Raw genomic sequence first — 288,358 nt, 5'->3', positions numbered from 1 at the left:
ATAATGTAGAATCAACCGTGCGGTTACGGCTGATTTTGACGAACATTTCAAACACCGGTCTTGGAGATACCGGCAAAGTGGCGCTTGACAAACTTTTTTTTTTTAATTATTGTTTATTAAGTATTTACGCTCCATCGTCTAAACTATCATACTGACGGCAATAACCAGCGCCGTATTTTGAAATTGTCCATTTTCGTAGGCGGAAGTTCGCCTAAACCGATTAGCTCATGAAGCTAATAGCTATTACACTTAAGCCGAAATACACCAAATGGCGCATTCAGTTTTCCACAGACGTATTGGCGTATTGTTAACCTCGGTCGGGTACGCACTGACACCGGCACGGCTGTGACCTATAGTCACACTAAAACGAAAATACACCGATTGCTTATGTTTTATAACTGTTCGTTTTTTCCCCTGGGCGAAATCAAGTAATAGTAGTAACACGGCTTATTACTTAATAACAGTCTTCGCTTAAAGTATTGAATACGGTACATGTAGAATTCAAGTCACTTTGGGGGGGGGGGGGTGATTACCCGGGTCGAAGACCTGCTGTCATGGCAGATTATCTGTAGGCACTAGGGATCTCGGATGATATTTTCTCTCGAGTTCTCCCCCCCAGGTTAACAATAATAATAATGTGATTTAGGCACGATTTTGGGGTACTGTAGACAGCATCGATGTACGTGTTAGTTCCGGGATGCAACATAACATGCGGCGCCAGACGATTTGAAAATATTAATTTATCAATATTTATAATTTGTTCAAATAAGTATAATATTATTGTTTATTATTATTATACTGTAATATAAATTATAAGTAATATTTAATCTCGTATTTATTCGCCGAAAAAATAAGAACCACCATATTGTGCACAATACTAAAACATAATATATTGTGTAAAGAATCACATACACATATCTCGTATAGATAAATATTATATATGCACCTTCGAAGTTACAGATGTTTCAGTAATTTCTCATTTTAATTTTCTCATTTATACATTAAAATATTATTATTATTGTTGTTGTTGTTGTTGTTATTTGTTTCTCACCGTGACAGCGTGAATATAAGTCAAAACAATGTATATGGACAACCGCCGCCGTTATTTCAACCATATATAGCATTTTTTTTTTCATTTTTTATGGAAATAAAACATTAAACTTTTTTTTTTTAATTAGTTAACATGAAGCAAAAAAAAAAAATAATAAATAAATAAATAATAAATAAAATTACAAAATGTGTACCACCACCATACGTTATGGTACGGTATTTCGCTTTGTTTTTCACCTTTACATAATAATATAATTAATGAGCTATGTACATTTTTTTTGCGTACTTAAAACTTTCAACGCGCTGTATTTATATTATAATATTAGCATTGCCAGTTATTACAGAGTTAGTCCACAAACACAAAGGTACTCTTCACGCGAATATGGAATAGTGTTACAATTCCTGGTAAATGGGCATAAATATGTAGCATGTGCAGTGAGTATTATATAATTATATCATGACTATCGAATGAAGCGAAAATTAAAATATTTTTTATGGTTAGCAGTGATATAAAAACCAGAATGTGTGTATAACATACCCATCGTTATTTACATATTCATGGTCATGTGTATAGTTCAACAATAATTTTCGTTTATAAAATGAAATAGTAATTTAACAAAGCAAAATCTTTTATTATACACCTATACCTACAGCACGCAAGTATTTAGACTCGTTTTAGTTTTAATAAAATACAAAATTTAATTTGATATTTTTTCATGAATAAAATCAAAGTTATCTATTTATTTTGGTGATAACAATATATTTGTGTTATCATGAAACTAATGTACTTCAGTATTAACGTCAGAAAAGAATTAATTTCCTTTATGTTTGAAAGTCATTCGCATCGACACCAAACCTACCGGTTGGTCCATTCTGACTGTTGTTTAAATAAGCAAGTAAAGCAGCCGACGTAACCTCCGTGTTTTTTGTAAGCATATCTTTTTAACTCACTTACTAAAAAAATAATTATAAAATATCGACGTTTACCGGCACATAATATTCAGTGACATACTGATGTCGGTTGTATGGCTTTATGGTGTACACTGTTAAATAAATGCACCTACATAATAGAGTTTAACGCGGATAACATCGTTATTAATTATTTGAACTGATCGTTGTACACCGAAACTATTGCTGAGAGCCATTTTTTCGATCTGATCGCACGTCACGGTGGTCAGAGTGAGCCTTTAATATTCAACTCGATCGGCTTGTTTTACTGTTCGAAGGCCGTTTCATCGAATCGTATTACAATATTTGTACACCACAATAAATATTATGGCATAGATCGCGCATCTAATCAAACCACGCCGGTCTGCTGTTTTGTGAAAATCGACCGCGAATCGATAATGTCTCCGCGCGGAAGTCGTATATATTCACAAACATACGCACACGCACACGCGCACACACTGCAAAGTTGAAAATCGTATAATTCGGGTCCGCTATTACAGCGTTTCCTGCAGCGAACGTACGCCGCCCGACAAGACGACAGCGTGGTAATCGATTCTAGAACGTATGTATGGTAATAAAGTATACGAAATGGAATAAGTTCTGCGAGGATAGTTTGAATGCGCGCGTTATTCTCGAGCGGACGAACCCGTGTCGCGTAAACCGCACAAGAGCCCTTCACGAGTAAAATATCATTCTAAACGAGCCCCTCGAAAAACCCGTAAAAGCCAAGAAAGGACTTTTCGGGCGAGAATTACCGCGGTGCGAGACGTTTGCGCGTATACACACCGCAGGACGTTCAAGCACAACCGTTTCCGCCCTGTCGCGGCACGTCGGAATGTTTACACCGCGTTATGCGCACATATGTATATACATTATTATGTTTATGCATAATATTATTTATTATCTAATCCGATCGTTTCGCGAGTAGAAACGCTTTTGCCGTACATCATCCGTAATATAATATCACAATATGCTCAAATAATTTCATAACTGGCGTTCAGATGTTGTTGTTCAATAAAAAAAAAAAAAAAAAATAAACAAATATAGATATTATAATTTAATATAAAATAAATATTTTACTAATAATGGCAAGATAATCGTTGCAAAAAAAAAAATAAAAATAACCACAAATGATATGGTCTTTAATTTTTGAATTGTATTATAATATTATAATATTAATTTGAAGAAAAATGTGTGTACTTAGATACTCGAAATGGTAAATCTGCAAATTAATTTTGTAGAGAAGACATTTTGATATAGATTATAATGCTCTCATGTGTGATAAAAAGATCCAATTATGAGATGAAAAAAAACGGATTTCGATTAATGTTAACCAGTTTTACAGTTTTTTATATTTCTTTATTTTTTTGATTCATTTATTATAATGTTAGCAGCTATTGTTAATATTATACTATAACTATTGTCAATAGTATAGTTAAAAATTCTATATTATGCTAAACCTTAGATAATTATTTAGTGAACACTAAATTAGTAATTTTTTATGAACAAAATTATGTTTATATTCAAGCATACGAGCCTCAACTGTTAAAAACCCGTAAAATCAAACGACCGTTACCTTTCATTTTTTTGTTAATTGTTTTTTTTTTTTTATGATGACCTACAGATGAGTAATTAATTTTGTCATCATTATTACATATAAGTTTAATATACTACTTATATAGTTTACTATGAAAAAAAAACAAAATATACGATTACCGACAGCAAATAGTTGTACTTATAGTAATTATTAATCATATTATATATATATATATATAATATAATTATTTTTTCAGCTTTAAAATATGACTATACAGGGTGGTTCTTTTATCAAACAACACTTATTATTTCAAAAAGTATTAATGTTTATGAAAATATTTTTTTTACATAGTTTTAAGTTGTTAAAAAACAACGTTTTTATTAAAAATTTATATTTTATCCTTATAATTTTTTTAAGTTTTTTAGTTTTTTGAATGATAACATAGATTTTTAATTTCATATTCCAAAGCAAAATAATTTTTTGAGTATTTTGATACATAAAAATCGAATTTAAGGTGAGTAGTCTGAGTTATACGTATTTAAAGTTTAGTTGCGCGGAGTAGAGTGGTACGGGGTTACCCCGAAAAATGTTTGTCCACTACTCCGCTTGTCTAAACCTTAATAAGTATAACTCATAAACTACTCACCCTAAATTCGAATTTTATGTATCAAAATACTCAGAACATTTTTCTTTGGAATATGAAATTAAAAAATTATGTTGTCATTCAAAAAAGTAAAAAACTTAAACAATCATAAGGATAAAAAATATTTAAAAATATATATTTTTAATAAAATCGTTGTTGTTCAACAACTTGAAACTATGGAAAAAAATATTTTCAAAAACATTAATACTTTTTGAAATAATGAGTGTTGTTTGATAAAAGAATCATCCTGTATAATATTATTATTTATTTCTATTATTATACACTGTTCATGCATATTTCCGCCTTTAGTACAATGACGTGTTTGAGAGTGACTGTGGAACAATAGGTTCTAACAGTATTAATGATCAAAATGTAAATATATCAAACGATGATTATGTTTGTATATAAACTTTGGTCGCGTAATATTCACACATTTTTAAGATACGACAAACATAAATTAAGTACCAACCACAAAAAGTAAACATAATCCAACGAAACCCTTTTGCTCGTGAATTGAATTCAACGTAAAAATATGTAATCGAACTGTCCTGACGATTCTGACTCGGACTGGTACACGTAGAAATATTGTATTTTTTTTATCAAATTAGTATTGAGTTATTACATACAGTTCAGATAACGGTTCGGTACACAACAATAGGTATGCATTTAAACAAATCGACGTACAACATATCTTATATATGGCCACAGAGTGTATATGTATTGTGTGTGTGTGTGTGTGTGTGTGTGTGTGTGTGTGTGTTGCGAGTATTACATATTACAACGATATGTATTCGATACATATATCACTATCGGATCAAAGTAAAATGTATTTTGAAATTGTACCATCCTACTAGACATTGTTATTATTATTCCATCGTTATTTCTTCCACATCGAATCAATAATTATTTAATGATATTCAGCACATGTTAACTTAATTAAAACCGGCAAATAACTTCTTGTCCATCCTCCATAACTATCACTGTAGTCTAAAAAACTACGTTAACTATATAAAATATATTATTATTAAAGATATTATAGACGATAAACAATATTTGTATGTATTAAATTAAGTATTTTTATTATAAATACACAACATTATTATGACGTAGTTTTTGCGCGAAGACTTGCAGTGAGTTTTTTTGTTTGTGATTCTGAAACAATTTATATTCAAAACGCATATTCCAAGATATACGCATTTCATCGTGTAGACTCGTCGCCGAGCAATGTTTACATCGTCGGGCATCGGTGGTCCGTGAATAAACATACGTAGGGTATAAAAACAAATGCTGGCAAACATTTAAGTAGACGGTGAATCTTATTGCAAGAAAAAAAGTATCGAAAAACATCGCGTGACTATACGAGCGTTTAATCTCAGTTGCGTAACACGAATTTCAGTGTGCCCTGCAGGGCTCAAAGAAGAAATCTCATATCAGAGAAAATACGTTTACAACAAATCAAATATGTTTTTTTTTTTTATCCATCTAATATTAAAAATAAAAAAATATACAAAAATATATAATATTATGTATTATGTATGATATTAAGAAAAAAATAAAATGAATAACTCCAAGTAGATTATTTTATTGTTTTAGTGGAATTCAAGATATGAATAAATGTACTTATGAGTTTTAAATTCATTTTAGTGAAATTATTTTCTTTATATTATTTAAAATAAACATATGTGAATGATATTTTACTGTTTTTTTTTTTTTCACTGAAGTTTCTATTATTATTATTTTTAAATATAACTATACATTTTTAATTTAATATTTGAAAAAAGTAGTTTATAAGCATTTATTATTTTTAAAAACTGTAAATTTTATTGATACTACTAATACATTATAATATAGGTAACTACTATACAGTATTGTCTTGATTGAAATCAATTGAAACAATAACATCGTTAAAAATTAATTTTTTTATTCGAAATAGTCAATAATTATACTGCTTTTTTATTTACTTACATAATTTATCGAACCAAGTGTGTTTAATTGGAATTGTCAATAAGCAATTGTATTCCCTTAATATTATATATTTATGTATAAGTATATATATTTTTTTTTCGTCAATATTATTTTTAAAATAATCATTCTGATTGCCTACGGATGCAACTATAAAATAGTCACTTTATAAATATAAAACAAAAGCGGTGCAGCGCATAAACGTTTGGATAATTTTTGAAAATTAAATTTTAACTAAAGAAATAAAAATCCCTTTTTAAATGACATTTATAACGAATAAAAAACGCATGAACCCTGCTGTTACGGTTTTCGTATACAGCAGCAGTAAAATTGTTTTATATTATTAAATTATAGAGAACGCGGAAATAAGTCTAAATGTAAAAAACAGGTATGCTTTTTATTAATCAAACTTTAAATTAGCAACAGATAATCACTAGTGCTGCAGGTCGTCCGTATTTGTAACACATTTTATATATATAATCAGTGCTATCGCTAGGGGTCAGGGGAGGATAAATGAGACATATGTCCAGGGCCCCGCAATCATTACCGCGAATTATATTTATAAATTATTGGAGTTTGTGAATAATGAAAAATTAAATGTGAAAATATAAAATATAAAATAACATTAATTTAATAATAATATATTATATTAATTTTGGTTATAGTCAACTTAAATGATTAAGTAATAACTATATGATCAGTTATTTGGAAGACTATATCTTGGTTATTTTTATATTTAGACCCGATGCCAAAATCAATCTGATACGACGGTTTAAATAATAATTATTATAGAACATATTATAACCTCCGTTATAGTATTATATACGCACCACGTACGAGCTATATTATAGAAAGTAACAGAAGTTTTATAAAATAATTGTTTATCTGATATTATTATCAAGTTCAACTGTGTGTTTGTGTAAGAAGAAAAGTTTTTTAACGATTTATGTGCATTAAATAATTCAATTTTCGTTTTACAAAATAATTATAAGAGTTTAATTCCTAATATAGGTATATTATTGCATGTGTGTCGGGGTTGTTTTTATTTTTATTGTACACAGATGCTTTATAATATTATGATTGCATTCAGTTTTTGATCGGTAATGCGACCTAAAGCTATACAAACAAGTCTTTATTTTGGATTTTAAAACAATATATCTTGTCGTAAACGTATAATAAAATCTGATAACGACATAAATAAAACACAATGTGACGAATGCTAGTATTATGCATTTTGTTTAGAAAAAATAATTTTAGTTCGAGTGTGTCTTAACTAATGGGTTTTTTGATCAAATAGGGATGTGTTTTAAATAATCTTCAAACGTTTATTATACAGTTGTAATCCTCGTATGTATTATTTTATAAATTTTAATGTGTAGTTAATTATTTGCTAACATATTTTAAATAAAAGAGATAATTACCTAATATTATTGTTAGTATTTATTTTATCCTAAATATTTACAGTAAATTATTTTAATATCCAATCATTAGTTATAAACATTGTCTATGGTCCCGAAAATTCTACAACTGGCGCTGCATAAAATTAATAGTGATGAAAAAAAACTAATCGACGGGGTATTAATAAAGTTTAAATCAAATGAGAATTCGATTTACTGTCATTTATGCAAGATGATTTTATTTCAGCGCATTAATCTGTATATTTTGAAATTTAAATATTATACGTTTGTACAAAATTAACGTGTGATATTTATTTTAGATTAATGTATTATACTAATAGTATACTAGACTATAATTAGTTTTAATTATTGTGTATGGCAATTCTCTCTAAAATAATGCATTACAAAATTTACAATCGTTGTAAATAGGTGGTTGTTTTAGAAATAACTTACAAACGTAATTATATATATATATCGACCTATCTAATTATGACTTATGCTCTTATATTACTTTTTTGGTTTATCATTCATCATAATATATTTTAATTAAAAATAAAATAATAATAAAATATATTACTTTTAGTGGGAAAATTATATATTTTGTCAGTTTTCCTTGTTGTTACGGTCTATATTATGATGATTTAATATTATGACATTACAAACGTACATCATTTGATTACAACTGCAATTTATGTAGTGTGTACTCACATATTATTGTTTTTCGTTTAGTTTTTTCATTAAATATTCTTAAAATCGTATAAACCAAAAAAAAAAAAAAAAACATGAATTAAATTCAATTAATTTTAAATTGAAACTTTTATTATTAATTTAATTATTTGTTCAAATTATACAAACTTTACGGAACCAAGATTTTTCAAAAAAATAAAACAAACATAAAATAACGTACAAGCTGAAGCCGATACACAATATATTTAACACATAGTTGTTAAAAAGATAATTTACAGGATATTGTGATATATTACAAAGTGACATGGTATAGTTAATATTTTATTTTCACTGCTGAACAACCGAATGCTTATAAAATATCATTGCACGCTCTTCTATGGAGTTTCGCATTCATTCGATTATTCATCCACGAGAATTAACGACAATATATTATACAGAAGGAATATTGAGACATTAAATATTTATATTAAATATGCATACGACGTAATATGGGTAGTCCCGTTAAATATAATATTGATAGTGTAATCGAAAAACGGTAAATGGTCGCACGTTCGAAACTAAAACCATAAACACACCACCGTTGGGTAATAAGCCACGGGGCCATGTTATAATAATACCTCATAATATGCGCCCTGTCGCAGTACACTGTGTTTATATATATATATATATATAGTGACAAGCAATGAAATTTTATATTGACTGATGTTTGGCATTTATTATTATTTTTTTTTTTTTTTATTATTATTGCTTTTTTTTCTTTTGACTTCGCCGAGGAGGGTTGATGCTTAAAACAATATTCTTAAACGCGAGGAAATAAAAAAAAAAGCCAACGCGCGGCGGAAGCCAAAGTGACGTCCCTCCGGATACGTGATTCGAATACATCGAAACACAGCACAGCCGGAAAAGCGTAAACACCAGCAGCTTTATTATATACATAGAAGGTGTAGTATATGTGAAAGGTATTCGAAATAAAGCAAAAAAAAAAAAAAAAATGTAAGTCTTGTGTCAATATCTCGGAATTGCCTTTTTTGCTTTTTATGTTTGCGTGCGCGGGAAAAACAAGGGCGCGCGCACACGCACCAATGTATTTGTGTGTTATATGCGTATTCAAACTTCAAAATTCTCTTGCGTTTGACAAAATGCTATACAACGTGTATGTACATATATAAAGACTATTCTAGAATAATATTATTATATCGGTGCGCGCCTTTTGTCTAGAAAATAGAAAACAATAATAAAGAATCGGATCGAGAAGAGAAACAGAATAAACTTTTTACGTATTTGATATTATTACACTATACGTATGCGTGTATACGCGTATTCGCGCAAAATAAGCATAGTACAGTTGGACGGAAGTCGTCAACGAATTTCACACGGACGCGGATCGAATTTGAATAGAACGTATCGGCGGGTACTCGCCCACGCCGAAAGCGATGCGATTAGTCCGGAATCGGGGCCAGAGGCGTGCGATACCGTTTTTGCTCCGACCTGAAGCGACCTATAGCGTTGGACATACAAGTGTACGGAGCGCGTACTCTATACGTCTTATATTTTATTTTCCGTTCCACTCTTTGGCATAGGTTTTATGAAAGAGCGCAGAGAGTTTCGTCGCGTCTGCGTGCGATATTACGCGCACAGTATTACTGTTCGTAATAATATTATGTAAACGTTGTACGCGGATAAGTCTTTATAAGCGGACGGTCGTTTTTGCAATTCCCCCGTAGTGTGTCCGGAAAGTCGTGCAAAAATCCTATCGAAAAATACCGTCGACCATGCGGCAAATCAGTTATGTTATAGCGTCCGGGAGGATAACTTTTTAACCTTATTTTACAGCATTTTATTCAGTATTGAATCCTAGACGGTTCGTTTTTAGATTCTATCGACTGTTTATCCCTTCGTTCCATCAACTTGGTAATATCAGAGTTTGAAATATTATTAAAGTACGATTATTTTCAACGGTTTTTATTTTGATAAAATTTGCACTTTTAATTTCACAGGCCTGAGAACGATTAATACTCTGGTTTAATCATACAATATTAATTACACTATAGGATTCATTAAATATGTCTAAAATCTTAAGTCATAAATTTAATTTATGAACACTTAAGTTTATATTATACACTTAGCGCAAATACTATAGAAACCGAGCACCGTGCAGAATCGTTTTTAAAATGCGATTATATTACAATATTATATTTTATCGTCGTCACACTTTTAGTTTTACCTTTGTATAATTTATGTATTACGGCGTAATGTATAGGCAGAACAGTTACACCGTTGTGTTGGAGAACGACATTTGAAAATTTAAAATTCAAAGTATACGGAATAATAATTTAGTTGTTTGAACCAGACGTACCATATGTAGTATCATATTTATATCGAAGTATAAAAACAAAACGGCTCGGATACCGTGACCTTTGGTCGACCCTTATCGTGGTTGTGTCATGATATCTGCATAATGATTATTTGATATAAAATAAAATAAATGTATCAGTTGTTATTTGGCTTACTTTAATAATTTATCAAAACTTGTCTGCTATGTTTTTCGCCAATCGTTTGGTTTACATTTGGATTTTTGTACGCAAAAGATTAAGTATTCCAAAAAAAAAGTGAACTATTATTTAATAAATGTCGTGTGTGATATTCTACTGCATATATTAAGTAATCATTACTTGTATATATTATGTTATGTGGTGTTACGCGATAACCAATAGGCATAATTTTTTGCGTTCGGCGTTGTGACGCTTTCGAACGGTATTATAAATACTTTAGATTTTCAAAACATGATTGCTGTTTAGGATTATATGAATACGTTTAACTGAAAATTATGACCTATTTAAAATATCGAATTAATCAACAAAAACGATTTTTTTGTCGAAAGTATAAATATTTTTAAACCAAACAAAATCAATAAAAATATATTATGAAGGTACATTATTTAGGTTTGTATTATATTTTATATGAAATGGTGCTCCATAAAATGTATTTAACTACCGTTGAAAACTACAAGTAAAAAATTAATACTGACGACTTGCAAACATAGTATTTAAATAAAGCCGTTTTACAAAATCCGAAAACAGCGATAGCGTATGTTTAAACCCGAGTTAAATGCCTATTGTCGGACTGCGAAGTCTGGTTATATGATGGAATATTGCTATAGTGGGTAATAGAATATCTTTCTATTCCCGTACTCTGCTCTAGTTGTGATACGAGACCAAAACTCAAACGAAACTTGAGGAACGGTTTTTTTTCAGTTTGAAACGCTTAAAATATTTGTAACAACAATAGTATTTTATTATTATTATATTTTTTTTTCATTTTTAGATAAACTACATAACAACCAGGATATGTGCATGATGGAAATTTAATGAAAAGGTTCAGCTTCCGATAAAAATGACTGTAGATGGTTAGTGATGATGACGGGTACTTGCAGTAAATCATTTCCACATTATCATAAATCGAAAAAGTAATGGGGGAATAGAAGAATGTAGGGATCCCATAAAAATTCTGTATAAAAGCTATAATGTTCCTTTATTGTAAACTAGCTGTTTCACAGTGGTTTTATATTCCGCCCTCCACAACAGTATGTTCGTCTTTATAGTGTATTAGTGTTTAAATATATATATATAATTATATACAGTAACGGATACTGGCAGAAAATAGTTTGAACGTCGACTGTAGAAACTATGCGTTTGAGGAATTGATGAAAAAAATACATTAAATATAAAATATAAATTTTATAATTATTGATAAACATTTTAAAGTGTATTATTATAGTAAAATATAAGATTAACGCCGTAAGCGTATGATAAACAATTAATCCGTTTAAATAATCGTTAATTATTTGTCAAATAATATGAATGACCATAAAAATATGCACAAGACATATTTCAAATGCTATTTATTTTATAGTGATAATTATTTATGAACAGTGTATTAATAATTTACTAAAATAACTAGTTTAGTAGATTCATTTTATAGTTTTGTGTGAAGATAGTTTACTGTAAATGTTACTAAATTATAAGAAAAAGTGTGTTAAGTGATGACGTAGAGGGATTTATGATTGGAATTAAATATGAAATTGTCAATATTAAATATTTTCTACGATTAGTTAAAATAGTGTATTGGTATTTTTATTATTATTTATTATACATATAAATACTTTACTGCTATACTCCTGAATGAAAACATTTACTCAAACTTGAATACAAACTAAACAGAGCACGTAAACCAAATGGGATAACCAATTTATAAACACCGAACTACGTCTCCCCAAATACATTAAAATAATCTAATACATTAATAATAATATTGACACTCATTGAGATAAAAACGTATACATTCAACTGAACATAGATATAAATATATTTTATACCTATCTAATTATGAATTTATAAAATCACAGCTGAATCTTATAGACTAAATATTTTTTACAGCTATAATAAGTACGCTCTTAACTTACACGTGCTTAATATAAGTTATTTCATCATGAATAAAAATTTAAAAAAAATTCACATTTTAAAACAACATTTTGACAGAATAAAAAAAAACCAAAAGTTCTATGTAACATAAAAATAAATGCTTCTGATTTAATGTTCTTGTTCGATTTAGTAAATGGTAACATGGATTATCCGAACTAATTTCTATGGTTGGATTTAAGATTAAAAATAATAGTACGAGGTAACAAACTTGTCCATAGTCTCATCTTATCACAATGACCATGGTTCTGCATAATTTTTTTCACAGAGTTCTCGCTTTAACTCACAACATCATTGTTTAAACATCGCATTATTTTTTTTTTTTATGTCACACCATATTTTTCAACAAATTATTTATGTAGCTTTAAGTTCTGCTGTCAATTATTTGTAATATTGTATAATCTAAGTGTCACAATTTTTTATATTTTTATAATGCACGTTAGTTGTCATGTATTGTGTTACTGTTTAAATGATAACTGTCATATTATATTTGTTATCACTTAATGTACTATTGTTCTAAAAGGGTATTTTTATCCATTTATAAATAAATAAATAAAAATATTATATTATAACGGAGAGTTTGTAGTAAAGAATATTATTATTCAGATATACCATTATAGCTATTGAGTCCTAAGCATATTCAAGCCACGCAACTATATTGTACTATTACGTTTGAACTTGTGTTTTATTCAATAACCAACTACTTATTTTATTCCAACTGATGGAAGTTGTCTAAATGAATTAAATCACTCTACCATGCAATTTAATATGTTGGTCACTGACTGAGCAGCATGTTATATAAGTGACAGGATTTTTCATTCGTTTAACGGGCACTTTTCTGTTGGCCTGGGAAAATCACAGCTATGATAAATATCATACAATAATACTAATATCACACGAGGCAAAAATCATCTTTCTTGATCACTGGATTTTTCGAAATTTTTCACTGCAGTCTTATAGCAAAATCTCTTTTCTTGTTTTATTAAAAGCAGCACACAGCACAATGCAAGCGAAGAAGAATGCGGAATTCGTTATACTCAATTTATTAATAAAAACAAAAGAAGGAACACGGACAAACGTGTTTTGCGAGACGTGCCTTGTTCTATTATTAGATACCGTATAATAATGTATTTTTTTTTTCAACTTTTAACTTTTTGTTTTTCAAACACCATTTGGCGAAGGCGAACAATGTCGAAATTTTATAAGTGTAAAAGCACAACTATTTTTCCAGCAATTCCGAGTAAAAAGGTCCGAATTGATTATAAAACAAGTACGGTCTAAAACTGATATCACGCAGCTAAAAAGTTGGTAAGAAAAGAGTTAAGACAACTTAATGTAAACAATGGACCGGGCAGAGTTTAACTCGATAATATTATATTCATCATTTGATTAATTACGAATTCACGCAAACTAACTTACAATTAAGAACTTATAACCTTTAGAGAAAGATATTTATTAGATTAACGTGAAAATGAGAAATTGAATTTGGTCGTAACCGAGTGAACTGGCGTATGTACATACACATCAAAGGTATATAATGTATATACACACATAATATAATACGAGTATATAACATATTATTCTCGTACATTGTATTATTATATACTGCGAGTATAGGTATAGGGTGATTTCTTATATTAAAATTGGTGAAATATAAAAACAACCCTTTAGTGGAGTCAAGCTTTGATGTGTGCAAAGGAGAAAAAAGTAAAGTAAAGTATAAAAAAAAAAAAATCAAGAGATTCGCGAGAAAGCAATTTTCTATTTCTCCTTTTTTACTCTTATACTTTTATTTATTTATTTTTTTTTTTTTACACCTTTCCAGTAATTTATTTACATTATTTGCACGCCAAACTTTTTCCCTTTTCGAAAACTCATTTCATTACTCGGGTGTGTTTCATATTTTTTTTTTTTTTTTTTACACGCACATCTACATACATACCAACCACTACCCTCTCGCGCACACCCGTCAGACGCGCGCGCGAAATCTTCGCTGCTCCTCACCGCGTTATGAATGTTTTAAGGGCTCGCTCACGTTTATATATATATATGCGTGTACCTATACTGAAAGCGATAACGATGAATAACGGCGGTAAATGTTATTCGGAAAACGTGCGAAGGGCAAACTTTGCTGATGCAGTGTATACACTGCGTATATAATATGCGTATATATATACATAAGTTGAAGGTTTTACACGTCGAATTATTAACGTCGTGTCCCACAGTTCTTCTAAAATGGGGTTGGTTGGGTGGGTTCGGTAACGTGGTTGTTCACTCTCTCTCTCTCTCTCTCTCCCTCCCACTGTTATCGCCATTGCAACGTGTAACAGGTGCGTCCCGATAATGTTATAGCGGGCGTGGTTCACGCGTGACGAAGAGACGTGATGCGTGTGTGTCTTCTTCTTTCACTGTTCACTCACTCATACACTCTCTTCCTCCTCCTCCCCCCTCTCTGTCTATTTCACTCTCACACATCTCTCACACACACACGCACACATATACACATACACAATTGACATATATATTATACTTACACGTGTTCGTTTTATAATACACTATATATAATATGTAGTATACACGTTGCCTCTCTCCTGAGCCCCAAGTCATTTTAGGTCCTTTTCAGCTACCCCCCCCCCCATCTTACGAAAACTTCGAGCTTATACACGCACATTCAACAACTATACATACCATTTGGAATTCACCTATTATTATCCTGTGTATGTATGTGTGTGTGAGTGTGTGTGTGTGTGTTATTTCACTGAAACTTATTTAATAACGACTGTATTAATAACGATAATTGTTGTCTCCGGCGTAAGTTAATGTGACTCACACGCTCCTTCGTGCACCGAATAAACGTGTGCCGCCGGGCCGATTAAATTCCGCATGGGATTAACCTGGATACGTGTAAGGGTATGCGCGTGCAGAGTGCGGCCATTGCATGCGCACGTGTGATTGCGAACTCGAACAATCCGTGTTTCCAGTGCCGTGAATAAAGGTCGTCGAAGGCCAACATTGAATTTCTGGTTTTCACCAAAACACGCAAAAATGTTTTTTAAATAAACGTCGAATTTTCTTGCACGAAATTCACAACTATGATAATTATTATACTACAATATAATATATTCTATGATGTGTATTCATATCGAGTCCTGTCCTGTCGATTATATCGGTAACAAAGCATAGTAATAGTGACTCAAATAAATACGAAAGTACACATTAAATTCATTATTAACACCGGAAATTACTTATGCTCTACAACAATACGTTATGGCTAGAAATCAAACAAAATACACAATAAAAAGATTAGCAGCAACGACAAGCTTCAATAATAAGGTAGTAGACTTCTAGTCGAAGTGTATCGGATCTATGACGCTTTATATAATTATATAATATATTATTATATTAAGAAATCTAACTAATAATATATTACTAATTATTCTAAGTTAGTACCCACGTAAAAAAGTGTATAGGTTAAAAATATATTGTTGATATATTATGCTCATTACAGCATAAATATTTGGCTAAACTTGGATAACTTTTGATACAGTTGTATTCTCAGGTTTCCAAAATGATTTTAATCATAATATTGTAATATGATCACCGTATGTGGTATGAAAAAAAATCTATTATGGATTTGAATACAAATTAATATTAATAATTATAAATCGTTGATAGTATATTTAACTTTGGATTTATAAAGTTCAAAAATTGTACAGTATGAGAGACTAGTATAGAGTGTTCTATTGAAATAAACCTGAAATCGTTCTAAGTCATCATTTAAAATTAAACAATATTAGAATTAATTATTTTTAATTATAATTTTTTCCTATCTTAAAAATTCAGTCTATTCATCAACAATAGATTTATAATTCTAATTTAAATATTTTATTAGGTTGGTATGAAAAGAATAACAATAATAACCGCAGTAATCTGATTAAAAAAAAACAAAACTAAAATAAGCGTTTATACAACTAGTCTGAGAATTAACAGAAAAAAAATAAATAAAAAGGAAGTATAAGTAATAATAATAATAATAATAATGACTTATCCAAACACTTGAGTAGATGAGTGGTGCTTTTAATGCTCAGTGTCTGCAAAGAAATAAGCAAAAGGGATATACAAGAATGAGGGAAATAAAGAGAGAATTATTATGATCCAGAGTGACCCTTTAGAAACCTTTTTCAAGTTATCCATTTCGACTAGAAAAACGTTTTAGTTTCACGTATATGTAAATGTCAGGGCAACTGTATTAGCCAGTGCCTCTGGGGGGAGAAGAATAGGTCTAAAAAGGGCAATGTTCCATTTAGTTATGTAGACTGGTAGCACACACTTTGGACTTTAATATTTCCTAAAATTTTGTTCATGAGTACCTTCCATTTTTTTTTTTTTATACCATTGACTGTTCGCGGTACGTATATAATTTTGTATTTATTAACTACGATATTATTTAGTTTAATTGTATTGTTTTACTATTATTAATTTATATACCTTATACGAGTAATAATAACGTAAATTTTAAATTAAATAATAGTTTTGTAATTTACCGAGGTCTTAGGTAAAATTATTAAAAATATAACCATTGTTATATTATAAGAATGGATCTTGTGTTTTATATTATTGTTATTATTTTTTTTATCATGTTGAAATAAGTAGAAAATGAGATGTATTGAAACATTATTTTGTATCTCAAAAGGACGCGAAACTCGCATGCGTTGTATCCGTCTTACAAATGAATAACAAAGCAAATTGTACGTTCTAAAGAATCCATTTAACTTCTTTAAGCTTAATATTACAATGAATTTACCTATTATCAAATTTAAAAAGAAAATTGTATAGTAGACTTTATTGGTTTTATTTTCAACCACTTAAAATACAATTTAAATTTCTAAATTATTTATTTAAAAATGGTCATAACTCGCTTTAAAATTAAAATATAAAAATAAAACCTACGAGGGTCATAATATTTGTACTTTTAAATTTTATAACACGTAATTTCACTGTAATATCAATCATAAAAGGAATTGAATAAATTCTTCAAAATATAGGATTTGGTATATTATGCGTTTGTAAAACGAAAAAAACGCATGCAGTTGTAATGTCGTCTTATTTATTCATGCTCAATGGATACCATAATATTTATGTTATTGAAGACATCTGTTTTGACGTAATTATACCTGAAAAATGTATTGATAATTTTGTTATAATTATATAATTCTGTATTCATCTTACCATCGTAATCTTATGAAGATAAATAAAACAATACAAAATGTAATGATTTGTGTCCATTCAATTGCGTATTGTTTTTCTCCTTAGTGAATTTATTTTACCAGTAAAAGTTTTCACGGTCAATTTATAATTTCACACCACTCGTTTGTTTAACATGAACATATTCGATCTATGTAAAAATTATCTTTATTGAACATTGACGCACTAAAAGTTTTATTTTTCTGTTATAATATACATAATATATATTTATAATTATTAATTATTTATTTTTAATATTTTTAGATAAAATTGTTTTTATTTATTTATTTATTTTTTTTTTTTTTTGAATATTCTACGGGGTATTGGACAATTAACAATTTAGACTTTGCAATTTTAAAAATATGATTGAAAAATTCTTGCGTTACAAAATTTGTAGAATATAGACATATATGTGTAAAATATTGTAAATTGTGAGCATTATTATCTTTATAACGCAGATAGAATTTTAATTAATAAATAAAAACATTTTAATATTAAAATATAGCAACGAAATTTTAAAAATTAATTAATAATAAATATATTTATTTTATTCTTAGAAATTATGAAATATTTCAACTTATAACAGCTATGTTTAGTAATAAAAAAGAGAAACAAATGAATATTTGTTTCGTTATAAATCATACTATTCAATATTATGCATTTTTTTTCGTGGTAGAAACAATTAGTTTGTTAATCTAAATTTTAAAGTTATTAATTTACAAATAATTTGCATGGCATACACCTGTCGCGTAAATGGAATTATTCAGAACACTAATAACACGGTGGACTACTATCATCGCGGTATTAATATTTATTATTAAATAGAGTCTGCGGGCGTGTACCTTTTTGAAGGGTCACGGTACAATGATTTATTTACATTGAAATAGACCTAAAAGTCTGAAAATTATTTATGGAGTGGGATATTACGAAAAATGAATATGAGTACCTACACATTTAAAATCGTTCACCTATTTGTTATATATTTTTATATTGTGCAGGCGCCATTAGTGTTTTAAACTGTATTGTTTGTTTATTTATTTAAAAATTAATTAATCAAAACTCAAAACATTGAATTACATCAACTAACTGGGGAATACGTAATGACATAGGTATTAAGTTTCTATTATAGCCGAATTGACAATAGGTACGATCAATTATTGAACGATACGGTAGACTTTAGATGAAATGTAATATGTCTGTAGTGCAAACAATAGCTGAACTAAAGTATTACTGTACGGTTATTTTATTTTATAATTTGAAATCGCAAATTGGATGGAATCAAATCATCTACTCACGCAAGCTATTTGATTTCTATCGTTCGTGTAACTTAACCAATTGTTAGCTCTCGAGCATTATCGTAATTTATATTTATTTCACAAACAATTCATCACGGTTGACAGTTTCTAAAGTATTTTATTCTATTTCTGCAAATAAATTTACAGCTGTTATGTTCGAGTTCAAATTGATTATTTAATAGATCTTCAAACATACTAATATAGTAATATATTATAAACATCGACTCTAATATTGTATATACTTTCTGCAAACGTGGTCGGGAACTGATAGTTTTTTTTTTTTTTTTTATCAATATACATAGCATGTGGTAAAACATCTAAAAACCAATTTATAACCATCATTAAATACACTTTCCGTTTTGACTGTTTAAATGTTTCTTCTATTGTTGCTATACTATATGTATGTTCTTGAAATCCGTTAATAAGACAGAATTAAAAAAAAAAAAAAATCCATATAATTTAGAGTATTTCAATCTTAAGTCTAATGGAAAATTCAATTCTGTTTTCAGACTTTTTGATGTATTGTCAATAACTGTTAGACAATTTAATAGTTACACAAAAGCATTCAGATTTAAAAAGGCGTGTTCACCGATTACAATGCCTAATATCCATATTACCTACTTACCGATTCCACGGAAGTATTCAATTAATAAAATGTATAGAATTGTAGTAACCAATTATAAGTTTTAAACAGCGTATTAATGTTTAATGGACATTTTTTTTTTTAAATAATTAATTTACAACACATGTTACAATGATACATGTATGAATGTATAAATTATACAGTATAATTTATTCAAAATTCCATATTTATTATTTATTTGATGTACGTGGTTTTATACAAATAATTTAGAATATAATTATTAGTATAATTTATTGAAAATATATATTTATATTACTATACATAATTTAAAATAATGATTCACATGATAAATATTAATATGCTGTACAACAAACCAACTTCCAAATTTAATTATTACATTTCCGCTGAGTAAAATAGATATATGCCCGATCGATATACCACAGGTCTTCGATTGTTAGTTGGCAGTACGTATATACGAATGTATACAAGCAAATTAACATATTACATATGTTTGAATCAGTTAATATCAAACACTACCAAAAATAATTTACTAATAAGTACTTACATTTACATGAATGAAAAGCTATGATTGATATTAAATTAAATATATTAATTATTGAAAAAAGCTCACACAGCGAATACGTATATCCATTAATCAATCAGCATAGACAGCTAGGTACTTTTAACACTAACTGAAATTCGATGTGAAAAATGTATGATCCTATCTCATTATGTGACTTTTTATATTATTTGGTGTTAGAGTTTATGACTATTTCAAATATTACGTAAAAAAAAATTGAAAATATTCATGAAATATATTTTTATTTTTTTTAATTATTTATTAGAAGCATTGTGCAATATTTTAAGCTCTTAAAATAAAAATTTAGGATTTTAAAAAAAAAAAAATGTTCCAGAACATATTAATATTTTAAAAATTTTAACTTGTAATGCATAAAAAAGAATTGTGTGTAGGTATGTATTTTTAATACTTTTTAACTGCTATAAAAATAATTTATGTACGATATTTTATTCATGTTTCAAGATTTTTGACTCATTATAAACATTTTTATCAACACTTGCCTATAAATATCTTATATTATAAATAAAGTTTGTCAAAAATTAAACTTCAAACGTTTCTAAAAAATGTTCGTGGAAAAATATTCAATTTTTTTTTTTAATTATTGTAAGGAAAACTTATGAGGAAACCTTATATTAAATTTTCTATATTACGCTTTTTTTTATTTTTAAAACTTAAAAATAACAATTTTTAAGTGATTAAATTTCGATGTTTTGTTTTTATTAAAAAATAATGTGGTAATACTCATGTTTATATAAAAAAAAAAAACTCTCACCACTCAAAATCAACTGAAATTGTATGAATTTGAAATATATTGTAATATAAAATGTCACACTCACAGTATTGTTTACTTATATGTTTACACGTAAACTGTGTTTGTCTCATCTTGCAGTATTGAACTCACAGTTGAAATTGAATAATATTTTCTACAACAAAATGTTAAAGCAGAATTTTTTTTGTTATATATGATTAACATATTTTATATATAATGTAAATAAATATTTGTTATTTTAAATAATTCGTCTTTTTTACGAACATTACTAAAAGTTAAGGTACAGAATATTCAATTCAGAAATCCAGGCCTATGTAATATTATAATATAACTAAATAAATGTTAAACAAAATTAAAATAGAAATTATACATAAAACCATAAGAATTGTAGATAATATTTTTTAAATTGTACGAAAACAATCAAAATTTTATATATGTTAGTGATATTTTAAATTTAAATTAAATTGATTAAAAATTCTAGAACTATTACAAATAAATATAATATACAAATTATATTTATAGTGCAATTTAATATCGATTCTTTATTTTTTATAATAAATATATATAATATATGAGATTTAATTAGTATTTAAGGGGATCAAATAGAAATTTCTAAATTTTTGTTTAATATTCAAGGAAAACAAATAAAAAATAATTAAGAAAAAATGGGAATTTTTATACAAAATTGGTGTTTGATAAAATCGATTTCATCTTGTTGGCGTAACTCAAAAGCAAATACGATATACATTTATTTAGCTTATACATTACATTCCCAACAAAAATTTATATAAGTATTTTCTATAGGCACATATTACAATTTTCAAAATATTTTGACTGTTTTTGAACTATTTATAGACATTTAAAATTTAAAATTTTCTAAATTTTATTTCTATAAATGTCGATAAAAATATTTATCATTTAATCAAAATGTTTTAAAATGTAATACAAGATTACTTATAAATTGTTAGTAAGTTAATTTACTAGTTAAATAATAACTCACCTATTGAATTGAATATCGTTCATTACAGTGACAAACTTTCCCATTTTTTTTTTTAAAAAAATTATATTTTTCTATAACTAAAATTGTTCCAATTTTTTAGATTATTTTTGGTGTACAAACAACGGTCTTGTCTATTTTTCCTTCTTCTTTATTTTTGTTATTGTATTGAAATTTAATTTTGAATCCCAACCATAAATCAATTATATAAGAATATAATATTTTCATGGAAAAAAATATCTTAAAATAATCAAATACTATACATAGAAACGTGATAACATAATGTGGTTTTCGTCATATTTACTGAAATAAATATAAGAAACATATAATATTGAAAGAGAAGAAAAAAGAGTATTCAATTTTTCAAAAAGAATATTATACGAGTAAGATAAATAATAGTCATAGCTAGTAGCAAGGTTTTGCTTTATTAAAAGTAAATATGTACTATTTGAATTTTAAAAGCACCAAAAAAATATCGAGGTCAAATTTACTAACCAGTACAAAAATAAGTCTCGAAGTATTTTACTTTCTGGGAAAATATATTAACAAAATACAAAATAAAAGTACTAATAAAACAAATACGAAATGCAATATAATTAATTTGTGTTATTATTATACAATTTTGTATACGGTTTACCTTAAAAATAAAACATACGACTAAGCTTGATGCAAATGTATTGATATTTTTATGCTTTTCTCAATAATTTTGATTAAAAATATGGTTTCAGTGAATTGAGTCTATTATTTGCCAATATAGGTGGCTGTTTCTAAAAAGATATATGCTAGCAATATATTATACGGTATTTGCCGTTTGGTTTATTGTCATATATACTAATTATGATATATGACTATCAATCAGCAGTATTATACATTTTACAAAATTATAGACCATTTCAACGTTCATTAAAATTATACTGATGAGTTTTGTACCTCGGTGACGTTCTAAGAACAACGCATCGTACCTAATAATATCAAATAGTGTATTGTAACTAATGTAATTAATGTTTATATGTATATTTATGTACATTATACACTATATAGTTAGTAGTAACATAATAATTAAATGCAATTAATTTTTCATCGGTTTACTTTCATTGATTTCCTGGATTTTTTGTTTAGTCTAATATTTATATATGCTGCTATAAACGGACAACTAACAAGGTATAACCGTTCAAAATATCGAATAATTAAAAAAAATAAAATGTAAGTGAATTCAACAAACTATAAAATTATACTAAAACGTATTGTTTATTTCAAAGGAATTTAAATTTATAATTACAGAACGAGTATATAATATGTGTATGATCTAGTTATCGATGATAAAAAAAATTGTCTCCTTTTAAAAACGTTGTTTTTCTTCTAGTGCTCAGTTACAGTACGTACAGAGTTCATTATTGCCTAATACAACTTTTAGCTACCTACAATGAACACCATAAACGCTAAGAATACGAGTAAACACCCTTACTTTACAACAATAAAAACAACTACGAAAGTTAAACGAAACTTCAGTGTCCATAAAACTTAATATTGACAATATAACGATATATTTGCGTTTGACCCGTTAAAAAGAAACAAAATGGTCGTAGTAAAAGTAAAGCTGAAATATTTCTTAACATAAAAAGTGTATATATATATATATATATATATATATATATGTATAGTGGAACCTCGATAAGTCGAAAACCTTGATAAGTCGAAGTAAATGTCCATTTCCTTGTGAAAATCTAAATTATACAAAAGAAAAACTATAGATTACTTGAATATTCTGCATTCCGAATATAGATAGCTTAATGACGAATAATATTTATAATTATTTGTCTATCTCCTCGTGCATTCCAATGATTTAACCTAATCGCGTTTATTATTGTATTTTTTGTACGGGTTTTTCGCTACATTCTGTATTGTCAATTGTCGAAATTTTTTAATAAAACCTTAATAAGTTGAAAACATTGCATTTCCTTTGAACTTGAACTTATCAAGGTTCCACAGTATATGCATAACAAATTTAATCCACAATTTATTTCCAACCTGTTATAATATCATGATATAAAATTTATAAATTTCAGGAACACGAGTTACGTTTAATTGGATCGTATTTTTCAAAGAATAATGAAAAATAATGGAATTATCGGTCAACAACTTTTTATAATAAATTGGTGTAGGCTGATTCAGATTAATTTTTAATAGTTATAAATTACATGTTATGTGCTTTTAGTAGCGCGAATAAATGGCTACATTATTCTGTTCATAGTCTACCTGTTCATAGTTACATACTATTTCCAATCAGATGGTCTATTATGTATGTCATACTAACGACTTCCATATGAGAATAATTCGAATTCGCGTACGGCGTTAAGCGCTGATTTTGAATTAAAAAGAAAAACAGCCTAAATGTATATGATTATTTTAATTTCAAAACATATTAATTTGTTTGCATAATAATCAACCAAGTTCCAAATCTATAAGCTAATAGAATCATTATAAACACGGATTCAAAATATTGTAATTTATAAAATAATTTAATCAAACAATGTAGTCTATAAATGCATACACTGGTAGTTTCTATTTATACAATATATTTTATAGTATAGATACAAATTTTAAGGCCTTTAAAATATAATTATTTAAAATGATTGTTGATCAAGCTTCAAGGCGTGTAATTAAATACATATAGTAGTAGGTATTAAAGTAGAAAAAATATAGCACCGAATTAAACATTTTCGTAACTTTATTTTTCCGTCAATTAATAACTTATATTCAGTTAATTTTTCCGCGAATAAATTAATATCACACTTACATAAACCCGTAATGTAATTTAAAATATTTTATATTTGTTTAAAATTTGGTAACATCTGTATGATGGTGTACTACAGTAGAATCTGTTTATTTGGAGCACCACATTAATGGGACAACCGCTTAATAAGGACAGATTGCATAATCCCGACGAATGTATCGGTTTATTAGTTATTCGGTTAATCGGGACAGTCGGATAATGGGGACAAATAGGTCCCGCCCTATGTGTCCCAATTAAGCGAATTCTACCGTATTTGTTTTAAATTTTGGTTTTTATCAAATCGCTAAACGGTCTCAAATCGGATATTACTGCGAAATACTTAGAACGTTGAGAAATGAACAAACATTAAACCGGCGACGTCAAACGGCTAAAAGTATATACTTCGTAATCTCCATAATAATATACGCGTAATGCAGACTGATGCATAGAATGTCTACTCTGTTGATTATAAGATTTTTTATATTTATTTTTATTTCTTATAACTTTTGTGCAATCTGCAACTATAGTTATAATAAGCATAAGAGAGGAAAAAACGTGCTTAAGAGGCATGGAATTTTGAGAAGATTGGCGACCCAGCGGTAATACTCAGACGCAATAAAACATAGATTTTAGCTGTAGCACGAACGGGGAATCATCCGTTGATGATACTCCATGGCTTAAGAAGATGTCGTTGATTATTTGTTAATTTGTCAGTAAGTCTCTACAGCATTTATGTTTGAGATTTTTGGGAGGGTTTCCAGGGGAGGATGAGGAGTAGATATCGTGCATGAGTGGTTTTTAGTGATTTAGAAGGCGAGTATGAAATCTTTTATAATATTATATTTTAGCCACGTATACAACAAAGGGTATGGGGTGGTCATGACGAAAGGCGTAATTTGAAACGTAATATGGATCTTTTGTGATTTGTCTTAGGGTTTTGGATTGATAGGTTTGTATTATATTAATGTTGATAGATTTGGCTGACCTCGAGAGCTGTATACCACAGACTCATAATAATGATTTTATTATTATTTTATGTATAAAGAATTTGTTTTCTAAGCCTTATTTTGTGTACCACAAGTATAATATGTTAAGACGGGTTTCTATAAATAAGGAGGGTATGTCTGGATCGGAAAGGTAAAAATTTTTTGATGTGTAATTTTTTTTTTTTTTTTTTGATTTGCCATTAAATGCAATTTTTTTTTAAATAATAATATTTGTCATAATATCTATAATAATAATGTAAATATAAATGACTAAATCTTAAGAACCATATTTGCTGTACCTCAACTTTTCTTGTAGATTTGCATAATACCTATTGAGTATTAGTTATATATAGGTAGAAGACGATGTGCTTAAATTAACTTTGTCTTTAATATAATATTTGATGGTAATATTATGCAAACATTCGGTTTAGCGGGATTAGAAAAGTCACTTATTAAACAGCGATCCTTTTTAGCGTTTGTTCGACGTAAATTTAAATTTCAAACTATAGAGATCTATTTGATTATTTTTATTAAAAATAATTATGATTATACACAAATATTTATTTATCACACTTAAACTATAAAAGCAATTTTGATTTAAAACTGTATAAATATACTTTTATTTTTAAATATCATAATTATTAAGGCTTAGCTTATTTATATATATTTTTTCCAGTTTAAAAATACCATATAAAATAATAATAAATAAAAGAATAAAAAATAATAACTGTGCTTCTAAAAAATGAATAAGGTACGAAATTATTTCATAAATCATTTTAAAAACTCTACCAAAACATAGACTATCCATAACATTTAAATTATGTTGATTATAATAAGAATAATAATGCATTTATATGTGTAACTTCCTAAATAAAAATTATGTACTTACCATATTCTAGTCAGATACATACTGGTATATATTAGATACATAAAAACGACGAATAAAACAAATGAAGAATTTGATCCAGTTGTAAATAGTGTCCTCAACTTAGTATTAACATTTTTATGATACTGTCATAATAATTATGCATAAAAAGTGTATAATATGAAATTGTATTATATATTATTATCTATTATCGTGCACTCCGTTGCCTATTAAAACAATGCCTCTTATTTAATGCTCGTAATTTGTAGACGACACATAATTCGTTTTATACCTTTATAGATGTCCCATGAACTTCCTTGACTGAAAAAAAAAATATCTTATATAACATAGGGCATTTTAAAACATATTTCATTATTAACTAATATTGTGGACAATCGGTGCGTCGATCGCCCACCCACGATATTACTTCGTTTTCGTTTAGAGTTCATTCTAGTTTTTTTTTTTTTTTTGTTTAGTTCTTAAGGATCGTAATGTGATGTTAAATAACCTATGATCTTCCTCAATAATTGAGCTAACGAATCTTTAAAAATAATTTTTTAAATCTGACTGGTAGTTTTAGAGATTAGCACGTTCAAACAAACAAACACACAAATAAATTAATAAATAAACAGACTATCCAGCTTTATTATGTTACTACTAATAACTTATAAGTATTAGATTATAATTATAATATCATAATATACTAGATAATTCTTTTATGGAACACTCGTTATTTAAAAATCTATTGATATTTTTGGAAAAAAAATTGAATTGTATATAATTTCCGGTCAAATAAAATAACATTTTTTTAATATATATATATTTAATATTTATATCGTAATACATTTTTAAGTTGTTACTTTTTTTAAATATATACTACAGATATATAATACGCGAGTATTATATATTAATCATCTTATTTTCCAACCACACTCAACTAAAATTGTATAACTCCTCTCAGATATTTCTAGTTTTGCTGCCACATAACTTTTTAATCATATTTTTTTATGTAGTGCTTTATTGACGGGATTTGAGTCTACGTCGTTTGGCTGTTTAGCAGCATTTTTATTTATAAACCAGTTGACTGCTACCATTCCTGTTTTAAGGGAATGGCAATTACTTCCATTAAAGATTCAATTAAAATATCAATTATGATAACTAAAACTTATTAATATTATTATAACACTATGAGACACGCGTAACCAGGGTTCAAACCACCAAAGGTAAGCATATTATTGGAACGGTCACCTCAGTCTACTCGACTATTCTGCTCTCCACCTATGATAGTTAAAAATTGTATATTATGTAGTTGAAACTAAATTAGAGTAATTATATCTCCCGTTCAAAGGTACGTCAATATGCTAGAGATATTTACCTAATTGATTTATTAATACACGTGAGTGTAATATAGGTTTGGTAGAAATTGCCATTGGTATGTCTATGTACCCGGTCGTAGTGGCCAGTTACTATACATATATATAATCAATATAATCAACCACATTTTGCGAAAAAAATCTCTTGACTACAACCATGAAAAAATACTGAAACATTGATAAAATATGAATACATTCTATTATAAAAAAAAAAACACTTAAATAATTAATAGAGAATAACGGCATCAACTGAAGATATAGTTATTAGTATTTTTAATTTTTAAATCAATGATAAACGTTGTATCAATAATAATAATTTGAAAAATTCATTGCTATTCTTAAAGTTTTCTATTTTTTTTTTTTTTTAATTTATGCTATATTTGAAATAAATGGGAAATTTATGATAGGAAATTGCAAGTTTATATAGTTTTAAGAGACAGATAAGAGTAGTAATAATATTAGAATAATTATCATCATAAAACCACCATATAAAAAGCAATCAACTTTCAAAATATATACATTTCAATTTTGAGATTTTAAGCAACCATAAATTATCTTTAGTGATAATTAATGATTCAAGTAAATAACTAACGTATTTATACAGATAAATTAGATTTGGTATTTATTATAACACAATGATGCCAGTGAAATAAATTGTTAAGTTTAAAAATTAAAATGTAATATCAAGTTAGTACTTATTTTACTATAGATGCATATGTGCAATAAATTATATTAAGATTAGGTATATCTAACTATTTACGTACATAGGATTATTTATGGTACCTGCCTAATATGTGCGATTATGAATCATTGTCCTCGTTTTCTGAATTTTTAATATATTTTATTTTTTAGATATATAATTAATGAATTTTAAATTTAAATATAATACTACATAAAGTTTATAAATAATAAATAATAATTTATCTAATGCTAAGATTAGTAGTAATAAAAGTCACATTTTATTACCCTTTTATTTAGATAAAAAAAAAAGAATAAGTTTATTTTTTTCTTAATAATTATAACATATTACAATAATTTCAATGATTTATTTACTTATTCTATACATTTTCAATAATAGCTTAGATTTATTATCTTAAAAATAATATAGTAAGTTTGAAATAAAATAAAATATTTATAATTTATAAATTGTATTAAAATTTAAATTTCAAACTAGTTTCAGACATACGATTATGTGATACTTTATATCAAATTAAATATTTAATAAGTCATTACCAATTTTTTTTCCAGTGGTTAGTTTTTATAAATGATTTAATTTGACGGTATACTAAAACAAATTAATTGTTGTACACAATTTGTCTAAATTCATAAAAGTCAATATCTTATACTTTAATATACCTACTTGTACGAGTATATCAACATTATTTTTTCACAAAATGTAATTAAATATTTAAATTAATAGGTACATTATGATGTTTTGTTTATATATTTATACATACGCGGAAGTTTTGAGTTTACAATTTGTAGATAGCTGAAGTCCACGTCATTCTTCGTGTATAATAAATACTACAAATAATCATTATACAAACATATCTATCTATCTATATCCATCTTAAATATTTTTGAAATAAACAATTTAACATAAACATATATTTTGGAGAATAAGTAAAATTCAAATATAACTAAAATTTCGAGTGGTAAAATAATTATTTAAATCCATTTTAAATAAGCCATAAAAAAATAAAATTACATTCGTCATCATCTAATGATATTATTATTAATTCACATCACATTTAATTATTTGATTTTCTAGTGCTAGATACTAACAATGACATTATACTTGTCACTTGTGTTATATTAAATCAAATCCATTTGGTAATTATAACTTGAATAAATGCATTTTCGAACGGTAGCTATAAGAAATAAAAGTAGCTATTCTTTAATATTTTTAATAAAAAAAAAAAAAAAAAAAAAAACATAACATTAAGTTCTAAATTATTATTAAAGTATCCATAGAATAATAAAATAAACAACACAATGAACAATATTTGATGTTTTTTTGTTTAAGTGTTTTATCTGATTTTTTAAAGTATAATATTCGCTTGTTATAAAGCGTTTTATCTTATGGTATATATTTAAATTAATCATTCGGTTGATTTTAATTGAACAATTTAAATTCATTGTATTTATTTTTCATGAATAAGAACCGTTTACACCGTGTAAAGCTCGAATGTGTAGTGAGCCGGTCTCGGTGAAGATGGCTCAGCACGATTTAACGACAAAGTCCACTTTATCGTAGGTGTTCTTCAGTAAGCGTAGGAAGTTTGTAGTAAATAAACAACACGTTTATAAGTTTAAGTTGAAAGTCGTTTATTCACTGAGACAATGTATATAAAAAGCTAGCCCGACAGGTTGTTAAGTATAGAACAATGCCACCGGTCTATGCGTAATTGAGGCTCAACTGTGTCTAAATTATTAATACTACCACAACCTTTTTATATTAAACAAATATGGGCGTAGTCCCTCAAAATTTAGGCACGTGTCATGGTAAACATTAAATTCATCTCTAAGTTTCTATTTCGTGTTTACCAACACCAACTACCTAAATACGTAATTTAAATAATATTATTCTAAGAATACTATGGGTCATAAAACTAATAGATACGAAGACACGAAAACAATATTGTAATCAGCTCAAGGTAATAAACTAAAGTAATAAAAATAATAATGTAATACAGCCGAATTACTACAAATGTAATCCTAATGTAACGTAATCGATTGTCCAAAATTTAAAAACGCAAATCATCCGAAAACATAAATATTAAATAGCGTTATAATTAATAAATTTAAGTTTTTTCAATCGAAAACTTAAATATTCATAGAAAATAAACTGTTAAACATCGTATATACAAACGTGTACGACTTTAATGTGATAAACCAGAAATTATATTATATTACGCACGACCGACATTTATTATTTTGTTGTATTCAATTGATTTTTAGAAATAATAGCGAAGGCTTTATCGATAATAAGTGTGATCGCATTTTCCCGGATTTCCTCGCATATATACAAACGACCGTTGCACTCGTGCAATGCGAAAACGCGATCCGAGAAACAAGGAAAATATGACAACAACTACAACGACATCGGCGTATTAATAACGACGATGACGCTGGCAATAACACGGTGGCGAGCGTACGGCGATTCTCATAAATATATATTATTTTAACGACGGGTAGTAGTCGTCCGTTGTTTCCGCGCTCGTTTTCTCATAGCTACCTACGTAGTTGTACTCTCCCCGAAGACCCCCCCGCGAGGGCAGTTACGTCAGAAATATTCGGACGGGAAAACGCGGAACATACGGCAGAAAATATGTCGAAAGTGACCTGTAGATAATTCGAGACGCGACGGCGGGAATATCGGAAATAATACTACTCGCGCGTTACGGACCTGCACAGAGGAGAGATATCAATGGCGTGCCCTTGGGGGGGAGGTTAGGGGTTATATCTCCCCATTGACTTTTTTTTACTGACTTTTGTAAAACGAATTATTAGATATTAGAGTTGTTACTTGTTATAAAGTCATTGCTTATAAATTATATATTTATTATAAATTATAATATATACATTGTTTTATAATTATATACTTTATGTTCTCTTTTTCTCTGCCTAATTAATTTTATAATGCAATTTTTTGCAATTTTTCACGTTTTTGGATTTTTATTTTAAATATGGTATTTTAATGAACAAAATACTTAACTAAACTAAATTCATTATAACATAAATTGATTAATTAACAATGTTAATTATTTTAATACACAAAATCTAAATACATATGTATCTTATTTCGTTTAATTTTAGGAAAACAAAGCTTTCTTAAAAGTAATACCATCGAGAATAAATAAATACAGAAAAGAAATGCCGGGTATACCTTTACCTCCCGATTCCCGAACCTATTATTACAAGGTCGGAAACATGGTTATTGCTACAATTTTCTACGCAAATAATTTTAAAATTTTTTAATTGTGATTAAAAGTTTATAAAACGATGTTAATACCCATCAGTGTGTAAAAGTTGAAACAACTTGTACAATATATGATGCAGTGAAATGTGGTTTATAGTATTCATACAATTACACTTATCCGAGTTATCCGTTAATCTTAAAAGCTTGGAATAATCGAATAGTGAGCTACTTAAAATATAAATAGGTTTAGAAAAGCTGAGAATATTTTAACAGATATTCCTGGTGCAAACGGAAAAAAAAACTATAGATAAATGTATGTATACGTTTATAATAGAAAACAAATAAAGGATATAACATATAAAACTATTAAATCTTACTATGAAGTCATATCGGGTAAAGCAGATGTTTATTTAGATATAACGCCTAAATCATTGAGTTTTTTTAATTTTCTCTAATAAATAATTTGTGTAGTAGAAGTAGAACGTATTTTTTCTTTGTACAGACATATGTTAAGTAGGAAAAGATTTAATTTTAATGAACACATATATATTTAATTATTAACTTTAATTCAAAAAGGTAATACATTCATCAATTCTTTTTTTTTAAATTAATTTAATTATAATTAAGAATTTAAAGTTTTTTATATGACTTGTATTTTTACAGTGCAATTCATTATGCAATTCGCATATATTTTTTGGTGTAATTATACAGTTCTTAATGGAATCCGGTCTCTTCTTACAACACATATCCCCCCCCCCCCAATCGAAAATTCCTGGGCACGCCACTTAGAGATATTATGCGCGTAGCAACGGCCAAGGCTTGGTAAGTACCCGTTTCAGTCGCAGTGGATGTGTGTAAAAAATAATAACAGACGAAAATAAGAATCTAGTGGTGCGCCCGCCACGTGTGCGGCGGTGGCGGCGGTGGTGGCAGTGGGTGGCGGGCGAGGCGTATACACGCGAGAACCTCGCGGGCGGGCGGACGGACGGACGGCGCCGGTCATGTACCGCGCGCGCCCGATACGCACTACGCCGCACACCGCCGTGGTGGCGGTGGCACGCGAGCGGTCGTGTTCTCTCCGCACGAAAATTTAACCGGCGCAAAACGTCACGCTGATTTCCCACGAGATCTCTTATGCGCCGTTGCCCTATACCCGACGTAAACATGTACCGGGTGTGTGTGTGTATATATATATAGGTATAGGTATATACCCACGAGCTTGGACCGCGATACCTGGTGAGCGCACGTGCCGTATGCAAAATGCCTAGAGGTTTGGCGTGGCGCTGCACGGTAAGGTTCGCCGCCGTTATACGTACGCGCGTTCAATTACTATTGTGTGTGATTTCGGACGTATTACGATGACGCGGCGGTGGGTGCATCGCAGTAGGGTGACGGGTGTGCAGTCGTCCTCCGTGTGCATAATAACAATAATAATAAACTATATAGTATGCGACGCGGTGGTAGCGAGTGCGCGCGTCATTATTTGTGTACGACCATCATAATAGAACGTTCTGTTGTCATGATCGTCCAAAGGACCAAGTATATAATATATATATATTGTTCATTAATTCACCACCCGAAGTCACACCGAGAATGTCGAGAATTCAAGAATTTTTTATTTCGTTTTTATTTACTTCGAAACGCAATGTCAGACAGAACGGAAAAAAAAAAAAAAAGCACGTAATTGTAAAACCAACACATCACTCCGCTCGTCAAATTGTTGTAATTATTTTTCTGCCGAAAGTCAATTTAAAATAAGTTCACGTTAATCGTATACATATTGTATAGGTTATCAAGTCTGTAAGTCTTTCTTGCAACATAATTGAACGTTGCCGCGTGCGCTCGTGAATTGAAAATGAAAAGTCGCCTACAACATAATGAAATAATAAACTGTATATTTGATGCATGTTATTTTTGAGAAAGACTTTAAAAACTGAAAATATTATGAAAAACTAAATTTGGTTAAGTATAGATAAGATCTCATTTTCCGTAGTTAATCTAATGGTGATATAAGAACGTTGACTAACTAATCGCCAAGTTAACATAGAACATTTAAATTGTGGCAATAATTTCCAAATTCGAAGATAAGAATAGTTTTAAGATAATGTCATCTTTTTATAAAATATTTTCCAACGAAGAGTTAAAGATTTAACGCATCACACATTTTCTTCTGATATTATATTGTGTATACTGTTGTACTTCATGGCTAGATAATAATTTTTAAAATCAAATGATATTATAACACAAAAATATCCGTAACTCCAAATTTGATAGCTGGTTTTAAGATCAATAATATATTAACATTTTTTGACATGTCATAGTTCTATACACTAATAGATTTGTATAAAATAATATTCAATTATATATGGATATATTGATACTGATAGTATCAGATTTAACTACATACTAATGACAGTTATGTATATAATGATAATATCATTTTAACCATATAAACAGTTTGAAGACATTTATTATCCTTAAAAAAAAAACGTTTCACAAGACCTGAATACATTATAATACTATTATCATACCATATATATGTTTATTATTCACAATATAGTAAATAGATTTATGTACGCTATTCAAGTTATAAACTACTGATTGATGTTAAAAAATAAATAGAATTTTTTTTCAAAAGATCCTCTAGAAAATATAAAATAAGATTTGGTAAATATCATAGTTTAAGGTAAAAATCATAAGGTAATTTTTTCTTTAGTTCTAAAAGCGAATAATAATGGCTGGACATTTGCATAGACTAAATGTAGGAATAGGGACACTAACGATGGGGTTAGGAGACTAATAAAAGTTTTAAAAACTTTAATTATCATAAATCATAGTTAGGCTAAATTTATGATAGTCTGGTAGGAATCTCTTGTGGATACTAAAGAGTATAAATAAGTGGTTAGGTTGAAATTTTTATTCGAATGAAAAGTTTATAATCGCTAATTGGTTCCGTTTGGAAAGTTTTAAATAAGTTTGAATATTGCAGAACAATCGTACAATATTATAATAACCGATGTACAATATGGTTGTCTATCTGACTTTTATTTTCCGATACAAATATGCATGTGTAAATACTAACGCAAATGTGTTTTGTATGTGTGTGTTTTTATTTATCTGATTATTGAATTTTAAACAATTTATCTCGACCATCAGCTGCACTATTTTTTTTTTTTATAAAACATTATAGCGTTTACAGATTATTTCGTTTTGTGGTGATTTCTGATTATTTCAGAATATTTGATTGATAACATAGCAAATATCAAGATTGAATTAATTAACGTATTGTGTGAAATATGATTGTGAAACATTATCTAAAAACTTCGTTGACTATATTTAAGTTTAACCTAAAACAAACAAACAAGTTGATATTTGATTATACTAGACAATACACTATACTAACTTCAGTGTAAAATTAAATATAATATTTTGCACGGTGTCCGTCAGGAACACAATAATAATACGTTGTACATGAACAAATAATAAAACATTATAATAATAGGTTTTTCCTAACGAACATTTCTTTTTCTTTTGATTATATTTATTATTAGAAATATTTCTATCTAGTATAACATGATAAATACATTTTATAAAAATATAATAATTAAAATAGCATATGCAGTAACATGATCGAAAATATTCATTGATAATACGCAGTGGGGTAAATATGTACATATATTATATTATACAAGCAATTGATATTAAACTTAAATTTAAGTTTAAAATGTTTTTGTTTTTTATTAAATAATCATACACACCAAACAAAAATATTGTACAAAGATAACCAAAAAATTATCTAAATAATATTATATAGAACACTTAAAATGTACATATAGAAAACAAATAAAAGATAACCCACACTTTTAAATACTCGAGTTTTGAATATTATTACTCGTCGGTGTTAAAATAGTATGAACAATATAATACCAAATAAATAACAACAATAGTATACACGTTGTAAATATATAATACAATGTATTAATAAAAGAACGTAGAAATAAAATAAAATAAATAGGCATATTACATTAGCTTAGACAAATTAACATCTCTTTCGCAAAAAAAATAATCTTGTAACAAAATTAAATTAAAAATGTTATCGCAAAAATTATCTAGATAATAAATTGCGGATAACCTTTATTTAAATAGAAAGATAAAAATATACTTAAAATAATTGTTTTCAATATAAATTTCAATTTCAAGATAGTGAAGAATACTCATGATAATATTTATAATGAACACCCGCTAATATTTTATCGTATGTTTAATGACATTAATTTATTGCATTCAATCAAAATTGAATAATTTTATCACCGAAATTCTCGACGGTACTTTTTGAAGAAAATGAAAAATTACGTACCGAACGCACATTTATTATCTTATTTAAACACAATTAACAAATTGACGACATATCCATTGTTGCATTTTTAAGTACATTGAAAGAACTCTCGAGTACAAAGTCATCTATTCAAAATCGCCATTCTTGTTTACGATGTAGGTTTACAATACATAAAAAGCTTAAGTATAATGGAATAGAATAAATACAATCGTTTCATTGTAACATTTGGTCAATGGTTATTAGTTAATTAATCTATATAAGTTCGTTTCCATCAGTTTTTTGACTTGGAAGCTTAAACATAATTTAAGTTTAATTACTTAAATGGGTTATGTTGTTAATTATAATATCAAATTACTATGGTACACGAATCCGAAATTTCCCAATATCTATAAATAATACGTGAGACATATTATATCATTGATGAACTGCTGATGGTTAAGCATATTTTCTACATTTGTGTTTCGTTAAGATTTATGATTGACGGTATCATTCAAAATCCAAAAGATTGTTCGACGTGATTTATATTCCCATCGTCTTGTTTTAATCCTCATTTATTACAGATGTTAAAGGTAACAATAAGTCAGTTAGAAAATTGACTTACTTATTGTTTATATAAATTGTTAATATCGTCAATATCGATTCATATTATATCCGAAACTATAAATGGTTTAAAAATAATTATTATTTTTACAAAATCAGAGTCGTATTAATTATAATATCCAATACAGACGAAGGTAAAAATGCAGTGCTCAAATGTATAGGAACGGTATGTCAAACGAATAATAATTGTTTTTGGTAGAATATAAATAACTACAAACAGCGGCATTGTATAATACTAAAATTATAATAATTCATAAGAAAATGAATCCCCAGCGTATACAAGTGGGTGATTAAAAATTAAAATATTCATAAATATGTTTGCTATATTGTTTATTTATAATTACTGATTGTACCATAATATTTACACTTACTGTAAACCAACATTTTCTTTTCAACATCCGATTATCGACGTAATTGTATCTACAGACTTCTAGAACGAGGATTTAAATTTTAAACGTACCTAATTAATTTTGCAGACACGCAGAAAATACGTCACACCATTCGTGTTTGTAAACGGTTTACGTATATTTTGATAAATCGGACGAACGAAATATTATTTTGAATTTCCATTCGACTACTCAAACTTATTACCTATTTATTAACATTAGATTGATATATTTTATATTGTCGATGTCTATTTCATAATATATAAAGTCTCAGAAGCTCAACATTTAAATCAAATAATAACAAAAATGATAATATCGATAATTTTAAATTATAAAATTAAGAAAAAAAACGTGTGATATGAAATAAAAATCTCAATATCAGTGCCTATTTATTTTTATATTTTAACTCGAATACGTGGTGATTCACTGAGCATGCTCACTACATTTTTTCTTCAATATTTCAGTCATTCAAAATCTGATTTTTGGAATTATCCAAGACTTCAAGAACATTTTTTAAATTGTTGATATTTTTCGTACTACTTAAAGAGAATCTTGCGGACATTATATAAATTTATATTTTTTCAACGATAACAGTTCCCTTCTTTTTATACAGTAGAATATTATGTACATGATAATACATTTTGAAGAAAACCGTAGAAGAGTAAAGTATACAGAGGTAATCAAACATCCATAGAGTTCTAAGAAATGCATTAATAAACGAAAAAAATTGTGATGACTGTGAATCGCTCTATATATTATGATGCAGGCATTTTACGTTATAAGTGTTCAACGCGAAAATACATTTCGGTATCTCTCGATGGTTTAAGCTCGTATCGCGATAAGACAATTACTGACAAGTCATAACGACGGGTACGTACACATCGACTCGAATACTACGCGAATAACGACGAACGTCGTTTTGAGAACACGTCGTTACGTAAACGCGGACGAGCGCGTTAACGCACTTCGCAGTCGTTTGTGTATCAACCCAAACTTTGTCGGGCTCCGATTGATTTCGGTAAAACTATACAGTCATGTACCTGCTAGAAACTATTAGACTACGGCTGGTGCGTTCGGTATACGTATAAAATATACGTTGCCCGCGGCCACAACAATACGGTATGTCAACAACTTTTTGGCGCGTAAACGGGTTGTACAATAGTCGTATATATGTTTATAACGTCTAAGCACTACGTTTGGTGTATATAAATATGTGTAATGTGTTTATGTGTTCATGTGCTTGCGCGCGCGCGTGTGTGTGTGTGTGTGCGTGTATTTGCTGCACAGTGGTGGTTGTGCAAAGGAGGCGGCCGGGAAACAACTGAAAAGTATAAATCGTCTGACCCATGGCGGTGTGTGTCGCACACTTAGGAATTCCTACACTCCTACTAAACGATCATAAATTGGCGAAACTCGTTGGCGAAACAAAGTAACCGGGTGTGTGTAATAGACCGTTCGCCGGTTGTATTTCTTTCTATTGCGCGACGGCAATAACGGCATCTCTCCTAGAAAACAAAATTAATAAATTTCTATGATATCGTTCGCTCGATCCGTTATATATATATATATATATATATATACTCGTATTATTATTATTATTATTATTATTATTATTATTACTATCGTTATTACTATTATTATTTTTATTATTATATATACGTTTCCGGTAAATTATTGTCGTTTGCCACCGGCGGGCGTGTTTGTTTTACACGCGCGCGAACTCCACCGGTGGACCCCCCGCAATAATTCACGTCAGCCGCCGCGGCGTCGGTGTCAGCGGCCGCTGCACCGTACCGATCGGATTTATCGGCGGCTGCCTGCCCGGACGTATATTATTACCACAGGTAACGTGTGTGTGTGTATATATATATATATATATATACAAGTAGCGCGATATAATATATATACTTCTGCCGTTGACAATATAATAAAGTTATGGTTATTGTGTGCTGTTTATTCATTGGACGGAATCGCGGATTAACGTCGTCCGACCCGCCCGCGACCGATACCGAAATTGATTCGTTTTCCAGACATATTCTTACGTATAAATCGTGAGTTCGTGTACATGCCATCGCACCGGTGTACAATACACAATATGCTTTTTTTTTCCGCGACCGTTTTACGAGCACAACCCACTCTGTAGCTGCGTATGTATATACCTAAGCGTCGTGCACGAGTCCGCACACGAACTGCGGCTGCTGCGCGCACGAAGGGGGCGATTGAACGAAACATATTTTACAGTTCCCGTAAAATCGACGGGTACTGCGGACGTTTTAAAAACTACCCTTGTGGGTCCTGATTACGACCGTAGGTAAGGCGTGTCGTCGACGACGCCGATACTACATAATATAATATATAAAATAGAAATAATAATGTATAAATATCGCGCGCCGCATTGTAAATCGTAACGAATTCGTGTTTCACCGCGTGTTGAGGACAATGCGCACCGCAGTGCTTGGCGACATAGTATCTTGTCAAACGATAATAAGCACCTAAGGAATAAGTTCATTAACGTTAAATCGGGCTCGTTATTTTGAAACGAATTGAATATATTTTTTTATTTTTACTGTTCCTAACTGTAATTCCTAATTTTCAAGTTTTTACTTGTTGAGTATACGATAACATACATTTTGTATTTTATTATACTATTATGTATAATACTTTTATGATTCATAACTGTCAATTTTCGAACGAGTAGGTAGATAATAAATTATACTAGTTTAAAATTTGGAATGGTGCTATACCCCTCATCAAAAATTTAAAAAAAAAGTAGATGTTGTATTTAATTAACAATGACACTTGTTCGAAACAATATTGTATATACACAATTTCTTAAAAAAAGTATTATTTATCAGAATATGAACAGAAAAATATAAAAATATTCATTGTTTTGTAAAGACTTACTTAAATCAAGTAAAAAAAATATATTTTTAAACATTAATACATTTTAATGGTTGTATTTATTTTAATAGTAACCATGATACTATGATAACTATGATATCTACGATACAACACAAATATTCATTAAGAATAATACAAAATATAATAATAAAAAAGATTCTAAAAATAATCATTTATATCACACATAATATCTATATAAAGAATTCAATGCACTGCATAAAAAAAAATATATTCTTTGAAGCATTTATAATAGTTAATTTAACTAAAAATAACCTATCACATAATATTGAACATGATTATAACACTAGACAATTACTAAATATATAACTATACCATTAATGCACAACCCAATCTACTTACTTATATAAATATAGGACAAAAACAATAAAATATATTAAATTGAGACATCAAAAGAATCCAATCCTTTTATACTCGTAGATAAAAAAAATAAAAATAATAACTAATTGGTCGCAGAATGAACAAAATATAAAACTTTAAATATTGTAGTTACATTTAATATACTTGCTTACGGCTTACATAATGTATCGTATTAAATATCTATTATAAACATTGAAATATACTATTATAGTCTCTTTATATTAATTATTATTACCTGCATTGTATGTCTTAGCTAGTTTCATCGTATAAGTGTAAAATTGTAAAACAATAATTAAAATTTATTAACATGAATGCTTATATTAAGCTTAATACTGTAAATTGTGAACTCATGAGCCTTCGCAAGAATCTACTCAGTAAGGGGCCCATTATTTTGTTAATAATATAATAATAATAATAATAATAAAAATATCTTTTAATGCCATTGTTTCTTTAAAAAATATCACGGTAACTAGGACACGATTATTTTTAGCATCAAACCCTTAAGATTTCTGCATCGACTAAAAAATTAACTCATATCATATTATTTTGTCGTCATTATTGATTTTATGCACTTTTTATGAATTGTGCAAATGTATAGCTTTAATACGAGTTTAGTACAGTTATACAGTCGGACACCATGAATAAAACATATAATTTAATTTATAAAATCGATATTTATTGTCTTAAATGGTGATTATGACGTTATGCATTTAACACAGTGAGGTCATTCGTATACCACTTCAATATTAACTGTATTCCATAAGTCATAGTTTTATTAACTCAGTCGTGACAGAAATTGAGTTATAACCTTCTTTGCGAGGGGTATAAATATTATATTAAACAAAATAAAACAGTGATTTGACAGCAGCTACTGTGCAGAAAACAACGGTTTATGTTTCTCGTGATAGAACCACTAGATCACTTCATGCAAACTAATATCCGACCGATAATTTTTGATTTTCAACACGAGATATTGATAGTTAATACATAACATTCCTTATGACAATTTAAGTACTACACTTGAACAGCATTTTCTGACGATTTAGTTTTATATAGGTAAACGAGATATGCACTTAAATCTCTTGGAGCTGCGTGACTGGTTGTAAATTTCAAACAATATATTATAACCTCGTGCCATACACACAAAGTATATTGTGTTTATGGTCCTTTGAATGAGAAATAATTCTGTGACTTACAGTGCACGTCAAGCCTAAACATTGCTCATTTACAAGAATTCAACAATCCCGAATTTGATTAAACAACCGGCATCCACGAATACATATTATATAGCTATCATTAAAGTGTGCCATTTCATCAGAATATTTAACTAATACACTTCTCAAATTTCCTCTCCGAGGCCCTTTCATCAATCACATGTACAATGTTAGTTCAACCCTAAATAACGTTATGTACATGCATATGACTTTCGTCTTCCTTAAGCCTATTTTGTTACGTATATATATATATTATTTATAAGCTCTATAATATATGATCTCGACGACTTAATATATTGCCCATTACAAGTTTAATGATAATAAAATATTAAAGATTAATAGGCACGTAGATTTAGTTTTCTAGTAATATTATTCACAATAAAAGATATTTTTATAGTATAAGTTATATTTTATTTAGTAATAAGTTTTGACTTTTGGTGACTATTCGTTTTTATTAAAATGTATTATAAAATGATAGCTAAAAAAAATAAAAAATAAAAAATAAATTGTTCTAATACTAAAAATTATACTTATAGATACGTCTTATATTAAAAATATAATAAATCATCAAATATATTATACATTGTTTATCATAAATATTAAATAACTAAATTTTAACCGTACTCTATGAAATTGTATAACTCAATAATACGATTTTGGTTTATATTTGTGGTGGTGTTCATAGTTTAAATATACGTGACTAAGTAGTTGAAAATATAATTTTTTAATATTTAATACAATTTATTTTTATAAGTTGTTCAACGGAAAACTCCATAAACAACTGAAGAAGATCCGCAGTGAATGTTAAAGAACTGTATACCTCTACACTGTTTGGCTTTCAGTTTAATCTGAACATTTTAATTCATTAATTTTGAACGAAAATCTACTTAACAAAATAATAACAGTAAACATTCACAATTCACATTTATTCAAATTAATTAATTAATCTATTAAAACAAAAACAGAATTATGATTTACTCACTTTTGGACCAAATTCAAATTTAAAATCGCAGTGCTATGTATTACTAAAGAAATAATCAAACGTGGTATTAAGTATAAAGTAAAATGTATACGTATACAAATTACACTGTATCTATACAAACTATAATAATAAAATTATATATTATACAGTTAAATATACGAACTTTCTATAATAATTGTAGATAAGTACAATAATAGTATTATTGTATTAATTATAAGACAAGGCATGTTGTTGAAAACTCTCAGTTGTTACTATATTATCTGAGATTGTTGCAGATTAACGTAAAAGTATGATGTGTAAGTATATATTACATAAATGTACTTGTGCGTGTATTTTTGTATTAAAAAAGTTGACCAAGTAAGCTTTTTCTATACTTATTTATCTGACTATTATTTTAAAAACAGGTAATAATGTCGTGTAAATTGGTTATATTAATAAATTGCATAAATATTAATATTATAATATTTATTCACATAGGTAAATATAGTTTTTAAATGTAATTTTTATAAGTATTCTTATTCTAAAATCAGTAAATATTCTCTTTTCTACAAAACAGTTTGCACGGGTTGTAAAAATTATAGTTAAAATATTATTATTTAATTATAAAATAATATAATGCAGAAGTATCGCTGTATTATAATATTTTAGTAAAATATTATGAAATAATAAAAATATTGAGATTTCAAATTTCAAATATTTGTCATAATTCCAATACTATAATTGATTTTTATCATACATTTAAGTAAAAAAGTAGTTAAAATGATATAAAACACGCTCACTTGCTGTCTGATATATTCCCAATAGTGTGTTATAGTTTAATGACAAATTAAAATTACGTATTATTCAATTAATGATTTCAAATTTTTACCGAAAGTAGTTTGTATTTGTCCCTAGCGTATACTTAGAATATTTTGTCACGCATACTATTTTCATTTCGAATAATTAGTATTCTTTTATAATTCGAAGTACGAGACTTTTTAAAGCTATTATTTTATATTTCACAAAAACGGTATTATTATTACTCTGAAGTCTTCAATTAATTATTTAAAAATAATAATATATTACTTTTAGGAATCAAGCTTATAAATAAATGCGAGATTTTGGAAAGTATATCACAGTTTGTAATGAAGTCACGTCTTTAAATTGTTACATAATTAAAATTATTTAAATGTTGTTTTTTTTTTTTTTTAATGGTGTGATTATATTTTTACGTTAATTAATTCAGCATACTAATTTAATACCAAAGGTTCGTCGCGTCACACAAGCATTTAATAAAAGTATATATTGAATTTTAAAAATACCTCAAAAACAGTTTCAAGCTATTTTAAAAATTACCTAAAGGTGAAAAAAGTGTATAAAAAACAGCTTATGTTTGAGTGGATTATGAAAAGACCACGGTTAATACTAGGATCCAATATTCTTAAGTAAAATGTGTTTAAAAATAAAACTCACTGAACCACTTGGATGACATGAAATAACGTTTTAAATTATTAAAAATGTTTTGTATTTTTTTTTTTAATTTCTTGATGTAACATAGCATTTTCCAAAGAGATAAATTCCAACCAAAATGCAATATCATTATACCTTGCGTCGTGATGCGCTTTGGATAAAATAAATTTATAATAACTGTAAGAGTGAGTATGATGTATAATATTACAATAAAATATAAACTCTCATTATACAAATATTATTTATACTGTATAATATAGTTTAACATTGTATCATATTGTAATAAGTGCAACTGTTATCATACAAACAAGTTTGTCTTCATTTAAGTATTAAGGTGGTAGTTTAAGCGTTATTAAAAATACAAGTTATGATCATTGGGCTTTGAAAAACACGTTTTTCGAGTTTTAATTATATTGTCCAATACCATACATACTACATAGTTAGATTTATATGCATGTGGTGATAAAATATTATATTCTAATGCCCTCGGACGCAAAATGTATGTATTTGTTTTCATAGGGAAAGCGAAGATAGCTAATACTAAACACTAAATATTAATAACAAAAATGTACGTAATATTTCCATTATATAATATGTGAAATAAAACTAATCTTTTTAAAAAAAAAAAATAATATCATAAATACTCAATTGTCTATTAAATCTCTTCAAACCCAACACATTTTAGAAAAGTTTTTTTTTTTATACAACTACCTATATATTTTTTATTTAGTTATTAAAATTAAACTTGGATTATTTTTAGTATTTTTGTATTTAAAATCAACAAAAAAATAAAATGGTGAATTTAAATATTATAGTATTCACGAATACGTGATTTTTTTTTTTCACGACCAACACCGGAAATTGATAATATATATAGTTATACAATCAGAAATTCAAAGTCGAAAAAAAATCATATTATGTAAAATATAAACTAAAATACTCAAATTGTATTTTGTTATTTTTTTTTCGAGAAACATAACAAACTGTGCATGATCGACGATCAGCTTTATATTTCACGTACACATTACTACATCGTCTGAAACCGTAGTTTTTTCGTAACCGGCTTCTCTCGTGTTTTATAGGAAATATATCGTGAACGAGTATAGCCGCATTGTATTCGCAAATCGTACATCATCGATCCGCAGTCATCGGCGGCGGCGGCGGCGGCGGCGAACCGGCAATACCCAATCAAAATGTGAAATACAAAATGTACAAAATCACATTATATGCATACACGGCGCAAACAACACTACACGTTTCTGTTATAACGACGACCGTAATCAATGCCCAGCCATTTGATCGCCGTAAAAAATAAATGTATTTGCGTATTATTGGAGCAATTTATTTTATACATAATAATAGTAGAATGACGTCAGGTATATGAAATGAGTGCACATCATTGAGATTGAACAACACTTTCTGCCCGACAATAAAATAATAAACGAAACGTTGACGAACATAGACATAATATTGCTATGATAACGGATAGTGTTAATAATCGGGTAACATACTAATATTTGTCGGTAAATAGTGATTTTATCGTATTTTCATCCGTTTACACCCAATAGTTATACAATAATTATTTTAACTAGCTTCTACGGTGAGTGTATCAAAATGTTTACAAACTCTTAAATTTCTTATTTAATATTCGTTTATAATATACCTACTTTCGAAGTACTTTTTTAACATAATATTATTGAAAGTATATTTCTGAGTTTTGGTTTAATACTATGTAACCAAATATGAGACGATGGAATAAACAATGTGATATAAAATGGGACAATGCAATTTTATCTTTGATATTATTTTTTCGCAATCACAAAAATTCTAAGAAGTTAGGTCAAGACGTGTAACCGTCCTTTTTCTCACATAAACATAATTAATATAAAATATTAAATTATGTTTCACGAATATGACTAACTTATCTTTACAGATAAAAATATATACGTACAATCATTTATAAACAATGCGACTATTTTCAATACAATTGTTATAATTAAAAAAAAAATGTATATCTTTTGATGTGCTTAAATTAAAACTGAACTGATAAAATAAGATTTAAATCGCATGTGTATTCTATGTAAAAATTTGTTCATAATCTTATTATGACATTATAACTATCACTAACTAAAGCAAGAATATTGATTTTTGATATTATAATAATAATACAAACTTAAAACTATTCAGTATAGTCGTTGTGTAAATATACATTTTTAATATCATTTTTTTTTGTATCATTACAGATTATTCATGACGAGTAGTTATATTTCGAAATTATGGTGCGTTTTTAAAATAACTGATAGTACATTCATATTATTGGTAAACAATAATTTAAGTTTTTATATTGTATTGATTTTCTACATATAATGTGTATTGTATCAAAACAATTTTCTAGTTAACATAAAGTATAGAAATGTGAACAAACGAAATTTATTTAATAAAATAATATGGCCTTGATACCTAAACGAATTTATGCTTTAAGCGTTTAATAAATTATAATTTGTAAGAACGTTAAAAATTGTAAAATGGTCACAAAAAATGTGTGGAATACTCAAATAAATGAATAACGTAATACAATTATAAAAATACTAAATTCAATTGTAGAAACTTAAAAAGTAAACTTTTGGTAATAAAATATTGCCAAGGAACTACCTAGCGTAATCTCAAAACTAAAACAATTCAAGAGACCATCTTCATAGAACATATTTCTAATGTAGTTAATCATATATATTATATCTTTCTTATAATAAATTCTATGTTTATGAAACTTAAATAATATACGTATTGTTATAAGATCATTAAGTCTATATGTATAATTTACAATACGGAAATAAACAAATTATATAAACCTATCAACTTATATATTTAAAATACACGATAATATAGAATTTTATAAATATTTAATACATATTCATATAATATATTATATATAGAAAATCAATGAATATTGGTTCAAGATAGTATAAACAATGTTTACTTTTGAATTACATGTTAAGCGTTATTGTAATACTTAATGCACTAAAACTAAAAATAAATTATATTGCAGAACAGAATATGAAACATTCTAATAAATATCGCCTAATGATTTCAAACAAAATGTATTTCAATGACTTCGCCAGAAATTAGTTTCATTTAACAGTGAGATATTAAAATAATGATAGAATATCGCAATGTGCACACACAATTGTTTCCTTTTTATTTTTAATAAATAGTTAATAATTGATGTAGCTGTACGATTTTGACGAACATGGACAATGGACCTCATTATATTTTTAAGGAAATAATCAAATAATGAGCAATAAGCTTATAGGCAATTTGAATAAAAACTTATTTTATAGTATATTTTATAACCATGCTAGGTGTAAAATTAATCAGATTAATTCTATTTATACGAAAATAATAATCTATTAAAATAAATTCAACTGGATATTAATATTGTATAATACTTATGATACGTTAAGTGTTCAAGTATTGTATCAAAACGTGGTTGATAAAACCATAACGTGTAATTTTTATTTATTTAATTTTTATTCATAATACAGTACGATGCAAATTACTATCGCATTATATAGTATTTATAAATAAATAAAATGATAAATATTTATCTGATTATTTCTTTCTGATATCTTTATTAGGTTTTGTCAGACCAGAATAATATGTTATAATGTTTTTTTGATCAAAAACTTTGTAAATACACAAACCTAAAAATAAATATGTAAAAGTCACATATTATTATACTGTTAAGCTAATACATACATTTAACTCCACTCGGAATCTACAATTTTATAATAATATTAAAAATTATACGAATTTGATAGTTAAAAAAATCATCCATGTGTGTATTATCACTAAAATCTAAATATAACACTTTATAAATCGAGTGTAAATAAAAATAATAATTTATTCAGTAAATGCTTGATCTTTTTTTGTTTTTAAATATCCTTTCCCTGAGGTAATTTTACCGGTTTATGCCTTTGATATTGAACATAAACAAATATTTGTTGGCATTATTCCATTGTCCAAAGTTTCAATATTCCTATAAAGTTATTTAATTCTAATTTCTGAATTTTTGGACTAGTCCCCATTTTTACTCGTATTATATATTGAATTTACCCCCTCCTTTCCAGTGAAAATGTGATATCTGCTTTTGAAATGAGGACCTACATTTTCAAGTGCAGATTATTATGCAACTCGTTTTTATGCATAGTTTAGCACATCGCAATCCAAATTACAATGAGAATTTCAAAAACTAAAGATATTTTAACTTATAGTAGTAATAGAAACAAAGAATTAAAACATTTTTTTTTTCAAATCATTTTTTTTATGCATTTCGAATTTTCATTAGTTGTAGATAGTCTGGTAGTGCGAACGTGTTTCATGTCACTACCGCGGGTTATGTTCACCCTGCCAACTACAAAATATATACGATATACAAAAAAAACTAAGCCGTAAATACAACAAAATCTCAAACCAACAATGTCAACAACTTCCACCATCCAACTCCACCACCAACCATTCAAACCAAATCTTACTTCTATAAACAATAATTAAATCTAACTTTTTAAGTTCATTAATTAATTTAAATCCATTCTAAATCGACGTATATCCTTCCGCACCAACGTCGCAAAACCAAGAATGTAAAATAATAATTTTACATTAAAATTCTATCCTCGTCTTAAAATGGTGTCACAACTTATTGATTGTCTGACTTCCACTGCTCAACGTAATGGAGTTCTATCAATCGATGGTTTCTTCATCCATTTCCTGGACTATTTATTATCAGCTAATTCAATCATATTTTATTTTTATTTATTTCATTTTATATTAACCTAAACGTCGTGTGAACTTATTGTAAAAACTAAAATGGTATTTTTAGATTAATTTTGTATTTTTTTTATTTTCTATGCTATATTAATAAATCAGTCTCTCACCAACATCACAACTGTGTAAAAATAATGCAATAACCATCGATAGTGATATTATGAAGTCGTTTATTTTTATTACCACTAATTTCACGTCAAACAAGTATTTCTAATATCAAAAATCTAATGACCGAAGATCCATACCTTACTGTTAAGTGAATTAATAATTGAATTAATGGTAAGAGTGCAGTTAAGAAAAGTTTTGTCACCCCACTGGAAATCTATACATGTTTTTAAATTGTAATATTCTATTATGTTACTGAATAGTATATTATTAATAATATATATAAAAAAAAAAAGAACATTTTTATAATAGTATATTATCAGTCACACGCGCAAACACCGCTAATATTTACATTATTGAGTCAAAATATTATCACAACAAAATAATTTCAAATTAATTTTTCAATAAGCACATGTTACGGTTCGAAGGCCACCTACACATCAATGTACCGAAATCGCATATACACTGCGCCGTCATTGTTTTGATTATTATTTAAATAAGTACATAGAATAATTTTGAAGATATTTTATTTTTATCTTGATTCAAATTTATTATTAATCTACTCGACCCACTTATTATATAGAATTATTTATTTAGTTAGTTATTATCTAAAAGACTAATTGTTTGAGAGGAAATTAATTTATTATTATACTCGTTTCGTTGACACAATTCATTCTAATAAGAGACTCAAATTTATATTCGTTATTCAATTAAAAATATATTAAAATTCTTTGTTTTTTGTTTTTTTTTTATCTATCTATATTTATGTTTGTTATATTATGTTTTTTTAAAGTTTAACTACTTTTTCGTAATACATTTGTACAATTGTTTGAATGTAACATGATTATTTATAACTGAACAATATTTTATAATTTTTAAAAAAAATATAAATAATGCTTATTTTAGAGTTCACGATAAATACACTCATATTATGTTTATAAAAGTTATTAATATATTCTAGATTCTGTGAAATATAAACTTTTTTTTTCAACTGTTAGGATAGTTTAAAAATCAAACAGATATTTTAAAATGAGATTATGATAAAATATAAATGCAAGATAAAAAAAATGAATTTTGTCATAATATCAATTTAAAAGATACAAAAATATTAATATTTTTCTCATAGTATTTTACATTGATATTATTGTATCATGCTGTAGTGTTCATAAAATTGTCATTAGTATGACTTGACTAAGGCCGTGTTAACCACTTTTGCGCAGCATATTATAACGAATTCATCAATAATACATATAGTTTTGGGATGGAAACGTAATAACGATATAACAGTAATACATTTTTTTTTCGTGTTTATAAAGTCTGATTAAATAATATAATCTTGAATTCAATATGGTTATCGAAATATCAACAATAACATTTTCGGCCTACTATAAATTTTCATCATATTGATTATCGGAATGCTGTCCTGAGTTAATAATAAATGCTTGTGGAGGGTGAAGTTTGAATAACGGTATACGCGTAGGTACAATTTCACACACGCGCACAAAAAATAAATAAAAATATGACGGACAAAGTAAAATATGTATGTGAGTGTGTAAATACATATATAAATTAAACCAGCGTTTGTTGAATGTGACTGTTCTCTTTTTGGACAATCGACAACCGATATGTTCAGCAAATCGAAATGTGTCTAATTTTCGCTTAATTTTTTTTCTTTTATATAATTATATTATTATTTAATAGATCATCTCACATTCATCTAATGGAACAAAAGTAGCGTTTCAATATAAGTGTTTTTTTTTTTTTTTTTTTAAAAATCTTACGGATAGTCAAATCAATTACCTATGCGAACATAAAAATAAATCAGTAGAACGACGTTTGTAAACAAAATCGATTGCATCGATAAATTGCAATTATTTCAAGACCAACATGGATTGTTAGTCGTCGCATGGATCGCGAGCTTAAAAACAAACAGCCAGTCGCAGTACTACTACAGTTTTCGAAAATCGTTGCGCATAGAATATACCTGAAAAAGGGACGTGGCAAAAATAATACGGCTATGTTACGTAGGTATACGCTATCCGATTGCGCGCGTCACCGCGGCGCAACTTCATCATCAGTCGTCGCCCGTACGGGTGTAATTGTAATTATCAAACGATCGATCGGATTTTGCGCGCCCGGCCCCCGCACCAGGTCGGGTTTATGTTTGTGACGAGATGAGAAACTAATTGAACGGCGCTGGTTATTTATGTAATGGTATTAATCCCGCACCCGGGCGTATATTATATAATACACGCTGCGGCGTAGTAAATTAGCAATCGCCCATCGACTTCGGACGCCGATTGGGCCCAGCAAACCGTTTGAAAATTAACGTGAGAATAATGTAACTCGGTAACGCGTCTGACGTGCAATACGTCACTCACGTCATCTCGCCATATCATGTGTACGTATTACAATGTAATAATTCTATGTTAATATATACGCGCGTTCGGTTACGCGCCATACACCGATCGGGCATTTTGCCTGTATAGATATATGTATGCGCGCGCGCGCGCGCGTGTGTGTTTTGAGTATTATTATTATTATTGTGAAATATGCAAAATCGTTATTTGGTATAGTATAATATAATAGGTGTCTGACATAGCGGTGTGTATGTTCGCCTAACGAAACATAACGCTAGCAAGTATGTGTCATAGTATAATATTATATAAGGGATTTCGTCGTCGATGTCCGCGCGCACAGTTCATATATAACGGTATATATATATATATATATATATATTCGGTGTCGGTGTACGAATCACCTTAGTATAACAACTGAACAACAAGTGCAGGTAAATAATATTAATAGTACGCCGATCTTTTGAAAAGCACGTGTGACGTAAAGTTACCGACTGAAAATATAATAATATTATTTCATATTTATACATCAACATGTATATTTATATGCGTATATGAACGCGAATTCAAAATTGTCAGTGCGGCGGTTACACGCGCTTTATCAGATTTAGAATGATAATATAGAATGTCAAATCGTTTTCTCGTGTATGCCGTATCGTCACCACCACCGCCGCCGCCGCCGCCGCCGCCGATAACACCGCGTAGAACGATGTAAGAAACGGCGGGTAAATGTAAAACGAAATCCCGTAGTCATATTTGCACACCAGAAAATATCTGCGTCAGTTGACAAATATTCGATCTATCGTATGATTATTGTCAAACAACAATAATAGCGAAACATATACGGTGCGAGTATAAAATATATACAATAATATGTATAGCTCGCGAAATGTGGGTTTTTCTAAAAATAAACATTCGCGTGAAGAAAAAAATAAATACACAAATATAATTTAGTAATCCGTCATTTTTAAGAGGATCAACATGTAAGTGCTAACCGTACGCACCTAACGTACGTACGTACGTGTCTAACCATCGCAAAAATGTCACTTATTTTTTCTTTTCTTTTATTTTGTCTATAATGTGCCGTTCCATCTTCATTTTGCGTGACCTTATTTAATTTTAACCACATTTATTAAAGAATTCGTCTTGAAACCGACATAATATTAACATTATATATTCGTGGCAAATGAATTTTGGGCAGAAATAGAACCGTTATTTAGCTAAGCCATTGAAGTATTAACACCGAGGCAAAGAGGACTAAAATTTAAGGTGATATCATTATGCTCTCTTTTCAGTTTTTCAAATATTTTTGTTTCAAAATGAGTTATACGTAACTGCTAAATATATAATAAAATATTTAAAAACCCGATAAGAGGATACAGATAATATATACTTCCCTTAAATTGCAACATATAAGCCAATTTACTGTTATATGAAAACGCATAACACTATTTACGAGTTCTGTCGAATACCCTACTATTATTTAGTCAAATAACGTTTTCTAAAAATAAACTTATGTTATTAATGTTGTTACGTGCGATTCTAAACTTCGGTATTTCATTTTAAACGTTAACTAGATAGCCATATCTGTACTTGCGTGTTTTTCCTCTTTCTGCATAAACTATATTAATTAAAAATCACTGTTAATAATTAAAATATTTACAGTAAAAATATAAAATCTAAATAACGGTTTTTTTATAGGTAGCTTAGAAAGCTTAATATTTGTATTATAAGTTAAGTTACCTTTATTATGTTATATCATAGAAATATATTTTCAATTATTTTCCTTAGTGCGTTATTTGATAAAATAAAGTAAACCACCTAATTAATAATATTACTAATTGCAATAATATTTATATCATTCATAATAGTTGAAGTTAAAGTTATTTTTTTATCTAATATATCAAGTTATTAAATCTATTTTTGATAGTATTTTGATTATTATTATCTCGATGATTTTTTCGATTATTTGTTTCTACCATTGCCGGTAATGATGTTTTTTTTATATGGAAACACAATAATGTATTTCCACGAATTCCGTATATTTCATAACCATAAATATTCTACTAGGAAACCAGCAGTGACTGCAGACTTATATTTTTTTTGATCAGTTTTTCCAATTTTTACATCTTAAAATTCCAATTAATTCAACAACCCGTAGCTTAAAAACTCTACAGTATAAATTAAATGATGACTAAAATGTCCTGATATAATCTTTTATAAGTATAAAATAAAGCGCAATTCCATCCTCACGGCCGACTAAAACACGCTAGTACTGGAACCTTTTAATTGTAACCAGTCCTTAACTTTCAAGCATTCTTAATGTTTTCGTTCCACATTGTTATACACTGTTGTTATTGTAATGTATTGTTTTTATAAAATTCGCTCGTCTATATATAGTTATAGATTGTATAATATTATACTGTTTAAAAAAATTAAATAAAAGCTATTCAGCCACACACACGTACTCGGGGACTGCGAGTGTAATGCTCGAGTTTATCTCGCCGTGTTGCACTTATAGGTTTATAATAATGACAAATCACTGATATAGAATAATAAATAAATTAAACAATAAAGTATATTATGATATAGTATTTGAGTACATTTGTCATTGAAGAATTTCGGTAGATACGGTTTTCAATAGAAACCTGTGTGTTTGGTAGAATTATACTTATTTTCGTAACAACGGCACTGCTCAGCGATCACATGCACGATGCAAATGATTCGAACTGAAAGTATTAACATGTGTATATATTACAGTGCTAAGTTACACAAACCGCTTTTACACAAATTAAAGTCTAATAGAATTTTCTTGCATAAATTCCATTATATAGATAAATCTCCCGTAAGATCTATTCGGGCTTATGGTGGTGTACAACATGTGTATATATATATACATTTGAAATGGCGCTAAATCGCTTCAAACGCTCGCCATTCAGGCTTTCCAATTAATTTCCATCCGCGTTGTTACTTTTGTTTCGTGATACACGTACTATACACACCATGATATAATTAATTTTAGAACAAACTTAAAAACAGAAACCATTAACTGATTAACAACCATCGGAATGTCGAAAATACAAACAAAAAAAGAAATCATAGTTTTCCGACGACTGCATCACAACAATAACACTTATCTATAATATCGGCAGTAAACTTCGTCCTCGCATTTAGATGATAAATCATTTCGGGCAACCTAAACACAATTTTAATCCCTTGACTTACTTATACTTCAATCCAATAAACGTGTATACGTGCACATCTTACACGCGAATGGCGATGCCTTTGCACTCGTAATTTTATAGTATCATTACATTATAATATAATATAGTATTGTCGAAAACGAATCCCGCGTTTTGCTCGTCAATCGAGCGGAAGCGCGTCACGCGGTACTACACGTTATTAATAATCTAATTGTTCTGAATTCACTGACGTTTATACATTACTATAAGATATAGGGCCGGTTTCCAATAACTCAATCGTCAGCGATTATTACCTAACTGAAAGATTTGTTCGTTGACGTAAATCGATATGAATTATTGCGGCAAAATAATAGTAACCAATACGTCAAAGGAATTTTTTCAAATATTAAAATACGATAATTGTATAGTATTGTAATAGTATTTTACTCGAATGAAATTAAAACATAATTATTCAAGTAAAATATTTGACGCAATATTTCGAGCATCTCGTATAATATTATAAGCGTATAACATGTTTGTGTTTGACTTATTACTATGTTAATACTAAAAATAATACCACAAGTATTTAACGGTACATATATACGTAGTATATATGTAAGGAATATGATAACAATTATAAAATTGTGACGATAAACGGCCGTGAGCGACGAATACGAACGATTGTATAAATTAATGTTTACGTATTTGATAAATATATTTCTAGCCGTATTTTATCTTTTTGAACTTGTACAGAAAAAAAAATATAGAATATATTTACCTGTCTTTTTGACATGGAATAAATATGTTTCAAAATAAATTGCTGGCTGTCTTACGTCATCTATACCATTTCTTTAGATCAAACATACCTCATCCTTAACACTTTTAAAATCTCTTTTTTACGTTTTTATGGCGATCTTAAATTCATTTCCTCTCGCCTAAATAGTATTTCAGGTCTGCTTTACACGATTTAATTCCGTGTCCAGACTAAACCCACTAGTAGAACTGATTGTTTAACGCTATCGTTCATTCGATCACTCAGACTTTAATAAATAATCAATTACACAATATTACACATAGAGACATGACGACTAAAACGTCCTCTCGAGTACGATAAAATTATAAATACAATCCGTAAATTATAATATGGTAGACGTAGGTATGCAAGTACGTACAAGTAGTAAGTGGTGATAAACTAGTATACTAATATGATTATAATATTATACAGATGTCTGCTTGATTTTGCGTAAAACCTCGCATCAAGTATAATTATTGATGTATAATGAAAAATCTATTGTTCCTAGAGAAGTTTAGTTTTTCAAGGTCTTTTAAAGACGTATACGGTTCCGTGTAATAATAAGGACTAGAAATCTTAGTTAAATCTTGCAGTGTTTGAAAAACGCAATGCAGGTTTTTGATTACACCCACGAGATCATTCTCAAAGTGTGTACAGAACACCCGGAAACAACCCGAATATATGATATCAGTAATATTATATTTATCCAAAACGTCGAAAACGGATATTACACCGCCGATTAATTGTGCCAGACGTGTGGGTCGGACGGAAACGCGGGGGTGACTACGCGAGATGAACACAATATGTACAATAATGTTCTTCAGTGGAAAACGTTCATCGAATCGGCTACGAAAACAAATAATAAGCGCACGAAGGTACACAAGATCGTTAAACGATACGTTGACATGACGTCAAACCACGTAAACAGTAAAAACAATAAGAGCTGCATAAACGGCACCTATACAAATGCCACGCGTGCGTGAGTTTGACACAATTAAGTAGGCATATTGTTGTTGTATATTGGGGACTATTAATAGGATAGCAGCCGTGAACGTAGCACAATGAGATTTTAATTGAATTCGCTGTCGCATTATTGATAGTATTTAAAAAAAAAAACTTCCAAATAAATTTGATTATATTTTACAAGTTGTATTAGTTAATACGCGGTCCTTAACGACCGATGCATTCGTAAGTATTTGGACTCGAAGTTGAGTCGAAGTGATTCATAGAATTTCCAGATTGTATGGTTCGTTAAATTGGTTACAGGGTTGTCTTCGGCTTTCCGACTAAAGTCGACCGTGCCACTTACGTATTTATGTTAGATATTTGACGTTGCTGGTGTCTTAAACGGCAGGCGAGGAGCGTTGTTTGAAACTAAGAGAAATGCGCTATTTCGGTTTCTATACACCACCTTCATATCTCTATACACCTAGAAGGGATCTATACGAATAATATATAAGCATGTAATCAACACGTAAGTCGCTATACATTTACGTATATAAAAAAACGTTAAGATGATTCTTTTTTGTTTCTCCTTATATAAGTTATATAACGCAGTACCTACGGCAACCACTTTAAGAATTCACTATACCTAATAATTCGTGTGAGATGATATCGACACGTTTAAGTACGTATACCTACACATTTTATATATTAGTGGTAATGTCGTAAATTCAGATATTGTTGAAAGTAAATTACGTTAAATAATTTAACGGCTCGTTGACACGTGAATCCGTTATCAATTGAGAACGCATTAGATTTATAAATTTTATATGAATTTATGATAAATAAAACTTATAATTTATACGATGATGTATTTGCTAGTTATTTCAATATTTATGATTGTCAGACAATATTACCTGTTTTTATTTATAACAATACGTAACCGTAACGATATTATAGATTCTGACGATAAAAAGTAAAAACCGTAAATTAACCTAATTGTCAGGTAAATATCGTAACAGTCCTCGTTGTACTTACATGCGTATTTCTTGTGCACATTTTCGAAATTGTATCGCGTTTGTATAAACTATTTTTTAGAAAAAAAATTAATCCAAATTACTTAAACCAATAGTGTAATATTGACCAGTAAGCTGAATGTTAAACGATTTTTTTTTTTTTATTTAAACTTTGTTATTTACAATAAATTTCAACAGTTAAACGATAACAAGCAAGATTAAAAAATGAGTAATAATACAAGAATTATTTACATAAAGTAAAAAAAAAGAAAAAATATTAAACGATAAGTTATTAAATCAATTGAAACACTAAACTGACAAATACATTTTACAGAAAGAAGACGAATAAAAATCAAATGTATATATTTGAAAAATAAAAAACTGACGAAAAATGCAAAAGTTTCTTCTAGATGAGTTCTTAACTATAACTTTTGACGACGCATTTCGCCAGTCGAATTTTATATGACGCAATGGTTGAATGTCTGTATAATAGTACGAGATGGACAATTTTTAATTATTAAATCACTACATAGACCAACAATTAATTTAATGGTAAAATGTATATTTCCATAATGATAAATACATCTCAGAGGATGTCGGGAACATCTATAATGGGTTAACGTCAGCACACCTACTCCCCACAGTTACGACGGTGCCTATGTATTAATATATTTTGCAGACACGATGAAATGGCAAGTAAGAAAAACAATGTATTCTCTTTGCGCGTATACTCGGACGATAAAAATCGATAAGCCGTTTAACACGCACAACTCGCATGACGTGATGAATAACGCCGTTGTACACGTCTCATTATTATAATATGCGCGTGTTAGTGTGTTACTACGCACATTTTACTCGCGACAGAAGAGTATAATATATTATTATGCGATATAATAAGTACTCGGGGAAAGTTTGTGGCTTTTGAAGACGATTAACTGACGTACACGCGCGGCGTACACACATCAAACTCCCCAAATATTTAATATCACATTATATATATATATATATATACACACATATACGTGTAGTGTTCGTATTATAATATTACGTACATTCGCGTCACCCGTACGGCGTACAATACGGGCGATGTACACATTTCGTACAACAATGATGATATTATAATGCAGAGGTACACACTTGCGGCGGAAAGCGCACAATACAGGAATAGTACCTATATATATATATTATGTGTTATTATATTCGATTCAAAACGTTTCATTCGTAATCCTGTAATTATTTCTGTTTTTATCTCTTTTACCGGCGAGAGGGCCGATGATTCCGAAGTCAATACGTCACACCTTTGATAAAGGTCTCAAATCATAAAAAAAAAAAAAAAAACATGCGCGTACAGTGTTTTCCGTCGATTGGTAATTACTCTAATTTGGCGTCGCGATACTAATCAATGTACGACATTAAAAACATTATTTAGGTATTATAACATGTTTTTGTAAAAATATCAAACATAGACGGATTTGTCCATATTTCTCATTGACGATCGTCGTAGCACATTTTTAAAATTAAATATTACAAGATAACATTTATAGCATGTCATAACAAGACAGATGTTTAGTGCGCTATAACAAGAAATGTGTCAAAGTACTCTCGAGAAGTCATTATTTGGTATCGGAAGACAAGAAATCCAGATGGCACAAAACTTTGAGCGCCGCAAAACTGATGTCCAACCAACTTTTTGGGGTACTTACAGAAGATAGATTATTATCATTAGAAATACTTCCAGAAATAAACTGTCTAGTTAAGTTTGGAAGTTTTCATTCAAATATCCGTGTCCATTAGATTTAGCGAAATTTCGACCATGATGTGTCTTAAAACCAAACAAATTGCGGTCTACATCAAACTAACATGTAATTATATTTTATCTCGGTAAAAAGTTCGCATCAACTTCAGTTATTAATTAGAATAAATTATTGTTATAGAATAATAATTAAATTTAATATCTTAATCATTTTATCAATCTGTTACCGATTACCGTTTATAAATATTTTTTATCGACGTTACGTCTATGTTTTTCTTTTTAATGTCGTTAGAAAATCGAAGTATATTATACGAGGTGGGTTCTCCGTGTTTTCCCATCGCCACATAAGGTTAACACGAGAAAAGAGAAAAAAATCAATGACTCGAGTACTATATAAATAAATAATATATTATACTAAACGGAATAAATTGTTTTTTTTATCGAAGAAATAAAATAAATGTCGGACGGTGCAGGAGTCGGTGGGTATTATAGCTCAGATTAATTTGGCTGCAGACCGTCGATTTTTTTTTTTTTTTTTTGTTTATTATCCTCCAGATCGTTGCTAACGAATAGCGGGCGAACCGGAGTGCTCGAAAACAATATAATAATACTTGCGTTGTAGTGATAAAATAATTTGCGTTCAAACCGGGACCTCGGGAAATAATTGTACACTTATTTTTTTTTTTTATTTTTTTATTCTCGTTTTTTAATCATCGCCACCACCCCAACCCGCGGCATATAGAATGTTTTGCGTGCACGTGCGGCATTATATTTTGTCGATCCGCTAACGGAAGCCGCGGAATGCGTGCTGTACATGTATATTATATGCACATTGCACGCCTTATCGAAACACAATACCAATTGGCGGTAGTCACCGCAAGTTGTTGCCCTAGACAAAACGGAATTTGTAAAACAATATATTCCACGTACACACACACACACACACATACATAATATGTGTACGAAACGAGTATGTACTATGTATTATGTATGCGTGATTGTAATGTGTGTGTGTGCGTGTGGGTTGTGATAATAATAACAATACGCGTCCGAAACCGCACAGCCCATCATAAAATATAATCTGTTTTTATTGAAACGTAAAAATGTCGATAGCCGCGAGACCGTAGCGAGTGTGGAACTCGGCTCGAACCCGCCCAACTACCCGCCTAACCGCCTAGTTTGCGTACTATATGGGATTAAATGTTTTTGACAACACGACATTTAAGTCCCACACCTATACACCAGTAATCGACTGAGGGGCGCAACAGCAATTGTTGTATTGTTGTGATGAGTCGAACGGAGAAGGGGTATTTTTCCTGTATAGCGCTATTGTTTTGTTCTTGATATATTATATATATATATATATATATATATATATATATTTGTTTTATTCCTATATATATATTTTAACATTATACATATAGGTAGGATGATTATACAGGCTAGCATATAACACGCTATGTAAACGTATTTATTTAAGTATTATTTTTTTTTTTTTTTAATTATCAAATATTTATAATGAGTCATAATATATTTAATATGCTTACATTTTATTGTTTGCCATTCAAAAAATTCCAGTGTGGCAGGCAGTATCAATGAATTGTTCATTTAAATTATGAAAATGTATAAGCAAAAATTCAAATAAGTGTTAAACTAATTGTAATAACATGTATTATGCTATTACAATTAGTGAATAAGAATCCACGATAATAGTTTTGAAGATATGTGAGCTACATGGCTATGATTTGAAATGTACTGCCTATGGTCTACAAAGACTAATATTTACAATTATTAAATATTTGATTTAATACTGTTACTAACGATTATTATCCTCAGTACAATATGCACTTTGCACTTAAAAAATTTAGAAACTACTCGTTGGAATTCTTATTTATATGCACAAAAAAAATAGGAAAAAAGTTTGTGTAGTAACAGGACACTCCTTAAAATGATATATATATATATATATATGATATATTTAAATGATATATACGATTTAAGTTTAAAAAATTATGGTTTTTAAAGACTGAAAGAACAGTATGCACATTTGATGATCCGTCCAGTATCCTATAAATAACATAAAACGCGCGTATATACAATATTTTAACAACACCAAGACAAGACATTTAAATAATACGTATATATGATCAGTTATCCGACTGCAGTTGTATAGTATTGATTAGTACAATATTATATGCGTGGAAAATATGAATGATACTGAAATAAATCTAATAAGTAGCATATTTCCGGTTGATTATTACTAACAAATTATGAAAACGGATTGTGTGGGCATTAGATTAGTATAGGGTGACCAGTTTTACAAAAAAAAAAAACGGGACAAACAATTTTTGGTTTAAATACTCTAAAAAAACATACACATTTTTTAAAAATATTTTTTATATTTTATATTTTATATTAACAATTAAAATATTTTTTAACTACCTTGCTTAATATTTTAATAAAAAACTTGTTTACTTTTATTGAGTTGATGTTGATTGCTCATCATGTCCTTTATTATCTATTGTGCTGTTATTGTACTTTTGCGATGAACTGATTGCGTTTAATAGTTTTGGTTGTGTTAGCAAAAAATCATAAAAATCATTACACGAATAATTTTTGAAATGATTTTTCAGAATTATAATTGAGTTGATGGTAGGAACGATAAAGCGATTTTTTTCATCTGTCCATAACATATTAGTGATAGAAAATACTCTTTCAATTGCAGCATTTGTTCCAGGCATTGCTAGAGAATATTCTACAATAAACCAAAAATTATTTATCGATATATTTTTACTATTTAAAATTTTATAGATAGCACACCATCTTTCTTCAACACGAACATTGTTATTCTGCCATTCTTCTAAATTTTCATTTATAACATTATTTACATGATTATATTCATCAAAAAGAATATCTTCATCCACATTCCAACCGGTTTGTTTTTTATTATTTTGCAAAATAAATTTTAAACTTTTTTGAATATCATTCCATGTTGGACAATTTATCAGTTGAGTCCAACGAAATATTTTTAGTTCTTCAAATGTATTTCCCCACTTTTCAATGTACATAATAAATGTGTCATAAAACTGGTTAGTTTGCTCTATAAATCGTTTTTTTGTGTATTTATTTTTTGTCTCTAGTTCTAAAAGCATCGAGTTTACACTAGAAGTTAAAAAGTTTTGTGTTTTTCTATTTTTTATTTTTCCACATAGTATTTCTAATTCTTCTGATACTTCACATGCAGATATGTTGTCCCCTTCTATTCTTTTTATAGTGTCACAAACGACTTTTAATTGACTTTGTATAAAATGAAACCATATTATTGCAACGGGGTCACTAAAAAATGATTTTAAAATGGTTGGACATTTATCCTGAGTGTCAAAGTACAATTTTAAAGCTGCATACATTTCAATAATTCTGGAGACTGCTGGTTGTAAGGTAACCATCTTGTCTTTACACTTCCAAGTACGTTTTTGTATTGTGTATTTGTAAAATCACAAAATTCTTTTAATGTTTCCACTCTCACAGTATAAATATAAAAGTATTGAAATATTTTGTTAACGATACATTCGATATCAATAGGTAAGATATCTGTACTAGTTTGCATAGCGTTGTGCAGAATATGAGCTGCACAACCAATTCCACAAATGTTAGTTTTTAAATTATTGTTTAAAATCGTAAAAACATTTTTTGTTCCCCTCCTTGCGGCACCTCCAAAATTGGTATTACAGTTGTCACCGGTAAATGCAATGATTTTGTGAGCTAATTTATGTTTTGTTAAAATTTCCATAATATAAGACGACAGTATATCTGAAGTTTCTCCTTTCAAATTTGTGAATTCTAACACTTTAATTTGTACCCCGGTTTTAGGATTGAAATACCGAATAAGAATGGGGACAATTTTTAAATTTTTATGATTTGAAGTGTCAATCATAACTGTCGCAAAATTAACAGCTTTCAGTTCGTCTATTATTTGATCCATTGCAAAAGGAGCCAACACATTCAAAATAATTGATTCACACTTAGTACGTGCACAAGAAAACTTTTTTTCATGTAACTTTTTTATTAAAGTAGTAGTACAATCCATTGATCTAAAAGAATGGTTATGTACTATAGTGTGAAATGCAAACATTCCCTCTTCTGCTGCAATTTTTAAACCTTCACTAGTTAAGCCAGCTGGTCCTTGTTTTATAAAATATGATGTTACCTTGTCACTTTTTGAAGCACTAGATAAGGCCGTCGTATGTTTTTTCTTTTCCATATGCTGTTTGATATCTGAGCGTCCTCCATGTTCAATTGAAAATACTGCCTTGCACACCGTGCAAAACACTTTTCCAATTTCATCACATTTTTTTAGGAAAGTAAATTCAGACTGTAAAGATACAGTGAACGTGCATCTCCTCTTTGGCATTTAAAAAAAAAAAAATGATGCACCAACTCACAAAATTGAAATAAAAATACGATAGGTAGGTAGTGGCTATAATAAACACAATCGCTTTACTGTCCGTACGTTACTATTCGACATATTTTGTTGTTCGACTTTTAGATTAAACAAATTAATATAATAATATCTAAATATATCATCGATTATAAATAGTATTATATTTTATTTTAGTTCGTAATGCATATGCTATTATACGACGTGTATCATGCTTATTTTATTATTATTGTTTATTTGTATTGTTCCTCGGCATCGGCACTCGACGTTCGTTCCACGGAAATTTTAGTCTGTTATTTATAACTTTGATTTCAAGTTTTAAATATAAACTGTTTTATACTTGGTTCATCAATTTATTTTATTCTTTTACAAAAAAAACATAAATTATAATTTAATTATTTGGAAATAACGGGATTAAAACGGGACAATCTTCTAAAAACGGGATAAAAAGCGTCCCGTTCGAAGTTTTTTGGGACAACGGGACACGATGATCAAAAAGGGGACAATCCCGTTTTAAACGGGACGTATGGTCACCCTAGATTAGTATAATGATAATATCGACAAACACACACACACACACACACACACAGATGTTGAGTTTTAATATATATATATATATATATATATATATATACATATGTATATCGTATATACGTATTACAGTCCAAAATATGTTTTCTACTTACGATTATATATGTATGTGTGTGTGTGTATGTTACTAAATTCCATCATCGTCTTCTGGGCAATACGCGTACAAAATACGTTTCTCCTAATACGTACATTAGGTATTATAATATAGAATACTGCTATTCTAGAATTACACGATACACGGCGATCAGTAAAAGTGATGTTTATATTATAATGCTTAAGTCTTCCTCGTCAGCCGGACGATCGTAGACCATATTATAATCCCAGGACACAACAACTAACAAATGCGGTTAGTGTATAATACTATTGTTATAATAATAATTGTAATAGTTTCGATTACGCGGTTCGATCAATAGAATAATATAAGTTCATCAATTATTTGTCACAAGAATGAATATACAATTATTACAAAAATAATATAATAGTACTATTCATTTTTTTATTTGTAACAAAAATAATAAAAAAAAAAATTATCAAGTAACTTGCATTATTATACCAGTTATCAAATAATAATGACATATCCACTTTTCTAGAATTAAAAGTAAATACTAAATTATAAATCAATTTAGATAATCATTTAGCCGCGATATGTATAAGACCTGTGGTCTGTGGGCATTAAATTCAACGATTTATTATTGCACGACAACGTTATAAGTGATTGTATTAAACCTAGAGGAGAAAAATCGTATTCAAATTTACATTCGGATTTTTCAGTTCTATGTACTTACAAATAAATTATAAATTTCAATTTTTTTTTTCTCAGAATTATTTACGATTAACTTAAATTAATTGCAGATATTATATTATGTTATATTTTCATTTGTCAATCATCTCACATAACTATACAGTGTTCAACTGTTTTATAATTATTAAACCATAATCTGACTTAAACAATAATAAAAAATCAAAATCAAAACTGGAAGTCACTCTATAGTCTATTGTATCAATCAGTCCTTGGATTGAGAAACACTGGTATAGTGGTGTACGTGACGCGTTTTGAATATATATTTAAATTAACTGTATGTATGAATAATATACGAAATCGTCGTTCATTTTGATATTATGGTAGTTATAATACTAAAAATGAAACCGTTGAATTTCATGGCAGGACAAAATAGAAAACCATAAAATACAAAATACTTACGAGGTCACCGTATAATAGTCCCACTCGAGTAATATTACAGTCAACGTAAACTTGAACATTTAAAAAAAAAAAAACAAAAACAAAAATAAAGTGAGGCGCCTAACCACCAACATTAACCCCTCGCTAACCATTTTCCAGCGCTGATGCGACGGTGGAGCACAGGAGAAAACCTTTTTACGACGAAGGTGTGTCGTTCGATATTTATAACGTTTAAAAAATATAATTTAACCTATATCCGTCTCTCCATTTTTTTTTTTTTTACTGCATATATAATATTATATATGTTATTTTCGTTTCGACTACCATATATGTGACCCAAACACCGCCGGAACTCGAGTGTACCGCCAGAATGGTTTCGTTACGTATTTTTAAATGAAATTTTAAAAGTCATCCGTGCTGAATACAATATCTAAACGCGTATACACACAGTGCAGCTAGTAGTTTACATAAAAGTTTTTACGACCTTTCGCGACGGTAAATTTAAATATTTACGTAATAGCGACGATTTTAAAGTATATATACGTATTTATATGTATATATAATATTTAATATGATGGGTTACTACGATGACGCATGTTACCCGTTATCGGTTACATGCTGTCGACAGAAGTCTGGGAGAGATGAAATCGTATAAAAAATTATTTTTTCCGATCATATATTTTATTTATTCTTTGTATCGCTCCATCGTTCCGACGTAGAAAAAATAATATGAATACTCAAATGGTACCTATACTATTAAAACCGGTAATGTACTTGACATTTCTCTGCCGTTTTCAATAATTTATGAAAGTGTTTGTTTTATTTTTCTTCAATAATACGATTTTTGTGGTGAGACGATCGTCACTCAGGACAGTTTTTCTGAACACGATAGACGATATCTGTTATCGCTGTAGTGTTCGAGTTTAAAACAACTGAGCACCGCAATATCCTGTTCCATAAACCAACGAAAAACACAGCTTGTCATGTGTCTCGACTCTCGACAACTGTCACCCGATGGAATACAATTTTCAGAAACATTTTAATTTAAGCGTACTTTAGCGACAAACAATATTCAAATGTGTCCTCTACAAAAATATATTAAAATACATTTAATGTATGTTTATATAATTATTTTATATATATATATATATATTATATTTTTTGAATATTGAAGATTATAAAATATGTAAAAACGTATTCTAAACATTTAAACATACATTAACTAGGTAATTGTATAATTCGTTTTTCTCTGTGCTTGATGATTAAGTAGTTATCTAATAGATGTTTTGTGATTTCAATACTGGCTTTTTATATATAATTTAAAACGACTAAGGGTATTCATAATTATTTATGTAGATACGATATTATTATATTATTTTTGACCGGCCATTACTATATAATATGAGATTAGTAGATTACATATTATATATTATTATGTTTTGCATATTGTTCCAAACAATGTTTAGTAGTTTTCATATTGGACCGCTACCTTAAATTTAACAATATGTCAAACTCTATTTAAAGTAATAACGTATCCTACAAAATATCATGGTCGTTCCATATTATATTTTTTCAAATAAAACTATACTGTAATAAGGTACTAAAATATATATTTCACGATATAAACTTTTATATAAAACGTATACGTATCTAAATGTATTTTAAAAGCCGAGTGGAAAAAGGTATGCAAATTAATATTTTCTTTATATTGAAAAAATGTGTATAATAATAATTTTAAAATGAATTTTCTATAATATTTACCAAATTGTTTTATTTAAATATTTCATTTCTAAATTAAAATTATACGACGCTTGGTATGTTTGTCAACTAAAATATTTAACTCAATAACAGTAAATTCATATAAGTTTAAAAATGCAAAGATACTGTATGCAATTATGAATATATAAATAATAATTATGTATTTATTTAAGTTATATTAATAACATTTTTTTACAAAATTAATCAATACTCTCAAGTGGTAATTTGAACGTTATATGTATACGCGGTTCGTATAGTAAATTAAAATAAAAAAGTAATAATCAAGAATTGTCAATTCAAATAATCTGATATAGATACGTGACAATCAAACTGATTTTATTTTTGTTATTTTATTTACCTATTTTTAAATTCAGCCTAAAATTATTTAAAAAAAAATAACTTATGTATAAAGTGTACAGAAATATAAACAATACACGTTATCGAAGAGCTAATGGTTTTAATTTATGTTTATCCTAAACAATATATTTCATGGTAGTAATGTTTATAGTATACTACCGACGACTAACCAATAAAAATATGTAATAAATAATAATAAAAACGTATTAACGTGGTAGCTCTCAGTTTCTGTTCTTGTATTATCTATATATTTCCACTTAATTTAATTAAACAATGGATTTTCTTCGAACTAATTTTCCCTATACATCGATCATCGTGTCTCATGAACGTTTAATTTATAAAATAAACAATACTCGTAAAAAACTAGTTTTTTCACTATTCATTATTATCAATAAAAACATATAGCCATTTTACAATATGTTTATACTATATATATAAAATATATAGAATAAACGAATGAAATATATTGCGAAATCGCAATTCAATACATGAGAGGGAATGCTGGCCATCAGCGCCTAGCTGCACTCTTATACGAAGTGATTAGTAATCAACTACATCACATTTTCAGAGATTTAGGCGAAGCGGCTAGCGGATTACTTGATTTTTTTTCTAGCGAGATCATATTTTATCAGGGGATTTGAATGATTGCTAATCACACTGTAACTTTTTATTTATTAGTAAGAAATGCAAGTTAATTTAATTCTAGAACAAAAACGTTAAAAGTTGTCTATTGTAGCAATATAGGAAACAGCTGCTATATTTAGCGCTAGCATATTAAGATTCTAAGTATATAGACAATTCTAAAAATGCTCATAGTAAATTAACCCCCCCCCATTCCTACAAAACAAACAAACAAAATAATAATAATTATTATTACATACTATTTAGTATCATTAATATTTGTATCATTACTATATTCTTATTTTTGTTTTTTTTTTCTACCGATAGAGTAAAAAACAACCAAAAAATTAATTGTAGATATAACGATATTTGTATTTAATATCGGTTGATAGTTATTTAATAACGTGATATAATAGATATATATGTATATATATGGTATTATATTAATATTTAAAAAATATATATCGCACTCTATAAATATTAATCAATAAATTACTCCAAATTACTCTTTATACCTACAGTAAGTTGTCTATTCGTTGGAATCGTTTGAAATTTAAACGATAACACGAACTGCAAACAATTATTTTGAACATAAATTAATATCTAATTTAAATTTAAAAAAAAAGTGTTGTATATAAGTATTACGGTAATTGTATATGCGACGTGCATAATCAATTACAATAGATAAGACATTAGATTTGAATCATACTTAATTCGTCTGAGTTTTCTCAATACAATAAAATAACTTTTAATATATTTAATTATTTACTTATAATTATTTGACTTACTTTTTTTTTATAATTACCACAAACACACAAGTTTTAAATTATATATCGTTTGAACTGCTTTAAATATTCTAATATTTTCGAAAATAAAATAAGTTTCATCATATTTTAATGACATTTCATGTAGAAAAAATATTTTTTGAGATGTTTCTGCATATTTATAATACTAATCTAACAAGGAAACATTTATACTATTTATAAAGTATTTATAAAACTTAATTATATTATTATTTTTTTTTTTTAAATTAATTTTTAGTTGTATTTTTCTTTTAATTATGACTTTAATTTTTGTTTTCAAGAACATTTTAATTAAGTTTTATACATAAAATTTGACCATTGACCGTTATGAAAACTTTACTTTCATCAACAGCTGAAACAGTATTGTTTACTTACTTGTTTTAAAAAATAAGTATTAAACAACAAATAGGATTACAATCATGTTTAATGTTTGTAGTTTAGTTCAGTGGAAAAAAAATACTCTCAAGGATTGACAGTATATGGCATACAACAATAAATAAACACTTCTTTAAAAACAATTATGGCACATATAATATTATATTTACATACTTAATTTCTAGTGGTAATACAAGTTGTTCATAAGGTTCATAAATTGTTGATACTCAAAAAAAAAAAATTCTTTTTAATTTGTACAAAATACAAAATAATCGTGTAAAAACAAACAACATCAACGTTAAATATTATTATAAATTTCAACTTATATTATTATTACTTAACTTAAAACAACTCAAAAATCCAACGTAAAAACAAAACAATATATTTCAAAGTAAGTACTGAAAAAGTTAGTATAACATATTGAATAATATTTATATACACATTCTTGTTTCAAAATCATCTCAGTCGTAGTCCTATATATGTATTCATACAAACAATAAATGAAAACAATAAAACAATGAAATTAGTGTTTAAATGTTACTCAAATGAATAGTAACGATGAAATAATGACTGATATCTTGACATTTTCGAAGTAATATAACTATGTTTAATTTACTAGGTGGGAATTTTTTTTTTTTGTTAATTTTATATTTTCCTTTTACAACTGTACATCAATAACGAGTTTAGAATACAAAAAAAAAAAATAATCATAATAATAAATATATATATTTCACAATTTAAAATGTATATAAACAGATATACGAGAGAGATGATGAGAGAGAGAGAGATAGAGAGAGAGCAAAAGAGATAGAGTGAGTGAGATAAAAGAGAGAGAAATATAGAGCAAGAGAGAAAAAACAATTTCAAGTTATCGGAAAACAAATTCCAGAGTTTAAGAGTTGAAAGTGTTTTTCATCTGCATCTGGGAGATGGGCTTCTGTATATATAATAAATGTACAAGGCTTTTTCCTTTTAGGACTCGAACGTATTGTTTTTCATCTAAAGAATAAATACATCATTGTCACAAGCATGGTATTAAGCAAATTGGTAGGTTATATATAGTTCCAAGTGAAAAAATATTTGACACTAATGTCACAATATCTCGCAGTCATAATATATAATATATATGAATATATGCAACGAGAAAAACGTTGTTTAAAAAAAAATGAAAAATAATGTCTTAAAAATATATTGACTGATTATTGCGATTTGTCAAACGCTGAATTTAATATCCTTCTCTTAAAACTGTCAGGACCATAATTCAGTTAATTGACGTAATATGTCAAATTTGTAAACAAAACTAACAATTCGTTTCCCATAATAATTAGTTTGTTTTTTTTTTTTAATATCTTTTGCGCTTTATGATTAATAAGTTTATTATAATCATTCGTTACCTAATGTAAATGAGCGTTTTTTTTTTTTTTTTGATATTGTAAAAGTAAGCAAATAAAATAAAGTGGATTTTACTAATCAATAACCAAACTCAATTTTACTTAAAGTTAAGATAAATTAAATAAAGTCATTTACACTTACAGTGATTATTTCCAAGGAGTTTCAATAACCAGTGAGGACAGACATAATTTGTCCTACGTGCCGATCACTCTACACATGTCCACTGGCGTTTCCTACAAAAATAATAAAATAAAAAACATTTAATTTATCAAATGCAATACAAGGCAATGTGATAAAAAGAAAACAACGGGCATTTTTTTTAAATTACCTTTTTATTGCTTTTAAAATAGTGTTGAGAGAAAACGATTATTTTAACGCCTAATAAAGCCCGTATGATATAAAGTATACCGTCTACTACCAGCGAATAAACATTATAATATCGCGTGCCTTACAATATATTTAAATTCACGACGGATAGTGATAAACGAGATACCTGATGCGACTATCCGTCTACTTTATACCCGTAAACTACCGTTTTGTTGGAAATGTGCAATGGGTGCAATTTTTTAAATCGAAATCGAATTTCCTTCGCACACAAATAATTCTGAACGTGAAAAAAAATCGAATTTTTCAATAAAATCTGTTATGCCATATTATACTATATTACATCGTATAAACACGTGAATTTAAAAGTAAACTCAATTTGATTGCAATACAATCGACACACTATAATAAATAATAATAACAATAACTACAATATTACGGTAACAGTTTAATATAATATTATATTATTTATAAACTACATCGACTGGACGATACTCACCCTGCCGCCGTTCTCGGGGTCGTGCCTGTTATTCTTGTACTTTCCGACTGTTTTTACGGCGTCCGGCAACTGAAACTAAAACGGTACAAATTCTATTAGGTTTAGGTTGAAATCAAAACTCAGCCACGGAGATCGCGGGAACAAGATAACGGGAGTAATTATAGGTATACCCGCGATCGCAGAGTTCGTACGGCACGCAGTCTTCGTCGAATTAATTGGAAAACTTACTAAGTGGTTTTATTGGTCCGGCGCTAATAGTTTTACACGCGTCGGATCCCGGACTAACAACAATACGATTACCACTACTAGGGTTTGTTGATTAGACAGACAGATTACTATTATATTGCGTCATTATTATCGAATTATATTATTATGATAATATATTATCGTAATGTTCTTGTTGCTATTTACGTACTATGAACAATATTATAATAATAATCGCTGTTATCATTTAGACGCGTGAGATCGAATTTGAAAATGTACGATTTAATCAGCCACTGAGGTTAATTTGATTCATAAGGATGGACAAAAGTATAAAGAAAAAAATACCACTAAAAACATTCGGGAATATTGGGTGATAATTTCAGATTTTTTTGTGAAATGTAAAACAATTTACCAATAAACAATCGTAGCTAAAGTCACACACTACGTTCGCAATAAATATTCTCCATTTGAAAATATTAATCAATCGAACCAACAATGCGACATTTTTAATAATTTAAAAATTATTTTTATGTAAAATAATAAAAATAAATGCAATACAAGTAGATGTATATTGCAAGATGATTAAAATATTTAAAATATTTATGATCATTAATATAAATACATAATACCTATTTAAATAAGAAGAATTTAAATTTAAATTTAAAATCAAAACATTATTTGTATCGTTAAAAATAATGCCTAACCCTGTTAAAATGTTATTATTTGTGTTAAAAAAGCGCCTATTGATTTTAACAACAAAAAAGATTTAAGGTTCGCCCATCTGATACAAATGCACACCCTGCTTATACAAAGATTATCTGCGGTAAAACAATACAAAAACGTAATGTTTGCAAAGTACATATCTAATGATACAATATATTATGATATTTCAAATTTTAAAGTACGAAAGTGTTACAAAACAACTTTAAATAGTCTATGTATGTGCGCATTGATATTGTTTGAAATGAAAACAATTGATTTAAACAATATAAATAAATAATAATTAACTTAACTTAATTTGCTGATTTCTACAAATTTTAAGAAAAAACTAAATTATAATATTTGTATGTTTTATTTTTGCTTTCTGTTATTCTAAAAAAAATGTTGACTTAAAATGTATGCTGAAATTGCATTGAATTGAAATTAAAATAATTCTATGCTATAAAATGGTGAAAAAAATGGAACAACAATTTAAAAAAATAAAATGTTTTTCAACATTTAATTTTATATATACTTACATAGTATATACACATTATATATCACCAAATTCTTAAAAAATAAAATAGAAACAAAAAAAAAATATATTTAAATATTATAATTTCTTATAATATACCTTTTAATTGCACAAACTATCTAACTTACTACCCCTTTCCATGAGCATTGTTTCTTTACAACAAGAATATCAACGTTGACTTTGTCTTCAAGCCTTTATTCAAAATTTTTAATTCACATTTTACTCTAAACCAATAGAATTAATTTAAAGCTTTTATTACTAATTAATTGTATGTTTATATACTCTATATTTATATGTTACGATAGGTACCTATAACTATTATATAACTAATCTCTACCATTGGGTTTTGACCTGTTTTTATTCATGTATATCTATTTGAATAAAATATTATTATTATTAATATTTATAGTATACAATAAAATTACAATTCTTGATTACACAATTTAAAATTTTAAAGTTTACCAAAAATTAATACTTGGCATTTCAACAATTAATTTTATCGTTTTTCCTAAATTCAATTAAATCTATTTCAATTTGAAAAGAAAAATATGTCTGTCTGATTAAAATTAAAATCTAACCTACTGCGCAGCGTTTTTTTAATTTGGACCATGAACTTATATGAGTATAACGAATGTTAACAGACTGAAATATATTTTACTACAAAGTATGACAAGTAATAATTAATATTAATAGCCAGTGTCCAGTTGTAATGATAGATGAATAGCCGAAGACGTGGTACTGCAGCTGCTCCATTCGCGTGCAATATTATTCTCATCTCCCACGTAAACGTTTAAATACTGTAGAAATCGATTTCTCAGACACCGACAAAACAACCAGTCGAATGACAACCGTAAAAAATCGCTCTCGCTTAACATCCGCGAACAACGATAATTTTTCTAATTCTTCATCGGCAGTAGCATTTGCGCACGAAAACAATATTTATTATTAACGGTTTTCCGTGGTGGGCTATATATTACGAACGAACACCCGACATCCCATGAACACAAATCAATGCGTTCGTTTTATGTTTTCGCTTGTTAAACGCCAAAAGAAATTTTTATAGTAAATATCCACAAAGACCATATTACAATAATATAAACAAGGCGTATCAGTAAATAATTTGAATACGAAACCAGACACTTATTATTATGACCTGTTACTATTTTTAAGCCTATTGAAAAACTCAAGATACAAGAAAATATAGTATTTCAATAACATTTCAATTGTCTGTATGTTATAGCGATATTTTGCTGTTATAGGTTGGATAGAAAATACGAGAAATAAAAAATGTATTTATATTTAACAATAAAAAAATCAAGATCCGTATTCTGTTTTTATATTACTCGTAAGTATCACTAATATAAACCAAAGAAAAGTAAAAAAAAACATTGGTAAAAATATAATTAATAATGCATATTATAGTAATACAATTCACTAGTTTCATACAATCTCTATTTTTTTTTTATCTTCGAAGAATTTCAAATAATATTTCTTATTATAATATAACTAATGTATTTCTATACAAATCTAACCTTAGTCGCACTTCAAAGTATCAGTATAATAATATAGTCAAACGATCACGGTTGAGTTTATCGTAAAAAAAAGTCTGTATTTTATTTATTAAGTAATGAAATATCAGTTTTTTTCTTAGGTCTCGATGGAATATAGTCATATATCAACGAGAAAAAAATTTGTCAACGAAATTGGATTTTGATCTTATATTGATGGCCGATAAACCACAGTCTCGGTGAAGCGGGAGGGTTTTTTGCGGGCAGCCATAGCTAAGCCCAAAGGGATTTATTCAGACTCCCTTACTTCTTCAACTTTTTCCGTTAACAAAAAATAATTGAACACACGAGATTACTAACTGGTTATTACTCTGTAAAATATTTCAATTATAATTAATTAAATAAAATATTACACGATTGTTTTTTTTATTGTTATCACATCTAGAAATTCACTTAATTCAATTAAACATTTCAATAATACAATTATCAAAATGTCATAAATAAACTCAATATAATGACCACTTGATAGTAATAAGTATTAGGGCTTAGGTTATAGGTTTATAAATTATTTAATATATCATATATTTTAATTAAGATTATATCATTGCTAATATGTTATAATGATATTGGTTTGTAATTTAACCTATCATGTTTTTTATATAGTAAAAAAAAGTTCTAGTTATCGTACATTTTCTATGTATAAGGGAGATTAAAATTACAATAAAATGGTTTCAATGTATGTCTATTATAGTATATATATAAGCTAATGTAAAAATACAATGTAAAGAATCTAGTAAATGGTCATAGACAAATATTCATATTTTTGCTCCCTAAACAAAGTCTCAACTATACATTTTTATTCTCCATTATTATTAAAAAAAAAAATTGATGATATATTTTACTTATATATTTATTTTAAATAAAATGTTAAGTTTGATTTCATATTTTATTTGTATATTTCAATATTAAAATAACTTCTAAGTCATAATGATGAGTATAAAAAATATAAAAACGTTAATATAAATTTATGAAAAATATTTTTGTAAATGTGTTAGGGAGAAGACATCAAATGAACTCTTATTAATTATATAAATAAATAAAAAGTATATATTATTAAAAATGACAGTCTTAAACATTTGAACTCATTATAAAATTAAAAGCCAAAAAACAGCATAGTGGGATTTGCCTGTTCTTTAAACTTTTTTCTATTAAAGTAAGTGCAATAACCCGCAGGTGACGTTAATATATTATTCTTTACTATAAAATAAATTTTCTGCTGCTATCCATGTCACTTTGTTTGATTATAGTTGCTAAAAGGTGACGTTATGCCATTTTTTTAAATTTGTATTTTTGTACCATAAAAAAAAAAATCAAAACACATTTTTTATCGGTTTGGGTAAAATGTTTAAGACCATTAAAATCTATTTCTGGGATAATGAGTGGAATTTACTTAATTTCCTATAGCTTTTTGATAAAAGTTGCATTATATCATTATTTATATAGGAAACTAGACTAGAACACCTTCTTTTTCAGGTACTTTACAAATTAATACATTTATAATATACCTATGAAGTGATATAACTATTACACATAAATAATTTGTAAGAACACTTATTTATCATCTTTATATTTTTGTGTATTTCTAATCTTTAAATTAATCAAAACTAAATTTTTATTTTTAATTAAATAAAGTTAAATATTAAAATATTAGATACAAGAAGAAAATTTATATTTATATTAACTAAATACACATATTACAGTATGTCAGTATGAAATGCACAAAATGTTTGTAATCATAATATTTGACATATCTAAGTAGATATTTATGTTATTTATCATTACATTTCATGAAAATTACTTTTTAATTTTTAAGATAACACGCTAAGTTAAGTTTTGGTCATTGTAGCAATCAAAATATATACATATTATGATTATTGGAATAAAATTAAATTGACATTAATTTATTAAACTTTAGTTGATTCAATTGGAAACATGATTTACAGTGAGTGATGGATAATAAACAATAATAATAGCAAAAACAACAGTATTTTTCGTGTGTAAGTACATCTAATTTGCATATATTTTAAGTGTTTGGGGTACATTTTTTAAGGACCATAATGGAAACAGTTTGTTTCAATTGTCTTATATGATATTCGTCGACATAATATAATAATATTGTTTGCGTTAAAAGTAAGGTACAAAGATACACGCATGTCGGTTATAAAGCGTAAATTAAAATTGTCATAAAATCTTTATTTATAAATAATATGATTGTTTATTTTATAATATATAATTGGAAAAGCAGATTATTTTTAAAATACCAGAGAAGCGAGATTGTGTTAATATATATATATATATTTAATGTGTGGATGACACGCATTTTTTGGTTAAGTAATATTTATTATGAGTTTTATTATATTTATATTAACAGTATATTTTTCGACACCGTGTATTTCATTAATCCACATAATACATTTTCACTTTCAGGAGTATTAAATTTTAATTTAGAAAACAACGACATCTATTTAATTCTCAATAATGTTTTTTAAGTAATAAACACTCAATATACTGTTTATTTTAGAAAATATAGTATCAATATTTTTCACTTTAACGTTTTTACATTTTAAAAGCTGATTTAAAATATTTAAAAGCAATAGCTTATTGTTAAATTTAAAAAATATTTATAACAACTACTTTTTACGAGTGTTTTCGACATTTTGCACAAGTTTTTAACACTTCTGGAAACTACTTCTGGAATCATAATACTAAACATTGTAAACTTTTGGGAAATGCTCTAGGCAATACTAACCAACTATCTTTATCCTTTTGAAGTTTATATAGTACATACAAGTTAAAATGTATTATCGTATAACAAAACGAACATACGATAGACATTAGACATTAAGATCTATTTGAAAAATACCTATATATAGATATATAAATCATTATAAAATGTAACTTATTTTAATTATTGATATTATCATTGAATAAGTTATGGATTTCAAGAATGTATAAAATTTAAAAAAATGTCTATATTGGTTTATTAAGAATTTATTTTTCATATAAATAAACAATTAATATAATCATAATTATTACATTCAAAAGTTTTCATTGTCATATTGTTAAATATAACATGTAGGTACAAATCGATTAATTGCATAGTCCCCATAATATAATATGTGTAATTTGTGGTGTGTACATATACTAATTTTATATAGATAGACGATTATATGTCATAAGAATATTGTCAAAGAATTTAATTTTTATGCAATATCACTATCCACTTAGACATTTAGTTAAATGCCTTATTCAAGTCAGGCTAATAATAAAAATAAAACATTTTGTATTATTTTGAAAATTTAACTATATTTTCTATTAATTATTTATTGCTATTTTATATAAAAAAGCTTTGTATTATTTATTAATATGTAAAACATGTAGATACATGAAACATGTTTAATTTCGTGACCATCGGTACTATTGTTTTAAAACTCAAATCAGAATATACATATAAATAATTAATAATTAGATGTGATAGATGTAGACGATAGTACGAGTATATTATATACCATATAGGCTATAGTCTTTAGTGCGAATAGTAAGTACAGTATAGGAAAGCAGCAATGTCAAACCGATCGGCATTTATGTTATAAAAAAAAATGTTAAATATTCTAGCAAATTCCACCACAAGTAATAACTAAAAGTTTACAAACATTTGTAACTATAATATAATCTTTTTTTTCACTTTTTTATATTTGTACTATTACGTTTAACTAAATGTCTAGGTGAATAGTGAAATTTCATAAAAATTAAATGCTTTGACTATATGCCTAGGCATTTAGTAAAACGCCTTATTTGTTTATATGCCTACGACATAGTGTATTACTATTTTCATATACAAATTATATTAATATTATTCATTTGAATTATTGTGACAACTTGGGTTTCATCTTCAGCATAAACCTTACCAAATATTTATTAAAATATACTATAACAATAATGATGAAAAAATGTCAAAAATTTTTTGATTTTAAAATATGAATGAATAGATTTTTTTGAAAATATGGTAAAATTAACGTAGTTAGGCTAATATTAAGAAGAAAAAAAACTAAAGTTACTTATTTTATAACTTTTCATAAGCCCAGAATCAAAAAAATGCTCCCTAAAAATTAAAACTGAAAAACATTTTTTTTAACATAATCATGAATACAAATTAACAGATCTTGAGCGTTAAATCTAGTAAGATGTGTTGTTTTAGAACCATTTAGTATTCAATAACTCTTTAAATAACAAAACTAAATATAGTTGTTTATGAGCGTCTATTATAGAGTATTGATAAAAACTATACGTACAAAAATGTAAAAAAAAATAAGTTATATTATGTATTTTATTACTAACTTTGTTGGTATTTATATTTAATTACCTTTTAATACTAAAATAATTTTTTTGTTAATATGCCGGTCATATTAATTGTCGCCTATCATTAAAAACCACATTATCATTAATAACAATGATATTATATCTGAAAACATCAAAAGCACACGCACATACACATACATACTGAAGAACGATGTATAACATGAACACGTAATATCATTAGAATTTGAGAGCATTCAACCGCTGATACTCGAAGCAAAGTTATGCATATTATACTACACTAACAATATTGCATTATTTATAAAGCATCATAATATTTAAATGCAACGAAATATATAATAATCATATTACTTTTGAGTTGGCTTGATCCGAATGCGTCCGGTAGCAGAACTGGAACAATGCCATGGCGATGGCCACGATGAGTCCCAGTACTAGTATGTAAAATATACCAGCAATGTTGTTTAACGTCAGCTCAGCATTGCGGAAAGACTCCTGCGGGAATTAAGACGTGCGGTATGTAAAACGTTGGCAATTTTTGACTTTTTATTTTTAATAAAATTCAGTGATATTTCGTGTTTTATGGCGCACGACAAGGAAAGAGAGAAGCGAGAAAAGTTACCGTCGCACTCCTGCACCAAGTTCAAAATAAAAAAGGACATAAATTGCTGCTATAACCTATTTTTTCTCTTTTTTTTTCGTTTGCGGGTTGCTAGTAATGTAAAACTGCGAACAAGCAAATGGACTGAAAGTAAAGTTTTAAAAATTCAACTACCGTTTTTGTTTAAAACGGTCTTTAAGTGGCCAAGTCTTGAAGTATTTTTCTTTAAAAAAAAATAAATGACTTTTGGATTGTTTTATTTATACATTTTTTTTTTCCCCAAAACTGAGATTTCTATCATTTTATTACTAAATAACCATGTATATTTTTAAATCACTGAAGTGAATTTAGGTAGCATTTAGTCAACATCACATGATATAATTTTAGTAATTTCCCAATGTTTTCTATAATTTTTGTAATAACTTCAAACATAAAAATATATGGTGAGTGAGGGGAAGGGGTAAAAACAGTTGAAATATTAACGATTGACGATATATATTCAGTGTAAAATAGTCGTCTATAAATAATGAACAACTATAAATATCATCGTAAATATACGTCAATAACAAATGAAAGTAATATTGTAATTATTCAAAATAAATTTAAGGATTCGTTTAACAGAATACTACATTAATCTATTAAATAAATAGTTTTATCTCATTGTTAATCATTCTAATATTTATGAATTTTATAAATATATATATTTTATTTTTAGCAAATGTTCAATTTGTTTTGAATATTTAATACCTAATATTGGTCATATTACAATATTAAATAACTTTATAGATATCAATGAAAAAAATGAAATAATTAATTTACCATTAAGAGGATGATATTGCTAAACCATTAGAAAATGTATTTATTTTTTATTTACCTTTGCTTCGTAACCACACTCATCAATCCACCATTTGTTTTCTAACCTTGTAAGTTCACCACTATCAGTCAATTGTACAATTGCAGCATTTATTCGATTCCTAAACAATAACAAAAACAAATGCATTATAATTTAATTAATTAATTTAATATATTTGAAGTATAAAAATTAATATTTTATAAATAATTAATATACAAGACAATGAATTACAAACAAAACATATCAGTTGTTCAAAACATAGATGGATGAAACCATCATAGACGATATGAGTACACTAGAAATAAATATCGTAGAATAGGTAACTATTCACAAAAGTAGATTTATAATAATGAGGATATGATGATGAACCTGAATGGTCTATGGTAAGTTTAATAATAAAAATGAAATATAAATATCAAATGATGGAATTTCATTTATAGAACTTTGCAAAAATACCGTTATTTAACTGTAATATTGTGTACAATACTGTAATCAATAATACAATATATCAAGTCATTAATGTATAGTATTTATGATTAATATCATATTAAATTAGTTTAATAATAATAAGTTATTGAATAACGTATAATTTATGACTTGGTATTCTAATATTTTCTTCTCTAAATTATATTTTAAATACCTATAGTTGCTTTATCCACTGTTAGTTGAAACACTTGAAACCATCCAAATTCAATTCTCGACCTCCTATTGATAAATTTATTTGTGTAGATCAATAATTTTCAAAAAGATATAAATTGCTCTTGGATGTACCAAATATTGGCGCAAAGCACATAAAAGAGAAATAAGTTCAATATAGGTGTTGTATTCGAATAGACCCAAGAGAATACCGTTTGGGCGGAGATAAAATTAACGGAAGGACAATCATATAGATCAAACTGCAAAGCACCACCATTCCTCTCTACTAGTCCCCCGTTTTTTGGCTCTAGAGCATTTTTCGATGGCCCTTGGGGACCCTCTTGATACCCTTATAAATCGCTTATAGGATTCGATCGGATGGTAAAACAATGTTGAACGAGAATATTGTTTATATATAAAACCATTAAAACAATAATACAAAGGATTTATTACTTACTAAAAAGAACAAATAAACAATAATCAAAAATAAATACATACAAATATTATATTATATTGTTTTGTAAGTTTAAAAAAAGTATTTAAATTTTTTAACTATCTGATAAAAGTTATTTATCATAAATGGTATGAACTTTAGAAATTATGTTACCCCGATGAATTTCATATCTGCCTGTTTTAATAATAAACGTATATTCCTTTTTGCTACATTAGAATTTTTATATATACAACAAAAGAATCTAAAAAGCTCTTATAAATGTGTTTATCTAAAGTCCTGGTAATAGTAAGCACCAAACTTCAATCACCAAATTTCATATCAGCTACATGTAAGTTTCTCACATTTTATGTCTAAAGAATATATAGGATATAGGTATTTATATACACTATATACATCATATACATAGTGCAACTTGATATAACCACACATATTCACATATTCATTCATGGAATACCTTCATGTTAGAGAAAGCTCTAAACTTCTCAATTTATTGTCTGAAGAACTTTGCTACGACTCAAACTCAATCAGTACGATAAGTGAAGACAAACGAGCCACCAACTTACTCAACAAAATATAAATAACCCTCAATTCCTTTAACATTGTTATTAAATAATATTATTTGTATTATTATTATTAAAATAATATCAAATATTATATTCATAGACATATTCTATCATTTTATAAAAATGTATTATTTAATTCTAAATTTGCAAATAACCAATGGTCCACTATCTGCTAGATTAATTACGCAAAGTAACAATAAAACATTTTTTACACCTAGTATATGTAATAGCTTTCTATTGAACCTAATAAACTATTCATTTTTTTAAATACATGCAAATTCTAAACTCGTGGCATTTTTAATAATGATAAATTATTATAATTTTACCTTATTACTTTATTTTTACATTATTAATTACAGCATACATAAGCATATAATATAAAATGTCACTTTGCATCTACTAGCATAGCCTCCTAAAATATTATTGTGTATGTAATAAGAAGTTGTGTCCTATTTTCGGATACACATTATTATCTAATGACAAACTTTTTTTAAATATTTGAAATGTTTTAATTAACTTTGTATAGCCCAGTTAGTACATAATATTTTATTAAAATATTAATATGTTATACTAAATAAAATCTGCAGGGTGGAATAGTTCAGAATATGTACCTACCAGGTTATAAAAATAATAAATCTGAGTTTTAATTAATTTTGTTCACTCGCTGTTTAAAACTGAATTCAATAATAACACTTCTACAATTTAACATAATAAAAATAATAACTATATATTTAAAATCATTTTTTTCTGGTTGTTTTTGAAAATCATTTAAAATTATCACCTAGTAAAATCCTAAATTTAACGCAACGTGGATATCATCAGAATGACATTACAGAAACTTCAGTTTTTACCATGAATATTTTAGTAAAAATATTACAAGGACATAGGTATAGTAATAACCAACGTTTTGAAATCTGCAGTTAACCAGTGGTTATTACAAATCTCATTGAATAGACACGTCTATAATATATGATTTTCTCTTTCTTTATATAAATATAATGTATGTGTATAATAACATGTGTATATATATATATATATATATGTATATGTATATGTGTATGTGTATTTATTTTTCTTATGATCAAAAATGTGTCGCAGAAAATTGGGTTTTCTTTTTCTTTTTCATATCAGACTCTCGTCTTGGAAAATGTGATTTCGTGGAATGTAATCTGAGAGTCATTCAACCGAAAGACGCGCGTAATATTCCCACTTGCGTCCCTTTACCCGTACCTCACATATATCGGTGATCTTATTTCCCAAAAGCCCCAAACGAGATTTGTCAATAATATATATGATGTATATAGAAGAAAATAGATCAGTCTCACCTTAGCGGAGACCCAAGTGGCATCGCTATACCGTAGCCCTTAACGTCTATGTTACGTCCGACTTTCATTGTATCACAGGGTTTCCTCATGTTCACAAAGTCATTTTTGGGAGACTCAATAAGCAAAGCAAACTTGCCATTTGAGTTCCTTACTCGTTGAATGCCTTCATCGTAAGTATCCACGAACACGTGTGTCCGCGAGTTCATGAACTGCCACATTTTACTGTATAACGAACTATGTGATCTCTATACAATAATTAAACAAATATAAGCAACACAATTAAAATTTAAGTTTTATTTTTCCAACTCAATGATTAAAACGATAGAAATGTAGCAAAATACAATTAAAATTTTCTATTATCAAAAGGTAAATAAACTTTAGTTATAACTTGTTACCAATTAGGTATATTTTACACTTATTATATGATTTTAGATGATTTAACCATACATATTTTTTGAAAATAATTTAAATTATTTTTTCTCGACATCTATAAAATAATAATTCAGTAATGATATAAAACTAAACACGGTATTAAAACAAAAATCAAATAATGATTTCATTAATAAAATAAATTACGTCTTATGGTCTTATGTATTTGAAAAAATCTTCTATGCAATCTTAATTTTAAATGTATTTATTCATAATTCCATTTTATAAATTAGTTAGATTGATCGATTGTAAGTGATTCAGTAATCGATTGTTTTTTTTTTTTGTTTTTGTTTTATTCTTTTTATGATTTTATGATTTTATTTTTTTTTTAATTTTTTTTATGTGAAGCAAAAACATTCATAAGAAACTACCGTAGTGAATGGCCCGAAACGAAAAGTTTTCTGCTAAAAAAAAAATGGTTACACCAGACCTTAGGTTTATAGTCGATAGAACTCAAAACTTGAACACGTAATGAGAAATTATTTGTTAGTTCAACGCCTTTTACGTACATGGATTTATTTTTATTTTTATTATCGTTTTTCACGTATCCCACAGTAAATGTATTCAAGGTTATAGAGAAAAAGTATTAAATTTTCAAAAAAAGCAAGTACAAAATGAATTCGGTGAATAATTTATCTCTGTAGTTCTGGTGGTTTGAATTTAATGGTGTTGACGTTTGCAGACTTCGTTGGATAAACAACTTATTAAAGAGGGCAATCAAGTATTGAGAATAATTCCAAACTCCAACGATGACAAAGTCACTGCCAGACATAAAGTTTTTGAATAAAAAATAAGATTTTTTTTTTTTATTATTTCCTGGAGAATAATACACATAATAATGAAAACCGTGTCACTACCTATAGTATGGCATTCAAAACAATAAAATAATACATATAAACAAGTTGGCCTTAGGTTGTTCACTAGTATAATATAAATATAATCAAAATTGTAAATTTTTTTTAGTGAAAATTGTTGTTTTAAAATTATGAACAATATTATTTTAAAATGTAAAACCTATGTGAAACGATGCTTAACATGCGTTAATTTTTATACTGATATTTTTTACGTTCGTTTAAGTCAACCATCTTGTCCTAAGGTATGATAATAACAATACAAAAATTATAGTTTAAACTTTAAAGTATTAATTTACCAATTGATTCGTAGACAATTTATAATTATTCCGCTTATCATTTATATAGTCATATAATATCCAAGGTGTTTGATTGATAAAAATAAATTTGGATATTAAAAACAACAAATCAAGTGTATTACTTACTTTGAAAAAATCCCATGTAGAACTATGAGAAAGAACTCCGTATTCAATTTCAGTTTGTGCAGCTAAATCTTCTGGTGTACTGATTGGTGTGGACATTTTTTGCACAATCAAATACGCGGTGAAATTAGATACGTACGATGATATCAATATCACAGTGAAGAACCACCAAACGGCTCCAACAATACGTCCTGGTGTAGTCCTAAGAACACAGGTTCATAAATAATGTTATTATTATTATTATTATCATATTATTAATATTCATTTTTTTTTTATAGACTATCAATTTATAATTATACAATTAGAGTTAACGTATTAAAGGTATGATAAATAAATGAGCTAATATAAAATATGACTCCTTGATCCTTCATCTCTAAAAATGTCATTAATTTGTGAAATAAGATGAAAGTGCGATAATAATAATAATAATATATATCATACACAAAATAATTACATATTATTATATAAACTTTAAAATAATATGTGCAATAATAAATAAACGTAAATACTTGAAATTCTCATCAAATATTTTTATTAGCATTTTACTGATATAAAAAAATCCTTAAAATGTTTTGGAATTTTTTTTTTTAGCTATTTATAAGTATTATTACAATTTTCGACTTTATTTAGTTAAAATTTTTAAAAAATTCATACTCAGACAAAAATCCCTAGTATGTAATAATATATTACAGTTTTTCCTTCAAACTTATTGTAGTTAAAAAAAAAATTGATAATAAATCATACATTTTTTATAAACGATCGAACTATTAAAATTATGACAACATTGAATATATATTAACATTTATCTAATAAACATTCTATCCAGTTACAATTTTTGTTATTATATAATTATTCACCAAATATTAACACTAAAGCTTGAAAAATTGTATAATGTTTATACTTAAATTATCATTTATAGACAATAACACTTTCAAAATATTTAGATTAATTTTAAAGTTTAAAAATACAAATTTAAAATTTTTTTACAATCATTTTAAGTAAAAAGTATCATATAGCTAAATAAAAAATAGTTTTTGTATTAATTCAAAATATATTATTTTTAGAAACTTTCCACTATTGTGAATACATTTTTTTTATTGTCCACTATATAAATAAAATGTTCAAAACATTTTTAATAATTTTAAATTATTTTTATCGTGTAGTTATTCACTGTTCTATTAGTATTTTCGGCGTTTTCTTAAAATTTAATAACGGGTAGTAAATAATATTATAGCTATACTTATTCTATTATTATAGATATTATGCTAATATATAAAATATATCGCTATTTAATATAATACTGATTATTTGTTTATACTTGTGAAAAAACTTTAATAAGAAATTCGATAAACAGGAAGAATACATTATAGTTTGCTTTTTAGTTGATTTAAAAAATATAGTAGGTAAACTATAATATTATATATTAATTTATTGAAATTTTAATATTTTTATTAATTTCCTGAATAATTACTATTAAAAATATAACTAAACACATATAAAATTCATATATATTTGAATTGTTTGTATAATCGTATTTTAGCGTTCCCGGGTAGTACCATAGATTATACTATTCTCAGTGCATATAATGTGTTATATAACTCTGAAGCTACTCATCTAAATTTTTATTTGGATAACTATATCAAGATTTAAAAAAAACAATGTTGACAAATATAAAACAAAAAGTGTGGATCTCATTAGAAAAAAACAGACATTTGTATCGCTATATGATACTTCTTAAATGATATAATAAAATCTTATGTATTCCTAAATATAGTTTTTAATTATGTTAAAAATTCCCAAAATCAGATTACGATAATAAAAAAAAAAAAGTGGCCAAGTGGGTATCGCTCTGCTGTATAGTAGAGATGGAGAGTAAGTCACTGGTCACTATAATGGATTTGTTAAATTTGAATGTAATGACAGGTATCATTGTATACGAAAAACGATTCTGAACGGAGATAATTTGTCAATCAATGATAATTAGTAGGATATATTATATTATTAACTATATTTAAATTCTAATAAATCGTTATTTTACGGGATTTTGTAAAACATTAAATTTCATACGCTTTTAAAAAATTTTCTATATTGACGCTGGTATTTTTTTTTACACTTACTTGAAGAAAAACTTATGGATAACCTTGTATTAGGTTTTTTAACCTTAGGTATAAATAACAAAAATGTTATGAATTTTCAACATTCAAAATTCCTTGCAAATTTTCGTGATTTTGATATATTTTGTAAATATTTGAACTTTAAATGCTTATAAACAAAAATGTGACTAACAATTTTTGATTTTTTTTCTATGATAAGTATAACTTATAATAAACCTTGTATTAAATTTTAAAGATTTTTTGGATAACCAAATTTATTTATCAGCATTTTAAGAAAAAAGACTTAAAAAAGTCGAAAATTTTAATTACCAATAAGTAGCTTTAAAAAGGTTAAATATTTTGAAAATTTAATCGTAAATAGATAATGCTAATAAACACCTTTGGTAAAAATTTCAAGTATTTACAATGTTTTCATTTTTGAGTTACATCAAAACCAAAAAATAGATTTTTTCGAAAAGTGGTTATACGTAAAAATTCTCGTTTTTCCGTTATTTTTTTAGGATTTTTCCCGACGCTTTTGAAAACTATTGAAAATTTTTTACTTTTGACCCCTCAAAGTACCAACTAGATGAATTTTCCTTTTTAAAGAGGGGCTGATGTCGAAAAATCAAAGTATTATTACTACTCCAAAATGTGATGAAAGACACAAAAATAAAAAATAAAAATAAAAAAAAACACACATCATTGTAAAATCAATACATTCATCACTCTGTTCAGAATCTAAAAGTAGCTGCTTATCTGTATTTTAGGTTCTGAATAAGTCACTGTAATACAGTAGAACTTCTATATAATATAACGGTCATTAAAAGGACCGTAAATAATGACACCGCTATTTAGAGATGTCCGTACAACAGAGGTAACATAAATTCAATATCTTCCAGGTTACCTCTACATGGAGGTCATGCAAATTTTAAAAATAAAATTTATATCATATAAATGACACTTATGAATATGAGTACTAAAAAATGTATTTATGATTTTCGAAATAATGTAGGTACAGTTTAAGATTTAAAAAAACTCATATAAGATTTTATAATTATTGAATTATAAAAATTGAGTTATATTAGTTTGTTTTAAATTCATTTTATTATGTAAACTTTTTTTTCAAAATAAATGTATGCAGTCTTACGACATTTTATAGTTTTCATTTGATCGTTACCTTGGGATTTACATAATTTAAAATTGTTTTTTTATTTTTTATTAATTTGGTGGATTGAGTTCTTTCTATTATAAATTTATCTGCAAGGGCACGTGCACTCATATTTTCTGTTTGTTAAAAATCTAACAATTTGATTTTTCTAATAAAGTTAGATGTTTTCGTTTGTATGCCATTGAAACTAAAAATACGTACTTCAAAACGTTTCAACATACACGCAATACTAATGATAAAATACTCAGACACAGACAAGTGTTCATCGCGTTATCAACATTATAAATGTACGTTAAAATAAACTGTAGAAATAATTAAACATTTTTCCATTTCCATTTGGCATATTTATAAATGCTGACCGTTAATTAGAGTGGCCGCTATATATAGGTGTTGATATATTTTTCCCACAACACTTTATGGAACCAAAACAATTGATTGTTACATAAACGTGACCGTGTTAACGTAAGTTTTACTGTATATGTATTACATTTAAATTCAATAGTATTATATCGTTGAACACGAAAAACGATTCTGAGCAAAGACGGTCTATTATTCTCTACATCACAAAATATAGTGCATGCTATGTTTTTTGTTTTAATCACTATTATGCAAAGTAATTAATTTTTCTATTAGTTATTACTAATATGAATTAAACACTGAATAAATATCAAATTAATATTTGCCAAAACATTGCATTTGAAAAGCTCGTCATCTTTATAAAACATACCATTATAAGTAAAAGTTATATTTCCAACGAATAATGTTTTTTAATTATAACAAAAAAATAATATCATTAATCATAGTTTAGAATGTTTAGTTAAACATATTAATAATTATAAATTAATATATATTTTAAATTAAAATTTTTATAAAAAAAATTTAATGTATATTCTTTAGATTTTTTTTTTTGCTTAATTAAACTTATGAAGAACTTTGTATTAGATTTTCAAACCTTAGCTGTACAAGTAACACACTTTGCGAATTTTCTACTCCAAAAAAACTTAAATATGTTCGTGATATTTACGAAGCAAGTAAAAAAAAATTGAACATCAAATATTTATAAAAAAATTTGCAAATGTATTCATAATATTTTTACATATTTCTAAGAAAACTTTCGATGGGATTATATACTAAATTTTCAAACATTTGTATTACACTAAAAAATATTTATTAACATTTATAGAAAAATCGAAGATTATAAATGTCAAAAATGAATTCAATAATAGTAATATAATTAATATTTATACAAAACATCATGATGTATAGACAATTATTTAACATTTTTAAACGTTTGGTAAAAGTTTTAAGTGTCTGCGGCTATTCGTTATTTAATTATGACAAAATATAAAAATCGTTTGAAACTAAATAGTTATTATACGGTTTAATATGCAATGTCATACAAATTTAATACGCTCCTAAGTCATTAAGAAATTAATTCGGCTCTATGGTAGAATTTTTTTTTTTATTTAGTTTGAACAATATATTTTATAAAGAATAATGCATTTATTTTTCAAATCTTTGATAAACAATAAGATTTTCCTTGAATTTCTAATTACAAGATAATTTCAAGATTATGGATATACTTGAGAATTTCATTGAAATTTTAAATTATAACACTTTTAAATATGCTGTGACATATCTTTTTGATATGAACAACCCATGAAAAATCATGTATAAAACTTTTAAGTATTTAAAAAAAAAATGTGTATTTATAAAAATTACATTCGATAATTAAAAAAAAAACTTTTTCAATATACATAATTATATCAACAATTAAAATTAAATTTTTATTAACAAGTTTATATTATCGTTTAAAAAATATGTAAGTTATCAAATCGCGTAGAAGCACAAACTTTTTTAATTTTCAAGAGCTTCTGTTGTATATTTTATAATATGAATTTGGTATATTTTTTAAACAACAAATTATGAAAGTTCTTCTTGTTATATAGCAAACGCTCTTTATTTAATGAAAATTATATTTTAATTCAAGAAAATAAAAATAATTTCTACACAAATTCTGAAAAAACGATAAATACTTGTAATATTTAACTAATAACTTCATCAAAAAAATTATATCAAAACTCAAAATAATAGGATGTATTTTAAAATAATGTAAAATATATATATATATATATACAATTCTAGTTAATACAGGACTATGTTAATAAAGTAATTATATTAGATATATTAAATATAGTTGTGTAACATATGAACATTTAATATGTATAGTGTCAAATTTCAAATGTTTTAATAAAATATATACGGAATGTGTAATGAAACGTTAAAAAAGTAAATAAATGTATTTTGATTATTTCAAGTCTCAGCTTTTAATTACCTATCATATAGTATATAGATACAATATTAATTAAATTTTTATTTTCATTAATGAATTAACCACTTACTGTAATCTATTTACTTGACGACTAATGCATATAGTGTTTTTAATAAAATATATTTTTTTAGTTAGAAAGATTTCCTTTACAATTATACAAATTATAATTATTCATCACAGATATAATGTAAATATTTGAATTTATAGTTTTTATTAATTACGTGACCATTATTTGTGTAAATTATAATTTATAAAAATAAAAATAATTAATAACTTTATAGTTGTAGATGAACTTTTCACATACATTTTACATTTTTGCATTTTGCTTGATATTATGTTTATCTTATATTCTATATACGAACAATTACATAATGCATAGTGCTATTGATCTGATCTATAAAAAAATGTTTAAAATGTTTTATATTTTTAGGTTGTTTGGAAAATTTTAATAAATAAAACATGTATGTAGATTTGATTTAACTGGGAATCTACAGCAGCAACAAACGACATTTTTCTTTTTTTCCCCAGAATACTCTATAAGTGATTTTGTATAATAATTTTCAAATTAAATATATTATTTATAAATTATTTTAATGTTTTAATTTATTAGTTTTATTAATTGTAGTTTAATTGTCTTAATGATATATAGGGTGTAACAGATAGACTTGACCAAAAAAATTATGCCAATTAAATGTATGACAAGAATTTTTAATAAAATATTATGATTCAATAATTTAAGAAATATACAAATGTCAGCAAATTATCAAAAATCATACTTTTAAAAAAGTTATTGCGTTTAAAATTAATTTAATCAAAAAATATTGATATTTTAAAAAAATTCTAAAAAATAAACTACTTGACTTCAATAAATATTTTTACCATCAAAATTGTTCTTATAATCAGATTCACAAATTGTCTATTTTAAATGTATCCAAAAAATTTTTATCAAATTTTAATTTTTTTTTATTTTCAGTACTAAAAACTAAACATAAAAAAAATTAAATTATACATGTAATGCTAGAGTCTCTTAATGATAAATAAAAAAAAATTTAAATATTAATTAGAACAAAAGTTATTCCAAAAGTCAGTTCTATCTGTTACACTCTGTTTAATACAAATACATTATGTTATATAATAACCTAACCTAACTTATATAAATATTATTTTATAAATTTCAAGTATTAATATTTCAATTAATTTAGAAATAGTATTTGTATAAGTAAATCAGAGTTTCATCATAGCAAAACATGAAATGTATTTCGATATTCTAAGAAGTTAATAAAAATAAAATATCTCATTTCATTAATATGATAATAATGAGGGTTTTTTATCATACTATTTGATAAGACTTAATAAATCATTAAATACCAATGGTAATTATTTAGTAATTTTATTATTGTATCTAACCAACGTTATCACACGGGATTAAAGCATGGAGTATACCTTAAAACATAAATTAATAAAAAATTGTTTGGTTAAAAAGTAATTTTTAGTACTTATATAAATCTACTAAGACGATTAAATATTGATGTATCTATTTTTCATGATAAAATTGTATTTTTGAGATGTATAAATAATATAGATTTAAATAATTTAAGGATTTGGTTTATTTTATACTTATTTATTGCATAACAATTTTGAATTTGCTCATTATTCTTATATTTTAAGATCGTATCTATACAAGTTGGAAATATCTCAAACCATTTGGTGATTTTCTAACATACCTAGTCATTTTCGCGATTTAAATTATAGTCCATTAATAATGTTGCCATCAACAAGTAGGTTTTGTTTATCTACAATTAATAAACTTTTCAAGTAAAACCTTAATGATAAAACCAATTAGTTTAATCACTCATTACATAAAGTACTCAATTATGATGTAAGTTCAAGAAAGTTTAGGCTCAAAACAGTCAAATTTAACGAAGTACGAAGACTTAAATATTACAAGTTAAGACATAATTATCACTATTTTTAATATTATTATACATTTTATCAATTAAATATTTTAATCAAACGATTAAACTTATTAAATTAAACTGGGTATATTACATCATAAAATAATAATGGAATCTATAACCATTTTAAAAGTATATAATATATATATATTTATCCATTAGAAATACAAAGAAAAGTTCAATCTTGTAAAATTAATAAACTCACTTGTGTTTTAGTATAGTTATAATTTAAATTGTTAACTACGACATTTTTATTGAATAAACGTTGCTACTGAATCAATAAATTAAAAAAATAAATTTTAAAGTAATAAAAGTTTAATTTAAATCGATAAATGTTTATTTAAGTCCAAGGAAACATTCCATCGTATGTATAATTTTAACAGATAGATGTGGTCATATTTCATGATTATGAAATACTATAAAGTATATTATTAATTTGGATATTTATTTTTCCGTTTTAATGTCACGATAGAAGAAAAATATTTCAATGCTTTCCATAGCTTCTCCGTTTAGGTAATTTGCATTTCATTCCCATCACGATGGTCAAACACATAAATATACATATTAACTATGTTAGTATTTGTGCATTTCAAGTTAAGTTTTCTTTAGCCGATCGCAAGCGATTTTAATGAAAATATACGTAGGTAATAACACAGCACGCGCACACAGAGAGGTCAAGTATAATATATTATATCTATATGTATGCAATCATATATGATACAAAAAGATAGTTAGAGAAGAAGGGAAAATTTGTATTACACTATGAAGACTACGATTTGTGGTAATATAATTTTAAAAGTAGGTAGCATATAACTTTTAAGATATTATTAGATACGGTTATGTTTTACAGTATTGCACCCCAAAACGTGAAAGCTAATTACACATAAAAATATATAATACTTGTAACTGTGAATATTTTTATCATTTCCAAACTTTTCACTTACGTATTTTTAAGCACAAAGTCGTAAAAAACGTTTAGGAGATCAAATAATTCCATTGGCAAATTTTTGTCGTAGCTTGAGTATTTAAAATATACTTTTTCTGGAGATATCCATAAATGCAAAACTAGTTTTTTCCAAATTTTAATCATATTTAAACAAATAAAACTACAAATTTAATTGTTATTTACTTTTGCTATGATTAAATATTAATATAGTAGCCATTAAAATTGCCCTATTGAGCTTGATCTGGTAAAGATATTTAAATATCACAAGAACTATAACCGGTACAACTAAATTGACATTAAATTATTCCACAAGCAACCAAACTGTAGTTATATATTAATTATTTAATGCAAACAAATATAAGTGATTTTAATATATTATAAATCAAACTTCAATTATTTTTTTAATTAAAATGTTTTTATCTTGTATGCTACTCAATGAAGTGAAGTAGGATACTTCAAATTTGTTCATTTTACTGTAATAGGTAAGTAAATACAATTTTAATTTAATTATAATTTAATATGGAATAAATACTAAAGTTTAAGTTTATAACACGAAGAAATGAATTTAAAAATAATGATTTAAGGATTTAAACAAGTGAATTGTAAATAAATATCTTTAAAAATATATTTGAAAACATGTTATTCGTTTTAAAGGATATGAGCACATATAATTTAGATTATAATACTTTCACTGTTTCCAGGTTAGGTTATTATAACATAATATAGTTCATCTAGAAATAATAATTTAACTTATGTGCTTCAGCCACTAAAATATCTTAAACATTATATGATAATAAATAATAATTATTATACCATCATAATTTGTATCTACACTTATTATTACCAACTGATTACCTAATATAGTAACGTTAGTAAATATTTTTTGAAAAAGTATGAAAATTTAAACTGTGAAAATAAATATGACAAAAATAACTCAGAAATATTAATAGAAGTACTTATAATATAATAACTTTTATAAAACTGTATTTTTATTACAATAAATTAATAAACACATTAAAAGCGTATCCTAATTAATTTTGAATTAAATTTAGAACAATGTTTTCATAATATTTTTCTATACTTACTTAACATAATATCAAAAAATATGATTTTATTATATCAAATAAATAAATAGAAAAAAATTTGAAGAAATCATTGTGACGCATAGTATAGTAAAATGTCCATTGTAATTGATTGATAAATATTTATATTGAATATGTTAAATTTAAATTTTTTAATAAATCATTGCATTTAGTATGTTATTGATTCTGAGAAGTGAGAAGATACAACATGATGGATTATCATTTATTAGTCTATATTTCAATGGATATTTTATTGAATTTTTATTTTTGTATTAGTTATACTTGTAATAAATAATAAATTATAATAATTATTATGATTACAGTAAAATATTAAACTTATTTTATCCAAAAACAAAAATCATTATTTTCTTCGTTTCAATATCCAATTTCGTCAAAATTTGTAATTGTGGTAGAATTTAAAAGGAATTTTTTTTTAAATGTCTAAGTTAAAACCAAACATAACAAAATTTATAAATATTTATGGGAAAACAAAACAACAATAACGAATTTAAAATATATATAAATAGTTTAATATGTATTAATCATATTTGAATTACAACAAAAAAATGGAATTAATTTTTCAAAAAAATATTTGATTTTTTTTTTCTTAAGTTCTCAATTCGATACGATTCTTAACGAAAACTACTGCTATAATTAAAAATTAAAAAGTTTTTTCTACCCATTTTCTAGTATTTTTCAGATACAAAGAAAAATGTTTTAAATTAAACATACATCATAGAAAAATTAATACATTCATCACTCTGGTCCGAATTAAATATAATTATAAAAAATATAATTCTAAACGAAAAATATCGTTTTTAATATTGTTTTCCTGATTAAATCAATTATATATAGTACTAAAGTTCATATAAGTATCGTTGATTTTTCAATCTAAATTTGTAAAGATAAATCATATCCTTGATATAATTGATGGGCATTTAGAATCAAAATAAATAATCTAAATAAACTATTGAATAATTTAAAGATCTAAAAAATGTAATTAATTATCAAATATTTTGAATATTTATTGATTATATAAGAATGATTTATACTATACAAGTATTTACTATTAATAAATTATGTAAAAATACGAATTATACAAAGTTCAAATTTTAAACCATCATACAAAAATTTAAACTATGGAAATCAGGGAAATCTTAATCTCACTATGGTAGGTATAACCATATTTTATCATAATTACAACACTAGTAACACTTATATTATAAATGTATAACAGACGTGAGAAAGATCTTTATTACAAAATACCATACCCTTTGGAGGACATAACCCCGACAGAAATTAGGAAATCAAAATTCACAACTACAACATATTATAGTTAAAATATTATTTAATTTTCAATTATTATAAGTACAATGTCAAATAAACATATTCAATTTTAAAAATGTATTATTTAGTTCCAAAAATTTAGAATTGTCTTAATATTTTGTCAACCATAGTAGTGTATATCGTTTTATTATTTTTAGAGTATACTTATTTTTATTCTCAATAACTATTTTATTTTAAATTATAACAGATGAACGGAATAAACAGAATCGATTTTTAGATTCAATGCCCAAAAACTCAATAATAAATATTTTAATTTTATTTATTTATTTGTTGTTATTATTATTATTTTTTTTTTTTGTAGATTTTCTATGCGTTAAAGGGAAAAATGGAATACAAAAAAGGTCTCCTAAAAGTTTCAATTAGATAAAACTTACAATCTAAAAGGGTCACTTAAACTTTGGGAACATTCTCAAATGATATCAGAAAAAATAAAAATATTATGACTATCATTGTAAGATCAATACTTCCATCGTTTCTCATAGTAACTAATATAATGTTTATAAATATTTAGTATGAATTGTAGAAATTTTATAGTCAATAATTTATGTTCATATATCATATTATATTATTTACAAATAAATATAATTAAATTATAATATAAATATAAATTATTAATAATAAAAAAGTATCTTAAATGAACAACCGTTATTTAATATTACCACATTATATTTGTCTTATAACTTCTATCTCATCAATAAAAAAAAAAAAAATGCGGTTGTGCAATTTACACGAAATCTTAATTATAATTTGGTGTTTATATTAATTGTACACTACATATTTAGTATTATTTTCGAACAAAGTGACGTGTCAATAGATCCAAAGGTAACACTGATACCTTAGGCATACCACTGATGTATACAACCATATTATGTATATACACAACACTTAATTACTCAGCAAGCAATCTTATAATATGGCAATCATTTATTATAATAGTATTATGTTATTATTTTACAAAGACAGTTACCTCGGTGCGATATCACAGGCCTGTTGGGTGATGGCTGCCACTGCAAACCACATACTATTGGCCAACGTAAAAGGATTATGAACAAACATTGGGGGCGGTGGTATGGTTTGCTGTAGTTCATGACCTAAACCGCCGCCGCCACTGCCAATGCCAATACCACCACCGCCGCCGTAGCTGTTGTGCACCGGTCTAACGTGAGCCGCAGCAGTGGCGTGTGCCGAAAACCGCGACACAACGTACATGACGATCACGACAGCTACATAGGCGAACCCGATGCTGATCCACACTTCTCGTGACAGTGGCGACAAGAAACTAAAAGCTCCAGGTTTGTGTTTGGACGGTTTTTTAAGCAAAATGTTAATGGCCGTTGACATGAACGGCTTACTAAACTCAACCACTTTTTCCCGTTCTGCCGTGATGGTGAGTGGTGCAATGGCCAAGTCCACTTCCTACAATAATAATAAAAAAAAGAATAGTAAAATCAAAAGAAAACAAATTCACAAAAGTTTATATTTCAAATCGCAGAGCACAATGCAAATATAATCAGTATATTTATAATTTATATGTTTATTAATATGATTTCGAACTTGTTTCTGACAACCAGATAAGATATATTTAATTTAAATTATTGGTTAATGAATAATGTAACAGTCAGTCTAGGCTTATATAGTTATTTTATTTCGTTACTTTTGAATAAAATAAAAATAAAATTAAGCAACTAACGATGATAGTCAAAAAAAAACATTTAAATTGTTTCGAAAAGGCATTTTAAAATTTGAAATTTTTTATTTAATAAGACGTATTGAAAAATATATATTAACTAAAATTTTAAATCATATTATATAAACGTGAACATCTTCTGGTCATATTTTTTGAAAGATGTATAATTGGAAACTCAGTTTTTCATAAAATGTGAATTCTTTATACACTTAAATATAATTTAGAAGAATTTCTTGCATAAAATATAGAATTAGTTCTATTTCGTTTGAAAATATTTTTTTAAAAGTATGAAAAACATTTTAGTTAGGTACTTCATATTTTTTTTATTCCAAGTTTAAATTTTATACAAATTACGCCAGCTTATAATAATCATTGTACTCTTAAACAATAATACATTTCCTAAATAAATACTGAATAATAATAAATGGATGACATGGATATATTATTACATAAATTACTTTAAATTACTAAAATAAAAAAATAATAAATTATTTAAATCATTACACATAGCCAATAATTATTTTGTTAAGCAACAAATATTTTATAAACTTATTATATTTTCTACAGACCTGAAAACTTTCCTAAAAAAAAAAATTGAATAATTAAATAGTCTAATCTATCTTTTAAAAACAGATCAAATTAGTTAAGTTATCTATGGATATTTAAAATAAATAAACACCCTTTTTTAATTGAAATACTGCCAAAAAAATTAGATTGAGAAAGAAAAAGTTATTGCATGCAAGTTTTTTATTAAGTTATACATTGGTTGTATAATTTAAAATTAAATTAATAAACAAAGACAATAAGTATTTACCATTTTAAAATCAAAAGTAATGATATTTTAATATTTAATTTAAAGTCTCTAACAGTTTTAATAAAAATCAAAATCTATATAAAGTATAAACATTAAACATAATATATACATATTATAAAAAATTATTGGATCATAATTAATAGATTACAATTTTGTAGATATGTATAAAAAACAATGTTATTATTTATTTTGGTTTAGACCTAAAAAACAATTTTAATCATATGAACAATATTATTCATATTAAAAGTGATATTTAATCAACAAATTAAATTTATTCAATTATTATAAAAAATATATAATGCATCTCAATTATTATTATAAATAAAACAACTGAGTAACACTATGTTATTTAGGATTTACTATAGCCCGAAATTCAGTAACATAGTTTCAGTAATATGTGACTTATTAATTAAATATTAAAATATTCAGTTGACTTTAATACAATTATGGAATATTTATCGAGTGCATTAAAAAATGTTTACATCAATGATTCAAATATTCTGTGAAGGTAAATAAGAAACCAGGCTACAGACTTATGTATAATTTACGGTAAAATAAACCATAGCTTTTGGATTTATCACAAAATCATAGCTTATGTAGATATTTTTTCTTTTTTTTCAGTTCATGTAAATTGAACAATTACAGTAAATAAAAATAAAACTGATGAGGTTTAAAATATGAGATCAGAGCACAACCTGAGTATGAAAAATACAAAAATCCAGATTAAAAAATATTCTACTTTTGTTGTGCGACAATGATTTTGAATTGGATTTTTAATAATATAAATTATAAATAATTATCACAACTTGTATTTTATTAGAAATAAAAACTTATAAAGACCAAAATTGATTTTAAAACACTAATGAATAAACCAACTATACAATAACACTTAAATTTTAATAAAACTCACATTGGTATAAGTTGAATAGTTCATTCAATACCTTTCATATTAGTAAAGTTTTATTTAATAATTGATTTCTAATATAATTAAAGTTTCGTTTAAAAATAAATATAATGAAAACTTCGATTTCATTTTATATTATGTCATAATATAGTTTATTATACGTAAAAAAATTAAAATTAAAATATTATTAGTAATAATTTTATTTGGAAATTTATATAGATCATCTGAAAATACATACAATGATTTTTAATTTTTAGTTTCTTAAATTGAAAAACAAGAAGAAATACAATTTTTAAGCCGTACTTTTAATGATTATACTTATAAAATATTTAAAAATTAACTATTCAGTAGAAGTTTTATTAATTCCAAAGCTCAAACCTTTCTGATTATTTCGCCGACCATCCCATCCCAACCACCTTTAACTTCATGATTCTCCATTCCATATTTCCGGTCTTTGACGGTACGTAACTCATCTGAAAAAATTAATTTAATAATAATGCATAAATTACTTGCCATTATATTTCATAACTCTTCTATGATACTATTCACTAAATATAATTTAGTCGCTATATATATATATATATATATATATATATTTATATTTATATTTAAAACAAACTAAAATCATTATGCAATATTAACATAAATATTTATTGCTGTTATATCTATACTCTAAATGTAATAGTTAACAATTTATACATATATAGTTAAGAAACGTAGTTATACAAAACATTATAAACATTGCTTGATTTATCATTTATTTACTGAGAACTATTTTCTAAGTTAATAGTTAATAGTTCTTACTCATAGACACCTAGAACTCAAAAAGTTTTCGATATTAATATACTTCTCGTTAATGATAATAACTATAGCGAGTAATTGCGAGGACCAATTTTAGATCTTCGTGGCAAACTTTAAAGTCGACATTACATATAATAAACAACCATCAACAACAATTTGCATACTTACTGATCACGAAACAGATCAGTGTCTTTTGTTTCCCAAATCTATGTATTTTGAATTTACTATACAATTATCAGAACTAAATACGTATACCTTATTAATAAGACTAATTTCAAGCCTTATTTTAAGTCCAATGAGCATTAATGAAATTAGTGATAGGTGTGATAGATACAAGTTTTATAAGTAAAAATGTTGCAACCTTTGAACTGTGTACATTTTAAACAAATTTTTATATTGATAATTTAATTGATAATATACATATTATAAAATAAAACATTACCTAAAAGAAAAAATGTAATATTATTTTGAAATTTTAAAATATTAGGTATTCATTAAATGGTCCACGTATACTTGATATTGTTTGATTAATATAGACAGATTTATAAAATCAATTTTATTTGTTATTTAATTTATAGCTTAACAGTATTTAACTAAAGTATCCCTATAATAAACTATACTTTAAATTAAGTATTAGTTAAATACATTAATATATTATGTAAATATAACTGTTTAACATATTAATATTTTCATTAAAAAGAATGAGACGATTATGTATTATTTTATTATTTATGAAAACTTTATTATACTCTTCTGATATAAATTCCGCTGACATGTGGGTTATATAGCTTATTTCTGTTCGGGCATGGTGCATAATACTTCATATTTACTAACAAGGAAGAAAAAGGACCTGTATGCTCATTTTGATAGACTCTCGTTTGTTGTTAATGGATAACATTAGTGACGCTCTTATTCAGATCCGGATATGGTCATGTATATAATTTTTACTATATTATAGTCATATGGTTTAAAAGGTAATCATCTGTGTTGACCCCAAAACTCTAGGGATTTCCTAGTCTATCTATTGGTATGTAAAACCATTCCCACAAATATATCTATTCTACAGGTTTTTAATATTCGTTTGTAGGCATTCCTTAAAAAAGTCATCTTCTTTTACTTCAATTTGAAAACCAATATCTTACGCCATTTTTGGGGGTTTAGTGTATCAGCCAAAAGTTCTTTGCATTGAATACATTTAGATACTTTATATAACATATTAAGTTAAAGGTGTTTGTTTTTAAGTTATATTGCTATCTGTACTGAAAAATGGAATCCATTAATTAATTATATCAAATATTAAATCATCAGTATAGGATTTTCGATAAAAAAAAAAAGTGAATCAAAAATACATTGTTAGATATGACTCAAAAGGAAGTCAAAAATAAAACTATACGTTGTACATACTACATAGTAACTAATGATATTCTACATTTAACCAAACAATCTGGGATATATGATTTATTTGAAATATTGTAAACCATGTCTTATATTGTGTTGACCACTTGTTCCGAATACTAGGGTCAATACACAGATTATAGAAAGAAATTAAAAGAGTTCACGGACCATATGTTAGAGTTTAGATGATACTAATGACAAATAGGAATGTATTTTTAAGTATTATTCAATCGATGAAATTATTTGTAATTATATATTCAATTGTTAACGCAATCACAATATCATATTAAAAATCTAATAGTTTGATTTGATCATAAACACGGATAAATATTGAATAAATATCCATAACAAAAACTGTAACAAATATAATTTATTACTAATTTATACTAATACTATAATACAAAATATACACCTAAATAAGTAAAATATAATTATTGTGTATCTGAACTACAATACCACATAGTATACAGCACCATAAAACTTAGTAAGGAGTAAAAAATTTTGATACTTAACTAAATGCATTTCACATGAACAATAACGAAAATTCATATTTCTATTTAATTATTATAAGTACCATTGAATAGACCAACAAAATCTAGACATTTACAAATAAATATTTTTTTTTTAACTTAAAATAACTTTAAAATATTTATTACATAATATTAATGTGCATATATTTACGTATAATAATTAATGCATATCATATTCTATACTAAGAAATAATGTCAATTTAAAAATATTGTAAGCAATTTTAATAAAACACATTATTTTAGACATAAATAAATAAACAATAACAATACTTATTTAAAATACATTTGATTACAAATGCTTGATTTCTTACAGATTATTATACAAAATATCTCAAAAATAAAAAAAATTATACAATTTTAGATTTTGAAATTTCGCTGTTTAATATTTTCTTTTTTGAAATATCCCAAAGGACAAATTTATCATATCAAAACTTTAAATCATTATCTACTTAACAATAAGGATAACTTTTCTCGGAATGTTTTTTATTATCTTCAAATAATAATATTATGTTTACACGAATGTATGACGTGCTTTCTTAAAAGTTTTTCCATTTATATGTAAGATATTATATTTAAATATAAAAATCTCAGTAAAATATGATAGTTTTATGACAGCTGTATTATTTTTTCTTTTCAAATATTTATATTAGTCATCCCAAATTTCTTACTTTTTACTAAATTATTCATGACCTATTTTAGTATTTTTATTTTAATATTGTTAATTCCAATAGCTATTATTTTACATCACATAACCATGAAATAATAAATATTATGAAATATACCTTAAAACAACAATAATTAAATTTAATATTTAAGTATAAAGATTAAGTTTTAATTTGATAAGAATATTTTATTTAAAAATAAATAATTAAGAAATAATTTTAAAATATAAAGTTTCACATAAATAGCTTATTAATTACTAATATTACAAAATATCTATTATTTTAACTTAAAAATTATTGATCTTTTGTTATTTTATACAAAAATTTTTTTTCAATAACATTTAATTTTAAAAATAATATATATACTTATTTATGTAAGTTATTTAAAAGTTGAAATGTGAACAATGAAATTGTAAAAAATTTGAGTCAATAAAAGTTTAACTCTTTAAAAACAGATGTTGTCAAAACATATGTACATTTCAAAAATGATATGTCAAATAATGATTGGCTCTATGATAAAATGAATACCAATACAACATAAAACATTTATTAATCATAATTAAAAGAGAAGTTATCAGAATAAATAAATTAAAAAAAAAAAAAAATTAGGAATGATTTATTAAGTATTTAGTTTAAAATAAACAGTTTAATAATAAAAAAAGTGTGCCTATTAACTTCGTCGTGAAATTAAAAGATGGAATAACGCATCAAAAAACGCAATAAAATACAAATATTACTAAATACGAAATAATCAAATTAAGGATTTATACAAATAAAATTATAATAATATTATGAGCAATCATATTAAAAATAAATTATGTATTGTTGCATGCACATTTATTTATTATAATACTCATAATAACTAAGTAATCATGTACCTGTGATACGTTCTTTATATAAAAATCGATCAATAAAAAATGTTTATACTACAAAAAAATCTTTTATAATTGAAATTAAGAGAGATGCTATTTAAATAGTTAAATATGTTTTCTTTGTATATTAGCTCAGTATAAACATAGTTCCGTCTTTTGTCGAGTTATTTATATTATTTTTCTTATGGACGGATTATGTTCACCTGCATCCAACTTGCCAAATTTAGCGTCAGTTAAACTTTGTTCTAACTTTGAAAAGTTTATACTTTTCCATATTGTTGCAAGATGAATTTACTGGTAATGTAGCTCTTTTTTCACCTAATGCGGATTACTTCGAAGCGTTTGGATAGGTTGTTAATTTCGAAGATATCTGATTTTTTTATTGAATTTGTAATATAAAGATGTGTACAGCCTTGAACCAATAATTTAGTTAAAAATTGGTATCATACATTTAAGTCATCAAATAATACTTTACAACAGTATCAATAATTATAATTTTTTTAAGTCAAAACAAAGCTTGACTAAATCAAAATTTAAATATTTGGACGCAGATAAAAATATCTATCCAAAATAAAAATAATAAAGAATTGCCTATAGACTTAACGAAATAGGTACGTAAGAAAACAATACATAATATAAAATGAGTTTATATATATAAAGGGCATCTCTCGTAATGTTTTAAATTCTAAACAAAATAATGCCTGTACTGATTTGTGTAATTTTAGTGAGTACACATATATACACTTCGATCTTCAACTTTGAAAAAAATTAAATTAAATTAGTACTTTTTAGAAATCGATGTTGGGAATCTCAGTATTTTTCAAAATAATCTGGGAAAGCAAACAAATATTAAAGAAAATTCGTGCATTTTTGTATATACCTAGTTTTTGACAAAATCGATTTTGTTCTTATATTATAACTCAAATTTTGAGCGTGATCCCATCAATAGTTTTTGTGGACGTCTACAGTTTAAATTATTTATACCTATGTAAAATAACGCAAATACAAAGTTCCTCGAAAATTTTTAGTATACCCATTTAAGATACACTGATCAAATATCTTTTATAAGCATATGAAATTAATACATTATATTATTGTTAAAAATCTATTAAGTATTAAAATTGTATTGCCAGATTTGAAAATATTATATAATACTTCTCATGAATAATTAATACTGAAATTAAAAGTTCTGAGAAATTGTAGTTGTTAGATTAAATTCAATATTTAAACAAAGAATAACAATAATAATTATTTTTTTTGTTATTTAAAAATAGATTTTATGGGTATTAAAAACTTTTACTAATATTATTATATATTATAGACTCAATCACATTTTCAAAATATTTAAATTGTATGCTATTAACCATTTATAACTTTATCATATTACTCATATATAATAAACTAAATAACTATAATGAATATTATAGTATATTTATATGATGTTAGACTGGTTCAGCTTAAATTCATTTTTTGTATGCAATGATTAACTATTGAATTAAAATTTAACACATCTAATATCATGACCTACTCAATAAACGAGGTACACTCGACTTCTTATGTACATGGTACAGTAAATAAAGTAGTTACACCTACATTAACAATTTTTATCGATTGATTTTTAGAAATTTAAATATAATATTTTGTAATTTAAATTTTATATTTTTTCCCAATATTTTGGTATAATATATTTAGGTTTCTGGATCAAATTACTATAGATATAATACACCGGATCAAATGGTACAGAAAAGTGTATATAATATTATACTCAAACATTTGAAATTCAATTGATTATAAAAACGTATGTATTATATTACTTATCATTTATCAGTCAGACTATACTTTAATACTCAGGGGCATGTCTAGGGGGAGAGCACCTCCCCTATCCGAAACAAATTTCTACGCATGCCCCTGTTAATACCCCCCTTCCATACTAAGGTTATTTTGATGCGTTCATTACATATCGCTGTACAATGAAGTATTAAGTTTTCAACACGTGGCATATCGCAATAAAAACAGATTGATTTATATGACGTTCACCATCGCGTTATGTTCTTAATCGCATTAGTGCATGTGGTTTAGGTAAAGTTTCGTTAGTGTTTATAGTCCTGTTTCTCGTGAAACAAATAAGCAAAAAATAATCTCACTAAGCTGACCCACTAACCATTTAAGTTCTATAGGTATCCATGTTTAAAATTATCTATAGATACAAACAATTAAATATTGTAATTTATTTTACAGCTTAACATTCAAGTATAATTAAATTAAAAAATTAACTGTTTTTTTTTATAGTTAAAGCTGATTATAATAATACAAATATAATTGTAATTAGGTAATAATTTCAAACATTGTCCATCAATGAATTATTTTTAAAATTAATAACTAATAAATAAACAGTGAAGTATAATATAATACATACATTTATTTTTATTCAATCATTTTATGATAATGTATAAAATATTTAAAAATTGTATGGATTTGTAATTTATAATATATTTAATTTTATGTTTAATTATTAACATTCGAAATAACCTAATAATTGACAATGTCAGTGTTTTAATTTCACTATTTTAAATAAATTAAATGATTATTAACATTAATTATAAAAGTCAATTCTTTTCCTCGTATATATTTATGGAATGAAATACATAACCTAAAACGCAATCAAATATTAAATACGAAAAAGTTTAAAAATTTTACTTCAGAAACAAAGAAATAATTAAGGAAATTTATTAAATTTGTATTAGTATATTTATATCGTATGAGACCTCCGGAATGTAGTTTTTGTTATCCCATAATTTTTTAACATTAAAATTACAAAAATACCTACTTAAGAAACAATTTATAATTATAGACCTATAGTTTTATTTTAATTGTTGATCACTAAAATAAATTTAATATTTCAATAAATAATTTTCTACAATAATTAATGATAAATTATATGGATAAATCTATCAATACAATTATGTTTTTCTTAAGTATTACTTACATTTCACTCCAATTTTATCAGCCAATAATGTAGTTAGATCCTTACAATATCCTTCAAATCTGTCATTTCCTGCTAAGGATTCTCCATACTTGGGCTTTTTAAACATAATAAACGGTTCTTCCTGTAAAATGTATAATAAATAACTAATTAAATCTATAAAATACATTTTTATAAGTAATATGTAACTATTAAAGACACATTTTACATGACTTATCGTTTTTAATTATTAATATAAATAAAAATAATGGTTAGAATATCTTATCTATTGTGCAATACAATCAAAAATACTTTATTTATGATCATAATATTAAGCATTGCTTCGTAATATTACATTAATATATAGATAGTATTTATTAGTAATAGTATTTATTTTGTTATAACCAAATAATAAGAAATCCAAAATAAAATCATTGATAATACTAAAAATGTGTTAAGAGTTTAAAACGTCAAGAATAAGGTTAAAAATATTTATCATATACCGTATGCAAAATGTCAAACTTTTTACAATGAGTATGAATCATAAGGTAAATTGTACGACACATAAAGGAAACTATGGCGTATGTACAGAATATATCAACCACTACTGGCGGTTTGTCTAAAACCAATTTAAGTCTCAACTCCTAGCTTAGTAACATCAGTCTATCTCTAACACACACACACACACACACACACTCTCTATACTTTATTCTCGCTCATCACTTGATGTTCATAAATTGATAATGTTCAAAGTTTTTAGTACAGTGATACTCGTATTTCATCCAAGCTTGGGGACCCTCCGGAACAATGCGCTATCTCAAAAGATTTACGACATTTTATCTTTTAAAATATCTGTATGCTCTTTCTTCACTTTTAACACTAATGTAGCATTCTTTTTAAGTTTATTTCTCATTGGATACTTTCAGTGTTTATAAATTTATTTAGATTTCTTCCTAACTTATTACAGAGCCATATTCTCGAGTTCGCATAACATTTCAAGATTTGAGTTTTGAAATAAGAGTTAATAACAAAATTCAACATTTCAGTTTTACTAATAAGTAATAATTTGTATGTGTTACTTAAAATTTTTATAATATTAAAAATTATACTTTTTGTGTTTACTCACCATTACTGTGGCCACGATCAATGTAGCGTTACCTTTGTGTGAATGTCCCGAGGTGTGAACCCTTTCTGGTTTGCTAACAACTGTTTTGAAACCATCTGTATCCGACCATTCTGCGATCTAGATTTTTGATAATACATTAAAATATTTACATCATACTTATATAATAGTACTATAAGGTCTAAAATAGGTTAAGATGCATAAAAACAATGAATCTGTTATAAAAAAAATTAATTATCCTTTACAAATTTAAATGTTTCATTATAGAGCAGTTTTAAATGTATTATTAGAACAACACAATACATTTACAAGTGTGAAATTAAAAATTTAAATACGATATCAGATAATAATCATGATTTCTATCATAAATAAAGATCAATTATCCTTAAATATTAAAGTATCTTTAAATATTTTTAAAAAATCTTACTTTTGTTATAGTACTATCAATTGTCATCTGTACAACGTGTAACGTATAATTATACCGTTTTCCATCGTCGTTAAACATTATATGTCCGGTCAGACCTTCCATTACAACCTGACAATTAAAAAAAAAACTTTACTTATATGATACTGTATATTAATTATGTATATATCTTATATTTATATTGTAACATTTTTGAAAAAAAAAATTAATGAAAAAACTGCTTGTGAAAAAATTTATTTTAATTTAATCCATCGAAGATATAATAAAAAAGCGTAAGTATTTTTTTTTTAAAAACTCAATTAATAGGCTTGCAAAAAAAACAAATATACGAAGAGAAGAATCGAGGTTTTCGATTCATTTAACAAATTTGTAGTGTTGAAATAAACGTGACCAGCCTATAGTCTGAATAAATGGGTAGAAGAGAATGTTGGTGAAGGGTTTGATTTATTTAACGATTTTACGCACGAGATTCTTGGAAATTAACAGTATTCCGTTTACTAGACTTTTATTTGCGTAGTATAAATAAACGACCTGTATCAACATGGAAATAGTGAAAAAAAACATAAAAATCAATTTTTTAAAACATAGAAAATTCATCAGGTGTATTATTATACTTTTAATATAAAATTACGATTAACCTTAACATAGTAATAGTTTATAAGAAGAATGATTATGAATCTAACTAAACTAGCAGTGATACTCCGTATGGGGCTATTGTCTGATATATTTAATTAGTTTAACGAGTCATTAAGCAGTTTAACAAATTAGTTTATGGAGTTCGTAAATTATGTGGCAGATATCGGAACACATGACTTATACACCAACAGATCATTTAAGTATTTAAATCATTTTGAGATTAATCGTGAAACGACTGAACCGATTAGCTAATTTAAATCAAAGGCAATAATACATTATAATTCTAGTTTAAATTATTATTATTATATTTGGATTAAACAGATAGTCAGCCATTTTATTACTGATTTATATACTCTTATAATTACTCGTCTTATTTGTTATAAATTTTTTAAAATTTAAACGTAGTGTAAATAAAATTAAAATAAATTAAATATTTATCTTTTGAAATTTAATTAAATATAAAATACAATAAAACAATTGTATTATTTATAATAATATACAGTTTAAAAATGTTAAATTAAGTAATTATTAATGATTACAATAATGGTATACCATCTGTACAGTTAGTTATAAACATATTTGTGATTTTCGTTGCCGCTCAGAGAAGATATACGCTTGCGTTATTGTATAATATAATTTCGTTAATTTTATTTTTTATTATTAATTGGTAATACTGTGCGTATAATAAGTGAATATGAATTCATAAATATATAAGGGAGCTGTTTATTTTCTGGGTTCCAGCAATAAACCTCTCCACCATAATATATTTTCATGTTTCTTTAAAAGTTAAAAAAAATATTAAACATGATTTTTTTTTATCAATTATCAACATAGTACCTATACTTATGCTTCATTGATAACTTGATAATTTTAGTACTAAACTAAAAAACAATAAACAATTTGAATTCAAAAAATAATATTCTTACTTAAATAATTTGTTCTCACTTAATAATATGTGAGATTTATGTGACTGTGTACATAAATATATTACGTTATAATTTATCTAATGGCAAGTTTATACGTTTTAATTTAATGTTTATTGCTGACTTTTTTTTAGAACACATATATTTTTTTTTTTAATAATTACATTTTATAAGTATTAATTTTACGCAATAAGTGAGTTGATTCCCGAGACCTATTTTATGCATTAGTTGATTCCTGGGTCATTACGAAGTATGTGCGAGCCGTAAGAAGTGTAGTCGGAAATATATATTAAATGCAAGAGCAAAGGAACTAGAAAATCCATAACACACCGAGAAAAACAAATTTTTTGATCCAAGTGATGTCACAGTACCTATACTGGTTATCTCATTACCAGATAACAGTGTTTATGTATTTTAAATATTTTTACCTAACTACTAATTTTTTTTACTAATAATTTTTTAATAAATAATTGATAAATAAAAATTGAATGATTTTCAAAATATGAAAAAACTAAAGAGAACAACATTTTTGAGAAACTTGTCAGCCTACCTCCTCGTGGTGTCTCTTGGATTACACTAAATAGGCTAAATATTTGACTAAATATTAAAAAAAATATATAATGACGTGGCAATTAATTCGTGCATATACCTCTTAATGACTCGAGAATCAACTCAACGGTATCGGTGTAGGTAAACAGGTACCCGAGAATCAATTCGTATGCAGTCTAATTTTATACTCTGTATAAAATACTATTACCTGAATTTTTTTCCTAGCAGAGTTTACACTAAAAAAAAAGTACTTGTGGTGGAGTTTACATGCACCCAACAGCTATGTTGTAGTTAATGTAGGCCCCTCTCTCCCCTTTTAATCCACCACTGGATATATGTACCATTGAACCGTTAATAACGTCTTTTTAAAAGCACTGAATCAGACTAGAGTATACAAATTATTGAGTCATTGAGGTCTAAAAGAGAAATAGCATAGAACCAAGAAATGTATGCCATCGTACCTCAATATAAGTCAACAGTGTCGGCACAATACATTTTTAGATAGGTTCATTAACTTGAAAGTACAAGGGTAAAATGTTGTAGGTTTTAGTATGTATTACTTATAACTAGTGACGTAACCAGAGTTTCTTTGGGTTAGACTGATAATTTGTTATATAAGCGAGGCTAAACACTGAATGTCCCATAAGTTTGGCATACACATATACTGTGTTCCAATACATATAATTTTAAGCTATTTCAGCAACCTTCATACACATTATAATTATATTGCTTATATTGCACCTCAATTTGTCTATGGAAATTTAAAAGTGCATTCATTGGATGGTTTGAATTTTAAAGTATATTTTTTTTTTAGAATTATTAAAACGTATTGGAGATGAAGTGGGTTGCAGATATGTATAATATGCACTTCGAGTTATATGCTAGTTTTAAACAGTTTTGAACAAATTATTGTAATATCAAATTTAATAAAAATATAGAATATATTATAGATAAGTGTTGACGATACATTTATAGCTATGTAGTTATTTCATAAATATATTATAATGTATACAAATATAGAATGATGTCGCTCGATTTATTCCGACATAAATGCAATTTACATATTATACGCCTAAGCTACGTAATTTTGGAACGTGGGAGCGACGTGTAAATACAAATTCAGGAGTTACTATTATACATATGATATACGTAGGGAGCCGCATAGCACGTCACTCGGAGTCCGCGTGACATATCGTACCATCTCGTTTATTGCCCGCGGCGCAAACAAGTTACACAATGTCGTGTATATATATATTTGTATTTATATATGTATGTCTACGTGTGTGTGTGTGTGTGTGTGTGTGTGTACATTATACACATTGCTGGGTAGTATATACTCACAGCGATGGCGTTTACTCTTATTAGAGGGGCGTTAGGTGCAATCTTTTTACCGTACTCGTGGCTCGGGGGTAGGTGGAGAGATAATAAAAGGTGACAGAGACGAATACGCAGCGAGCGTCAAGGTGGCGGCGGTGACGTGAGACTCAGCTACTGCGACTTCCATCCTTCCCCTCCCTCCTCGCCCTCCCACTACAGGCCACACGATTCATCCCCCGTCATTGTCGTCCGTATGCGGGACGTGGTGGTCGCGATGAAGATTGAACGTGTGCGGCCGCGTCGTCTCGGGCGGATCACCCCGCAATATAGGTAGGTGAATCACAGTCGGTGCTCACTAATTTCACTTAGGCGAGTGAAATTAAAAACTCTCTGCCGTCGAAAAAGAATGACGACGGTGGCAGTGCTCACAGCCGCCCTCGCCGCCGAGTGCTCAGAGCTCGTACATTAAACACGTTTATATATATATATATATATATATATACATATATATTATATATACGGCAAAAGACATCACGGCGTGGTGAATGAGTGTGTGTGTGTGTGTATGGAGTGATGGAAAATAGCTGAGGAGAGGGGAAAGGAGGGATTATGTCGCGCGGACGTTATTAACGCGACGGGACATCCAAGCCCATTTATACCACTTTGGATAACCCCAACCACCGTCACTACTGCCGCCATCCTTTCACGCACTTGCCGTCCTTTCGTAGCATATACAAGCTCTATATTATACATATACATATTACACTATACTAGTATACGGTATTACATATTATAGGATATATACATGAAAATGGGTCATTGGAAAGGAGCAAAGAAGAAGAACGATTTCGTAATTGAGTTTTGTCTGGACAGTGGTGGTACACGCTGCTGCGCATTGCGGTCCACCGAGTACTTTTCTAGGCTACATCGTGATAACTGCAGAAAAATTTAACTATTTTACGTCATCGCATTGTTTTCATTCGTATAATTTTTTTGTTATAACTAGATACCAACAAGACGTTGGAAAACATATGATATGAACATTGAATTCCTAAAAAATAACAATGACTTTTTCTAGATTCTGAAAAAAGTATTGATTTATTATTTATTAGTAATAATATTTTTGTTTTATTTTATGAACATTTTTAAAAGTAGAATAAATAATTAAAACAGAAATAATAATTTTAAATTAAACCTAAAAAATATTATGAAGAAATTTTAATAAATATTAAACTCCGTTTATAATGGTCCTTCCGGTACGATGATTTCTTTCTTTCTTGTATATATCAACCCGAAGATTGATACATCACCGATTAGGGTACCACTTATTTATTTAGTAATTTATAAGAAATAACATCTTTATCTTTGTCTGATATAAAACATGTGGGACCATCCTATGTGTTCTCGCTTCCTAGTTCATAAATTATATATTATAGGTCAATAATCAATACATAAATAATATTAATGGAGTGTTTTATACATAGAGTGTAGCTCAAATTTTATTTGTGGATCGATGGTTCGAATGAAACCATATTTATTAATTTTATTATCTTGCACTAATATGATGTATAAAATCGACAATTCGTATTTCAAATAATCAAAAATGTTATACGGAAACGGTAAAGGTCAAGTCTATATTATGGATTACTCTAATCATTTAATTCAAAAATGCTGCAAACAAAATATTATTAAATTAAAAACAAAATTATAGGTAATCATGTGGTTTTTACCTTTCTTAAAAATCGTGAAATTTTTTCACCGTGTTCCCATTGATTTCCTGAAGTCCGACCGCTATTACAGTCCAGACCAAGTATTTGCGAAGACGAAATACCAGACATAGATGAATTGGCGTTCGAAAGTGTTCTCTTGTTATTCGCCTTAAACATATCTGGTTTTTTCCATAAAAGCTTGTCGAAGGTTTCTACAAGGACCAATACCGCATCATGCATAAGTGCAGCTTGTGCCTAAATATAGAAAAAAAAATGATCTATTAATGCATAACATTATAACAACTAGGAGGTCCAAAAAGATCTTTGATCGAAGTGAAAGGAAGAAAAATTTCTTCACACTTATGTGTATGTGTGCGTGCGTGTGTGTTAGAGAGTGCGTGTGCATTTGTTGGAGGATGCTAGCAATACGTCAGCCGATGACAATCCGATGCGCGGATCATGACAAATGGGCAAAAAATTAACCCGGGAGACCTTTTCATCTATAGGTCGTCGTAAACAAAAATAAACAAAAAAATAAACATATACATTTATATATGTGTTTGATGTGTGTGTGTATGTACAGTTATATATGAATATAAGTATTCGCAAGGTGCAGCCATGAGCAGAGGGTGGGATACGGAGAACATTTTTGAGTGTGATTGATTTGTTGTTGTTGTTGGGGGATGAAACGGTTGAGCGGCCATGTTTGTCAGTAGAGCTTTGGCTCATGATTGATAGTGGAACATTTTCGTGCGACGCCCGATTGAAGAGAATGGAGAGACGGTATGTACAGGCAAGCACACACAAATGGAGAGAAGCGAGGAGTCCTGCAGGGTACGGAAAGCTACGTTCAATAATGCAGAAGCCACAGCGCACCGAAACACAATCACACCCATGCTCGGGACTAATTCATCAACTAAGGTTGGTTTGAAGAAGAAAAAATTGGTTTAACCTGTCAACGGACGAAAACCGACAAAAATAAAAAATATATTTATTTATATATATTAGCTGGAAGTCACGTAACAAATAATTGTAGTGTTTCGCAATAAAACTGCATAATTTGGTCGGTTAATAGTAGCAAATATTATAATAATGTACCTTATAAAAAATAAGAGCTTAATGTCAAGGTCTATGTAATAACTAAATCCAAATCAACACAAGTATGTTTGTATCAAATTCTTTAAAATAGTTACATTAGAAATCAAAAATATTAACAAATTAAATATGTATAAATATTATGTACAAAAGTAGTAGGTACATATATCCGAATAAAATAATTATGATATTCGATATTTTTGTTTTATATATTATTTAATAATTACCTCTGCACCGATTCCATTACAATATCAAAAATAAAACAATCTTAAGAAATAAACAATACATATTTTCGTTGAAACTTATTGCCTATTTTAAAGTTCCATTCAACACTATGACCACTTCTACTAGCAGAATTATTTATTCTATAAATCTAGAAAAATTAGCTTGAAACATATATACTAAAAATAGGTCGGTCTTACTTTATTCTTAACATTTTTTTTATATAAACGTATTATAGCGCTAACCAATTAGTTTTCGTATTGATCATAAAACAATTGTAAACTTAATAATATTTCATTTGTGTTTTTTTTTTTTTATAACAGTGGAATAAGTTATTTTCAATTTGTAAATCGTTATTTTATAAATTAATGAACAAACTATAAATACTAATGTTTAATTAAAATGTTAAATTAATTAATTTAAAAGCAAAATATCAATATTCCTGCTACAATACACGGTGGTCGGAAACGTAATTTAACTATCCTAAATGAAAGTTTAAGATTATGTCATGTAACACCTATGACATAACTTAGTATTCACTTTATATTTACTAGAAATAAAATGATGCCTATGATAAATATTGATATTTCGAAAAACCATAATATTTTTTAATAATTAGTACCTATATATTAAAATAATTAATATTTACACCTACTGTTTTTTATTTCGCAAGAATAAAATACACTTTTAATTTAATGCAATATTTATAGATTAGATCAAATAACAATAAATTACTTTTCGCGATGATGAAAAAAAAAGTTCAACTAATTCAAGACAGGTTTAGATTGAAAATGGAGTTATTAGTTAAAATCGTATTAGAAGGTATGTTATGCAAAATATTCATATACCTATATATTTATAAGTATATATACCAACATACTTTTATATTTCAGAACATGGAACGAAAAATTATGGGAATACAGCTCGGCGATATTTTTAAAAATCAACTGAAATTACCAGCATAAACTTAGATTTGATCCAATGATTTGGAGTTAAACTATCAGTATTATTTAGTATTTATGAAATATATATATTAATATATTAATGCTTTTGAAGTCTACAATTTATAAACTGCTTAACGTTTTGTACAACTGTATCTGTGGTATTATATGCCTGCCAGTATCCACAAAATTCTTATTCATTGAGCAGGTGTTATTCGACATGCACTTCTACCAATAGGTTTATAATTTTATCATTATACATTTTATATTTATATAGGTACTTTAAAAAACTTATAATTTCTGTTTTATTCATTATAAGGTCATTTGTCAGAACGCCACAATAAGGAATTTAAAAATGATCGAAAACACCGTAGATAGAAAAATTCTCGAATAAACATAAATAAAGGACTATTGCATATTCTTATTAAATTGGCTGACCCAGTTATATCGAGTTTCCAAAAAATTAAAACAAAAAATAATTCCAAATTTTCAAACGAAGTAAGGTTGTTATTAAAAATAAATAATTTAATTTAAGTAATACAAATTATTATGAATCTGATAATTAACTAAATAATACTAAATAATATACTTTATTATTAAAATTAATTATTGTAATAATTGAAAAGTATTTTCTTAAAAATATTATACCTGCTGTAAACTGATAAATTTTTCCTTAATTTGAATATATTATACGTATATTATTATTTTAATCAAATTAAAAAATAAGGTAATAAAATATAATTGACAATGAATAGAGATAGATGAATCATTGGTTATGACTTTATGAGACATTTCGTGACTATCCCAGACCTAGTGGCCGAATAAACCTAACAAAAAAAGAAAAATATATATATATATATATATATATATATATGTATATATGTATATATGTATATATAATGATTAAGTTTTTTTTAGTACGAAAATTAAATTCCATAAGAATATGTTATTATATTTTCAAATTGACCTTTGTATACGAATTATTGTAGGAAACAGTATTCAAATATTTCGATTTTCTTTGGATATATTAATTTAGACATACTAGATTAAATTTTCAACCACTTGTAAATCGAATTTATAAATATTTAAAATCGAAACTCCAATAATTATTATGATGATACACCTTATTCTTCTTCATACTTGTTATGAAAAAAAAAATTATTTGATAAAAAAATATTAACTAAACATTAAGTAATTTTGGCAAGAGTGTATTAAAAAAATAAAACGCAATAGAACAAGATGTATTTGATTACTGAGCTGATTTAAAAAATTAAAGTAATATAAATGCAAAAACAAATTCCAACTTTTCTTAAAAAGAGTATTCAAAAAATATTTTATGCTTATCCAAAACAATTAATTTAACTTCTTATAAATAAGCTTTGCCATATTGAAACACAATAAAATGCAACACACTTGTATAAAGTTAAAACCAAAGAAAAACATTAATCTCGATGGAAAATGAATAACACAGTGTGAAAATACAGTGATAAATTTGTATTTATTATGACAATGAAAATAAGAACACTAGAATTATTTTAATATTTACATCTCAAAGTTATTTGAAAATTCTATTTAAGCTGTGCATATTCCAATGGATAACTTTTTTTACCTTTTTTTATAATTTATTATTAGCATTTTGAATAGACCTATATTTATGTTCAAATTTTGGGGAAAACAAACAAATAACTTACTATAAAACTCAAAGTCAAATTTATTGTTATAAAAACAATTGATTAATTTTACATACATATTTTCATTTCATGGAAATTTATAATTAAACATTTTACTTTATTCAAGTTTAAAAAGCGAACTATATATTTCGTTTAAAATTTAAAATATAATTAAATTATAATTCATACATAATATATATTGGATATGTGCATTAAACGATATTACGATATGCTTAATAAATTATTAATAATAATAGTTTATATTATTTATATTGTGTAGGTATATTAAATATTAAATTCATACCGAAATTGTGTCCTTTCCTGCTCCAGGTGAAGTGATGGGATCTAAGTTTTTCCATTCAGATAGAAAATGTTTAACTGACCATTGATTCATATCCAATAATCTAAATCCAGTAATATTTATAGCACCATATTCAATAACTTCTGTCTCCCAATGATCATCCATTATCTAACAAAAGGCAATACACAATAAACTATTATTAGCTTTAATTACAAACAACATATCTGTACATAGTCATAGTAGTCATACATATTAAATTAAATAATACTAAAGAAAATAAATTAAAAAATTAAAAATACATTATTTATGTGAGTATTTAATTCTAACTAAATTTAATTTTATCCAGCTGCTTTTATTTAAAATATATTTATTTAAATAATAAAACACTTTATTTTTGAGTTAATATTACTTAAAATGAGTTGTGTGCAATACAAATATTTAAGGAAATCAAAAAAATTAACAACTTGATGTGTCTATATAAAGTAAGTATACAAAATTACAAGATTAAGTGATCATTATTTTGTATTTTCAAATAGGTTACTAAAAGACAGACTTATATAGAACCAAAAATAACCGGTTTAGAGGTCTAAAAACTTTAAAGTATTGGGATCTGTAATCTATCTAGAATCTAAATTAAATATTTTCAAATAATTGAAACCGAAACTCGTATTTTTAAATTTATAACAAAACCATTCTCCTTTAATTTATATTTTTCAAAAACTAAGATCAAAACTTTTAATAAAAAATATACATTTAAACTAAAATCGGAACTGTAAAAAACAAAAAGACCTTGCTGCAAGTATATAACTGAATAAGTGCACATAATTTGTATGGATTATCATATAGATACACTATTGAGTCTCATCGTGACGTATATGTCCCGGTAATTTTTTCAATACATATTTTTATAACATAATAAAAATAATTAGAAATGTTTAGTACTTTACTAATGAATTGTATTTTGAATGAAAAATTTCAGTTTTAAGTACAATATTATACGTATGTATTAATATATAACCAATGTATATTGTTTTCAATATATCCTATAGTTAAAGGTATCTAAAATTAATTTTGTTTATTATTACAATATTTCTTTTTAAGTATAAAAAGGAAAATAATTATTAATAAATGGATTTAAACTTCTCCTTTACACGTAAATTTGTCAACGAAAATGTTTGTCTTTTGACGGAAACTTTAAAGAACACGTTCGCGTAATTAATTAATTTAACACCCCCAACCTATTTCATTAATATGGAATCACTAACTTCACGGATACCTTGTAATTAATCAGTAGTGATTCTACGTAACAAAGATAAACTCAAGTGATAGAACACGATGGAATTTTAGGGAAACTCTGAAATTAAATTAAACTTGAATGTAATGAATTGATTGCTGCACTATAGTATGCCAGAAACCTAGGGTAGGCTATTACTATTTAACTTTAGAATTACCTACATGAATTCAAATCTCAACTTTGATAAATTAAGAGATTTTTTTCATAAAAACCTTGAAACGTTAGAATTTAAATTGTATTCAAATGTCAAAGCATAAATTGTATTACAATAAATTGAAAAGTAGGTATGTATAATATAATATGGTACCTATTTAATTGTCTTTAAATATAATACCTACAGTCTACACTTTATGATTATTATTTTTAATATATACAAATATACATTTTTTTTCATTTACATATTTAAGAATATTTTATCATTAATTTCTTATATTTTCCTAATATACTAGTATTATCTTATAATAAACGGAAAAAATATCTAATAGCGATCTGACGAAAAATCGCAAGTGGAAGTGGATCTATCTGCCATTAACGATGACCTAGTAAAAAATAAAAATATGAAAATCTGATGACAGAATGATAAAATCATTTATATATGAGTATGGTATCCATTATCTAAAAAATATAACAAATCAATAAACAACTTCAGTTTTAATAGAAAAAAACCTACAGCTAAAAAAATGAAAAAATTATGCACTAAAATCCAATATGACATCATTATTTAATGCTACTGAATAATATCATTTTCAAAATTAGACATTTAATCAGTAAAAAGTTCTATTAAATATCTTTGCTGTAATGTAATTATATAAAATAAGGTAAGTACTAATTACTTTTATTATTTCCATAAAGATAAATTAAATAATTCTTAAGACATATTCATCTTAAATAGACCAAGAATTTTAACTATTTACATATTCAATTAACCATTTAAAAATTATTTATGCGTGTTATATAATATACATATTATATATACACAAATTTTTAAATTTCATATATACTTATATGGATATATAAAATAACTTAAATATAAAATACATGATACTTTATATTAAACTATGTTTTTAGTTGATAATTTAACTAATATTTACCAATCCACTGAGTAAATAGTGATAGGTCCTCTTTCCCAATTGAATATCTTTTACATGTGACACAACAATTTGCTTAGCCATAAGTGTTGGACAATCAAGTACAATTCTTTTATTACCCCATCTGCAAATAATTTTTAAAAAAATACAAGTTAAAATAATGGCATGACAAATAAGAAAAAAAACTTTAATATATTTCACGATTATTAATTAGTAATTTAATTTTAACTACTGACATTTTTTTTTTTTTTTGTTATTATTATTAATCAAAACCATGATAATTTTCCTTTTATATTTTTCACAGACACACAAAAAACCACGTAAGTAGTTTGGTCTATAGAATCGAATCGATTAAAAAAAAGAGGGATGATTTCTGTATATACTTTACATATTTTATATGCAAAGCACGATACACAGTTGGCTGATGAATTGGGTCAGATGGCTGAGTCGGGATGGAAAAAATCGCTAAGAAACCAATTGTGTTAAATCGACCAAAATGCATGCACGAAAAATTCAAGTTTTCTAATAAACATAGATATTTCACGCTTATGTTTTGATTTTGTGTACCTCTATAGTAATTTAGACGTTAAGGTGTAGTATACATTACGGTAACTATAGCTTCATGTAAACTAAAGTACTTCAAAATTTAAATTATATGGTATCACTTTTTATAATACACGAGTAATATCATAGATAGGTACTAATACAATAAAATATTATATATATTAGTATACTAAATATAAATTTATACTTATTTGTATTATATTCAGAATTTATAATCAGATTTAAAACATTTATATAGTTAATGAAAAACTAAAAAACTTCTTAATTTTTCTTTCTCTTAATTTATTTACCTGTTTTTACAATAATTTTATCATAAAACGTAATAAATCACACCAATACGATATATATATATATATATATATATTATAGTAAAGTATTGTAAATTGGTTGGCATAATTATTTTTTTTTATAAATCGAATAATATTTTTAAAAAAAATAATCTTAATTCTAAAATAAATAATAAACAAAAGTAATATTTGAAATAGAAAATATTATTATAATATAATAATAGCCTATTACACGTATAAACATTTCAATGTTGCTAATTAGTAAGTTAAATGTTTAGCTGGTGGTAAGATGGTGGAGAAATAGAAAAATAATTTTAATGTAATTATCATCTCATTTAACATAACTTCTATGAAAATTATGATAAAAATCTAATATAGTATTAATCACAGTATTGATAATATATATATATATATATATATATATATTCATTTTACCTGTTCACTCGTTCTACTTGGTGAATAAAATTTAAAGCGTCTGATACATTTTGAATACGTTTGACCATGTCTACTTTAAGACTATTTGGTCCAAGGTCTAAAGCTTCGTACAACTGCTGCAAACGTAAAAGTCCTGAAAAATAACAATAACAATTATATTATATATTTATTTATTTATTTAAACTAACGAATATGTTACATGATCCAAGTTATGTAAAATATAGTTATCCATTCATATCCCCTTACCATGCAAAAACTCATTAGTGTTGTCTTGGCGTTTCACTTTTTAAATTATCTATTTCAGATTTCTCGCCTGAGGTTACGAACATTTCACAAACACAAAGGATTGAAACCATTGCCCAAAGAGGGGAACTAAAATGATGACTAAATAGGGCAGTGGTTTTAACATACAGAGAAGACAACTCTACGAACGCATTTGTTATATATATCTAATATCTATATTTGCATTTCAAACAAATTTTATCACCCTTGAGCGCACAATATCTTCAAACATTTACTACTTGTTTGACGTTTAGATTTTACCTACGCACAAGTACCTATATAAATATATCTTACGAATACTTAAATACAATTATGTAAAAAAGTATATCTAAAATGCTGGTATAAATAAAAAATTATGTTAGTTAAAAAAAAAACCAAGGAAAATCCCAAATCATGTACAATATATAAATTAAAGTAAATATTTTTAAAGGGTTCATACATTCGATGCACCCGAATAGCATTCCAATAAAATAAACATAAATTGGAAGTTCAAATTACATGCTATCTCTTAGAAGGGTCTGTCCGAATCTCACACTGTATATAATTTGAATCATCACAATATTATTATATATAATAAATACTATACATATAACATTTTATTTAAATTTATGAAACTTTCAATTCAATTTTTTCAAAATAAATTGAAAAAAAAAATAAAAAATAAGAATTTGAGCATTCCAATGTATGCTTATTTTTTGGCATGCAGTACGGATGTACCGAAAATTATTACGATACGTCACTATTTTTTTTTTCTACAAACAGAAAAATCAAAAAAAAATGTTTGTAAATGCTTTCACCAGTTTATTAATAAGTATGAACAACTTGAAATCAAATTTATCACCAACAATACTGTACGCTCTTTTAAAATACAATAATAAAATGAATCCGTTTTTATTTAGGATAGAGCATAAGGAGAAAAATGCAATCAATAGATTTACATAAATATTTAAACAGAGAATGTAATATTTTTAAAATTATTTTTCGGACTGTCATTCTTGAATCCAAATTGTGTATGTTTTACAAACGATATCAAAGCAATTTAACATGGTGATGATAGATTACGTACATTCTGTAACTACTTCTCAAAAACTTATGTGATAGCTAACAGTTAATATCCTCGATCAAATTAAGTTAAATTGTCGAATTCTACAATTCGCTCAACTAGTATTTTGAATCATTCCTGCTGAATAAAAATTTTACTCTCCAAGTTATAATATATTTCAACTAGTCGATTTTTTAGTACAGCGTAATCTATATGTAAAAATGTGTATTCAAATTTAAATAATAGGCGTCGAAAATATTATAAAAAGTGAAATTTAAAAGTATAGCGATGATATAATTGGCAATTATAAAAAATAGAATTTAGTAAAATAATTTAATATACATAAAGTATTTTTTGGTAGAAAAGTAAATAAAAATAAATATATATTCAGTTAGTACAATATAATATGACATTGAAGATGATAATAAAAAAAATTAGAAATTATAACCAAAATAATGAAATGTAATAAAATTATATAATATCTAGCAAATTTTATAATTGAAACATTTAAAAATTTAATATGAAATTCAAAAATATAACAATTATACCAGTAAAAAAAAATAAGTTTCTACTATCAACCCTATAAGTCTACAAAAGGAAAATATAAAATGTAAATTAGTAAAATCATATAAAGTTGTTTAAATAAAATATTATATATATTATATATAACGCTAAATGTCTAAATATTATGATAAGTAAAATTATATAAGAAATGTAATTTGAACAGCGACCTTCTAACAGATGACATGCAATTCTAACGCAGCCCAAGTAATACATCAAAATAAACACAAATATCATTATTATTATTATTATTTTGAATAAGTAAAAAAACATTTTATTTTTATTGACACCATCGCACAAAAAAAAAATAAAAATAGAAACATAATCATGACAGTATATGTTATAAGGAAAGTATGAATCAGAGTATTCTATAAAATTCTCAGTAATTCTTAACTTACCACACATACAAATTGAAAGTTAAGCATAGTTAAACATAATACCCAAATACAAAATTTCATAGCTGATAACACGCTATTAAAACTAAATAATATGAAAATTATAACTTCATATTGTCATATTATTAATAATATCAGGAATACATATAACAATAAATTTAAACTAATACTTTAGAATTTAGATATTAATATTAAGTATTTAAACAATGACATATAATATTTTCAATGGATCCCAAAATTCTAAGATGATAAAAAATATGTATGTATTTTTTTATCGTGGAAATAATAATATAAATTAATCAGATTCTTAAAATTTGTAATTTTATCAATATTTATAAAACCAAAACATATATAAAAAGAACAATATTAATAACCATTTTCAAACATTTTTTTGAAATTGTATATATTAAAATAAATATAAAATTGAATTTACTTTTATAGAATTGAAAATTCGATTTAAAATGTAGAATAAACGTCAGAAACAGATCAATTTTGTAAATGTTAACTATTCCCACATAAATGTAAACGAAATAAATTACACCTTTCTATTTTTTTTAGTAAAAAATTACTTAAAAGGACAATACCAAATCTTTATTGTTTCTTTACTTAGTTCGGAACAAGCACATTCCACAGTAAATGGTTATTAAAAATAAAAGAACACTCTCCATTAGCGAGTATTATTTTTTATTTTACACATAAAGAGATCTTTTGTTTCTTATGAAGACTTTTATGCATAAATTCGCTTTTGTCTTCACATTTTAATGTCATTTTCTTTCAATGCTTTAGTATTTAATCGATTTTTAATTTGAGTTATTTCAACTAAATGATAGGATGGCCTAATTTTTTGTAAATTTAACGATTGAAAATATAAAAATAACATCTCTATAATTCGTATACTATTAACTATATCTTATAATATATCTAAAAATTGTACATATACTTTGACACTTGAAAATTAATTTAATTAATAAGAATACTATTTAAAAAAATTATAAAATGAAAAAAAAAAACAAAAAAAAATACGTGATTTTTACTCAAAATTAATTCTGTTTTTTGGTGTAATTTTTTTGTATTTTAAATATTCACCAAATATTTAATTTATCATTTTCAATACATAATAAAATTTTCAAAAATATATGTATGTATAAATATATATTATAATAACTAAATATAAATAATTTAATAAATGCAATTTTCGAAAAAATTATATAAACCTATAATTATATTAATAAAAATAAAATAAACTACTTTAATAGCTATATCAAAAATATATCACAAAATAATCTTAATGATATAGGCTGACAGATCGTCTCTGTTCAAAATCATTTTTCGTACTCAATGATATATCATTGGATTCAAATTAACACACCCATAATTAATAATGGCTCACACTTTTCGCGCTTTCCAATTTTTCTACTATTATTTATTTAAAAGTTATGGGACTTTTTTTGCTTTTGAACTCCCAAAATACCAATTACTAACTATATTTATTTTTCTATCAGAAAACGTCCCAAAATTTGAAATTTTAAAAGTTTAAATTGCCCCAATAGATGATAATAAACAGAAAAATACACACATCATTGCAAAATCGATACATTCATTACTCTGCTTAGAACTTGAAACATTTATTTATTGCCTATAATGTTCCATACAAGTTTGAATGATTTATATTGATTCGTATGATTTAAAACCAACAAGGAATCACTTAATTTTTAAGATGAAAAAAAACTTAAGTTGTTTAAAACAAAGAGGAGTGTAATTCATAAGCATTTGGTTTTACTACGCATGCATGCATGCATGCATGCATGGAAAAATGGTTATATATTTGAATTTTCATGAAATGAATATAATTAATTCCTTAATGAACCAACCTCGAATCAAATTAATGTTCATCTAGTAAAAAATTATTTAGTGTTACCACTATTACCTTAGATTGTGATTTGATTGCATACCTACGTTAATATATCAAAAGTTGCCATCAATATTATTTTGTAACCAATTGATGTGCTTTATAATAATATCGGTGTATAATGGGAAATAAAAATAAAAACATTTAGATTCGCATCTTAAAGGATTGTACCTATTCTGTTACCCTTACTTTTTATTCAAACTGATTAACCAAAGCTAAAACTCTTTATTCCAAAGAGTATTAATAATGCATCCAAAGAAATTTAAATGACAAAATGAATGAAACTTTTTTAGAAAAGAAATATTTAAATTAAATAGGATATGAAAGGACTTTTAAAATAAACTCTAAATTTCAGTACTGTTACTTAAACGTATTTTATACCTACTACTATGTTAAGACAGAAGATTTTATCAAACATTTTATTTTAAAGTTTAATTTAGAAACACTACGAAGAAAAATGTTCATAAATACGTAATATTAAATAGAAACCTACCTAAAAAATCTATTAATTCATTTATGTTAGAGTTATTATCTAATAAACTCTAAATTAAATAAAAGTCACTAAAGAGTTGTCATTTATAATAATTTTATATAAATAGACTTGAAGGATTGAAAAAATAAAAATACTCTAATATTTTAAAAATCTAAAGTAACTAGATGAAAAATCTGGGTAATAAACCTTCAAATTATTACATAAAAAATTATATTTTTGATCATGTATAATAAAAATAATGAAAATGTAAATAAATAATTATTTTGTTTTGAAATCTTAATATAAGCAAGTATGAGTAATATATAATTATATAAAAATTTTAATTATAATATATTCCAAAGGTAATAAAAAAAATATTCATTATTTTTTATTAATTCAGGCTATCTGTTATGATGACAATAAAATGTTAAAAATCATTTTATTAGGTTAAACTAAAAATAATTAATTAATAATTAATCAATATCGAAGTAAATATAAATTTACTTACCATCATGTGAGTCATACATATAAATTATATTGGTCCAACCATAATATCGAACGGTATCCAATATGGCACGGTGGTAGTCTGGTCTAAGACTGACCGCATAGTCTAACATCCCCGATGAGGGTGACAATACCTAAAAAAATTATTACAATTATAATTAACACTTTATTTTTAAAATAAATGTAAGTAATATATATATATATATATATTATAATCTAAATTATATCAATATATTATAATGTAAATTATGCAGTTTGGTGTATATATCTCTCTCTAAATACATATTTTTAAAGTACAAGTGATGTATACGTTTTATAATTCCAAAAATTTGTTTTAATTATTAACAATAATAGTAAAAAAAACATTAATCATTTAAATACAGTAGGTTTTCTATCTATTAACAATTCACGATACTTAAAATATCTTCTTTATGGGCAACATTTTGCATAATATTTTCATCAAATTATCGGTTTAACAATTGCAAAGAATATAACTTATCGAAAATTTCAAGAAACCTTTGGAAATCGTTAGAAATGACAGAAAATATCGAAAAATACACGTCAATTTAGTAATAAATTACATCGATGGCTAAGAGGCCAAAAGTTGTATGTCTAATTTTTCTCAAAATCGTTTTATAATTCTATTGGGTTAATCTGGGTGTCTTTTTTATTCGGTAAAACACGATAATTCAATATTGTAATTAAAACATGTTTTATTTATACTTTAATTTTTGTGATTTTAGCACAAGTTAGGTTTTTTTAGTGCACACGTATAACAAGTCCTAAATTAATGATACATACAATAAATATTTTACCCTGGTCTAAATATTAAGCGGACAAATTAAAAAATTTAATTAAAATATTTTATTTTGATGAATTATCGAAGGCCCATTAAAAATTACTTGCAATAACGTCCCGTGTCCAGGGAAAGACCGTTTTTAGAAATTTCCAGGAATACCAACCCTAATTATATATTTTTCATAAATAAACATCTTGGCTATATACTGGAATGATAAATTTCTATCTATATAAAAATTTCTTGGTAAAAATTAGATCTTTGGTATTTTTGAGAGGTCAAATTTAAAAATTCTCTGTACTGTTCCAGTACTTACTTCAATCTATTTTTTTAGGAAAACAAAAATAAAATTAAGGGAAAACTTGAATTTTTACACAAAATCAGATTTTTTGTTGTTTTAATACAAGAGAAATAATAACCCTAGAGACATGACATTTTCACTAAATATTTATATTAGCATTTACTAAACATGAAATAATTTTTTCAAATATTTTTATTTTTCTATACTATTTATAGTTATTTGAAATGTTTGGCTTTGTATACTTTTTTTTTTTTTGATTTATGTATGATACATTTTTGTTTGTGAGTAATAAAAATATAGACAATTTTTTTTTTATTTATTTAATTTTAAAATGTTCCTGACAGTGTCATTTAACTTATTGATAATATTAATTAACATTTTAGCAGTTTAACAATTGATAATACAGACAATTTAATATAGAGTAGTAACTATAGTAAGTTTCTGCTACACCATATATTTTAACATAGTCATATTTTAACTTTTATATAAATAACCAGTCAAGGTAACAATTGTAACAAATTCAATAAAATTTTCAATTTTACAAGTATATAAGTTTATTTTATGAAAATTAAAAAATAAAACTATGTTAAATCACAATACATTTTGAGTGATTAAAGTTAATTCATATTTCGACAATACCATCGGATATTTATAATGGTTTAACTTTAACCAGTTTTTATTATCATCTATGATTCATAAAATATTGATTTTTTTTTTTATTATTATTAAAGATTTATACAACTACATACATAACATTTAAATACATGCAATTGAATAAAAATGATCTACCTTCCGTAAACATAGCTTATGTTACTATTTCTACAATATATGTAAATTTACAATTTAATTATTTATCGGTGATTATATATACTAATTATGAACAATACAAATATACAATAGTTACAGTAAATTATGATTGATAGTAGAAACTTAAAACATACAACTTAAGTTATCGTTTTCTATATATGGTATAATTTTCAAATTATTTGAACTTTTTTTGAGATACAATTTAAATAAAACATTTTTATTTTAGTCAAATTAATTTTTTTATGAATGTTTAAATTAATTTATATTTTTACAACATTGCATATATAATTCAATAACAAATAACCGTAAATAGATACTCTCTATGAGCTATTTAAAGTCTGTTATAAACATATTTAAAATGGTAATACATATAATATATAATTGTATTTTTGTATCTGTATCACTTTATCCAAAATACATAAAAACAATTTTTTTTTTTGTATATGCATTTGACATTAATTATTGACAAAATCGTCAAAATAATGATAATTTACAAACTATGAATATTTTTTTTATAATACAAAATTTATAAAATCTTCAATTTTTGAAGCTAAAGTTTAAACATTTAATTGAATATTCCTCATAAATAGTTGTTTTTGGAATCAAAATCTAAAATATATTCAATAACAATTTGGTATGATAATATTATTATCATGTGGTATGTGTGCGGGTATGATTAACGCATGATTATATATTATATCACATTATGTTTTAGTAGAGTATACCCTTATATACCGATATATATCATTATATGTGAAAAATACAAAGTACCTACGTTTTAGTGTTGTATATCAGATAATTCACATTGATCTTGTAAAAGTGATGTGTAACTTACAATATTTGCATGATGGTTTATTTGGATAAATATTACAAGAAATATCTTGTTAACAGAAATGACTTTATTTCAATATTTTTATCACAATCACATACCAACATGAAAAAAGTAAATACCCATGATTTTTTTTTTCAATATACAATTGATTATACCCGTGCTATTTAAATATATTAAGTATAGGTAAAGTAATTCTTTTCAGTAAAAAAAATGTATTATTTTATTGTCAACATTAATCTCAACTAGTTTTATTTCTAAGTATAACTTAAATTTAAAAGCATTTGGTTTGCGACTTTCGTCGTAATGTTATAATATTATACAATGTAAATAATAAAGTTTACATAGTTATTTGTTTATTTATAAAAATTAAGAGTGTAGATGATTGATTTAAAAAGTTTAGAATAAAATAGAGTAAGCTACTGAAATAGCAAAATATTTTATATTTATAGTATTTATAGTTTTACAATAGAAAATAATCGTATTTCTTTAAAGGTTTTAATGATATTGCTATAATTTAAAAACTATTTATCTATAGGAACTTTAAATTTTTCGCCATTGCGTACCTATTATTATTTTCTATATACCTACACAATGACATTTTTCAAAATATTTAGACTTATTTTAAGCTATTAATACCATAAACATATTTACAATTTACACCATTATATATATAAAAGTTGTAACATCGGTATTTATTCATACATTAATAAAAATAATTTATGATATACTTATATGCTATAATTTTGGTATACTTACCAATTAATCATCAAAAATATCTTTATATAATTATATAATATACTTCTATTATAGAGGCTTACATACAATCTCTGCTTAGAAATATTTTTCGTATGCAATAATTTAATTTTGAATTCAATTTTAATATATCAGTTAGCCATTAACCTCCTAAGGCCCAACACGTATTTAAATTGTATAGTACCACAAGCCCAATGTCTATTTCAATGGACATATCAAACACATGTTTATCCTTCAAAATTATTACTAATTTAAGCAAAACATATAGCTATAAATTGTAAAGAATAGCTTATGAATTTTGGAATATTTGTGGAAAATTATACAAAATAATGGTAAATAAATATATTGCTTTATAGAATTACTAATCTTTAACCATTTTTAAATAAGCCGTCAATTTGAATTTATTTTCGAATTTATTCTAGGTACTTCATTTTAGAGTTAAGACATTCACGAATATTATGATTTATAGGAACTTAAGGCTTTAGCGTCAAAATTTTTTTCTGTAATACAGCGCTATATTAAAAACCTATATTTGTATTTATGTTTAAGCGCATTTATCATTTTTTGAGTGTATTTTCAAACTATGGTTTTTAAATTATAAAAATATATTACATAAAATAATTATAATATAGACGATTGATAAATAATTAATAAATAATAACTAATGGAAAATATGTATTGTTTATTTCCTTACTTGCTCGGGAAACCATGGTGTCACAAATGGCATTTGGAATGTATTGCTATAGGAATGTAATGTATCAAATGAATCTGGGCTGACACTTCCCAACATAGAATAAACACCTCGCGAAAACTGAATGCAAACTGAAAAAAAAATAACAATAAATAAATAAGTGTAACAACAGGGAAAATGCAAGTGAATGAGCTTATAAGTCGTTTTAAACAATATCTTATTCATATTGCATGAATCTAGTAAGGAGGTTGGGCAAATATCTATCACAAAATAACACAATCGATCTATTTTCTATTACTATTTATCACCTAATATAGCTCACCATTAAATTTTAGTTATCAAAATGTACGTAGTATAAGTAATATTTTAATTATATTATAAGACACATTTATATTTTATAAACCTACTTTTTTGTTAACTACTATTTTTTTTTTTTATAACTTGTAATTTTTTTTGTCCTATACAAATCTGATCATTTTTGTTAAATACTATAAATATTGTTCATACTTCACGTAATACAGCTAGTTCTGTCGCAAAAAACATGCACACAACACTGCTAAGTCGTGAAAAAAACACGCACGCAACTCATCGGATTTATTATGAGAAAACCGGGGTAAATATTGTGCAAATGGTTCATCCCTATGAGGCGATAACACTAGGGAAAAAAAATTATAAAAAAACCACTCACGCAATTCGTCTTAGATAATGATTTTCGCTCTTTGAAACACCGTATTTATAATTTATATTATATATAATATTATTTTATAAGCCCGGAATGAAAAAAATAAGAACATTACGAGAATACCATTAACATAAATGATTAGGGATTTTAGTTTATAAATGTATAGAAATCTGAACTCTTATAGTATATTCAACATAAAGGTACACATACTTTTAAATTTATACCTTCAAATTTTAGCACATTTTTCCCGATTTTTTGTTTAATTTGATTGAACACAATTTATATCAAACCCCTTGTTGGCTTATAGGATTTTAAAATTTCATGAAATTTATTTTCTTGAAATATTTCATTGCAATGAAAAATAAAATATAAATTATTATATCTTAAAGTTTATAATCACGTCAACTTGCAAATAAAAATGTTCATAAGTTGGTTTATTGTGTGAAACAAAGAAAATATTTATAATAAATAATAATAATAATAATAACCAATAAGGACCTATTAATAATACAAGTGATAAATATCAAAAATTCATAGTGCATATTTTTGCATATTTACTATCAATATTTTCTATATATAACCAATATATTATTTCTATTAAACTATAACCGAATACATTTAAAAAAAGAAAAAATATTTTTCAATATTTCAAAAAGAGTGAAATTTAGAACCTATAACATGGTATTTTTCATATTTTTATCAATTACAATTGTATGAATTAATTTTATATACTACAACTGAACAGGCTCATAGATATATTCTTTATCATTTTTAACACATATACGGCTATACCTAAATATTTTAAAATTTATTTTTATTTTTAATATGAACATCATGAAAATAAAAATTTCTTGTTTTAACAAGAATTAATTTATTTGTGATGAATTTATTGAAACTTAAACTGCGTTTTAAAGAATTTTTTTGGGGAATTTTAAATACATTTATAATATTTTATAATCCATTAAACTCACTTTTATTTAGGTGTATTGCTACTTATTACTTAGGTATTTATATATATTACTTGTATAATCTAATATAATCTGTAAACAATATCAAAGTTTATTTTTCATAAAGGGCCTAACCATAGACGTCTCGATGTATTTATTTAGAAAAATATAATCTTCAACAATTAAAAATTATTACTGTATTTACATATCAAAAACTCATATTTTATTGTTTATCATAATTATAAATAATTTTTAGTTAACCTGTAAACTGAAAATAATAATACTTAATTTTTGTTTTTATATTAAGTACTTTAAAATCTGGTATGGCTATTTTATGTAAATATTATAAAATTTGAAATATTAACATACATTAGGTGTTCAAATAGTTATACAAGCCACAAGGTTTAAAGTTTCGATAGGTAACGGGTTGAAGAGTAGATGTATATAAGGTATTCGTAGACATTGGGTATGCATAATAAGAGTTAAGGATAAAGATAGTGATACACTATCAGTAGATATACTAATAATTTATAATATATTTTAACTATATCGTAATATTTTTATATACTCAGTAAATGTAATTAAAATCTTGAATTAAATAATAGTCAATTTTTTATATATGTTTAACATATATTAAATTGATTAACTTGTATTACTTATGTACCTTATTTTCACTTTTAATTAATTCCTAGTTAATAACAAATAGTCATTGATCAGTGATTAGTATTCAATTCCTATTATAATATACTCCAACATGATTTATAAAATACTTTACCATTTTTAACTTTCAATAAACCATACAATTACACGATATCACTGTTATCTGTTGAATATACAGCCTTTGATTATATTTGTATATAATATATTAATATTTCAACCATTTAAGATTCTTATCCATTTCGTAAAATGAATAGAAATTGTATTCATTTAACAAAACAAAACTTCATTTTTTTACTCAACAGTTTAGGGTAACTACACAATATAAATAATTTTTCATGGAACAGGCAAGCAAATTAAGAAGTAGGTACTTAGATACTTGTTCTGTAATCTAAACATTCACATAGGTACCGAAACAAAACATAATATTTTAATTAATCTGAATTAAAATCATTAAACTTTAAATAAAAACGATTACCTAATTTAATTCAGTTATATATTCTGGTAAATTATTAAATAATTATTTATAAGTAGGTAAATATGAGATAATATTGAACAACTTTTTATTGTAATTTACAAATACGAATAATTAAAATAAAATAGTTTTAATTGCAATATTTTGAGATAAATGATAAATATGTATCATCAAAAATGAAGAAGCGTTTTTGAAAAAAACTATAGAATAGTAAATATAACACGAACTCTACAAATATTAATTTTCTTATAATTTGACTTATCCATATTTTATTAATTTTGCTTCATTTTTTACTGAAACAATATATATATATTACATATTTTATTTACCTTTCCTACTTTAAGGAATATATACGTGATGATTTTAAGCAAATCATTTTTATATTTTTATGTCACGGGAGGTTTGAAGATCAGAAGATATAATTCTTATTATATAATATATGAGACCAAAGCAGGCATTGTAAGTTCGTTGACCCGGAACTGACGTGTAATAGGAAATCAAAAACATTCAAATTCTAAAATAATAATATTTATGATGATGTATTAAAACAGCTACTAACCTAATATCCTAATAATACACATAGAGTCCAACTCCTCAATTAAAATGATAATAATCTTTCTGTCGTCTAACCCTTTAGATTAACCTAGATGATTTAAACTCAGCGTAAAGATGGAAAGTTTTATTCAAGAAATATAAATAACTCATAAGCATCATTGGCGTTATTATTTATATGTATCTAGTAGATATATACAAGATAGTAGACTTTAATGAAACTCTATATATGAAATTAAAAAAAAATTATATGAAACTTAACCTAAATATTATTGTGCATCAAATTAATTCAATCTAACTTCAAAAATAATAATAAATGATAATTTAAAATATACATACCTATTTTTTTTTTATATGCATTATTTTTTATATGTTATTTTAAATAATTAATTAAGTATAATATTCTTTGAAGTAACATACTATATAGTACCTATACATAGGTACCTACTATAAACATACATTAACAGTACACCAAAGATTATTGTAATCATTTATAAAGCATTATTAAGTATTTTATAAATAAAAATGAAAATTTTCAATGCAAAATACAATTGTTATGTTGATTTTTAACTATATTATAGGCAGGAATATAATGTGGCCACTGGCCATAATCTAAGACTGTGCTTCACGCAATATCGGTGATGGCTGATGACAACAGTCAACAATACAATGTATTTTGCTCCATCGACAACATAAAGTAATGTATTATAGGTATTATTAGGCTATTCAATAGGAGTGATTACTGATTAATATTACTCTATGATCAAGACGTGATCAACACCGACAAGTGCATCTTGCATTTCACTGTTACCAGCGGCCACACTCCGGGACGGCTGGTTAATATTTACTGATGTGTTTGGTGGCTAGACTGTAGGATACTAGATTGTGAACAGTTTGATTTAGCGTTATTGCTGGGAAAACCGAACCGCTGCCCAATCGGCAATCATAGTCAAACGTCCAGCCTGGTCCGGGCGATAAAACAATAAAACGTTGTGGTTAACTACCATTAACCATTTTGAATATTTTGATTGTCGTGTGTCGGCCATTTTGAATCAAAACGAAAAATATTCATTCAATATTTACGCACTACGCAGCGCAAATCCGAAATAACGATGGAAAACAATTTGTGGACGCGCGAGTTCGAATCCACTTCTGAAAATCTGAACTGTTAAGACTAAAATATAGTGCTTATATCATCATTTATCGGCAGAAATAGGGCATGTGGCTCTTATCCGAAAGAAGCACTAGGCACCAAGTCAATTTATTGACACTTTTCGTTAAATTAAAATAGGAAAAACACCAGTTGACAACACAGTGTGAACATTAAAATACAAACTAGACAAACCAATTTATATTACCATTATATTATTATATAGAAAAGTTCGAGTGTGCAGACAAGATGCAATCGCTGTTTCGAATGTTTCGATCATACACTGAAGCGCTCACACAAACACAACTATAGACAAATATATAATAATTATTAATTATTATACATTTATAAATGAATACAGTGCCTATACGCTGGGTGTCCGGGTTCACCTTCACACGCCGGTGACAAAGGCATTAACAATGTTATCATCATATCGCCGTTATCACACTTCAATTAATAAAACTATAAATATAGAAGAAACAAAATTAAATTGATTTAGGAGATAGGTAGTAAGGTACCTATTTAATATTTACCACTTGCCTACTTACCTACTCAAACAATTACTATTAATAAATATTCTTCTATTAAAACAGATACTATCAAATTCAAGAATTCAAGATATATTTATTAATATTTTATAATTCAGTAAACCGATTGCAAAGTAAAATATTCTTTTGAAAAGTGTAATGTGTTTTGTCTAAAACGATTTCTAATTATTATATAAATTAGGTACTTAATGTACTAGGTAGTTCCACAGGAACATTAAAGTGGCTTTAGGAAATACACGTAAGAAGAAGGATCAAAAGTCATTTTTAAAAACCAACATAACAAAAACTGTACACGAAATTTCTTTTTCTACAATTTGTATGCATTTAGTTTTTATTATTACAAACCAACATATAATATAAATTATGTACGTTTTATTATAAAATCCAATATCTATGTGCATTTTAAAGACATACCTGCGCTACGTTAATACATTACTCGTTAGTTCAATGAATCTCGTGATCACATAACGATTAATGCGACGTAGACAAAAGTCAAATACGTAGCAAAGTTGGTAGGGGCAGGCGGCCAGGGTATCAGTTTACGATCACTCCATCACCACATTCTAAGATTTTTGACATTTCTTAAAATATATATATATTACGTATCTACTTATTTTAGTTTTAAATGTACCATATTTTTAAAATTTTAAACTTTTATTTTTATATTTTAACATGAACTAAAAATATTACATTGTTTACTGATTTTTCTTGTATATCATAGTCCTTATGTTGTACTTAATTAAAATTAAAATAGTATGGTCAATATGAATAATAGATGTATATCAATAATAATATAGAGTACCCACCTATAAATGTTAATGCTACCGCCTAATTTATGAAGTTACTCTTAAGTCATAACAGTCGTAACTAAGACAGAATATAATATTATACTTAAACCATATTTACTTTTTCAATTCTTACGGTACTAAACAACTACCGCTTATTTTATATCACACAATGCATTGTAACTTTATATTATGTTTAACAAAAAATAAAATTACGTAAAATTGGTTTGATCGTTCCTAAAAGATCAAGTAGAATTAGGTAATATCATTGAATATAGAATAGCTGAATAGACTATTCTATAATCAATGGTAATATGACGGTATACAACAGGTGCATATATTAAATTGATAGAACGAGTTGTCAAATTAGATTTTTGATACAGAAGATAGAAAATTAAAATTATTATGATAATGGTCTAAGATAATATTATTTATTAGTTTATTACCTTTAGATTATCCAAATTCATTGGATTTATTAATAATCCGTTTGTTGAAAATGAAATAATTTTTTGTATAGCCCAAAACCAAATTAGTCAATTTAATAAAAATATGTTGCATAAAGATAGAAATATTTAATCACATTAAACGATTAAACATAACTTTAACTAGTAACTATTAACTAATAACTATATGGATTTAATATGTATATTGTATATCACATATATTCTAATATTATGTAATATTTGTAATGCGGGCGCCAAAACTAGCGTCAATATTAATAATATTTTAATGAATCACGTGACATAATCGAAACTGTACGCTCTTCAGGGAATAATGGTCACACTGTTCTAAAATAGGTTGGTGTTTCTGCATGTACACTATTTTTGTCTTAAATATAATAATAATTAATAATTATTTCTGTGTTACCTTGATTTCTTTGCAGTGTAGTTTATTCAATCGAACCGACCGCCGACGATTCGGACACGAACCTCGATTATTACTATGACGCTGTCATAAGGTATCACGACACACCGATTCGTAAAACAACCGTAACATTCGCTTTTGAGTTTTGTTCAGTAGAGACTAGAGATCTAACCCCTCTTTAGTGTTCGCCATCACCGGTTACTTTACTATTGCACGTTTCAATTTTGATAATTATATCAAGGTAAGTGACCGTTAAAGCGACGGCTGTATGCGTGTTCGTGTAAGAACTTTTTGTAGGCACATCCATACTTTGATACTTATCAAGTTGTAAAGTTATAACACCATTTTATCCTTGATGTAGGTATACGTACTGACGCTCTTAAATTTTCGAAAATTCAATTGTGGGTAGTTAGCGATATTTTATTGGACGCGGAAGTACAATATAATTAATAATTTATATACGGTATGCTGAATTATACATAATTTTAACGCGGCTAGTTGTTTTTATGCATAGTGGGAGTAAGGCTCTTCATAATGTGACGTTATTATTATTATAATTATTGTTTCGATGGATTTGCCGTTTTTATCTTATTGCTATTGAGTTGGATTATAGTTAAATTTATAATTTAAACCAATATAAACGTTTTTTTTTGTTTTAAATATCAATAATTTTTCAAAATTAAAGAATTAATTTAAACTTTATAATAGTTTGTTTGGTAGATAGTAGATACACACACAACTTAATTTTTTTGTTAGTACTTACCTATCCACTATGAATATACATTACATAGGTTGTAGATACCTATGTAATATAAATCTGTATATATTAATAAGTATTTTTTTGTGTACTTATTTCATATTTGAATTGGTTTAATTAATCAATACTTAGTTGACCAGATCTTGATTAGGTATTAAAATATAGTTAAATACTTTTTTGTTGGTGGGGGTCTAAAATTATAATATGCATAAATTGTAACATATTTATATTATATGTAATCCCATAAATGAATTATGTACTATATTTTTTATGTAATACCCATTTATTTACTCAAAATTATTTCATAATTCAGAAATCTAAACATGAAAACTGCACACTAAATTTGTTTTAATATTTTAATTCATTACTTTTTAAAATAAAGTATAAGCAACTTTAAAGAGTATGAACATTTTTTTTAATCAATATGAAAAAATGTGGATATAAATATTTTGAAATCCTTGTTAACAATGAGGCAACTATCTAGAGTAAGTAAGTACTCTACTAAGTATGTAGGTACTAGAGTTTTTAGTAAGTAACTAGAAAATTTATTTAACAATATTGAAATATTTGTTATTATCTAGTTAATAAAGTTCTTAATCATATTTATAAAGTTTTCTTTTTCATTCTTTTATTATATTTAAAAATTACAAATTAGTTGTTATGAAGTCTGCTGGTTATATATATTTACTAATTAATTAGATATGCTATAAATTGTTTATAATAACATTCAAGGGACCCGAAAAAATATATCATAATAATAGTAAGTCAATACCAATCGAAATAAAAAAAAAAAAATGTACAAGTCAGTACCTATACTCAGTCAAGCGAGAGAACACGCCATAGTCTTACATAAATCTCTTCTACTTATTCCCATATAACACCATGCCATATTGGAAGTGGTCCCAATGGCAAGGCGTCACACTAGAATTGACATGCTCTTTCACTAAAAACTGAGAATATACACTATATTGAATTGAAATTAAAAAATATTAACTCTTATTATGTATATTGTTAAGAAGTAAAGCGTCTTCTCATTGCATTATATTAAGTAATCATTTTTTTATTATTTTTGTTTGTAACATGTTTAACATATAAGTTATTGAATTATATGCTGGTTTTATATAATATACACCTAACACCTAACAATTTATATAGATATAAAAAAGTTTTAACATAAGGTATACTATATTTATTTTATTTTTTTAGATGTCAAGTTTTGATAATAATGAAAGTTGGATACATAACAATAAAGATAATAGTAATATCAGTCTAAACATTAAACAACACATTAAACACGGTCATCATAGAGCAAAGTACATTTTTACTGATGATCCTGTAAGTCTAAAATTACAACAAATTCTTAATTGCATTTTAGTAAAATAAATTATTTGTTTTACGAGAATAAATAATTTTAAGCATTTGTAAAACTATAGTGTTAACTAAAAGTATATCTAAATATTTATGAAAAATGGGTACCTATGAATTCTCATACTGCTTCCCTTAATCTCCAAAATCACCTTGATCGTTTCATGACTGCTTAGTATAAAAATTGGCATTTCAAAATCAAATCACTACACACTACATTCACTCTGTATTCCTCTCTGTCCAGTGGTTTCTAGATAATATCAAATTCTTACATCGCAACTGGCTGAATACTTAGGTCTAATTATTGACTGCCAGCTCACTTGGTCACATCACATTAAAACCAAAAGACTTGCCTTAAATGCACGCCTCTTTTTACTTAAGACTAATGGTCAACATCAAGCAAATTAAATCAAATACAAAACTTCTATTAATCCCGGTTTAAGCCAATGTGGACTTCTGGTTTCCAGCTGGCAATGCTAAAAAATTAAATACTTAAAAAATTCAAACTTTCCATAATAATTATCTTTGTAATATCACCAACTCATCACTGTATCTCAAACCTAGAACTACTTACTGATCTAAGTACCAAAACTGTCTATGAAAAAGCAGTAACCTTTTATAAAAGATTCCACTCCAAACTTCTATCTTATATCTGACCTTGCCACTGTCACAATTCTTGGGGATCCCCCATAAAAAAAAACTAGTATTGTGACCCACTTAAGGTTTAATGACTAAAAATTTAAATTAACAAAAAAATAAAAAAACACCTGTTAGTAATGACAATATGAGAATTAAATACAACAAAATTATTATACTTAACTTTTATTTTTTATTCATAATATCTAATTGAAATACATGTTTGATATCTAAAATGTTATGCCTGCATACAATTGAAGTAGTTAATATACCATTAAAAGTATAATTAGATAGATTAACTAGAATTTAAACCAATAATAAATGCTCATTTTTTAATTATTGAAAAAAAATTAATTTTACTTTCAGACTGATATAATTGATCTAAATATCCAAAATTGTAATGGTTTTAATCATATACAAGCTTTACATGATTACTTGGAAGAAATGAATTTAGGAAAAGTTGAGTTTACTGTTTTTAAATGTAAATCAAAATCAAATATACCTGCTCATTATGCCAATATTAAGGTAATTTAATGTAGTTATCTATTATGCTTATTGTGTAGAAATATAAATTTATATTACAATATAGTTTATGTTTTGTTACTGCTTTAGTATTCAATATATTATATAATGTATCTGTTCTATGTTCTACTTTTCATGATTTAAATGTATAGTCTCCCCTATTTCACAAAAATGTTATTTAGTGTTTGTTATAAGTATTCAATATATTTAATTCATCATATCAGATCTTCATTTTTACTTTATTCATTATTTTAAATTTTGTCTTAATGTATTGTTTAAATGCATATTACTTGTATTTTATTTTGAAAGTAATAATCTCTTTAACTTTTAGCTGGGTAATGTGTCTCTTGCTAGTTCGTTCCCAGAAAAATATTCCCTTCCTGAAGTTGCTCAACAAGTAGCTGCACGTAATGCATTATCTATACTAAAGAAAACTCATAGTTATAAAAATATTCCCTTCACTCAAGATATGTCTATTGTTGCTAGAAGATTGGAAAAGGTTTGATTTTTAATTTGTAATTGAATTTTTTTTTTTAATTTGTTTTAATTGTTCTTATTTACAGGAATTACAAAAAAATTATGCCGGACTTTTCTGTGATAAAGTGGAAAATATTTATAAAGAAGTATATAGTGAACAATTACCTTCAAATTGGTTGAGTCTACTTAGTCGGTTAACATCAAATATTGTAATTGAAGACTTACCCAATCAGAACAAATCAATATTATACTATGATGCTTCTCCCGTATGTATAATAAAAAAATACAATTTAGAGATTTTAATTTTTTACAATATTTATTGCATTTTTGAAGGCTGATAAAAAAAAACAAAAACATAAAGAGTTTTTGAATATTTCTTTGACTGAATCTTCTGAGAACTTACTTGTTATGAAACTAGTTGATAAAACTGAAAGGACTGTAACTGTAGCTTCTGTAGACAGAAATTACACATTTTGGGTTCTTTTTGTTCATGACAGAATTAATGTAATTATGAGTTATTTTACTTCTTTATAACATAGTATTCTGGTGTAATATAAATTATTTTGTAGGACGATTATGACACTTTATTTAAACTAATGAATATGCCAAGTGAATCAAAACAATTTATTAAAATGTTTAGCATTGAGGTTTCTGATGTGTATGCAGTTCAAATGCATGATGAATGGTATAGATTTAAAGTCAGTAAAATTGAAGATGATAGTGTTACTGGCATTTTTATTGATTTGGGTATGGAGTGGTGTGTAACTAAAAATAATGTTATGTTTTTGCCTCCTAAGTTTTTAAAAGTATCTTCACAAGTAAGTTCATAATATTTTGTTAGTAACCTATTATTCAAAATTAATATTACATTAATATATTTTCAGGCTATAAAATGTGCTTTAACATCACTGTATTTTGCACCTTATTTTCAAGTTGCTCAAGAATTGTTTCATAAAGTATTATTTGGAAAAGAATTTACTTTAGTTCCAGATAATATTGAATGTGATATTCCATTAGTCACATTGTATGATGGAAAGTGTAATATGAATAATATGATTAGAGAAGCCATTATAGAAAAAACCAATTTTAATAAAGTATTACATTTTATATATTTTATATGTAATTAAATGGTCTAAAAACATATCTTAACATATAAAACTGATAAATATGTATTTCAAAGAATCATAAGAAAAGATTTTTAGCGATTGGTTTTAAAATCTAGTTAATACAAATGCATATTTTATTAACTAAAAATATTATAACTTTATTTTTAATGTTAAAACACTATAAAAAAGATAATGTCTAGAATTTGTTGTATGATCATGGTGCGCTAACTACCTCAATTATATTTGATAATCCCTAATTATAAATTGCTTCTGGAAATACTGAAATCAGCGCTCACTTTATGTGAATTTGACTATATATAAAATATATTATATATTAATTAATATTAATTATATTAAAATCTCTTGTATTAGATTGTTTTTCAGGAGTATCTAATTTTAAAATTGTGCATACAAATATGAAAAAGTACATTATAGCATGATTTATTGATGGACTAAGACGTTATATCCATATGTGTCTTACTAATGTACATTATAGCAAATTTTCGTTCAGCAGAACCTATTTTATGTTGTTAGCTTTAATATCCTAGTCATTTTACCTATTATGAAACTTAAAATTAAAAATATTATCTAGGAAATATTATTTTAAGGTTGTAATATTTTACATAGCTTTAACTCACTTTAAAATGGTAATATTAATAAAAGTATATGAGATGCCCTAGATAATATTCTTACCTTTAAGTTTGATTATAAGTAAATTTACTCTAATATTAAAGTTAACAACAAAATGGGTTCTGCTGCATGCAAATTTGCCATGATGTACGTTAATAAGATGGTGACAACACATGTGGGTATGACAGTCCTTTTAAATATATCTTTATTTTCTATGTTATAAGTAAAAAGTAAATTATTATTTAGTTCCTTAAAATATTACTTAAAATTAATTCATTTTTAATTAATGATTTATATTAACACTTAATTTATTATTTTTTAAAAAATTTCTAGATTCACAGAAAATGTGAAAAAGCTAGTCTCACTTGCGTTGCTGATGGCTATGTATATATACATCCACCAAATGGAACATTAACAATCATGGAGTCTATATTGGATACAATATCAGGCCTCTCAACCTCTTGATACCCTTTATTCCAAAAACAGCATTTCACCTCATAAGATATATCTTGTTAAATGCCCAGAACTTAATTTGTGGAGCAGAGCAATAGTTCATGATTTTATATTTACTGATCAAAAAGTTAGTTATTTTTATTTACTGAAATATTAATATGTATTTATATATTTATCTGTGTTTTTAGTTCAAAGTATACTTCATTGATTATGGTAACTATGGATTTATCGATCAAGATAAATTTATCGATTTACAGTCATTTGATTTATTGTTGTCTACTATTGGCCCTCAGGTAACATGTTTGAAGAAATTTATATTATTTGATCTTAAAAAATACCATTATGATATTATAGGCTTTGAAAGTGTCTTTTCATTTATTTCCACCGGAGAATCTTAAAGATCAATCTCGGTCCAGAGCATTATATGAAATGATCATTGATAAATCCTTGGATATAAATGTTATTTCAACTGATAGCGATGGTATTCAAGTAGTTGAAATATTTGATGCTGACGATCAAAATATAAATCGATTATCTTTTAATACCCAATTATATCAAAGGTATTGAATATATGTAATATTATTATTAAAAAAATAGTACTTAATAACAATATTATTGTTTTTAATATATTATTAACTAAGGCTGAAACTTATAATGTATAACTACCATAATAGATAATCTTTAGCCATATAGTTCATAGTTCCATAAATATTATTTCATATCTATTTATTATTTTCTTTTATAGTTATAAAATTTTTACTAATTTGATTTTTATACATATTGTGGTAACTCTTGTACAAAAATTATTTTTATTTTCTTGTGATAATACGAAACTTAATGATTTGTATAACTATTTATAACTGATAGCATTAAATTATTACATTTGGGAAAAGTGAATAGGAAATTAATATTTTTTTTATCTTTATAATGATAATATGGGGCCACAAATTATTTAATTGAAAATATTTTGTACACTAATTGATTTATTTAACGTTAAATACTCATAATTTAAGAAAATATAGAAAGTATAATGTATATATTTTAACTAATTTTAAGTTACAATATTTTTTGCTATTTCTATCATAATTTTTTAAGTTTTCTAGTCTTTGATAACATGCATTTTTAATTTTGTATTCAGAAACAGAATATTATCATTTCAATTTATAAAATCAAATTTTAAACTAATAGTTTAGGATTTATAAGTATTTAAAGTTTAAATGAGTAGAGTAGTGGACTTAATATATTGAGGAATATCCCTGTACCACTCCACTCAGCATTTAAACTTAAAATATTTACAATTTGTAATTGCTTAGTTACTTTTAATTCAATTTGTGTGTTTGAAGTACTTTAAAAACATTGTACTTTAGACAAAGAAATTTTAAAAATTAAAAAAAATATATATGTTTAACACCTTTAAGTGGTACAACTAACATATATTTAAAAAATATTTTATAAATTATGAGTATCTTGCGTTAAATAGACCATCCAGTTAATTTTACACTATATAAGTACAGTATTATATTAATTTTAATAGTGATTAAATTACAATTTTACCAATTAAGATTATATCAAGTGATTTACAGTTTATGTGGATATTTTTTTTTTTTTTAAACACACTAGCAAGAATTTTAATGATATCGCATTAGTTGTTACATTTTTACTATATTGATTAAAAATATTATTTATTTTTGCAATAGCCCCCAGCTATGCAAGGGTTCATAAATCTCAATGTAAATTATTTATTATCTGAATAATACTATAATGTCTAAATTAACAATGTATCAATTGCACAATAAAATTAAATGTTTTCTGCAAACTTGCTTGACTTTTTTCAATTAACAATATGTGAGAATGAGTATACTAATATTTAATTCATTTTTTTTTTCAGTGTTTAGCTGAACATTTTTATGGAATTACATGCCAGACTTGATCATAACTTATAAGTGAAATATTTATTAATTTGTAGTATAAATATTATATTATTTAAAAAGTCACCTGTTTTTTTTTTTTATGTTATGTTAATATTTAATTTTTTTTTTATTTTATATAAATATTTTAAAAATTATAAAACTGAATACAAATATAAACAAACTTAATTTATGCAGAATAATTGATTTTATATTTATTTTTATTAAGTATACTATATCAATTAATAAAGTTCTTAACATATTTATTATTAACTTAACTATGTCAGTGGTGCATTTAGGAAGGTGGAGATTTACTTTAATGCCAAGTTTTAGTGTCCAGAAAAATGAAACGACCATCTTTATAATGATCAAAAAAAATGTATCAGTGGTCAATTTTTTTAATTAGATTTGTCAAAATCATCGCATATATTTTTTTGTTACATAAAAAACAAGGCCTCATCTACCAGTCATTGGCCTCAGTCATCACTTATATTATAGTAATATGTTTTACCTTTTTACAATTTTATTTCAATTGCTTGCAACTCTTTTGATTTACAGTTGAATGCTGTAAATATAAGTTCAAACTAAAAGTATGTAGTTTAAAATTAATCTAAATAGGTAAATAGAAATTTAATATTCATTATTCGTAGAAAATAATAAGAAGATATACCTAATGACAAAAAATGCAATCTAATATTTACTCCATGACACATAATTAGTAATAAATAATGACTAAATGTATCACCTAACTACTATATGAGTATATACGAAATATTTCATCTGCGTAGCGTGTTCAGTTGTAAAATATAATAATATGTAGATCAAGGTGGACAAAATGAAACCACCTTCGCCGAGTAGAAAAAATAGCTACCTTCTCTTAAAAGAAACGGTCATACATGACACGTGTTATGGGGAGGGAAAAATAAATCTACGTATAGGTGTAGTAGCTGTTATAATAGAAAAGTGCTTATACAAGAGGTTGGAGTCGGTATGGTAGTGAAGCTTCATGATTAGCGGGAACGATTCATGGGAGGGAAGCTATATGGCGAGAGAATATTAAAAAAAAACCATACATAAAGGTTTTTTGTTTAAATCTACTAATCCTTCGTTCTGTTGCAGGCTGCACCACTGATCCGCCCACGTGGATAGAGCAGGATTTACCCTACTCATTTAAAGGCTAATATCTCGTTGTTAATTGAATTCACCGCTGGCCGTAACTACTGGTGTCCCACCACACTATCAGTATTTAATTAAACGTGCTGTATTTATGTATACTCGCGTACGTATGTATGTATACATTATAAAAAAGTATATACATAGCTTAATATGTGCTATCGGTCCATCTCGTGGACGCTGCGGGTTGAGTTTTTATTATGCGGCAAAAAGAAAAGGAAATCCTTCACATAAATGTAGATTAGTCGAAAACAACGGCTGCTGTGTTATCGTCACTAATCTCCTTGTGCAGGCTTGGTCGGACGCAATTATTTTCCTTCTTCACTTCCGCCACTGAATCCACTATGTTTTCTGTATGTGGTGTGTGTGTATTTCTGTGAACAGTACTACAACATGGAAGGGTGTGTACAATATGATAACAATTGCCTAAAAACTTATTTCGGACGAAATTAACTAAACTAATAGCAATTCTGAATTCATTATTTATACATAATACACCTAATGTGTGCGCTGGTGGTATTTAACTATTTAAGACTTAAGTACACAATGGTTTTATAGAAGAGCATATAAATAAGTACAGTGGACTTGTAACGAAAAGTCGAACAACATCCAGTAATTTATCAATGGTAGTATTCACCTGTATATATTATTATTTTATATTAAATACTTATATACTACAGTCGTAAGGTGGTTATGGACTATGGTCCATGGTGAGTTATTATTCATAATAAGTTTTCCTTAATGTGATAACATAAAAAAATATATTTTATATTATTTATCTTTTATTATTATACTACATTACTATTATTTTATATATTATTATAATGTGTCAACAAATTTAATGAAAATGAAATAAATATACAACTGAAAAAATTATTAAAAACATATTTAAGACTATATGAATCACCAATATGGCAATATACATACAAATTATATGTTATTACTAAACACAGACACAAAAAAACGTATAAAAAATTTTTTTTGAGTCTTGAACCAATCAAATTAATTAAAAATCAACACTAAAATAACTAAATAAATTAAAAATCAAGATCTTGCCATTGTTAGTATTTCTTCGTTGAAAAATTTGTGTTTTCATCGCTTACAATAAAAAAATATGCATACTGTCCATAGTGATAAACTTTAGCGGCATATAGTCACAACTCATGACTGTTTTGACAACATAGCGAATAAGTAAATTATGAACCAAACGTTTGTTGTCTTGATAAAAGTTCAAAAAATGTTTGACAAACAATTTTTTCTCAAACATATGTTTGGCGTGGATATAGTTTTTAAATAATAAATAAATTATATCAAACTAATTTGGTATATTGTTAATCAAATTAAACGTTTTTATATAAATTTTAAAAAAACAATAAAAACTGAAATTACTTATATAATAGATTAATATAAGTAAGGAATTGTTTTATTGTAGATAAGTTTCTAATTTTTCTGTCAAGATTCGTTGAATCAATACATGAACTTGATAGTTGACAGTTGACAATCAATATTTTGATAGGCACCGTTTAAACTTGAAAAAAATGTCTATAAAAAAACCCTCCACATTTACTTACATTTACACACTGTTATGTGAACCTCGTTGACGAGGCTCGTCTTTAACGTGTGATGTTGATATTATAATTTTAATATAAACGAATGGGTTTTCGTGTACCATATTCTTGTTTGTTTATTTGCACAGTTTTCAATTTGTATAGAAAACAAGTGGTACACAATAAACGTTTGGAATTGGAATACTGTGATGGTAAACTGGTAAAGATATAACTTCCTGTAATCTGTACGAGTATCGGATACCTATGAAAACGAAACTACCCCCGCAACGGCGGATATTAACCAAGTCTTCGCAAGCTTTGAAGTGGTCCGCCCGCGCATATATGCACCATCACACAATATTGTGAGTGTTAAATTAATTTGTTAATTATCGTATCGAATCAACAATAATGCAATAATAATAATATTATTAATATTATATATTAAATGCACTGCGGCGGCGGCACCTACGCACGCTACGCCGCAACACTATGTGTGTGTGTGTGTGTGTGTGTGTGTGTGTGTGTGTGTGTGTGTTATGTATTACTGTGAGGGTGGCGTGGTAGTACTGCAGAAGTGTGGAACCTCTGAGCGTATATTATTATTATTATTATTATTACTATTATTATAACGACCGCCGCGTGACACTGCAGTTCCCGTCGTGTATTTTTGGCTTAAGTCAATTCTTCGTATAGTGTATAGATACGCAATGCGTGTATGTATGCAAATGATTCGGATTAAAATTCAAACCTCGATTCCCGGAGTCATTTAAGTTTGGGCCCGGTGGCTCGCCCCGTCCACTCCCTTCTCCCCATTTCGACTCGCGGTTGGTTCGTCGCCGGATTCGGAACCGACTCGAAAACGAAAGATTCACAGCCTCAGTCATTATTACGCGGTAAAGTTGCAATGACACTATAGTGACGATGTGGGTGGAGTGCGTGGGTGATGGTCGGGTGGCGCAAGATCGGGGTTGACGCACTGTTTTGGGGATGAACCGGGGGAGGGGGGCGAAGGTTGGCGGTATTAAACCGAAGTGTCGCGTGCTTTTGTGGCGGGTACTGCAGTGGAAGAGGGAAGGATACCGTTTAAAACCGTCGCGTGTATTGTCGTACCCACACCTATGTATATATATATATATATATATATAATATTATTATGTACATATAAGCGTATATATATATTTATTATTATATAGCTGCTGTACCGGCGTCCTCCTCACCGGTTCGTCGAGTTTCGCCACCGCCGCTGATATTCGCTCGATGAATATTAATTTCGCGGTGTTAATTCGCCTCACCGTTTATATGGCTTTTGTTTGCTACGGCGGAGAGAATCGTACACACACACACACACACACACACATATATATATTTACAATATACATGTATACATAATATTATTATATACCTATTGCGGCCGCGTTAAAAACGTGATCGCTGTTAAATCGGCGGGGAGGGTTTTTCGAATTTGAATAAAACGATTGCCTCTCGCGCCTCTTGTATAATATAATATTATTATACGCGCGCGTTTGTGTCCGTTTCTTCTATCCTCGCCATCGTCATCCCGCCGTCGTCGTCGTCCGTCATTGTTATTCCCAGCGGCGGAGGCGGCGGTTTTTTTTTCGGCACAATATAAATAACATCCACCCGGCAGATGCCGCGCGTAGGTAACCTTGTGCGAGACCGCCATCGTTTCGAACCAGTAATATTTTACCATATTATTATGTAAACGTTTCACCGTTACTTACGAGATGTTAGAAAAATTGTTATTTTTTCGGCGAAAGAAAATTTGTCAAAATTCGTCTTGCATCTATCGATTACGGTATATAGGAACAATAATACTACTTAACAACCTATTAATAATAATCAATAATTATTATTATAGTTATAATTTTAACCGTCTGGGCCAATCTGTGTATTATAAATAGGTTTCATTCTAATAGATAATAGGAAACCCAAAAGTGTTACTACAAACCGTCATAATTATTCCTATAAGGCTGTATATACATAGGTACAATATTATATCATCATATTAAATATCAAAATAATAATTATTATTCCTCTTTTATAATAATCCTTTCCAGCAAATTATCACCTACTTGACTCTCGAAGATAGATTTAACTCTTTATTACATAATATACAAGTATACCTATAGTCACTATTAATATTTAGTATCGTTATCCTATTTTTGGAAATAGAAAATATAATGATACCTATAATAAATATAAAAACGTCTAACCTAAATGGAGAAGTATAGTAAGATACCCACCTTCATACATAAATATGTTTCTTATGCTTCTTTAATTTTCGGTAGCAATTTATGTAAATACTAATTCAATAACTGAATAGGATATCTTTGTTTTTTTTTTAATTAAACAATTAAATAAATAAGCTAGTACCTATACGGCTATACCATATTATATTATAATTTATATACACCTCATAGAAATGTAGAAAAGAGGGAAAATTAATGATATTATAAATGTGGTACTTTTATGGTAAAAAATTTACGAGAAAGGAATATATTTGTGTGATGTTATAGACAGATATATCATATCTGTCTTATAATAAAAATGGTCTTTCTCAGATCTTCGCTCTGGGTCCGCGTCCAAGCCGAAGACCTAATACCTTGTTTGAATTAATAATTAATTAATTGGTGACTACAAATAATACGATAGCTCGCTATGGCCCTCTATTGTGCGTGAAATCAGAATCCGAGCCGTCGAAAATTATTTTGCTTCAAACAATGAACCATCACCGTTAGTAGTAGTACGTATCTATATAATCAATATACGAGTATAATATTACAATATAGTACTATAATTAGCATAAACGAAACGAAACACGGTATACAGTATACATGTTATTTATTTTCTTTTTCGTTTATCTACTCGGAGCATGATAAGTGATAGCACCCGAATTTAAATCTCCTAAAAACTATTAAAAATGCTAAAAAAATAGTAAAAATTATTTCAACTGGAATGATACCATTAAAGATTGCCAATTTTATTTTACATTTAAAAATGTTTTGTTTTATTAAAATTTGTATTTTACTATATGAATTTTAATGGACACATCAGCAATAGTTTTAAGCATTGGTGGATGAAAAACACCACTTTTGATTTTTGTGGCTGTATTACTCAGTGTAAATATACCAAAATGTATAGTTACATTTATGTCAAGTAAATTCTACGTTTTTTTGAATCCCAGACGTGTTGCACTACAGCCGTCAATCGCATTGTAGATGAATAAAGACGATATATTGATGTAAGAAAAATATAAATATAACGATAAATGAATGCAGATTCATTTTCAGAAAACAATTTTTAATTAGAGTTTATCTAGTAATGCATATAACGTATGAATATGCACTAAAAGTTATAAAAATACTCTAAAAACACCAAAACTGTTAAAAATGCAAAATAAAAGTTTATGTTTTCAATTCTCTGATGTATGAAACGGATTTTGTACTTGAAAAGTATTTCTCGAGACTTTCTGAAAAATAATGCATTTTACATTTAAATCCAGGTCCTAGTGTTAAGGATAACATTCGAAAGTTGTCGTCTTTAACGTATTATGTATTTTTTTTTATTACGTTTTTGCTTTTTTACCTTTGCAGCTTTGCCATCGCACCCGTGTTTTATATTCGTAGTACAGTTAGTTATTATTTTTCAGCGCATGTTCCATTCTCAAAAACGACGTGTGCATATTATCATAATTTATATTCCAAACCTACCCTATTATATTGCTTTTCGACACTCACCAATTTTTTAAAAAATTTGTTTTCGTTTACTGTATTTGTCCATGTACGCACGTTCACTATATTATTATATTATAACATGGATTTAGCATACTGCATACATGCCTCTTCAATATTCATATTATAAATTATAGTATACTATTTATAAAATTGTATTAATTGTTTTTATTATTAGATACTTAATACCTAGGTATATTATATAAGAATATTGAAAAATATTTAGCAGTACGTGGCACAGGCATGAGAAATTGAGTAGTAATAGTCAATGCATATCCATAAAATATTTACATCGCACCACCGCTTACAAATACCTATTACTGTGAACTGACCATTGGGTATCTTCTAAAAAGTAAAACACATTTACATTTTTATTTTTAGTTAGCCATTTTTTTTTAAATAGAATTCATTATTTAGTTTTTAATGGATAATGGTATAGACGATCTGTGATTTATTGAAACATATCATGTTAAATCTTAAATTCAATTAAGTAGGTAGAAAGTAAACGAACAATTATTTTTAAGAAGTTCAGTATAAACAATAATATAATAATTAATATAAATATTATAATTTATAATAAAATATATTATACTAACATAAGTATTGTGCTAAACATTTTTAAAATTTTTATTCATTGTCAACAATTAGGTAGGTACTATGAGTAAATAATATCAATTCCTACTAAAAATCTTTTAACTTCAGTTACTCCGTGTAAGGTATTTTATAATAATTAACATAGTAAATCTCACATTTTCTTATTAATTTATAAAATGAATTCATGTTTTCTGTTTTTATATTCAACTCATAAATGGATACCTCCTATTTTAATGTTGTTGTTATTATTGTGTAATGTCATTCACAGCCCACATGTAAGGGCGCATTTGGAAAAGTTACGACTCAGGGCAGCATAATTTGACCGCCCTCATATCCTCCCAACATAAATACGCCACTGACATATTATTATGTAGGTACCGAATACAGTATTATTATATTGGCTACTGTACCTACAACTAAGTATCAATAGACTGTCGTGATAGGAGCGCATGTAACAATGATTAACGAGGTCGTGGTGGTGGGTCCGTCGGGAAAAAGTGATTTTTCAAGAATATTATTGCCGATCACATTGTATCGTGAAAAAATTTTATTTTGGTCACCGGAAGAGAAAACAATATTATAATATTATGTAACGTTAATATGTTGTATAATATATAGACTATTCTGACGTAAACGACTTGGTTACGTGTGGCACAGTCGCAGTGCGACGGGTAGCACATAAAACATTTAAACTCAATAAAATACTTGATTACCCTCGGGGGGTCGCGTCGAGACTCGAGAGTTTTTGTGTTAAATTAACTCACGTGTTTAGGCGGTGGCGATCGTATACATTCGCGCACACAGACACATACACATATTAAATAGGTAATAAATTGCTGTAATACAAAACGCGCGCTATATGATGGTAATAACGTTATATGGTATTGTCGTATTGATATAAATCGTCCAAACGATGTAACTGATTATACGCAATATATATTATTATATTATTAGGAAGGTCCGAAGGTATAATAAATGCGAACATTTTCAAAATTATAAACGAATCTTTTAAGAATACCGAACGACTGAACAACAATCATAGTTCTGGAGAATTTAACGAATCTGATATTAATTCTGATTATAAAACCAGAAAAATCGGGTCGCAGAATTATAATTTAAAACTGCAGTACACAGACGAAATATCTAATTTAATTAAATGATCAATCTTATTTTATAGGTAACTATTTTTTAATTAGTAATTATACTTTGTGTGTAATACATTTATATCAACTTAATATGTTTGAAACTCGTGTTCTTTTAGTGTGTGAACGTTAGGAAGATCTTAAGAAAATCTATATATCCCTTCTAGTCACTAATCACACGTTTGATTGGCTTCTAGTTCTTGTATGAAATAAGCCTCAAAAAACTTCTATAATAACTACACAATTTCATGACTTTTTAAGTTTATATTGTTACTTATTCGATATTCATTTATTTGCTGAAATTTTAATATATATATTACATTAATTTAATATTGTTGTACTGATGTAAACTTATACGTTAGTATTAGTATTGATATTATAACGAAAAAGTTAATGTTATAAAAAGTCTGTGGCTATTGATAAATTGAGAATGAACATTATGGGTGAATTAATCCCTTATAATATAATTATAAACTATCATGTTAGAAGACATTTATAATCGTAATATGTCTACGACGAGAAACCGATCGAATCTTCAAAATTATTATCATCCCCGGCCATTTCCACTACATGCCTTTTCCGCCATCACGTCCAGATGAATGCTGTTCGCTTCATATAATATTTTTTTCACTAGGACACTTTGCTATGACATCTTCACCGCCACCGCCACCGCAGCCGTCGCTGCAGGACGTTATCGTTGCGCATGTATATATAATATTATGATTTATCGGCTCCTTTTGCCACGGCCCTTCACCCCATAAATCATTCCATTTTCGTTGTCCGCGTGTAATATAATATAATTATGTAGGTCTTAAACTCTACACAAAACTTAATGTGTGTATTAATATTTAATACTTAATAGTCAATAGAAAACCTTAATAATCGTCGATATCGAGGAAAATAAATAATAATAATAATATGCTTAATATCGTGTTTTAAAGTGAAAAAAAGAAAATAAATCAGCATATGAGAAAAAACTACCTGTTACAACGATTTACGTAGGCTTATTATTTTAAAAGATTTAAATGTTACAACATGCGTCTTAAGTATAATATGGCGAAAATGTCCACAAGTCGAACCAGTAAAAGTACCTATATATTATGTTTATGAATCATTAATATTGAGTAATAATTGAAAAACCATCGTAAAAACAAGATATACCTTTTGGATTTTTGGAATTTTTGAGTTTACTTGTAGACTAATATTTTTGAAGTCTGTGAGTGTCCTGTGGCCAAAAAAAATATTTTTTTGAAAAATCTGTGAATATTTTGCAGAGTAAATTGTTAGTACATCATTTAAATAAACATGTTGGTCAACAAATTTAAACAAATTATTAAATTGTCTGTACTAAGGATATGAGTGTATCTATTTAATAGTAATTTTAAAAAAGTATCTGGATTATAATATTTATGATTAAGGTTGTTCGACATAATTAAATTGAAATCATTAATATTATTTTTATATAAATATTTATTAATTTGTGTAAACTGATTAAAATATACTTAATTTATAACTATTACGTAAGTACAAGATTAAATATTACATGTTTTTCATATTTATAAGTACATTTATAATAAACTATAATTATTAGTATAATAAAAACAAAAATTACTCATTCAAATTTTGATTTAGATTCATCATATTTTCAAAAAAATCATGTGTAACGAGTTTGTAAATTGTAACAATTTACAATTAGGCAAAAATAGCGATATACAACTTGGGAATTAGCGTATTTATCGTCATAAGATACTCCTTAAATTAAATGACAAATCTATATGTTTGAAAATTGATGTTTAAGTATAGATATAAGTATATCTATGCTTATATCTATACTATACGCCATAAACAATAAATTATAAAATACAACTTCATAATCATAACATTATCAACAATTTTTATGTTTAGAAATTTACGATTGTAAGCGATCTGAAATTCGAGCACTCTTTATTCGCAACAAAAATAGCAGTCATATTTTATGCTCATCGCTTCTCGATTTCGGTGCTGAGTTTAATAGTTGCTGAATATAAATATATTATAGGTATATTTTTTTATTACGGTAACCCAACGACCTAGGTAATAATAACGTTCGTCATCAAATACAACGACTAATCGTCATAACGGCAACCGGCGAAATTCGCGAAATATAATATAATAACAATAGTTATAGTTGTACTTTTTTTATATGATTTGTGTGAAATTCTATAGTGGTGGTGAACGGGCAATGTTTAAAGCGAAATTATGAAGTCAAATGTATTTTTGTCTAGAAGGTTGCAGCTATACATCATTACAGCATACGTATAATATAATATAACAATTATCATTGCTCGTTTATCACCCGGACGACTTGTTTTGTTCGTATCGTATCACGCTCGAAATCATTACATTATGATGTCGTTATTATCACTTCCGCCTTAATGCCTTACTTGTCTACTTGTCGGAGATCGCGTGCCTGTAACTCGTTACCATCGTCGCCGACGTTTATATATTCGTTTACAGAGCACACCGTTATTGTAAACACACTTTTATTATTATGATTATTATAACATTATTATACTGTCGACGGTTTATACCGGCGTGCCTTATAGCAGTTATATATAACATACTGCAGACGTTTCGCAAACAATACGCACACGTATACATATTAACACTAATTTGCGGTTTCCAGTTAAATAATAAGACATAAAACCCTCCCCCGAGTGCCGCTTTCGGAGTTCCGAAATAGTAAAATATATGTTTATTTGTAATTTATCATTTGATAATGAACCTACATAATAGTATACATCTTTCGTCGTCTGCATTTATACCCTCCTGACCACTCATCTCTTTCCCCAACTCACAACAACCCCTTAATTTCGCTGTATGCATGTGTACTTGTGCATAGTGCGCTAGTAAAAATAATAAATACGTGTATTCATATTTTCATATTGTGTTCATATATTTTCACCGCGCCGTCTTTTCGCGGGTTTTCTCTTTGTTACTATTATACATTTGCATTGATTAATACGATCGCGTCCGAAATTTCTTCGGTTGTCGTCCCGCCATCGGACGTCAGGTCAAAAATCATATTGCGTGAATTACTATAAGCCTGACAGTGGATGGATAGTTGCAGCATTTATTTCTGTTGAATCCACTCAATCGTTTCGAAAAGTTTTACTCTATGTAATATAATATGTGCAAAATACGGTTCTTTCTCCTCCTCTTCCTCTTCATTTCATCTCGCAAAATGAGTTCTACGTAATAATAATTAACATATCTATTATGTAGTAGGTATTTATAGTTTTGTAAACTAAAATGTTCCAGGAACATTCGTTGAACGGCGTATTAATCATCGTATTCTAAAACGAATAATACGAAAACGTACTATTTTGTGGTAGTACTTGTCTATAATTTGATATACCTACGTGGAAATATGTGTACTAATCTATCATAGTACTAATGATTCTGAAAATGTTGTCGATCTCATTACACAAGCCATAAAATATTTATGTAGTTTATGTAAATGAATAGTGCGTGGAATAAAATCGAGAGATGCTTTCAACAAAATATTTTGGAAAGACAATTAAAAATAATAATATAGCTGCGCTCTATTAATCATATAAATTTCATTTGACGCATTGCCACGTGACATTACAGTTATTTACTTCTAAAAATATTAACAAACTGATGTATTTTTCCTGCGAAGAATTTTTGGGTACTATTCAGGTCGAATTTAAATATTTTGTACCCTTAGGCCTTGGGCAAAAAAACCTCCATTTAAAAAAATAATTACAATTTGGTCTTTTATAAGACGTCAGATCTTTGAATACTTAAATCTTCGTGTTAAGAAATAGCTTCACACTAGATTCTTTCAACAATAAAATCTAGTTTTTGAAATAATAAATGCTTCACCAAACAGTCGACATGGAACACAACTAAGAACTTTAGTGACTTAAAAGTTAAGAGTATAAAAAATAATCTCTATTCTTAATTTTATTTTCATTTCTTAAAACAGTATATAAAGTTTACTTGATTTATAATATCCAAAATAATCCAGAGATTTTTCTCTGATAATACTTGATAACGACTTTATGAATTTGAAAAGTTGAACTGTTCTATATACATTTTTTATAAAACTATTATTTTCGCTTCAGTTATAGTAATAACCGTTAAATAAACACTAATTTCACATAATTGATTAAAATATAATAAATATAAAAATTGCAACTAGTAATAACTACAATGTAAAATTTGGAAAAAATCCATTTTTTTTTTTGAAAAATCCTTCCCTCCCCTTGTTACGCAACTACTGTAAAACTAAATAATATGACCACGACACTATAATTATTATTTTTCATGTGATAATTTAATATTTAAGTATATTTATATTATCATATTAGATTAGACCGAGTGTATTTTAGTTTAGGTATCATATTGATTATTGGTGTACATATTATATACTGTACAAGCGTCAGTACAATATTGCAGTACCTACATAATATCTCCACGTAAGTACCATATAAGATTATTAGACTCAAATTTATTTTCATAGAAATCATAATATACAAATACGAAATACATGATATTATAATGTGATCCTCTCCTATTTAATGACTTAGGGCCAACACTGCGAAGGTTTATTCTACTGTTTCAGATGCGTACCTATCATTATCTTCGATGGAGCAAGTGCTGAAGAATAAAAATTATTTTTATCCGTTCGTCCGGTTGTTTATATATTATATAATATTTTTATTAATATATATTTTTGAACAATAGCTCTGGATAGCGCCATGGCGTTTAGTGATTTTGTACGAATAACGTAATAATAAACGATGTAATTATATATATATATATATGACTTAAGTATAACGACTATATCGTTACAAAACCCTGTCGTAAATCGTTACGCGTACACAATATTATTATAATCATTAATAATGAAACATCACGCATATATTAGTGTATTATTATATTGTCTTGTGTTTTAAATTTTTAACAATGCATCACTACCACCAATCAGAGAGAAGCGCTTTTCACGATTTTCCATAATTTCGCACGTGACCGCATTTACCCAAAACGGTATATAATAAAATATTTTATTTAATGCGTCAACGAAGAAAACGGCTACAACACCGTTTGACTGAAATCCACTTAATATTTAAAATGCATTTTCAACGGTTTACTTTATTGCGAATGTGATTAAATGTGTATACAAAGATTTTTAAAATAGTATTTGAAAAACGATTTTTTTCTTTTTTATGTTAGCCGATCGTGCTCACGCAAGTGTACCGTCATGGTACACGAGATGGGAATAAAATAAATCATTTGTCAACCAAAAGAAACATTATTGTCAAAACTATTTATTTTAAATCTACTGAAACGTCTGAAATTGTTTGTTATATAAATATATAGGCGTCTTTGCCACAACACCGCGCGTGTGTTATCGTACGTGTAGCGGTATTATACGTGTCCTATATAATAATATATTATATTTATTTACTTATAAATAATATAATAATATAGTCACAGTCTTTTATAAAGGAGAAATGAAAAGTGGTATACATAATACATACATTATTCAACGCAAATGTAACAATTTGTTTTAATAATCAAGACAAATCCGTGGCGCCGCACCTCCGCCATATATATACATTTATTTATACCGAACATTAAAAAACATTAATCGCCCGATCGACGAATAAAAAAAAAAAACAATACAGTTACAAGTTTTTTGTATAATACATCTACCCCGATGTATGTGCACTGTATAATATATTATATTGATATTCGAATCGGCTTTTTGTTTAAACATTTTGAAATTTCGCAGAGTCATAATATAATAGGTATAATATGGAGAGAGAGAGAGGGATACTCAGATACTTATGTTTATATTATTATTCGTACCTATTATATACAAGCGCATAATATAATATATACGTACACTTACAGGGACGGGAGCCGAGTTTTCTCGTCGCATCGCCTACACGACCATAATATATACTTTTTAAACGCGTATTTTATACACCTCCGTCGTATTATATATTATATTATTATACCATATAATACTAGTCGCCGAGGGAAAAGAATTCGGTAAATAATAAAATATATATTATTTTCGACGAGCTGGGGTATTTTATCGTGATTATCGTCGTTATTTGTTTCTTAGGTTTTTTTTTTATATATATAAATAAATGGAGTATTTACAACATAGAACGTCATTCAACGTTTTAAAATCATTGACCCGTATGACAACGGTGGCGTCAGTGGTATTACATTACAAGCGAATTGGTCATGTCTGTACAATCTCAATGATGCACAATATGTATACGTTATCATTGACATTATTATTCCACCAAAGTCTGCTGGTTAGGTTAGCGGATATTCGAGGTCTGTTTTAACGTAGCGTCGTTGTGCTTTTGTTCTTCATGGTCAGGTACGCTGATTTTTTATTCTGCACATTCCTGTCAGACAGTGATATTTCGGCTATTGCGCATGTGCGTTGACGAATGTACTGATTGCACCTATTATGCTGAAAGTGTTTGTCATACGTAAGTATAACGTATACATTTCATAAAACGTATTTATATGAAAAATATTATATGTATGTGTGTGATGTGCCATGTTCCAGTTAGTAGTTGCACAAATGGCACGCGGCTATTGCAGACAAAACCATAAAACTGCACGCTTAAAATCAAAGTATGAAATTCGATTAAAAATCGTCGTCGATCATGTTTATTGCATCGCAGGACAGTATCATTATCAGTACTGTATCGCGAACTTTAGACGTTAAAATTTAAGATAACTTCTCAGAAAGTTGCCGATGGTAATCGAAAGTATAGGCACTATTATTAATATCATTAGACGTACTAATACTCCGTATACTTCGAAACTTATCGATCATTTTTAGCCACTTGTTGTTCTGCCATAGACTTTTTGACTTCTAAACTGTTCAAATATTAAATCATTATTAATTTTTTAATAACCTATACACGACTACCATATATTTATATAATTTAGTATATAGTAATGTGCATTGAAACACATTACACCTATAAAAATTCTGCCCAACATTCTGTGTATATTAGTTGTTACATACTTTTATCTAATTCAAACATTGCCCATAGTTGACGAGATACGTCAATGACGTAATTTGTTCGACTACGTTACCTGTTGCCAATGGCGGCCCTAAATCTTGATCAACAATAGACGACAACGCCTTTATAATATAATACAGTGAATGTCATCATTAATGGCAAAATAATATAATAGGTGTACCTACCACGGGGCAGTACGGTACGCGTGCGCCACGTGTAATATTTTAAGAACGTCGCAACGACGGTCGTCTGTGGTGATATAAAAACACGTGACGCTCCGCGGGGGGATGGTGTCAAGGGGAGGGTCGCGTACCCCCATTTAATTACGTCGTTTTCTGCGCCCAGGTTTCCGGAAAATGATCAACAACATTTTAACCATCGGTATACGGGTTTCCGGCGGTGGCGGAGAAGGAATGTAAGTATGCTATAAATCAACGGGTCGCGAAGAGGGTTGCCGCCACCACCGTCCCGGGGAGGGATTTCGCGCGCGCGTTTATATATTATATACAATAATACGCACACGGTTACCAATACGCGCACACAAACACACACACACAGAGCGTGTACTTCGAGAGTATATCTATGTGTGTACAGCACTTACGGCGGTACGATGCTGTGCTTTGCCGAGAGTAAATTATTTTTGTTTTATCACGACCCTTAAAATCTCTCTTTTTCTACTGTCTCTGTCGTTCCGTTCCCATACAACTGCCATTGCGGCAATGCATTCGTCCCCGTGACACCTATCGCGCGTGGAGAGATTTTCTTATACCTAGTATTCCGGTCATAAGGGCCAAATTGATATAATTCATATCATAATATTATCGTGTACCTACCATATACCGTAGTACCACGTCATCGCTTCAACCACTGCACACCCAACTTCAGGTGGCGGTGCGGGGGCGTGTGTCACCTGCGGTGTATCTCTCGCAGTGCATTATACCGCATATATATACGCATCGTTTTCCCTTTCTCTGCAGTCTATACGAGAGAGCTACTGCCGACCACTTAACCGCTCTCTCTCGTTTTACCTCCACAATTTCGTCATGTTCTCAAGACGCGCACCGCTTTAATACGAATCATTATTTAATAAAATAAAAACCCATAGCATATTTTTTATAAAGCTGCTACACGTAGACGATGGTCGATGCTAATAGTGATAATAAGTAGGCATATATATAACATTAAATTATTATAAACGATCGTGCGTAATCATATGTAATGTCTCGCGCGCATATACTGCACGATAAGCAAATATCGCACTAGGGAACGATTTTCTGAATAATACACATCTATACCTATAAAAGCCCTGTTTTATACATATGTACAGGTATAATAATACCGCTTCGTTGTGCTTATATTATTATACTCTGTCGCTGCACCCGCGATATTATTTCATACCTGGTCGCCGCCGTCGTCGTCAGACGAAGACGAGGTAGTTGTGTTTTTTTATTATAGTAATACGCGTGATTTTTTATGATTATTACTGTTTAACGTCTCGTCATCCATGTTGTGTGTGTGTGTGTGTGTGTGTGTGTGTGTATGTGTGTATAATATACGCAAACGGACATGTATATAATATAATATTATTATTACAAAATATTACCACGCATCGAGTAACAAGCAGCAGTGCGTGCCTGCAGCATAATAATATTATTTATATATATATATATATATATGTATATTATAATATATTATACATGTACACGATGCATGACTCTGAAAAACGACGTTGCGAAATCAACATTTTTCATCAATCCATTTCGGCGAGACGATTACTGCGATGGCGGCTGAAAAACTATACACCACCGACGCGACGCCGCGCCGCTGTGTACATAGGTTTTACCCGCAAAATTTTGGCCGACTAAAAATGGTATAAATTATCATAATTTCTCGACTGTATATTATTATATACGTATATACATACGCGTACATACACAATCACAAAAAAAAAATACACACACACACACACACACACATATATATAAATAATCTATACGTCCGTTCCTGGTTTTGCGCGTATATATTATACAGAAGTTTGTATATACACAATCGCTGCGGCGCACTTCATTATTCCACACTAATAGAAAATGTCATATCATCGTGAATCCTTTTAATATGTAAATCGTTGTTATTTATTTTTAGCAAAAAATTATTATTATCTTTTTGCGCCGCTAAAAGTTGTAATTATTATTCGGCGTTTTGCTCAACTCTGCGTTTATTAAGTATAAATAATGCAGCGTGTCTACTGGATAAAGGACCACTTCCACTCGCGTACACTCAGTGCATTATACATAACAATGACGAGAATTAATAACTAATTGTGTAAATGATATACAATGATACATAATATCAGTATGGCGAAATACAAAACAAAACAGTTACCTTACTTATCTATTTAATTATATATACCAATAAGTAACTACAATATTTATTTATTTTCAAATTATTAACGGGCGGTGCCTTTTGGATACAATAATATGCATAGGATATAACACACACATACTGTATTACAGTTATAATAATAATAACGACAAAAAAAATATAAAAATATAGAGTAATTAAAAATAGTTAAATAAAAAAGTGGGGGTTTCATTGGTGAACGAAATTATGAATTATTGGCTCGTTTTTATGTTATAATTACTTTTGAATTGATAAATATGAAAAGACATAGGAAGAATATTGAAAAATTCGAAAGATAATTAGTGATTAGATAACAGGACAGTATATCTCGTTAGATAGTAGACCGCTTAGAAAAGTTTTTCCCTGCCACCCATCTACGGTCTAAAGAGTCTAGGCCAAGTATATTTAAGACTGGGGTATAATCACAAGGGGGACATTAAATGCCCGAAATAAATCTTACATACCTCAAGAATTTGCAATGGGCTCTTTCAAGTTTAATAGAACTATTTTAAGTATGTGGGTCATCCATACCCTAAAACCGTATTTTATATATAAATATATAATATTTATTTTTCAAATCGTGACTTGTGATTATAGAAACTACTGGATATTTTATTAAAGTAAATGTTCGTCTCGAGTGGAATTATAATCGTTGTCAAACATAAACAGCGTTTTTTAATGGTTAAAAAAACGATACATACAATAGTTGAAGTGAACCAAACTTTAAAAGTCTAAAACGTTTCAATTTTCGAATACTTTCTGATGGAATTAACAAAAAAAAAAAACCAGAAATCTTGTGAATATAAAAGGCCTAACAGCAATATTATTAGTTATCATGGTATTTATGAACGTTTCATCGTGGTCATCGTAGTTCATGATATTATTTATTAATATTACCAGTGCTCGAATTGGTGGTGGTGGTGAGGGCGAGTTCCTATACTATTTTCTTTTTTTTTGCGTAGCTCGACTATATTTTTCAGAATAACCGAGTTAGGCACAACATTATGTACAGTATAATTTTTATTAAAATATGTATTTCAATTCACGTCAATATTATATAATGAATTTCACGATTTTTAATATCAAAAACATAGTAATAAATAATAATAATAATAAAAAAAATAAAAATAATAATAATACAATAATCATTAATTTTGTTATCTATTTAGTATATTGGATAAATTATGTTTATTATTATTATTATTTTTTATTTTCTACTGTAACATGTAAAACATAGGTATTACTATTAAACATTTTATATTTGGAATTTAAATATCTGTATAAAGTGATATTCAAAATATAAGTAAGGTTGGCGAGGGGGTAAAACCCCTCACGGGTTTATGTTAAGTTATTGCGCACTTGAACGCAGTTTTTAAATTATTGGATTGAGCTCCTCTACTTAATTTTTCCAAATTCGAGCACTGGTTAATACAACTATTTAGTCTCATTCAACTTTAAAGATATTTTATAATATTTTGTACACGCCAAAAAATAATTTGTATTCTAATTAGCCTTTTCCATCAAATCATACAAATATTTTTACAAATGTCTAATCCATATCACATTATACAATACAAATGTATAATAATTTGACAATTCCTTTACGAAAAAGCCACCTAATTTTTGTGAAACTTTATATTAGTTAATTTTTATTATTAATAATAATTCTTGGTTTAAAATATCTTTATATTATTTTTGCTTAAGATGACTTTGAGGATTACCAGGAATTACGTTGGTTGATAAGTCGTGCATTAAGGGTTTAGTTTGAGTGCCAATTCGTGCGTTGAATCTCTTGTAGTAGTATTTTGTTTCTATTTCTGAACAGCTTTTAGATGCAAATCAGTATGAAGGTTGTGATTAGATAAGTAGGGTAGGAATTTGTTTTTTGAGTAATATTTTGAAAACTTTATTTTTTTTAGAATTAAGATTTTTATGTTTCCTAAAAATTAGGTTTGCGTATAATTCAGAAAAAATCACATGTTCCTCATACAAAAATTATAGAAGGGGAATTATGTGATACGTTTACTTATTAGATTTGTATAATTATTAATTAGTTTGCATTATTGTTTTGTCTGATAACTTCAAATTCGATAATGAAAATATTGTGTCAGGCTTCTAGTGAAATTTGAAGTTCTGGGATAGATTAGCTGAAGTACCTACTACCTATTATATTTTGCTAGACTGCTGTATAGATAATAATAATTATCGCTTTACATATGCCGTTTTGTTGTTTGTTTTACTATAAATTGGATACAATTATATTTGTATTGACGATTTTGATCGGAATAATCGGCCTGTGTTGGTTGTTTTAATTATTATCGCTATTAAATTGAAATCCATTTATTCAACGAGTATATAAATATCATAGAGTGATTAGTTTGTGTTGTCAATAAAATTCAAATTGAGTGCTGTCGGTGGCCATAGATAATAAAATGTCGTATGTGGCTTATATGTATGCACGTGATTATCGGTATTCAAAGATATGTACATTGAAAAATGTGCACTAAGTACATTAGTACGTTGTTGAGACTTGGATAAAATAAAGTGGGAGAAAGTTTATTAATGAAATATCATTAGACATTTGTATTAGAAAAAAAAGTAGAGAATGAGAAAATATTTTTAAAATTAGGTAAGGTGAACTATGTTTGGACCACATTATATTCATGTCACAGACAACAAGTATTATGTATAGGTATTTAAATTCTCACTATAGTTTTGTCGATATTATGGGTCAATGACATGTACATCTTTTCGTCTAAGTATACGGTTTGTGTCAAATTTCACGTGAATCACAATATTCACAAAATAAAAAATTCGAAGTGTTAAACATTAATATATTTTGTAATATTAGTCTTTTAAAATAAATTTTAAGCCCAAAATCGTGATTTTATAGTGACTAGCAGTAAAGAGTTTCCACTTTCAGTACAAAATATCAAACAATAATCTAACTACAGGATACGATTTAATTTTAAATCATATGCACTCTCGCAGTCTCACTGCAACATATAGATTCAGTGAATATACATTTTATATGATTTAATGACTGTATTTAATATCTATGAGTAGATATATATCTAAATTATTTAAAAATTTAAATAAGGCTACGGCAGGTATATAAAAAATATATGTGAGGCAATTTTTTTCTGTTAAAACGATGCCTTCTCCATTCCTGGGCTATTCGTATGCTTTAAAAAGAAAGTGTCTAGTACGAAAAATCAAAAAATATAGGCCACGGAGAGAAACAAAGTCAAACCGTCATGGAAGGGTTTAGTGGTAGTGATATACACACACGCATACACGCACAACCATCGATTAATTAATCACACGGTAAACCCGAGAAAACCATAAATCAAGGCGAACGTTTGACATTCGATACCAATTATAACCTAATACTGCGACTGTGTGCACTTTGTACATACCTATATATAATACGTCTATGGAGTCCACGACGCGGATACGGAAACTGGTGCGGAGGCGGCGATAGATATAGGTATTTAGGTTACACCGGGTGTATAGAAAGGGTGTGTTTTAGCGATCGCGTCGAACATATTATATTATATAAATTGCGGGAGTATATATATATATATATATATAATGGAAAATCCTATTTGCAGCCGAACTAAAATGTCCTTCTCGAATAACACGCTCAGACAACGGATATCACTAAGCTATATAATATATATTTATGTGTGTGTGTGTGTGTGTGTGTGTGTGTGATACGGTCGGTGGCGTTTACTGTGTTTATATGTATATATAAGACGCGCGCGTTATAAATGAACACTGCCGTGCAGGCTGCGGGTTTCCGGTGGAAGTTTGGACACCTCTTTACTTCCTCTACCCTCGTTGAGCATCCACTCCCCAGAGACTATTTCGTTACGCCAACTTTGGACATCAATAATATATATATATATATATACATATAGATATTTATACACACACACACTCAGACACACACACACACGCACACATAGAAGAACAGAAGAGGGGGATATTATTTACGTAATATATACATATATATTTATATAGTTGCTTTACCACTACCACCGCACCAACCAACCGACCAACCAACCAATAGTTTTACCCTCGTTGTCGTCTCCTTATCGTATCATCATCAACATCATTATCATTATTATCATCATCGCCGCTATTAGTGCATGGGTGTATAATAATAATAATACTACTAATAATAATAATAATAGCCCCCAATGTACAGGACAACATATATAAGAGCTATAAGACCTAAAGAGATCGCCAACTCTCTCTCTCTCTCTATCTATCTATCTATCTCTCTTTATCTCCCCATTCATCTCTCTCTCATTTTTTCTTTCTAATAATGCATCCGGATACTGCTCGTGTTCTCCAAAACTCGGAGCTTTTGTAATCTGTTTTTAATGACATTTCAAAGGCAAGACCTCATCCCGTCCACTTACGCTGTCAGATGGTATAACAACTACAGTCAACAATTGAATGTCTGTGCTATGGCCTTATGGGGAATAAAATATTAAACACACACGCACACGCACATATACACACGGATACACGATATGACACTGTAATATACGATACGCGTATATTGTAAGTGGTTTTCATTTGTTCGAAAATCCGCATAAATTTAATATCAGTTCGTGTGTGCATGTGCGTTTGTATTGTTGTGTCACGTCCTTTAGCGTATAAAATGATTTTCTAAAAATAAGAAGAAGACGAAGACGACGAAGAAGAAAACGTTCGTTTAAGCCAATAACAAAGTCGAATACAATATTTGTCAGTAAAAAATAAATAATATTATACAAAAAATATGATATACATTTCATTCAGAGTTAACTTTTTATAATAATAATAATATCATAAAACTACCCTCCGGATGATATCATCTTTCAAAGACGTTAGATTTTTTTTTTGAACGAACAATTCTTATTTCGTACATTTATTCGCACTAATAAATGTTATATATATATATATATATATATACCTAAACATATTTCCATACAAACAAACTTGTATAATATAATATACGACGCCAGCTAGTGCAGTACGACCACGATGGGACGTTTAATCGGATCGTAAAATGTGCCGGAGTAATGTCCTTTCTGTGGATATTATATTTTACATAATATTATCATACACGTAAAACAAGTAACAACGCGATGTTTATTAATTTGTTCCGGTCGGGGAACTTTGAATTCATCCGCGAACACTTAGGTTGTATTCTGTCGTTTTAAAGTAGGTAACTTTCGTTCAGTTTCATTAAAAAAAAAAAAAAATAAAATATGAATGAAGGGTTTGTTCCAGAACATTCAGTTGACGTTCTCCTCACAATCCGTAAACTATTCACTTGCAAATATATGATTGTGATGTTCATTTTTTATATTCGTATTGTAATTTTTTGTACACTTTAATTATTGAGAGTAAATAATATTTTATACTAGTGAGTTTATATGCATTTCGTCCAGCCGATACGTATCTGCGTATCATGTCGTGTATTACACGCAGAGTGCATATTGTGATCAAGGCCATCACTTTGGGGAGAGTGGTTGTTCAAATCTTCCATTGATTTTTAAGTAGAAAATCTTTATCAGTATGATAAATATAGTGTGCGTGTAGTATGTTAATTGTTTTTTTATTTATTGTTAATCAAAACAAGCTAAATCCTAACACAAGTTTTTTTTGTATTAAAATTAAAACGTGTCAACATATTACATATTATAACAAGTTTGTCTACAGTTATTAAACAAATCATAACTGTATTATGAACGTATGAAATATATGATGTGTGTTATGTTATGGGAGTACAAATGACTGAGGAGTAGGATTTCGTTTAATGACGAAGTTAGGAAAATTGTAGAATGATAAGTTAATGATAGATTTTAAATTCGTTGATGCATTTGTTGATGATGTGTTAGCTACGGTTTCGGTGTACAACTATGATTAACTGTATTTTATATACTTTTCAGGAGATGTGAAAAAGTAAAAACATTTAAATATGAATACCAAAACTAAAGTCATTGATTTAAATATCTACTTATTATTCAGAAACTTAAGAATTTAAGATCAATATTATTTTATTGTAATTTAATATCATTAAGAGTTATTAACTATCAAAATTGAAGATACGACATTGGAATTAAGTATTTACGTGTCATATATTCAGCCTATTATTTTAGAATGATCATAAAAAACGTTAAAATCTAAAAACAATAAAATAATTAATAACATTTTTATTTAAAAAAAAAACACATTTTGGAGTACATTTTAATGACGAAAACGAACTATTTTCATTAAATTTTCCACAGAGTACTAATTCCATTAAATTAATGGAAAAGGTAGATTTTGGATTATTGTACATTTTTATATGACAAAAAAATAGGGTTTATACTTAAAAAATGAATTTTTTTATTAAAAAAAATCGTTTTAACTCATTATACTCTACATTTATGGTGCTTCTGTTAATTGATATTGGTTATAGAAAAGAAGATACAGAAAATCGCTTCTCTTGAAAAATCAGTATTTTGGCAATAGTAAGTTTTGGATTTCCACCCCTCGATTATAAAAATACTCAACAGAGTTAAAATTAAACTAATCAATTCGGGTATCATTAGTTTAATCTATTTCCGTATGTTTGTATATAAAAAGTATTTGTGGATCTAGTTAAGCGTCGAAAAACACAACAATTTATAAAACTAGGCAACTCTGAACAATCTATGTAACTATTGACCAATAAATATAAGATTTTTAAATCTGATATATTATTAAAACAACGTTGAACATATCCCTCTGCGAACGTTATTTTCAGTTACAGCTTTGGTTTTGAATAATAATTGTTAAGCCAGGCGCCAGAAAATTAATTTATATATTTATTTACAATCATTATTATTGTCACCTACGTCATACGCGCGGCATAATACTGTGCGTGTGTGTTTGATCGTTTTACCGATTGACCTGAATTTCACGGTAAATTGAATTTTTTAAGTAAACTGTACCGTTAGTATTATGAAAAATGTGTATAGTTTAGACTTTGCGTAATCCTATATGATTGCTTTACGTATTACATACGTATATTTATATATAAATAATATATACGGACTATGTGTTTAAAAATAACCTCATCGCGTGCACGTAAATAATTGTCCATCGATTATTATAGCAGGTTGAGCCTGACCGTCCAGACGCTATTTTATTATGTTGTACCTACTAACTACACCTTTTTTTTATTGTTATTAAAATCCCTTGAATTATTTATCGGGGAAATAATAAAAATTAAATCGCTATTTAGACGTTAAAATGTGTTCAATTTTTTTTTCCAGACAAATGGTTTTAAAAATCGACATTATACAGTAATATATTTATAAAGGTATGACAATATAATAATCGTTAAAATCGCATTTATTAAATACAAAATAATATGTCAATGTAATATTATACATCATACGCACTTACAGTGATGCGGGTATAAGTTATGCATAGGACATACTGAATATATTTATTTTTATTTATGTGCATATATAATTGAATCATAGTGTTAGTGACTCAGAAATCGACATGTAAGACTGACAGTGTTGAGTAATTTTTATGAATCCATCGTTTTTATATAATATAATATTTAATATGTGTCCCGGTAGAGGGCGAATATCAATACTTATAAGTGCAAAACGTTAAAAAATAAATGTCTTTGTCTTTGAAATGTTTAAAAAATTTTAATTGCTCTACTACGCAGGCTAAAAAAATATACAAATTACATGATATAAAACTATCAGAATGGTTTCAGGATTGGTAAATTGACAATGAACCACATATTTACTATAAGACTGGCAATGGAAAAGTTTGGCTTCAAACAAACATAATTATGGTAGCAGTATTATAATAAAAGAGTTATGGGGCGCCCTTGAATAATAGTACCAGCTAAATTAATTTCACTTGTAATATAATGTAATTAGAACGATGGATGTAAAGTTAAATTTGGAAAGAATATGTCAGAACGTTTTAAAGTTAAAACAGGGCTTAGGCTGGGTGATGCATTGTCTCCAACTATATTCAACGAAGATCTGTAGATAATGACAAAATTAGTATGGCAGTCGTCAATTAATGGAAATACTTGGGAATAAAACGATACTACCACGCTGATTGGTAGTTCATGTGCAAAAGTTATTACTAAAATTTCAGACTTTATTGCGACAGCTAATCCTACGGGACACGGGATTATTAAAGATAAAATCAATTACATGATCATAGACAGAAGAACTAGAGCCGTAAATTACGTACAGTCGGTAATTGCACAGAGCTCACTGACTTTAAATATTTAGAAACTAATATAAACAACATAAACAACAAGCATAATGAGATAATGCTAACCATTCTAGTGGCTAATAAAGGTTATTTTGTGTTGGGAAAATTATTTAAATCAAAGTTGCTATCTATAATATCAAAATCAACCCTTTATTCAAGCTACCTGCGACCAGTCCTATCTTACGGATGCGAAACGTGATCCGTTACTAATGGCGACGAAGAGAAACTGCTGATATTTGAAAGAAATATATTGCGACATAATATTTATTGTACTATAGTACTATATCATGGAAAATCAGTTGTACAGAGTAATAGAAATAACAGTGCAGCTTGATATCAAGTCATTTATAAGAGGTAGACTTTATAATAGGCTGGGAATATGAGTAGAATCAATAATGTAATAAAATAAGTAATAAAAAGTGAAAGTATTATAAATGGAAGAAGGCCAAGAGGATGTCCTAGACAGAAGTGGATGGGCACAGTCAAATCAGATTTCGAAAAATGTGCACAAGGATCGAAATTAAAGGAAAGTGAAGATAGATAAATATGGTGCGAAATAATGTATCAGCAGTGAAGGCGCTGAACGGGCTGCAGAAACTAGTGGAGAAAAGAAGAATTAAATGTTTAATATTATATCATTATAAGTGTTTGTAGCTGACATAAAAAAAAAAAATATATTATAAAAACAAATTGTTAAAAACAGTATTATGATAAATTGATAACTATATAATAAGTATATTAAAATATGAGATTTGTTGTGGTAGCTCTAGAATTAAATGTGATAAATAACTTGGAGATTTCGGTATATAGACTTAAACTAATCATACTAACAATTTAATTTTGAAATTTTTCTACGAATATACATTATTATATAAAATAAGAATTAGGTAAACCATCGTTATCAATTTTTACAAATAAAATAAAGAGTGATGAATTGTATTGGCTTTACAGTGATATGTGTATTTTTTTCTGTCTGTCATCATATTTTGGCGCAAAAAAAAAAAATCATAAATGTGGGTGGTTTCTGGTAGAAAATAGAAACTTGTTGGTATTTGGGGAATGGGGATCAAAAGTAAAAATTTCTAATATTTTTTATATATAAACGAGAAAAACACACAGTGGACACCTTCAAATAGTGGACGTAATTTCGGTGACAAGGAATGTCCGGTATTTAAAGGTCTCACTATATATTTTCATTGAATTAAAATTTAATAAACCCGTTACAGTGACCCACTCGAAGTTTCGACACCTAATATACAACAGTGTTATTTTATTTGTTATGTTTCGTACTCTAGTACGATTATTAAAACGCCAAGTTATGCTTTAAAGATATAAACTTGCAGGGATTAGATTTTACTTTGGATTTCATATTTAAATTGATCGTAGAATAGGTTTTTGTGATGCCGTATGTAAGTGCTACGTATACGTTTTGTTTAGAAACAACGGCACGTGAATAATATGCATATAATAATAATAATTACAATTATAAAATCCGAAAAATGTAACTTGATACAGCGTGTAGATCACGGGTTACCAAATGGCGGCCCGCGAACACATTTTATCCGGCCCGTAGACAAATAATAAATAACACATATCGCGACAATATTATGTATGTTATTATTGTAAATTATTATTTTTGATAAATGTTATTGGTTTTTAAAAAATGTAAATATATACTTAGAATTTTGATGGCTCGTGAAAAAATTTCAGATCCCTAATGTGGCCCTTCAAAAATATTAATCGGGGACTCCTGGTGTAGATAGTATTAATGATAATAGTCAATTAACACAGTTTCTTGGTTTACCAAACGTTTATCTTTCTATAGACATTATATTTCACTGGTAACTGGAAGATATAACTAATTAGTACTTACATAATGTCAGTAGGCTTAAGTTTTTTAAACGTCAATAGCACCACAGCTGCGTGTACTATAGATATATAATATTGTCATGTACTCATTGTAATTTTTGTACCTATATGGCTATGTACATTGTAATAATAATATGTTATTATTTTAAAGTACGTCTATAGATCGAAAATAGGCAGAGACAGTCTTTGTCAAGTCAGTAACAATAATGGAACGTGACTAATTAACATGCCAACATCAAAAGATTTGGTGATTAGTAGTACATATATTTTCCGTGTAAGAATATACACAAACGCAGCCAGATCCTTCCAAACGGAGTAACCAAGAACGATATAGACCACGTAATGATCAGTAGAACACACGAGCAGCATGCGTAATGTGAGAAGTTATAAAGGTGCAAACGCGGATACTGATCATTATATTTGATAATAGCTCGATCCAGCATACGACGATTATCAAAATGGAAACGAACATCAAACAGTGTAGGTATAACCATTAAAAATGCAACACTGAAAGATCAAGATACAAAGAGTTAATTTATTTTAATTATGAAATTTTGGCGAAGGATATAGAATATCAAGAATATCATAGGAGTGTCGAATAAAACAAACCACAACAGGCCGCGCGATAAAGGCCATTCGAAGTGCGACGCCAGAGCGAGAAGTAAAACGGTGTTAACCATCGGGTGGTTCAAAAATAATTGTCGAGAAAGCAATACAAAAACGAGCACAAAAAAATAAAAATGCTGGCAAATCTATCTCGGAAGGAAATACAATTGCATTTGAAGGCACCGGAAAAGGGAGACCGACAAAATATTAACAAAATAAAGTAGGATTGATTTAACCGTTATAAATATCGTTAGACGCGTGAATTATTAATTATTATGATATGTGCTCGGCGAATAGTAAATATAACGATACGGTGTAACCAAACATTTATTGTTATTTATAATTTTTTACCGGTTGACAGTATACCGGCGAGGACGCGGAGGGAACGGGTAGGTTTTAAACGCGTTCGTGGCACCAAAATGTTTTACATCCTCTCGCGCACGTTTCATTTAGACGATAATACCCGTGATAAACGAAATTGTCTAATATATATATGTACACACACACAGGCATACATATTATAGTCCGTATTGCGACTTAATGGTTTTTGTTTTAACGATCTCCGAGCGGAGGTGATGTTTTAATCGCCGGTTAGTCGGAAACTTTCAAAGTGTTAAAATTAATACGCGCGGGGATAAACGAACACCACGGTATGCGGCGGGCTTTTTTATATTATGATTATTATAATCCGCGGGAATACGACGGCGGCGCAACAACGGTGTATTGCGCGGAAGACAATTTTTCGATAAAAATACAAAGACTTTGGCCGCCGCGCGTTTTACAAACGTAACGATAATGCAATGCATATAACGCTATGTGTATATTTTTTATCGTATCGGTTCGGGGTGGTCGCGACGACGACACTTCTCTTCAGCTGCGCGTTTTTTAGTTTTGGTCGACATGATATTATTTATTTACACGCGGATACAACGCACAACAATATTATAACATTACAAATATATCATATTATCATAGTCGTATTACATTTCAGCCGCGGTCACACGCGTAATATCTGCTTGCAATAATGTCGCGCATGGCAGTGCAGTATGTATGAGGTCTGTTTTATCGTTTTTTTTTTCCCGATATCGATTTCACGGTACGGTCGACGTTTATTTTTTTATTTATATTTTACAATTTTTTTATTCGGCAGTTTCGTGGACTATTATAATATATGTGTATAATTCAGCACGTATGCCTACCTATACACGCACACACATATATATACATGAGGGACGCGGTGACGTTATACGCGTGGAATAGACTTTTTTACGTATACGCACACATATAATATGCAGGCGCGGCATACTCACGTACCGAATATTATAATGGCACATAAAAAAAAAAAAAAAAAAAAAAACACTCCAAACGTTTCGCGGTGGTAGTTTTTCCCTCCCTTTTGTATTGTGTGAGTGAAAAACGCCATTACTTTCACTAGGCGTACAATACGAGCGCCACCCCGCGAATACGTGTAAATCAGTCGAGGGTAAGAGACACGCGGACGACGGGCGGAATGACTTCGGTCGTCGTCCGTCCGCACCTCTATATTAATTCGCTACCGAAACGGTTTGCCGTGCATGGCGAAGGACGAACGGCATACGCGGTGGACGGAGGGGAGTGGTATCGCTGCGAAGGATAGGAAAGAAAGTGATTCCCCCCTCTTCCCCAGCACTCCTTATAATTGTGGGAGAGGCCGAGCTTTCACGACCAATTTAGTTAGGCGTCTCCCGGTCTGAGGGAGGTAAAAACCGCGTGTATAGCCTACACGTACATATATATATATATATATATATATACATGTCCGTACATGAACATGTACATGTACACACACGGGGTATTTCGGACGGTCGTCGGATTGATTTACAGTGACATTGTGTCCGCTAATGGGAACTTATAGCCCGAAAATCCCCCATACGCACCGTGCTCTTATATATATATATATATACATATTTCTGCGTCCAATGTGCGGCTGCTGCAGCAGTCCTTTGTCCGACATAATTACGTTACGTAATATACTGCACTAAACACCATCATCTTTTAAACTCGATTCGACGGATCCGGCGAACACCGCGTGAATCGAACGAAGCCGATGAGTTGTTTTTTTCAAGTCTGCCGGTTTTATCATTTCTGTAGGTGTATGGGATTTTTTTTCATAGTTTTGACACATGTATTATTCTTTCGATAAACCCGATATTTCATGAGTTATAGAACAAAAAACACCATAACTATAGTAATTAAATAAACTAAACGAATACTATTTTCTGACAAAATCAGTTAGTAAAAAGCACATGTCGCCGAGTCAAAAGTCACGTCGGTACAAGGTGTACTATAGCGACTAATAAAAAAAAAAAAAAACCGTGTCCAGACGGATTTTCAAAAACTTAGTAGGTGTCCGACGTTTGTTCAGGAAACGGGGCAGCAGCGGACACCCCAATACCCAATATTGGATAGCCGTATAACGGTGAACCAGTAACTAGGTTGCACTTTTTGGTGCATTATCGGGCACTTCGATGTGATTGAAACGTAGATGCGTACCGCGATTGTATTCTAGTAGTCGTTCGGAAATTTGTTCTCGAGGTGTTTCGTTGATCAGTCCACCAGAAGCTCCGTATCGCGAGGTTAAAGTCAATGTGCATTTTTATGCTTAGAAGTTGGAGCTCTAGTTTCCACGTTGATGGTCAAAGTCGTAGGGCCTGCGGAGGCGAATAATTATGCTTCACTTCGTCCTATGGTGGCCGACCGTGGATAAATACAACTTTAATTTCCGACGAATGACTACACACTTGTCGAAAATACAAATAAAACCACCCAAATGAAAACTAGGTATAGATTACTACGTGGAACGGGAATTTTTTTGTGTATGATTACAAATTGCAACTAATTTGCAAGTGAAAAGTCTGTTGTTATAATGTAAGTAACAAATTGAAAAGTTTAGTTATATAGTATGTTTAAGTACTTTATTTAATAGTGTGAAAATGTAAGATTTTGACATAGTCCACACATTTCGTATAAAACTGATGCAATAATAATCAAATGCGAATTTGTTTAGGCGAATAAAAAAATATTTAAGTATTTTATTCGAACGCCAATAACATTGCCTATCCATATCGCCGTGTTATTATAATTTTTATTTTTGAAATGCATGATACAAATATATCATATTTGATCTTATTATCAACTTACTAAGATTATTATTATTTATGTGACATGAAATGTGAAGTAGGATTAAATATAAATTATATCAATGAAGCAATCGTATATCTAAAAATATTACAACGTCGTTAATCAATTGTATTATAATGTATAGGTAATGATAATAATTACATATGTGTCAACAGTACTTCCAATATATGTTTTTCTACATTTTTATCGCGCAATCAATCAACTCTTTTGCTTTTTATATTAATTTACTCGGATTTTAAAATTAACAGAGTATTTTTCGATACGTTACATTGAACTATGACCTGAATTTTATTTCCCAACGGTACCGAGAAAATGCCAATGGCATATCAAATGAAAATTAATCAACGGTTTATTGGCAAATGTAAATAATAAGTATACTTCGTTTAAAGTACAATTACATTATATTTAGCTACTAATTTTAATTTAATTAAAGTGGTTTGATAATTCATTAATATGCGCGTTTGGCATAATATACTGCGTAAAATTTGTTATAGACCTATCACATAACATACATTATAATATATTGGTGATTTCCGATTTAGTGATATATCATCCATATTATATATTACTTTAGTCCTACGGTATGATCCATGTTTTTCGGTAGACATTTTTAACATAACGTCTTGATCTTGGCGATAATAATATTACACGGAAATACGCCCGAATAGATTTATGTTTACAAATAAACTTTCATTACAAAATCGAATAGTTTGAACGATGTTGACGATGTTGGCATCTCAAAATGGAATTATACCGTTCGGCTGGGTCGAAAGCGTACACCTGTCATTTTTGCCAGTCGCCGGCTATTCAGTTTCGGCGGGCAAATCATGAATTTACAGTCGGTTTTCCAGAGGCGGAAGAGTATTTCTTTAGTGGAGTTTTGGGGTTTTTTTTTTTTATTTTATTAATAAATAAGCCAACCGTGCAATATAATCGCAGAGACGAAGTTTAATTTGAAAGTTGTAAAAACCGTTAGCAAAAGGTGTGCAGCTATAGTTTGGGTATAATCGCGTCTTTTATTGCTCTTTCCCTTTCTCCGTTTTGTTCGAATCTTAATATTTACGGTCTCAGACAAATTTGTAATTAGGTATATTATATATATATATATATATATTTCGAAGAATCGGCTAGTCCGTTTTATCCGCTCTGCGTTGATGCGGTGTGTGTGTATGTCGTTGTAGTAAGTCTAGATTTCTACAATATATATGTACAAGTTCGCGTAATGTTATTCGACGACCCTTTTATTGTTTTCGTGAACTTATGTACCTACCTGCTATACCCGGCCGTGTAATACTTACTGTCGTCACTATGGCGACCGTAAAGCTATATTATATGCAAACTTTTTAACACAGTTTTCAGTGCTCTGGTTAACTGCCATTCCCTCCATCGGGGTAAAACTAAGAGATTTATTTATTTTTTCACTTTTCGGAAGAAAAAAAGCTATGCAGGGTATCGATGCGACACTTTAAATACACTTGAGTTGTCGCACGTGTGCGCTATGCTCGCTCCACCAATGATGTACCTCCGCTATTTTCTCCCCGGGAGTTGTATCTCAACTATGGCGGTTTTTGACAACGATAAAAACTAATCAATAGCAATACGACCATTAAATGCATGTTCGAGTAAGAGAGAGATTCAGAAAAATACGAAACGTCAAAACGTATTTATAGAAATCCAGTTTTCTATTATGCTAACCAGTTTTTTGTACGAAAAATTATTTACTAATCACGTATGTTGTTTAAATGATTATATTGGATAGTGAATTTAGATCTATCTATCTATCTATACATAATATATATATATATATATAATAGTGAAAACAGGTGATGTCGGTGATGATAGACAAGAATGGGATGCAGATCAACCACGGCCATTACCTAGCTAATTACGACAATGAAAGACAATTGGAACAAAAACAAGAACGTTAATAGAAAACGAGCGAATCGAGCGATTTTAGTTGAACTAAAAGCTAACATCTCAATCAGAAGGCGTTTAAGTGTTCGATGGCAAATGATTGTAGCAGTAAAATTTGAGATTAATCATAACGATATTAATAGTCCTTAAACTCGTCAAATCAATTATTAAATATGTTATATCTATTTTTTCAACTATTATTTTTGGGCGTGTTTCAATACATAATATTTGTAATATGTTTATTATATCAATTGATTTTTCTAATTTGGTTATTTTGACTTATTTAGATTATTCTTACCTTTTTTTTTTTTTTTTATCATTTATTCGGTTGCAACACTTTTGGGCTAAGTATATTAGCCGTTTTCTAGGTGACATTACTAATTACAACGATAAAAAATAAATTCAATAAGTAAACGAATTAATATTTAAAATATTGAATATATTAAGTTCCCACGACAGTAACCAAATATATATTACGACTAGCCCGGACAAAATACACCCGTGATAAATTTTGTTGTCTAATTTCAACATTTAGCGTAATGTATCAATGTATTTTGTATGATATTTTTGGTCTTATCATTTAGTATTTAGATGATATTTCTGACATCCAACTTTACATAACTGTACCGTACGGCGTTGCCCCTGCATATTTTTTTTTAACGTATTTATCTCCCTCTTATTTTAAGCCCTAAATTAAAAAAAAATATTAGATTAAGTTCTTTTAATCCCAGATATATTTATTTTTTACGGTATATTCCTTTTTTTTACATCTACATGCCGAAATTTAGTAATATTTTTCTGTCGGTAATGATTAGTAAGCCCATCCGATGAAGAATTAATTCATAAAAATACCTTAATAAACATACTTATATTTCCCGTATATTGTAGTATTATTGTAACTTGTAAATGCACATACGAGTAAACGACATTACACTGCTATAATATACGATACTGTACAATAATAATGAGGCTTTCGATTTATTTGAAACTAAATTTAATTTGTTTTTAAACTGGTATAAATTTCAAAACATACTGTCTACAAAATGGTTGTGGACCAATTTTGAGATTTATTTTTAGTAATGTCTAGTTGTAGTGCGGTGTTTTGTGGAAAGGTCTTTAAGCCTCTTAAAATACCGCAAAAGGATAAAACCCGTTTCAACACCATAGGATTCCCAGAGAGTATTTTGTAATTTTCAAATACTGCGATTTATCTTTGTTCAAAAATATGTTCTTACAACACTTACTTATAACTAATTAAATCGGTTGTACTGTCTCTCCTTCACATACACAGATACACATAGGACTTCAAGATGAATCACATATTTTTTAACAATACAAATAGAGGCGTTTATGTATAACACTTGTTCGTATTAATGATAATCGACAACTTACTGATATTTAGAAAATTCCAAACATGTTAAAATAGCAAAATAATGAACGAAGAAAATGCAAGCTTTTGTAAGCTATTGTGTTTATAGTTTTTAGTAATTTTTTGTAACGATTTGAAGTTACCGTATAGAGTGTGAAGGATTCGAATAAAAGTAATATATTTAATACTTTATACAAATCATAGTATGACTATCTTCAGATTAATTTACCATAATATACATTTATTTAATTTGTTATTATATCAACGTCGTTTGATATATATATATATTTATATAATCTATGTATAGATATATACAGTTATATATAGTTTTATTCCTGATAAACAATAATAAGAACATCACTTATCTATATTCTTATGATTATATTGTGAAATTGCAGATGTTGTATTTATATATATATTTTCGTATACAATAATATGTAATTCGATTTCAAAAATAATAATAACAATAAAAATACCACCGGAATGGAAAGATGTGCTGTATTGTTTGCTTTGTATTATTTCAGTAAATAAAAGAAATATTTTTCTTTTTGTGAAATAAATACATTACGTCCAAACAGAATTAAAATGGCCACGTTAAAAAACTAAATTATATTTTCATTCTGTGCCTGTATACTTATGATTAAATAATTATAAGTGTACAAAAATAAACAAATGTATTACAGTGTTTGGCATAATTATAGAAATCCTGTTAATGTGTTTGATTTTACACTGAATATTTCTTAATTTGATTTGAATTTTTATTTTTTTAAATACTATTGTTCGTGAAAATTCAATAACAATATTTCATTTAAAGGATCATATTAAGCAATTTATTTTTAAATCTTAACTGCTTACAATTGATTCGTAAGACAATTTATTTATATTAGGTATTTAGGTAACCGAGACTTGTTGATCTCCTCCAATATTTGTATTATAGAGATCATAAACGTATTGTACGTTTTTAAACAACTAACTTGTTGTCAACTTATATTATTTTATTTTTTTCATAAAAAACGCCGTAAACATATGTATGAAAAAAAAAATTAAATACAACCCAGCCGATGAAAAAAATAGTTCACATATTTCCACGTAATTCTTTATAAACAGCAAATCGATATTCGCTTTTCCATGTAACGGTAACATTTAGTTTTTTTCTTGGAAATTTATTTCCATGCACTTGTATTTCTTTTAACGCATCCCCCTTCTCCTAGCCACAGCTGTAATTCCATAAAAAATGTGCTGCGTCAGAAAAAAACATTGAAACAAACGAATACAGTTGCATATGTTATAAAAAAAAAAAAAAACGCAGAATGCTCGAGAAAATGCAATTTAATTGCATTGGTATTTCTTAGAAGTTTGGTATCAAACAGCACTATATCTCAAATTTTTTTTATTAATTTTAAATGGATAAAAACAAAACAAAATCATATAATACGCAGGATTCGGGTTTAGAATCCGAGGCCACTCGTTTCGCTTCGTTCATCTTGGCGTTATGACCCGCGCATTATATTGTGTTTTTTTAATTTTAGAGCTATAAAAAAATCGTGGAATTCATTGTATACGAAAAACGGTCTCGCAATTATGTTAAATTGGGACGGCTTGTTTAGATTTCTCCAACATCGTAGTACTTTTACTGGTTTTTTCTTTTATTTTATTTTTCAAAATAAGTCGATACTTGATAATTTAAAAACGAAAACGCCTTCTTTAAATCGCATACGATCGACGTGTTTGTACCAATTGATAGAAATACACTTCGAAAAATTCCAAATAATTATACATGTTTACACTTAACACCAATTCTTCTTGGCATCAGCTGTATTTTAACGATTTCATGTATCGTATATTACGGCAACAAAGATTTAACATCATATTATTATAAATAGTTATACATACTTTTAAGAACAATATTTTTTAATTATAGGTAAAATTTTTATTTATAAGATCATTAAATTTTAATACTTCTGAAAATCAATTGTTTGCGTTTTGTCATATAATAAATTTAAAAAGTGTGCTAAAAATTTAGTTTTAAATTATTTCCAGGAGAAACACCTTATTATAGGTACTTGTATTTATTAGTTATAGCTAGGTATAGTTGATTGTAGTTCATAGATGTCTAAGGAATATTATATTTTGAAATTATAATTATTTTTAACATCCGTCTACTACTTATTGATTTTGGTTGTTTACCGAAAAGTACTAGAATGAACGACAATATTAATTTGATTATTTAACTATTTTTAAATTTTGAAAATTTCAAATTTTATACATAAATGATTTTGAACTTCTATGCACAATTTTATACAAGTTGCCATAATGTTCGAGTTGTCGAAAGTAATACGAATGCGAAAGGTCTATTATTGTTATCAAGCAACTCGGTACCGCGTCAAATACAGTGGTAAACCGTCATTGTTGTACTACTCGTGCCGTCGTACTGGTGACTGCACTAAAACGTCAGACATCCCAACCAATTGCGTTCTTTGTCCGAGGGATCGGCCGGCTCGCGAGCATTTATAGTTTTTAGACTTTCCGATCTAAAAACGGCTCCACAATACGTTCAAATACGAGACTGACGGAGAAGATAATAATATACAATCTAGTGACCGATATCGTCGTCTGAAATTTCAGCCTCTTTAAAGATACAATACTTCTTTGCAAAAATCATTATGGATACTATAACTACTATAATAGTACCTATTATTTTTTTTACAAACGACCACAGTATAGGTACCTACTTACTTATTACCTCGCTAATTAAAATTATGGTTATTATTATTATTGTTCACATTATTATATACATTAATCATGACGTTTGTAATTTATTATTCAAATATAAATGATTAAATTTTGGTTTAACTCTCAATAATAATTATGCAAATTTATATTATACCAGATAATATACAAATATTTGAAAATTAAAGCAGCTAATATGGATGTATACATTTATTATATCACTGTTACTATTGATCGTATAAGATATTTATATTCATACCAAATTACGTCAATACATTAAAGGGTTTATATTATATTATTTTAACCATCGATAAAATAATTATTTTTATAGAAAATAATAGATTTACTGTGATTATAACTTCATTCAAAATTTAATTGAACCATACATCCTAATTCTATACAATCATAATTATCTATTATTATATAATTTCCATTTAAAACATCCTCAAATTACGTATAATATTATATTCTATGAATACAACGAAAATATAAAAAATAAAACGCCATTCATATGTTAATTAATTAATATACAAAAAAAAAACATATTACAAAATAGGTAGGTATAAATATATATATATATATATACGTTATAAATACGTATCTAATGTTTTCGTTTAATGTAGGAATAATTTTATGTAAAAATTAAACCAATTAATTTGATTTTTACACGCAATTAAATGAACATTTTTGTTCTCTTAATTTATTTATATGTACTCGTATTTATTATGCATAAAGACCTTTTTGCTATAGCCGGTAGTCTGTATTAATTATTACAGCATTCAAATGCGAAGTGGGTGTATAATTGGTGGACAAGACAAAAACAATATTAGATGAAGTTTTTTTTTTTTATTTCTAACGAAAGTGCATAGGTTTTGTTATATATAGCTTTCGGTTACTTTTCTTTCCATTATTATATTTTTTTGTATACATCGGTCACGCGTAGAGAACTAGAAAAGGTGTGCTCGAGTAATTTTATACAATGCGCAGTTGAAAATCGGAAATTCAGTCTGGACGGTATTTTTTAAGGAAGGTAATTTTTCAGTGTCTCGATATAGTTTCTCTAGCCGTTGAACGACTATAGTTTTGAAAACATATTGTATCGCTTACTGAGACCTCTAGTTTTTAGTTGCGGTTCTTTTTTTACTTATTAATTTAATCGTTTTTTCATGAATTAGTTTTGTTTTTGCAATATAATTTAAATTAAATTAAATGACACATTACATACACATGATATTTTATTAACAATAAGTGATAAATATCTTGTTAATTATGTTTTGTCACTGAAATCTAATTAAATTGAGTATTTAATTATATGGAAACGTTATTTTTGTAAAATTGACCATCCTTTTCGTTTCGTTTGTGGATAAGAGAGATATTTCGATAGCGAGACAGCAAAACAATTCTGAATACTTTATTATTATTATTCGAACGATGTAGTTACATAGTATTATTATTAAATTTAGTCTTAGCGTTGAATTATTTCTATTTTGTATTTGTTTTTGACAACTCAGCTATAGATATTGCAATGGAATGTTTAAGAATTTCCGTCTTGCGTGGCATTTCAGACATCCCAATAGAGTTTATGAGCTACTCTGGAGACACACTCTTGCAATTCCGAATGCAACACAGAATGTTGACTTTATACTCAAATAAAATAGTATTGAGTATGTGATGAGCATAATAATAATATTATTATAGCAAAATTATCAGTCGATATTGTTTTGAACCTTTAGGCTATTTTCACGACGTTTAAAACGCCGTAAATAGATATGGATTTAAGCGAATAATTGATTAAGACATTTTTATTTTTTTCGAAGTGTATGTTTTATAAGCGAACTGATATAGCCTTAAGGATTCTACTCGAATCGATCTGTTAATTTAAGTGTCGCTATGGTCAAGGGACATAAATACATAGTATCAATATTAAAAAAAAAAAACTATACGGACATGATATTACGATGTCATCACAACTCACTATAAAACAATTTTTAGTATTAGTACAGGTAGCATGTTTTAATAGCAACAATATATTATAATTATTACTATTACCGAACGAGAATATCGTCGAAGAATATTGATTGTCGAAAGCCAATGCTAATGGCCGCGGGTAAATAATGTGCGGTAATAAAATATATTATTTATTTATTCGTTTGTCATTGAACAATATTTTACACCGGGAAACATTCTGTAGGTACTGGTAATTGTTTTCGGAATTACAACCGTGGTTCATTATGTGCGTATAATGTATATACTGTGTAGTTATTACTGATTCGATGACGACCACAACACTCGGCACACCATAATTAACGACAATATGTACGTGTTGATAGTAATAATAATAATACAACGGGCCCGAACCGCTGATAATAAAAATCTAAAATATTATGTTTGTTAGGAGAAACTAAAGTATTCGCATAGCACATCCCTTTTAGTCTTTATGTATATCCGGTTAATCCGTCCGATATAGGTATTATATTCGATTATAGGCCGTACATCTATACATTGTATTGTAAAATAATTATGCGCATAGAATTAAATTATTATTCTTAGCCCTAGAAACACGTTCATAGCGATTATTTTATAAAATCGTTTTTATATTTAAATCCTTACTTAATTACAGTATTCCGCAGATAGGGCTACCCGTTATCCGATGACGTATATTGTCGATTCGGATACGTTAAGCCCGTTAGTTTTATTTACAATATCATTATTTATGTCTACCACTTTACATTTAGATGTAAACAATTTTAATTTAAATGCATTTAATTTATTTTAATTCTCTAGCTAAATATTATTTAAGTCGTTGTCATTATACATTTATACAGTTCTTATGCCATGTTTATTTATTTTTTTTAATTATATATTTAATATTTATTCTATAAATAGAAAAACTTTTTGGAGTTTATTGTGAAAACTTTTTTTTATGATTTGTAATATTTTGAGTTACCTAATAATTCTTATTCATTTATTCTAAGCTGCGGAACGAAATGACAATTTTCAAAAATAAAAAAGTGAATATAACGTGATTATTCATTCCTGAAATAAAATAAAAATATAATTATGGATACTTTTACAAACTTTGACTATTTTAAATTGTATCCTTTTAATTTTGAAATATATCAGTTTCAAAATTATTTGTACTTTGAAGAAACCCATCAAAACATGTTTTCTGTCATTCAAAGTATACATTTCTTTTATGTCATGCAATATTTTATAATAATATAATTGGTACGATAATATATTTCAGAAATACTAGTCAATGTGAACTTTTGTTTTTCAATATGATATGCTTTCAAAATAAGACTATATACAATTATTAAAAAAAAATATATATGTAACGTTTGTGAACAAAAATACATTTTTCGAGTGTATAGACTAAAATGTTTTTTATGGAAAAACTTGTGCTAAAGTTTTGAAACAAAAAAAATATTAACGTCTGAACCCAGGTAATATATTGTTTGAAGTTCCATATCGTGCAGGGACATACTTATAATACAAGTCAATCTAACTGTTTTTAATAGTATTGAATTAAAATACAATATTCATGTTTATACGGATGATCTAATTAATAATTGACTACTTACCTACTTTAATTTTATAGTTCCGTTTTTGAGAATAAAACGATACATCACTTAATTTATAACACTATATCTTTTTAGTAATATTTAGATTGTTTTTTAGATTTTAAGTTTTTTTTAATATCTGAAGAATGTCAAATAAATACAACATTGTAATCAATATAAACACGTAAGATTTAGACGAGTGGAGTAATATAGCAGCTAGAGCACATTTTTGCTGGGTACTTATTTCATTTCGTTAATCGCAATTTATCTAAATATAAATAATTACAATAAAACGAAATATTTTTAAAAATTTTTTACTTTTATATCAAGTCATTAAATCAAAATACTTATTGGATATTTTATTTTTTTAAATAATATTTTGTTTCCAAGTGCAATTGATTGTACATAGGTTTTCTCTAAAAAAAATGTATTTGAGTGTTATTAAAGAATCGATATGTTAAAAATAGCAAACAATTATGGTCATTATTTTGTAAAAATGTTGTTTTATCAAAACTTTAATCTATATATAGGCACATGGGTATTTTTCTTTCAAAATACAATTGTTGACTTGGACAATTTGTAATTAGTATACAAGGAACGGATCATTGCCTACTGACTACTATACTTACTAGGTATATAATATTACATGATGGTAGTTATAAAATAGTTGTATCTTAACAATTATATAATTATATAAATATATCGAATGTTTCTAGTTATATTCAGTAAATACTGTACCGTTCGATAACGCGCCTTATACTTAATCCATATAATACGCGTAATAGTGCAATGCATATATATGTATACGCGTATAGAGAATAAAGCTTAAAATTTTCTTATTTTTCATTCGCGTTATTACCGTATTATTATTATTATTATTATTAGTATATCAACTATACCACGATGGTTAGATACGTTATAATATGTCTATACACGTATGTATGTACACATTATTATATATTATATAAAACGCTGTTTCGGGCTTATCGTGTATTTTAATCGGATGACATATCTTAAACGCAGTTAGCGTTACGTAGAAATTATCATACCCTACAGCTTATATGGTGCATATATTTTAGGATATTATAATATATAATACGACGAAATATTATTTTCCAGAGATTCATTTTTGTTTTCTGATCCGTGTAGCGTAATGTATTAAATGCACGGGAAGGCGATAGTCTTACGAATAGTTGGGAATTATTTCGGAGCAGCGTGCGCGGTATATTATTTATATATTTATAATGTACAGTGTAAAGTAAAACCATCGCTGCGATGTCTTATGCGCATATAATATGCGTACGTATGTGTGTGTGTGTACGTATGTGTGTGTGTGTGTGTGTGCGCGTGTGTGCGCGTGTATATATATTATACATTTATTTTATATAAGGTCGGAACAGATTAATCTGGTTATGATAGGTCCTGTGCTTTTTCCAGCCGCTTATCAAAAGTAGGTATTCAAGCAATAATCGAGTTCAACAGCAACTTGGCGCATTTGTACACTGAATATTGTGTACTTAAGACGAACCGTGTTTATACGAAATTGAACTTTTGTAATTTTGTTTGATTAAATTCCACTTTCACCCTCACATCTCCCAACGTCACCCATTCGTCTAATGACTAGTCAGTCGCTACTGTTTAATACACACATATATATATACGCGTGTATATAAAAACAGCTTAAGTTTAGTAACTTATATATATACGTATTTGTTAGAACGTAAGTTCTTATTTCGCGTTGTAGTAATCTGTATGATATACATATAAAATACAGCTGGTTTATAACTGGTACCTAAATGTACCGGATTAACTGGTCAATTATGTGTATTTATTTTACTGTAAACTTTCCGGAGAAAATATAGGCGTAACAATAAAAACTGACTACCTAGCTCTCATTATTTTTGTTCTATCGCAATAAAGAAGCGTGCTGTAAGCCCTTACTTTATAGCCACTTAGATTCATAAAAATAATGATATTAATAAAGGTAATAATATTTTATCTTTATCACGAACACAGTAATCAAAGAGACGAACGTGTCATCGGGCTTGGGTAGAATTTGGATATTTTTTTTTATCGATAAATACAGTTTCTATCGTCGTTTTGCATATACTAAAATATACGTGTCAATAGAAATTATAATATATATTAACTTTTCTGAACGATTAATTATATTCCCAAAAAAGTTATACAGTTATAAAACAATATAACATTATTGTTACTTACCAGAAACTAAACTCATTTATCATATTTTGTAGGCTACACAATAAAAAGTTTGCATAATTATGTTTTGTATCGAGTAAATATATTGTTAAAGTATTAAGCATACACGGATGTGTGATTTATTATATTTAACATTATGTGAGGCACTCTTTTTCTCAGTTAATTTGTATTTGATTTGTTTGAAAAATATTCCTATATATGTATATATATATTTTAACACACTTAAACGCAATACCCAATGTACAAAATAAAATTAGTATTTTAGAAAAACATCACTAAAAATAAATCGTTTTTTCACGCGAAATGTATTGCATTTATCATTCAATATTTTAATGTTGCGTTAACTATAGAATTTGGCATGTCTATGATTGTATACTTGTGTGTAATTACTAATTTGTAATATTACATTACATAACGTAAAAATAAAAAAAATGTGTTCTTTTGTTCAGTGATATAACAGGTATTTTAATACATAAACGCACATAAAGTGAAAGGGTGGTTTTATAAAATATGCGACATGCGTTTTGTTTATTTCCTGTAACTTTTATTTTATGACAATACAATTATTACAAAAATCTACCGGGGAAGTATAATAAATAGCTATTAGTTATTACTATTCATAATTGTATGGTACGCATTCATACAACACGTATTAAAAACTGCAAAAACAATCCATGATTTGCGAAAAAACAATTGAGGCCCACTCAACCCCCTACTCGACACACACATATATATATATATCGACTATATTTTTATCCTGCAGTTTAACACCTTAAAAAAATATTTTTATTTTTAACACTGACATAATATTATGTGACTTTTTAAACTTATTGTCAGTTGTATGACCATGCATGAGTGTTGTTTTTTGTATATGTATTTATATATATATACAGATTTATATAATTAATCATTAAAACATTATCTTACTGTGTTATTAATAATTAGTACGCTAAATAGTAATCAGTAGCACAGGAATAAATAACGCGATAACGTTATTTATTTTAAAATATAAGACAAAATTATGTTTATCTATTCAAACTTGAACTTCCGTAAATATCGAGTATAGCCGGACGAAAAACAAATTGCATTCGGAGTACCTAACTCGCGGATAGCGGAGATGCACGAATGGCGAGTGTTGTTAAGACAGCGTATTACGTGAAAAGTAATAAAAATGTTCAATTATTATTATTGTTATTATTATTGTCGTAAGGGAACGATATTATAATGTACCATAACATCTGCACTTATCGATTGGAATGTCGAACAAACAAAACGAAATAGAATAATAAAATGTTATTTCGGACAACTGCGACGACGATACGTCCTACACAATAAATAACAATGATTTTTTTTTTTTTAATTATACACACACAGCCCCAGGCTTATATGATGCAGAATATGATAATAATAAAAAATAAAAATAAATGGTTGCTCAAAATGGGTATAGAGGTCGGTAACAGCGTACACGCTTGGCTCGAATGGTTCGGATTGACCGGGTGCGCGGTAGGGGGTTGGTTCCGAGTGCTGTAATCTCACTGTTGGGCTGTTTATAACTTACGGGGAGCACAGATGCAGTGGTGATGACGTTTAACACGTGGTTCAGAAGGCACTGCGAATAATTTAACGGCTACCGCTCACAGATTAAAATATTATTATTATAATTATTGCAACAATCCGTTTTGTCGCGAAGGGCACCGATGTCTTCCGTTCGAGTCGGTCCCGTAGTGCCGTCGTCATATGTGCTATAGTCTATAGTATATTTAATTTTTATTGCCGAAGAGTAGGTACCTATTAAACTGTATAATATTGTTGTCTGCTCGTGGACGCGGTAAATATTATTTTTTTAGCTGTTTTTGAAGGGGTAGTGCTTCAACGATCTACAACTTACCTAGTATTTATTATTAATTTATTGATTACAAATATTTGAACCGTTTTTATACATTTCAAATGTTGATATATTAATAGAAATTATTAAAATGTTTAAATTAATTGACCTTCAAAACTCACCATCAAGGACTAGAATGTATAAATTACTTTATTCTCTCAGCTCATTATAAATTACCCATTATCATTTGTATACACGATTAAATATTCAAAAACTACTCGTTCAATTTTCGATTTTAATACCACAACATTTTAAGAAAATGTAAAGGCCAAATAGTTTACAGTAGAATTTCAATAACAGAAGTTTTCTATCTCCACATGACATTTCTTAAGCAGTGCGAAAAATCTCAAAATTTAAAAAATATGTGGACAATACCTAAAAATACTGGAAAAATTAAAAAACTCAGATTTTGAATAATAGCACTATTGAAGAAGAAAAAAGGGACGAACATGTTTGGTGAATCACCTTGTATAATATTATGCCTGGATATGATGACAGTGCACGTTATGTTGATGAAAAAATAATTTGCTACCCCGAAAAATCCCCACGAGGTTTCTATAATATTATACAATATTATTATGTTGTCCACCATCGTCTTGGGAACGCCAAACAACCGCTGTTAGATGACACACGCAGGTATAAAATATGCATACCAGTCCATATGTTTCACTTTTGAAAAGAATTTCGGTAAAAAATCGACCGAATCACTCGAAAATATTCTTCGGAAAAATGAAAAATGAACCTAACCCAAATTCTGATCGTTATCATATGATGTTATAAATTATAATGCATGGTATTTTATAAACACACGTGATCATCTATTTAACATTTACGTCTAATGTGTCTTCAAGGAAAATAAATCAATGCACGTTAATCAATGTTATAAATAGTTTAACATTGGTTTGATTTTATTTTAATTGAAAATTCCAATATTCTTTCATATAAGTTATAAAGGTTTAAGTACTATTCGTTGTTAGTTTTTTGTTAAAGATAAACTCTTAAATAATACCATTCAATATATTTATAAACCTAACTTTTTAATGTTTTTTACATGTTTAAAAACAAATAAAATACATAATATTGCAAGGAACAATAAGCGAATAAACTTGAATAGAATAATACAAGCCATTACAAATGTATTAAAATAAACTATCATCAGTTATGTTCTCAAAGGCTTATACTTTTTCGAATAGTAGTGATAACGTCAACGCTATATTGATCCCCTTTAATTTCGAACAGAGTCATACTTTTCTTCACGTGTTCCTATAATACCGTAAATTAAACGGTATCTAACTCGTAATGACTAATAGCCCATAATGCACGTGTTGGATATTTTAATTTATAACGATATGTACATAAATATTTAAGATTTTGTACACACAACGTTTTAATTAAGATTATAAACTTATAACTTATTCGCAAATATTTAAGCTCAGAACAATTATGTTATAGAAAACCGTTACATTTATTGTATATTTGTATTTCAAAACAAAATATGAAATCTTTATAAGTATACTCTTGAAATGTTTGTCTTGTAATAAAATACTTAATACTAAAAAAAAAAAAAGATTATGGCTTGATTAACCAAAACGGTCCGAGTTATGTTGAAAACGGGTGCTTGCTTTCACCTTTTGTTTGCCAGCTTCCACAAAAACTACTCGGATTTTCGAGAACAACTACCTCTTTACAACTACAATCTGTGTTCACTACTTCACCTGTATGTTCAATCTATATAGAAACACTGCATGGAACTTTTAGAGTTTTTTTATGTATTGAAAAATGTTATCCGATAAAAAAAAACACATCATTGAAAAACCGTTATAGTTCTCTTTAGAGTTCTCTCAAACCATTCAAAACTTAAAAGTATATGCTCCATATAAATACAATATAAATAACTGAGACACCATTTAGACTTTACAAATAACCATACAGTGGTATTATATCGTATAATTATTTTAAATTTGAACGTTAATGTTAGCATTTGATTATTTCAATCTAAAATAACTCATAAAATAAATCATAAGCCATAAATCCTAAAATTTAAACGTTAATGGAACAAAAAAAACACGATTAAGATTTATTGAAAAAATAATAAATTTTGTATGTAAAATAATATAAAACAACATTGTGTTAACATTTAAAATATTCCTAAACTAAAAAATGTATTACACAAAAGTCTGAACATATCAAAGTCGTAAAACCAATTAATTTCATCGTAAATAAAATTTTAAAAGTGTATAAAGAAAAAAAGGTCGGTCAAGATATTTGAAATTATAGTATTCAGATATAATTAGATTACGGTTCAATAAACTTTGTGAATTTTTAATATAAATATCAACTGATGGTTATTATTTAAAATACCATATTGAATCAAAGGAATTAAAACATTTATAATATATATATTGGTGAATAGTGCAGTATTTCAAATCGAAACTTATTATAAGAGCTCAATTCGACACTCAATTATCATAAATGTAAATTTTGATATTTCGTATTTTTTAAAACACAATACAACTGTATGTTACAATATAAATTTTTGTTATCACACGTCATTACTTATCAGTTACTGAATTTCAAATACATCCGCACCTAAGTATACTTTTAATAAAATTTGTTTTATACAAAAATTCTTAATTCTAAAACGGCAAGTAAATTTAATAAAACGTTTATTATTTACGTGATAAGATAAATATTCCAGTTGCACTTATATCATTATTACACTTTATAATTTGACACCTACCTATTGTCAATTGTCTGTACAAATTACATTGTTTGAATATAAAAATAAAGTTGTGTTATGACAGTGTATTTATGTATATAAAATGGAAAATACTTTTTCATGGTGTCGTATTTTATACACTCCCATAGAAAAGAGGATTGACCTCAAATAGACGACAGGAGATTACGCTACACCGCTTCTTCTTATAAGGTGGTTGCGAAAAGTACCGAAAAAACTATATATATATATATATATATACTAGAAAAAGTTTGAATGTATGTGGATTTGTCATCCTGCCATACGTTCAGATGAACAATTGTAGCGTGGAAAAATCTGCTGTAATTTTTTACCAAGTTTTTTTTTCCTTTACCACTATATTCAAGCCATTGAAATTCTAATTTTTATACGGCCACGTGGTTTCCAGTATTATTTTTTTGTTGCCAGTGTAATTCAAAACTTTTGTTTTATATAAAGTGGAAATTCGAGTTCATAAGTCACACAACTTAAAGATGACCTCCGCCGAGTGTCAGTTGAATGTACTAAACGTATTCACAGCTAAAGTTTTCATCGAGTTTGCGAATTTAAATATATCCGGCCTTCAAAACGCTGTAAGTTACGACCACGACATTCCTGTGTAAATTCTATAGACTTGATATTAGTATGCAAATAACAATACCTATGTAATGACTCTACGACTTGAATATTTATATGATGTTGTTGCGTTAATAATATTGCATTCTAATAACAATATATATATATAAATACATTTGACGAACAATCAGTATAAATAAGTAATAATAAAGTAGGTAGGTACATAGTTATAAATGCACCCCAAAACGTCGCGTCACATGGAATTTAATAATGTACAAGACTATACAGGAATATAGGCTATACATAGGCGTACGATGCAGAGATAAACAAATGTAAAACCGTAATTTTATTTTAATCCGTCGCAATTATTTGCGAAACAAATAATATTGTCGTGTGATTTATGATATTTGAGACATTTCGAGTACTTAATACACGCGAGCATTGTCGTTGAGTATAAAATGATTTATTTTCATTTTTTGTAAATAAATTGAAAACGCGCACGCGAAATTAATAAAATACATACACATATTATGCGACGGGGCTTTATTTCTACGGACGCCGACTGTTTAAACAGAATAAATCGCGGTGGTGTATATGCGCGCATACCTAATTAATATTAATATAATTTGTTAATAAGGCACGTGCAATATTACACTACGATTTAATCACGGAATTCATAATGTAATGCGCCATTTTAGGTTTTATGTAAACATATTGCACGTGTGTGTAACGTCGGGGTGTATTTATCGTCTAATTATATGTTCTTTTAATTACATATATGGTGGCCGCGTGGGCGTGTTTATATGGACGCAAACAAAATATCATAAAACGTACCGAACATACACGAGATAAAAAGTGAATTGATGCGATGTACACGGCAGTATGGCTGTTATATTATTATCACATATGTCATGTGTGTTTAAAATTGAGAAGCGGGCTGCCGGGGTGCAGTAAGTACAACGATCTTGTCAAGCTGTATTCGGCCGCGTTACACATAATGATTTCATTATATATTACAGGCGAAGACTGAAGAGACGACCAAATGAAAAAAATGTTACTTTAAAAACGGATAAATGTCTATTTTGAATGCCGTGCGTATTGCGTTTAAAGGACGGTTTCGTGTTTTTCGGGTGTTTTACTGAAAGCTAGTGTGATTATTGTACCTCGCACAAATCCCGATAAAATTAATATTTTGTCGTCGCGGCCAGGGCTCGTAATAACGGAAATAATAAGACGACTTAAGTTATCACTGTGCGAAGACAGTGGCCCCTTGGGGTATTTCCAACGGGGGCTCCGGTTTCAAAGCCAACGAAACCGCATTAGTCTTGTCTTTTGGACAGATAAGAACCGTTTCCAGTTACCAAATGGATCAGCGTCATTCAATCGTCCCCTTCTGGCCGGCCACGTGTATCCGTGTAAAATATCAATGGTCTCGTGTTCTTCCTTTACGCGTGTATAACGATCTGCTCCCGCCTTCGCGCCACTCTCCGAGCCAACCAAACCAAATATATTATTATTATTAATTGGACCAAGTACCCGTTTAACGAGCCATGATGGGACGGGACGTTAACGCCTCTAGCAGCTCAGGCCTTCATTAACGTCGCAAAAATATGAATCATTAATATGCGCTGCGAAACACCTTCTATTTATTAAAATTAAAATAAAGCGACGGTGGCAGTCATTACGATTCATTTTTCTTTTGAGTTTTGGTTTTTTATTTTGCGTTTTACTCACTTGAATCGTTTACTGAAACAGTAAGCGATTCAAAATGCGTCGTGAATATAATCCTTAGCGCGTACAGTCCCATAATAATAAGTGCCGTAATAATATCTTCTTTGTTTTCGTGTTACGGTATATAGGTTATAGTCCATCAGAAATGATTTTATTTTATTTTTTAGTCATAGTCCTTAAAATTTGTGGTCGAGTAACGGTGTTTTGTTTTCTGAATGAATTGAGAAAAATGTTTTTTTTTTTTTTTATATATATTTATTAATATTAAATGTGCGTGTTTGGTCAATATAATTTAAATTCATAAACTCTAGAATAAATATAAAATATAATTCTAGAAATAACTTTTGCGATATACGAACGAGTGCGACGGATTAGAAATATCCGTGTCGGCAATACATACTCATATAAGAGTGTACCATGACGTAATAGTTCACGGCAACGGACATGATATTATGTTTGTTTCTCATCGGTCGTCGCAATCGGCGCGTCGTTGTATCGATCACCACGATAAATAGACATTTATGTATTTTAATTCACGTACTTAGGTGAACAAATTGCTCGTTGTTTAAATTGAACCGAAATGCAGTAAGGAGACGAAGTGCGTGGAAATAAAGTTGAAAACCACGATAGCGTTTCTCGGTTTGGAGTGTAGAAAAAACAACGCTCGCCGGCGTGTGCTACGAAACCGTAATTTTGTTTATGCTTAGAACTTTACAACAGCGGTGAGTGGTTTAAACCGCGGAAAACTTAATTCGGTTTAATTCACAAACGGCAATCTACTTAGATTACAATCTCTCTCGATTACTTGTCAACAGCTGCTGGGCCGCGAACACCCAAGAAGAGCAAATCGTCGGCGGCTGCGTACATATTGCGTGCAGTCGTAAGTTAAGAATGTTGTGCTACCGACTCGAAATAAACTATATTGTTTCACAGACTCATACGAATGGTTTTGCTTTAATAATAATAATAATATTGTGAACGCATCATGGTATGTTTGAACATACCTAACGTTAAATAATTGTATAAATTATCGTTTGTAATGTATACAATATTATTTATTATTTATTTTTTACAAACTAGGTAATCAACATAGATATGTCTATGTATTGTATTTTGTTATATTTCTATCATATTATAATATATGAATAAATATTTTTTTTATTTTAATTATTTATGTCGATTACAATTACAAATTATGTTTTATTATACCGTCACCTGAAATTCGTAAAAAAAGATTAAGTCCGTATATTTTATGATATAAAAACATTATGCTTGTTAAACGTAAATAGTATAAAGTAACTTGTAAAATAAATATTTATATTTTTATTGGTATCAAATAATTTTTTAAATACTTTTATTATCAGCAACTAAATGTATATTAAAAATTACACTGTTCGTAATAATAAATTATGTGAATAATTTAAATTGAACATTATTTGAATATGCAATTATTGTAATGTGTTAAAGTTTTATTTTTAATATCAAAACAAAAAAACTTAAATTTGATGAAGAAATAATAATTGAATTGCAGATACCTGCTTATTGATTAACATCTCGAACAAAAAAATGTTACAAAAGTAGTAATGGTTAACCATGAATCATCAAATAATAATTACTATATCAATATTATAAAACATAATTGTATATACGTACATTTATTATTTTTTTTATCTTATAAATTTTTGATTATTTCATAAAAAAGTATTTGAACGTTAAAAAATAAATTGGATAGGAGCATTAGGTGCGTTTTTAAAATACATTTTTTTTTTATATAACTTTCAGGTCAGAGGTGTCAAGAAATAATAAGACTTACGTTAGGATAAACCCAGTTCAAAATATATAATTAGATTTGTGTTATTAAATAGACATTACTAATTTAAAATAAAATAATATACTAAAATATGGGTCTCATTTTAACTACAAATAAAATAAAAGTCATTACATTATAAGCTGTATGATAATTTGTGTAATATTGTCATATTTATTATTATTTTTTTTTTGTTTTATTATTATTATCACTTCTTGACTGAGGGAGAAAAAATTCTTAATTTGCATTTTCATTACGAGGACGATAAGTCGGTGACCTCATTTCCACATTTATCTCATCAAAATAACAATTTTCAATATAATATTTTAAATAGGTGACATGGAAAATACATTACGCTGGGAAATGTTTTTGATAAGAAATAATTATATCAAAACCGTTCCGATTTTGAATTGTATTCACTGCCGTCGTTTATATTATATTATTACATTAATATAATATTACAATTATTAAGACCACGATTTTTATGCAACAAATATTGTTGAATATGCACATGGTTACGCATATAGAAATTCAAAAATATGCAAAATAAAATTCTGAATTGCTCGCTTAAAAAGACTAAATATTTTAAAAAATATTAGAAAGTGTATGATAAAAAATAAGATAACTATAGAAATAAAAAATACAATCAAAATTTCAACCAAACTGTTACCATTAATTATTATTATTATTATTTATCATTGATAAATGATATTATAATATTTATATAAATGTAGAACTAACAACAAACACGTAATATTAATTTTGGAACAAATAACAGCACAAAATTACAAAATGTAATTTAAGGTTTTCAAATTGGAAACTTCTGCGATTGTCACATAGCATTTATACTTAGAAAAACTTTTTCTTACGTCGCAAGACACCATGTAAATACATATTTAAGACAAGGAATGTCTTCAGGTGGCAACTCTTCAATACTTTCATTATTGTTTCTTATTTTCTCACTTAATATTCCACGAATTATTTTAATCATTTAAGTAAAATTGAGCTTTTGTTGCCTTTGGCCTTTTTTAAAGAAAATTTGACACTTATTAAACAAAATATTATCTGATACGAACTAAAACACTTATTTGAAAAACTGCGGATAGATTACATCAATGAGCAACCGTCACTGACTAATATACCTAAAAGTATAGACCGTATAGTTGTTATCCAATAAACAATAAATTGTAGATCTCTCGACACTTTGTATTACACAATGACAGTTTTTATCTTACCGCACCACCCAAACGGTTATTTGAAGTAATTTGATGACAGATATTAGTCTTAAAACAACATATTAAATTTAAGTTAAATCTTTTCAGAGCAAAATTTAAAAAAATTCGATTTACTTTTCAAAAAATATGCAAATTGTATACAAATATATTAAAATATGTAATTTATAGTGATCTTTACTTCAGTATGCAAATATATGCAGAATTGAAAATGTATTATAGAATTTACACAAGTCGAAATTTTTAATAAAAATTATTCTAAGGGAATTGTCGAAAAATATGCATTTGAATAAAAATCCAAGTCCTAATAATTGTTTACTATGTAATTTTTGCAGTGTGCCCAAATCGCTGTCATAGTGATTTGATTATTTTTTTCCTGCACACGCCTTCGTGTGTTGCTATAGCATAATAATAATTTCACACTCAGACAGTGCCCACGTATTATGTTGATGTTACAACATTGTTTTACTAGAAGGAATCGCGTACTAAAATAAATGTGTATAATATATATTGTTTTCGTGCAATATGAAAACTGTGACGATGGCGACCACGATGTAATATTTTATTATTTTTATTATTGCAGAGAGAACATATTATATATGTTTTTTTAAGTAAAAATATTATGTAAACGCAAAGGGTCCAAATGTATTATGACATCCATTCGTGTATGTCTGTGATTGGGGAACAGCGGACGATTTCTTGGTGCTAATGATATATTATGCAATATTATATTATAATATAACAGTTGGTGATTTCGATAGATTTGTCATGGTGGTGACGGGGGGGGGGGGGGCACAGCAGTTGATACCACTACATTTTGGTAGTTGGAACCGCCGGTTAGATGATCAGCCATTTTATATTATGCTCACCCGCCACATTATTCGGCGTAACACTTCCACTGTCGGGTATAAAATAATAACAACGTAATGGCGTGTGCCTTGTGAAATTGTGACTGCGATCAAAGTTATAACTGTTATGAGATACGTTTCTTACTTATAATCCGTCGGTATAAACGGTATGAATGTCAAGGTATGAAAATTAAAATAACACGAATAAAGGTATCGTCGAACCATGCGGTTATGTAATGGGTACGATAAAGTAAGGTGATAGCCATGTGATTATAATAGGTTTATTACTGAAAATAAAAAAATTATACAACAGTAATATAATATAATATAATATAATATTATTATCGTGTTCCAGCACCGCCGACAACGGATATTCGTCATAATTTGCGAATAAATTGTATCAAATGTATAAAAGTACATAATCATTATATTATATTTGATATTTAAACCACAGTGGTTTGTAGATTAATCCGTTATCGAATGTGCAGTAATGGTCCTTAAACGTATAATGTATCAATGTGTATGTATGTTTAATTTGCCATTTAATACATAATATAATATTATGTGCAGTGCACACTTCACTGAAGACTGAACACTCCAAAGTTATTTTAAAACCGATTAAAATTACTCCGTCAATCAAAAATACACGTAGCGTAAACTGTAGATGTTAGTTTACTCGAAACGAAATTGATATAATAATATTAACAATCCATTAATTTGCGAAATGAAAAACGTTAATTTTTATTTAGTGCGTTTCATGGCGTACGCACAGGGGGGGGGGATTCATGAGGTTTGAACCCACCACCATTGGCCGTATTTTTTTTTAACTATTTCATATGCGTATCACAATATAATATTTTTTTACCAACAATATCACGATTATTGATTAAGTGATTCAATTAATACAATAAATAAAAATAAAATTAATAATTGATTATTGATTTTACTGATTATAATATAGTAAATTGGGTCTAATTTCTGGTGGTTCAGAGGTATATTCTCAACCTATAATTTCCAACACACCAATAATCCAACTTCCTAAGTAAAATCCTTCCCTATAAACTATATATTTTCTCATAATATATTTCTTTAAATAATTAATATATTTTGAATTATTTTACCAGTAAAACCTTTATTATTAATTATTATAATATTAATAATAAAAAAAATAGTCAAAAATGTTTTATATTTATTTTAAGTTGAGATTACGTCCTCTTTCCGCAGTTCCCGAATCGAATTTATCAATTAGTTGGTCCCAATTAATATTATTCTTTTTTTCGATCTGCAAAGTAGCTAAAAGTACGTTTTTACCTCTTTAAACATGAAAAAGATCTTTCGTAACCTTCTGTATGAGTAGGTATTGTTAGGAATATTTTATATGTCTCTGGAAAACCTTTTTGAATGTCATTTTGTTTTATGAATTCTATTTTTGATTCTAATTTGTCAAGTATTGAATTGTTGCCATATTTTTGATTTTACTATTTTAGGATATAGATAGACTAATAATTTTGATAATGTCTATTACCTGCACGAAATTTACAATTTTGTATCTGTTTATATATTATTATATATTTCAATGATTTTCTGCTTTCTGGTGGTGCAAGCGCTACATTTGCAGCATTCAGTTTATGCCACTACGTTCAGAATTAGACTGTATACTAAATAAACTAGTATCCATACATGGAAAGCTAAGTACTTTTTACATTTAAACTTAGATATCACACTATTGCTATTTGCTTTAACCGCATTTAACGCAGAATAGGTGAAATAGTGTTTATTTATAGATGTTTTTCTCGTTGCTTTGCTTTTCTTGATTTCAGTTAGACATGTTAGAATTTAATGCAGCACCTGTTGAAGTTGGACCAACAAATGATATAGGTTTCTTTATAAATCGAAGCTTGTCCGATATTGAAAAAAACATAGTGAGTGTATTTGTCATTGATAAGTTTAATCACATATTATTTTAAAATTGTTTTATTTAAAAAAAATAAATAAATTAAAAACCTGTGTAACTTAATTTAAGTGACTTAATGTACATTACATTTTTTAAGTTTTTAAATAACTTATGGACACCACCAGTAAATTATGATTTTCCAATATTAAAAATGAACTTTAAAAGAAACCTGAAATCTGTTAAATTATTTTAGAGCCAACTTAATACAAGATCTATAAAGAAGATCTTTATAGATCTTGGTATTAATTGACTCACAATGCTATCAATCCATGGGGATGTGTCTCTAACAGCTGAGGAAGTGGTGGACGATCTAGCAAAAAAGCCCAGAAAATTAGACTTTTTATTATAATGTGATGCTAATAAAAATATAATTTTTTTAAATAGTACAACATTTTTAATTAGTATGACTACGGGGGTGTGGGGGACAGAGCCCCCCACTTTTGTATTCTAGTAAATTTTCAGAGCTCCCCCATTGAAAATTTCTGAGAACGCCACTGGTGCGTTCGACAAGTACCTATAACTTGCGTGCAGTATAAAATATCATGCGATTACATTTATATAACTTGAACACTTCCAGTTTTAATGAGTATCTAAAATCGATGGTCGTTACGGTGTCGATTGGTAAACCGTCTGGTGAGCTCGAATAATTATTGGTATTTAATTAATAGGAATAAAATATTATATGTGACCACCATGCAAGAAAAAATGGATTTTTCTACGCTTAAAGTGTATTTTTTTTAGTGTTGATTGTTCTCAGATAAATCTACAGAAGCCGTGATAAAAATAATGCGTAGACGATTTTGCGAATAAGTAATCCAAATCACGATTTCAATACAGCCATAATTGTTTTTATGGTTTTATATTTTAATCGTCCACTGACACGGCGGTAATGACATTCGTTACATATTTTCTGTACTTCCATGTATCCACTATAATAAACATAATATTGCCCTATTATAATTGTGTCAGTTTGTTATAATGCGCCCAGATATGATGATCGGCTACGATGCCCATTGCCCTTTACTGTAAACGTATACCATTACTAAGGTTACCGGAATCGCACGCTAACTAGAATTAATGCGTTCTGGTTTAAGTAGAGGAAATGTTCCTCTGCGGGTAAGCCCGGATCAAAACAATTCGAAATATCTGAACCGCTGGAACGCTCACATTTTGCAACGAATGTTTGACAACTCCGAAAAAAGTTCTATCAAACTGTCAATGCGTGAATTTGGACAACAAAAGTTCGTCCGTTATTGGCGGACAAACAGTAGTATAATATATTGGTCGTCGTGTTATATAAAATATATTTTATTTTCGCGGTTGTATCGGATAAACCACAAATGTCAATTATATTGTTGATAGAATAATATTTTGTTCATCATTAGTGCACTCCACAATTAGCGTGACTTTGAATTCAAACTATATCGTATAGTTATTTACAACGATTTTTTTAAAACGATTATTCGTTATAATAAAAACAGCCTACAGATATAATATACGTGATATACTTACTACATAATTTTAAAATTACACGTTATATTATAATTGTATGCAATAAAAATAGTTAAAATAAAATATATATATATTTTTGTCGTGCCGACTGGTCATCATATCGTTATTTAGACACAATTAAAACCGCGTGCAATATGTTATTATAATAATAATAATATAATTACGCCGTCGTGTCACCTGCTTCATACTATCCAGAATATTAATAGTATAATAATATACATACTCGTACTATACACATTAATATGATCATTAATATAAGTACAAAACTATGTGCTCAATTTTCGAGCGCAACGTTACAGCTAATGAATGTTATTACTGTAATCACAATCTGTTATACTATTCTGAATCTAAAAATTGTTACTTTACTAACGACGACGCTATTAATAACAAAATTATTGCGATGATAAAACGTCACGTTGACGGACAAGACTAGGCGCCTAGGCCAAACACGAATTATGTCGGATTCAAATGGTTTCAATAGAGCTTATAGTGACTAGGGTGTTTATATATGAGTATATAACGTGTATATATATATACATTATGATACGTGTCCTTGAAGAAGAAACTGTCGGCCACGCCTTTAGTTGTAGCTTGATTTATATGTGTGGTACATTTCGGTTGTGCACAATTTATATAAATATATATTATACGAGTACACTTTTTGAGCGTTAAACACCAATCAAATTGTGTCGACAGATTATTGTGTTCGGAGACAGATCAAGTCGAACAAATGTTCTAGGCATATTGATTTTTTCTTAGTTCAATATACCCTCAAAAAAACGTAATAATGGCATTGGTAAAAATGATTTCCTTCAGAATGAAATAATAGAACACAACTAAGCGTGTCGCTCTGTTTTACTTAGTCAATGTTGGTGTAACTCGTCATTAAATAGGTCGCTGTAATGGATGTGTAATTAAATTTTAATTTAATGATAAATTATTGCAAGCAAAAACTGATTCTTATCCAGTGGTGGCCAAATGATTTTAACATTGGGGGGGGGGGGGTGGCCGATTTTTTAATATGTACTATTTAATCATTAAAACATAATTTATGGTTATGCACTTATGCCTATTATACACTTTTTAAATTAAGGTAAATTAGTACTTTATTTATAACAAGTGAGGAGTGTGTTGTTATTAAATATTCGCGATCATCGAGCGGAGTGATTCCCGTTTATTTTGTAGGTATAAGCAACTAAATATTATAATAACAATAACAGCCTTATTCCTAGAATGAGTCTGGTATCTCGATAATAATACTATGTATACGCGCATAGGCGTTGTTTTGAGAAAAAAATAAAACAAACTATAATACATATACTTTGATATTATAGTACAATATAATTAATTTAATTGTTATAAATATTAAACAAAAAAATTATTGAGGGGATCTATATCCCCCCCCCCGGTTTGACCGCAACTGTTTTAATCGAAAACGGTATGTCAGCCTATTTATCTTTTAGGATATTTTACTATTTATTTATTACTGTATAGATAAATAGGTTTGTGGTATGGATTGCTAAAATTAATTTAAGTATTTTTAAATTGCACTGTGTATAGTAAATCAAACAAACGTAAAAGAGAAACGTTTAAAATCTTTAAAATTTGTTTACAGTAAAATTGTCAAACGACACGTTAAGTCACTTACTTCTGCAATTATTTTTATTAGATTTTCAATATTTTGAGGTAAAATGTCTGTTTTTCCCATTTTTTTTATTTCGTATTTTTTTCAATTATATATAAAAAAATACTAACAATTTTACCCATTAATTTTGATTTGCAGTCAAAAACCATTCTCAAAATTGAGAATCTGAACATTTTTAATCTACCTGAAGACGACGCAAAACACAAAATAAGCATACACGCAAGACTAATAAATCTTAAATAATAGGATATATTCAAATATATCAAAAAAATGCGCACTTTTAAATTGAAATCTGTTCGACTGTTACCGATGAATTCTCAATTTTGGTAAAAATTTGTTACTGAAAAATACTCGCTTAATTGAATCACGTGAATGAATAGAGATAATTTTATATTAGTACAATATAATTGGTATAGCGGCAATGCAAAATGTCAAACTCCTTTGGCGATATATTTTTTAAATACAATCATCAGTAATTAATGGTTTTTATTTTTATTGTTTTTAATAAATTTGAACATACTGTGTGTTGTTGTACCGGTAATTAAAAGTGGTTATTGCCGGTGTGTATATATATATATTACACAACCAATATCGTTTCGAACTGAAAAAATGTATAATTGTACCATAATTGTATACCGAAACGATAAATTATAGCCAAAAATTAACCTATTGGCTTTTTACCAGCGGTGTAATTTCAATTTTTTTTTAATACACATCTATTTATGCTGGCGGCCGCAAACCTTGTCTGGAATCTGTCCATTTTTCAGGCTAACCAATTTAAAAAGTGGGCAAAATTAACATACTATTGGATTTTAAAAAACCAAATATATACCTTACGCTATCCAAATCTCGCCATTAGACTGTTTTATAAGCTTAGCCGACCGAAAAAAAAATAACGGTTACCCTCTCATCCGGAGTACTGTAATAAATATGGTCGACCGTGCTTATCACAGTTGAAACGCGCGAGTTTAAAACCTCATTGGATTTCGCTGACAACTTTGAAATTACGTCTGTTATTTCTATATTGAGGTATTATAAAATCATGTTTTTCTGTATTCCGTCAACCGTATAGTAAGCCTTGTCGAGTATTGTATCATTATTCATTGTATACGGTATACTCTTAGGGAGCGAGTAACTGTGATATTTTCCGTCTTATTTCAACACACCTGTCTCAAAACTGTCTGGCTTACCACAATATCTTATCAAAATACTTAGGTATACTTTATATTGTTCTCGAGTGTATAATGCCATATATAGGTATATTTAATAATACATTTTAGTATTACGCAGTACTACAAGGTTTCGGTAAAATGAGTCTTGAACATTTCTACACATTACCTCGGGCTCGACGAAATACGTAGCCCGTTTTCCGAGGTTTATACCGCGTATGGATTTTCAAGGTAAAATGTACTACACAGCCGCCTATTATTATAATAGCCTAATACGTTCCTTTTAGCTATACCTATTATTCCATGCGCTTTCAATTAAAATTTATGATTTTATATTATATATTTATATAATAAGTACATATTATATTGTAATGATTGGCTTAAAACAAATCCAATTAAATTTTCAATTCGAGAAATTGTCGAAATCTTTTAAATATGTTTGTGCATTTCTATTGTTTCTTATTATTCAAAAATGGTTGTATAGGTCATACATAGTAGATTTGCATTGTTGTTATATTATTCTCGCTGACAACCATGATATTATTGTTTAGTGTATTAATACAATAGGGACTGTAAAAGATGTTTTTGTTTTGTTATAGTTTAGTTCTTATTTAAACACCGTGTAACAAAGGATAGATATGATATAAAAATAACTAATAAATAATTAAATATTATAAATTTATAATTTTGTAAAAACGATAATTTTCTATATATACAATTTAAACTAATTGCAATCTTCCAATAAGGTCTTCCACCGTTATTATTCGTTAGTGTATTAATACAATTTAACGTCGAATGTCTTTAATCGCATCGTATTATTTGTACGAGGAACATAAAAATGTTTGAAATGATCTATTATATATATTAAGTACTACTAAACCACTACTGTTTTGAAAGCAATGATTTATCATTGCTTTCAAATGTCTTTTAATGCGAAATAATACACCACTTTAATGTACTGAGGTAAGTGAAGCGAAACGAGTGACCAAAACTTGATCAATGTTGTACCTTGTCCGATTTTTTTTAAATAATATAATGTGTAGCAGGGCGTATAGAATAGGCAATATAGGTACATTAATGTTTCGAAGAACAATAACGTTATGTTCAATGGATTTGTTTTACATTGCATTGTTTTTTTTTTTATTATTTTATCATGACTAGAAGTCATTGACTTACTGTATCTGACAGTAGTCCATTGATAGAAAATTCAATGACAATAACGTTCCATTTTAGCACTGAAGTTCAATATTTTTACGATTAAATACAATTTGAAAAAAAAAAAATGCACAAATGAAAGCTGTTCATATTACATGCGTACACTATAATATAGTGCACAGAAGGTATTTATTTCAATAATCTAATTGAAACGAATAATAAATCAGATAAATTTATTGATAAATTTATATTATACAATTTTTAAGTTTTAATTGACATTTCATCATAATACTATTTTTCATTTAAAATTTATAGGTTGTAAGAACTAGTATAATATGTTATCGTTCTTCTGTCACTACGGGAATATAATTGTTTTTTTTTTTTTTTGTATTTTGGTTACAGTCATAGCTTTTTATAAAGATATAATTATTTATTTTCAATAGCTATTGGGCAGGATTACATATAATTTGTTTAACACAAATGTAAGGTTAATTATAATAACAAAACGTGAGAGGATATATTAATACCACTTTTCAATCAGTCTGTATTAATTTTACGAGAATGATACAAATAGTGATTAATGATTATATACTTTTTGGGAAATAATATTTGATGAAATACCTAATACTATATAGTCAAATTAAGCAATTAGTTCATGACAAACTTTCAAAATAAATTTACAACACACATTGTTTTTAAATTGAGTTAACGAAACGGTACGTGTCATTAGCATGTATATAGTCTCACTCTTATATTAAGACCACAGTTATAATAAAATTTGAAAGAGGATTGCCGGATCGTATACAATTTTACGTTGTTTAATCTAACGTATCGTTGGAGTGAATGGCATATGTAAAAGAAATTAACAGTCTCAGATAACTCAAAATCGAATTGACTGCAAAAATACGAGTGAAGATGTAAAATAAAATAGTGGCATTAGATTAATATTTAACAAAATTATCATAAAAAATATTAATCTAATAAAACGTGTTAAAAACTATATGATATTATACAACAGAATATTTGTTAGCTGCTATAGATTGTGTTTTTGGGGTATTATTCACTAATTCACCACTAGAACGAAGTGCTTAAAAGAGTGTATACTGTACATAACATTATTTTCTGAAAACTCGACAATTATGGTCGATAAATAAAATTTAACCATGTCCATTGTCTATGTCTATTGTCTAGAGAATAAGCCATTCAATAAGTTGCTCAATTTACTGCATAGTTTAAATAGCTATTTTAAAAAAAAAAAACAACGACCAGATTGTATAACGAGTGTTTTTGGCCAGGGTATAGTGCTAGACAGATAAAATGTCGTATATTCACAATTATTGGTATAAAAATAAATGTGTACGATAAAAAACTGAAAAATTCCATTATCTTATCATATCATAATAGAATTATTCGGTCAACAAAATTTGAATAAATAGAAATATAACAAGCATTCAAACTTAAATTGATAATTCTACTTACTAGAATATAAAATAATGAATAATAAAATATCGAAAAATAAATAAAATTATATATTTAAACTTAACATTTGATTTATATTCTACTGATGTCTAATAGTATAATTTATTTTAAGTAAAACTAGAAAAATTCTTAAGTAAAAAATTGGATCACGAATTAAAGAAACAACGAGATTTTTACAGATAAGTGAAATCTAAAATGACGATTGATATGTATATATAACGGTGAATAAGACAGGGAGATTCATATAATTACATAGAATTTGGTACAGCTAGAATAGAATATTATATAATATAATAAATGTTTGAATATTTAATCGTGTTAGGCAACACAATGTTTTTTGGTTTCTATTATGTCGAGGGAGAGGAAAGATCTCGTACATTATTTTGCCTATAAACAATGAACAAGCAGCACCCTTTCGGTTAGGTCAGGCCGAATACTAGTACATCAGTACTAGTTCATATTTCTTCTCGAAAAAATGTTTTCATATGGAAATTAAAATATTAAAAAAAATGCATTTAACAATTAAGCTTAAACGGAAACAGTGCAATGATTCACTTCAGTTGACAATTAATTTGAATTAAATTTTTGTCATGCAAATTTTAATAACAATTATTTACGCTAGGATAGCTATCTTTTTAATGTATATACAATATAGTAATAATTTCAATAAAGATTTAAGATAAACAGTGAGTCAGTCACATATAAGGGTGGAAAAATAATCAATATAATATCTTTATTTTTATTTTCAATTATTATAAAAGTGTAAATGTTTATTAGAAATATCGTTAATACAGAATAATAAATCGGGTTGGTTTTATTTACTAATATATGTATGTATATCATGTATTAGTATTATATTTGGAAATATTATTTTTACTAATACTCAAATGCATATATTAACTTAAGTCAACTTCCAAGCTAATTAATTAATTTTAAATTAGAATAGGAGTCAGAGAACTATTGTTTCTTTATGATGCCATTCGTATGTGATGTTTCTCGAATTTGAACTATTTTTAATAGTAATAAATTAGTTTTCATATGGGGTATGTATTATTATCTAAAATTAAAATTTAACATTGACAGTAGTGACAGTATTTTAATAATAATTTTGAAAAAATAAATTGTTTGAATGAGTGACGATTTTATATTTTAATTCTTTTTTAATCCTGTACATCAGTGGCTTCCAGCCTTTTTGCGGACCACTATTTTGTAATGAAATTTTTGAGGTCCAATAAATAATATAACAATATCTATATACGTATATGTACATAATATATAACAATATTATTTTAAATATATACTTTAATAATGTTAATATAATAATGGTCCACGGCCCATGGGCTGGGAACTGCTGCTGTACATATATGGGTACATTTTGTTAATATTTTTTATATAAATTAATTTATTATTGTTTTTTAAAAATAAGTATACCATTCTAGTAACATATCTATTTTCACAATAATTTTTATTCAGTATAAAGAAAAAATCTGTTTTGTATAACAGTCTTAATCATATTGTCTAACGACTAATGTGATAGATATACAAAATAATATTCACTAATATGTTATAAGATAGGAATATTTAGCATAGAATAAAAAACAGTTATTAATTTGTATATATTATAATGCGTACCACCAATATAAATATAATGATATTGTTCATCTAACGTATTTTAGTGATCTTTTTAAATTAGTTATTTATTGATATGAATCAATCTAAAACTATCATATTATTTTAATTAAAAAAAAACTCACTCAGTTTAGATAATTTAAAAGCATCTGCAGTTTTAATCACGTCCACATAGGCTTGTAGTTCAAATCGTCTTTCAGTATTGTTTTGGTTATGCTTAAACACAGCTAATTTGAATGCGGTTTGCACTTCATCAGATCCTTGTTCAAAAATTGCTCCTGTGGAAAAAATAACAACAACAATAATAATAGATTAACTGGATTCTTTATTGATTAATCTGAAGAAAATATATTCGCAACGCGCTATAATGGTCATCAGACGTATCGTGCCATAGGATTTATTTACGACTTCACAGTGTAAGGAAAAAGTTCTTCCTTTATCAACCGACCCGATTCCGTATGTCCTTTGGGTCACTGAAAATTTGTCCTTAGTTTTGCACTCCAAATAACTATCTCTTTCTCTCAAATACAAAATCCTATTCTCTTTTAGTCCAGTGCACATTTTGTTCAGCTGATCCCACTAAGGCCCTTTCCCTTCCCACTTGCCATCTACGTAGAACTTCGTCCGAAGAACAGATTCACATTAAATCGTCTAGAAAAGTATTATTAGAATGGTCGTAAGTTTTTATTTTACCCACCAACCACCACCCATTATCCGTGTATTGTATACTAGACAAATATTTGAACCATTCAGTTTGGGTCACTTCATTGGTTACTATTCGTGTACATTTATATTACTGTGGTATATTGACCAATCATTAAGTTTTATGAAATAGACTCCAGAAAAATATGATAAGTCTTTTGTGTCTCGAACGAAAACCAATCATCATATTTAACCGACCGTTGTTGCCAAGCGGCTTAGTTTTTCGAGAACATTAAATCCGATGATAATAATATTATATCGAAGAAATTGTTGTGTTTTTATAAAACCGTTCAAATAACCTACTATATTTCTATTTCAATAATTCAAATCATTTTACGAAATTAAAATCTTTTCAATTTTGAATACTACAATAATGATTTTATAATGAAATAAAAATAATTATGTTATTTGATGGTAATAGTATAATATAATTTATTCATTTGGGAAACAAACTGTTTAAATAAACTAAATAAGTTACATTTACAAAATAACAGAGACAGACAAATTCTATCGCATAGTATGTACTTAAATTCTTATAATATTAAATTTTGGTTAAAAGTATTTTTTCTACTGAATTTTAATAGAATAAAATATATATTGTCTGAACGATTAATAGTATCTACACTTTTTCTATGTAATATTTTTTAAGATATTCAGAAACGTCATAAATAACTCAATGGAAAAATGTACATTGGTTTTTACAGATATATTTAGATACAAAACTTAGTATAAAAATTATAAAATCCTTATGGTATATATATAAATTATATAAATTTGTGTTGTAACAAGTATTATAAATAAAATTGTTAATTTCAAATTAATATTGAATAAATAATGAATTAGTAATATCTATAATTTATTTGCTATTTGAAATTATATAATAATTTGATTTATATCAAAAATAACAATATATTTTTTTTTAGTTATATATAGTAGATACAAAATATAAATAATTACTAAACTAATACTAATACTTGTAGAATTTAAATTAAAAAATTAAAGTAAATATTGGATTACCTATTATAATTATTAGATAATTTTAAAAATGTTAAGTATGGATGTATATGGTTGCGATTAAACAAATTAACACGTCTTATAAATCCATTGCGATTGCTATGCGTCTAATTCAATAGAAAGCGCGCCATTGTTTCGATTTGAAAGAGAAGCCCAACTAATTAAAATATATTGTGCTACACCTTTAATAATTTTGTACATTTTCCGATTTTGTTATACAGTGTTTATTAATTTATCCTCTAAATCCGAGTTGGCGTACAACTATCGATCATTCTTAAATATTTACAGTAAACCAATAACAATTTAAGTGCTGAAAATACAAAAACAGTTTTTGTTCACTCAGTTTGTTCTGTTAAAGTTATACAATGTTGCTCCAAAACCCAATGCCCGTTTTGGTTTTAAGATAATCAAAATAAAATTTGAATTTAGGAAACAATAAATGTTGAATTATTTAAATTTTATAATATTTTAGAGGCCTCTGATAACTGCTCGTTTCGCTCAATAACCTTTTGTCGGCTAATTGCCTCTTGGAACTTAATATCTGCAATTTCAATATTAAAAAAAAAAATAAGTAGAAAATAAAATATATCATACTTCTCTATATTATACAAAGAGCTTCTATAATCCATAACTATGGTCATTTTATTGTATAAAATTAATGATTATACATAATATACGATGTCGTATGATGTGATGATATCATTATATAGTACGTAATAGTTATATAGTATACTCGTATTTCACGAATAACTATTCGAATAAAAAGTTTATTTAACTAATTTACTGTAATATATCTATACAATTTATGTGTGCCAAAATAAAATATAATATTATCTGGTATCAAAAAATGTATTTTATGATAAATGCCATCCAAATTCTTTTTGCCTGTCTTAACTCAAACTTTTTTTATGTAAATAATCCAATGATCTTGGAAGTTTATTGATATAAGTTACAAATAAATAATAACTATTAATTTTTTATATCTCAAATAATGTAAAATAAGTAATTTTAATGAGTAGTTTTTTTTTCATTGGACATAAAACTTCAATCGTTACTCTTCAATGTTTAAATTTTTTAATATTATTTGCGAGTATCATTTATTCATTAGTTCTAATAAGTATTAGAAAATACTTATTAATTTATTATGTGATATTCTTTGACTAAATGTTTAATATACAAAAATTATTAGTACAAAAATGTTCGTAAATTAATGTAAATAATAAATTTAAATTGCAAATGAATACAGTACGATTTTATCATCATTTACACATGGCACTGTATTATTCATTTATTTTTTTTATTTTTTTTGATTTTATCAAATTATAATTATAACGATCTAGGTGGCTGGTAATAATTAGAACACATAAGTGTCATCCGCGTACATTTATTTTAAAATGTGAATTGTATGAATATTATATTTGAAAACTTCAATCCATACCATATTTGCTTGCATGATATTCATTTAAAATACGTTTTAAGTAACTGACGCAATGGCGTGAACAGTTACATTCATACATTCCAAATGGGATTTAACTACGGTGCGAAAAATCGAAATATTCACGATAAAAAAGCAACATCTTTACGGTGCATTAAACGTAATGTAAAACGTATCCAGTGAAAGACTGTTTGTTTAACAATATAATACTCAACTTATTCTGAGATGTGTATGTTATTTTGTGTGAAAAACGCCGTTTTTGTCGTTCACTCGAATTTACGTATTGGCGTATTTATATTTTAATTTACAATTAATTTTTATGTTATTACTATACATATACTTATTTTTATTTAATACTTATGAACAATAAATGTAATAAATATAAATTATGCTGTAGTTAACATTTTAAAAACCCATATACATCATAACAGTATTATTTATGATTAATGAGCAAAATAACTAAAAATAATGAATAATCCTTGAGGATTATTTGTATTTTGGTTTCATCATATTTATACGTGGTGGCCGATTGGAAGGTACTAAAGTTTTTAAAATTAATATGAATTGTTGTTGTATCTAATGTCAGCGAAAATAAATTGGTATAATAAAAGTTGAAAATCTTGAAAATTATATTGTTCCAACTAAATATAAAAACTTAGTTAAAATCATGTCATGCTTGGTCAAATTCAACGACAATTTATTCTTAGAAAGTGATTGTTCTCCGAGTGTTTGTCTACAAAACAAGAAGAGATCTCATACTGTATAATATACTTAAAAATGTTTATGTTATAATTTATAACACTTTTTTGTTGTACGATTTAATTAAAATAATGACAATTACATAATATAATATAGCTTATTACTGTTTTTCTTAGTGAAACATTCTAAAATGAGTTTATTCTTTAACGACTTTACTTATAAAATTGTTTGTACAAATTAAAGAGCTCAAAACATTATGGCTGTGCAAATATTTAATGTTGTTTTTAAATATTTAAAAACCATAAACATCATTGTTCTTTTTATATTTTTTTACAACGCGTAGATTTCCAATTAAAAACAAAAAAGTGAGCTACAGAATCATAACTGCGAGATATTATTTGAAAGTCATTCATGTTTCTAACGCATTATTATGCACACGCGAAGGTTTTGATTCATATTTTCTCGTGGGACATACTGTTCTTGAACAATGTCTGTGAAAAGTCAAATTGTCTGGCCATATAAGATACAGGATTTTGATATATGTGTATTATGTTCGGTCATCTATCATTATGTTATGTAAAACAAATAGCGCCGGATAAAATCATCTCCCTCTGCTATCGTTCCGACCTCTTCTCATACACCCTTTATATAGACTTTTTTTTCAGTCGGGAAAAAAATAAAACATATAATATCTATATAAATAACTATTACGAGTTACCGTTCCGGCGATAAACAAAAAAGCATTTGTCAGTATGAAATAAAAGGAGGCCCTGATAAATTGTTGTCGGGCCGCCACCGAGAGATTGGCTTTCGGTCGGGCGATGAGGGAATGAATAGGGGGGAAAGGGGTTCGAAACATGTAATTTATATATATTTATATACGGCGAAGGAGAGGGATTGAGAGGATGGCGGTAGTGTGTATCGAACTCTGTATAGTCGTCCGTCGTCAGGAAAAAGGAACGCTGTAGTAAATTTGTTGCCAAAGACCGTGTCCGGTGATCGGGTTCGTGCCTAACGAAAAGGACGGGTGGAAAGTGGAGGTGAACATTCACGTGCAGAAAGTGACGGAGTCGCATATAGTACCTATATAGTGATAGAACACACTCGCGCACACACCCGCGTACCCACACTGTACACTGTATACACTATTTTCTGTGTATTCGTAATAATAGTAGTAATAGTAATAGTAGTAGTATTATATAAACTGTATTGCAAAGGAGTGTATATAAACTGCCGGCAAAAAAGCTCCGAGTCCCTATCATCTATCTAACGTGTTTGGTACGCGTCCAAACCACGCCCACCGTCTGTGTCTCGCCCTCTGCTCTCTCACTCGTCCCACTTTCCCATCGCTATCTCTCTTCCACTGTCGCATCGCCCCCTTCACTTGAACTCACGTTCTTTTTTCCACTCTACTATCATGTGTATCCTTAACCCTTACACACACACACACAACCCTTCCCGTCCGTATCTTCACAACTGTGAGTTTTTGTTTTCCGATCGGCCAAGTTTTCTGATGTAAAACAAATTGATTGCCCCGGATTTTAGTCCGTTTCTTTCCTACCCTTTTCCGATACTATCACATGTGCGCGTGTGTGAGTATGTCTTTCTCTTTATCAATCCTCCGTGATCCCTGTCCCGCGCTCTCCTCTTATCTATCTATCCGTCTATCTCACATCAGTGGCCCGGATTGACTTGACGGTTCGTTTTTATCACTAAATGCTTTAGTATATCAGCCGGATCACCCAACAGTACGTTGGCCGACGAACATCAACTATATACACGTATATAATAATATATATACATACAACTAGCTCCCGTGGATTAAACTTCAATTTTAGATTTGATTTGAATTACCGGGGACAAAAATAATTAAATTAATCGAATGCGCGGGAGATAAGAATAAGATTGTAACAAATATAATGTCAGCTATAAAATGTGTAGATACTTTTACTATTCAACAAAGAGTAATGGTCTTCTATTTGTTTGTTTTATTCAAAATTTAAGATAGTATAGAACAAAACAGGTTGCTTTTGATTAACGTTGATATTAATATTATTCTTAATATGGTATATTTTGTATTATTTTTATTAAAATTAATTGTTATGTAATAATAGTTTTTAATTTCAGTTTATAATTGAAAACTGTATAATATTGAATAATGGAAATAAACTGAATAATTGTGTATTTTTAATAAATTTATTTAAAATATTTAAAAATTATTTTATAACCAATTATAACATGTACAATATTATTTCACATGATAAAATGAGAGAAATAATGGAAATGGATAGAATGTTTACTGTTTACTGTTTAATGTTTAGTGTTTTAGTAAAAATAATTTATTCGTAATTAAATAGATGATTTTTTTTGATGTTGAATTAGTATTTATATGTAATAGAATAAATATTTTAGATGATAATAAATATTAATTTTAAATCAAATGTATGAGACATTAAAATGTTATATGTATTTTTAATTTCCAATGTGCAACTGAAAAATAAAATACTTAAAATCTATATAATTATTAGCTATAAATAATGATTAAATTATATATTCTATTTTTTTTCTGAATACAGTAAGCAAGTAGGCATATAAATATTTCAACTTGCACAATTACAATTTTTAAATCAATTTATAAAAATTATAAAAGTATTTATTTGTATTTTATATATAATTTAAATTAAAATTTAATTTATATATTATTATTTTTTCATATTGAGTTATGAAGTACTACATTTTCTCTGAAAGCTATACGTAATAATATACGTAGAATATCAATACAAATTTAAAATTAACTAAGCATAGTTTTTGAAAGCTTTTTATAAAATACATTTTAAGTAAAATACTTATTAAATTATTATATGTATAATACATAAATATATTGCATATTTTATTATATTACAGACTGATATTTCTCTTAAATTTGTTTTTGCATACACTTTTATTATGTGTTTTAACTTATACACTTCCTCGATGATGGATCATTATTAACATTTCCTTAAGATGCGTGCAAAACGTTAGACCCTAAATTACTATTAAATAAGTTATACACATAATATTTAATATTATAACACAAGGGCCACGTTTACTCGAATGTTATTAAAAATTTAAAGATGAAATTTATTCTACTATATTTTTGCGAACATAATAACATTTTTTTTTTTTTTTTAAGTTTATAATATCAATTTTAAATTTACCTATATTTTACAAGTTATAACTAACTTTCTTCATATAGTTGATTAATGATTAAATCTATTACATAAATGTTTTAAACAAGTACGAGTAAAACTATATAATAACTATACATATATTATTTATTGTTCATATTTATGTTAACTACTTATAATAATATAAATAAAAATATAGTTATTTAAATGAAAAATAAAATGTTTTGGTAAAATAGTAATAATTAGCGATTTACTTGTTAAATATAAGTATTTAATACCAACCCTTCATAAATATAAAGAGTTAACGTGTTTTTTTGTTTTGGTAAATTTCTTAAAAGGATAAATTGTCATTTAGACATTATGGTAAATTTATTGAATTTAAAGAATAATATATATTTAGTAATAACAATGTACTACTAATCAAATATTTAAAGAACATTTTATGTATATATAGGTATATAATAATTATGTATTTGAGTATATTATTATAAAAACTATTAGTTATAGTTAAATATTTTTGTAAAATGTTTTAAGCTTGATAATTATTTGTATGAAAAGTTTTCAAGTTTAATCTATTCCATTAGCTATGTACCCTAGAGAAATTTAGATAAACATTTCGGGAGGTTTATATCAAGTTGGATATTTTAATTTTGAAACAAAAATTGTTTGTTTAAATAAATTCTAGGATGGTGAAGAGGTAAGGATATGAGGTCAATATTTTTTTTAGAGTTAACAAAAATATATTTAAAATAATATTATTTATGTGTATGTAGAAACAAAAATTAAATATAAAAATAAATTATAAAATACTACAAGTTTAATAATCTCATAATATTAATACATTTTTGTTTGCATTGTATTTTTACAACTATTAAATAATTTCTTGAAAACTAATGCATTGTTTAAACAAAATAGAAACAAATATAAGTTCCTTGAAGTGTAAAATTACTGTAAAATAATATTCACACTATTAGTAGGTACAATATTATATTTTACTGTTATCGTATTTATTAGGCAAATAAAGATCGCCGGCTGTGACCCCGATACTTTTATCTTATTATGAAAACTCCCACAAAACCGAAACATCTATTTTTACTGACGGGATTTTCCATACCTCTTATGAGGGAGCTACGAAAGATAGGTGCACTAACACTGTGGATTACTTTTAAAAGAATCATAGTTGTGGCCGCAGGCCATCTATAAAATATTTTCCCGGGGTAAAACGCACAAAGTTCTTTATATTATAAAATCCGTGAGAAATATTTTTTATTGATTTTCGTTTACACATAAAAAGACATAACAAAATATAATGAATTCGTGTAAATTATATTGAACGTTACTTCACGCCCATTTTTATAAATTAATGGAAATGTCGACAACATGACATTAGGGCTTACACGACATACCACAAAAATTTAAAATTTATTTCATTCTGTTTACTCAAGTTTACGAACGATTTGATAACAACGAATCATGCGTATATTTGTGTATTTACAGATACTCTCTAGATACGTGTTATTAAATTTTATTGGACTAATGTCAGTTCATAATTATATATCAGAAATTCATATTGTTTTATCATATTATTTCGGTAATAACGAGAAAAATAAACGTAAAAATTAGTGATAAAAAAAACCATTAATATTTCATATCAATAATCGCCGTTCACACATTCCAGTAGAAAAAAATAATACAAACTAAAATCACGGTAATATTAAATTAAATTGTATCTGTTCGGTGTTCATCTAAACGATATAAATGATATGCAATAATGTTGTCCGTATATATTACACGTGTGCACGATGTACGCTCATCAAAGCGTTATAAGTATATTCGTATTTATTTCTAAACAGAACCTCTGGTTCCACAATGTGATGACACATCGACAATATAAACAATTAAACACTTAAGTTTTAGTAACGTACCGATAACAGCTTATCATAAATCAAATTAATCAATACGTTTATTAATTATTATGAGTTCAACAATAACACTATGACTTTGAAACATACATAATATCAGCGACACATCAGGATTGGATTTCAGTAGTTTTATTACTGTGATAATAAGAGAATCGTTTATCTGGAGATTGCTGACTGTGGTCTGATACACCTACAAAAATATCGTTTGCGTAAATATCGCGTATATCTATTATTTCGTAGGCGGGAGAACCGACAGCCGAGACTATACTTTTGTCTCTTTTGTCATCTGCGCCTGATGGGCGAGACTCGACGGAGAATTCGTCCGAGAACCGTAGTATTGCCGGGCTTTCAGTGCAATATTTATAATATAAGTATAATATTTATTCATCTCAACCGGTAGGTATACCATTACAATGTGAAACGCACTGCGCCGTGCCACCGTCATCACAATAATAATAATAATAATGATGATGATGATAAGACCATTGTTGTCGGCTTCTATTGAAACTATAGAAATAGGGAAAGTATAGAACTAACACGCGCACACACGCGTCAGACAAACTGCCGGGGGATGAACAGAAATATCCGTCTGGGTCTGGTTGCAGGCGTGACGGGTGGCGAACCCTGCCCCGACCGCGCGCAGCAGTCAGTCGGTATTCGGCGTACTTATGCGTTTATCTTGTGTATAGGTATACGATAATACACGCGAGCATATATACACCTTGTCCGTAAATCATTATATATAATATTCACGTATGCGATTATTATTATTATTATTATTATTGTATACGTGTAGTTTTGAAGTTTAGGGTGGGAGTGAAGGAGGGTTGGATGGTGGCGGTCGAAAGAATTCGGTCGGCGGGCGGTGACGAACATCGTCGCGACGGAGACTCGCTTGTTAATTAAACACGCTCCGTCGGTGGCGGCGGCGTCCGTTGCCCCGCGCGTTCTATACGTTAAAATATTATAAAATCGCAGTCTGCACTACACCTACCTATGCGACGAGACGAGTTTCGCAGACTTATAATATTATTATATGATTATTGACTGTTTATTTCGTCATCTACCTTCGTTAGTGTATGAAGTGTACTGTATAGAAACAACAAAGGACCGTGTCCCGCCGGTGAAAATTCGCAGTGGAGTGTGCAAAATAGTTGGTTAGTTTCGGAATAGTTTTATAATATAGTTTTTCCGTGTCACGTAATGTATTCAGACAGAATGTTTACATGCCCTTAAATTTAAATTTACTTGTTTAAATTAATGTTTCGAATCGTTTAGTTGTTATTCTTACTATTATTGTTATATTTATATTTCTTACTATTGTTATACCGTTTCATTATTATTGTCAATGCCATAATTCCTAATATATACTTTCCATATATGATTTAAATAGCTTATATGTATACGCTATAACCTATTTAAATTATATCATTATTAAGTCTAACTAAAAATATACACGATTATTTTGTACTTTGCTAAAGGGTTCTAAGACCCATTTAATATGTGTATATAAATAAATAAATAAATAATAATGAAAATAAATCGACGAATTGTCGTACTATAAAGTTGAAAAATTGGAGCGAGTTTATCCTGCCTACTATTCTCGAAATAGAAGGCGTTGTGCTGCTGTGACGACTAAGCTAGCTTAAGTGTAGTGTTTTGGTATAGTATAATATATATTATATATATATATTGTTAAGTTCATACTTATGTAATTCATAAGGTGATGTACCAAGCATGCCCTTCTTTTTTTCAATAATACAGTCATTTTAAATTTAATTTTTGGAATTTTTAAAATTACTTAACATTTCGACGTATCAGAATCAAAATTCGAACGATTGGTTTTTGAATTATTTATCCTTGTGTTCTAATAAATGTCCACGATATAGAGACTATTGATATTTGAAAATTTTGGTAATTAATATAAATCTGTCAACATTATAATAATTTTTAAGTATAGTCTAAATAAAAAAAATAAATACTAAATTCAATATTATACTTATGTAGCTTATATATATTTTTAAGAAATATTATCCTTAGTATAAAAATTACTTAATAATCGAAAATTACTCGTTAGCATTTTGAATTATATAAAATATGATCATAAATATCCACTAAATAATTTACAGGTTGTCCTTATTTTAAAAACCAAAGTTTATATAAGCACAGGACTATCTTTAAATAGAAATAAATAATTCAATGATTTATTAATATGGTTTTTGAGTATATTTAAAAGTTTAAGATCAAGATTTGAATAAATTAATTATTTATTAATTATTAAGGTAAAAATTTATGTGAGCATAATATATTGTAGTCAATCATTGAATCATCCTGTACACACATGTATATTGTTACATATAAAGTAAATAAGATATAATTGATGGTATAATAATATTATTGTTTGTATACAATAAACGACGACACTGCCGTGGGAATTCGTTCATGTTGTCCTCCCTTAGTCGGCGACCAAGAAGAAAAAAAAGTAATACTAGTTTAACAGTTAGTTATAATGTGTGTACCTACTTCTAGAGTGTAGTCTGCTACCGATCGTCCGATCGTGACTATTTTGTTTTCATGTTTGCAATTACCGTTTCAGTATACACCAGGTTGGAAAATATTATACTTAAAATATACCATTACAGGATAATAGTTGTGGTACGGTGGTGGTGGACAAGATGAAGCGGCACCCTTCAAACTTTAAAACAATTTTTAATTTATGATATTACAAAAATAAAATTGATATTTTTATTAAAAGTTTATAACTATGAGTATTGAGTAGTATGTATTTGTAAGTTCACAGTATTTTAAGCAGGGAGATTTTAAAAGTTAAAGCAGGAATATACTCCTCAATACTATTTACTTTTCCGTGTAACAAATCATAATAATTTTGAAAAAAATGTTTGCGTGAGAATTTAATTTCAGAATCATTATAGTTTTGTGGTATACGAAAAAATAAACGGTGTTGAGGAGACTATTTCTGGTCGAACTTTTAAAATCTCCCCGCTGAAAAGTGTCGTTAAAATACAAACACGTACTACTATCATGCTTGCCTTGTCGACGACAATCGATAATAGCGACTATTCGACGTTATTCTGTTTGTATATTATATGTATGATATTATATTGATATAATTAAATTTATTTTATTGGACAGCCGACTAAACACGACCACGACCAATATATCGGGACAACCCTAACCATAAACTGTCGGCATTCGGCACTATATTATTATTATTATTATTATTATATTGTCGTCGTGTCAAATTGTCAGACACTTCTGCGGACCACGACCGTGAGCGACAATGTTTGTAGCACGTATGTGTCCCTTTGCTCCCACGCACCACTAAACACTAGCATTTGGTCATTCTCACGTACGCGCGCTAATGGTCGGTTTGTTTTGTGTGGCGATTTTCGCCAATCGCCGCACTCGGTTCCTCGCAGCGTGTTTTTGTTATAAAATTAAAAAGTGTGCCCATACAGTTCAGCGAGTACGTTGTGTTCGCGCACTGTTGTATTGTATAGCGGCAGATGTGTACAACGCTGTCCGTCGCCTTCGTCATTATGCGTCGTAAACCAGTCGGCAAAACAGGCAATAATTGTAAACACGTTTTTTCGTAAAACCTCAACAGAATATTACTTTATGAGTGACTGGACGTACTGGATATTCGTGGCAAAAATACGACGACATCTCACGTTTTCGGGTTTTCCAATACACGGGAGCGGGGCCGGCAGAAGGCCGTGTAACTATATTATGCAGAAGTAAGACATGTACCTACCCAGTACCGTCCTACGCACGAGTGTATTATATTATACATATATTTTAATACAATGGTAGTACAACACTGTGTAGCGCGTATACGTAATGATGAGGTAGTGTTGTACCGCCGTATAACATGTGTGGTAGGGTCTGCAATTTGTGTGGAGGGTAATGGTAGTGGCGGGGTGGGGCGAAGGGGATGTGTGTGTGTGTGTGTGGGGGAGGGGGTGTGGAGAGGGCCGGAATCACCGGATTTTAATTAAATCTGGTCGGACGGTCGGCCATGCAAGCGTCCGGTGTTGTCATAATCACGTGCCAGTTGTGCCGAACACGCACGCGCGTGTTATCGTCATTGTTCCGACCGATTGAACGTCGCCGTCGTCGCTGTCGTCGTCGGTGGTTACGGTCGCGCGCAACGTTATTCCGCCGCAGTGTAGTCCGCTGCTCGACGACGGTGAAACGGTCGCGATTGCGATCGGCATCGTAATAATATATCATTACATAATAATATTAGCCATTAGCCGCGTCCGTGTGGTAACGACTTCGATAATGCCGTAATGGTCATGACCACACCACTCGCGTATGGAAAAACCATCGAATCTTTGCCATTAATTTTACTCTGCGGTGTTCACGAACGATTAAAAGGATCTCCCTGTGACGTTATAATATTCGCTCTTATGCGTGCACAATAATTGGCACAGTATAAGCGTGCTGTCCACGTTAAGCCAAATCCATTATTAGAAAGTAAAATGAATCTTATAATATTATGACGATGCACTGCGGCGTACCTAATACAAAAGGTTTTCAACCTTTTTTGACTCACGGCGCCCTAAGGCATTTTCTAAAAATCCGGATGAACCCTACAGTAGTATAATGTGTATCTATACCTATATTCTATAATTTCAGTTTTCTTTAGCTAAGCATAATCAAATATCATATTGAAAATACGTATTATTATATTTTATAGAAAACAAATTAAAGCATTAGGCATACTATAATTTTCATAAAAATCGTTTTTTTTTAAACTGAAAGTATATATGATTTATTTATATTTGAAATAATTGTATGGTATCCTTGCTGAAAACCTCTGACCTAACGAATAAATCGATTAGACTTTCCCAAGTTTAAAATCACTTAATGATAAACCAAAGATGTTAAATTAAAACTGTTATGGAACTTTTTGTCATTATAATTTTTAGGTAATAATAGGTAAATTAATTCATAAAATTAATTAAGTATGCAATATTATGCATTATTTATATTTTTTTAATGTTCTCTTTTTAATCATTAAAAATACAAAATCTAACTACATAAAAAATATTAAATTTAATCATTCGCATTAATTGTTAAACTTAAATTATTATGCAAAAACATTTCAAATTTATAAAAAAATAATATATATTTATCATTGAGATTGTCTTCAAATTTATATTCAACGTGTTTTTCTCGGTAGTTAACAAAAAAAAAAAAAAAAAACGTTAGTTACCTTAATGACCAATTAACGTCCACAACATTTTATACTTATACTATGACCACACTTTATAAGTATTTTTAAAAAATATATATTATGAATAAATATATTATAATTATTATTTAAACTGTATTGTCCAACGGTGTGATTGGGCATTGACTATATAAATAATATTATACATAATATTATTATAACTATTGAAAAACGAGAGTTATACCTAAAATCAATACGTAAGTGTAGTGATATTGCATACACATGGCGCCGGCTGGATGATAATATTGTTGTCATGCAATGACAAATAAATACCTAATAATAATAATAATAATAATACAATAGTAATTGGAGACAAAATTGCTATGCTAATTAAATTAACGTGTTGTACATGAAATCGATTTATGTTAATTGTTAATATGATTATTATTATCTGGTTAACTTTATAAACATTATGTTAAGGTATAGTTTGAATAACGTTGTTATTTTATCAAAATGAGCAACCTGAATAGAATAAGATAAATAAAAGCACAAAATATTACGGGTATGGAAAATAATAATTGATACAACTTGAAATTTAAATTTTAAATATATCTGTATACTTTTAATTTGTATAAAATATATTAGAAACTCCTATTTAATTGAAGTTATGTTGTTATTACGAGGATTGTACGTCTGTTATTTTTATAATACTATAAAAACCTATATTTTGCTTTTGAAAAATAACTTTTTAATTATTCCTTACATTAATATAGGCATTGTCTGTTTCATGTCTATAAAATATACAATTATTTTCAATGTATTCGTAAAAGTTAAGTATTCACTTTAATAAAAATATTTTACAAGTTATTAAAATTCTTTAAAATGTTCAAAAGAAATTTTTTGCGTTTGAATACAAACTTTTTCAAAAAAAAAAAAAAATAATATTAAAATACCGAAATAAGTGTTGTTGGTTTTGTAAGAAGAATCATTTTTGAAAATATGAAATAAAGCTTTAGCAATAATCGATAATTTAATATTTGAAAACTTAAAATTATTAATACTAAGTGTTTACTTATTTTTGCAATTTTTAGTTAATTTTTAGTTAATTTTTGATTAATACTTAATGAATTTACTCTCATTAATATTTTTTTTCAATAATCAACTATTATGTATTAATAATTAATTGTTATAAACTTAGATTTAATTATAAATACGGGGAAATTCTATAAATAAATTTAATTTACTAAAATTATTTTTACACGTGTATCTTCTATACAAGAATATTAAAGTTGACTGGATATATTTATTTCATGCTGATTCATCTAAGTGTCCATTTTGCAGGGTTAGGAGATTTGTAATCGGTCGGAAACTAAAAACACGGTTTTACTACCGTTCTCGAAAGTATTTCCGGTCTTTACAGAAGGTTTAGCTGTATAGTGTATTTCTCTCCTCTTTTTCCATTTCACTCTCTTTTTATATAAATTTTTTTTGCACCCTCGTGATTTTCATTTCGAATTATATGACCGGAAAACAAGGTTTTTGGATTACGTCCAATACCTTCAGACAAGACCTTTGAACCGGTCTTCGAAAACGGAAATGCTCTTATCCCTAACTCAGCGGTCGTCTCGACCTGTGCCAGCAACGAACAAACCGTTCCGGTACACGAGTTTGTTAAAACTACAGGAAAAAATGCAGCGTAATCTCTCGAATATTAACATAGCCTCAGGCGTGTGTGTGGCCACTGGGCACTTATCAGATGTAGAGATCTGAAAAAAAGGATTACCTATGGCAACGGTTGAAACATTTTTAAAAAAAAATCCTCAGGCTACCCGTAAATAATACAACGTGCGTGTACCTAAAGTTTTTACCAGGACACCCGCAGATAAGAGAATAACTACATGGGTGATAACGGTTAAGTAACCGCTGCGCGTGGAAAATAAATAAATTATCTCGGAACGTAAAGGCGTGTAATAAGCAGAAAATGTATAGTGCCAAACTTCACGAGAAAAATTTTCCAGTAAACATAATATTTAGTGTACCAACTACCTACCAGACTTTATTTTTCGAGAAAAAAACACAAAATAATTAGTTATACCTATCCAATAGGTACATTTTATTTAGGAGTGTAACATTATTATGCGATTTAAGTTGTTAAATAATAATTTATTGACTTAAAGTATACGGTGCGTATGCTGTTTTTATAAAATAATAAGATAATTCATATTTATCACCATAAAACTTAAATTCGTGTTCTTCGCTTAAACAAATAATTGACAATAAATACAATTATTTACTTAATCGTTAAAAATAATGATTCTACGAAACGAATTTAACTACAACATAAGAAATATAATTGTTTAATTAACTTTGAATAGACACAACAGTTGAGTACTTGCCTTTACTCGAGAACGGGACCACAAGGTATTTGTTGTTTAACAACCGAAATTATTGTAAGTGCCATAATAAAGCACGCATGCGTAATTCTATAATATTATTATAAATTATGGACGTATTACAATGTAGATTATTAATTTTTGGCTATGGATTTATAATTGCTTTTAAATTTATTTTTTTTTTTTTACTAACAATTTACATTATTTTTCTTCTTCAATTGTGTATTACTTTTTTACTGTAAACATAAACTTGGAATAACATTTTGACTTCTTATTATAAAAAAACTGATTTGTTTTCTGCATTAGACTGATTTCGGTAAACCGACCTTAAGGGTCATGCAAGCTTGATTTAATCTATTCACTTTTTATTTTATAAATTAATGATTCTCGTGTTTTAACATAATTTAAGGGGAAAAAAGAAAAAAGTGTGGGTCATTAGTCTTTCGTGATTGCGCAATTATTAAAAATTAATAATTACTCATAAAATGATTAGATACTTTTTCTAACTAATCATAGAAATTAGTATAATAAATGGCTTTTTTTTTTCACTTTGACTAACCCGAGATATTGAACTTTTTTATAAGGAAATAATTAGTATTTTTTTTATTTTAAATTTTCTTATACTTATTATTGTATATAATAATTTGCTTAATAAAGTTTCAAAATAAAAAAAATGTTATGTATTGTTTTTAATACAGAAATTAATAAATTCAAAAACAATAATTCTATATTCGGTGTAGACATTCGGTATTTGGTTACTGTTGAAATTAATTGATGATATTCAATTCATTAAACTAATTACTAGTACTGTAAAGTTGAGTTGAAATACTATAACAGTACGTATTATTACAAATATTTCGAAATTCAATAACATACAACTCCGAGGTTTTAGTGGGATAGGTACGGCTTAAGGCTATATCATATTGGGTAGGGAACAAAAAAACAATAAAAAGAAATAACAATAAGACTGCCACCGCCGTCGAACACAGTTTAAAACGAGAATCTCTGCAGTAGCATAGAGACCCCTATCCGAACACACGGTTGAACGAATTTAAAGGGTCTGCAGGGTTATATGATTCTTCTTTTTATTTATTTTTTAGGTTATCCCTGTTTTTGCTTTTTACCCCCGTTCGTTTCCGACTACCAGAACCAGTGTAATTCTTCAGCCACCGTATTTTTTTTTTTTTTAACGTCATAATGGCCGGAGTTCAAGTCCAGAGATTTCGGCTATGAAATATCACCGTCCAGCAAATTTATTATCCTCTCTCACTCCTTTGGTCTCAGTACGAATAATCATCCACGGCAATCCACCATCGGTAGGTATACCTACATGTACATACATACATACATACATACATACATACATATATACAGTACACACATATATAACAAATATATAAATATATATATATATATATATATAAACATACATTTATATTATATATATTACACACTCAAAACTGTACAGATTATTCGGGTTTACCTACGCATTCTGTTGCAGGTCCGGTTTAGCTAACACGCGATATATACACGCAGTGGGTTTTTCGTTGCTCAATTTTTTATTTTTTTTTTTTTTGAAATATAAAAAATCATCGTTATGCCCTTTTTTTTTTTCTTTTGGCGATTCCTATAACAGGTCGTCCGGTCACATCAAGAACGCCGGACGCAACGGTCGGAAGAAACAAAAACACACTAGATTGGCGGCGGATACGCCCAAAGTTCAATAAAAGTCACATGCTCTGACCATAAACATTCCAACGATATCTCGCCTCTGACCCCCTTTTCCTCTCGGCGTCTATTCATCCCCAAATACAACCACCCACCGGGCGAAATGACCGTCGCCGCCTTCGTGCCGATCAATGATTCCCGTTCATAATAATATTATCGTAGATGCCATCTTTTAACGCTTTACCCTCCAAAATTGATTTCACACACCAATGAGTTAAACAGTTTAACCGTGATAGTCGCCAGGAATAATGATAATAAAAAATACATGCACATCTTTATTATGAATAGACGGAGGCGTTTGTAAAATATGTGACACGAATAAAACCAAGGTGCCACCTACATGCGTACGTATTATTTAATTTGCATTTATAATTAGAAAATATGTACCTGCGTAATGTCATATACGACTCACTCAACATATCTGACGTTACGTTAATTATACACACCGATAACGTTTTATAATATTATTTAATAATTTAATTTATAATGGAATATATTATTTAAATACTTAGTTATCAAATAAAAATATATTATATTTATATTAAAAGGTATAGCAATATTTTATCGGCATAATAATAATGATATTGATATTGAATATATATATATATATATATATATTGAATAAAATATATAACCTAAAAATATTTTAATAATAATTGAAAATAAATTTTCATTTTCTTAATATTTTAGTTTACGTATACTTCAGGAGTTTCAGCATAATGTTTAGTAAAATCATGCAAGCAATTAAAAACTGGCAATTATAGCGTGTTTTATGTTTAATTATAATAAAACATCAAAATATTTATAGTTTATATTTTTTGTTTTATACGCAGAACATTTCAAATAAACGGCATTTGAGCATATGATTTTCAGACATAAAACAAATGCTAATTTAAAATAAAATAATTATGTTAATATAATAATTAAAGTATTTCGTGACATGTATAAAAAAGTATTATACACAATAAGATTAACTAGATTTAGACCTTTGTTTGTTTTGGATACGTATACAAAACAACAGTGTTTCCGTAAGTTTTTAGATGTGTGTGTTCGGCAATGAAGTTTCACTGTTATAATACATATGAATTTATAAATTACTCTACTCGGTAAATTTAAAATTATTCTAGTCATTTATTTCGGGATTTTGCCAAAAAGTAAAAGCGTCCCGTATACAATATATAAATCGCCAGTGTTTGGCACAAATTCACAAAGTTTGGCCCAACATAATATATATAAATATAGTTATGATATTATAACTTACTTTAAATTGTTGAAAAAAAGTTAATTTTAACTGTGCTTTTAATGTATTACACAAGCTCACTTGAATTATTCTAATTAAATCTGTATTTATTTATATTTATCTACACCGTGTTATACAAAAAAAAAAAAAATAAATAAAAAAACGATATTATTTTTATTTTAACTTATTTATTTTGTAATACAGTCAAACTCAATGTAAGTAGTATGTATTAAATCGGTATTAAACAGCTTTAAAAACATATATTGACATATGTATAGAAGAAAATAATTCTTGACAATAATTATAATACATTATATTATTGCAATATTTGATTAAATTAAAGTATTAAAATGTATGCGATTGCTTAAACACTTTAAGTTATTATAAAATATTTCAGAATGAAAAAAGATATGTTAAGTATAGTTTTATCATTGATACAATAATGCCACACTACATTTATATATATAGAAGTATGACTCGACTCAATGGACCGACAGACGCCATTCGAATTGTTATACATTTGAAGTTTAAACTCAAAATAACTTTACTGAAGTTCATTTAGTTTATAAGAATGAAAGACTTAAATGTATTGAAATATGTAATATAAGTGGACTTGACAGTAACGTGTGGATGCCATTTTTATAAGAGGCTCATAAGTACCAATAAATGGTTTGACTCCATGAAATAATTGCTTAACAGATAAAAAGTTAAAAATTAATTCTATTTTATATTGATAAAATTGAAATTTCACAGGTGAATATTGCAGTAATAAAAAGTGATAAAAAGATCATTTTTTTCTGTTATGAAATAAATTTAAAATCTTTATTTTTTCAACATTTCTGTGTCTATAAGCAGATTTGTATATTAAATGTCACCTCATTACTCATTAGGGTATGTGTTTTATGCAATTATTAATTTTTATTTAAATTTCACTATTAATATTATTATATATTTCATCTTTAACATACCGTATCCTACTATCCTTTAAACGGATATACGGATACCATCATTATCATTACGTATTATATTACAATACAGATGGAAATATTAAATTTAATACTATATCATACCAACTCCTTAATGCTCTGATACTTGATCTTTCGATACCTATATAGCCGTAGTAATGGATGACAAATAAATAATTTTGATTTTCAATATTTTTTTATTATCGTTTAAACCGAATGATGAATATAAATATACGCTTCAATAAATTCTCACAATATTATCATCTCATCAATATTACGAATATATCAAAACAATAAATCGGATATTATTTTCTTATCTATTATAAAATATAATTGATCACACGATAATCACACGACCTATGATATAGTGTGATTAAATAAATACGTTTCTCATTTTATTAGTAATAATAATAATTTTTACTTTTCAAACGTTAAATTCTCAACAATCTTTTATTTAAATTTCTATATACATAACCCTAATATTATAATCATATTGATAACTGTAATAGTTTGTTTTTGTAATTTATTTAAGACAAATTTAGTCTAAGATACAATTTGTAACTGTTGTACCGTTATACCGTTAAAGCAATTTCATAATTCCATTATTAATTTTATACGTAAATACTAAACAAATAATTTAAATCATCGTATTCGTTCAATTCATAAGATTGTATCATTATATTTCTTTATAAAAATGATTGATATTTTACAGAAATGACGGTTTAACAATAACTATACCTTGAATCGTAAATATTTATACTATTATACATAATTATTTTTACTTTTATTCAGAAAACAAGGTACCTATAGTTATAGTAAAATTACAAATTCTGTGAAGTACATATTTACAAATTTATGTTAGGAAATGCATATAATAATATTATTTTAGAAATTGGACAAACACAATAATTTCAATGTTCTACTTTTCAGTAACCTAACGTTTTCTAATTAAAAATATAATATACTTGTTCAAATGAATTATTTAAATATTATATCTTACACCTACATATAAACGGTAGTTTTAGTATTGCGCAACAATTTTCTTAACATAAACTTAAAATCCAAATTGATTTTAGTGTAATTCATTTAGTTAACTGATTTATTGATTAAAATGATTTCTTGATATTATAATATTATTATTCATTAAATAATGTTTATTACATTTGTTTTTATTTAAGTAAATGCAATTAGTAATAAGTATTGACAAAAACGGTCTTGAATTAAACATTTTTCGTTGAACGTAGAATGTAAAATTGTATTGTTGATCACTCCCTTTTCTCAAAACAGGTAAAATTGTTTACGACCGATTGACCAAGGCTAAATTTATATGACCAATGTATGTAGCGACGAAACCTAATTAGACCCATAAAATTATCCCCAATATTTAAATTACCGATTTTTTTTACGTCCTCTTATTAATATGTTGATACAATTATTTTTCCGTTAGTTTCGCTAAATATTGTTCTAATAATACTAACACGTACACTCATAGATATATTTTTTGTTACATTGAAACTATAAAAACGGAATAAAGTTTCTATGCAAAACACAATGTATAACCCTTTTTTAAAATATGTTTATTATAAGAATATAAAACATGAGTTATACTCAACTTGACCATTTTTTTTTAATTAACTATATGTATGATGTTCAAACATTAGAAAAAAAACAACTCATACTTAAACCTAAACGAATAATGAAAAAACTTAACTTGTGTTTGCTTGTCAATCAATTTCATCTTTTTAAAAAATATTCGTATACTTTTAGTATTTTCATTATGTTTAATTTAATTTTCATCACGTAAAAAACAGTATAATCGTTATATTCTATTTAAAATGTGTTTAGTTTAATCATCAAATATTTTAAAATATTGTGATTTATTCGTACCACACTTATTTTCAAATTAATTTACTCTAATTACTTTTTCTTATAGCGTTGTTATCCAAATACATAATAAAAAATTTAAATTTTTTTAAGGTTTTCATTAAACGTTTAGAAATCTTATAAAAAATCCATCCACACAAAAATATTCAGAATACTTACCAAATATAAAAAATAAAAATTATTAATTAAACTACTAAATAATTTAATGTCGTTGTAAATAACGTAAATAATATAATTATTTAAGCTAGTATTTCAAGCCTAAATCAAAAAAATAATGATAAAAGTATAATTTAAATAAAGCCTGCTAATTGAATAATATAATTGAAAACTATTATGGTGTAGTTACCTTCAAATCCGACGGAAATACAATAATCGTAAAAACATCATAGACCTTTATGTAGATCAGCTTACAAAATGTGTGATTAAAAATGTAAATTATATGATTTTCACATAATTAAACACCCGTGGGTCGCGTGTATTTGTTACACTCCAATGGTCACGTAGAAAGAAATCCATGTATTCATAAAATAAAATTTATATATTTTATTGTTGATTATATAAAATATATGTAACATAAATATTAAAAATTGAACATTTGAACTGGATTATTAAAAATTGTTTTTAATGTCGCGTATAGAAAATAATTATTCTAACTACGCAAGAAGGACCGATTACGTTAGACGATCGATACGATCTTAAAAGTTCTGTTGGGACACAATTGTTTTTTGTTTAAACCTTATCGAAAATTCGAAAATATAATATAATATGAACGTGTAAGGCAAAAAACTGATAAAATAGGTAGAGATTAATAAAATAATATCAAGGTGTGAAGATAATTCAAAATATATGTTCACCACAAGACTATAATAACGTGTTAAATACGCTAAAATATCGAAGGTGATTACTCAATCTCGGACATCTTTGTTAATTATATCACTTGATATATATATATGTGGGCATACTAATCCTTTTGGTGTACAGTTGTACATGTCCGGTCTTAGAGTCCGTACATTTTACGCCAGATAAAAATATACTTCCTGTTTTTCGGAGGAATAATGGGAGAGGTTGATATGTTCTCGGTTCATTTAACTGCTTTAAAACTCCCTGGAATTTAGATTGTATAAAGCGATGTTTTACATTTTCACGATAATGGTTTTTCTTTTTCCCCCGTTATTTTGTAATTATTTATTTATATTATATATATATTTTATGGTAAATTCATCCTCATAAAACTGTCTCATACACTAGAATTAATAAGCTTTTTAAGCTAGTTAAATACTATTTAATTGAAAAAAAAAGTGATACTATATGAATTAATGTGTTTTTGCAAATGAAAATAATTATAAATTATCAAGTGGATATTTAAACACGCGTGCGTATAAAGTACAGCAGGTTGATATATTTATTTTTTGTAACGTACAGGTACACAATATATATTATGTATTATTTAAAATATATTTATTTATAAATAATCTATATTATCAGATGAACTTTACCACTGTTACCAGTTTAAATTTATTGAAAACTTAACTCGCTAAAATCACTGGTACTATAATTATTTGGTGGTACGATAGTTGTTATACTTATGATATTTGAAGTTATTGTCATATAAAAATCATCTTTATAAACATAACTAACACATTTGGTGCTCAATGTACTCGAAGAACTGTTCGTAAATTCAAAGACAGTATCATAATAATTATACTATTAATATTTGTAATTATATCACTTATTTATAGTTCACTACATCTAAATTTTCCAAAACAATGATAGGTATCACCTAAAAATGTATTACCTACCTATTTATCATATGATTATTTTAATCAATGTTATCACACGCCTCTTCTTTGTATGTTTAACTCTTTCATTATTTTTTTGTTAACTTTTCAAAATATTTTTCTAATAATAATAACACTTACACTCATAAAAATAGAATAATTTCTTTGAAAAAATGCTATAACCCTTTTTCCAATAGTCAATTTCCCGATGTTAACTAACATAATATAATTATAATTCCTATTGATTTAACGAGTTTGCTATTTTTAAACCTTTTTGTAATCCTCAACCTATAGTTGTAAAATAAAAAAACAAATAATAACAAGAGTTATCGAGTTTAAATACTCAGCTGACTAGTTAAGATTAAACGATTTCTAGTTATTTTAAATTTTAGTGAGATGTTTGGCTGAAATTACTTAATTAAGTAGGTATTTAAAAACCATAATATACTACACATTCATTGCTACAAATATAAATAATGAATATACTTAGTATTGAGATATGTGTCAATCTTCTCGGAATGTATTGACATTTAATATTTACCTGTGATAAATAATATATCACGTTAAAATATAAAATCATATAACTCTAATAGTAATTTCATATATTTAACTCATATTAAAAGTAATATAAATGTTTTTTATTAATCTTTTTAATAAAATAATTACAATTTTACAACAGATGACGAACTTGTATTACGATTTTAAGTAATACAAAAATAAATAACACACATTTAAAAAAAAAAAACTTTATGGTTGTTAAAAATAAATAAATAAATGTTTCACAAAAAACATCGCCATTATTCCAAACAAATTATAAAAACTAGATTTTACTTGTATGCAACTCGAAATGAAAATTGTTGATAAATCGATTGTGACACAACACCTCTATTTATCATAATCATGCTGGTGCTGTATACAATAAAATAACGTATATTTTTTGTTCGTTATTCGCAGTTATTGTTTTTTCATGACAAATAGTTTTTATTTCAAATAATGATCTAAATATTTTCTTAAACAAATGTTATTATAATTCAATCACACATAACCTATATTTTAATCATTTAAATTATTTATTTATTATTTTATTATGATATAATCAGTATAATTTAATCAATATAATATTATGTAAATATTTATAACTTCATAAACATATATCTCATACATATTTATAATTTTCTATTGTATCTTATTTTGTAGGTTTTAACTTGTTTATACTAATATTATTGATTATTTTGTATTTTCAACAGATTTTAGAATATCTACATATTGTTATAACTTTATGCCATGAATGTTAGGTTCTCAGCCAATATTATTTATATTGATGTTGTATAATAGGTATCTACTAATTCAACAAGCAGAACATTATTAAACTATGTATATATAGAATATGAATTCTATAAAATAATAACGAACTAACCGTTGTAGCTTACAGCTTACGCTGACGATATAGTCCTCATTGTCGAATCAGAGGACGAACTGAGAAATACAACTAGCATTCTACTAAAAGAAGGTAAAGAGATTGGTCTGAAGATAAATGAGTCAAAAACAAAGTATATGATACCATCGAGACGAAATCACAATATTAGCTATTTAAAAGTTGATTATTACAAATTTTAAAGGGTACAGAGCTTCAAATACCTAGGCGCAGAGATCAATGAATATGCTAATAACCACGAAGAAGTTGAAAAATGAATTATGGCAGCAAATAGATGCTACTATAGTCTAATGCCACTCTTCATATCAAGATTATTATCAATAAATTCTAAAATAACGTTATATAAAGTCATAGTCAAACCGGTTGCTTTGTATGCGTGTAGTACATGGGCTACGACAAAATCGGACGAAGAAAAGTTAGGAGAGTTCGAATGAAAGATTTTAAGGAAAATCTTCGGCCCAAAGAGAAATAAAGACGGAGAAGAATGAGGTGAGAGACAACGGGGATTTGGATGGTATATAGAAGGAACCTAACACCGTTGGGTCCCTGAAGAGCACGAGGATAAGTTGGGCGGGACATGTGTGGAGATCAGAGGGAATGATTGAATCAATAACTAAATGGAAACCTGGCACTAAGAGGCCTCGAGGATGCCCCAGACAAAGATGGGTGGATAGAGTACAAGAAGACCTGAAACTCCTGAACGTAAGAAACGCAGAAGAACGTGCAAATGATAGAGAAGAATGGAAACCATATGTTGTTGCGGCGATGGTCCTTAAAGGCCTGTAAAATCCCAGAAAGAAAGAAAAATATGAATTCAGCCAAAGTCTTTCCAATTAGCTTAAATACAATTATTTTTTAATAAAAAAAACTGTTCTCTTTTATGAATTTCTATCTTTTGAACTTTAGCTGATTTCTTAATTAAGTTTATGTTGCAATTATTATTTTTTGTTGCTTAGTATAAATGTATTCAAAGTTCTTCAGTATTATGTTAACAGTTTGTTTTGGTTAAAAAAAATAAACTTACCACAAACAGTGATAAACCTAAATTTGAAAAAAAAACGTAATTGTTGAAATTCTAAGTTATATATTTTGAAAAAGTTCAAAATATTGTTGACACATAAATTAAATTAAATTTATAAAATTATGAATGTTATTATAATGACATTCATAATTATTTATTTTCAAATATTATTATCAATAACACGATTTATACTCAATAAAAAATGCTGAACTGATAATTTAAAAGTACCTACACCTACTATAAAAATTATTTTTATTTTATTTATATTTTAATCATAAATAAACCCTAAAAATGTAAACGTTTTCATAAAATCCACTTCACTTTAATTCATAAAAGTTTATTTTTAACATCTCTGGCTCTTTGAATTTCAAAATTAATTATTTTAACGTAAAGTGATTACAAGTCTTTGATAGTGTTAATACATTTAAAAATTGTATATTGGTACATAACGATAGATAAGTCTATTATCTGTAGTGTTCTTTAATTTTAATGTATACTATAATTTAATTGAAAAAGCCCCTTTATCGTATAAACGTCATATCCTGCAATGTTTATAATGGCTGACAAGGATCATTGAAGATTGAACAAAAATAGTAAACAAGCTTGTTCTTTTTTTTAAGTTCGGTATTATATTCTTTTTTTTATGTATATTATATACATGTATTTACTTAGTTACCTTTTAACACTACCATACATTATTACGTCATATTTTAAAACGGACGTTTTAGAGGGGTTGCCCTCATATTTCAACCAGAAAATTTCGATCTAATTGAGAATACCGAAAATATTATAAAAAGTAGTGATTCTCCGGAGAAATACTTTGGATTTTTTTCTGAATGACATGAAAGTCTAAAGTACGTTATACTTAGGTCCGCTATACCAGTCGCTTGGGGACTATAAGTGGTTGGTTTCAGTTAGTAAGACCGTGAAATATGTATACAAACGTGTGCGTGTGAGAGTATGTAATGCTCGAGTCTGTGGCGTAATCGATGTAGGGTATCCCGTTTTGAAGTCTACAGGACCCTTGTGTGTATAGAAGTTTGGGAACGAAAAGGATGATGGCTGTTAGGGGAGGTGGACTGGGAAAAGTCGAGTTTGACGCGATAAATAACGAGAAAATAACGCTATTCTTCGCGCGGCCCGGGCTGTGTCAACCCCTACTGCGCTTTTGTACGCTTTCGGCTTTTTCAACCCTCATTTCTGATTGCTGCCTCTACCGCAATGTGATAAATAGGATTAGGGTGGATACTTTTTTCTCTTCTCCACACCATATTATACATTATACAATTTATATTGGACTAAGGGTTGTTTTCGTTTTTCGTGTCTTAGCTAGATACCTTGAGATATTTTAATTACATAACTATTAGAAAATAAGACCGAACATGATACTATATCTAATTAAAACACGCAAATCATCGTGAATCGATTACGATTTTCGGATATACATAGAGTTTTAAAGAATTATTGATAAATTGTATTTTGATATTTCTATACGCCGATGCTTTTGAATTCGACTATTTAGACATCTAAGTAGACATATGCAATAAATGATTAATTTTCACTTTTATATAAATATCTATGAATATTTAATTCTATTTTTTTTTTTTTTACCAATGAATGCTGTTAGTAAAATATATTAAATCGTACCAATAAAATCATAAACCAATACTATGATAAGGTTATTAAAATAAATTAAACTACGTTTAGAAATGTAATTTTATACTATATATATGTGTGTGTGTGTGTGTATGAGTGTATAGATATACATAGTTTAGGTAAATATTTAACAGTTAATAAGCTAAACTTGTAACATTTTCGTTGATTTAAATTAAAACACTGTGATTAATTAACGCATGTAATATATACATACATACAAAATACATGTTCAAGTTTAATAATTATAGAAGTTTAGAAACAGTATGTAAAAGATAACTGCTGACGAGTTATAGTTAAATCTAGAAATGATGTATTTCAAATGATTAAAATTGGATTGAAAATAGTTTTTAAAATTAGAAAATTTAAATATTTTATGAATCTATAATTATTAATCAAAATATAATATAATATACTAACATTAAATTTTGCTAATCTTAAAATATAATTTAATTTGCATCAACAATTTTATTAACACCATTGCTTTAAAATGAATAAAACATTTAATAAGGAAAATCCATAGATAATTTAAATAAGGTCTACAGATGAATCGAATTCCAATAGTTGTACTAAAATTTTACGAAGACAATTTATTTCTATGTGCAATTTATTTATGAGTTAAAATATAAAATATTTTTATGTAAAATATTCATGTTATGCTGTTGACTGAAATTAAGCAAATTAGTTTGAAATGTATTCTACCAAAACTGTAAAAATTTTAAATTCTACGTTATCTCCTGATTATACTCTTTAGTATTTAAACTATTTGTTATACAATATATTAAAAAAGGTAGTTATAAAAATAACCCGAAATAATTGTGTGAGTTTTGTATTGTTTGATCAGGAGTTAAATCTATATTATTATTATGATTAGCGACGTTTATATGTTACTTCTATAATGTAGATCAAAAACATCATTAAATATTACATTTAAAACTTCCATGCTAATAAAACTAACTTCGGTTACCTTAAATTCCTTTTGTTACTCAGCCGTTCATCATACACGAATTTAATGACATGCGATAGTTGGGCCATTGCTGATTTTATAACAATATATCGAGAAGATATTTTTTGGCAGCCTCCTACCACAGGTATCGTTGTTTTTATGATTTATTATTTTTTAGATATTAATTTCGTTTTGTACTATGATTTTTTCCTTCGCCTATCATATTTAATATATGACTAGTATTTAGTACAAGCTGTTAATATGCATTTGTTTATTTTGTTATGTTAATTTATCAAGTAATTTAATAACAATTACTGTTTATGTTTTCCTAAATTTAAAATTATGCATATAGAAACTTGGAGTATTCCGGTTGACGCCTGTATCTACTATCTAATTTATCATTAAAACTAATAATAATATTAGATGTGGCAACCGCAGTAGAACGGTAACGAAAACTGGGACAGACCTTATGCGTGTTACAACGTTTATTAAATAAAAAAAAAAATAATAATAACAATGATAAAGAATATGTAGGTAAATAAATAATTCACACCGGATACCAAATTTTTATTTTCTTGTAAAATTGATGGCATGCACGATCCTACAAATTTTGGAACACAGCAATTGTCAGTTGTAAACAACGATACGCTCGTTAGTAAATATTCACTAAACCATTTGGATTTTAGCCAAATTTAGGCGGATGCGTGAGTAACTTTTGCAGAGCTTATTACAATCAAATGTTTACATGACCTTTACTCTGTAAGTTTAAATTGAACGTATTCAATTATGAGTTAATTGTAATCCATAGAATGTGGTCACTGGTCAGTGTAGGTACTTCGCGAATCAGAATTTGAAGTACTTTCATTTTATAATAATACTTTTCATCGAAATATTGTGTACCATAATAAATTTAACATAAAACGTTCATTTAACAATCAAAAATATGCAAAGTATTGAGTTAACAATTGTTTTTTATCTCTGTGTACCGTTTGTAACGAGAAATTTATTCGATCGTCAACTACGGCTGTTCTGGATTAATTATTTTCGCTTTTGTGTCCGGGTGTCATAATGACGACCAATAAAAATGTAGCACGCCCAATGTGTTAGGGATAGGTAACAAAATGGCTATACCATTTTTTTGATTTTATTACTTGACTGATGAATTTATGTAGCGATCCATTGCTTGTAGTATAAATCACCTAATAACGAGCAGCTGGCTCATTTCGTTTTTGTTTCGTTTTCCTGATGATAAATCCGAATTTAAAACGCCCTCGCCGAGAGAGTATTATGAACGCTAGTCAATATTTCACTAGCTTTTGCAATTATGTAGAAATTTTGTTTGATTTTTATTGTAGGCACATATTTCGATTTTGACATGTTCAGCTTTACTCATCAATCAATCAAAGTATTATTAAAAACGCATTGTATTTATTACCAGTGATATTACTTATACTATATAATATCAATGATATATTAAATTGTTATACACACAAAAATTTTATATTTTTACCACAAAATTATTCGATTATATTTTAGATACTATCGTTTCCAATAATCTCCACGCTGTTTAGCTGAATGTAAAATATATTATACAGTATTACATATTTTAATTGTTCAAATGTATACAAAATCAAACTCAATTAACTGAAACGTTAATACCTAAACGTAGAGATTAATAAATAATGACATCGTATGTTTTTGTATGCAAACGAAGTACTGTTTGTAAAAAAAAATACAGAACCCCGAACATAACCCTGTACGTGTAGCTGTTAGTCTTTATCTGAATTCAAATAATGTAGATATAATATAACCACGTGGATAGGGGAAAGTTAGGATTCACAAAACCCAATTATGCATGGACCTTAATCAGGATTTACTGAGAGAAGGTCACACCTTAATGAAAGGCCATAATTATTGTGTGCATTATTTTCACTTATATTATTAAATTAAATTAACCATAGTCTAGTAAATCGTAGTGAATGACCATTGTACTGTTTGAATGCATCTACATGGAACTTAATTTTTGTTCAGTCGCACATATTTTTCAAATTGATTTTAATATGTTTTTTGTGGAAATAATATAATATGAAATATTATAATATTATTCTATTAATATTATATTAATTTTTAATTATAACATCATCAAATAAAATGTTAAGCATGTTTTGATAATATTCTCGTACCCATGTTTTATAATAAATCTTTTATTTTAAAATATTTAGAGAAATATTTAACTTACTACTAGAAATTAATAATTCAATATAATATTTGAAAAATGTTATTTCCATTAATTTCTTGTTTTATTTCTTTTTAACAAAAATGAGGATCAATTTATCTAAAAAATAATAATAATATTACGGTTGCCATATTTTTCTTTTTTTTTAAGCACAGTATAAACTAATGGAGCAAAGTGAAAAAAACACGGAAATAAAATAAACTTTACCGTAGATGGCTTATTTTTAACAAGGAACTAATCATTCAAAAATAACGTCAAATTGGTTTCAGTTAAAATCATTTGCATTTTATCTAATGAACTAAGTATGAATATAATATTAATTATATTAATATATTTATATTATATTATATTTTTATTAAATTGTAACATAGTTTTAAAAATATAAAAAAAAACAATTATTGATCGGATTTTTTATTTAAATTAACCATATTATCGCATTTAGGACATTTTTTTTTCAATAATTTATGTTTATAAACACATAAAAAATCTAAAATACTTATAAATTTTCTAATTTATTTAAATTAAATACATGTATTTTCTTACTTTTTTTCTAATCAATGGTTTTAGATTTTTCTAAATAATTTTTATGATATAATACTTAAAAATATTATGCTTATCTGAAAATATTTAAATAAAGATTATTTTTTGAAACCATAAGAAAAACTAAGAAATAATTCCATATCGTTACAGATTTACGATAAACCATTAATTACTTTGTTCCATCTTAGCTAGGAACTATGTAAGATAGTTAGTACAGCGAAAAATGTGATTATTTAAATCCACTGTAATACTGCTACTGCTTGATGATGAATGATTATTGTATTAACATCGTTAACACGGAATATATTATATTCAGAATTTAGAGTGAGTATAGCAAACTTATGTGACCGAGTGAAGAGATTTAGAAGGTTAGGGTGAGAACTAAGAAGCTCTCGCGTAATGTACAATATATGCAGTATTACTATAATAGTTAATATAATTTCATACCTACATAGAGTAATTATATTGAAATATTTAATTTGTGGTGGATATATAAATCCATCTTGATTTTATTATTTACCCAGTCATAATGTGTATAGCGTATCGCTGATAAATTAATAATTATATATATATATGTATATAGTACATAAATATAATATAATAATAAATAAAATAAAATGCATAAATACTATTATGCTTTATATTCATAGTGGTGTCTTAGTTGTAACTTTTATTAAAATTATAATTATCATTACCTAAAACGTTAAAAATCAGTTAATTAGTTTATATGTCATTTTTTATATACTAAATAATTTTTTTCTTTATATAAATACAAATATTTTTGAATAAAAATATAAAATAATGCCTTAATTGAATCATAGTATTAATTTAACAAGCTATTATAAATTATTATGAGCCTGACTTTCTGATTATCACATAAATACTAAATATACTGTGCGATCATTATATTTACCCCACGTGACTATTTCGTTGTCGATAGTACTAAAATCAACTATCAATATTAAATCACTCATCTTACATACAAGTCATCAGTTACAAAAGTATAACTAATATTATTTTTTTATTTTGTCGATCTTGTTCTCTTTTCGTTTGATTTTTATTATTGACACATTTGTATCGAGAACTATACGGTTATTAATAAGTAGACAAGTTAAATGTATTAAGAAAAAAAAAACAATTGTTCAATATAGGTAATATTAAACTATTATAACAACATTATTCATTTAAAAAATATTTATACTTTTATTATATTTATTAATAAAAATATATAATTCCTTATGAAATTTTTTTCTTAAAAATAAAATTACAGTATGTAGGTACATGCATTCTACTTAAATTTTTTAAAAAAACGTAAAATTGTAGTTAATTATTGATATTTTAAATATTGTCTAACAATTAGTACAGTTTTATTATGTCGTTTTTTTATTTATTATTATATGGGTACAATATATTACCATTTACCGCTATAATTATTATGAATACTAATAGCAATATAAAAATTGGTTATTTCAATAATCAATATTATAATAATTTATACTTAACTACATTGAATTTGTACAGTACAATAACTAATATCTAGACTCAAACTCATTTTATTTATATTTATTATTTTATTTTTTGTTCTGGAACATGTCCAATACTCTCGTATCCAACTATTAAATAAAGTGGACATAAGGGAGGGTATGAAATAAATCACATTTTAAACACAAAAATAATATGTTCTTTTCCTACTTGATTAATATTTTTTTGTTTAAAATGAATCTAATTAATCGCGCTTAATTATTGTCTTTTGATTCATTATTATACATAATTGCATTGTTATTCGTGTCCAATTTAAACAACAATTAGGGATGCGAAAGTTAATGAATTAGAATTGAGGTCAATTGCTTTATAATTATTATTTTATGTAAATTAACGGCTGGTAATATATTGTATTGTATGCATGTATACGTGTGAATCAGTGTAGTATGCCCATATATAAATTAAAAAACAATAAGGGATGCCGAAAACAGACGAAATCCGCTACTAAATAAGTTATTATTTATCATATTAATTTTTTATGAAATCTAGCTTATCGTGTTTTAAATTATGGAATTATTTGGACAATTTATTAAAAAATATAGGTCACGAGAATGTTGAAAATAATTATTGTTCATAAAAAAATAAATTAATAAAAAACGTTGACTATTGAAATTGCAGTCTTTTAAAATCATGAACGATTTATAAAACGTCAGTTTATTCAATGCTTTCATATGTTAGTTAACATTTTTATCAAAACACGAGTACAGTTTTGCAATTTTGATTTAAAAAAAAATATATATCTCAATTCAAAATTTTAAAAAAATTATAGAAAACGAATATTAGCCATTTTGCTATAGACACAATAATATTATGGCAGTGAAATGATAATCGTAAAATAACAATCGTTAAAATGTACTTCTACCTAAGACGAGCTTAAATCATATTTCAACTACTATGACGTCAACTAACTCGATCGGTTGTATATCGCATAATACCTACTACGTTATTAATTATAATTATAATTACTACGCGTTACCCATAGAGTAGACGATACCCGCGTACATCGAATAATAATATTATGAAAATGCATCGATGAACCGGCGGTGGTGGTCGCGGACAACCGAAATCATAGATCGACCGACGACCAAATCATCATTGTCGTCATATTAATTAATATATTATACTAATTACGATATTAATTTTATAGAAAAATACACATAGCAGTAGCGGCAGCAGTACACTGCCAGTAATAATGTCGTGTGTGATATCAACCGCGGTCGGATAACGAGACGTATCGAAAACGTGTGGGGGTAATAGTCCTCATTTGGGTGTCCAAAGTGGCGGATCGGCTGCTTTGGGGTGTGAGGGGAGGGATTTTTTTTTTTTTTTTTTGGTCCGTTCCGAGAGCATACGCGCGCCGTTACTCACCGAGAGGTATTTTCTCGTATACGATGCCGTCAGCGCGTGACGCGGTTGTGGCTGCGGCGAACGCGACACAGTACAGGACGAAGCACCGCGTAATTCGTGGCCCGGCCATTTTGCCGGTTCGGACGACACGCACCAACTGGAGAGACGTCGTCGGCGGGCCGCGCGAGTGATACGGTACGGTCGCCGCCGCCGCCGCTGTAGAAAAAGGGACCTTTGCGCGCAACTCGCCGAGCGTCCGCCACATGTCGTCCAACTATCCGGCGGCGGCGGCGGCGGCGGCGGCGGGCGATGCTGTGCGCAGTTACACCACCGCCACCGCCACCACACATTTCGTCTATACTTTCGTATAAAACGAGGACGGGTCGTCGTCGCCGGTGTACTGTACGAGACGAATTCGGTGACGGCGTGCTCGGCTTTTTCGATAGCGGAAAGGACGGGGGCGCGCATGGGGAGGGGGGTGTATGCATTTTCGAGACTATTTTCAGACCACGAGTTGTAGTATACGAAAAAAAGGTATAATATAATATTCTTCTCGCGTTTACCGGTCGCCATAAAAGTAAAATTAAAATACGTGACACTTTAATTCCAATCTAAATATAATAATTAAAAAATGTTCAATCATGTTTTGATGCATCTGATAATGCCTATAAATGTTTTTTTTTACTTTTTTGGTATGTTATATTATATCTAAACGTCCACGACTACAATGTTCTATAAAAAATACCAATCCGCATATTTTTTAAATATTTTTCCAATTTCATCAGCATATTTAAAAAAAAGGAAATTCTGATTATAAACTTGAAGTGAAACGCACCATCTTTTTTTGCATTTTGAGAATAAATTATTACCAAATTGTACAGTTAATTTTAAATTAGTTCACTACGCCATTTCGACTTCAATGAACTCCTGTCGAGTACTCGAGCTCTAGTACTCGTGTACAAATACTGACAACAAATAATATTTATAATTTTACATAAATATACTATTGTAGATATTATAGTCCACATCACGTTCACGTTTTATAATAAACTGACTGCGGTGGATGAAATTGTACTTGTTTTGACGATGATAGCTGGTATAATAATAATAATAATAATACTGTTATGTTACGTTTCCGACAACGATATGATATTATTAATTTTATATTTTCTAGCCACAGTAATTATAGTCAAAACAAGAATCCAAAAATACCAATGAGAAGTAGATTCGAGTATTCTATTGAATAGGTATTGTTGTCATACAAATATATCGTAGAAAAAATAATTTTTTTTTTAAATAAATTACAAAAAGGTATAAATTGGGAAAAACAGGATTAATACGGGACAGAATACGTCCCGTAGAACTTTTGTCGGGACAACGGGACACAAAGTTGAAATACGGGACAATCCCGTATAATGCTGAATGTATGGTCACCCTATAGGCCCAATGAGATTAATAAAATTATCGTTAATCGCGGTTTGAATAAAAAGAATTTATATATATATATATACGCATCACGTTATAATGTATAAATCGACGTTTAGACGCCTAATATCGGCGTAAATCACATCGGGCGATGGCGCGGTAAATACCTATGTTTTATTTGTGATATATTTAATTATTGTTATCGATATAGAATTGACTTGCAATATGAAAAATTAAAAATCCAACAGAAAAAATTATCGACAAACATGAATTTTTGTCTTGACAAATTACTATACCAGAAACCGATAGCCGAAAAATAGCCCTTATCCTCACCGCGTTATCACGCGCTTGGCAATAATTTTAACACGATAGGTAATTGTTTTTTCACTGAACAGTTGTTTCTACCATCTTCTCTTTTGATCTTTTATTAATACTGGTATTATCTGTTATTATTGGTAGTCTCTGCAAAGATCGATAAAAATACGGATATTATCTATAAAATAGGTAATATTTTTTGAATTTTAAATTTAAAAAAAATATTCACAATCAAAATACCTAATACATATTATAGAGTACGTGTTATTTAATAAGTTAGGTATAATTGTGTAATTATGTCTCAAACACTTGATAATTTTAAAGTAAGCTATAAAACAAATTAATAAATATATAGACCACATTTACATTTTATTATATTTAATCATTATGAGGCGCCCATATAAATATAAGCATATTAGGCAACTATCTAAAAAATTCATTCTATTTATACCATTATTGGTTTTATAAGTATTTTAAATTTTTTATGACCACGTTGGTTTTTATTTTATATAAACTAAAACAGAATAAAATATTATTTTTATGAGAACATTCCTTTCGATAGAAATCTGATATCGAACAATATTATAGTTATAAGAATTTAAATATTATAGAAGCGGAGTAAAGCTTGTCATACCCCGAAACATGTTGGATTGTTGGTGCAATATTCCTCCGCGCGTCTGAACATCAGAATATGAGATTAAAAATGTATTTTATTAGTTTAAAAAATAAAATAAACAACAACAAAAACTATCAACGATAAAAAAATCATAAAAAGTATGTGTATAATTTATCGAAAATGTGTTGTGACTTAAAATTGTGTAACAAAAAAATTGTTTTTTTTTTTTTTCAAAAACATGAATTTAACGAGAAATGGGTTTTCCCTTATCAAAGAATAATCCCGTGCCTATTATATTTATTCCGGCATGATGTGTCGTGGTTTATTTATTGCTATTTGTTTGGTCTGGCTGCGTTTACATTCGTGGGTAAATACACTTTGGGAGGAATTATTTGATCACGAAATGTTATCAACAAAATTACGGGAAAATGGTAGTAGGTAATTTTAATCTATTGCAAAATGTTTGTTCTACATTGTAATTTAATTTAAAACAAAAAATAGCAAAAAATAGTCCTACATAAACACAAAAACATGCGTGTCTGTCGGCTACCTTTAATGCATTTTAGGATATTGGATATTATATTTTTTTTTTTTTTTTTATCCTGATATTAAAAATCTAAGGGATGCAAGTAAAATATATAAATCCTGTATTCTATATAGTATATATATATATATATATATATATATATATATATATATATATATAATGTACATATTATAATATTTGTACGAGAAGGTTATTTCGATCCTTCTGAAATCGAATCTAGGGTTCAACAAGTCGATTTGTCCGTAATAATGCGCAGGGCTGACGACGGGAATTGCAACCGTGTACGCGCAGGACGTTTGCACAATATACGGGTGAGCAAAATGTTTTTCCAAACGATTAAAGTTAAAAATATTTGTGAACATCCATATTCACAATCATATAGGTAAGTACACTAACTCATAAACCATTGCACAGATATTATAATACCATTGCACATATTAGTGTATTACTAATATTGTCTTTAAGTCATCACTTATTAACGATACGTAGATAATACGCTCATCATGAAAATTAGAAAACTTTATAAACAAACAACCATAATAATTACATATATACCTACATTATACCATTTTCAATTTGTATATCAATTTATTCCTTGTTTTTGTTTTTACGTACAATGTGTCTGTAACAGATAATTACGACGTCATCACAGTATTTGTCAAAATAATATTTTAATATAACACCAAAATAAAGAATTTGTATTTCCAAAACATAAAATATATAATTTGATGTTTCAATAACTCATTTATCATTAATAAATTACATAATTTAATAATTAAACATTAATATATTGTTATAAATATTACAGGCGATGTTGAGAATGAAATGTACAGTGCACACTGCACAGTAATAAGACATAAGTAGGTATGTTAACTAATTATTTTCTCATTTTAATTTACAAGTCACAGTAAAGTAATTTTAATGTGCAGACAAATGGTATTAATTGAACATTTAATATTAAAATAGTATCAACACATAATAGTTTGTATTTTTTTTTATTTATATATATATAATATAATTATGTGAAACAAATTTAAAATAATTATTAGTATCGATACGTATAGCTTATAATTATTATATAATATATAAATTATAACATATAATATAATATTCACAGTAACAGATATTTTATTTAAACTTCAATAATATTTTATTGAAATTACGTATGTAGATGATTCCTTTGAGCCTTTGAATATTATATAGGTTTTTAGTTTTTCAAACGATATTATTATTTGTTGTGAGACGATGAAATTCAATTACACTGAAAAAAAATTTACCCTTTGTCTGTGATAAATAATAATAATACCAGCCAAACATCTAAGCTTACAATATATATTCTGTATTTTGTATTGACAAAAGGTACCTTCCTTTACATATTTATAATATTGATATTGTTTATAAATATATAAGCTTACTTTATATTTATTTTTGTACTAATGATTATAACATGAATGGTTTAAATAATATTTTTGAAATATATTTTTACAACTTAATAGATTTGTTGAAATTATTGAATAATGTTCATTTATTGTTTTTACGAGTAATAATAAAATAACATAGTAAAACCTCTGAATACCAGAAACTCGCGAGACCGTCAGAATTGTATGTTATTGAGAAAAATTAATTAAATAACATGTACCTATTATGTATATGGCTTTGTGAATTCAAGTTTTATTGACTTTAAAAAAAAAAAAAAACATTTTACTTAAGGTGAACATCTCATAGCTATTACATATTAATTTTAAATGACAATTATAATTTGATATTATAGTAATAATTATTATTATTATTTAGGTTTACATCCATACAAATGTTATAACAGTGAAAAAAAAAATTTTTATTTATTGATTGTATTATAATATATCATATTATATTTATTAAATTTCATATAAATATAAATGTCTTTATTGGAAATATAGAAATAATATTATAAACAATAGGTTCGTGTTTCTTTGTATAGCCGTCCATTATATGAATAGGTTATTAAGTACTCTAAACTACCAAAACTTGTCAAAGTTCGTTATTCAGAGGTGTCCACTATTTGGAGGAACGCAATCCATTAACTTTAATGGAATTGTGTCGGGACCGGAAAATTTGTTCGTTATTGAGAAGTGTCGACTAATTAGAGATGTACTTTAAGAAAGAGCTCTTTGTATAATGCAATAGACTTTTGTTCTATGTAGGTACTAGGTAGTACAATTGTGTATAAATATATATTATTATTATAGTGACTATTAGAAATTTTTTATAAAATAAATTATATTGCACTGTGAAGTACAGTAATGTAAAATTGTAAAACTGAGTATAAATAATAATTGAAAATGTAACTACGAGTATATTGAACTCAGCAATCTACTATTTTACAGATATTTATTAAATCTAAATTAAAACATTTTCAAATGTTGGATTTTGGACATCTAATTTACTATTACAAAAACATTTAAAATAAAATTTCAACACAATTAAATTCAGCTTGTATTATGTGGAAATATTATTAATAAAATGTAAGATAGTTTATTCGTTTATTTTTAGAGTTCTATTGAGTAATTCTTACAACTACATTAGTTTTCATATACATTTTAGTTTTTTTCGAGTTAGTAGAAAAATGATATATTACACATGATATTTATAAAAGCGAAGTAAATATATAACTATAGCAATAGACACAAAACAAGAGTGACATTTTTCAATTGTTTATTACATAGATTGTAACTTCTTATAATTATTTATACTTATACCTATTATTTATTTATTTTTATATCATTAACCAACAAAATTTTAATTTATATAAAAAATTTTAATTTTGTAGTATGAACACGAAAATCTAAACACTGAATATAATCTTCATCAATTACAATGATTTATCGTTATTCATTACATTTCAGAAACTAGGTACCTATGTTACATAATAATAAACATTTTAAACAATAAAAGTTTACTATGCGAGGTGAATAAAATGAAACGGATGTTTCAAACGTTGCGGAATTTCTCTGTGTTCTGTCTTTCTTTAAAAAAAAGTTTAAGCCTACGCAATTGGAACAATAATAAAGAATTGGCAATTTGTTTTTATTTTTATTAAAAATAAACCTTGGAAATTTTTCCATTGTATGATAATATTTTTTTTCTAATAATAAAAACATGATAATAATGATATTGTTAAGCTTTTGTATGCAATTTATATATTTTGTTACAATAATTAATTGTCGATTTTACAATTTAATAATTGTAACTAATAATATGATATCATTTTTTTTTTAACTAAATAATAGTAATTTAAGTGTAATTATTATCGTTTCTTCCTAAGTGTATCATTATTTTAATTACAAATTTGTTTAGTCGACTTTAATGTGTAACGAAATAATGTTTTATTCAATAAACTATCAAGTCTTCGTATTTATAAAGAAAAATAACTTTAATCAATCGATTCAAAAATAAATTACATATGTTAAATATATATATATATTTAAGTATTAACTTATTATTTTTACTTAATATTTTGTTAATATCTTTAATTACTGTTGAATAATTGATTAATAGTAATAAACTTAAAACGTACTTGTAATCTTATAGAATAGTAAATAATTTGTACATTGTATTATTATGCATATAATTTCAATTAAATAATATAAGGTTCATTAAATGCTGAAATGTTCAATTAATGAAAATGATTATTCTGTATAATGAATATTTTAAATTATAATTATGAGACGGCTTTAAAAGAAATTAAGTTTTCTGAAAAGATTAATTATTATGATACGTATAATACGATTTATGGTACCTAAATTATATATTGTACTTATTATTCACCTGTGAGTTTTTTTCAGTTTTGATCAATGTTTCAAAAAATTAGATTATAAAAAAGCGTAAAAACAGCGGATACATTTATTTTATAATTGGAATGTATATAAAATATTAATTTAAAAATCTGGACTGGATGTCGGACATTCATATTTGTTCACTAACCTTGTGCAGGTATGTTGTATTACATTTAAATACAACAATACATTACATGTATTGTCAATACATTCAAAAGTTAAATCTTAGCGGGACGAATTCTACAGACATTTTTTTTTTCACAAAATATATCAATAGTTTGTATATAACAGTGGTTTTTCAATACGACCAGAGAAATCACAAAGATAATTAAAAAAATATAATTTCACGTTACTAACACCACTTGAACTGCGATCTAAAAAAAATTCCCCGTTTTCGGCGCCTTTGAAGTGTTCGTTTAATTAGAAAAAAAGATTTTATAGAAAAAAAAAACACAATTTTTAAACCAATAATATTATTATTTTTCGTAGCAATTATAATCTAGAATATTATTATTAAATAAAAATAATAATTATCTAACTAAACAACTAAACTGCAATGTATTTGGGACAGACGTTTAATTAAGTATATCATATTAATAGGATTATGTTATGCATATTATACAATTAACCTGCACGAAAGTCATAATCCTTGAGTAATTTTAATCATAAAACAAAGTAATAAGCATATAAATGATTCAAAGACTAATGGCTGAGTACACGTTTTGCTTGGTTATTCCCGCTCATACTAAGGTCTTATTAGTAATGTGAAATTCAAATGTAATAATCATTAATCATTGGATTTAAAAAAAATGACTGAGGAGTTAGCTAGGTAACTAGGTTTATACTTTTGTGTTCATTAGACGTATTTAACTTAAATGAAATAATTTGATAATAATAAAATATTACTCTAAAAACTTATTAATTTATTAATTATAACAATTATTATCAAACATATTAATTTATGTAGATATGTGCATTTATGACGTGATTATTTTAAATACTGCAGATAAATGGATGATTGTAGGAAAATGTTGTAAATTATTATAATAAAACAGCCGAATTATGACGGAATGAATTTATTATTTACAGATAAAAATATATAGCTATGTTATAATATAACTTACGTAATTTCATCCGTTTAATGTAATGAATTTTCAAAGCTACTTAAATATTTTATGTAAAAATTAAAGTAATTTTTAATAAAAATGTGAGCATGATCACAATGTTTTTTACTTGCAAAAAATATTAATTTGTTACACTTGTAAGCTTAGTATTCACGTATAATAATTTTTTTCTCGTTTTTGTCTCTTTACCTCTATTTGGTTGTTGAAAAAAAATAAAAGATAAACGAATTATATATCTATATTGTTACATAATAATTATTATTTCATTAGTATTGATGTTCAAAAAAAATATTTTATAACAATGGCATTATATTTTATTAAAATGAAAAGTACAATTTTTTTTTTTTTTTTACAGACATACATTTTTAATCCATAGATAATGTTTTTTATTTTGATTCGGAGTTTACTTAGATGTGATAAATGTATGAGTTTTGTCAAGCCAGAAATTCAACTAGTATTTATTAAGTTTTTACTTTTCGTGTAGGTACATGGTATAGATATCATGTTGACATGGGATAAAAGACCTTTTATTTTTCATTAAGTTGTTATCATGTGCAAACAGTCATAAAAGATGAAAATAAAAAAGCTATAAATTTTATTAAAAAAAAAAAAAGTGGCCGAGGGAAAATATAAAAACTTTACTGATCCAGGTATGTGTTATTTAAAAAAGAGATGCATATAAAATACAGCGTTTACGTTGTACAGAACATGACATAAGCAGAAATCTTCTCGTATTATTTAATATAATTTTATAATACTTTATCAAATTTGTCTTCTCAGAGAAGCTTTTCCCGCCACCCTCACAGACGTTTCGTAAACCTTTTGAAATGTCAGAGAAACGGTTTTTAATACTGTTCCAGCTTTTCTTCCTACTTCTATCATTCCAGTGCAATGTCGTAGTAAATAATCCGTTATGTCATATAATATAATAATGGTTTTAGATAAAGTTTTATTTTATAATAAAGAAAGTATTAATTCAGGTTCACAACCATTAATTGAGGTTAACTGATAATAAAGACGTATACATTTTTAATTAAATTTAAATAAATATTATATATCTTGGTAGTATAGAGAAGCTTTATAGTTAGATATAAATAATATAATATTTATTTAAATTTAATAACAATGATTGACAAAAAAAAAAAAAATATATTAAACAAATGCCTAGAGGTGGTCGTTTTTGATGTCATCGATTTGTGTATGTTTCATTTTATTACTTTTATCTTCTATTATTATACTATCACGAATATCGTTTTAAATTTTAAATAACTGTACAGTTAGATTTTTAAGAAAGTTTCTAAAATCGCATATCATTGTTATAATAACGACGGAAAATCGTATTTCCAACAATACCTGTAGACATTTTAGATGGAAATACGTAATACGAAATACGTCCATTGAAACGCCTTTGCTTACGCAAAACTGGTGAAATATGTGCCTACTATAAATGATTACATAATATTATTGTAAACACACCTCGAGTTCAAAATAGGAGTCTACGGGTTTTCAATGTAAAGTGAATTAACAATTCACAAAAATCAAAACGAGCGAATTGCTCAAGGGCCGTATAATCAATACAATATTAACGACTAATAAACGCTCGATGTGCTTACACTATATATTTTAATGTTCCCACGATAATAATAATAATAACAACAACAATAATATATGCGCGCGATACACACGTAATATTGTTATGTGTGGATATCAAACGCAACACGTTTCTCGTGAAAACAATATTTACGTCGCAACAATAACAACGAACCGTATTCGAGGCCGTGTATCATAGAGTACGCGTGCCATACTAATAATTTATTACAATAATATCATGAACGTTCTTACGCGCCGCAACACAACACGCATTGACACAGGCGCACACAACGCTGCAATGTTACACGCAGTATTTCGCCGGAATATATTTTGTTCGATAAGACGAATATTTGTCGCTCGGTGTTGTTGGTTAATGTTACAACGGTGACCACAATCATTGGAAAGACCGTAAAGCAATAGTTATTATTAATGACTCTCAGATTTTTCCAGTCGATTTGAAAAAATATAACGCAACAAGTAAGAATCGTTTTTCAAACAGCAGTTTAAATTAAAAAATAATTCAACATTTTATTATTATTATTGATCCCGTCATTTTACACGTCTTCTTTGTGTACAGTTTTTTTATAATTAAAAAAAAAAAAAAAAAACCAATAATTATTTCTTGATTTAATGATTCAGTAAGACTTATAATGTTCTCACGACAGTGTGCACACAACAAGTGACCGATGAATAAGCTGGATGAAATCGTAATTGTATACGACGTGTGACCTAGATGGTAATTAAAAAAAAATAGTCTAATTAGTGTTGTGTTGATATTAAATTTAACTTTAAACAAAAATATTACTTATTGTAGTCATATTATCTCAAAACTTAACGTTTTAATGTCACCTAATGGTAAATAATTATTTGCGCAAGTCGATTTGCTAAATTCCGGTAGTCGAAAAACAAATAATAGGTACACATATAATGTACAGTTTAATTATAAATTAATCGTGCGAATTTTATGTATTATTATTATTAGAAAACTTTAACTCTTGGCGCTTAGAGTAAACTATATAGATATCATAACCTACATTATTTCTTATTTTAACTTAATTCCGCTTTTGGCACTAAGTTCGTGCTATTCCGTTATTCTGATCGTAAAACTTGCCGTATTATGACACGTTAGAAAGACGAAGACACGCGAGCATAACGTCCTCTTGAAAAGATAATATAGTTATGAATTAATGATTGTAATACTTAATAAATAGGTCCTACATTATCATGTATAATTTAAACATCAGCGTTGTAATTGATACTTTAAACAATTTAAGTAAGTGCTTGATAATTTAAGAAAACGTTATTTTAATATTACTCAAATATGACCTACTAAATAAGCTGGTAAAATCATATTTTGCAAACTTTTTGCATACATAATAATAATTATTGATATGACTTGTAAATGATGTTACAATATGTTTACAATATGTTATATTATTTTATCGATGAGAGAAGTTATCCAGTATATTGTTCTAAAACATCCGACTATTATTAATCCGAAAAACCATCGCGATTACGTTTGTGATTATAGACCTTTTCGCATCAAAAACTGGAATTGACGTTGTTACGTTTTTGTGTTTTATCCCGTAGTCAACGTCATCGACACCGTCCTGCAGCATAGTATTATACCACTGTCGAACGGCGGGCTGTGACGGATGTGGTTAGACGTGACCGGATGAGTGAGCTATGACCGCGGATCCAAAATCGGATACATCGTATTAATATTGTCCGAGTATTTTCATAATATTATTTCGTGTAAAACGTTTCAACATTTGTCGACACACGACAAATACCGCCCGCCAACATGGACGACTAGCGGATCCGAAACGCATCGCTCGGCGAACCGTGACGTGGAGGCGCAGCGTGCCGGTCGATTATGATGGCTGTGGCGTATCGTCAAAGAGTATATTATTATTATTATTATTATTATTATTATTATTATTATTATCATCATCAAACGTGCGAGTTCTTTCACGGACGCGTGTGATGCGCTCCGCTCGCTGTCGTCGGATACATAATATTACATTATACGAGTTTGGAAATCGTGTCACGCGTGCCGGAAACTACCACGCAAACATTTCTACTGAATTACCCCGAGGAACGTTCAAACGCATATAATATGTATCTCTTACCTACTGTTTTAGTATTATTTATTGTCTATGTCTTATAAATAAAAAATAATAACAGTAATATAAAAATATGCGCGTGTATTTCTGGGAGGTAACTTGCAAGTGCACTAGGTCGATTTCGGATCCAGACGCCTCGAGCAGATAAAACAAAGCTGCGCCTTTTCCCGCAGAAAAAAAATAAGTTTTTAAATTTTTGTTTTTTTCTTACACCTCAGTTATATTTATTAGTATATTTCAATCGAGAAATCTTTTGAAAATATAAACACAAACAGAAATTAAAAGCTTTTAATTTTTACCATTTGATGTCACGTAAAAATAAAATTAATGTTTGGGCGCATTATAATATTTTAAAAAACTTATTTGTCCGGCCTTTTGCAGCGAAATCGTTTATTATTACCCATATAATATCATAATTGGTTTGTTGTACCATTTTTTCACTAATTGTATTTCGGTAATTATATTACCAATTGTAGGGTATGTCCAAATGTCCAATGACGTACAATTCTCTCCTCGAGCACAGTAAAACTAAGCATTCAAATAATACTATCACAGATCTAAAAAAAAAACGCTCACACACGTCATACTTTCTTGACTCTCTTACTCGCCAACCTAAACCTTCTTATGCTTTCGTTGCCGACTCCAATTATACCATATACGACCATTAAATTATATCACTTCTTAATTCCGTCGACGATAAATTTCTAAATAAACCCCTTTCAGAGCTTACTTCAATAATTAATCCACTCCATCTTTCTGTATCGAGATACTTCATTGACAATTATATATCCCATAATTCTTTCTATTCCAATTGGATATGCTTTAATCGTTATTATTATAACATCATGGTATATCATGTTAAAATGCGATATTGTTTTTACTATCTTTACGCTCTAAGCAATAATTTTTGAGCTATAATAAATATTTGTTAAAAACTAACTAAAAATTGTATATCTGATACACGTTAATATAATCTGTTATCTTATTTTATTACAATAGATAGATAATTTAATTTTATGTAATAATATTTAAAACGCTAGTTATCTTAATTATTTCAATAAATAATTTTTATATTATTATTGTCCAATCGTGTTTACTAATAATTTTTAACGACTGTAAAAATGAAAAATATTATTATTTTATTATGTTATTATTATAGGTAAAAGCGTAAGATTTAATCATTACATAAATAAAAAAACTACTTTAAAAAATTGATTTATAACATACCTACTCATAGGCACTATCGATTTATAATATAATAATAATTAAAATTAAAGACCAAATGAACGTCTTTGTAAAAAAAAAAAAATATATTTAACGTGAACTTGAACGGATTCGTTCATTGAGCAAATAATGCTACAGTAACAGTCATACTTAATATTCAAAAGTAAGCCCAACACAATATTATACAACTGAACTTTAACCAAATGCGTATTTATAAGGCGTTATGTAATGACCTCCATTAACTCCAACGTTATCTTTTTTCAACATTGCGTTCCGTAGTCTCGACAATAATTCCAACGATTTTTGTCTTATTATATGCGCGTGTATGGATCCGTTTCTTTCGCATTTACGTTGTTTGTAATTTACTGGAAAAATAAAGCTATTGATTGAAAATGTTTTTGAATTAGTCAGCATAAATAATATAAATCGTCAAAAAAAAAATACAACATAGAATTTTGATCGAAGGTTTTTTATTAGTGCACTGCTGCAGGGAGGTATATGATATAGTCAATAGATGATCAAAGGGAATCAAATTTAAAATTATACGCGTATCCGTGCAATTTATTTCACTTTTATTTTTTTGTGTGACTTTATTTTATTTAACATTTACAACTAATTTAATTCTCAAGTCTAAAAGAAAGTGTACCACTATCGTAAAATTGAAAATGAAGTTTTCAGGACGTCATCAAATTAAGATATCCCGAGAAATGAATCAAAATTAACGGTGCGGAATGATTGTCTGATGTGTAGGGGTTACAAATAAAAACCGTTTTCTTCCTAATAAAAAAATCTTTTTTTTTTTTTGTATATATTTTAAAACATGTTGACTCAGGTAGACTGGTAAGTCTAGTGTAAGAGACTGTGTCACGGCGTGCACAATTGGCGGTGGTGGCGGTGGTGGCAGCGGTAGGTTAGCCGCGTGTGTACACAAACAAAACGCAGTGTTTAGGTTAATGGAATGCAAACAGTGTAAACCAAGATGCCGCAGAGATTTGTTTAAGGTCCTCTGGTCCTCGCCCCGGCACCTCCTCAACCCCGCCGCCGATGACTCTTGTCACGTCGTCTTCGTCGTTGTTGCCGTAGTTATTACCGCCGTATCCGTAAACTCACTCATTTTCGACTAAACTTTTTACACTCGCCCCTATATCCTTTCAGCCCTTTCGACCTCCTCTCCCCTCTGGACCACTCTCTATCGCCAGACCCCCGAGGCCGCGCCGCCAAAACCCCCTCCCGGGCGATAGCAGCCACCGCATATATATATATATAGATGTATATGCACCCGATCCCGGCCACCGAGACACGGGAACATTTCCCAGGCAGCTTATTAACGCGCGTTACAGCAACAAACGATGTCTTTGTCACCACGTCAACGCGGCCCACTCCTATGTACACACCTGCAAACACTCAGAGCTCCTCCGCCAGGTCACCGCCCCCGCGGCTGTCAATGTTCCCAGGGGGGAGGGATGGGTTGATATTAAACATTTCGGGTTTTGCGCGCACATCTAAGCCGCACACTATGCGCGATGCTTCGCCGAAGAGGAATTTTCTTATTCCGTCGACACGAGTGCGTATTATTATTATAAGGATATAATGCGTGTAGACAGGCGACGGGGTAACGCGATTTTCGCATACGATAATGTCGTGGATATGTAAAAAAACACGTTTAAAAGCTATTTTACCGGAATATAAAAGCACTCTCCCGCTCGATAATATATATGTATAACCTATGTACTATAAATATATATATTTATTTTTTTTTATCGTCTAGTGAAAATACTATCTGCAGTTTATCCTACATCTATAACGATTGTTATTAAATATGTATTTTTTTTTTTTTTTTTGAAGGGTTTACTTCGAAAAATATTCATAAAAAAAACAATTAATATCAGAACGTTAATAACACTGGGATAATGCAATATTATGGTTGTGTAATTACGACGTATACAAAGGTGCTTGGTGAAACGTTGAATAAAGTTGTTTTCGCTATCAACTGGATTATATATTATAATATCGGTTTATGACTACGGTAATGCACCATATACCGCGACGTATACAGTATAATATTATATGATAGGTATATACAATTTATTTTTACCCCGCGAAAAAAATATTCAAATAAACTTCGTACTCGATTTGCGTACATAGAATAATGGTTATTCGAGCGAAGCAATTTGTTTGATAACCTCTAATTTATTTTTATTAAAGAATGATTGGTTGAGGTAGCTAGTTATCTTAATTATTTCAATGAATAATTTTTATATTGTTACTGTCATCTAATCGTGTTTACTAATAATTTTTAACTACGATTGTAAAAATGAAATATATTATAATTGTGTTATAACTCTAAATAAAAAATATATTCTTTTTTGTCTTTTTTTAATTGCCTTTTGTAATTTTTCATACAAAGGATTCCTTCTGTGTGCGGAAAATATGGAAAGATTATTGTCTTAAAATACTTTTAGACTTTGCCCGCCACAATTTTTGATCATAAGCCCGCTTCTTGCAAAGATAACTAGATTCCGAATCCACTTTAAAGCAAATGAAGTATGCTGCATAATATGTGTTTAGTATTCGAGTTTACTAATGAGGTAGGTATTACAAAACAGCGAGGGAAACCCGGTTAACGATCATGCAACTTTGGACATGACACAATTTGTACAATCATGATAGTACTTATTTTAATTTATAATTGATAATAATTTAACTGAATCCAAAACGAAACAAGTCGAACAAATCGTCTAAGTCATTACTTCTTTGTAAAAAAAAAAATAGAACCAATACGATTCAGCGATATACCAAACGTTGTATTTTATATTATATCATAATATGCTAGAACGTGCGCGTATACATAAACTATAATAGGACTGTAAAATATATTTTTAAATTTAATTAGTTGGTTATATGAAAAAGATTTTAAATATCGTTAGTATCAAAAGTAATACAATTTATCAAATTTAATGAATAATAATATAGATTGCTAATATTGTTTTCTTTTTTTATTATTATTACTACATAACTCTAGTGCTTCTCGGTAAAATAGAAACCTCATTCGTCAGTTATCGAAAGAGTATCATTAGTTGGTATTATTCATACCAAACCACTTAGGTACCTAATTAAATATTGCTAGTTGTTAATCTTCCAAAAAACATTAAGATTGTGTTATGTTGTTACCAACGATTACTCAATATCCTGATGCATATGTAATGTTTTTTTTTTTTGTAAAAAAGTTGTTGAAAGCTAAGTTTAAATATTAAATATATATACGGAATATAATATGTTAAGCTTATGCAGTTCTAACATTCTGACCAGTGGCCAGTATTTCTAGGAAATCGAAGAATATATAGATTATGGATGGATTAAAAAATATAGGCCCACTGGCTACTGTGCACCGAGGCACTTATAAGGTTATTAGGTTATTATGGCTTCATTAGGGAATTGGGAAAAGAGGAAAAAGAGAATTTTCATACATCTCTCTCTCTCTTTCTCCCTTTTTCTCTCTCTTTAGTATCCATCTATAGATTGGTTTGTAGCTATCCTCCACACTTTTCTCTATTTTCTACTTTATTTTTCATTTATACTTATGAATCACATCCTTGATTCTTTATTAATTATTGAATGTATCCGTAACAGTCTTTGTCTTCTTCTACGATTTTATCCTTTCCCAATCACTTTTAAAATTAGTTTTAACAATTCATCGTGTTTTATTTATATATTTTAAATATTATGAGGATTAAACATTAAATAGAGAAATATAACGATTATATGATATAAGATATATAATAATTAATATAATAACAAATTGATAATAAATAAATGTAAGCACAATTATATTTTATGTATAAATCAATTAAATTTATGAAGAACGATATTTTGTTAATTAATCCATGAGGAATGAAGACGGTAATATGATCATACACTACGTATAGTAATAGTTGAATGAACATTTTATATGATTATGATCATAGAATATCATACACAAATTATTGGTATATAGAATAAAGATCAATTGAAGAAAGAATATTAATAAATGCATAAAATATGAATATCAAAAGAAAAAAAAAAACATCATTGATAATAAAAATAATTCTTTATTTCCAAAATGCAATCATACGCCAATTATCAAATGACTCAAGAATTGAAGCCAAACTATACAAAATAAACTTATACAATATCCGTCTTACAAAAATTAATAATTTGTATACATTATACAATATCAGAACCATTATTGTATTGTTACTTATTAGTTTAATAATAAAATAAATATAAAAATTATCAAGCAAACAGTGAAGGACATTATCTGTATAAATTATAAAATAACGATAAATCACTTAAAAATAAAAATACTGTTTAAAACTAACAAACACGAATAAATAAATGCTCTTATATTATGAAGTTTTGAAATAGGTCAAGTTACCTTAATAATATTAAAGCTAACAACACAAAATTTGTTCCGGTGAATCAAAATTTGATATGTGCTTTTCATTAAACGGTAGCAACATATTATACGGGTTTGGCGTCTTATTTATTGATAGCCGATAGGTGCTTTCTTGAATGTTTTCGTATATATAAAAAGGTACACGTGCTAGACTTTTTCAAAGAAAAAATAGATTGAACCTGCTAACCTTGTGAGTTGTATTACATTACCTTTTGTAGTGAAAACCATAGACTTAAAATTAATTTGTTAGCTCGTGATATCAATATTTAAACGAAATGTATTGATTTGGGTTAAGTATGAAGAAAAAAAAATAACCAGTATATTTAATTTATTAAAATAAAAAAAATATATTAATGAATTTATTTTATTTTTTATTGGTTATATTATACAACTTCAATTGCTATTAGATTAAACATGTTTTCATAAAATTCCTAAGCACATTAAACTATATTAATATATGTTAATGAAAAATACATAATAGAGTAGGTACATTTCTTAACTGTAATTATTATTAAATTTGTTTATCCAGTCTGGTATCTCTGAATAAGGGAATGATGTTGTTCAAGATATCAGGGCCGATAGCTATCGGTTAAATTTTAGTTTCGTTCTAAAGATAACTACCAAAAAAAAAAAAATCTAATCCGAATTTCGTTCGGGTTTCGCGTTATATATCCAAGTGCCGCCTCGGGTTTTTTGCGTTATATCCGAGTTGCAGTCCGGTTAATGTTTACAATTATAAGACGTGACTATCATACCTATAATATTATCATCGTTGCCCGTTTAATAAAACTACTGATAGCTGTAAGGCTTTTCATTCAAAGTCCAATGGTCGTACAGTACACATCCAAAAATGTTATTGTTCATCGGTGTTTTGAAAAATATACGATAAGACACTTATATAACACTAACAATTACTGAGTTAAATAATCGCTTAATAGGAATATAAATTAAATAGACAAAGAAATATTCATTAGAAATACTATGCCATAATTAAAAGAAACCCAAGTTAAGAAATTCGAATTTATGAAAAAAAGTTTTCTATAGTGCCACAACATGCCACAATATGACATTACCAGACAAACGCTCAAAAAAAAAAAAAAAAAAAATATATCATTTTAAAAGAAAAATTAAATAAAACGGTTTTTTATGCCATCTGTAGTAATGGTGGTAGAGGCAGTCCTAAGTCAAGGTAAATATTTGGAAGAGCAATTTTATTTAGAATAATATATTCAATAAGATAATATCATACTTAATTTTATATTTTGTATTTTTAATTAGTAGTGTACAATACCTGTACTCATAAAAACCTGGGTCATTTAGGAAGACGTTTTCATCACGGTATGCGAATTTAGGCTTCGTATAGGTTTAAAAATTTAAAATTTAAATTAATCTTATATTTTAATCTTACTAATGTGATAGACTGTCTCTGAAGACATATTTTATTGTTATAGTCACTGTACACGAAGCTCTAAGTTGTATTTATTAATTTTCACGTTACAATAACTGGGGAATTTAATCTATTAAAATACTTTTATACGCCATATCCGTGTAATAAAACTAATTTATTTGTGTTTGTGTATTAGGTACAAAAATAATAATAATAATAATAAATTAAACCACAAGAAATGTTCAATATTATTATGTATTAAAAGTTAAATGTCACTCATTGTATTGAAAACATAATGGCGTGTCTTAATAAGTTTAGTTTAGGTATTATAAAATTAATTTGAACGAAATGTTGTCAGAGGAACCGTTTTTTTTTTTCATTAAATCTAAATGGTTCGAAAATGTCTTCATCAAATAAACTACCTGCGTATATTCTATGGTACCCGTGACAAGTCACTAAAGAAAACAGCCTAGATAAAGACAGTTCATAATATGGAATAACATTATTGTCGTACGAGGCTACACTAAGCTTTCGAACAATAATACTAATTAATCGACTTCCACATCAACACCAAAACTCCTTGGTTTGTTTCCAGTGACGAATAGTTCGTTCAAACTTTCCGTGCATGAAAACAATAAATTATTGGAACTGCTCCGCGATATTCGGCCAACAGTTGCATTCGAAACTCAACACTTATTCAAACTCATCTCAAAACCCGCATTATCCGTGTATCAGAAACTTTCTTAAGGACTTAAGAACCCAGAAAGGGTTATACCTAAAAAAAAAACCCCACAAATGGACATCATACCGAGGGAGTATTATAGTGTATTTCAGATAAAGGCGACTGCATAGAGTTCCAATCCGAATTTTTTTTCTTAATATTTTCTTTTCTTTTCGTCGTCTGATTGATCCATTGTTAATTGTTATGTACATATTTTAAATCTAAACAAAGCTATTACATTTATATATATATATATATAATAATTTTAAAAAATTTAATCGTAATGGTCGTAATACTATACGTACGTTTATTGGTGGATGTTGCGATTAACTTTATACTCGTATATACGTGTATAACAATAGTCTACAAAATATGGTAAATTTTGTAATACCTAATTAATTATTCACTATAATGATAAAACAATAGGTGAAATCAAATAGCTGCATACGATATACGATAATTATATTATTGTATCAACAAAAAGTATTATGCTACATAATACGTTTTATCGGAAACCTTTGTGGAATTTTCAAGGATTTATTTAAATTACATTTCTTTTAGTTATTTATAACTATAGTATAGCGCGAGATTATAATACTGTAGTATGTACATAAAAATAAAATAAGATTATGTTACATATAATTAATATTGTATATCACGTTTATTGGTCATTAATAAATAGAAACAAAATTTAAAAAACAATAAAATTATGTTAAAGAAATTGCACGTAAAAAATTAAATAAAAAAAGTCTTATGGTAGGTATAATGCATTACCTAGTATATAATACTACATACAAAATAGGTTACGAGTTACTTCAGTTTCATCACAGCTTTAGCGTTCGTGGTACACGATAACGTTTATACATAAACTAAAACCTATACAAATTTAGTTATAACTCATAGGCTTATAAATGTTCAAGCCAAAATAAACCAGTGATAAAATATTTTCTTTTTATAAGGTAAAAATAAATCTTATTTAAGAGGTGTTTAAAAATTCCGGGTCACAGTAAAGTTATTTTTTTATGATCGTAAACTAATCAGATAAATCTAAGCTGAAAAAAACTTTTATTGTGCCTACATGTTTTAAATTATATTTTATAATGGGTAAGTTAAAATGTGATAATTATTATTAAATATATTTTTTTAATGTTTGGATAATATATGATCGATATTGTATTTTATTTGAAAGTTAATTATTTATTATTGATCCCTATTTAAGGATTTTTTTTTTAACAAAAATTGACTCGATTTTTCAATTCCATGCTTTCTAATCGTCATATTTCGTACTTAATACGCGGAACTTGCATCATAATATAATTGTTTACTTTCTGACTTTAGGTATTAATGATTTTTGATATGCATTTTCTTGTATTTTCAAAAAAAAAATAATAATTTTTTGTATGCCTATGTATAAATTATTTTTGTTAACAGAAATGAATGCTGTGCTTTTCTTTACATTTATATTGGGCTTCATTGCACTTGCGACTGGATTCGCAATTCGATTTGATGAAAATGGTGATTATAATTCACCAGATGAGATTAACGGAGGAGATAAATCGTTAGACCTCGAAGGTATAACCACTCAAAAAGTTACTACAGGCGATCAAGACGAACCCACGACCACGTCAACAGATTTTACGGAAGTCACACCACACACAACTGTTTCAGAAAAATATTTACTGTCGACTACTCCTTCCGTATTACATGATAAGACCACTACAGGCGGTCACAACGTACCCACGACCACGACGACAACTTTTACGGAAATCACTCCACACACAACTGTTTCAGACAAAAATTTATTGACGACTACTCCTTCCGTATTACATGATAAGACGACTACAACAGGCGGTCACAACGTACCCACGACCACGACGACAACTTATACGGAAATCACTTCACACACAACTGTTTCAGACAAAAATTTATTGACGACTACTCCTTCCGTATTGCATGATAAGACCACTACAACAGGCGGTCACGACGTACCCACGACCACGACGACAACTTTTACGGAAATCACTCCACACACAACTGTTTCAGACAAAAATTTACTGACGACTACCCATTCCGGTTCAAAGGACGATGATGACTATTATGATGATTGCGATTGTCCTGAATATATAATTTTTATTTTAGAAATCATCATTGAATAATAATAGTTGTGCACGTCTAGATCGTATTGAAAACGCTGAAACAGTAAACATTGATTTTAAAACGATAATATTTTCGGAATAATTAGTTCCAGTAAGAAACCAATAAAAATATTGTAGTATTAATAAGTCATCATTTACATTTATAAGCCAATACAATTGTTCCTTAGACGTAACCTTAAAATTTTGCTTACACTCATAGATTAACTTTACCTAATATTACTTAAAACAAGTGTATTAAATTAACGATACATATATATGTATATATATTATTTACTAACTTTTTTTAATAATGAATTATCCAAATTAAAATATTGTAACAATAACAAAATATATAACCATCAATGAGTTAACTTTCGTAATTTATGATATCTTGTTAAACACTATTGTGATTATTTATTATTTACTAAAAAGAAGTTGAATTACAAATTAATATTGAAATAAATAAGCACGTATATGTTTAATAAGAATATTTATTTGATGTTAGTGTGATTAAAAATTGTATACAGTCATGTTTTGCAGTATATTAATGTTTATTCACAAATAATATATAATATATATAATTGCTATTAATATGTCAATCTAACGGGTCAAAAATTGGGCATGTGACATGTACACGAACGGCTGCCTTATATTAAAAGAAGACACGATCCGATGCGCATCCTCCTGTGGAGTACAATGAAATGATTGCACGTTAACACAATTAAATCGGTGAATACCCATAAAGTTCCAGAAATTAAAACAATATACCCGAGTCCTTTCATCGACGACTATATAACTATAGAACAAGACGATATGATGGACAAGCAAATAAGCAAAACAAATGAGCAAAACAAATGAGCAAAACTCATTAAAGAAATGATTAGGTATATAGCTTATTTATTGTAATGGCATCAATACCTATATCATTTTATATAAGTATAAACCATTGTCAGCTTGTGGCTCGGATGGCCAGATTCCGGACTTATCTTAATATTAATAACAATAAAACGAAAAATCTTAAGTAAAAAAAACAAAATAAGGATTTGGTTTATCGCTATAGCACACCAACTAACTCTTGAGTAAGTATACGCTGGCGTGAGTAAACGAAACGTTGTTTTTATACAACGAGTAAACGTTGAAGTTGAAGTTATAATTATAGTGATATTATTATAACGGAGCACGTCAAAAGAGCGGGTTTTTGCCGGTAATTATACTCAGTCGGGTGATATAAAATGATTCAAATTATAATAATATTATGTTTTCGGAATTTTAAAAGCATACCTGTATCATATTACTCATTGATATACAGTCACTTGACCTTTAGGTGATTCTAGTTCTTACCCGTCAAAGTTTCGTTGCCGGCGGCACTAGATGTGGCCCGCGAACCATAATTTTAAGCTGTAAATAAGTACTATACGAAAAACATAAAATATATGCTATTTTTTGACCATCTTAAATTTTTTATACTCCGCTAAATATTTTACCCATCTCAGATCAATAGTGTGTGTGTAGGTTATAGGTAAGTCAGAAATCAAAACGTCATAAGAATTGTCTGAGATCGCGGTTCTCTGTCGGATCATTCCACGAGGTTCGTCGTTGTATGAAAATAACGGCCACGTCCACTCTAAATAATATGTAAGTACAGCACTGCGTTTTTAAACGTGACCGCTAAAATTACTATCTTTATCTTTACTTAAATTAAAAAAAAAAAAAACAGAACGTTTAGTCAAAAATATAAATATTTCGAATTAATTGGTAGATGAAAGAACAATTTTCAAATAGGCAATTACTGTGAAATCATAAAAAAAAATGTTTTCGAGAAAAAAAATTAAAAAAATACGAACAAACAAACGGTTTAGTACAAGACGTATCTTTAGGTATTATAGTATTGCGGGTGATTCGAATCGCAGTAGAAATTATAGGAAAACCACAGCCTACGCAATCGATAATGCTCACCAATGCTTACTAAATTATATGACGTACAAGTGAAACAAAGTAATCGGACACGTTAGTTTAATTAGTAAAAAATGTCACCAACGTGTGATTTGCCCGTCACAGTTTTCACGTCATATTGTTTGCCAATCATATTATCATGAAACCGTTTCACGTATTGTAAATATTGTTTAATTCAAATGATAACCACAATAACCAAGTTATATGAAATAACAGTGTTCGGGCATAGGCGCGCCTACTACCTGTCATAATCCGAATGGTCGTAGTACGATTGTGGTTTATTTATAACACGCTGACGCAAAAAGTACACGCGCAATTATACGAGTACTGCCTTATAAAACTTCTAATTTCTATAACGACATAATCTCATTATAAACTTATGCGACATAGACCGTATTATTGCAGCGACGTTTAAGAATAACGTAATATAATAATATTGCGCACGATTTTTCTTTTTTTCTTCTCTTCGAGGGTTTTCCTATATATTGCCGTCTTACGCGTTCTCGGCGTTTATTTTTCATTTTTCTTTAATCACAGTGCGTTTCACGCCACTCCGTTTTAGCATTGTCATCATATGATTACGGTAAAACAATATTTAGTTAAATTCAGTTCGTCATTTTATATTTATTTATTTTTTTTTTGTTTTGTTTTATTACACTACGTGCACACACTTGTAAAAGTAATAAATTATGTTATGTTAGTTTTTTCTTCTTTGAAGCGTTCAGAAAGGTTACATCGAAAAATAAAATTTGTAATATCGTTATTAATATTGGTAATATAATATCACGCCGAAAACACTTCGTTATAACTGTGTGAACAATTAAATTTATTAATAATTAAATATGTATAAAAAAAACGTGATATAATATGGAAACTAAGTAAAATGCCATTTTGTAATATTACACAATTTTACGGGGAGTTATAACGAAGTGTTTTTGGTGTGATATTATCAGCTATTTTTTTATAAAAAAAAAGTTGCTATTTCATTCGACTGTTAAATCTGAAGATAAATATTTTGATCATTTTTATAAATAAGTATATATAGTAATAATAATTATTACAATGGTCATATGGCGTCGTCGTCACTCGTCATCATTATTTTTTCACAAATTAATTGTTGTACATCGTACATTGTATCATTTTATGCTGATCAATGCATATTAACATCAATGTGCCTACTCAACATTTATTGCACAATCTCATCACCATAAGTGCTCAATAAAAATGTATTATCGTAAAATGTGCTACTGTTTTATTCGATAATCGGTTTAATGCGCATATACACAATGTTGGATGATGAGCGATCTTCAGCTCTTCAACAACAATACACTTTTGTATTGTACTTCTTAACTTGTATCACATTACAATGATTCTACCTAATTTTATTTTCCATTTAAAAACTCCCGGAAGACGACATTTAAAAAACTGTTCTTCGTTGCTTTAGTTATTAATAAAAAGTGTAATACTTAAAAACAATATTATGGGTAGGTATTCAGCTCTACATAATAATGTTCATTATTTTACGTTAACTCATACATTTTAAAAATATTATGTATATATATATGTATGTATTTAAATATAATATTTATAATATATACAAAATAAATATACATTAAGCAAATTTGTTCATAGTGAAAAAATACAAAGATCGGAGATCTGAGAGTAGGGAAACTTTTCAGTGTTAAGACCCTTAATAGTAATATATTTAAATTAATTATTTAAAATAAGCTGTAAAAAGTCCTTTTATGAATATTATAGTAAAGTAAACCGATCATAATCTCAGATGTCATTAGAATCGTATTTTTGATTTATTGAATTTCAATTATAATACAGTATAGGTAGATTTTTTTTTCTTGTAATTAGAAATATAGAATATCTTATTTGTTGAATTGATTATCCAAATAAAATAATAAATATAACTTTATTTTAAATGTTATTAAATTCGATTTATGTATGTATAAATGCATAAAGTGTAAGTGCATATACCTTTTTATAATTTTACAATTTAACGTAATTTTATTTATCTTTTCTACTCGAAAATTGTACTCTATCAGCACAACGATGAGGTACCGCCTCTCTGCCATACCTCTATCTCTAATCATAAAATCTACTCAGAAAACCATATCGCATTATTTTCAATGCCTCGTTATACGCCAACAGTATTTCTTCTTATTCAGAAAACACGTATACACAGTGGTCAAAATAGTAATAACAATTCTCAAACCAGTAAAATTTATCATTACACAAATTAATTATGGTCTGCCCAAAAAAAATAACGTTCCCCATTACTACAGTCACCCTTACACAAACAAACAAAAAACGTTCTTACTAAATCGTTATGACTTATTAAATTCACCAACTACTGAAATAGATGAAACTATGAAAACTGAAACCATCGGAATCACTAATGCACAATTATTACCACCAAAAATATTAATTAATTATGTAATACGCTTTGACCTACTTTGGAAGACATTAAAATAAATACTTAATTGTGGTGATCAATTTGTCTGTAAAAGCTCTTTGAATGGAAAAAAATAACCACTAATGCATCAAATGCCTACAGACTAATAAACAAATTCTTAAAAGACAAGAAAGCCAAGTAACATACATACCAAATTAAACAAGAAATAGCATTTAAAATCATCATCAGAAACTTCCACCACGTTGCCAAAATACATTATATTTTTATGGGCCTTAAATCTGTCCCAAAAATCACGATAAATTCAATATAAATTTTATAATTTAATAGAAATTTAAGTACCTCATGTTTAGAGATCATTAGTGCATTACTTAAGATGTCAATATTATGGCCGTATCAAAAAATATTGCTACCATCCACCAAAATGTGTAAAATGTGATTTTCAACGATAATTTAAGTGAAAACTGCGATAAACCTCTAACTCAAGTTGAGTTACTCAACCACTCACTTGTGATGTCTGAAAGGGATATCATACAGCTAAATTCAGAGAATGTCCTAAACATAAATAACTTATGAAATCAAAATTATCCACAGATTCAACATTAAACCACAACAATCATTCAACATCTCAACTCAATGTGTCATCAACCAAAGAATAAAGATACTAGTAAAAATGTAAGTTCAAGTAATATAAACAATCTACTAAAAATACCTCTTACGCTATCCTCTACCAATATTAACAATGGTGTAACACAAATAAAATAAGAATAAAAATATATTCCCTTCTTAGACGAACTAAAATTTGTTATTGATCTATTAAACGCTTTACCTTCTATAGCTAGGTTATCAACAAGTAAACCTTAAAGAGTAGAGTAATACTATTGGATATTTTCTTTAATCGTGTGAACTTCTTATATTTTTCTTTCTTCTTTGACTAAATTTACTTATCGTATTACTTGGTATAAATTTTCAATAAATAATAATAAAATAATAAACATATTATATTAGTAGAAAAATATAATAATACATTGAAAAAAAAATAAAACAAAAAACAACTAAAATGCTATGTTAAAAAAAAAAAATATTGAGATTAAGTAAGTAGTGACTAGGTTACCAATACAACATTTATATTCAATTAATTTTTATACTTTAATTTTTTATAATATAAAAATTAAAACTGTTTAAATAAACACGTATATAATTTTGATAATAGCTGTTTCGTTGGTTATTTTTTCTAAATAAAGTAAAAGAAAAATGGACTCAGTTATAATATTATATTAAAATGAAAAAAAAACGTTTTGTGTGACTTCTGAGTCGTGAAATATTAAATCATATCACAATTATTTTTTCTTTGATACATTTCATTTTACTACAATTCGAAATTAAATATTTATTGAAAATAAAATCATTGTATAGGTAACATTTTAATGTCTTCATTTAATATACATATTATAATTTATAATATATGATGCATATAACATATATAATATATATATATATCACATATACCATAATAAATGTTTTTATTCAATCGTATTTAATACATTTTGTTATGGTTTGTGTTATAAAGATATGATTTTGATATATATATATATATATATATATATATATTAATACATGTTTTCATCAACGTTATATTATGATGCTCCTATCAAAATGATAATAATATTTTTATTGATTGTATAACTTTGCACTTATGACTATTTCAATTTCGTTGAATAAATCCAAAACCTATGGCTAATCTTTAACAGCATTATATGATTACACAGTTTTTATGATTTTTAATTTCAATTAATTCTTAGTCATAATATAATCGTTGTAGCTTTAATATTTTTTGCTTTGAGTACATATATTTTTATCTTAATGTTTTTTTTTTTTTTTTTAATGGGAATTTATATATCTTGCAATTTCATACTGTGAATCAGATTAATTGTTATTATTATAATTTAATTTTTTTTTCACTTAATCAACAAATTATTGGTAGTTACTAAAAAAATTTAAAATTGTAAATAAATAAAATAAAATTGCCAATCTTACAATGATATTTAATTATTTATTTATGTATTGTATATTTTACGTAATTTGTTGAGATAAAAGGAGTGTTGAAAAATAGCTGTGTATTTTGATCAAACTTTACAAGCAAGTAGTACTTCAAAGCTAAGATACCCAAATCAGAGTAAAATATAGAAATATATAATTTTTTTTGATCTGTAAATATTCTATATTCTAATGTATAAAGAACTAAAAGTTTTCTCATGAATTTAAATATTTTTAACTTATTAGCAGTCATATACTTGAGATTATAGTTTATGTGATTTTCATATTTTATACTACGAGTTAAAATGAGCTTTAAAAAAAAAGAGATGAATTAATAAAAATTATGCTTTGTTTTAACTTATTTTATGTACAAACCACGTGAGGCAATGTTGACTAGTCTTTGAAAAGAGGATAATGGAAAATACGAAGAATAAGAAACACGTCTTATTGAAAAACTTTTCACCAACTTGAAATTTCCTACCGAGTTGGAGGTTTAAATTGTTATTAAAATGGCGTCGGCAATCAGACACTTATGAAACTCCCAGCATCGGTTCTAATACTTTGTATACTTTTGTTTGGTAGCTAAGCTTTTATAAGTTTTTGAATATATTTATGAAGGTCAATAATATTTACTGACACTTAATTGGCATTTCCCACATTACAAGATATATAATATAGGTTAAATGTTATTTATCAGACGATGTTTAAAATTGTTTTCTTTTCAAAATATAACTTTTAGAAACTATTTTCAGATTTAACATAGTTAAAACTTTGAATGTCGATTTAATTATTAATAATGTGTAAATATCACACTATAGAAAGATGTAGTTTTCGAAAACTGTACGTTTGGAAATGACCTTACACGCATTAACATTGAACCGATTCCGAATAACTTAGTTGTTTTATTATACTTCAAATATTGATTATGTGTTTATTTCTAGTATGCAATTTTCTATACCTATCGTAAATTTAAAATAAGTTAAAATATCTTATCTCCCCGAAGGCCAGGTGAAATTATTTATAAAATAATCATCTAAAATATATTTCATTATTATATCTATATGACCCGTATTTAATAATGCCGGGTTCGTGCAATCCTTTGTTTAGTCTTTGTAATACACAGAGAATGTAACATAGTTTAAAACAAAGTTTTAAATGCTTTTGTATTTTGTCTTGTTCAGCCTAGCCGCCTTACGTATTATTAGTTAGTTAATTTATAATTGAGTGGTGATATACAAGTACCTAGTACCTACCTACCTACCTACCGAAGTTGTCAGTGTTCTTTATTTTGATATAATTTTAAATAACTATAATTTAAACTATTTACCTCTACTTCTTTAATTTGCTTTTAAACTGCTTATTAAACATATTTCTACGAACATAAATTAATAATAAAATGTTAGGTCTAAGCGAACAACCACATGATAGTTTAATTAAGACCATCTGCCTCGAGATTCTTCAGCAAAATGTTTTTCGAAAAAATGTTACGTTAAATTTATTATAAAACTTTGCGCAGACACGGCTCTTATGACTTTATCTTCAATAAGCCAGTAGCTGTTAACGATTTATTCGTAAGTCATGTATCATAATAATGTGTACACTTACAGCTTCGTTTAACTGAAATACTGTGTAGTAATTTATCAGTTTTGTTTTCTACATTAGTAATAGTTTCCAATTGAAAGGTCAACGTTGGATGGATAGCATAAACAAGATACTATATAACAGTGAGTTGTTGGTGTTTTGACTGTTTTGTCCGCGTAATGGGTATCATTAATGTTATGTACCTCTCGGCCCGCTTTTATTGTTTAAGGGTGGGACATCTATACGGTTATATATATATATATATGTGTGTGTGTGTGTGTGTGTGTGCGCGTGTATGGAGTGAACCCATTTAAGAGGATAACGAAGAGAGGTGGCGCTGTTTTTGTGATTGAAAATCCCCGGTGTGAACAATATAGAAACGCAATAATTTGGCAGTTTTACTTTCTCCTCGCCAAAGCTATCGGGTGTTACGACCCAATAAAGAGGAAATGAAAACAACGAACCAAATAACGGATTTTTTCAACCTCCCATTTCTTTACTCTATCATATAGCTTCCCAAATCTTTTGTCCCTAGTTGCGTTGATTCAATAATAAACGTAACAAGACGAAATCGAAATACGTGAGCAAAGTTCGATTATTAACGCCATATACAAAAAGTTGATTGGAAAGTTCATATTTTCATCACTTCTTCCCGTGTACCTATTTGATTACACCATGGATTATGATTTCAAGTTGAATTAGCTCCACGAGTTGTATTAGTATTTTGCAGCTCATTTCTATATCGCAGTAATTCTATTACACAATTTTATAACACAGTAATATTTTGTTTATTTTTGTTCGAGTCATTGAGTAATATAAATAATTGTATTTAAATAAAGATAAAAGAAATTGACGACTTAAAAATTACGACATAATAATATTCTACCTACAAACAATAGGTACTTAATCTTTGAACACTCAAAGATATATGTAGTATAATGTATATCAGTTATCAAACATACGTTTAAATACATTACTACTATTTTTTTTTTTTTAATCGCATAATTTTAAGTATATTTTGCGATTAGAATTCGCCAAAATATATTCTATTTCCTACGGGTACTTATGTACTTACAAAAAAAAAAATCTTATTCTATAGTTCATTACAACAAATTTGAGTTCCAAATTATGATAGTCATATATTGTACAATTTTAATATAAAATATTAATCTATTATTATACACATAATTATTTTCAAGGAGATTAATATAGCATAAAAATCATTATTTTATTATATCACACCTCGCTTTTATTTTTATTTTTATCGATTTAATACTTAGTGATTTATACAAAATACAAATGTAAACCCAAGACCATACTGTGACATAGATACACTAATTTTATTTTTGTAGAGTATTAGATAACATTTTTTTTCCAACAAAGTTATTTTAGTTTCGATTTATTTTATTCGGTCATAATTGTTTTATAATAAGAAAAATGAATACAAAATAATATGTAATAGACAGATATTTTATTATATTTTGGATTTTGATTTTAATTTATAATTAATGAAAATAATTCAATTTAATTATTCGTTGACGTAAATAAAAGCTCTTTAAATACAGGTACCATACTTTGTATAACTTAATAATGGATAAGTAACGAAATGAAAAACCGAAAAGGAATAAAAAAAAAAATAATGCTCAAGTATATGTACTCTTAGTGAAATTTAATAAAATTCATTGAACGTGAATTTATACTGCCAGATACCAGTATTTTCAGTCTTAGAGAAGTCTGATATAATCGTTCATTGACGTTGGTAGCGAGTCAACAGTAATTACGTTAATAATCAAAACTGCGTGACATAGAACTTCCGACTAAATACTTTCAAAAAGCAAGTTATCGTAAAAGCATTCGTTTCTGTAGTTGTACACCGTCGTAATGCAATTTCACAGCTACGGACGTCTAATTTCCCCCTTTTCGTCCTATAAGATAATTTCATTCTAATAAGTATTTTACTTTCCAATCGGATAAAATTTCTTTTCGGTAAAAAACCGAATGTGTTTTTTTTTAACTAGCGAATTCATTTGTTTAAAAAGAAGAAAAAAAACCACATAGGCTGAAAAGTTTAAATTACTAATTTCCTACTTTGAAATTCTGCACACGGTTTTGATCATATGCGGATGATTACTAAATTAAACAGTGGCACAATTATACGCTTTCCGTAAATTGCTGTACAAAAATATTTTTACGTCATGAAAGTGAAAACCTCCTCTGTATTAATAGTGTTATTCCTGTATTATCTTTTTCAAAAAGTTAATTAGTATTTATCAAAGAATAATGCAATTAAACAGTTTAGACCTAAATGGTGGTTTAAGGGATTTTTACTTATCTTTGTTCATAATATAGAAGAGTAATAGACATGTTATTATACAATATAGTTTTATATTTAAAGGGCCTAATCAAACAATATTATGTTGCACCTATACTTAAACTAAATAAAATTGTTTTAATTTACACACCATACTATTTAATATAAATACATTAAGTTTATTTCTGTAGAATACTAGGTAACTTTTTTTTCCAATAAAGTTATTTTAGTTTCAACATATTTTTTTCAGTTATAAATGTTTTATAATAAGCAAAATATATAAAAAATAATAATATATAATCTACAGATATTCTATTGCATCAATTATACTCATTTGAATTAAAATAACACACAACAGTCTATTTATAATATGTTTTGCATTAATTTTAGATTGTATTCAATGTATGTGAATATGTGATAATCATATGAATTTAGAAGTAATCTATATCTGAACTACGCATATTCAATGGAATAATTCACATTTTTATTTTTAATATCATAAAATAATATCATTGTTACATTCAATTCTTTTTTCTAATTAAAATATTCAAATATATACTACACTAGGGGGAGTTTCGTCGTGTCTGTATTTGTACTCGTATAATAATGTGTAAGTACATTCATGTTTAATATAATAACAGACAAAAAAAATGTTTAAATGAGTATAGTATTATAGTTATGGACTATTTTTTTGAATCGTTTTTAAATTATTATATTTTTGTTTTAATTAAAAATAAAATAACGTTTATGATTAGACTGTAGCCTGTAGCTTAAATCCATTATCTGAAAATTATGAATATCAAATATTGATCACTCCAACTAATGTGGTAGGTACTACCTACATAATATCATGTATGGCCCTCATCTATTATTACTTAACAATTATTATCAAAAAAGAAGCTTAAACGATTATCCATCTAAAATATAAAAAAAACCCTATCAACTACAGTAAGTGAGTTAATTCCCGAGACCTACTTTATGTATTAGTTGATTCCCGGGTCATTGCGAGGTATGTGCGGCTGTTAGAAATGCAGTCAGAAACATATATTAAATTCAAGAGCAATGGGACTAGAAAATCCATTAGAAAAACAAATTTTTATAAAGAAGTTACTGTCAGGGTATACTGATTATCTCATTACCATATGACAGTTTTTATGTGTTTTAAATATTTCTACCTAACTACTATTTTTTTTAATAAATAATAAATTATAATATAACATAATAAATAATTGATAAATAAAAATTGAATGATTTTCCAAATATGAAAAAACTAAAAAGAACAACATTTTTGAGAAACTTGTCAGCCAACCTCCTTGTGGTGTCTCTTGGATTACGCTAGTAGGCTGAATATTTAACTAAATATTGAAAAAAATATATGATGACTCGGGAATCAATTCGTACATACCTGTTAATTACCGGGGAATCAACTCAACGGTATCGGTGTAGGTAAACAGGTACCCGGGAATCAACTCGTACACAGTCCTATCAACATTCAAAACATACACTGTAATATTATTAGTTGTTGCAAATATGAGTTCATGTAATTTATTTATATTATTTCGGTCAATATAGGAATATTAATTGATAATCATACTTAACCTATTTAATATGTTTGAGAATATATGCAAACTAGTTAATTCTATTTTTATTTTTTTTTTTTTGTAAAAGGTATATTTTATGCTTGTAATAGTAAAAACAATAAAGCTAATAAAAGAATAGAATCACACGTACAGCCTTTCCAAATAAATTTATCAAGCTACTCTAATGTTGTGCAAATACACATATCAAAGTAGAAATAATAGTTATTACTTTTTAAAATAACACACTTCACGTCATGTTCCCCTTCAATGTATACGAATATAATAATTGCTATTATAGGACGTACAAAGGGTAGGTTGTAGTAATGCAAATTCTCAACAGCGAGGCACATCTTAAACAATCCATCCACAGTAGAAGGTACAGAGGTACTTAGAGTAACAAATACCCTCTTCATATATGACATTTTTTAAAGCATCAATGATATCGATGCCAAATATAATCTTATTATATTTCTATACCGTTTTAAAATGTACGTATTATAATAATACTTACCACAATGTAATAAAATCGTAAACCGTAATAAGATAAACTGGTTAAAGTCAAAACAAAATATTTGTACAATAAATTTAGACTAGTTGCCCAAAATATAATACAGTTAACTGTAAAAAGATTCATAAAAATAAATAAAATATTGTCAAACCCTTGTAGACACCAGCTTTTATCTATTCGTGTATATTTGTCGTGTGAGTTATACATACTCATATGAGATAGACTCGACAGGTCGAGATCTGATACAGAATAGTGTAATACACGGCGTGGTAAATATTTTATAATAGTTAAGCAAAGCAAGCAACCAGTAGTCTTTAAACTACTTAGAAACCATTAATAATAGATGAATTATTACCTACATACTTGTTATATACAACTATTTAGATGTGATTGAATAATTATAGATAATTAATAATCAACGTGACGTCTATCTGCATAATTATTCATCGATCTTAACATGAATAGGAATAAGCCGATATTTATGAGATCGTCGATATAGCTACAGCTCAATTAATCAAAATTAATAGATCAATTTTTTTATTACTATTACTTACCGACTTCCATTAACTACTCCGCGAATAAACATTGTAATATAATATGTATTAATATGTTTCATTTTCATAACGAATGGGTGGAATACTAATATTCTCGGAGCTCAGATTTCGGAGTATAAGTAATATTAATTCTATTAAACACACAATTTATTGTACACTATTTCAAAACAAATTTGTCAATAAAATTAGTTTCTTGTAATCAAATGTATTTTTATTTCTTATACAGAAGATTTCGTCACGAGATTACACAATATACAAAATAAATAAATACCTATTTATACACGCTATATTATTTTAAAATTAAGTATTCAATTTCCTAAATTTTAACCAAACGCTTTCGGGTATATTTACAAAACTTCCGATAACATATTTTATGGGAATTTGGGTTTTATCACACGACATCACTTCGTAGTTAGTTAACACTTCGGATAAGGCCATTTTCATTTCAAATTCAGCAAATCTTTTACCTGAAATTCACAAACACAGCATTACAAACATTGAATAAATACAGTTCTTATGAATTTTTGTTTTGTGTATCAGATACATCTCTAAGAAGTATACGAAGCTATATTATAAAACGTACCAATACAAAATCTAGGACCATCTCCGAACGGCATATATGTGTTAGGTTGCAAATTATGTATGTTTTCGTCTGAAAAACGATCCGGATCAAAAGCCTCTGGATCAGAGTAGTATTTTGGATCGTAGTGAATGGCATGTACTGGAATAACAATTTTGGTACCAGTTTTTAACTTAATCTGTGTCCCTGGTATTACATAAGGCTTAGTCACGACTCGATTTAGTGTCACTAATGGAGGATATTTTCTCAATGTTTCTGAAAATTAAAACGAAACGATTAAAACAAAATATAAGTTAACGTATGTGTTAATTCACACATAGTTACCGTTGAAACATTTTTTTTTTGGAAAGGAATATTATAAAAAAATAATATAATATTATTATATTATTAACCTTAAAATATTATTCAGTACGTTTAACTTTTTTTTTTTTGATAATATCTATTATTATCCATACATTTTGTCACATATATAATTGTTTATACTGTGTATTCAGAAACAAATATTATAAGTGTTTTGACAAAATAATTTCCCGAATTAATTCCAATCAAATGTATGTTTTAAATATCACGATTAGCTTAAATGTATCCATAATATTATATAAACTGAATGAACATGAATAAATTATTTTTAGCAATTCACTACCATATATATGGTGCGCTCTATCAACGCAAACTCGAAGAAATATTATATCAATAAAAAGAAATACATTATCATAACAGTTATTATTATTATTTCATTTGTGAAGATGAAATTAATTTAAGACATACCTATTATTCTAACTTTAATCCAAACAATTACATTGTTTTATTCAATCGATCAATAATATTTAATTTTTTTTTTTTTTTTTTTTTGTTGACAATTCACTTGTATTCTTTTTTATCCGATTAATAGATAATATTCAATTCAATGGTAAAACATTTGATAAGTAGTTACAGTAATTTATTTTTTTCTTAGCCGTCCTCAACAGATCACTTATTTAGTACATTTTGAATACTTTTTATTTAGCTTACTATTCACATAAGGTCCTATGATAATTTTAAATTATACCTGTATATGTATTATTTGGGCTTTGTCGGTGTTATATTTGTGACCAGCTGCAAACAGTGTTAGGCAGCACAAATCAACGACTAAAGTTTTTAATGATCTTTATAATATATAATTTAAATTTCACAGATTTCAATAAATATAATAATAATTTGAAATTAAGTGAACTAAAATTAATGATTATATTTTTCATCGTTATTAATGGTTAGTGATATTCCACTAACAATATTCTTCAAGAAACGTTTCTGGGAACAAAAAATGTAACGAAAATATTCACTTATCCATTGGGAATATCCCATTAGATTAAAAAGTTAATTTACATATATATAATATATATATGACAATTCCTACTGGAAAATCTGTATTTTATTTCGCAGGAGTTTAAAAGTTAATCTCTTCACTGACGACTGGTATTTAAGTATAAAACTTAAATTAAACTTTTTATATAACTATTAATATTTTTGGAATCACCCAAGTTATTTTATTCTTGCGTAATTATTTTTTCGTATAAAATATTAAAATAGTTATTAAATTAAACATGGAAACATCTGAACAATAATATGTAAGAAAATAATAATTTTCTAAAAATATAGTATGGATAAATTTCCGGTCTTAGGAATATTCCACAGAATTTTCCAGAATTTCATTTCACATCATTATCCATCATTTATTTCATATACTAGTTTTTTATTTCATTTTAACATCAATATAAATAATAATACATAATCTCAAACCTTTTTTATTGAAAACGAATTATTATGTATTTATATGCGTTGAAATCATCAGTTTTAAACCGTTATCTTTATCAGTTTTAATCTTCGGTTAATCTAAGTGTTTTCCTAACACTGCTTGCACTTTACATATGTTATATGATTTACTGTGAGACTAATGTTGTCACCAAGCTGTTCCACACGTCTGCCCTAATTTACGTAAATTGTGTATACCTTTCTCTAAGTAGGTTTTTATATTTTCTTTTCGTTTTAGATAGTTCTGACGACTACTCATCTGTTTATGGTAGGTTGTTCTCATCCATTCGTGTTATTTTTTCTGCACATAGTGCTATTTATTACACTTTATTTACTTATATAAGTTTAGTTATAGGCTTACAGCGGTTATTGCCAGTGTTTGTTTTATATATATATAATTATGGTAATTTAATAAAATATTAAATTAATTACAAAAAAATTCTGATGAAATATATCCGTTTTAAATGATATTAAATATTATAATAAATTATCTTAGATTTTAATTATAATGCTATATTTATCATCTGTCCTATACATTTGATTTTTTTTTTTAAATATCAATAACACTTTTAATTAAAATGAGTCATAGATTTGCAGTTTCTCATTATACAAATGTACCTACTTGAATTTGTTTAAAATTATTCATTTTTACTATAAATACGTAACTAATATTTTGATGTAATTTTTATATCGAATTAAAATTACAGCCATTTATTTACTAAAAACGTTATCGATACAATAATTAATATCGTTTTCAAATCGATTTCATGTAAAACAATAATACAAAATAATTATAATTATATTACCTTTACATATCATACCATGAAGGTTATAATTTACGAGCTATATGATATGAATCTAATATTTGTCTAAATTGTTGACAGGTAATCATAATCAAACATAAAAGCACTCATTTTTTTATTATTCAAGTGTGTAAAATCTATAAAAATAAATTAATTTTGTATGAAAATACAAAACCAATTATTTAAATTTACGTGATACCCTATTTTTTTTATTGCTAAATTGTCTGCATATGCTTGAAATTTGTTTCTATGATTTTTTTGTAGATTTAAATAATTATTGTGTTTTTAGCATAATAACATAGATGGTACTGCAGTAAAATATTATATACTAATTATAAAATATTGTTCAAGTGCCTTGGTTTTTGGTTATAAATATTTAACGTACTAGATCATTAAACTTTCGAAATTAAAAAATAAAAAAAAAATGAAAATAATTATTACTAACATCTTAAATAAATTTTTCCACATCAAGGTATAAATCACAAAAAATAATATTTCAAAAGTCAATAAATGTAAAAAGATTTTTAGTCAATATTTGTGACATCTACCTACATGAACTTATAATTTAAATTCAGTATAACGCATGAATTAATAATTTTTCTTCAATTTGAAAATTAAATAAAAAAATCACTTTATCTTACCTTTAATCACCATGCCCATATAATGAAGTTCGTTTAGACATTCACTATTCATTTGTCCGTTATACTTCGCTTTAACTTCCAATATTTCTTTTCGAACTTTATCTTGGACATCTTTTCTTAACGCTAATTCGTACATGCAAAAGCTCATTGAAGTAGATACTGTTTCGAAACCAGCGATAAATAGAATATATGCATTTGCTACAATATCCATTTCAGTAAATTTTTCTAAAAAACAAAAATATTTGTGTTTTATTGTTTTATTTTTGAGAACAAATTTTAAATCCGTTTTTAATTTTAATTTAAAAATTAATTAAGTAATTTAATTTTAATAAGTGATGAATAAATATGCAGGTCACAAATTCTACGACACTACTTTTTTTAAGAACTTGGTATTATAATTCTCATGCACTATTATTGTTTTCGCTGAGGTATCTTACATCAAACGAGTGTAAAGGCAGTAATGGTTTTGTTGTTACAGATATATTTTTGCTCATCTCCCAACCTCGGCATTTATAATACATTTACGACGCGACGTGATTATATTTTGTAATGATGATAACATTCTTATTATTTGTCGTGGTATGAGGTTAATAATAAACCGTCTGCGATTTTCTTACTGATTACCTTCGGGTTTTAGATTCGGATTCAACACCAAATCTTCTCTGGCCTTCATCAGATGCTGTACGAAGTCTTTGCGGTCTTCGTTGTGCTTCTCCCGGTAATCGATCGTCTGCTTAAACGCGTCGTGGAAGAATCGGATGGTGCGGTGCGAGTAGTGATGCACGCGAAATATGCTCAGCAGGGACGGCTGCATGAATATGATCGCCACTCGGATTTTGGACCTCAGAGATGGCTGGAAAACGTTTTTCCCGTGTTTCCGGAACTCCGAGTCCGGGTCGTTGATGGCATCCAACTTCAGACCAAACGCGCAGCTGCCGATTACGTCGGTCGAGTATTTGGCCATCATCTCACGGATTTCGATCCGCCCGGCGTCGTCGTCCAGAGTCTTGCCGATGGTCGATAGCAGACCGTCACTGCATTCCTTCACCTGTTCGTTCATGTATTTCAGTTTGTTGGCCGTGAACGTGGGACTGAGCTTTTGCCGCATTGTTTTCCACCGCTCGCCCCGCGTGAAGAATATATTATTGTTGAGAGGGTTCGTGTGTGTTCCTGCGTATAACCCGCGGTCAGTGAAGTTGTTGAAGTCTTTGATCAATATGTGTCCTAAGGATTAAAAACAAAACAAACCAAAAAATAAAAAAGACTTTCGTTCAAAAATAAAAAGTGACATCCTAGTAACTCTAGACTTCGCGGAGTGTATAATGATTAGAATGGAGGTAGTGAAAATTTTATTTAAATTGCATTATCTGTATTATAGCTATTTTTGAGAATATTTAAAATTTAGATTATTTAAAAAAAAAATGTCTCAAGTCCCAAAATGTCCAGTGTATATATCAGGAATACCTAACCTTTTGAGTGCAGAATAATAACCTACTTTTTTTTTGAAGATCGATTACAAAAAATATTATTATATTTAATTATGTTTACAGAATATAAATGAACAATGGTTCTGTGAACAGTTTACATAACTGACTATTACGATATACACGATGATGATTAATTCGTTATTGATAATAATATTAGTTGTAACAATAATATATCAATATATGAAGACAGATCAAATTTTTAACAATAACATAACTTCTATTAATTACTGAATTGTGATGTTAGTCATTGGAAAACGATTACCTCATGTTGTTATTTGTAAATTAAAACTTATTGATTATCAGCATCAAATTAAGTATTAATAATATATTATTTAGTTTTGAATCACTCAAAAATGTTATGAAATATGTATTTAAAAATTATACCATTTTCCCGCCAACTTTTTTTAAACACAAAAAAATTAAATAACCAATTAACAATATGAGATTGATTAACTGAAAATAATAATAATAAAAATAATTTCAGGGAACTCATATCAATCTTACAATAACTGATAAAACAATATAAACAAACATAATGTATATTATAATATGACTATTTAATGAAATTAAAATTGTGTTCATCATATTAATAATGAGATAACATTTAAGTTAAAGTTGATTAATCTGATGTATAATAATATTCTTAAAATTAATCATACCTAATAATAATATGTTTACTAGATACAACTTCCATTTTAAATGATAATTTAATGTGTAAACTAATAAGATGATTAAAATATTACGTAATTAATAGTCTTACCAACAGTGATAATCTCTAAAAAAAGTTCTTACACAACAAACCAACGTCATTATACTTTAAGTTCATTCAAATTCAAAACTGTGTGTAAAAATAAAAGGACAAAATTTGGATGGGATACAAAGTCCGTGCTTATTTCTTTCGCGTCACTCGCCTTAACTACAGTAATATAATGTTTATAAATATGTTTTTAATATGATTAAAAGTAAAAAAAAATAGTTGTTTAAAAAACTGTGATAACATCTAGGAGATGGAAATTTCATTAACATTAATTAAAAATCAAGAAATGTATACACCAACTTGTATTGCGAGTAGTCTATATAAATTCAAAATTACAATCGTCAATCGACTATATCATATTATAGAGTACCTAGTCTCGCGTAAGTCACGCTCGATGTACATACCTATTAGTTCTGGGTCTTTGACGAGCAGCTGCGGCGTTCGCATCGTATAAATGCCACCGAACCGCCGGTCGCCCAGCTGCCGGTAAAGGTTGTGCAGCACGTCCATAAAGTGCATCTGGCCCAACATGGAGGGCATCGCGTGCCCGAACAACGGCACCGGCGCCGACGGACTGGATATGCCCAATTTGGACCAGTGGCTGTGGTTCCAGGTTGAGTACATGTATATGGCACCGAGAAACGCGGTGGCCAATAGCATTTTCAGGTCGAACAGTTCGTAGACGAATTCAAACATTTTCGCTTTGGGTAGAAGACAGACATGCGAAATCAATTTTACTGTTCGAACGAACGTCTGCCGGACGACTGTCGACCGTTCTGTTGACTCGTATTCAATTGGCTATACACGTGTAATCATATACCATAGATTAGTAACGCGTCAAAGGTAGCACCACTAATCTTCAATTAAATTTTTATATGCATCGTATTTATACATGCGTGTATATCAAAACAACACTTATACCTACAAACTTATCTCAGTTATTTTTTTATTATTAAACGTCCTTCGACTGAATACACAACACAATTATTTCTGTGTAATAAATATCGCATTATGATTATTATAAGCTCACCAAACATATTCACATGACTCAAGGACGTTCCGATACAGTATAATTAATGAATAAATGATATGTCTATAATTTACATGTTCTTTTACACTTTTAAAAGTTTCATTTCTATTCACGAGTTCTAATAACCGTGTAATATTCAAAATTTATAAATAATAAAAATACACGATAGTAATTATAATTTCGACGATTTTGTTTTATCGTTAATACTTAGGCCTTTTGTTTTTTCGATTTAATAATATTTTAACCAGACAACTACTATGCTACTCTTCCAAACTATTTATTCGAAGAAATCTACTTATGTGTATTTACTATTTACTCCATGGATTATGTTCTGAATGAAAAATGGAAAATATTTAAAGGTTTTTGAATGTATTCCGAGTGAAATAAGATTTGCAGTGATGTTGTTATTATTTCACGCAAAGGCTTTTTTTATGTAGAAGATGATTATTTTTTGATAATTTGAAGTTTTTATGTTTTAATACTATCTCGAAATGCGAAGGAAAATTACTTTGAACGATCAGAAATATCTAAAGAAGTTTCAGCGAGTGCAGATTTAACCTACAACCTCCAATCAAATAGATTGAAATGTTATTACATAATTATATAATTTATAAAATGTATTATTGATTTGTAATATATCATTATACCTACAACCACTAAAGTGAGTCAAGTAAAATTAATACCCAACATGAGGTCTCAAACATCAATATAGCAGTACCAATTGCTATATACCAATCTAAAAAAAAGTAAAAGTAAAGTTTAAAAGTATACTTTCACCCAATATAAAAAACAAAAAAAAAAAAAACATAATTACAAAATCAATAGATTCCATGTTTGCTTCGTTTAGATTGTAAAGCGTATAATAATTATAACATACACAATATATCTTTTTCAACATTCACTATTTATTTATACGATTTAAGGACTGAAATAAATAAACTTTATTTGATCATTGGGTTTAAGGATAGTTAGAAGTACGTGTTCAAAATATTTTTGTAGTTAAGATTATGTGCAGCCAAGCAGATAGAACCACTTCAGATCGACAAACAGGGTGAAAATTTAATATGAGACAATAAAAAGTTTCATGTAAAAGTTCTTGAGCCCCATAAATCACAGTTAATTGCATTTAACGTGGTTACATTTTTGGTTCGTGTGACCCATTTGAGGGGAAAACGATGAAAATCGATAAACAATTAAATTGGACAAGCGAACACTTTGTAAGGCTTTAAATAATGATTATTAATCGAGTATATAAAAACTAAGTAAAAAAAAAAATACTACATAGAACAAGATGAGTATCTGAATCAAAAAGTTAAAATTAATAATCTGTTTACTTTAAAACTCAAGTATAATTGATACTACGACGATTTGTTTTTGTTATTTATGATAAATATATAGAATAAACATAAATCGGTGAAATCAAATGTCACTGGAGAATACACACTCCATTTATCTTTTGTACAACAAAATTACCTTGAATTTGTCATGACATAAAATGTCGTACTATAACGTGAAACGTTTGACTTATATATCAAAATTATGTACAAGAGATATTCGTACGATTTATCAAATCGCGTGCATTAAAGATTATAATGATTATATACATAAAAGTGAAAAATTATAAATAATCATAACAAAAAATAAACCGCGTTTTATTTATTTATCGTTAAAAATTAATATCTTACATTGTTTAGAATTCATATTATTTAATAATAAAAATAAATATTATTTATAAAAATAATAATGTAATAATTTCTACTTATTTATTAAAATGTACAATTTATATTATTTTATTTATTCAATAAATTTATATGATTTAATATAAATTGTTTAGAATAAATTTTAGATAAATAATAAATAATGTAAATAATTTTTCTACCCATTGTATGATAATTATTGTTCTAATTACTTTCAATATTTTATCATTTGACATTTTCAAATACAGAACAACCACGATTCAAAATATATCTTAAACCGTGAGAACAACAACATTATGTCGCATTCTATAGAAAATAAAATATTCACAATAATTAATAATTAATTTAATTTAGCAGAATTTACAAGCAATTTAGAAGCATAGATATTTATAAAATACAAACAACTAATAATAAGACAATATTTTTAAAAAGAAACTAATTTATTGTCAATACAAATAAATACACTGAT

The 288,358-nt window shown here is 27.4% G+C and overlaps 4 protein-coding genes across 4 annotated transcripts in view; 2 read left to right on the top strand and 2 right to left on the bottom strand.

The window, feature by feature from the left end:
• Window positions 1-69,812: 69,812 nt before the first annotated feature.
• LOC113552140 (glutamate receptor 1-like) lies at window positions 69,813-244,859 on the bottom strand. Its single transcript, XM_026954849.1, has 20 exons — window positions 244,719-244,859; window positions 209,976-210,128; window positions 130,576-130,703; window positions 126,397-126,526; window positions 121,228-121,360; window positions 119,945-120,065; window positions 117,563-117,727; window positions 113,352-113,585; window positions 108,200-108,307; window positions 107,776-107,892; window positions 106,674-106,794; window positions 99,806-99,900; window positions 96,990-97,438; window positions 85,100-85,298; window positions 83,395-83,639; window positions 80,438-80,537; window positions 79,317-79,457; window positions 71,643-71,717; window positions 70,961-71,052; window positions 69,813-70,426 (listed from the first exon to the last, which is right to left on the bottom strand). The coding sequence occupies exons 1-19, from the start codon at window positions 244,825-244,827 to the stop codon at window positions 71,014-71,016; spliced, it is 2,862 nt and encodes a 953-aa protein (XP_026810650.1). The 5' UTR covers window positions 244,828-244,859; the 3' UTR covers window positions 69,813-70,426; window positions 70,961-71,013.
• On the top strand, window positions 137,266-145,174 carry LOC113552141. The gene is given in 13 exon segments (XM_026954850.1): window positions 137,266-137,473; window positions 139,196-139,324; window positions 140,357-140,515; window positions 140,844-141,011; window positions 141,076-141,255; window positions 141,323-141,493; window positions 141,559-141,807; window positions 141,874-142,083; window positions 143,059-143,172; window positions 143,174-143,305; window positions 143,367-143,471; window positions 143,533-143,738; window positions 145,067-145,174. Coding segments are annotated over 12 exon segments (1,830 nt in total). The 5' UTR covers window positions 137,266-137,473; the 3' UTR covers window positions 145,074-145,174.
• Window positions 244,860-265,455: 20,596 nt separating the features above from the next.
• On the top strand, window positions 265,456-266,268 carry LOC113554672 (integumentary mucin C.1-like). The gene has a single exon (XM_026958624.1). The coding sequence runs from the start codon at window positions 265,456-265,458 to the stop codon at window positions 266,176-266,178; it is 723 nt and encodes a 240-aa protein (XP_026814425.1). The 3' UTR covers window positions 266,179-266,268.
• Window positions 266,269-279,288: 13,020 nt separating this feature from the next.
• Window positions 279,289-288,358, bottom strand: part of LOC113552478 — a 19,318-nt gene continuing 10,248 nt past the window's right edge. Inside the window, exons 5-9 of the mRNA XM_026955354.1 lie at window positions 285,567-285,960; window positions 283,543-284,142; window positions 282,919-283,143; window positions 279,687-279,938; window positions 279,289-279,570 (exon numbers count right to left, since the gene is read on the bottom strand). Of these exons, the coding sequence (XP_026811155.1) occupies window positions 279,404-279,570; window positions 279,687-279,938; window positions 282,919-283,143; window positions 283,543-284,142; window positions 285,567-285,960 (1,638 nt within the window). The 3' untranslated portion in view covers window positions 279,289-279,403. The remainder of the gene's footprint in view (window positions 279,571-279,686; window positions 279,939-282,918; window positions 283,144-283,542; window positions 284,143-285,566; window positions 285,961-288,358) is intronic.

Source organism: Rhopalosiphum maidis, chromosome 2, assembly GCF_003676215.2.
Source record: "Rhopalosiphum maidis isolate BTI-1 chromosome 2, ASM367621v3, whole genome shotgun sequence".
Taxonomy (NCBI): Eukaryota; Metazoa; Arthropoda; class Insecta; order Hemiptera; family Aphididae; genus Rhopalosiphum; species Rhopalosiphum maidis.
This window is presented reverse-complemented; position numbering and strand designations above follow the sequence as displayed.

Coding starts and splice junctions, on each gene's coding strand:
- LOC113552140 (XM_026954849.1), bottom strand. CDS start 244,827: ATGGCCGGGCCACGAATTACGCGGTGCTTCGTCCTGTACTGTGTCGCG. Junction 80,538..83,394: donor CCACTTGGGTCTCCGCTAAG/GTGAGACTGATC, acceptor GTTATTGTTTAG/GAATCGAATAAATGCTGCAA. Junction 79,458..80,437: donor AGTGTGGTTACGAAGCAAAG/GTAAATAAAAAA, acceptor TAATTCCCGCAG/GAGTCTTTCCGCAATGCTGA.
- LOC113554672 (XM_026958624.1), top strand. CDS start 265,456: ATGAATGCTGTGCTTTTCTTTACATTTATATTGGGCTTCATTGCACTT.